The 244,464-nt window shown below is 44.5% G+C and overlaps 1 protein-coding gene and 1 pseudogene across 25 annotated transcripts; one reads left to right on the top strand and one right to left on the bottom strand.

Moving 5' to 3' along the window:
- Positions 1 to 20,355: 20,355 nt before the first annotated feature.
- On the bottom strand, positions 20,356 to 212,281 carry MADD (MAP kinase activating death domain). 25 transcript variants are annotated; one of them, XM_068260535.1, is made up of 38 exons: positions 212,090 to 212,281; positions 181,684 to 181,830; positions 179,393 to 179,956; positions 147,696 to 147,999; positions 147,413 to 147,544; positions 144,767 to 144,880; positions 144,600 to 144,680; positions 142,478 to 142,534; positions 131,092 to 131,264; positions 123,051 to 123,286; positions 122,816 to 122,972; positions 121,014 to 121,117; positions 120,603 to 120,799; positions 113,080 to 113,342; positions 110,309 to 110,457; positions 107,367 to 107,468; positions 106,979 to 107,011; positions 99,256 to 99,315; positions 97,379 to 97,484; positions 94,285 to 94,471; positions 91,305 to 91,455; positions 90,851 to 91,069; positions 81,544 to 81,597; positions 76,372 to 76,475; positions 73,126 to 73,206; positions 72,850 to 73,008; positions 71,453 to 71,558; positions 68,112 to 68,174; positions 59,593 to 59,713; positions 59,400 to 59,505; positions 54,750 to 54,860; positions 51,837 to 51,944; positions 48,655 to 48,819; positions 45,797 to 45,869; positions 38,631 to 38,737; positions 37,082 to 37,151; positions 29,449 to 29,495; positions 20,356 to 21,219 (listed from the first exon to the last, which is right to left on the bottom strand). In XM_068260535.1, exons 2-38 carry the CDS (start codon positions 181,746 to 181,748, stop codon positions 21,112 to 21,114), a joined length of 5,037 nt encoding a protein of 1,678 aa, XP_068116636.1. In that variant the 5' UTR covers positions 181,749 to 181,830; positions 212,090 to 212,281; the 3' UTR covers positions 20,356 to 21,111. The 25 variants fall into 25 exon arrangements, with proteins under 25 accessions (XP_068116636.1, XP_068116639.1, XP_068116638.1 ...); XM_068260538.1 differs by having other exon boundaries at positions 73,129 to 73,206; XM_068260537.1 differs by lacking the exon at positions 212,090 to 212,281 and adding an exon at positions 186,274 to 186,294.
- Positions 157,518 to 157,653, top strand: LOC137539346 (U2 spliceosomal RNA; annotated as a pseudogene).
- Positions 212,282 to 244,464: the final 32,183 nt, after the last annotated feature.

The raw sequence follows: 244,464 nt of genomic DNA, 5'->3' as shown, positions 1-244,464 counted from the left end.
GCGCGCTTAGCGAAAAATGTGTGTGGTCATAGACCAAAATGTGGGTGTGGTCACGGGTGGAGACAAGTTTACATGAACTTAGCAATAATGGGACATTAGATCAGGACAGTGGTGGCGAAAAGTCACTTATCTATCGCAAAGTTCCAACAGCAATTTAAACTAAATACAAACATTTTAACTCATACATGAACATTATGGAAAATCCAAGTTGAAAATAAACTGTGAAGATAAACCATTTCATCCATCCTACTCCTGAAAATGTATTTTTTTTTAACCCCCCAGTTTTATTTTCTGTTTTAAAAAGCTAAAAAAAAGTAGGTTTAATACTATTGTCTCATATGATAATGATTCAGCTTTTCCTATAGTCTCGCAGTTAGCAATCATGAGGCCCCCAACAAGACAAATTCAGCAATCTTGAGGCCCCCAACAAATCATGAGGCCCCCAACAAGACAAATATAGCAATCATGAGGCCCCCAGCAAGACAAATTCAGCAATCTTGAGGCCCCCAACAAGACAAATCCAGTAACCATGAGTCCCCCAACAAGACAAATCCAGTAACCATTAGTCCCCCAACAAGACAAATCCAGTAACCATGAGTCCCCCAACAAATCAAATTCAGCAGTCATGAGGCACATAAATAGACAGCATTTCACATAAATGGGCAGAATGCCCCCTTAATATAGTAGACACCTCTCACCTGGCTTCTGAATTCTCCTCGCCTGGCTGGCAATACTTTTTTTGTCTGGATTGGGGATGATCTGTGGGCTGAAAGGCCTGGCAGTGATGCTGTGGCCTGACTGGTGGTGATGCTGTGACTGGGCTGGCTGGCGGTGATGCTGTGGCTGGGCTGGCTGGTTGAAGTAAATGCTACCCTGACTGGTGGTGATGCTGTGGCCTTTTTGCCAGTGATTCTGGGCTGGTTGGCTGGTGGTGATGCTGGGCTGGCTGGCCTAGATAGTTTAGGTAGTGAGAGATGCCCCCTAGTTTAGGTAGCGCCAGGAGCCCCCCCGTTTAGGTAGTGACAGGAGCCCCCCAGTTCAGGTAGTGACAGGAGCTCCCAGTTCAGTTAGTGACTGGTGATCCCCAGTGTGTGTAGTGACATGACCCCCAGTTCAGGTAGTGACAGGCACCCCCCATTTAAATAGTGATAGGCACCCCCAGTTTAGATAGTGACAGGCACCCCCCAGGTTAGTGACATGGACCCCCCAGGTTAGATAGTGACAGGGACAGCCCAGCTTCAGACCTCAGTATCAGCCGGCGACCAGTTAGAGCAGGCGCACCAATCTCGGTGAACACCACGCTGTATATGCGGAAGTGATGTCACTTCCGCATATCAGTGCGGTGTCTGCTAGGTCCTAGCGCCCGCATAGTGGTCGCCGACTGGTCGGAGGTCTGAAGCTGGGCTGCTCCTGCCTGGCAGCGGGGACGGCCCGGGGGGGGGGGGAATTAGCAGGCGGCCAGGGGGGGGTGTAAAATCCTCAATGGGCGCCCTTGGGGACCTAGCGCCCGGGGGCACTTGTCCTACCCCGACCCCCCCCCCCCCCCCCCAAGCTACGGGTCTGGTCTAGGGGCCTGGTGGATGCTACCCCCACCAAATCTAACTAAAATAGTCAGGTGACCATCAGCAGTGCACAAAAATAGGGCTAGTCTACTTTAGGGGACCCAGCAGGAAACCTCATAGGGAAATCTAGCTAATGTGATTTGGTGGACGGCATGCTCTTGAACTTCTAGGTTGTAATAAATTACACCCACCCTGTTCAGCCATTCACAATGCTTTGTGCGGTAAAGGATGCTGTGATTGGAGAATTGTTCCCTATGAGGTTTCCTGCTGGGTCCTCTAAAGTAGACTAGCGCCCAAAAAAGTGCTATCTTGTCTAGGGCCCTATTTCATCGTAATCCTTTTCGGTGCTACTCTGCATGCGGGTGGGGGCTATAAGACGAATAAGTGTGGAAAGTTTGGTTGGTTTTGGCCCTGCCCAATTTACTGCATTTTAATCCCAGTCCCCCAGTGAGTAACTGTACCAAGTTTGGGGACCCTGCTATTAACCGTCTAAGAGCGGCAGCAGTTTTAAATTTTCCCATTTAAATGAATGGCTGAAATTTGATTGGCTGTTGTACACTCCGCCCAATTTTTGTAAATTTTAGCTGCAATCACCTAGTGACCCATGGTGCCAAGTTTGGGAACTCTGGCTTTAATACTGTGCGAATTTCAGCGGTTTAAAATTTCCCATTGAAGTCAATAGGGAAAATCTGATTGGTTGATTATGGCTCCACCCACTTTTGGGGGTCCCCAAAATGTTTCAGCTTCACTCCATGACCAAAGTTTGGTGAATGTAACTTCAAATTTGCATTGGCTGCTGGTAGCTCCGCCCACTTTAGGGTGACCCCCCAAAATACATATTTTTATTTGGGGTTACACCTACAATATGTGGTCCGAGTTTGGGGAGTGTAGCTTCAAAACTGTACGAGTGGCAGTGATTTAAATTTTTTCCCTGTCAAAGTCAACACGGAAAAAGGGGTCTTCCGGGGTCCGCCGCAGGGGCCCGGAGGGTGGGATCGCTTATTAAAGCACAAGCAATATACTTTGCTATAAGACGAATAAGTGTAGAAAGTTTGGGGCTTGTACCCCTAAAACTGTGGGAGGCGTAGCGTATAGAAAATGGGGAGCGCTAATAATAACAATATTAATAATAAGAAGAAGAACGAGCTGAACTAGAAGAACAATCTATTGGCTATTTCATAGCCAACATAATTATTATTACATAAATAAGATCTGTAACCTATCACTCAAGGGCAAACAACATTATGCAGCATATACACAGGGTTTGTTTTTTGCCATGGTAGCTAATTCAGACAGGGTAGCTTTTCCGGACACACTGTGCTGTCTGATTTAGCTACCGGTAGCTAAATCAGACGAAGTAGCTAAATCAGACACCACACCGGCATCTGCAGAGTTAACAGACTTGGTGGTGAAGGTGGGGGCGGGCACTAATCCGACCTGTGACGGTCGATTCGTGTCACATGAGATGCTTGGTCATGCTGTGGCAGAGTTAACTGACATGGGAGTGGAGGTGGGTGGTGGTAACGGATCCATCCTGCTACCACAGTTTTGCACCACAAATGACTGGTCACGCTGTGGTCTGACACACATCTTGACCGACCGTCTTTTGTGATGTGAAACAGCCATCTCAGGTCAGTTCAGTGCTCACCACCCACTGCCACTGCCATGTTAGTTAACTAAGCGGATGCCAGTATGACTACATATTCAGATCATAACAAACATCTATTGTGTGCTTTGCAAACAGACTTTTGCTCACTTTCTGCCTCTTGTTTTGGATTTAATCTGTAGCAGTGTAGAAGGACTATGACCCCTTGAATGTCCCAAAAAATTACCCAATGTAGGAAAATACATTTATCTACAGGCTGGAGCATTTTTATAAGTTTCGGGGAGCCTAATTTCGGGACTGTGCCAGGTAAACGGGAACATCTGGTTACTGTACATAAACTGTTCCCATCTCACTGCCTACATGTCGTAAAATTTTCGTTGGGGCCCATGGCTGTCACTGAACCCAGTGATGGCACTGCTATTAAGGCAAAGAGGGCAATTGCTTCACGGCCACCTACTGATGCTGGGCCACCCGGGCTGCTAGAACCTCCTATGTGGTCTCCCCGACTGCTCCTGGGAAAACTGAATGCTATGTGGCTGCATTTTAATAACTCGCCCATCCCAGCATGCTGCTCCGTCCATTCTCTGTCTTCAGCCCCCCTGCCTGCCTCTTCTCCATCACCCGGCACAGGTTATTTACGCATAACGTGCCACATGCAGCATGCCAGTGTGGTGAAATTTTTTGTAACTTTATCATATTTTGCAACCGGTTGCACTTAAAGGGGAACTGAAGTAAGATGTATATGGAGGCTGCCATATTTATTTCCTTTTAATCAATACCAGTTGCCTGGCAGCCCTGCTGGTCTATTTCTCTGCAGTAGTATCTGAATAACACCAGAAACAAGCATGCAGCTAGTCTTGTCAGATCTGACTTTCAAGTTTGAAACACCTGATCTGCTGCATGCTTGTTCAGGGGCTATGGCTAATAGTATTAGAGGCAGAGGATCAGCAAGGCTGCCAGGCAACTGGTATTGATTAAAAGGAAATAAATATGTCCGCCTCCGTATACCTCTTACTTCAGTTCCCCTTTAATTATAGGCATAGCTATCTGAAAGTGCAACCTAACCATTGACTTCAACCTATCTGTATCAGAAAATTCAACCCAACCAAACCCTATTCTCACAGAGAACCCTCCCCTCTTGCTCAACTAATAACCCCCCCTGGAGGGAACAATCCCCCTTCTAGCTCAATGGGATCCGTGGTTGCAAAAAATGACATGTGTGTTAACAGAGAGAAGCCACGCCTGCGCAGTCATACACTGGCCTCTATGGCAAGTTGCAAAATATAATGGGTTGCAAAATCTTTCATTACACCGGGACAGGTGAGTTATTACCATGCAGCCACACATCGTGCAGAGACCCTGGGTTCAGCTGGGCAGACCACCTGGGAGGGGGGTGTGGTGGCCTGCTCTGGTACCCCAGGGGCTGACTTTGTTGAAGGGGGTGGGTAGGGAGCCCTTTACTGCATAAACCATCCCTGACCAAACCACTGGACTTGGGAGTGTGATGCTAACAGAAGAAGACAAGCCATTAGCAGAGAGCATTACTAATAACGATCTTGCGGACAGAAGACCAGTGTTGCCAACCGCCCGTAAATTTACGGGCAGCCCGTAATTTTTGATACAAATTAAGCTGCCCGTGAATTCCGTAAGGAATTCAGCAGCGTCCGTAAAAGGGCGGACAGCAGCGCAGTGGAGGGAGAGCTGTGGGCAGCGGTGGAGAAGGGGGGCAATCTCCCCCTCCTTCTCTCACCTTAGTGCTCTCCCTCCCTCGCTGACTGTCCCCCTCCTGATCTAAGTGACGAGTGGCTGGTAGTGGCGTTTGGCAGCGGGCGGGACTTACCTTCCGTCTCGCTCCTGCGCCGGAAGTTCTGCTGCTCTGGTCTGGACCAGACCAGAGTAACGGCAAATCATCCCGCGCCGGCGACGAGAGAAGACGCAGGTAAGTTCCGCCCACTGCCGCCTGCCACTGCCAGCCACTCAGTCACTTAGTTCAGGAGGGGAGAGCGAGCTGCTCCCCTCCTGCTTTGGGGGGTCACCTGGCTACCCATGGGCACATATACATCTGGCTACATATACTGAGGACACTGGCTGTTTGCCATTATGTGCATTTACTGGTGAAAAGCTGCCTCTTATGTGCATTTACTGGTGAAAAGCTGTCTCTTATGTGCATTTACTGGTGAAAAGCTGTCTCTTATTATGTGCATTTACTGGTGAAAAGCTGTCTCTAATTATGTACATTCACTGGTGAAACGCTGTCTCTCATTATGTGCATCTACTTGCCATGCCCACTTTAGTGGCCGCAAATTTCCTCGAACATGTTGCCCCCTACCCATTTGACTGCCCCCTCATATGTGCCAGTCTAGAACCGGCCCTGTACCCCTGCCTACATATACTGGGCACATATACCCCTGGCTACCTGTTCTGGGGACATCTCTCCCCCTAGCCACCTATTCTGGGGACACCTATAGACCTGGGGCTACCTATTTTTGGGGAACCACTGCTGTCAGATTAAATGTATTTTGGGGAACTGCTGCCAGATTATGTGTATGTTGGGGGAATCGCTGCTGCCAGATTACATCTATTTTTTGGGAACCACTGCCATATTATCTGTATTTTGGAAGAACCTCTGCCAGATTACGTGGATTTTTGGTGAAATGCTGTAAGATTACATGTATTTTGGGGGAAGGGGGGGAAACACTATGGCAGAGCTCAAACTTCCCTGGCAGACCTTTCACAGCAATATTAAAATCATGTATATTTGGCCCCACCCATGACCACGCCCACATTCTGTTGCGTGGCCACGTCCATTTTTTCGGGGGTTTTGTCAGTAAAAAAAAGTCTTTTGTCAGTAAATTTTTAGGTATTTGTCATTAAAAAAAATAATGTGAAAGGTTGGCAACACTGCAGAAGACCTGTAAGAAAGCTACAGGTTATATAAACATAGATATGGTGATCTAGTTACTCTAGCCCCTGATGTCTCAGCCCAGCTGGCTCTGCTCCCTCTTTCCCCCCCCCCCCCCCCCCCGAAATCATCCATTACCCCGCTGTGCGAGGCGCGATCAGTGTCAGTTCCGATGACACTAATTACTTCTAATCCCTTATAAACAGTAAGTCATTTGTCAGCGGGAAGGCTGCCAGCTCCTGGGCCAAGCGCGACACAGAAATACGACTCCCGCCACGCTGCCCTCCGGAGCACTCTGCAGAGCCCATATCATGAGGGGGCAGCGCAGCAAGCTGCCCATCATGCCCACTGTTATAGATTCCGATATAAGAGTCACATGCAGAGGACTGACCTCTATAGGCAAGCAGGGCTTTATTTCTGGAAGCGGCAGAGAGGAGACAGTCTCTGATCATCAGTATTGTCACACTGCAGAATGAGAGGGATGCTGATTGATCAGGACAGGTGCAGAGGAAAGAGAAGCAAAAAGGAAGCAATTGCCCAGAGTAGTCGGCAAGTTTCAGCTGTTAAAAGAAACTTTGATTAGTTACTGGGGACAATTGTTCCCTATGTCTTATTGTTTTGGCTGCCGTTGTCTTGATAATTCAGCCCCAGACAATAAATGTCTCAGGCAGAGAGCACAGTTGCAGGGGTGCAGCTAGGCTCAGGCAAACCAGGCAGCAGCTTAGGGCCTCCCCCAGAGCAGGGGCCTCCTATAGTGCCAGAGCGTTTGACTTGTATGGCCGCCGCTGACAATGTGAACAGAGGGGAGAGCAGCGCAGTCACAACAGAGTACACTTCAGATACGGAAGTGTGTGTGTGTGTGTGTGTGTGTGTGTGTGTGTGTGTGTGTGTGTGTGTGTGTGTGTGTGTGTGTGTGTGTGTGTGTGTGTGTGTGTGTGTGTGTGTGTGTGTGTGTGTGTGTGTGTGTGTGTGTGTGTGTGTGTGTGTGTGTGTGTGTGTGTGTGTGTGTGTGTGTGTGTGTGTGTGTGTGTGTGTGTGTGTGTGTGTGTGTGTGTGTGTGTGTGTGTGTGTGTGTGTGTGTGTGTGTGTGTGTGTGTGTGTGTGTGTGTGTGTGTGTGTGTGTGTGTGTGTGTGTGTGTGTGTGTGTGTGTGTGTGTGTGTGTGTGTGTGTGTGTGTGTGTAATTTTGGCTACCAGTGCTGGGGGTGACCATTTATACAGTGGGGACACTTTCTTGAATACGTGATGAGGGTTTGTGTGCTGCCACCAAAACCTTTATTAGAGAGACTATTTGCTTCTAGACAAGAAATAGCTCTAAGGGCTCGTCCACACTAGGGGCGTTTTTGAGATTTTGTAAGCACTGGTACCCTGAAAGCGCTTGTGCAATGATTCTCTATGAGAAAGTTCACATCTGAGCTGTTCGTTTCCGATCCGCTAGGCAAAGCACTGCATGGGCCATTTTTGAGGCGATTCCACCTCAATGGAAGGTATAGGAAAAATGCAAACGCTCACAAAATCGCTTTGTGCAGAGATAGCGTGAGCCCCCAGCATAAAAAATGTGCATGTGGATGCGAATTTCACGTGCGGTTGTATGCGAATTTTCATGCGAAATCGCATACGATTTTGCATGGATGACTATGTATGCGAATTTAACCATGGCAGTCTGTGTGCTTTTCCATTGTCTCTATGTGAAATTTGCATGAAAATTCACATACCAAAACCGCATGCGAATTAAATACATTGCATGTGAATCGCATAGCGGTATGCTAATTCTGATGGCTCTGTCGTGCAGATTTTTTTCTACACAGAAAAACGCTCAGAAAGTGGAACCAGTCCCATCCACTTGTATTGTCTATGCGAATCTGCATGCAGGAAACGCATGCAGATTCGCTCTAGTGGAAACAGGCCCTTAAACTCAAAGACTCTCATGTCCACACACTTTTGATAATAATGGTTATGTCTAAGCAATTATGTACCATGATATGATACTATATGTAACCCCTGGTGTGTAGTTTTTTTCTGCCAATTTATTCAATGTAATGCCTGTAAACACTTTCATGCTGTTTACTAAATAAACTTTTTTGGTTTAAAAAAAAAAAAAAATACTGTGTGGACACTTAAAATACCAATACTGGGGGGTACAGCTTGGATACCTATACTGGGGGCTGCACCTTTAGCTACCTACCTGTCATGGGCATAGAAATCACCCTTGCCACCCCTGCCATTGCAGGGAGGAGGAGGGCCCCCAAAGCTTCTAGGCCCCCTGCAATGGCAGGGGTCGCAGGGGTGATTGCTCCCCAGCCGCAAGTGCAGCCAATTAGCAAAAAAACCCCACCCCTATTGCTCACAAAAACTGTCCCGCCACCTTCTCCCACCATGCAGAGTAGCGAGTAGCAGGAGCGTGTGTAATGTTTTCCTGCTTCCAGATGCTGCTTCACAGCAGAACACTCTCTCTGTTGCCATTTGCTGGCTCCCAATAACGAGACCCGCATGGGGTTTGGGGACCAAGGGAGCCTCATGGTATCATTCTATCAGGGGGGCCCTATTAAGTCTAGTTACGCCCCTGCTACCTATACTGGATGGTGACGTGTTTGTGTGTGTGTGTGTGTGTGTGTAGGGGGGGGGGGGGGGTGCCTACCTATTAGTATGGGAGAAGGGGCCTATTACTGAAGTGGGGTCGCAAATGATGAGTAACAAAAGCCTTAGCAGCACCCCTGCACAATTGTCTATTTTTTCCCTACATTCGCAAATCAAACAACCTTCAGCTTTTTTTTGCAGATTGCACACATTTCCAATTTCAATGTATTTGGCCGCAAACCGAAATTATTATATGGGGTAGGGGGACAACCAGTAGACACCAGGGATTCCTGTATGGGGGGAAGAGGGAAAGAACTACTAGGGATTGCTGTATGGGAGAGGGAGGGGATACCACTAGGCACCAGGATCACTATATGGGGGAAGGGGGACACAAGACACCAGGGAACTGTAGAGCGGAGGGAGGAGATTAACTAAACAATAGGGAACTGTATATGAGTGGGAGAAGGATGACTAGACACCAGGGAACTGTATAGAGGAGGGAGGGCCGCTTGACACCAGGGAAGTATATAGGATAGGGGACCATAGACACCAGGGAACTGTATAGGGGAGGGGTGGGTTCACCGCATATAAACCTGGGACATGGCTAAAGGCGTGGCAGGGGTGTGTCTTAGTGTTCCTTTTTCCTGGCTCCAAAAGTTGGGAGGTATGATGAAAAAAGGATGCAGATCAGGTGGTACGACAAACCTCTGACTTTCCGAATCTGCCTCGGTGTTTCTGGACAGTTTTTCAGATATTATTATTATTGGTGGAGGATCAGCCATGAAACTGGCATTTTTTAGATGTACATCAACAAGATGGCTGCTTCCATAATTCTTAATTAGGTGTCCTCAGTCCAAATGCCTTTGCAGGTCATCACCTAACCCTTGTTTATCTACATTCCACATTACAGAAGCGCCCTTATGTGGAGCAAAGAATTCTGGGATTGCAGGGATCATGAACCAGATCTATATTTATCACAGCTTCTCAGTAAACCTCTGTTCTGTACGCGTTTCTTCTTGGTGGCTGGTAGTCTGGGGGACACACAGGACATCTTCTGCTCCTTTGATGCATCTCATGACCTGAGAAAGTTACAGAAGTCGTGCTGTCCAATGGACACCCTGCTGTGAGCAGGGCACTATTTTAGGTGCGGCGGGGAGAGGTATCCTGTCACCAGTCTGCTGGGTCCACATCAGCCACCTATGTGCTCGTGCAGCAGTCTGAGCTGCTGACAGGTTTAGGAGAGCAGATTCAGGCAGGAGCTCCAGATATGGAGGTTTGATCTTTCCCCACCTGCTGCTGATGACAGGCAGAGGGAAAGCAGAGAGTGAAAAATGGCCTGGAGGGGGCAGAAAGGACAGAGAGAGGAGGTCCTACCTGGTGCAAGGGATCAAGTGGCAGCACACAGCAAACCCAACTTAGGGCCGGTGCACACCAAGAGCACCAGCAATTTGAAAAGTGCTTGCTACTGAAACCCTATGAGGGTGTTCCCACAGCAGAATGGTGATTTTTCGCAAACACGCTGCATGTAGTATTTTTGGAAGCGATTCAGCTGGAATCAACGAGCAAAAGCAGTCATTCATTCAAAAATCGCTCTGCGATAGCGATTTTGTGAAGCAATTTTCAATCTCTAAGCTTTAACAAATGCAATAGTGATTTTGGTGTGCACTATCCTATAGGGCTGGTGCACACAAAGAGTGCTCCTGGAGTACATTTGAAATTGGCGCCGGTAGACTTGGGTGCAGGATACAGCCAGTATATAGCTGATCCTGCTTTTGCACAAGTCCGGCCCGAATTAATTACTATTCCCCCTCCAGGCCGACATGGATAGTGGGGGAATGAAATAATTCGGCTTCCAGCGATTGCCGGAAGCCGAATTATTATGATTTTTAAGCAACTTCGGCTCCGTCTTCTGACGGCACCGACGTTACTCGCTGAGCGCCGCTATAGACTGAATACCTCTATAGTCTATTGCGGCGCTGACTGCGCCCAAATCTAGCAGCGCTGAAAAGCACTGCTCCGTGCTCCTGAGCGCTTTTAACCACTTGAGGACCACAGTGGTAACCCCCCTAAAGACCAGGCTAATTTTTACTAAAATGGCCACTGCAGCTTTAAGGCCAAGCTGCAGGGCCGCACAACACAGCACACGAGTGATTCCCCACCAACACAGCTCTCTGTTGGTGGGGTCTGATCGCCCCCCAGTTTGTGTGTGTGGGATGGCGTGTTTGTGTGTGTGTGTGTGTGTGTGTGTTTTTTGTTATTTTTTTAATGTTTTCCTTTATTTTTTTCCAGCAAACCCCTCCCCCCAGCCGGCCAATCCAGGCCATCGGCTGTCATAGGCTTCTGCCCATGAGAGCCGATCGCTCTCGTCCCCCAGGGGGACAGCCGCGTCACACGGCTGTCCCTAGTACAGCGCTGCTTCTGATCGCAGCGCTGTACCATGTAAATAGATGGCGATCACGCAGTCTAACAGTCTCCCGAGCGGCGACAGCTGAAGAGGGGGGCAGAGCTCCGCCCCCCAAGAAGGAGATGCGCATGCACCCTGCGCACGATCTCCTTCAGTAGCCGGCTCCAGGACCTGACACCAATTGGCGTGGAGCAGTCTAAAAGTAGTTAAAATCGCTAGCGCTTCGAAAAGCACTTAGCTAATGTGTTTGTATGGGAATGATCACACCAGAGCGATGTGATTTTTTTTTTTCCCCAAATGCAAATGGCTTTTGGAGGTGATTATGCCTCAATGTAAAGTATAGGAAAGGTGGAAAATCACTCTAAAAAGCGCTGAATAGAGCGATTTTCCTAGTGTTTTTTTTTCTTAAAAGCGGATCACTTCCAGCTCAAAGTGTACTTCTGCTAATTACAAACAAAAATCAGTACACATAATTAATATATATTCTAACACCGTAAAGAAACTTTTTTGCTACTATACACATTTAAAAAATTGATAGGAAACGTTTAGGAAAATAGCTTCAAAGAACGCTAGCGATTACGAACAATCGAAGAAGTGAGGTTCTGCACAATGTCCCTTGAGTAATAGAAGTTTTTATTGAATCACATATAAAACCAACAACATTGTGCAGCTAACATGTTTCAGACGCACAATGGTCCTTAATCATAGCAACAGCATTTGCGATTACGCCTAGAGATTTTTGGTGTGCATTAGGCCTAAATCTCTACACTACAGAACTTTCCCTATATTACCCTGCCTTCAGAATTACACCACCCAGTGGCGTAGCTAAGGAGCTATGGGCCCCGGTGCAAGTTTTACATGGGGCCCCAAGCACTCTATACATAACAATTGATACGATGCTCCAAAAGCCGCCAAGGACAACCACAGTGTTAGAGGTGCAAGAAGGGGATGGGGAACAGTTTGTTAATGATGACTACTATTCAAAGCATCTAGAGAAGTGATTATTACCAGCACAGGACCAATAGAGAGCTAATATTGTGATTGAGGGAGGGCTCCTCGGGGCCTCTGTGGCCCAAGGGCCCCGATGCGGTCGCTACCTCTGCACCCCCTATTGCTATGCCACTGACACCACCGCAGTAGGTTGTGTTTTGTTTTTTTGTAAATCAGATGTAAAAAAAAAAAAAAAATTCTAAATATTTTTGGCAATAATTTGTACCGACAAAGCTGTGAACTCCACAATCCCCAACGTAGGGGCACCAAAGGAGGCCATCTCAGTCAGGGCAGGTTGGATTGCCCTTCTCCAGAGTATAGGTTGCCAGATGACCCCTGCATGCAAGAGTACATTTGTTCCGGCTGCACGGTAATTTGGGCACAGGGAGAAGCCGAGAGACTGCTTTCCCTGCTCTAGGTGATCCTGGGGAATATAATAAGTATGTTAACCTACTGACTACCTCATTTATTCTTTTGGACGTGTAATGTGGGGTCTGGCCATTACTTTCACCGTATTGAAGATGATATGTACACTATTCGGGCTGCACTGTTATAGCTGTAATTAACATGACAGTGCCCAAATTTAGCGCAGCACAGTGCAGAGCAGGCACTGAAACAGCTGATTTGCAGTGCAGGTTATAGGCAGCCAGAACCCCCCAGTAAAGGTTGCTAGATGACCCCAGCACAGTATAAGCACAGGGGCATAACAAAAGCCCCTGCAAGGGATGCAGCAGCAGGGAGGGCCTTAAGGGAGAAACCTGAGGGGGGCCCTTGGCTCTAGGGCCCTCCAGGGCCATTTTAGGGGCAGTAGAGGGCACAGGGCAGGAAAGTGGAGCAGCAGGCACAAACAGCAGTGGTATGGGAGGCCCAACTCCCCCCCCCCCCCCCCACCATCAGCACTCTCCTCTCCAGCAACGACATCTGAGTGGGCCCCATCCAAAGTTTTGCAAAGGGGCCCAGAGCCAGGACAAGGTCCTCCAGCACCCAAGGCTGAGACACCAAAATGCGCCCCTCCATCCCTCCCACCCCAGCCCTCAAACACTGATTGCTATTAGACTAAGAGGTTACCCAGGTGGCCCAAATCCCCCCACCACCCTAATCTCTAGTTAGCTGGCTTGCAGTCACTGCCATGTATACCCTTTTTTTATTTCTCTCTGCTTCAAACACAATAGGGGAATGATAGCTGAGTGAGTTGTGTGCCCCTCCTACACTGCGCCCTGAGGCTGGAGCCTCACTCGCCTCTGCCTAGGCCCAGTGATTTCTAGTTACACCCCTGTATAAGCAGCCCGAATGGCAGTCCAGCTGACTATTCTGGCTGCAGTGTCTGAACCACACACCTGTAACAAGCACATGGCTAATCTAGTCAGAAACATGTGATTAATGTTCAGGGTCTATAGCTAAAAGTATAAGTCCTGGAACCCACTAGCAGCGCTTTTCTAATTTTTGAAAAATCCCCATAACATTACATTAGCAAGAGCTTTACAAATCACTACTGTTTAGAAAAGGCTGCTAGTGGGTTCCGGGCCTATGAGTCAGTGGATCAGCAGGACAATGTGCATTTTTTAAAATCCATCTCGCTTCTGGTTTCCTTTAAAGAAAGTCTGAAGCGAGATTAAATAAATGATTTTCACTTTGTATTAATGTTCAGCACTATAGCTAGTGCTAAAACGCCGCATACTGCAGCAAAACGAGGGGTTTATACCCCCCAAATCCCCTGTGCAAAGTGCGGGGAGCGCTTCCTGCTTGAGGCAGAGTTTATGGCTGTAGCTCTGCTCTGCTCTGCCTCTTCGCGCGTCGTCTATCTCCTGCTGATCGCCGCCCCTCCTTCACTGAGAGGGGTGGAGATCCGCGGGCAGATTGACGCGCATGGAGGCAGAGCTACAGCTCAAAGCTCTGCCTCCATGAGCAGCAAAATCCACCACCAAGAAAGTTGTGGATTTTGCAGAGGGAATTTGGGGGGTAAAAACCACTTGTTTTGCCGCAGGGATGTGGCGGTTTAGTATTCCCTATAGTGCCATTAATACAATGTAAAATCATTAATTTAATCTCACTTCAGAGTCAACTTTTGCAAATTTTAAGCTGTCTTTGGATTGAAATGAAAAGATATCAGCAAATAGCAGACTTGTGCAACTCCCATTTATATTAAAAAAAAAAAAGGAACCGTTGCAATTCTAAAGAAGATGAGTAAGAGTTGTTTTATTTAGTTCATCTTTATGAAAGCCCATTTCCCATCCTTCAACCCCCGGATAATGTAACAGTAATGGACTATTAACTGTAATGGAAGAGTTGCAGTCTGCATCAGCACTCTTGTAATCCCATCCCAGGGGAAGTCAGGCCAGAGGAGACTTGTCAAATGCAACTGTGGAGTGATGGGTTGTACTAAAGGGTGTAGCTAAAAATCACTGGGTCCCCTGCAAAACTTTGGATGCCCCCTCCCCCCAAAAAAATACAAATTGGAAAGGCAGGCCAGGCAGGATATAACCCCTCCCCCCCACACCAAAATTACAGTATAGGCAGCCAAGAATAGGTGCCCCCAGTACAGGTAGCCAGCCATCATGTGGATTATTTAAAATCAGTGCTTCCTATATTTTATCAACCTGTTAAGTGTGCTACCAAAGGAGATAATACACTGGATAAAGTCTATACGAATATCAGACAAGGCTTCAGGGCTATACCGCTATCTCACTTGAGCCGCGCTGATCACAGGTTGTTGTTTTTAATTCCGGCATATATCCCACTTAGGAAAACTGCTCCAAATAGTACAAAGGTAATTCAAACCTGGCCAGAGGGAGCTGTCTTAAGGTGCGTACACACGGACTACCTCCAGCAACGACGGGTCCGCCGGACCCTCCCGCTGGGCACACGTTAGTAATGCGTACACACGCACTGTTTTCGGCTGAACGTCCGCCCAGCGGGAGGGGCTGAAAGACCAGCCGTTGCCGGATGTAGTGCTTGTGTATGCACCTTTAGTAGCACTAACTGGGACCTTGAAGTGTTCAGTGACAGTGTACTGTGCTACATTTAACGTGGCAATACATCAGGCAACTTGGCAGCCAATCGACCATCCAATTTGAATACTATAATCGAATGGGATGAAAATTGGAGTTGCCAAGTGCATGCCCAATCGACAAAGAGATCCAATTTCGGGACAGAAATTGGTCGCGTGATCGATCGCGCATGCCGCAAGATGTTGGGCCGAAGTTGGTTGGTCGGGTGTGCAGCGGTACTACGGACGATTTCGGAATGAACGACGAAACCCCCTCCGCAATGTAAAAATTTACCCCCGTGTGCATTTATACGTTACCTGCCCTGTTGCACCCTCCGCGCGGTGTCCCGTAACCTCCGGACGGCTCTCCGTACACACTACTGGCGCATATTGTCTGACGTCACATGCTATACGCCAGTAGCGTGTATGGAGAGCAGCCCGGAGGTTACGGACACCGCGCGGAGGCTGCTACAGGACAGGTAGTGTATAAATGAATGCACACGGGAGGTACATTTACACATTGGGGGCAGCAGCGGTGCCGATTCCCTGAAGATTTCATGCTGAAATCGGATGGGAATCGACCTGTAGTGTATGGGTAGAATCAACAAAACGACAAATTTATCTCTAATCAGATTCGATTAGAGATACATTTTTCTCTGTCGAGTCTGCCCATAATCGTTAGGTCTATTGCTGGGTACACACAGTAAGATTTTCCGTGTGATTTTGCGACACGATCGTTTTTTCCCGCACGATTCAGCACTCAATTCTGCGCTTGATTCTCTTATCTTCATTCGTTTTGCTTATCTTTTTCCATTCACCGCTATGAGAAATCGAGTGCGGAAGCGATCGGGAGCAATATCGGACATGACTGATTTTATCAATCGGATCCATCTATTGCACAGAAAAGCATACCGTGTGCGTTAAGGTACATACACATGTCGGATTTTTCTAAACGACCGGTAGTTTGGACGTCAAATCAGGTGCGTGTACAGTCGGTCGTTCAGCTGGTAAATCCAGTCTTATCAGCTGAACGACTGACTGTACACACGCCCAATTTGACAGCGAGGAGAATTTGACGCCCGATTTGACGTCCAAATGACCGGACGTTTAGAAAAATCTGACGTGTGTACGAGCCTTAAAGGGAACCATAGATGAACAGCAAAAAGAGTTTATACATACCTGGGGCTTCCTCCGGCCCCATACGCTCGAATCGATCCCACGCCGCCATCCTCCTCTGCCCGCAGCTACGAGAGTCTCCCCGCTGTTCCGTCAGTCGGAGTCAGTCTAAGCGTAAGAGAAGTGCGCTGTTTGCGTATCTTTGCAGCAGCTGCTGGAGAGATACGTAGAGGGCGCACTTCTCCTGCGTAGCTGGCTCCGATGACGTCAGTGACGGGAGTCGGTTCTTGTAGTTGCAGGCAGCGGAGGACGGCAGCGTGGGATCGATCAGAGTGTGTGGGGCTGGAGTAAGCCCCAGGTATGTATAAAAGCTTTTTCATTTTCCCGTCTAGGTTCATCTCTGGTTCCCTTTAATGCTGGGAATACACGGCTTTATTCTGAGCCATTCAGATGGCTCGATAGATCATTTCCGACACGTCCGATCTCCCGCCCGATCGTTTCGCCTGCTCGATTCTGCAGCAAAAACGATTGGGCGCAGAATCGAGCGCCAGAATCTACCTGTGTATTCCCAGCATGAAGGTGCCCATACACTCGTCAGATTAGCAGCAGATCTATTGAAATTCGATCTGATGGCATTTTTTTGCCATCAGATTTCCATTAGGGCCAATGCAATCTCATCAGATCGACCTAGATTTTCCACCCTGCCAGTTCAATGGAAATCCATCGAAATCGGCCGTCGAATAGCCAACCGATTTGCAATCGATTAACTTTGATCGATCGGCCAGAAAATCGGCTGAGTGTATGGGCCCCTTTAAGCCTCATCTACACGAGTAGATGAGGCGGCGATCCGGCGGCTCGATTAGCCGCCGGATTGCCTCTTCCGCGTCCCCGCCGCGTCCACATCAGCGGCTCGATTGATAAGCCACATCGCCGCCTCATCTACCAGTGTAGATGAGGCTTAAGGTATATGGGCACCTTTAGATTTACCTGCCACATAAATTCCAACATGTTGGAAATAATCTATCTAACCATCTATCTGCCTAGCAATTAAGCATTGTTCTACTCAGCAGGAGATAACCAGAAGACAATGCGTCAGAGTTAATGACCAGTCTCTACAGGTGCATACACACGCACTACAAAAGGCAAGGACAGGTTTGCAGGGCCCTCCCGCTGGGCGGTCTTTTAGCCGACAGTAGTGCGTGTGTACGCTGAGCCGATCGTTCAGAAACAGCCTTATCAGTCCGCCAACAGCGCGTACACACGCGCTACTGTCGGCTAAAAGACCGCCCAGTGGGAGGGTTCGGCGGACCTGTCGTTGCCTTTTGTAGTGCGTGTGTACGCACCTTACCAGTACTTTACAGAAAATAATCTAACAGAAAATTGTATGGTGTGTACTAGGCATAATGCTGGGCATACATGGTAAGTTTATGCGCCGGTATCGAGCCAGAGGCTCGATGCTGACGTGTCACCGCTCGTCCACGCGGGCATGCCTTATCAGCCACTCCATTCCCCGCTATTGTCCGCCCGCGGGGAATCTATCCAGCGGGTCATTGGACCTGTCAGATATTATCAATCGAGCCATCAGCGGGTCGATTGATAAAGAAGCAAACTTACCGTGTATGCCCGGCATAAGAGGCAGAGGATCAGCAGGACAGTCAGGCAACTGGCATGGCTTAAAAGGAAATAAGTATGGCAGCCTCCATATCCCTCTCACTTTAGTTGTCTTTTATGAACATAACATTGAAAAGTGGGATCTATGAGCCTCAGAGCAATTTTTGGTGTAAAAAAGGAGAAACGGTTGATGCCGTTAACAGAAGGAAAACAAAGAGAATTGCACCCTGTATGTATATAGAGAGAGTTTCGCCTGTATAATTCCCCCTCATCTGTGACTAATCACAAGTGTAATTTGATCTCTCGGCTGTGTCAGCTCATGAATCTTGGCAGTTCTTGGCAGAGCAGCTAGTTTGTAAATACAGGATGTTAACCCTATGTCTGCTTCAATGAAAGCAGGAAGTAGATACTGCAGATTTATAGCAGGTTTTGTATCAGCTGTAACAAAGAAAGGTTCTTCCATAAAAGGTTATTATGCTGTTGCTTATTGTTTAGAGCAGAGAGGAATTTTTGAGTCAACATCCGCTTTAAGGGCCCATTTTCACTAGCCCTGACTGACAGTGTTTGACCCGCACATGAAAACTGCATTAGAACGAACACCTCACATTAAACCAGTGAGCTATTAGCATTTCTTTTTGTGAAAAAAAAAAAAAATCAAAAAAGACAATAGACGACTCCTTTCCAAAAAGTGCTCATGCATTGGAGGCATTCATGTAAAAATGTTGCGGGGAAGTTTAGGCCCAGGGTGAAGCCAGAAAACGGCTCACCCTGCTCCTGCAAAAGTCCCAGCAGCGTCTAGCTATTGCTGGTGGCAGAATTATGCTATTTTTATTGTAATTTGGGCTCAACGGAACAATTTCCCCAATTGTGTAGTTATGAAGAATATGCATCCTAATTATATTTTTGTGTATATGTGTGTGTGTGTTAGGGGGGGGGGGGGGGGGGGGGGGAGGGGTGCATTTGTTGCCTATATTAGTTGTGTAGAACACTGCCTAATTATGTTGTTTGGGGTAATAAGTGGCTCAATTGTAACTGAGTGGGTACACGCTGCCTTGTTATGTTGCTTGGGGGACATGCCTGCTAAATTATGATTCTAGAAGTTATTATAATGGACACAATACACATACTGTATATTTATCAGTGGCTGGAGACCAGGGTTCGAATCCTGGCTAAGGTAAGTACTTCTTCCGTAAAAATTCTTGGGTAAGACTCTCTAACACTGCAGGGTGGCCCCTTAAGCATGCCCTTAGTGGCTGCAGTTCTTGAGCCCTTTGGGCTTGATTCACAAAGCCGTGCTAACTATTTAGCACAAGCGTGCTAAACAGTTAGCACGTGAAGTGCCGTTCGCGGACTTTTGCACGCGCAAAGTGCCGCGATTCGCTCGATCGTGGACTTTTGCGAGCGCAATTTGCCGTGCACTTTGCACGCGCAAAAGTCCGCAAACTGCACTTCACGTGCTAACTGTTTAGCACACCCATGCTAAACAGTTAGTACGGCTTTGTGAATCAAGCTCTTGGGAGTCCAAAAGGAGAAAAGCTCTATACAAATGTTAGGATTATTATCATGACTTATATGGCTGATTGCATGGTACTAAGGAGCGGAAAGGGGGAGGTTGTCTATAGGTTTATAGTGGGGCTTGCTTTCTAGTTACACACAGACTAAGTTCACATACATTATTTGGCCAGGCTAACAACCGGTCATGTCCATTTACAATTACCGCTATATTGGAGCCCAGAGAGGTCCCGGCTCTTCTAGCATCACAGCAACGCCCCTGATTTAATCGGTTTTGCGCATTTTTATAGTATTTAACAGGTTTTTTTTTCTTGCTTAGCTCATGACAAATTTTCATTAGAATCAGGCTAAGCCTACTTATAAATAGTACTGTAGTAGGAAGAGAAGCGTGAAGGATGGTCTTTGCAGACTATGGCCCCAGTGCACACCGAGCGGTTTTAGGAGCAATCCGCCAACCACATCCGCCAGTGAAAACGCTTGGCTAATGTATTTCAATGGGATGGTGCACACCAGCGGTTTGCAGAAGCATTTCTGCCTCAATGTAAAGTATAGGAAAAAACGCAAACCGCTCTGGAAAACGCTACATCAGAGCGGTTTTCCAGGCGTTTGTTACAGAAGCTGTTCAGTAACAGCTTTACTGTAACAATATGTGTAATCTGCTACACAAAAACGCTCCAAAAAATGCTAGGCATGTTTAGAAAACGTCTCTAGGGCCCATTCTCACCTGAGCGGGAATCGCGCGATTTCCGCTCATGGCAAACCGCTAGCGGTTTTAGGAAAACCCCTACACATAGTAGCAAGTGTTCTGACTGCTGCGTTTGCGGTTAGCGATAGCCGCAAACGTGCTGCATGCAGCGGTTTGGCGGCGATTCGCGATTAGCGTGCAAAGCACACTAATCGCGATCGCTCCAAAACCGCCCCAGTGTCCAGTGATTTTTCCGAGTTAATCTAGCATTTTGAGGATCTGCTAGCGGTTTTGGTGTGCACTGGGCCTATGCCATGATCATCTTGCATGTGCCACAATGCTGTGTCAAGTGCTGCCATCTAGTGACCAAAACCAAGAACATCACCTCACAACACACAAAGGAAATCAATGCCCAGCCAGCATCAGAATGCCAGTTTATTGCACATTTAGGATCTGTACAGATTTCTATAAATAAGAAAGATCTGAATATTTACATCGTGCTCTCCATGCAGTGAAGTGTGAAGGCCAGTGGGGACAGGAGGGGGTGGGTGGGTGGGGAAAGGGAATCACAATAATATTTACAGTCTGTACCATAAGGTTCCAAGCCTGCCTGAAAGAACCACGAAATGTGTTAACCCTTTAATTTTGTGCTAGAAGCCCTTGCTGGCTTGTTGCTGTTCAGTTCTGTCCGGCAGCCCATGGGGAGGGTTCTGAGTCAAGCACTGCTGGAACGGCGGATGCAGCATTGAGGGACAACGGGGGGAGTGCTGGGGAAACCATACAAGCCTCAGCAGCCTGGACAGTTCGTACACTAGCAATCAGGGACAAGAACACCAGCGCACAACCCAACGGGAGGCTTAAAAGGGGCACAACGTTGCTATTGTCCTGGTGGTGTTGCGTTGCACTCACTGCACGGAGGCCAGAAACACGCAAAGCACACAACACAAAAAGCAGAGGGGAGGAGTGTAAAATGCAGTCACAAGACGAGGTGATGTTGCTACAGGAGGAGACCAGGTAGCCTCCTACACAAAAGGAAGAGGGTGTGGCAGTAGAATGCCCATGGAGCAGCTTTCAGCAGAGCCGGTTGGCGGGAAGGAGGGGCACAGCGCACATGGAGTGTGGTCATTGGTTGGTCACTGTAGTGGGGAGGGACAGCGGAGGTCAGCTGGACACAGGCCGAGGGGGTCTGCTCTTCATCTCTGCTTCTTTCCCTCTGATGGCCGCCACATACGAGAAGAGACACAGGACAGAGTAGCAGATTTCATGAGCCTGGTAAAAAGTGGGAAAAACAAAACAAAAATCATTAAGTATAGAGAAACAAAAACACCTTCTACATAATGAGTTCTTGTGCCAAACTGTCTGAAAAAACAACGGTGTGTTGCATTGTGAGGGAGCAAGCCGCATGGTAATAATGCAAAATCCAAGGTCACATCCCGAAACATGATTGAGGATGGTCAATGAGATGCAAAGCCGATGCGGGATTACATAAATTTATTCAACTTCATGTAGCGTGAAAACGGACCAATCAAATTCCACCGTGGCAGGATTCGATTGGTCTATTTTTAAGCTGTATATATTTGCATAATGCTGCATCAACTTGGAATTATTTGCATGTCACTGATCATATCGAGAGATTATAGGACTTGTATGACTTAGAATTAGCAGTTTGGTCACATGACTTTGTGTCACGTCCGTGCTCTGTTTAATCGTACAGATTTTCCCCTACAGAAAAAAAGTCATGTAGGAGAGAAACTGATCAACTCTAGTTTCTGATATACCAAATTACAATAAATTTACTCCGTAAGATGTGAATGTGTGGATGGCTCATTTTAAGGATGTCAGGTTAAAAATTGTGTTGTACATATATTCTGTTAGCACAATCTGTATTTTAAATGTAAAAACAATGCTTCTGCGCTGCCCCAAGCTCTGTGATTCCAAGACTCCCACAATGCATTCTCTCTGTATGAAAGTGCTTTTCCAACCAGCCAGAGACTGTTCATAATTTGTGTTCTTATGCAAAATTATTAATGGGTCATGACTAAAACTCACGGAGAAGCATGTGATCAGTTTGTTCAGGTGATAGATATGCAAGTCTCTGATTTGCTAGTCATGATCATGTGCTAAAGCCGAGTGCGATCATAGCTGATAAAAAAAAAATAATAAAAAAAATAATAATCACATGCTTCTCTTTCAGCGCCCCTAGACATGACCATCACTAGTTATGAATAAAGAAAGGTACCAAAACATCCTCCGACTGCAGCTTCTTCCAGCCATCCAAGAACAGTTTGGTGAACCATGCGTTTCTCAGCATGATGGCGCACCGTGCCAGAAGGCCAAAGTGATAACTAATTGGCTCGGGGAACAAAATGTTACAATTTTGGGTCCATGCCCAGGAAACTCCCCAGACTTCAATCCAAGTATGAACTTGTGCTCAATCCTCAAGAGGTAAGTGGACAAACAAAAACTCTCAAATTGTGACCAACTCCAAGCATTGATTATGAAAGAATGGGTTGCCAACTAACAGGATTTGGCCCAAAAGTTGATTGACAACCTACCAGGGGCAAATTGCAGAGGTCTTGAAAAAGAAGGACTAACACTAATAATATTCACTTTGAAACTTATGTAATGCTTGTAATCATATTACAATACAACATAGATACAACTGACTTGTTAAATACAGAATATATACATGATATCCAGATACAGGACTCTACTTCCATGACCCTGAGGGGCCCATATTATTATTATTATTATTTAGTATTTATATAGCGCTGACATATTACGCAGCGCTGTACAGTGTATGTATATATATATATATATATATATATATATATATATATATATATATATATCTATATATATCTATATATATCTATCTCTTGTCACTAACTGTCCCTCAAGGAGCTCACAATCTAATCCCTACCATTGCCATATGTCTATATTATGTAGTGTAAGTACTGTAGTCTAGGGCCAATTTTAGGGGGAGCCAATTAACTTATCCGTATGTTTTTGGAATGTGGGAGAAAACCGGAGTGCCCGGAGGAAATCCACGCAGACACGGAGAGAACATACAAACTCTTTGCAGATAGTGCCCTGGCTGGGATTCGAACCAGGGACCCAGCGCTGCAAGGCGAGAGAGCTAACCACTACGCCACCGTGCTGCCCATATAGAAATATGATGTAATTTTGAGTAAAAGAATGGTACTTTTCAGATCATTACATTTATAAAACCAGCATTCAGGTGAACAGATCTCCACTCCGCAGCATAATCACCACCTTTACAGTTACCATTATTTAACAGCACTTTTGTATCATTTACCATATTTATAAACGGACTCTCGGATCAGATTGCTGCTTTAGAAAAGCGTCCAATCATAACAGGACATAGTGTGGAATAGTGCTGAACTGCACATGTGTGAGTTTGAACCACACATACACAAAGAATGAAAGCTTGTGGATAAGCGCTTCCTTTTCCTAGGCAAGCAAGGTTCAGGACATCGCACGGTTCTGAACTGCTCATCACTGCTGAGGAGAAATTGCTGGATGAAATTTGACGAAGGTATCTGGTCTCATATGAAGAATATGGGGAATGGGACAGCCACTGAAAACAAGCAGCTTCCAGAGGTTTAGGAGTTTCACACTGGCATCTACTTGTTGCTTTCCACCAGGCGCGACGCTTGTCGCCACAGCGCTGCCCATTCAAGTGTTTCCCACCATTTACCATCCTTTGCGAGAATGATTGTTTGTTCCGATCTCCATTTTTCCTGTTATTTCAGCTAATCCTGGAAGCAACATGCTTCCAGTGTCACTCACCACTGTGTCTCCAGGTGAACTGCCGGAAGCTGACGAAATCCGCTACAAGATGTCAAATGCTTTTCTGTACGCTTGCAGAAAAGTATTTGACTGACAAGCTGTCAGTAGTCCATGTGAACAGTCTCAAAGGATAAGATAATCTAGCCCTCGATATGCTCATTTAATTCCTCCCCCATTAGAATCCATTGGCATATCTATTTGTCTGTTTCGTGAATCGTCAGTTTCTGAGTGTAGTGTGAACCTAGCCTAAAAATATCAATTGACTTTGGGGCCAATTCATCAAATGGCGGTAATACTGTGATGCACACATAGCGCACTACAGTGTTCTCCCCAGAAAGGTTTTTCAGCCGGGTGGCATGAAAAAGTAGCCGGGTGGGGTGTGAGGGGGAAATGCAGGGCCGGTGCATCTCTGCTTACAGCATATGAGGAGGGGAGCAGATAACAGCCAGGTGCTCACCAAAATTAGACGGGTGAAGCACCAAGCTAAAAGAGCCTGGGGAGAAAATAGCACTGCAATATTACCTTCACTTCCACCTGCAGCACCATGAGTTACGCCAGTAGCATGACTCACGGTAGTTGAGTAAAGCAGCCATTGCTACGTTAATGCGAGTAATTAACGTGTGGTATCAGTAGCAATGCACGTTGCCGTAGCAATGGTCATGCTACTCTAGTACCGCGAGTCCTGCTAATGGAGTACTTCAAGGTGCTGCAAGCAGAACTGAAATTCATATTGCTGTGCGCAAAGTGTGTGCCGCTGTATTACCACAATGTTTGATGAATAAACGCTTTACTGAGATAAGTTTTCACGACTTACTAACACCAGGTAAGCATTTCTGAACTGCCACCAATGTTTTTCTAGTCTCTTCCCAGAGAACGGGGAGCACTTGGAAAGCCTAAATGATTACAGAACCCAAAAGGGCCCAATGATGTGATGCTTCTATTTTGACAGCAAGAAGTTTTAAATCAGGATTATACCATACCTTTCGGCCTTGCAGCCTTCGTCGGGCTTACATCCTGTTAGTTTGCAGGCTGGTGGTACAGACAGCTACTGTATATACATGCAACATCAAAAGGGAAAACTGATTTTTTTTTTCAAGCATAAATACATGTCATTAAGATGCCTTAAGTGAAACAGAACATCTAAATGGGGTGAGAGTTTATTAGCTGAGATAAGGATCCTTGTTTACTCCATGCTCCCAGACCTGGGAGTTGGACTGACAAAGAGGTATCGTAAATTCTTAGTTCACAAGTTTAGCTATACCAGCTGAGAAAGAGTTTAAATATCATCAGCCTCTGTGTCAGTCCAACTCCCAGGTCTGGGAGCATGGTGTAAACAAGGATCCTTATCTCAGCTAATAACCTCTCACCCCATTTAGATGTTCTGTTTCACTTAAGGCTGGTTTCACAGTGGGACGTTACAGGCGCACGTTAGAGCAGCCTGTAATGCACCCCACCGCACAGCAATGAAAAATCAATGAGCTGTTCACAGTGCCCACGTTGCGTTACATAGTAACGCTGCGCCACCAGACAACGTACTGCATGCAGTACTTTCTAAGCGGCAGAGCCGCGTTAGACTGCTTGCACATGCTCAGTAACGTTGGGGAGGAGCGGAGAGCGGCCAGGCACATGGCTAATTAATATTCACTGCACTCAGTGACGTGCAGTGTTTACTTCCTGGAGCGGCCGCTCTGTGCAGCGATTGGCCGGCGGGACCACGTGATGCCGCATGCGCACAAGAATACGCATCACGGCATCACGGACACCAGAGTGAGCTGCACAACGCGGCTCACTCTGACGTCCAAAGCAGGGAGCACCAGGCGTTGCGTTAGGGGCACGTTATGCGACCATAACGTCCCCTAAAACGCAACGTCCTGGTGTGAAACCAGCCTTAGGCATCTTAATGACAAGTATTTATGCTTGAAAAAAAAAATCTATATTTTCCCTTTTGATGTTGCATGTATATAGCTGTCTGTACCATCAGCCTGCAAACAAACAGGATGTAAGCCTGACGAAGGCTGCAAGGCCAAAAGCTTGCTTATTCTTATTCTTTGTAGTTAGCCAATAAATGGTATCATCCTGATTTAAAACTTCTTGCTTTTACTGATGGCTAACACGGTACAATACCCTACTGCTACTACTATTTTGACAGCACATCTAATTCCAACACACTACAGAGGTCTCCCAAGTCTTGCCCTGTAGTGATGACACCTAGTTAGGCTTGCAGTAAGCCTGTCACAACTATATTCAGGTGACTAATGACAGCACTTGTGACACTGCTATTTGCAAACCCCTCAGAGGTCCATAAATCTCAAACAAGGCCTCATTTAGCTGCAGCTGTAATTGCTAGCACAAGTTTACATCACTGGTGTCAGATTCCCATAATGGAGTCACCACATGGCTGGCTGCAGATAACGTCATGTCAGTAGCAACTTACAAACTTTAGCCGGGGTAACTGAGCCTGTCACATGATTACTGATAAGTAACTTATCCACACCACATGTATCCTGTAGCAGGTTTCTGACCGTCAAGCAAAAACTCCATCCGTAACCGATATTTCTTGGAAGAGAGACTCTTAACGAATGAGTTGAAGGATTCAAATCCCAAGTCGTTTCCCCCCTCACAGTGAAGTTTTATTAGTGAGTTATATAGAAGCTTCTCATGTTTATTTACATTTTTCATGTCTGTTTGATGCTCTCCGTGTCCTATTGAGATGGGTCTTAACTTGTGATGCTCATATAACTGTCACGTTTCAAAGTGGCCTATTAAATATAAATGGACAATAAAGTAAAGGATTTTTAAAATGGATTTAAAGGGAACCTTAAGTGAGAATATGGAGGCTGCCGTATATATTTCCTTGTAAACAATACCAGTTGCCTGGCAGTCCTGCTGATCAATTTGGCTGCAGCAGTTTTACAATCCTGTAATAAAAAAAAAATCCCTCTGGGGGATTACTTAACTCGGGAAGGTGAAGCCTCTGGATCCTAAGGAGGCTTTCCCCATCCTCTGTCTCTCCGTTAGCCTGCCTGGGTCCCCCGAAGTGCGGCAATGTAAATATTTACCTCTCCGGGATCCAGTGCAGGTGTACTAACGGCTTTTCGTTCGGGTAAGGCGGAAAAAGCCGAAGCTGATCTATCCCGCTCTACTGCGTAGGCGCTAGTCCTTTTGGCCTGAGCAGTAGAGCGGATACGATCATTGGGTTTGGCTATTTCCGCCTTACCCGAAGGAAGACCAGCTACTGGCACCTGCTCTGCATCCCTGAGAGGTATACAAGTAAGCCTTGTCGGGGGTGGATTTTAGGACGCTTCAGGGGAGCCAGTGCTGGACTGCCTGCAGCTACAGGGATGAGGAAGCCTCATTGGGACCCTGAGGCTTCCCTCTCCCAAGGTAAGTACCCCCAGGGGAGGTATTTTATATTACAGCAGAAACAAGCATGCAGCTAATCTTGTCAGATCTGACAATATCAGAAACACCTGATCTGCTGCATGCTTGTTCAGGGTCGAAGGCTAAAAGTGTTAGAAGCAGAGGATCAGCGGGGCTGCCAGGCAACTGGTTTTTCTTACAAGGAAATAACTATGACAGCCTCCATCTCCCTCTCACTTCAGTTGTCCTTTAAGCCTAGGACCCACTACATGCACTTTATGGAAAATAAAAAAAAAACACTTGCGATTTGCTGATTTGTGGCACAGTTTCAAATTGATTCCCAGAGCGATCACCACTTGGGTACTGCAGCCACTGATGAGATCGCACCCAACATGCTGCAAGCAGCTATTTGTGATCGCTCCACAATCCCCCAATAGGGTTCCGCTGTTGCAGCCCTTTGCCTATGGCCGGCAAGAGCTGGAGAATCACTCTGAGTGGGTCCCAGGCTTTATACTTGTTTAGAAAGACATAAAAATCTAATTTGCTAAAAGAAAAAAATAAATCAATAGAAAAAAACTTGCTTCCTTTTTGGTATTACTGAAAGTGAAGTCATGTATCTGACAAGCCGTTGGTGCAGGAAGTATAGACCCCCTGCCAATAGCTTTCCTCGCTCCCGTGCTCCAGGATAATTGTACCGTGGGCCAAATGAGCTTGTCACTACAGTCCAACTTGCTTCCTTTCCCCTGGAATCAGCTGCTGGGTTAGATCAGTCAGGAGTGACCATGTGACATAAAAAGTAGGAAGTATGATAGATGACAGACTGCAACATTCAAAATTCTGCATTTCAACAGAAAAATTTGACTAGCTCCGGTTCACACTGTGACGTGAATGCAGCAGATGCAGTAACAGCACGGATGCACTGGTGTCCGTGCGACATTATCCATTATTTTGCATCTTTTCTGTTTGCGTCGCCTCCCGTCTGCTGCTGCTGCTCCTCCACTCGTCCAGATTCAAAATGGAGCCTGGCAGAAGCATGGTGCTCCCTGCTGGGATTATAAAAAATCAACTGGAGTCCTGCCTGACATCAGCGAGGATTCTCATTGGTCCACCAAGAACCAATGAGAATTTTTCCTGTTGAAGCAGAATTTCCATCGTTTTTTTGCAATCCAATGGGGTGCCCTATGCTTCTGCTGGGCTCGGATCTGCTTCGAACCAAACGGCAGGTGTCAGTGGAGGACGAACAGAGTTGGCCTTCCGCATGCGGCGACAAGTCTATTAGGCTCCCATTGGCAGGATTTTGCATCTGTGGTCCAGTTCATGCATGTTTTGCATTCACATTCTGATTGACAGTGTGAACTTATCCTATTAACAGCACAGGATGTGTTCACCGTCCCATTTCCTGTTTTTTTCAGTTCTGGAAAACACAGGTTTTTTTTCTGCAGTGTAAACGGGCCCTAAACGAGGAGGGGGCTTTTCCGTTCACAAGGAGCAGACTGTGAGCAAATGTAAAACTACCAACACAACAGGAAGATGGGAAGATCCTGAGCCTGTAGTTATAGGTGACCAGGTTTGGGCAAGCAGAGCTACACAATGGTTCTTTGAACTTAATAAAAAGTTTTACTCCAATAATAAATCGAATAGCTTTTAGTAATCAGCTGCTCTATATGAAGGGTCCATTTTCAAGCTGCCTAAAACTAACATAAAATTAGCAAAAACTCAGAATCATTTGCATATCATTTACCATCCCTAGATTTAAATTGCTTCAGCTAGGTAACGTGTGCAGACCACTTTAGTACTTTGCCCTCTGATAGTTAAAATTAGCATTACATATGGTTTGAAGCATTTCTTACTGGAGATCAGAAATCAGCACATGAAGAGTTTGTGGAGACTCAAATGACTGATTTGTCAGGTGATCGACTTGGACATCTCTGACTGGCTGTTTACCATCAGCCTACAGAGAAGGCAGAAACAAGGCATAATCACATGACTTTGACCAGCCAAACAGAGACATACAAACCGGTCACCTGATAAATCTATTATAATGAATCTCTGTGACTCTTCCTCGGAGAACAGACTCCTAGAAGAATTGATCATCTCCATTCTATTCCAAGCTTTTCACTTGTTTGATGAGGGAAGCAAATGCTGCAGATGCGCCGATACATTTAGTAGATACACCTACAGGAATAAGCTTCTGATCTTCCAGATGGAAAGAAATGAAAATTCATTGACAAATGAGCCTACACCGGACAGCATCCCATTTCACATTGATACAATCTGCCCACTGATCCCTTGACCCATGCAATTATCTCAGAGGCAGCCACTTACCATGGGGGTCTTGTATCGGTGGCTCACCACTTCTTTAGTTTCAGGAACTAAAACCGGATCCAAGAGACAAAACAGAGAGTTCAAAAACACAGAGAGAAAACACAGGAGGAGCAGAGGAAGAGAGGATACCCAAGGGGCCAAGCCAGGGGCCAACAGAGATCACCCCAGGGTGGGGAGGAAGTGGGGGGGGGGAGGGAAGAGGGGGACACGGTCACAGACAGGACGATATCCGGGGAGTTAGGACCACAAGGTCACAAAGTTAGCAGTGAATCAAGTAGCACAATGACACCCAGGGAGGCAAGGTCAGTGAAATCAATTAAGCAGCAGATCTGATTTAGCTTACAAGGTCATGCGTGTGGGAGGTAGACAGCATAGATTATTGTTGTTACATAAGCCTTTGCATAATTAGCATAGAAGAAATTAGGTAAAGGCAATTAAAACACAAAAATGATATTTCAGCAGCTGTGCACACTAGTGGGCCGATGCCTCTGGCTTCTTATATGTCTTTGGATGCCCCAGTACCGCTATGCTGGAGTTTCTGTGCTGGAGATGAATTCTACTCACGCATGGGCACAAAGATGAAATATCAGACTAAGGTGGACCATAATTTCAGGATGAAACTTTCTTTTCAGTTTTGGATAGAATGAGGAAAGGGGTGTAGCTTTGCCAGGATTTTATTTCTATCTATGTTTCACTTGGGTAGATTACCCTTCACTTTCCGTCCCACAGACAGGATCACTGAAGACAGGAAGTGAATAGATTACCCTTCACTTTCCGTCCCACAAGACAGGAAGTGAAGAAAATCATCACCAAGAAATAAGAACACCGCCATATCTAGTGGTGTAGAAAAGTATCAGGACATTTTTTACTTCTGTCTCTACTTCCTTTCCTAGTTACATGGTCACCAAGACCAGGAAGAGGGGGAGACCCCCCTAAGGGAAGCGGAATGGACCACAACTTTAAGATAAAACTTTCTCTTCAGATTTGGATAGAGTGAGGAAAGGGACATGCCTTTTACAAGGATTTTATTTCTATCTCTGTTCCACTTGGGTTTGTTCCCCATGTTTGTCATTCATGTAGCAGCAGAAGAATAAAATTATCCATATATTTAAAAAAAACAAAACAGAAATACTATTTTCAGGATACAAAGTACATCAAATTCTATTTTTTCTGCTGTTACATAAATGACTACAGAGACAGCAGGATGTCAATATATTTACTATAGTGGTCAATTAAAGGACCAAGATCGCAAACAAATTGCAAAATTTTAATACACGTGTATAAGTAAAATGTACTATAAATTACATTTCCCCTGTGTTGCTGACGTTTACAGTAAGCATTTAAAATCTAAGATTTTAGACTGGTCCATCTCCTCATGGGGATTCTCAGTATTTCCTTTACTTACAAAAGCACTCCCTGGATAGGATCTATACTAAGATGCTGGACAGTCTCCCTTCCAGTTTGCACACTATTTTCACAGCTGGACTGGGAAACTGCTGTACAGAAAGTGCTTTAAAAAATAAAGAAAACCCTGAGAATCCCCAAGTTGCAAGTGACAGAAACATAGGAAACAATTATAGTGTATTTTACTTGGTAACACATGTACATTTTATACATATGCATACACATGCATTTTAAAATGTTAAAATTTTTGCGATCGTGGTCACTTAATGCTCTGGACACCTTTGTCCTTTACATTACTGAATACGTACACAAATTACAAATTCTATGTGGATATCCATCCTCCATACTGGAGGAAACAAAGCAAGCCTGATGGATTATACTACTGGTACAACACCAGGGAACTGGTTAGAGGACAAACACGCAGTGAGATTACATTCATTGGGACAATAATGACCAGGTCAATGCCCACCAACAGTGCATACTTCCCTAAATACCGGTAGTGAGTAAGGCTGACTTAAAGGCTCAATCTACCTATCCCAGCAATACTGGGATAAGTCATGTCACCACACTGGCATATGATATTGAAAGTATTGGAAATAGTTCCTGGCTCTCTATGATCTTGTGTTCAGCATTGTGAAGGTGGCTCCTCCCCTTCCTGTTGTATTCTTCACAATACTGGGTAAATTAAAACGGGCACATGGAGTGGTGTGTGTAACAGCTTTAGCAGATTTGTATTAATCGGCTGTGAGGTAATCACCAGCCTTCCAAATCTGATTAACCCCATGGCAATAACCAGCTCAGATCAAGTGTATTCCACTTGCTGTTCAACAACAAACTGTGACTAGGGATGGTCAATGAGATGCAAATAATTTCAGTTAATGGAACAGTGTTCTCCCCAGGACTTAAGTGGGCGGGCCGCCCGGCTGTTTTGAAACCCCGCCCGCCTGTTTTGAAACCCCCCGGCGCTATTTTTCATAGTATTAATTTGTCTCTGAGCGGCAATCTTCCAGAAAATGCCGGCTGCGCAGCCTTGAGCCAGGGACATTTTTCTAGCACACAGTGGAGTAAGCCCCTCTCCCAGTCTCGCAGCGACAGGTGAACTGGGCGGGTTGAGTCAGCGTACCCCATGCGTGTCCGCACCGCTCACCGGCCAATAGGAGGCTGCCTTCCCGTCACCGTGGACCCGCTCTGCACTGCGGTCACGTGGTGATGTGATGTCACCAGAGTCCTAGCACTGCCGTGCGGCAAACCGGAGGGTGATGATGTCACGGAGGATCAAGACTATGCCAGAAATACTTGAGGAGTTAGTTGAAAAAAATGCCCCGAATTCCGGTGTTATGTTTATTTCATGTTTTTTTTCCCATATGCAGTATTTGATAATTTAAGCCCCAACTCCAGCAAAATATTTGTGACTGGTGGGGGTGTGCAGAGTCAGGTTGCATGTGTTTGCAGTTCCCAAACAGTTTCCTGCACTTCTGTCCTGGTTATTCCCTATCAGGAGAAGAGAGGGATATAATCGTAATATGCTATTTTTTATTTCTGATCCATTAATTTTCGTTTGCTCTATAATTAGCTTTTTAGGATTGATCAAATATTTGGTTTGGGGTTAATCAGATTTCAAAGGAGAGATGACAGCTATCAGCTATTGGGTAATTAATTTTGTTTGTTAATATAATCAATCCTTCCAAAGTTGTTGTTCTGCATAGAGGATTTATGCCTGTTGAGAAGCAAAATATTACTCTGAAAATGAATCAATGCAAATGAGGGTTCTTTTACACTGTGTCTGTTGTATTCCTTTGAAACGCACAATATAATTGCATCGCATCAGCATTACCCCCGCATGCAATGCCTTACCGTGGACCCGCCCCCAGTGATTGACACACATGTCGCTGGCTGGCAGAGACCTTTGGGAAGCAGCAGAGGATCGGATTTCACACCATACGATGTAAGGAGCGACCTGCTGCCATGCTATCCCAGAGAGAAGGGAGGAACCTACCTCCCCACTAGCCTGATCTTACCCACTCACCCACCCCACTAGCCGCCAGCCTGATCTTCTTACCCACTCACCCAGCCCATTAGCCACCAGCCTGACCTACTTTGCCACCCACTGCGCTCGCCAAAAAAAAAAAAAAAAATCAGGGCTCTTTTGAGTTACTTTTACATTAGTTAGCTACGCCCATGTCCTGGTCACGCCCATTTTACAACACATCATGGCCACGCCCATTTTATGCCACCCACCTGGGAAACAAATTCTGGGGAGAACACTGCGCAGGATTATGCAAATTTTACATGCAAATGTATGCAGCTTGAAATGGACCAATCAAATTTTACCTTAACAGGATATGATTAGTTAATTTTCGAGCAGCATAAAGTTGCATACAAAATTGGCCTTAATGCTGCATCAACTCAAAAATTATTTGCATTTCATTGACCATCCCTAACTGACTACAAGACTTTGTTGAATATGCTCTTGTGGCCTTGTCTCCGTTATTGTACGAGTACATCTGTACTGGCCATGCGAGAGTATAGTCCGCACATGTCCAGTAGAACGAAGTCAATCATGTATGGCTTTTCCCTCAGTGAATAAGCGGCTTCATTCTACGGAGCATGCGCAAAGCAAACTTGCATATGTTCAGTATAGATGCACTTGTATATGGCCAGATGTACAGCTACGAAGAAGAGGTTATCTGACAGCAGTGGAGGAGTATCTAGGAAGCCTCTGGACCATCCAGAGTATTCTCTCTACTAAGGCAAGTATCAAAGTCCACAGGAACCCCCAGCCACCCCCGATCATAGGATTGCTTTAAGACAATAGTGACACTGGAGTGGTTTAGGGGATGCGTAGTTCAGAGGTGTTTAGAGAATTTCTATGGGTACAAGAAAAACCACAGAGAGAGACCAGGAACCCCTTATGGTGTAGTATATTAGAGTCTGGAGTGAGTTATGTACAAAGTGAAAGGGTACTCACAAGGTTGCAAAACCAGCAAACACAGAGTGAAGGCGTGTGGGGAAAACCTGTCCCCACTTGGGCTCTTGGTCTTCAAACAGATGGGTGGCACTCCAAAAAAACAATTGGCAAAAAACAAACAAAAGCGTAATGATCAGACACATAAAAACGATAATGCTTACTCAGATAAAATAGAAACAGTGTCTGGGGGGTCAAGGTGCAGGGCTCAGAGCATCTAAAACTAGGCACTCTGACCCCTGCATCAGATCCACTAGACACGGTTAGGAAGCATTCTGAGCTCTGCGAAACGCATTATCGTTTTTATGAGACTGATCACTAAAACTTTTGTTCTGAAGTTGGCGTTGCCCCTTCTTAGAGGTAAGCCAATTTATATTATTATATCCATAGTTTCATTTTTGAGGCGCCTCCTCCTTTGAAGTTATACTGGAGTGATTTGTGTACGCATTTTTCATTGAGAAGAAGTCTAATTCATATTCACATTCCCTCCTAATTTCCTCACCAATGACAACAGTTTCTAAACATGCACTGTTCAGGGGCCTTAAGAACTGGACTGATAGCAGTAATTAAACTAAAGGAATCTTTAGTTTCCATTTCAAGCAATTAGTCTTGCAGAAGAAAAGCAGCAGATTCAGAAGAAAGCGCTACACAGACATTGCTGGACGAACACACCAGGGGTCAGATGAACAATGCACCAAGTTTGAAGAATGCATACAGGTGTGAATTACAGGCACAGGGGGCCAGTATGCCAACCTAGAGGCCTTTAGGGCATTCACGTGAAAAATTACCAGCCAGCCCCCTATAATGTATCCAAAAACCACTTTATACATTCCCCATCAAAAAGCCCTTCCCCCTCAATAATACACGGTGCCCACACGTCACTTCTGGTGGCTCAATATGTACAGGAGCTATGGTGTGATATCATGAAAAACTTAATAAAACATTGCGTTGCTCATAGCAACCATATTCTCCTTCACATTAACTATCTGGTTGCTATGAGACACAATTCACATAATTTAGGGAAACCAAATGCAAGTTTCTGACAGACTGAATGGGACAAGAGGCTTCTCCTAAATGTTGTCATTGTAAATGCATGTAGTTGACCAATAACAGAAAAACGCTGGGTTAATGTCGCAGTGCGTACGTGTTTGGGGGTGGGCGGTCTGGCATCTATCAACATTAAGGAGACTTTGGTATTGCCTACTTTCAAAGAGTTTTCACATCTTCGGATGACTTTAAAGTGAACCTGAAAAGTTCTACAACTTCCCTCTCTTTAGGGACACCAATGGCTGTTCAGCCGGTTTAGTCAATCCTCCAACCACTAACACACAAAAACCAACGCTCGACATTTTCAGCAGAAAAATGTATGGCTTACTTAATAAAAAAAAAAAATTCCATCCATGTTTCAAAGCCACCACGGATCCCTTCATCAAGACATCTGATGTCCACTGAAATTTCTCTGCTAAGGGAGTCTATGGTGATTTCAAAAAGTTGGCTGGATTTCTTGCAACAAACTCGCTGCTTTCTCTACTGGAAATTATTTTTGTGAGTTTTTTTTCCCCCCCCTTCATATACCTGTAATGAACTAAAATAGGGCTGCTACTGGTGGGTTGCTTCCTGGATCCTCTGATCTGCATTTCTTTCTTTCTTCTATTGCTTGGTATCTGTAGCACTATTGGGGCCCACATTACAAAACTATCTCCCCACTTTCCTGGCATCTCCATCATCATCAAACAAACCTGCCCTGGATTTTTTTCTGTTAATAGGTTGTAAATGATTTAGGTCATGGTTGGTGTACGTATATATGCGCCGCCGGTGAGTTGGGCGCCGGGAGAGCCGAATGACTGCACTCCCTGTTGCCGCAAAACTTACCGGCGCCGTTAAATACTAATGCCCCTCTGAGTTGTCGCAACTCTGAGGGAGATTGTAATTTGGGGTTCGGCAACCGCTGGAGCCCCAAATTACCCTTACGTGACCCCCTGTGTAGCATTACATTGCTGCTATTGGTTTTGGCGTCCGGCGGTGAGCTCTGTGTGCTGAATCCACCTGCTTCGCCTGGTTGGGTCATGTAGCAAGATAATAAGGGTATCAAAAGGTCAAAGAATTTGTGGGACTACAATCTCCACTGTGGGGACTTAAACTCAGGCAGTCCTGGATTTAACGGGAGAAAGCTCTTCCTGCATGGGGCTACAATGCCACAGCCAATAATTCACGTGTCTTTCTGCATCTCTAACTACAATCTGGAGTCACCCAGGTGAAATCCCTAATCCCAACAACTCAATAGCAATTTGTACATTTGTACTCGCTTAAGATAGCACCACTGGAAGTGCCTATTCTTGCTTACGCTTTACAGTAACGGCTTTGAGGTGAAATTGGGCTGTCACTTTAAGTCACCGGAAGATAAATAAACTCTTTAGGGGAACCGATGGTGAGAAACATATGGAGGCTGACAAATTTATTTTTAAACAATGCCAATTGCCTGACTGTCCTGTTGATCCTCTGCCTCTAATACTATTAGCCATAAACACTGGACAAGCATGCAGATCAGGTGTTTCTGACAAAAATCTGACAAGATCAGCTGCAAGCTTGTTTCAGGTGTGATTCAGACACTACTGAACGATGAGCTGGACTGTTAGGCAACTGGTACGAATCGAAAGGAAATTAATATAGCAGCCTCTATTTGTCTCTTGTTCCTTTCAAAGGGTCACCTTACTTCAATATTTCAGTTTTTGTGTGTTTGTTAGAACGCCTAACCATATGTCTGCTATTTGCACACTCCAATACCGAGATAACCACCAGTATTGCAGCCATTATGAATCAAAAAGTGGGATACTGTTGTTATGACCTACTTAAAGGGGTGGAGACGCACTCCATACGGAGAGAAAAAAACCCACTGGCGAATACAAATGATTTAAGCAGGGAATGAACCCACCAGTACCCACTCAGAACTGAAATAAAGGTTTCTGCTGGGGTTGTCCTTTCAAATGTCCATCTATCACTGTAGAGAATTTTTCTCAGAGTAGCACATTACCTGATCTGGAGAAGGAAGGTTTTCATGGCTGCCACAGGTAGAAGGAACAGATTATACAGCAGTAACTCAGAGACCCCTCACAGATATATGGACTACCCCTTGCAAACTAATAATCCCCCACCTCCAGGACTATACCAGAACAAGCTTCAGGGGTGGGATAAGGAAGAGGAAACCCTGCCTTCTGAGTTACTGCCATGGCAATACAGACCCAGCAGCATATTGACGGTAATTACCAAATTCCTCCAAGACAAAGACGCCCCGTACAGTGTTACACTTTTTAATGTGATTCAGCTGTATGAAAACCTGGAGGAGAGAGGGGACAGAGAGATTGGGAAGAAGAAGTAGAGGGGAAAAAGTGGGACAAAAAGGTGTGAAGGGAAAAACAAGAGTGGGAGGTGAACGTGGGAAAAAAGAGAGAGAGATAAAAGGATGAACCAGAGGGGGACAGGGAGAGAGATTTCAAGGGAAAGGGAGAGAGACAGAAGGCACTGGTTAATTATTCATATCCAGGATTTCCACTGGTGTAACAATATTTCTGTAACAGACTGAATGTGTGAAAGGGGAGAAAACAGCGTTGGAGTAATGGGGAGACATACCCTAAACACAGCAAAATATCAGGAGGTAAACCATAACTAAAGCCGGGGGGGAAAAGTGTTGGAGGTCAGACGGAGGGAGGGAGGGAGGAGTAGCACAGAGAGCTCAAAAACTAACGGGAGGGGGGAGAGCAGCGAGAAGCAAAGATGGCGGCAGAGTGAGTACCTTCCGCTCCTTGCAGGAGGAGTGAGCGTGGGAGAGAAATGAGACTGTTAGTGACACAGTGAGACCACACCTCCCCTCACTTCCTAGAAACCCCCCCAGCAACACACAGCCCAGACCAAGACATCAACACGGGGAGGCCAGGAAAAAAGCAGCCCCGTTTTCAAATCCATCCCTGCTCCTCACCCGGCACGGAGCGCAGGCTTTGCTCAGGCTGCACTGAAGGGGGATTCAGGGGATGCAGTTTTTGTAATGCAAGTTCCATTAACTTTCAACTTTTGTAGCTAGTTCAATGATCTGAAGATCTCTAATTCAGTTCTCTTCCTTTGATGCTCTCCTGGTGGTCCTACTATGAGATGAAGAGCCAAATGTTCCCTTAAAATGACCTGCAGAACCCTGGGTGACCTTGTGATGACTTGAAGACCACCAAGGTGACCTGAAAAAAATTACATTCTGCCCCCTCCCTCCCCCTGGGTGACCCGCAGATGAGCTGTGTTATGGAGGGTCAGCACTGGGAGAGGTCAGCCCGAGCCAAGGAGGGGGTTACAAAAGAAGACAGCATCAAACACCACCCACCCCCGGCAGGCAGAGGGCAGCATGGAGCAGAGACAGCGAGAAACGGCACGTGTCACACAGCTACGGCAAGCAGAGAGATCACAGACTGAGAGACAGAGGGGAGCTCAAGATATAAGGGTACCCGGCACACTGCAACTCGCACACTGTAACCCCACCCCAACATTCAGCACTGGCCTCAGCATGACCGCACTGCAAAAACCACTTTACACACACTTAATGGGTTGTGAGGGTAAAACGCAACTCATGAACTATAAAGCAATCATCCAACTTAGACAAAACAACACGTATATGATATGCATACAATACAGGCACACAAGCTACATGTGGTAACCTCCAATTTCCCAACACAGTCTCCATAAGCCACATCCTCTCACCCTTCCCTATATGCTAACACTTACAGCACCCCCTCCCTTAGTCATACTCCCCTTCACATTCACACTCCCCTCATACCTGACTGTGCATGAATTTCAGGTTAATTCCTTCCAGGGTCACCTGAAGAAGACCCCCTTCCCCGGTCTTCATGTCCTGAACGGGGAACTCTCCACCAAGCTCTGGGCCTGGAACCAAAGAAGAAGATGTAAGAGGATTCCCAAATGACCTGCATGGAGATGGCCAAACACCAGGAAGTATACACTGGCTCTACGTTACAGTCATGGGTAAATGTCTGGGAACATACAGATTGGCAGATATTTTATTTTTTGGGATAAAATGAAACTTAACTCCAAATTTCCTCTCAGCTTGATAAACTTTTAGGGACAAAAACATTTCTTCATTATAATTTGTGGAAATCCTAAAAACCCTGAAGTTTATAAGTTGGTTTCACTTTGCAGGAAGCTCTGAAGGGGTTAAGCCTCAGTGTTTACTGTATGGGGAGATCTTCCTAGGCAGAGCTCCTGCAGTCTATTCACAGCTGCTAAAAAACAATTAGACACTTTGATCTGAGGAACACAGAGCAGTGTATTTCTTCAGCAACTATATGCATATACCGTATATAATAATAGACTTTTCAGTATGTACTGTGCAAGAGTTCAGTTCCGCTTTCAGCAACCTACTGTATCAAACCATTTATTAACCAATTTATTTTTACAATCAATCAGCAGCGACTAGGCGCTTTATCCCAACCAAAGAATAAGCTTCATCATAGTTTGCGTTACTTTAATTTAAATCTCTACAAAAATAAAACAAACAAAAAAATAGAACAATGTTTATCTCTGCATAAAAGTACAATCCCTTAGGACAATCACCCATACCAAGCACAGCCACACTCATACCAACCTGTTACCCCAGGCACCCGCCAAACCCTTGAAACTCCCCTACCCACCCCATTCCTCACCCACTCACCACCCATTAAATCAAACAGTACATTTGATTTTATGTTATTGTAATTCCCTATAAGGTTTTTATTCTCTTGAAGTCCCAGAATGTTGCTCTTTACTGAACTCTTTAAAAGAGAAAAAAGACAACCAGCAATGGTAGGTCAGATTCTTGATGAAAGCTTATATGCATTCCTGCCCTAGTTGGACAGGTCTCACCTGGGTTCCCAGAATCCCACGCTGTTTCGTGTAGAGCGTTCGTCCAACTCAGAGCCTGGGATCGAGCGTAGGCACTGCATAGGTCTAGAGGAACATCAGTGGAGAGACATAGAAGCTCTGGATTGGAGGTACAGGAAGACATACCTCAGCACTGGCACATCTACCTCTGATTAGAGGCACACCTACCCCCCTCTGTCGCAGGGGCGGCGCCAGGGGGGTGCTGAAGCACCCCCTAAAATACTCCAAGCACACTATTAGCACCCCCTGGCGTGAACTGACTTTCGGCGTCTAATAGACGCCGTGGTCAGTTCACCGGCAGCAGCAGCCTGCAGCTCCGGCAGCGGCAGAGCAGGGCTATGGGAAAATGGCGTCTGCAGACTCGAAGTCTCCAGAGCAGGGCTTCAGTGCAGGGCTTCGGGCGCCATTTTCCCATAGCCCTGCTCAGCGCGGGAGTTTCAGTTGCTGGCTGCAGAGGATCATGGGAGCTGCGCGCCGGACGGAGGCCGGGCGGGGCAGGAGTTCCTCAGGTGGGTAAATGTTTTTTTTTTTTCTATTACAGACAAGAAGCCAGCCAGGTGTATGTTCTGGGCAACTACTACATGATTGAAGTGTTTTCTGGCCAGGTCTGCCTGCCACATTATTGCACGTATTTCTAGTCAAATCTGCTGACATGATCAATTGCATGTATTTTCTGCTCAAATCTGCTGACAATGAAATGATTGCATGCATTTCTAGTCAAATCTGCTGACAGGATTGCCCGTATTTTCTGGGCACATATGCCGACATGATTACATGTATTTTCTAGTAAAATCTGCCACGACTGCAAGTTTTTTCTGGTCAAATCTGCCGACATGATTGAACATGTTTTCTGGTCAAATCTGCCACATGATTAAAATTGTTTTTTGGTCAAATCTGCCGACAGGATTGAACGTATTTTCTGGGCAAATCTGCTCACATTACGTGTATTTTCTTGAGAAAACCTGCTCAATGATGTGAATTTTCTGGGGAAAGGGTCACCAAAACTTGGGCCCACTGTCTTTGTGTTGCACTTTTAAAGGGAACCCGAGGAAGCAATACCAGTTGTCTGGCTGCTGTGCTGGTCCTCTGCCTCCAATTCTTTCAACCATAGACCCTGAACTAGCATGCAGCAGGTCAGGGGTTTCTGACAATATTGTCAGAACTGACAAGATTAGCTGCATGCTTGTTTCTGGTGTAATTCAGTTCACTACTGCAGCCAAATAGATTAGCAGGGCTGCCAGGCAACTAGTATTGTTTAAAAGGAAATAAATATGGCAGCCTCCATATCACTCTCACCTCGGGTTCACTTTAAATTACAGTTAGCTTCACCCTCATCCGGTCATGGCCACGCCCATTTTTTTTGCAGCGGTGCGCTTCGCGCGCCGCAGGTTGTAGCCACACCCATTTTTGCTGCGGCGTGCAGGTCATCACCTACCCTGGAAATTGGTCCAGCACCTGTATAGCACCCCCTAAAAAAAATCCTGGAGCCGCCACTGCTCCCTCGCTTTGTTAGGTCATGAAATACCATGGCTTGTGTCTGTGCTGCGGTGCATCTTCATGCATTCCACTGATCCAAATGGACAGACGGCATGTACTTCAAATACGGAGCTTCTACAGCTCTTCACTGGTTTTCCTCTGGATCCACGGCTCTAAGTGGCATGAACGCTACATATCTATTCTTACCAAACAGCCTGGGAACCCTGGTGAGACCTGTCCAACAAGGACAGTTCCTGTTGCCTTACACACACTGTGAGCGCTCCATCTCATTTTTCTTCTATTTGCTGTGGATCACCTGAGCTGTCCAGTGCATACATCGCCAGATCGCACTACCATCTAGGGTACATCCTGCCCTACCCTTGATTTATATGCATTTTGCCTCTCTCTGACCTCACAAACTAACACTAGGGGGTGGAGGCGCCAAAAATAGGTAACGTAATGAAACACAAAATAATACCAGGGAGGGAGGTGTCTTTACCCCTCCAGATATACTGTAAAAAAACAAACCACAGGGTAAAGGTAAAAATATTAAATTATTTATTCAGCACGATTAAAAGGACAACGCATTTCACAGTCAATGATGTAGCCCAACATCTAGCAGTCCCAGGTGGTACAGCTCTCACACCAATCCTTCCTTCCCCTCGCAGTGGACTGCAGGGGAGGCATGGCTATTACAGTTCCTGACCTCCTTCCAGTATTTTATGTGGTAGGGGACATAGTTTCAGTTACTGGCAAGAAGATGTGAGAGCGATGTGTATGTACCCTTGGATGTAGCAACAAAAAAGGGAAGGGCAGCAGCCACCAATCAGAAGTAGAAGTGCTTGTGGTCACAAACCTCTTTGGAGCAAAATACCAGTATCGTAGAGGGGACACAGCACCATCTTGTAGACAATAAGGGGGTTTTATTTCAAAAGTACATAGTCGTAGTTCTGAGCAGACAACAAGACTCATGAATTTTCAGACTATACACAGGCTGGTTCCCACAAGAACCAGAGCTGTACAATTTTGGCAATTTAGCCCCTTCCTCAATATTACCAAACCAGAGCATAATGTCACAGGAGACACGGCAGTTTCCATGGGGACATGCTTGACTAAGTTTGTTGGTGATGAGAACGGTGTGATGACCAGTGATCTGCTGCTGTGGATAATTTAAATATTTAGGCTGCAAAAAAAAACTCAACAAAAAATAACTGCATTTTAATTCATTTTAATTATAATAACTAAAGCTGCAATAGGACTTGAGGTTGTATTTACATTATTTAAGTGTAAATAGGGCTTTAAAGAGTCAGAAACACATACTTACCTAAGGAGAGGGAAGCCTCTGGATCTTAATGAGGACTCCGTCGCTCTCCTTTCCAGTTGCTGCTTGCATACCATCCAGCTGCTCCGGACCGGGGGCCCGGGGCCTCTTCTGACACAAGCGCGGTTGTGCTGCAGCCATATGAACATGACTGCGCCTGCACAGTAGCCCACACTTGGGTTTACTCGTGCAGGCGCTTGAACAGGAGCACAGCCCTGATCAGAAAACTGACAAGCCCTCATCGGTAATCTTTGGAGGGTCCGTGAGCAGAAACAGGGGACCGGAGGAAGCCTCATCAGGATCCAAAGGCTTCCCTCTTCTTAGATATGTACTGTATATTCCGGCGTATAAAAGACGACAGGGTGTAGAAGACGAGCCCTCAACTTTTCCAGTTAAAATACAGAGTTGGGGATATACTCCTCGTATTAGTCTACCCCTTTTCCAACGCATCACCAAATAAAATCATATACTGGTGCTATGTATTATGAACAGACACTGGTGCTGTGCTATGCTGTATGTGGTACCCAGTATATAACACTATACAAGGGATTGACTGGTTGGATTAGTCAACTCTCCCTCTCCATAATCGGATTGGTCAGCTCTTCCTGTTTATCAGAGAGGTGTGAAAGAATAGATTGTGCTGTGCCCATAAAACACACCTATTTCACCTTTCTGGCCCACCCTTGTATCCCATTTACCTCCTTCTCTGCCTCTCAGACCTCGCACACGTGCGCCCGCGCCGCTTCACTACAGTCCTCAGCAGCGAGATCTAAGAGGCGATAGGGAGTATCACCCGGCATCAATGACACCTGTCGTATAAGACGACCCCCAACTTTTCAGAAGATTTTCAAGAGTTAAAAAGTAGTCTTATACACCAGAATATACGGTAAGGGTTTCTGAACCTGAGCTTCAGCCGCTATAATGCAGCTTCAGTTTTTTTAATTGCTTGAGTACACTTTAAGACGTTAATCCTGCCCTGCTTATGTGCTACAGTCATCATTCCATGAGACGGGACGGACCTCTTCAGAGCTCACAAGACCGCTGGTTTCCAACTCGGATTTGCTTGCTTATGACAAAATGTTGAATTATTATTAACTGCTGTTCAAAATTTAACAGGCATTGCCTAAATTGTAGGACACAGCAGGTCATATTCATATGGAGATTACACTTTTTGTTAATAAGAACGTAATCTAATCAGTAAAGCTCTATACATTACAAGGACTGAATAAAAACCGTATTCTACCTTGCTAATTTTGTATTAATGTGCTTAAATCACAGCCATTCCACTCTGCTTCCAACAGAAACAAGTAAATACTGTGTTAACCTCCCTGGTGGTATGATTCTTTACAGATTTTAGGGTCTAAAAGCGGTATAATTATTTCACGAGCTTTTAGACTCTTAAAGCAGAAAAAAAAATTTCACACCTCCAGAGAGATCTGCAGCAGCCCTGCACATTACTCACCTCCCTGGGATCCAGCACTGCAATTTTCCCTCCTGTTCTCCGGGTGGCGCTCTACCCCGATGGTGAGATTGCCGTCTGTCATTATGTGACCAAAGTAAATGGTAGGGAGAGGCATCCCTTTCCGTAGTGTTCGAGTGCGTAACCACGGATGTCAAGCAACCTCCAAAGAGCAATCCAATAGTAGAAGAGATTAGTTAGCACTCTGGCTTCTCAGTGAGCAAATGTTTTTATTCTCCAATCACATGTCAACACTTAAGTTAACAATTGTTTCGGGGCCATCAAGGGTCCCCTTCTTCAGAACAGTGTGGACAAACACTGTACTGTTCTGAAGAAGGGGACAGTTGATGGCCCCGAAACAATTGTTAACCTAAGTGTTGACATGTGATTGGAGAATAAAAACCATTTGCTCACTGAGAAGCCGGAGTGCTAACCAATCTCTTCTATCATTATGTGACCAACCACAACCTCACCAGAGGGATCGAGCGACTCAGAGGACCAGATGAAGATGGGCAGCGAGCGTCCAGGTCCTGGGGAGTTACAAACGCTGCTCCGTCTGCACGTACATCCCAGCAGCTACTCCGAGCCAGACTCGGGATTACTGCTCCTAGCATCTTTATTTCACCCCAAGCCTGGCTCGGAGCTACCACCACGGGGCTTAAATGCAAATAAGCACCGGGATTTTTTTTTAAATGAACCTCCCCATAAAGCAGTTTCTTAATGGAGTGTGTCGGAGGTAGGGGGGCGCTGGTGGTGAACATCTCTGTACTTGCATCCACAAACTTCATCTCCGGGGGCCATTTATTTTCAAACCTCATTTCCCTGGTGCTCATGGATTAGTGCAAGTAACAGGCTTCTGCTCTATGCAGCTAATTACAGCTGCAGCAAGGTGGGAGTTCCTGGACAGTTGCTGGCCATGGATTGAAATGAAGAGAATTTTAATAACATTCAGGCATAAAGATACTTGTTCCGCACCCATGTAGGTTTCTTGTTATTTTATAAAAGTGTAATCATTCAAATTCTGTGATCCAGCACTCGTGGTCAGGTATAGAATAGCTGAATGGTGTGAGCGCAGGCTCTAGTTTGGAGCTCAACTTTAGTAAAGCTTTGTATACATATCATAATTAGAGTAAAATTGTTAGACATGTCCTTTCGGCGATGGGCCAGCCAACTATCTGGAACAAAAAAATAGCGAACCAACAATCTGAAAAATCTCGATCAACACAACCGATTCTTCCTGCCGGATCTATTCTGCCCATGACCGTTCGATCAAGAGAGTCTTTATTAACATCATTATGTAATCAATCAATCAATCAATCAATATAATATAATGTGTACAAACCTTAAAGAGAACTCGAGGAGAACCTAAAGGGAAAACTAGAAACTTCTCGAAGAAGAAGGAAGCCTGTAGATCCTCCAGAAGCTTCCAGTGTCCTCCTGGAGACCACCACCGCTACCCGGGACCCTTTTGAAGATCTCAACCGTGCTCCTCTTCATACACAAGCACGGCTGTGCTGCACCTGCGAGAGGACTGCCATGCCTGTGCAGTAGCATGGAGCCAATCGTGCATGGGTGACTCCGGCTTACTGCGCAGGCGCAGCCGTTCTCCCGCAGGTGCAGTGTGGCTGTACTCATGCATAAAGAGCATGCTGCACGTGGCACCGGTGGAAGCCAGGAGGACATGGGAATCCTCTTCAGGATCCAGAAACCTTCCTATTTTTAGGCATCTCTTTATTTTATCTCGCCTCAGGTACACTTTAAGACTGAGATATCCCATAATAACAGACTATGACCTCATAGCTTTGTTCACCTGGTTTAATGCTCTGTTGCCGGGCAGCGGCTCGCTCCATGCTCTCCTTCACACAGTAGTACAGCTCCCGGCACTGCAACGGCAAATAAAAAGTGCATAGCAGAACGGCAAATGACCTGATCACTAAACAAAACCGCCTTTCAATATTCAATGCAGACAATTTCTTACAGCAGGTGGTCGGCCAACAGATTTATTGACACAATGCACTTTCTAACTAAAACAAAATAGTCCTGAAAAAACCCTAAAAAGCTAGGAGGTAATAATTAGGGCTGGACAATGAGATGCAAATCATTTTGAGTTGATGCAGGATTATGCTAGTTTTGTATACAAATTTATGCAGCTTGAAAACGGACCAATCGAATTTCACCTTTGCAGGGTTGGATTGGATAATTTTCAAGTTGCATAAATTTGCACTCAAAATGTGCAGCATGCTGCATCAACTCAAAATTATTGGCATCTCATTGACCAAGTAATAATGGGCATGTAAATAAGAAACTGAATGAAAGGTAGTTGCAATGGTGAATGATAGAACAAAGGCAATGAGGTGGATGGTCTTCCTGTGCCAAGCATATCTGCTGTCACTGGTTGTTATAGATTATAAACCCAGGCAAGTTATGCGTTAAGAACACTTGGGTTCCAACATACAGACATTTAAAGCAAACCTGATGTCTGGATGACTAACTCACTTCAGGTTAGATTCGTAGCTATATAGAGGGAAGGCTCTGGATACTATAGATCCTTTTGGGTCCTTGGTTTATCCCGTTGTTCCTGTGCCGACCCTCATTGAAGTCGGCCCTTCTCGGGCAGCCTTTGAAAGTACTTACTTGGAAGTACAGTGCTTCCGAAGACAGCCACATCTGTACTGTGCATAAGCGAGCCAGGACTCACGCGTGTGCAGTACAGATGTGTTTATCTTTGGGTGTAATTAGATATGGGCAGTGGGCGAGGCACATCACAATGAAATGATCTATATATTGTTTTTTTCCCCACCAATTGGGGTTTTTCGAGTTGATATTTGTTTTCAGTAATTACTTTATTTTCTATGCATTTTAAAGGGAAATACAAGGAAAAATGAAAAAATACACTATTTCTCCAATTTCATCCCCTATAGTGTTAATATAAACATTGCTACTGTACATAAAACCCACACATTGTATCTGCTCATTTGTCCTGGTTATCACAAGATTTTAATTATGTCCCTAGTACAAAGTATGGTGACAATATATCATTTGGAAATAAAGGTGTATTTTTTTTTTATTTTTTTTTTGGTGGGTTTTTCTTTCACTATTTTCACATCTGCGTGGGAGCGCGTACATGCAACGCGCACAGCGGCAGCAGCACTGTCTGACTTATAAAAATGTCCAGGAGCCATTAAGAGGCTTTAGAAGGATGTTTTTATAAGTCAGCATGTCAAACAATGTATTGCCTGGCTGTCCTGCTGATCCTCTGCCTCTAATATTCTTAGCCATAGTAGTAGAACAAGCATGCAGATCAGATGTTTCTGACTGAAGACTGATGCATTAGCTCATAGTTGTTTTAGGTGTGTGATTCAGAAACTACTATAGTAAATGAGAACAGCAGGACAGCCAGGCAACTGGTACTGTTTAAAAGGAAATACATATGGCAGCCTCCATATACCCCTCACCTCAGGTTCCCTTCAACGTGTTCCTGAGACTAATAATAGAAAAGCATTTATACTTACCTGGGGCTTCCTTCAGCCACCTTTAGACCGTGGGCTCCTTGCCGGATGCTCCAATCCTCCACTGGCCCGATCACTTTCTTCACTTGTCCCTTGTCGTGTATACTGAGCATGTCCCCATCACGCTCCTGTCGCTGGGAGCATTCTTCCTAATACCCCCCCCCCCCTTTATCCCTCTAACCTATGGGTTCCCCAACTTCAGCGGTTGGACATCTACTGCATACCCCCCTCCCACCATGCAGATGGTGCTGCCCCTTCTCACAGCAGGCAGCTTCCTGCTGGGTCATGCTTTCCGCTATAGCCCTAAAGGACGACAACTGTAGTAATATGTATATGGAGGCTGCCATATTTATTGCCTTTTAAGCAATACCAGTTGCCTGGCAGCTCTGCTGAACCTTTGACACTAATACTTTTACCCAGAGCCCCTGAACAAGCATGCAGCAGATCAGGTGTTTGACATTGTCAAATCTGGCAAGATTAGCTGCATTCTTGTTCTGGTATTATCCAGACACTACTGCAGCCAAATAGACCAGCAGTGCTGCCAGGCACCTGGTATTGTTTAACGGGAAATAAATATGGGAGCCTCCATATCCCTCTCACTACAGTTGTCCTTTAAGCCCGATTCACACTGCCATAGAAAAGTGTTCAGCGGAACAGAACATACTGGATCCTATTGGATGTGAACGTATCCTATGTTAATAAACAGGATCTGTTCAAATTGCTGCGTTGGAATAGATCTGATTGGTCCATTCCGCTAAATGGACTGCAAGTTTGGGGTGAGAGTGCTTTTCCTGGATCGACGGAACGGAAGAAAAAAAAAAAAAAAAAGAAGATGCCTTTGGAAAGCTGATCCATTTGGACAGATCAGTTTTTACACGTCTCAGTTTTTCATATGGCAGTGTGACTCGTGCCTTACACTGAAGGAACGGTAAGTGGAGCGTGGAATTTGTCGGTCCATGTTCAAGCTGCACGAATATGCATTAAAATTTTGCATAATCCTGCATCAACTCAGAATTATTTAGATCTCATTGACCATCCCTATTGTGATCAGATCTACTAGAAGTGTTCTTCCTCCTTAGAAGTCTATCAATTTTGGATAGATTTTAAGTGAAAGAGATTCTGATTGGTAGTTCTGGACAGCGGCACCCCTTTCGCTCACCTTTTTGGTGAAGAACTTGTTGAGTTGAGTCTCCTGGCCGTTCCTCCTCCACAGACACAGCACTTTAGTCTTCGGACAGTAGGTCATGTTAATGAGTTTTTCGTACCACCAGCGTTCATACACTGCGCCAATGTTGCTGCGTAACACGATGCAGTCATCGCAAACCTGGAAGGAATTATTTATTAGCTCTGCCATCTTATGTAGAGCTGTACAGGAAGTGTATAGTCTTGTCACTAAGGCTTGGTTCACACATAATCTGTACATTTTCGGCCCATGCAGTCCTATCCTGTCAGTTTTGCCTGACTGGACAGGAAATGTACACCTTTTATGTGCGAACACACCCACAGAAACACATACATATCTGATATAAGATTACAAGCCCATATTTTCAAAAAGAACAGTAATATACCCTCTACATATTAGAAAAGTTAAGTCCCTAAGGTAACTATTTTTGTATTTTTTTTAACTGTCTTTTATATGCAAAAGTATTATTTGAGTTACTATGGGAGAGTATGGGAGGTAAGGGGTTAATTTTTGTGTAGGTCTTTTTATTAAAAAAAAAAATTGTATGGAGGTGTAATTTTACTTTTTGGCCACAAGATGTCCTCACACATTATCTTCTTGAGCATACTGTTAGTACGCTAACGGGAAGTAATGCGTGGAAGTGTTACTTATAATACATTATTTCATTGATCGCAGGCATCTCATTGATGCCAGCGATCATGAATACAGTCACTTTGATCAATGAATGGGAACTGTGTTCTCATTCACTGATTGGTGTACAAGTATACCGCAACAGAGGTGGGGGGGTCACAGGCATGCACACCACTCATAGAAGACAGGAGACAAATATCTACACCCCTGGAGAGGTAAGAGACCAACTGCGGGGGTGTAGATATACTGCGGCTGGTGCTGCTAGTGGTTAAAGTGTGCCTGTAGCGAGTTCAAGAGTATTAATGTACTAAATGATACAAAACTAAACTCTGCAGCATAACAGAATTTTGAAAGCAAAGGAAATGGTAATGCTGAAAAATCTGGATATCTGATAAAGAACTGAAGAATATGGTCAATAATAAGGAACAGTGGATAGGAGGCGCCAAGTGGTGTATACACAGGTATAAAGAGGAATATCTGAGTCCTACCTTAAAGGACTTACGAGGCAAATGTTATACAAAAAAGTTACTTACCTTATTGCAATATCGGACCTCAGGGCAGACGATCAGTGCCTCCCCTGTCTGTTTCAGGTGCTCTGTTAACTAAATCCAGGATTCATTACAGGCCCAACCCTCTGCAGGGTCGCCTGAACTGATGGGATAAGAATTGCCGCTTTAAACAACAAAAGCCTGCGCAGTTCGCATGCCGCTAGTGCGGCTGCGCAGGTTTCCAGCCCTGCCTGCGGGCCGTCCTCTCTCCGTGCACGTTGGTGTGATTAGGTGATGTGGGCTTCCCCACGTGACCATCCACATGACTTAAGTTCAGTTCTAGTTAGTAACGCCCCCTCAGCATACACTAGCAATGCTGAACCGGCTAACTAGAACTCAACTTAGTCATATGGACGGTCAACTGAAGAGCCGCTGGCTCATATTGAGCAGAGAGTCACTGAGGAGCCGCTGGTGAGCCGGCTCACGTACGAGCGGATAACAAAGAACCGCTGGTGAATCAGAATTTTTATTCTGATTCACCAGCGGTTCTTTGTTATCCGCTCTCCGCTCGTACGTGAGCCGGCTCACCAGCAGCTCCTCAGTGACTCTCTGCTCTATATGAGCCAGAGGCTCTTCAGTGACCGTCCATATAACTAAGTTGGCTCTGACCAGCCAGGAATGGACCTCACACTACGTCACTTCCCTGCCACACCCGGCACCGTCTGGAAACCTGCGCAGCCGCACTAGCGGCATGCGAACTGCGCAGGCATTTGTTTAAAGCGGCAATTCTTATCCGATCAGTTCAGGCGACATTGCAGAGGGTCGGGGCCTGTAATGAATCCTGGATTTAGATAACGGAGCACCTCAAACTGACAGGGGAGGCACTGATCGTCTGCCCTGAGGCCGGATATTGCAATAAGGTAATTATATTTTTTTCTAATATTCGCCTCGTAAGTCCTCTAAAGAAGGACTCAAAGCTTCAAATGTAGGAACTTTATTTTGCACTAGACGCCTGGTGCAAATGAAGTTCCTATTTTTGAAGCTTCAAGCTAGTCCCTCTTTAAAGTGAACCTAAAGCCGATAAAAAAAAAAATGAGATTAACTCACCTGGGGCCTCCCTCAGCCCCCTGCAGCCGATCGGTGCCCTCGCAGCTCCGCTCCGATGTCCCAGGACCCGCCGGTGAGCACTTCCGGTTTCGCCGTCACCGGCCGACAGGCATGGGAACGCGAGTGATTGTTCGCATTCCCAGCGGGTCCTGGGACATCGGAGCGGAGCTGCGAGGGCACCGATCGGCTGCAGGGGGCTGAGGGAGGCCCCAGGTGAGTTAATCTCATTTTTTTTTATCGGCTTTAGGTTCACTTTAAGGTTGGACTTAGTTTATACACCACTGGGCGCCCCCTTTTCACTGTTTCCTATGATCCATCCGTTACCCAAGGGACACCTGCTATTAGACCAGTCCACCTAGCTGTGTTTTATTTTTGAGCAGCGACCGTGTGCACTAACAGCGCAGGAGATTTGGGAGCAGCCGGTGCCACCATAGGCCGTAATTGGAATGATGGCTATAGCGGCGAGTAACTCAGTGAGTAATTTGGGCGCCCTCAAAACACAAAGCTCATATTACTTTTAAAACACTGCAATTCGGCCGCCAGTAATAACTGGAAGCCGAATTACATCATTCCCCACCCATCCACGGTGACCTGGAGGGGAAATAGTAATTAGCGCCGCCAGGACTTGTGCAGGAGCAGGGCGAGCCATATATCGGCTTTACCCTACACCCAAATCTCCCAGCGGCTATTTCATAGGTATGCTAGTAACCGACCTGACATCTTACAGAGGCTGAGAGGGGATGGTACTTCCCTCATGCCAATTTAGAGGTTCATTGTCTAGCAACCCTGATTTGTATTCTTCTACTACAATTTGCCACCCACCTATACCTACGTACTACACCCTGTTGGGCTCTCGGTGGCCTTTGTAGTTTTTTTTCTCTCCTTTTCTCATGGTAAATAAGAATACCTCCTATATAATCATATTACTCTTACCTCCATAAAGAACAGGTCTCCGCTGGTGTCAGTCCCAGCATGCACTACAAACGTTTGTTTCTTGATGTGGCGACTCCCACTGGGGCGAATGCTCAGGTCACGGCCGTTCTGTGTGGGAATTAAGGCAGGTCATTGTACTATTTTACTACAATGTATCTAGGTTAGTAAATGGCAAAGCATCAGGACAAGTGTAAGTTAAGAGTCCACCAGCCTCAGTGATATGTAATTGCAGATCACGGGAAGTCCTAATAGAGCAAAAGGTCCATCAAGCCTCTCATTCAATAGTCCATAGCATGCAGAGATTTTCATATAGGACTCGACCATAAACGGATTTATATCCAATTTCTCTTTATTCCATAAATACGGTAATACAACATACAAACCAGCACAACATTTTGGGCCTGTCACCCTCTGTCAAGTGCTCTTGACAGAGGGCGAAAGGCCCGAAATGCTGTCCTGGTTTGCATGTTTGGAATGGTGGCTTCAGGATTTCTGCTCTAAGAAGGTTCAATTTAAATGTTAACTTGTTATAACTCTGGGAAACAGAAACTAAGCATATGATTAAAAGTACACAGTGAGACTGTAAGACCCTTACTAAACTGCATGTCAAAACAATCAGAAGTTTATAAAATATGGATTTACCCTGCTTCCTTCAATTCCCCATTGCTCACTTAAAGGGAACTGTGCAACTTGAAATAAAAAAAATCCAAAATGAATCTCCCCATAAGGGAATATTGTAATGGAGTGTGCCATTGGAGTGAGCGTCATTACTTACCTTTGGGCTCCTGCGGCCCCCGGCACGCATGGGATCTGTCATCTTCTCCACATAAGTATCAAAATTGCTGCATTTTCAGCTTGATGGCGTAGAGTGCATGCGCCACAATGCATATGCTGGGAGATGTAGTCATGGATACCAAGTACAGAGATGTCCTCGCATTCACTGACTACATCACCCAGCATGCATGCGCTCAAGACACTGCCTGGATGTTGAAAATTTTGCCACAGCTGCAGTCTCTCCCTAAAGGACATAGCAGATCCCATATGGGCCAGAGGAGCAGAACCCCATAGGTATTTATATAGGTATATACCGCATAGGTAACACATAGACTTTGTGTGTTCCTCTACAGCATAAATGTCAAACTCTCAACCGTAGAGTCATTAAATTTGGCCGAAGTGATTTCACCACTTTCTATTATGTTTGGCCCACTCCAGATCACCAGGGAAGCTATATAGGAGGTGAACGCCTAGATCACCTGGAAGAAAGCACTAGTCACCAGGGAACTGTATAGGGAAGGGAGGAGGCCCCTAGACACCAGGTGACTATATAGGGGAGGGAGGACCCTTAAACACCAGGGAACTGTGGATGGGAGAAAGGGAGGGGGTTGGGCACTGACACCAGTGCACTGTATAGGTGAGGGGGGACATTAGACACCAGGGAACATAAGTAAAAGAGATGGCCACTAGATACTGGGGGGTTAGCCAGCAACCACAGCATGGTCGCAATGTTAAATTTTAGGCCATTTTGTATTAGAGTTTGACACCCCTGCTCTAGAGATTTAAAACAAGAATTGTAAAAGATACTGGCCAGAAAAAAAAAAAACAAAAAAAAAAAAAACGAACAACACGGGTCTCCTAATCCATTATCACTCCTCATATCTGTGCACACATTTAAATTATAACAGAGTAACCAAGCAGCTCGGGGTGATCCAAACCACTAGGAATGTATAGGGTGATAAAAGAGACCGAAAAGCCCTCCTACTAATAAGCAATGCTTGGTGAAATTTGCCTTCTTAAAATAGAAGGACATTTACAATAATTCAGCTGTTACCCACAATGCACTACTACTGAATATGCAAATTATCCATTTTCACCCTTGGTAAGCCAAGCAAGCATCCAGAACCGCTGGTGTATAGCAAGCCTATAGCTTTAAATTTTACACCGCCATATCAAACCCACATGTAGACAGCCTGTCCGAAACAGGCTGTCTACATGTGGGTTTGATATGGCTGTGTAAAATTTAAAGGTATAGGTTTGCTATACATCTGCAGTTCTGGATGCTTGCTTGGCTTAAAGTGAACCTTAAGCCAGAAAAAAAAAATGTGTTTTACTCACCTGGGGCTTCTACCAGCCCCCTGCTGCCGTCCTGTGCCCTTGCAGCCACTCACTAATCCTCTGGTCCCCCTCTGTCAGCTAGTTTCGTTTTTGCTGACAAGCCGTCAGGACTGGCCACGTGTAGCTTTTTCCGCATTCCCGACTGTAATTAGCGCTATTGCGGGCCGCAACGCGTACAAAAATACGCGTTGCCGCATATCTATGCGTGCGTAATGCGGCAACACGTATTTTTGTATGTGTTGCGGCCCGCAATAGCGCTAATTACAGTCGGTTATGCGGAAAAAGCTACACGTGGCCAGTCCTGACGGGCCTGTCGGCAAAAACGATACTAGCTGGCAGCGGGAGACCAGAGGATTAGTGAGTGGCTGCAAGGGCACAGGACGGCTGCAGGGGGCTGGTAGAAGCCCCAGGTGAGTAAAACTCATTTTTTTTTCTGACTTAAGTGTCCCTTTAACAAGGGCGAAAAGGGATAATTTGCATATTCAGTAGTAGTGCATTGTGGGTAACCACAAATGTTCACTTCTAGCTGAAATATTGCACATTTAAATTATTAAGCACATTTCAGACACCGGTTTGCTTTTATTGCAGCTCTGGGCAAACAGCAAATAATTCTGCCAGTGGGAAATGCAATAAAACAACATGTGAACAGCCCGATCCCCAGGCTCTACTTTATCTACTAATAATCTATTCTCATAAATTTCCCATAACTGATTGTATGCAGATCTAGAGAGGAAGGGGGGAGGGGTTCCTTGGAGCAAGACTGCAGTTATAAACATGATCTATTTCCTCTGCCAGTCTTACCAGTTCAGTCACTCGGTCAAGCAGCTCATTAATCTGCTGACTGTGCGCTAAGCCGATGTGACATTTTCCCAGGAGACGGCGAACCTTCCTCCGGAGATCGGCCTTGTTTACCTAAATGAAAGAGAAGGTTTATCACATCTCATTAATGGCCTGGAGCTATGCATGCCAATCCCTTATTGTAAGCACTGGAGCGGAGACAGCAAAATTCTCACATACAGTAACATCTGTGATAGATAAACCAATAACTATACATTTCTGATGATTTATACATTTTGTGGACATTTTGCATGAATTTACCACTTCACCACTATGGGCCTGTTCACACTGCATGGAAACACACTGTTAAAAACCGTGAAAACAGTTAAAAAGCAAGAACGAAAGGTAAATGCTTCCTATGTTATTAATAGAAAGCATTTACACTGTCAAAAAGGAATGCAAATGCTCGACGCACCCATCGGACTGCAAATGCAAAATGCTGACTGCTTTTTTCAGCAGCCACAATGCAAAACGCAGACCGCAAGCTCGAATAGGATGCAATGCAATCTTATGGGAACAGACAGTGTCCATATCCACTAGGAATGCTGCCGCATGAAAAATGCTACATTTCCCATCAAAATTCGGCACAGCCGTACTGGCTCTTCACGCCCCCTCATGTGACCAGGAAGTATAGGGCTTCCTGCTGGTTTGCTATAAAACCAATGGGAATCTTCCTGCAACAGAGAAAATTCTCATAAGTTCATGTGCACCATGGGTGAGTTCACGGGTGGCAATGCAAATCAGCAGCCAGTGTAGATAGCAAAAGCGCATCCGGTTACGTCCTGACATACATCGCAAGCTCTCTATCGCAAGCTCTCAATTTTACACTAAAAGTAGTCTTTAAAGAAATGACTGGAAGTAGGTTCAATCCTACCAATTCCATCCCAAATGTCTCCAAAGCACTACCCTCTAGATCAGGCCTAGGCAAACGGAAACAGTAAATTCGGGCGCCTGAGGCTAGTGGACAAATCGGGCGCCGCCATTCACTCCTATAATAAATATCGTTTAATGGGCGCCCGATAGGAAAAAAGGGCGCCGGTGAAAAATAACGTTTTAAAAGCGGCGCCCGGAGACTTAATGTTTTATTACTGCTTCTCATGATTACACATTATTTAATGATTTATACATTTTTAAATATTATTTTTAAACGAAAAACAGTACAATATTTTTTCCAAACATTATTTTTAAACGAAAAACAGTACATTTTTTTTTACATTATTTTTAAACGAAAAAACCAACAGGGGGGTCTTAGGTTTAGGCACCAACAGGGGGGTCTTAGGTTTAGGCACCAACAGGGGGGTCTTAGGTTTAGGCACCAACAGGGGGGTCTTAGGTTTAGGCACCAACAGGGGGGTCTTAGGTTTAGGCACCAACAGGGGGGTCTTAGGTTTAGGCACCAACAGGGGGGTCTTAGGTTTAGGCACCAACAGGGGGGTCTAGGGGTTAGGGGTAGGTACAGGGAGGGTTACTTAGGCACCAACAGGGGGGGGTCTTAGGTTTAGGCATCAACAGGGGGGTCTAGGGGTTAGGGGTAGGTACAGGGAGGGTTACTTAGTAATTTTTTTTTTTTTTTAACGTTATTATACGTTTCAGTATTTAAACGAAAGATTAACGTTTTTACAATTGCCGATTTAATGCACATTATTTAATGATTTATAACTTTAAAAAACATTAATTTTAAACGAAATACAGTACCATTCATTTTTAAACGTTATCCATGCTTATCGTTAAAAACCCGGCGCCCTTTTTTCCCAGCGCCCCTTTTTAACGTACGCTAGGCAAACTTTGCACGGCCCGGGGCGCAGAGTGCAGGCCGCATTCCTGGCTTTGTCTAAACCCCCCCCCCCCCCCCCCCCACAAAGTAGTGAGCGGGCAATTAGCAGGGTTAAATTTCACCTACTCGCATCTCCATGGAAACTGGCCGTCACGTGACACAACACGTACCACACTGGCATGTCCCAATGGCGTGTCATGTGGTGCACTGTTGCTATGGAGACACAGTGCAGGAAATGGTGAGTAGTTAAGTTTTAAAGCAGACCTGATCTCAGAACCTCCTCCCTGCTCTAAAATTTACGCAACAGCATAATAACCTTTAAACAAAAAAATAATTTCTTTGTTACACCTGATAAATAAAATAAATCTGCACTGTTTCTACTTCCTGGAAGTAGTTAACATCCTGTGCTTTTAAATGAACATATCTGCCATGGCAGTCATGTGACACAGGGGAGAGATCAAATTACAACTTGTGATTAGACACAAATGAGGGGGAATTAAACAGGCTAAACTCTCTAAATACATACAGGGTACATTTCTCTGGGTTTTCCTTCTGTCCTGTGCAAGAGTTCAGGCCCACTTTAAACCCCTACTAATTGCCCGCTCGCATCTTTGCAGGGAGGGAGGGGAGAAAGAGAGGAATGTACAACGCACATGAAGCGGGAAGCGGATACGGCCCGCAGGCCGCAGTTTGCCCAGCGTTGCTGTAGATTGAAGCTCACAAGGGCAGGGACCTCCTCCTAGCATTTCTATACACAAGACAAATAACATTTACAGTGGCTTGCAAAAGTATTCGGCCCCCTTGAAGTTTTGCACATTTTGTCATATTACTGCCACAAACATGAATCAATTTTATTGGAATTCCACATGAAAGACCAATACAAAGTGGTGTACACGTGAGAAGTGGAACGAAAATCATACGTGATTCCAAACATTTTTTACAAATAAATAACTGCAAAGTGGGGTGTGCATAATTATCCGACGCCCTTTGATCTGAGTGCAGTCAGTTGCCTATAGACATTGCCTGATGAATGCTAATGACTAAATAGAGTGCACCTGTGTGTAATCTTATGTCAGTACAAATACAGTTGCTCTGTGAGGGCCTCAGAGGTTGTCTAAGCGAATATTGGGAGCAAAAACACAGTGAAGTCCAAAAAACACACAAGACAAGTCAGGGATCAAGTTATTGAGAAATGTAAAGCAGGCTTAGGCTACAAAAAGATTTCCAAAGCCTTGAACATCCCACAGAGCACTGTTCAAGCGATCATTCAGAAATGGAAGGAGTATGGCACAACTGTAAACCTACCAAGGCAAGGCCATCCACCTAAACTCACAGGCCGAACAATGTAGAGCGCTGATCAGAAATGCAGTCAAGAGGCCCCTGGTGACTCTGGATGAGCTGCAGAGATTTACAGCTCAGGTGGGAGACTCTGTCCATAGGACAACTATTAGTCATGTACTGTACAAAGTTGGCCTTTATGGAAGAGTGGCAAGAAGAAAAGCATTGTTAACAGAAAGCATAAGAAGTCCCGTTTGCAGTTTGCCACAAGCCATGTGGGGGACACAGCAACCATGTGGAAGAAGGGGCTCTGGTCAGATGAGTGTCACACTTTGCCAAATACAGGCTTGACCATAATGTACATGGAAAGTAAGAGGGACATTGACTGGGTCACTCTACTCTGGATCAGAGCTTTGACAGTTAGACACACTCCGTGCACAGAGATTTGCATTATGCAAATCTCTGTGCACGGAGTGTGTCTAACTGTCAAAGCTCTGATCCAGAGTAGAGTGACCCAATCAATGTCCCTCTTACTTTCCATGTACATTATGGTCAAGCCTGTATTTGGCAAAGTGTGACATATATATTTTACCTGTACTTATTTCGGTAGTGAGATATATCTGGTCAGATGAGACCAAAACTGAACTTTTTGGCCAAAATGCAAAACGCTATGTGTGGCGGAAAACTAACACTGCATACCACTCTGAACACACCATCCCCACTGTCCAATATAGTGGTGGCAGTATCATGCTCGGGGGGAGGGTACATCTCTTCAGCAGGGACAGGGAAGCTGGTCAGAGTTGATGGGAAGATGGATGGAGCCAAATACAGGGCAAACTTGGAAGAAAACCTCTTGGAGACTGCAAAAGACTTGAGACAGGGGCGGAGGTTCACCTTCCAGCAGGACAATGACCCTAAACATAAAGCCAGGGCAACAATGGAATGGTTTAAAACAAAACATACCCATGTGTTAGAATGGCCCAGTCAAAGTCCAGATCTAAATCCAATCGAGAATCTGTGGCAAGATCTGAAAACTGCTGTTCACAAACACTGTCCATCTAATCTGATGGAGCTGGAGCTGTTTTGCAAAGAAGAATGGGCAAGGATTTCAGTCTCTAGATGTGCAAAGCTGGTAGAGACATACCCTATAAGACTAGCAGCTGTAATTGCAGCAAAAGGTGGTTCTACAAAGTACTGACTGAGGGGGCCGAATAATTACGCACACCTCACTTTGCAGTTATTGATTTGTAAAAAATTTTTGGAATGATGTATGATTTTTGATCCATTTCTCACATGTACACCACTTTGTATTGGTCTTTCACTTGGAATTCCAATAAAATTGATGCATGTTTGTGGCAGTAATGTGACAAAATGTGGAAAACTCCAAGGGGGCCGAATACTTTTGCAACCCACTGCATTTCATGCTTTTCTCCCGGCGGACTCAAGGGACCAGAGCTGCAGCCACAATAAGGGACATTGATCACAGATGTGCCCTGGTGTCACAGAAAATGTAAACCCAAAAACACAATCCAGCAATAAACAACACAGAGTCTCAAATTTACCTTCATCATCACCATGTAGGCCACCATATTGTGCAAAACTGTGGCAAGGAGTCGATCCTCATCTTCCTCGAGTCTTTTTCTGTCATGATCTCCCAGAGAATTATATCTAATCACATAGGATTGGACATCAGATAGAGATAGATCACCCATAGTTATTAGCACACACCTCCCCCCCAGATGTTCTCATACTCACCTGTCTATCATCTCCTGGGGCCCCTGGTCCATCCCCATCCCTTCTCTCTCCAGCATCACGGCATCAAGGAATGCATCCTCCCAGAACTGAACCTGGTCCCAGAGGGTAGAGCGTTCCTTACCTGCAAGACAAACCTTACTTATAGTAACTATGCCACCAACAATGGTTACCCCTTTACAGCCTACACTACAGGATCAGTAGTGTTTTGGAGCGGTTTGTAATTCAGTAAGGTATACGTCATTTTAAAACATTTACTTTTAACGTGGTTACTGAGTTTTTATAAAAAGTATAACGCCTTGTAACTCGGAAACCAGTTTTCAGCTGAGGTGACTGGTCATGGCTGCCTATGTTGAGAATTTAACGTGTACAGTGGCCTCGGACCTCCCTAGGTGCCTCAGCCAACGATCTGCCTGGAGCATCAACTTAGCTGACTGTATTGCTTTTTCCTCACTCATCCCGCCTGCTCTGTGCGCTCCATCATGTACCGCTCCATCAGTCCCCCTCCCCTCTTCATAGCAACAAAATACATTGCTAACTTGGAGTCTAGTGATGCCTCTGTACAGCCTTGGCCTCGATCCCTCTCTGGTGAAAGTCCTTATACGTGTTTAAGGGGCTTTAGTTTGAAACTTTATTGCTCACCCAGGATAATGCCTTAAATACCTCTAAGGAGACTCCCTGTATTTGATACTGCCCTTCCTCTGCTGAGCAGTTTGAATTTAGCTGTGAAGTGACACTTCCTCCAGGGTTTAAAAGGCCTATTCACACTAGACATCGCAAAACGTGATCACAATCACAGTTCATTTGGGTCAAATGTTTGAAACTTATTTTTGAGACAAACAGAACTGAATATACTTAAATACCTTAACATGTTGACAAACATGATAACTACTTAGCCAAAGGAGGGGCTTGGCAGAAAATGCAAGGGTTTGCAAAAGAGAATAGTCCCGTTATTTAAGCTATAATCAGTGGAGTTGTACAAAACGCTAAAGACACAGTCATGTGAAAAAGTAGACCCCGTGTAAATTACAACTAGATTGCTAGATAAAAATGATAAAACATAACATCATGAAGTATTAATATTTTATAATCCACTGTGTAGTTGGAAAAAGAATTTAAATTTCCAGTGTGAAAAATAAATAAGCACAACTCAATATATATCGTAATTTAAAATATAAAAAAGTGCACTACATCGGGTAGACCTAAGGAAAATTAAGAGGATCTTGAAAGGACCTGCCTTCTTTAAACCACAGGCATAAGGCTGTGTTCCCATATGCAGCTGGACCACGACTAGCCAGCAGGATTGGTAAGTGTAGCGTCCACTCTAATGGCCTGTTGTGGTCTGGCTGGGGCCAGGGTGGATGCATTTTAACCATTGGCTACATAGGAAATGCACCTTCAGTACACTGGGTCCCTCACAAATTGACAAGTGTGAATGGATCCTTTTTATAAAATAGGATCAGTTCACTGTTAGTTTTGCTATGCGGTAAAAGTGGGAAACATCCCATACCCACCCCAATATCCTATTAATTTTCCTCCTCATAGTCACCCTGCTGAGGCAAATTGCGCTTACCTAAATTACCTACCACAGTGTTTAGAAGGTAGGCTGAACCTGGGTAAAGTAAATTAATAGATAACTATATAAACTCTTCACCAGTTATTCTCTACTAGTTTTTTTCCTTCTTTTCGTTAGATATTTTCAGTACCTTAATCTCAGGACCCATGAACAATGGTCCTCTGAGCCCCTTCTTGTTAGGAACTTTCATTAGCATGAATGATCTATATTGTTAAAATGTTAATTACATGATCCAAGACAATGTTATCCTCAGATAATAGATGCTGTACTATTATAGACTTTGCTGCAAATTCTATGGACTATATTGTCACTTCAATTTTACTATTGTTACCTTGTATTCTATATTAAGTTTTAATAAAAATTCAATTGGAAAAAAAAAAAAAGTGGGAAACACAGCCTAAAGGCTCGTACACACGCTTAATATTATGGAACGACCGGTCCGTCGGACCCTCCCGCTGTGCGGGCGTTCCAGCGACAGTCCAGCGTGTGTACAGTCTGTCTAAAGACTAAAGGCCCATACACACGTCGGATTTTTGCGAACGACCCGTCGTTTGAACGTTCCGTCGTTCGCACATCAAATCCGGCGTGTGTACAGACTATCGTTCGGGTGATAAGACTGGTTTTCAGCGATCCGCCCGTTCCATAATATCAAGCGTGTGTACGAGCCTTAAGGTGTTACTGGTCTTTGTTGTTGAAGTGGGTTGGATTACCATACTTAGATGAAAAGAGCTCACTAATGCTTTCACACAGAAAGCTACAGATGTTTATGGATGTGGAAAGGTAAGATTGCTAAACAATTGTACATCAATCATTCCATTGTCTGGAAGTTATCTATGTGTGCAGAACATGCCCAGGCCAGGCTGTCCCAGCAAGCTCTGGGAGAATGCAAAATGCTGAGGTCTCCAAGAACTTCTGAATCTATTCATGTGTGCTACTAGTAGCTCTTGCCTCCACGAATACATTAGCCTCCAATTAAACCGGAGGCTGCACAGAATACATTCACAATGGAGGGGTGCCAGGAGGAATCTTTTACTGCCCAGTAAAAACCCACCAGTAAGTTTGTTCATAAACACCGAAGCAAAGATTGGCACTTCCAGAAAAGTTATTTGGATTAAATTGAGGACGGTATTTCCTCAGAAAATTCTGACGCCAACTGTAAAGGTTGGGTGGAGAAATGTAATGCTTTAAAGTTCAGGGTCTCCCCATCATTGAATTCTAATATTGTATTGCTGGGGCATTGAGGGTATGTCATTAGATTCAAGCTTAAAAAGTACCTGAAGAGAAACAAATGACCCAAATTGATATTTACCTCAGCTAGAGGGCAACTTCTGGATAATCCAGAAGCTATCCTGCCCCCACCCACCCATCCAGTCTCCCTTGTCTACACCAATCCAGAGCTTGTACCTCAAGAACCTTTCATGTGGGCTCGTTGAAGAGTGCATATGGCTACGCACCAGTCCATGATGAGCGCAGCCACACTGTGCAGGATTGTTTTGCATGTGTGCAGTAGTATGGAGCCAATTGGGCTTGACTTTTTTTTGCTATTGCTATTGTGCTATTGTGCAGGCGCAAAGTGTCCTGCAACTGTGCAGTGCAGTTGCGCTCATTCCAGGACAGAAGCATGACTGCAAACTTCCAGAGGGTCCCAGCGCTGGATTGGTGGTCTGGTGGAGGACGTGGGAAGGATCCAGATGCTTCCCCCTAATAAAGTAAGTCATTGACTTTTGCTTTTTTAAAAATCAGATTTACTTTATGACAACAACCCTAAACATTCCAACAGTGAATTGCTTGGGGAGAAAAATAAAGAAATAAATGTAGGGTGGCCAAGTAAACACCATGCAAACTCCAAGCCTCTCCCCCCATCTGAAATGCTGGAGGAGTTGGAGAAAAATGATCCCAGCCTTTCTTTGGGGTCAGTAGACAGTTTCGAAAAACGCCTACCTGATATTAGTCCAAGTATTACAGTCTTGGTACACACTTGCACCATGGAGAAGAAATTACACATTTGCTTATTTTTGTTGAATAAAGGACTTCAAAGTCAAATTTAGATTTTTTTTCTTTCAGCTATATTTCCACTATTGTTTTATATTTACTTGAAAAAAAATAAAATGTAGGTATGTTCAAAATCTTGGAGCTAGTGTGGTTGAGGTGAAAGTTCATAGGGAACAGTTCTCCAATCACAGCAATGTCTACAACTTGAAGTTTGAATAGTGTGGGCATATTATTACTTGATTAGTGTGGGCGTACTGTATTATTACTAGACGCACACAGGACACAGAACATTTATATTGCGCTTTTCTCCTGGTGGACTCAGAGCCAGAGCTGCAGCTATTAGACCGCACTCTATAGGCAATAGCAGTATCCAAGGCCTCCTCACTGAATAAGTGCTGCCTTACTGAACAGGAAGAGCCAAGATTCGAATTATGGTTTCCTGCATCTGAGGCAGAGCTCTTATACACTATCCAACCAACGCTACTACAATCTACTGTATCTAAAACCTAGCGGTTCGAGTGAGTGCTGTCTACCCAATCACATTAGCAGAATTTCCTTATGGACTTTCATACTGGCTCACCTCAGCCATACTAGGGCCAAAATCTTTACATAGGGTGAACTTTTTCATATGACTGTATGTTTGTGAAATGTCCCAAACTTAAAAAAGAACATGTCAGGGGTTAGAGTTCTTAAATCAACAACATAGTTTGCAAAGAGACACCAATAAACGTCTGAATGTGAGCCTGTCCCCAGATCAATCCTAGAAGCACAGTTTAACTGCTGAGTTGACCTGAGTTGAACTATCCAATTTTACAGCTGGGGCCAGCATCTCAATTAATATACTCAACAAGGTTAGTATTATTTTCAAAGCACTCCTGAAGAGTATTTTAAATATTAATGTAACAAAAAAGTATTCTAAATGAATACATAAAAAGGTTTTGTTTAAAAAGTAAAAAAGTTTCAGTTTTTGCAAAAAAAAAAAAAAAAAAAAAAATATCCATTGCACTAGCTAATAAATTCACAGCTCCTTCTCACTGAACTCCAAACCTACTTAACCACCCTTCTTATGCAAACGGCGAATCTGAAGCCACACCTTCCCACTACACACTAGGTTATGAATTACTGGGTAGGTGTGGCTTCAGCTGCTAGACCAATCAGTCTTCCCCTTTGTTTTGCATGCATGTTTAATGCGGGAGTGTTTTAAACTGACAGTGAGCAGGTCATTCAGGAATAATAAGAAATAATAACTTGGACCTGTGTAAAGGAGTTAGAGCATATTTGGGGTTTTTTTACGGCTGTCTTTGCAACCAGGTGCAAAGGCAGAATTAACAACCTAACAAAGGTTTGGTGCATTTTCATCTCTATCCAAAACAAACAAAAAAATTTAGACTGCATTATAGTAACCACCATACACAGATTTCAAAACAATCTTTTACCAAGATCGAAATTCAAAACAATCACATTTACTTTGTTGGAAAATTGACCAAGCAGCTGAGAAAACACCCAGATAATTATTTAGCAATTATAAAAACAATCATAACTAGCCCAGCAAGAAAACATTACGACTCTTCTGATAATTAGATAAGATTTTAGGTTCCAATCAATTGAATTACATAGGAATAGAACATTTTTGTAGAAAGTCCAATCATTTCTGCAATCAATCATTAAAAAGATTGTTTGGAAATCGGTTTTTGGCCAACTATGAGATTTAGAAGGCCAGACAGAGCATAAGATAGACAGAATCAAAGATAACATACATTATGCTAAATGCATTATTAAAGGACAATTGTAGCAAGAGAGCTATGGTGGCTGCCATATTTATTTCCTTTTAAGCAATACCAGTTGTCTTACTGTCCTGCTGATCCTCTGCCTCTTAATACTTTAAGCCATAGACCCTGAACAAGCATGCAGCAGATCAGGTGTTCCTGACATTATTGTCAGATCTGACAAGATTAGCTGCATGCTTGTTTTTGGTGTTATTCAGACACTACTGCAGCCAAATAGATCAACAGGATAGCAAGGCAACTGGTATTGTTTAACAGGAAATAAATATGGCAGCCTCCATATTCTTCTCACTTCAGTTGTCCTTTAAGTAAATCAAGGAAATTTTGGCATTCTCTGATCACAATATCCTTGCATACAGGGCCTCTTGACCAAGTGTGTGTTTCAGCAAAACCAATCCTTCTTTGGAAACTTCCAAATGTAAATTCCAACAGCGGTTTTCAAGGTACTGGTATACACAAATTATATAGCAAGTTGATTAAACAGCTCCATAAAGTGGCACTGAAATGAGATTGGAATAATAATAAATAATAATAATGGTTTTCATTATTTCAAAGTAAAAACTTCAAAAGTGATTAGCTGCAAAGTGTTTAAAACGAAGGACCATGATATTTTTTCTCCTGATCTTTTCCTATATTCCCCTTTTCTCCATCTAAAAAAGGATTGCGGCTACGTTTACAGTGGGACGCTGCGGAGTTGCGTTATAAAGTCTTATAAGGCAGCTTACCGCACTGCAATAAATAGTCTATGCGACGTTCACAGTGCAACGATGGTATTGCATAGTAACGTGTAGCGTTCTGGTAACACACTGCTGCAAAAACAGCGCAGGAGATTTGGGCACAGCCGGCTCCACCATAGGTCATAATAGGAATTACAGCTCTAGCAGCGTTTAGTGAGTAATTTGGGTGCCGTCAAAAGATGGAGCACAAATTACGATAAAAACACTAAATTCGGCCACCAGCAATAACTGGAAGCCGAATTACATCTTTCCCCCACTATCCATGGCGGCCTGGAGGGGGAAATAGTAATAAACGCCATCGGGACTTGAGCGGGGTAAACTGTTTATCAGCTTTATCCTACACCCAAATCTCCTGGCCGCATATTCATAGGTACATTCAGAGCGGACACTACACTGCTTACTCCTGTTGGCATCGAACTCAAGTGGGAACCTAGCCTATTAGTGCTTTCTTGGAGGGGGAGTGATGCCGGCTGCCACACCCTCTTTCTACCATTTACTCTACTGGAGGTGGGTGGGTGTAGCTGTCACAGCCACTAACACATTCTGCATTTCTAATGGGAGGTGGAGTGTTTACTACAGCCTCTTCCCCTCTTGTTGCATAGCTCCCAAGTCTCCTTTTTTCTGATGGACAGTCCCCTCTTTGGACACCAAAACCCTTGATCCCTCTTTGGTCTTTATTTGTCCAACTACAAATACTAAAAAAAGTGTTCAATTTTTTTTACGTCCTTTCAATTGATACATTTCTTTGTTTATACTGTATATGTTAATATGAAGGAAAACTAACAAGGATATACAGGATCAGTACAGTTTTAAATTATAAATGAATGTATTCTATGTCTTTTGCTTATGATTGTTTTGTAGTATGCATGGCTAGGGGCATGATTAGAAGTGTGTTGGGTATCTTAAAGTGTGCCGTGCAGTGAAAAAAGTGTTTCAAACAAGTACTTATCCAAGTTGAGGGAATAATAATAATTCCTAAAGTTGTATCGCGCTTTTTTCCTGCTCCTGCCGGACGCAAAGCGCTTGCGAGGCAGCCACTAGAGCGCACTCTGCTGGCAGTAGCAGTGTTAGGGAGTTTTGCTCAAGCTCTCTTTACTGTATAGGTGCAGGCTTACTGCATAGTGATGGCCAAGAGTCAAACCCAAGTCTCCTATATCAGAGGCATTGCCCTTAAAGGGATACTGTAGGGGGGTCGGGGGAAAATGAGTTGAACTTACCCGGGGCTTCTAACGGTCCCCCGCAGACATCCTGTGCCCGCGCAGCCACTCACCGATGCTCTGGCCCCGCCTCCGGTTTACTTCTGGAATTTCAAACTTTAAAGTCTGAAAACCACTGCGCCTGCGTTGCCGTGTCCTCGCTCCCGCTGATGTCATCAAGAGCGCACAGCGCAGGCCCAGTATGGTCTGTGTCTGCGCAGTACACTCCTGGTGACATCAGCGGGAGCGAGGACACGGCAACGCAGGCGCAGTGGTTTTCAGACTTTAAAGTTTGAAATTCCAGAAGTAAACCGGAGGCGGGGCCAGAGCATCGGTGAGTGGCTGCGCGGGCACAGGATGTCTGCGGGGGACCATTAGAAGCCCCGGGTAAATTCAACTCATTTTCCCCCAACCCCCCTACAGTATCCCTTGAATCATTACACTATCCAGCCTATCCAGAAGCTTCCTTTGTCCCCCCCTCCCCATGCAGTTACAGCGCTGGAACCCCCCCCCGGTCAAGTAAATAAGAACATTCCGACAGAGCTGGGCACCATGGCTTGCACCTGCCCCCCAGCACAGATTAGTACGGGTTTGGCTTCATCCATTGGGGTCCCAGTGCTGGAATGGCGAGATGAAGGGGAGCGGGAGGCTTCCCTTTACTGAGGTACATTTTTTTTTAACTAAATTGTTCCACAGGATTGCTTAAAGGTGTCCCTCTTTGTTATCTCAGAAGGTTGGCAAGTCTGCCATTGTAGTATAGAATGTGATGCAGGAATTTATGGGATGTGTCATAAGGCAATGCCGGATGCAGCACAGGAGGATGTAAACACAATGTCCACTGTTCTTCATACTGCTTAGTGTGACCCAGCCTTTACCGCAGATGTAGCTTGTGGTGGATGGGGGCGGTGTACCGGCAGCCTGGCTCACTGGCACAGCTGCAACGCCTACTTCCTGGAAGTTAGTCATAAAACTGACTGGAGATCCATTCTGAGGGATAATAGGTAAATATTTTGTAGCTAATAACTTTTGAAAGACTAACATTTTTAAAAATGTACAAATTGCCAAAATGATTCTTAGTCCATGAGTAATCCAATACCACTTTGCAGAGTACTCCTTTAAGAAAAAGGTTGAGCGTGTTACAGAATGCCTGGAGGCCCTTAGAGTAGCAGGTATATATTCCAAACACACAGCAGGCTAGCATGCCAGCACAACTAGCAGAGGCAAATAGATATATTACTCAGAGAGAAGGTCTCCATCGCTGCATCCTCCAGCTGGTCCCAGACTGAGGCCTTATCTCTTCCTGCGCAAAGCCACGCCACAGCAAAATGCAGCATGACAAGAGAAAAACAAAAGGAAACACAGAAGGGCAAGGCAAGTTAAAGAGGACCTTTCATCACCACACAAGGGTACCAGCCACTTAGCATGTCTACACATTCACTGTGTCTCAGACAGCGGAAGAAGGCGTACTTCAGAGCAGCTGCAGATTCACAGTGAATGAATAGCTTAAATTCTTGTAAGTATTACTGCTGCACAGAACTGCCGCTCCACTGCATGTGGATGGCATGTCAGTGGCACAAATACAGCAACTAATCAGTAAGCAGTGAGAAAAAGTCACAGCGAATCAGAAGAGAAAACAAGGAGGAGGTTAGATACTGGTAAAAACATAAGAGGTTATTACATGTTACAGTCGAAAAGGATGAAAAGCAAATAGCAGGGTGAAATGTTAATGAATGAATAGGTTAGAAGAGTAACAGACTGAGGTTCAAATATTGATTAGAAATCCCATAAGAACGGTCAGCCAGCACAATCCAGTTACTAGTCTGATTCTACGCAGACAGGACCATCTATATGGGAAAGGCCTCTGCTCTGCTAGTGCTGAGTTACACCTTTCACTTAGACAGCAGGTGCTGCTCCTAGCCATTTTCTATCTATATCAAGACACGTTTTGTTGACCTGAGGAAGCAGGGTGACACCCGCGAAATGCGTGGTTTGTATCATTCTTTCACTATTGGTATTTGTATGTCTTTGAGGCAAGTTAGACAAATTTCTGAGACTCTTGCTTAACCTCCAACCAGGGGAATTGCCTCCTGGGTGCCCTAGCTTGTCCTTCATGGTCTACCACTCCGCAACATACAAAGTAATCTTTGAATAATACAAGGGAGGCACTCTTGCTTGGTAATATCACTGTATTGTACACAATTAAGTATGTGCATTATATAGTGATACTGTACTGCCAAGCAAGCATGCCTCCCTCGTATCATTGAGGAAAGTTCTACTTACCTTTTTAAATGTTTTAAGCATTTTATCTTCATTGGGGTGCCTCCTCCAAGTTCGTTGGTTTCCCACCCCTATAGGAGGTCTTTGGAGCTAGTCTAATTAAGGGGACACATCAGGAAACCTCATAGGGAAATTTCACTAACATAATTAAGTGGACTGAACCCTCTCAAACTTCTTGGTTTCAGATAGGTTGTAGTAATCTACGCCCACACTATTTAGCCTAAAACAATGCTTTGTGCTGTAGAGGGTAATGTGAACGGTTTTCTATGAGGTTTTGTGCTGGGTTCCCGAAACTAGACTAGCGTTGGGTCTTTTGCTGGTTATTTTTTCTTGGGTTAACCAGGAGATTTTCTCTATTGGAGCATGACCTATTATTTGATCGGGATTGATTCTAATGTGGAGGCACATGGACAACTTAAGTGGTCCACTGTGGTCGCATCCGTGATTCAGGTTTGAGAGTAGACAATTTAATGGATTTAATTTACCAATTTGCCAGGCTTACTACACCATAAGGGGCTCTTGGTCTCTCTCTTTTTTTTCTTTTGAAAGACCCCGGTTCATCCATTCTCCCCCAGCAATGAATCATGTTAGATGACTGGAAGGTCCACCCCGATCATGATAATTAGATGGGCATTGGCTAAGGTGTATTTTAAGTTATACCATTGCAACTCCAAAACTCTGCTGATTGTCAGGTCTAAGCATACTGCATATGTTCGTAAACCTAGAGGGAAAAAAGGCCCAAAGAGGGTACTTACCTCAGGAGAGGGTAGCCAGTGGCTTTCCCCGTGGCCCTCCATCATTCCAGTGCAGAGACCCCTGCAAGCCCATCAAGTCAACAGAGCTGACCTCCACTGCACATGTGCAGGCAGCTCTCTCCTGCCCAACGTGCTTGGCTTTTTCCGCTGAGCCCAAACGGCAGTTCTGGGCTACGGTGCAGGCGTGAGCCAGCAGCACCTGCACAGCTCTATGGAACTTCAGGGTTCCAGCACTGGAACAGAGGGACTGGGAAGCCTCTGTAGGATCCAGCGGATTCCCTTTCCTGAGGAAAGTATGCAAATTTTATACCCAAGGATCTCATAGGTTTCCTTTAAGTAAACGATACCAACCCAGGTGTAAAGGGCCAAACACACGAGCAACTTATATCAACTGAAAAACCTCATTGAAGGACAACTGTAACGAGAGGGATATGGAGGCTGCCCTATTTATTTCCTTTTAAGCAATACCAGTTGCCTGGCTGTCCTCCTGATCCTCTGCCTCTATTACGTTTAGCCATAGACCCTGAACAAGCATGCAGCAGATCAGGTGTTTCTGGCATTATTGTCAGATCTGACAAGATTAGCTGCATGCTTGTTTCTGGTGTTATTCAGACACCACTGCAGCCAAACAGATCAGCGGGGCTGCCAGGCAACTGGTATTGTTTTAAAAGGAAATAAATATGGCAGCCTCCATATTCTTGAGTTGATCCTAAAGGACAACTTCAGTTGTCCTTTAGGATCAACTAAGGACCTATCTAAAGGGACTCCGAACACCTCTCATGGGCATGCTCCGACTTAAAGTACTCAAAGATGCATACCATTCTGTAGCTTGTGCTGTCCTCTTTCATTTGATGCCTGCATCGCCATTCTACACCAAATAGTTTGTGTCGATTTCAATTTAAAAATCACGGCTGCCATCTTGGCTATGTTATAAAACTTCCGGGTCACCCCTGTCTTCTCTGTTAGAGAAGTTCATCACTGAATGAAGCAGGAGGAGGAAGTGACACGCATGGCCATTGCAAGAGGCTCTTCCAGAGGGGTCATAGCACGACTTTGTTGGAAGTAGTCTGTCTTAAAAGCATGCCCATGAGAGGTGCTCGGAGTCCATTTAAGTGCGTATGAGGATCCCACAACGACCATCAACTGCTTGTTAGAGATCAAGCAAGCTGGAAACCATGCATGATCGCTACTGTTAGAAATGATTGAAGCAAACGCATATTAATCCTGCCACTCTTCTCCAATCCATTGAGTAGAACACAATGATTAACAGAGGACGTAACAAAAGGCCATACAAAACTGTAAAGAATAACTGTATCAGACGGCTATTTCTGTTTCATGGGGCTTTAGTCAGTCTGCTGTCCTGAAGGCCTGTGGGAAAAGAATTGGCGCATGCCTGCTCGTCTCAGATTGGATTCTGCTACAATGTACAGTATTCCACTAAATATTTATTTGAATGAATGAATGACATTTCAATGAATGCTTTTTTTTAGGGCATAAGATGATCTTTGATTCAGGAACTCAACCATAACGTATGTATTCTGCTTACCGAGAAGTCCTTCATACAGATAGATTCGTTGGCTAACATCTTGTGGTGGTTGTCCTGGGCTAGCAGCGCTAATCCTGTCTCCGGGACGCAGCATCTGTTGCTTCCCCTGAAACAAAATAAACCTGGATTTAGAGAAGATTACAAATGTAGTCTCAAAAATTAATAAAAAATAGCACACAGGTGTATTGTACAATCCTGGATACAGTGGAGTAGTGATAGGTCATCTGTTTCTTTTTCATATGCTTGTCCTGATTGCGATTTCCCCTTACTTCCTGTCCATGGGATTCACTGGACTCTCCATGAGTTCTCCTAGACATGGCTCTGTATGTGCCTTATGGATGATAACAATGCAATGGCTTCCTAGTTACTTTTCCACATACAGAGAATGCCCAGAGTGGGAACATTCAATTTGCTACAGTTGCCCAGGTTATCACTGGAGCAGAAGGTAAGCCGATATCTCTCAGACTAGGACAACTGGGCCATGACAAAAGTTCTAAAGGTGGTCATATATTTAAGGATCTTTATGTATAGATATCCAGCCAATTTGATCACTTGATTGAATCTGCTAGAAATCAATGCTGCAAACGATTCACAATCAACTGTTTCTTGTCCAAAACTGGTAATTGAGCAGGAGGGAGAATTCTGGTCAATTGGCAGCAGGTTGAGAGTGTGTCGCAAGTTGAAGCTACTGTCATTTGTCCATAGTGTGGTTCTGGTGTCTTCTCTACCTGCTGGCTGCTCCTTTCTCTCTTCATTACGGAGTCCTGAGCGCCTGTGTGATGTCACAAATGCTAGAGGACAAATACTAGTGGTCACATAAGGTACGTGCCGCAGTACCCCTAGTGGGACTCGGGAGTGAAAAAAGGGGGGGGATGCTGAATAACAGACTGCAACTACGGACAGATGAGAGTGCTTCGGGTACACCGTATGGCCCGGGGGGGGGGGGGGGGGGGGGAATCGGGGGGAGACCTGGGAGACCCAGCATGCGAGCACAGGTTTTCAGATTTTGTGTGGTGGGATTATAGCCAATAGATCCCTCTCTAATCAGATAATGATTGGAGAGGGATATATCTGTTGGCCATATCAACCAGTCTTTGGCCAGATTTACCCTTCAAAAGGAGTAGCAAAGCCTCCTGCTGTGTGTAATTATTTCTTCTACAATAGGGTGTGAGACTCTGAACAGTCTCATAGCAACTCTACCCCTAACAGGGAATATGGAATGCTGCTGCTAAGGCTTCAATTTGAGTCACTGTCACAGTTTAGGAAAGTCACAGTTGGCTATAGGCTGAAACGGAAAGTGAATTTTTAATAACATTAAGTTGCAAAATGACTTGGGCAGCATCACGTAATGTTTATGACCGTTTTTTTTTTTTTCAAATAAACTTTATGGTCCTTACAAACACAGCTCCAGTGAGAGAGTTCATCTGGATCTCGCTGTCTGATACTGCTCCTCTGGAACCTGACAGCCGGCCCCCTCCTGGTCCACCTAAGGTGTCTCCAGCGTTGCTGCTTAGATCACTGTCAGCACCTAGTGTTTCCCCTGAGCTGTTGCTGACCTGTAAAGAAAACAGCAAGCTGTCATATGTGGAAAATGAATCTGGATCTATTGTGAATCAACCCAACTACTCCCCCATCTACATCACACAGTACGAGGAGGCATGCTCGGATCCTACCACTGTGCTGATTTCAGAATCCTGACTGCTGCTTCGAATGAGAATGGAAGGTCCTGTACTGACTCCATCCAAATCACTCCGCTGTGTCCGGAGGCAGAACAAGAGATAAAAAGACAACCCATCTGGTGAGACAACGGGGCCTCGGCTTCACAGATACACATGCAATTGTGTCATAGGTCAACTGAGAAAACCAAGCATATATTCCATACCAACCATAGAACCGAATCGCTTAGTAGAATCATGGAAAAAAAATCCCTTTTGCATTAACAGAGCTGATATAGCACCTGAACAGAAAGTGGTAACTAGTTGTGTCTGCAAATAACCAGTTAGAATGTGTGCAAAAAGAGTTTGGGGTATAGTGTTCACACGGTGCACAGCTGCAAGGGAGAATGTTTTGAGCCTTCTGCCACGACTGGAAAGTCAAAACAGGCCATGGACCGAAAGGTGATTTCTAAAACCATTAAATTAAACAATGGCTTGGTTTTAAAAAGGTTTGCTTTTCTTTAATAGCATATTTGTGTAGGGATGACGAAGCGGCACATGCATGACTGCGGGTGGGGGAGCAGTACAGACAATGCGATTGGGCGTAGTGGGGTGTGTGTTGATCTGCCGGGCGGAGCGCTTATCGGTTGGGGATAGGCGGGCACCACACACGTGCCTATCGGCTCAGGCGGTCGTTATCAGCTGCCTTACTCAGGCATGTATACAGGGGCGTTAGACTTCCGCTGACATCTACAGGTGTTCTGTGTTTACACATCCACCTGCCATGGACAGCTGAAAAACTACTTCCGCCTGCAGTGGACGTCTGTAGGTATTTTTGTGTCCCTGTTTCTCCTTTGCCACGGATGTCTAAAAGGTGTATCGAAACAAAGATATGGCTCAGTGTTAACTTTCTACTTTACTTGAAACATGCAAATAATTCTAAGTTGATGCAGAAATATGGAAATGTTAATGCAAATCTATGCAGTTTAAATATGGGCCGGTAAAAAGTTTTCACTGCAAGCTTGGATTAGACCATTTTACAATAGATTTTTTTTTACTGAATAAAAAAGTTGAATACATCTATAACCATTATACTTGTTATTCAAGTCAACTGAACATTTTACTGAGAAGTACCATAACATATGCAAACAAACAAAGTTTACAATAAAGTGTCGTAGTTAATCTAATCTAACATTTAATAGTTATCTCAAGTATAGAACTTAAAGCACTGATCAACTTCTTAAAGAAACAGTAAATAAGTTAACATCACAAAGATCCTAAAAGGATCCTTCTGTCCGGTGAACCTCCAAAGGACATGATTTTATGTTCCTTGCCTTGGATGTTAATCACAATGGGCATGATTCACAAAGCTTTTTCACGTTTTCACCTTATCTACTGTATATTAAATTTTTAAGCTCGGAAAGAGTAAATATTATATATATATATATATATATATATATATATATATATATATATATATATATATATATATTAGAGTAAGTGCCTCAACCTTCAAGCAAGAAGAAGTAGCGCCCTGCCCCCAGGGGCGGTCCTACACTTGCCGCCGAGCTGGAGGGGGTAGCAGGCAGGAAGGGGGTATTGGTCACAGCGGCGGGGAGGGGGGGGGTCGGACCCACTTACAATACAGTGGGCGGCATTGCAGGAAGTGACGACAGTGGAACGCACGCTGGAACGTGGAAGAGGTGAGTCATCCCCGCCCACTGCCTCTTACTAATAGCGGCGGCTACTGAACTTTAGCTAGAGAGGGAGCGCAGATGGGGGACCCAGGTGAGGGGGGGGGGGGGGGGGGGTCCGACCCCCCTCCCCGCCGCTGTGCCCAATACCCCCTTCCTGCCCGCTACCCCCTCCAGGTCGGCGTATGCTATGCCGCGGGTCGGCTAGTATAATATAATTAAGGTAAGAAACGTAATAATGAAATGAAGATAATCAGGAACAACTTACTTTGAGTGATTATTTGGCTTGTAAATGTGCTGAAAGGATATTTTCATCAATTAGGTGATAAATAATGTCATTTATGAGAAGATTTGTTAATAGAGCCCATTGCTATTCATTTTATGTATATGTTACGGCCAGAACCCGAAGTCTGGCCACATCGGGTTCTGGCCGGGCAAAACTAGAAGAGGCCGACTTACTGCAGCCAATGTGAGAAATGAATTAAGATTTCCGGATTCCCGGCTGCCGCCCTACGCTGTCACTTGAAGCTGGCTCCTTGGCTCTGGCTCCTCCCCCTGCTCACCTCCTATTCAGCTCTGGCAGCTGGGGACACACACGTTCCCCGCAACCATGCTTCTTTACATGGAATATAATTTATTTATTGCATTTATAAAACGCCTACATATTACGTGGCGCTATCTGATACTCTGATGATAATTAATACATCTTTTGACAGTCGGGATGCATTTTGATTTCCAAATGGCCAGGTATCTGAGCCCTTGCTGCATTGATCAGGTGGGGCATGGCTGATTGTTTGTATTATTTGTGGTTATAGACCGTGTTGTGTAGTATACAATAGATTTTCAAAATTGTATTATATTATTATGTATTTATTTTCATAACTGGAACAAGAACTGCTCTCCAAACACAGCCACAAAAGAGCACAATGATAGTCTGTCAAAATAAACTCCAGTAATGTTATGGGCAATTACGATCTGTCTCTGCCACAGTGAAATAGTCCCAACAGTAATAGGATTGTCTAAATGTAGTAAACAAATAGAATAGTTCTTCTAAAGTCGTAGAGAAAAAAATAATTTCAGTTTTAATATATACCTAGGTCAGTGATCTGCAAACTTGGCTCTCCAGCTGTTAAGGAACTACAAGTCCCACAAAGCATTTGCCTTTATGAATCATGACTGTGGCTGTCAGACTCCAGCAATGCATTGTGGGACTTGTAGTTCCTTAACAGCTGGAGAGACAAGTTTGCAGATCACTGACCTAGGTAGACTGAAGACTAGCCTTCCCAGTTGTTTGCCTGTCCCATACTTCCAACGCAGTCTCTGGTGGAAGCTACCACACAGGAACGATGGGATGGAGTGCAGACTGGGAAGGTTCTATGGTATTCAGAGCCTTCCTGCTACGTAAGTATGTATTAAAACTAAAATTCATTTTTACTTCAGGTTCCCTTTAATTTCACTCTGGCATTGGTAGGACCATTGTTAACACCTTGCAATATTATTAGTCCAAGTATGGAATGGGTTAAAGAGAAAAACAAACACTTTAACCACTGTAGAAAATATTACTCCTCACCTGAGATCCTGAGGTGACGCTGAAGCCACTGTCGGCACTAATTTGGGACTTCTTCTCCTCGGTGTCGGCATTATCAATGACCTGCTTAGGCTGCTGCTCAGTGCCTACAGAAGGTAAGAATGAGAGAACCTCAAACATGGGTGAGAGGTGGAAGAAGGGTCTTAAAGTGATCAGGTAATCACACTATGCTGGGCACAGTTGACAGGCTTTTATGCCTTTATAAGTACAATTAAGGTCTGAACAACCAGCATCCCGGATCAGGAAAGGAAAAATTGAAAGAAAAAATAAGTAATTTGCCAACATTTTGGGACAGTGTAAAATGTAAACCTCAAAGAATAAAAATCAAAACGAGGCTGATCATATGGAGGAGGACTTACAACTTTATGTTGTATCTGTGACCTCTTGAGCAATGGATGAACACCCAATTGAGAGGTAAACCAACTCAGGATAGAGTTAAAGTTCAATCCACCTAGATGGCAGAAGACCTCTTTAGTTCCTACTCACTATGAGGTAACAGTATTGCTTTAGGAGAGCGCAAGTAAAAAGCCAAAACAAGGGGATGAAAGTCTTCTGCAGATAACAGTTTTGGGTGGATTGAACTTTTGAAATGAAATTCAAGGCGTGTGACCACACACATGCCTGGGGCCCAAAATCCCCAGAATTGCTACCAAAAGTTATGTAAAAATTCTCTCTAGCTGGCACACAAAGAGGTCCCAAGTACAAAAAGGAAGTTCTAGACAAGGGATGGACATCGGCAATGTATGTTTTTAGTCTACTGGATTCATCATCACATCAATTCAAGAATAAGAGACGAATGCCCATCTCTGAACTAGATCTGTCCAAAATTAAAAAATGAAGCAATGCAAAGAAAAAGTACACAAATAATAATCATTGTTCTAAATATCACTAAGTTGAATTTAAAAGCAAACACTATGATTAGTGCATATCACTCCTCCTCAGACGTTATATTTTGGCTTTGATTGCACGAACATCCGAATTCTGACTGGCCACTTAGCCACTGTGATGGAAAATTCAGGTCAATTCAATCAAACAAACGTTAAGAAAGCAATTAAAGACACTGGTTTTTAAATGATAGTGGCTGTGGCCAGGGAGGATTTCATTGTTGCAGGCAACTGTGGGTAGTAGTGTTTTGACTGAATCAGTGAAGACATTAGTCATTGGAGCCCACCCTGCTCAGATGGTACTGAGTGACATGAGAGAGAGGAGTGAAGGCATGATTAAAAAGCGTTAGCTGAGAAGGATGGTGGGAGGAAGGAGAGGGGAAGGTGTGAGTTCACCACTACAGTTACTAACTTACATAAGAAACCCCAACAAATCTTTCCCCAAAATGAAATCTGCCAGCTCATCCAGGTAGTCAAATTATGAAATACCAAGCCGCTTCCTAGAGCTGAGACCCTTCTAGAAAGGAGGTCCTCTTCATGATGGACAATTTCAACCAGAATAGAATTTTTGGTTCTGAGTTGGCACCAGAAGGTGGATTTACCTGCCTGCCTCTTGTACCCTTCTCAGATTCCAGTGGTGGCACTTCCTCACAGTAGTTTTTGTCAATGTTCTCCTTAAGCACTATAATGAAAGACTTTTTCTCATGTGGTTTATCTATTCTTAATCAACAGTTCTGAAGCTCATTCTATGACCTCACCAACAGTTGCAATATTGAGACTACATACAGATGGGCATTCTAAATTCAGTTAGCTATTAACCCTGCTGAGATAGGATCCTCAAAACATGGACTTTCGGTACAGATCTAACCTACATAGATGAAAAGGACAGGAAACTTGCAAGAGACATTTGACCGTTAGAATCCACAAGAGATACTACGAGGAAGCAATTGACGAAAAGTGTAAAACTTAAAACTGAATCAACTGCATGGGACAGGTATGTTCTAGAATTATGAATCACCTGAAACCCTGAAAGTAAGAGAGAACTATTCAGATTTCTAGAAGTCAATCTATAAAAAAAAGGCTTTGTTTAATACCAACTTAAAGAGGAACTCCAGTAAAAATAATGTAATAAAAAAAGTGCTTCATTTTTACAATAATTATGTATAAATGATTTCGTCAGTGTTTGCCCATTGTGAAATATTTTAAATCCCTGATTTACATTCTGACATTTATTACATGGTGACATGTTTTCTGTTGGCAGGTGATGTAACTGCTGCTTGCTGTTTTGTCCGTTGGAAACAGCTGTACACAGCTATTTCCCACAATGCAGCAAGGTTCACAGACAGGAAACTGCCAGGAGTACTACTCAGAGTTTCTTGTGGGAGGGGGTCACCACAATATCAGTCATACAGCGCCCCCTGATGGTCTGTTTGTGAAAAGGAATAGATTTTGCATGTAAAAGGGGTATCAGCTACTGATTGGCATAAAGTTAAATTCTTGGTCGGAGTTTCTCTTTAACTAAAGCCAACTGCCAGTGTATGCCCACCTTAATGACTAAAACCTAATTAAGAAGGTGTAAAACTCCAGGAGGATTACAGGATCACAGAAGCTTCTTTTCCCAACAGACCTGCTGAAGGGCTGATCCAATTCACTTTTCCTCCTATGCTTTCTCCAAGGTGATATTTTCCTATCTTAGCAATAAAATGCCTTTTGAGCCACCAACAAGCCAGAACATCCTTGTATAGAAGTATAGAATACTAATAATTTTGACAGTACCTTCTCACCTACTTTTTGGTACTTTTTCTATTGCAGAGTGCTAAAAAGTTATTTAAACAGAAGGTGAAAATGATCTTCTGGGAGAAAACTTAGGCGGAAAAGAATTGGATCAGGACGAAGCTCTTCTAAGGAGTGCCTGCTTCAACCATCATGTTATCAGTAAACTGTAAACACAATCACAGGTCTAGGTGCAATATACCGTCTCAGGCCCCGCTCACAGTAATCAGTTGTGTTCTATGTGACAGCTGGATTATAACGTTACAGACAGCCGTGCTGCACGATACCAGCACAAGGGTTTTTTTTGCACGATTGAAGAAAAAAAAAAAAGAATACAAAATTTGAACGAGACGCCGGACCGCTGCAGGCTGCTGAACCAGCCCTAAAAGGGCAGTGTATCAACTGACTGAGCAAGCAGCAGTGCTTTGCTGAGGAAGAGATGAAGATCTAGGAATTGGTGCAGCTGGTATTTTCCCTATCCATCAGGGCTGTGGAGTCAGACACAAATCATTCAACTCTGACTCCTTGGTTTTTGAAAGCACTGACAACGACTCCAGGTACCGAGGTTTTTTTTTAATACAAAAATTGTTCATGCTTAATTAACAATATTCTATCAAATGCATACAAAAACTACATCTGAACTAAGACTTTAAAGGGGCACTTAACCACTTCACCACTGAGGGGTTTTACCCCCTGAGCACCAGAGCAATTTTCACCTTTCAGCGCTCCTTCCATTCATTCGTCTATAACTTTATTATTACTTATCGCAATGAAATGAACTATATCTTGTTTTTTTCGCCACCAATTAGGCTTTCTTTAGGTGGGACATTATGCCAAGAATTATTTTTTTCTAAATGTGTTTTAATGGGAAAATAGGAAAAATGTGGGGAAAAAAATAATTATTTTTCAGTTTTCGGCCATTATAGTTTTTAAATAATGCATGCTACTGTAATTAAAACCCATGAAACGTATTTGCCCTTTTGTCCTGGTTATACAACCATTTAAATTATGTCCCTATCACAATGTTTGGCGCCAATATTTTATTTGGAAATAAAGGTGCATTTTTTTCAGTTTTGCGTCCATCCCTAATTACAAGCCCATAGTTTATAAAGTAACAGTGTTATACCCTCTTGACATAAATATTTAAAAAGTTCAGTCCCTAAGGTAACTATTTATGTATTTTTTTTAATTGTAAATTTTTTAATTTTTTTTTAATTACAAAAAAAAAAAAAAATGGGGAGTGTGGGAGGTAATGAGTTAATTTTATGTGTAAAAGTCATTTATTTGTATGTGAAAAATGTGTAGGGTGTAGTTTACTATTTGGCCACAAGATGGCCACAGTAACTTTTTGTTTTAATGCGACCTCCAAGCTTCCTTCCGGAAGCTTGGAGAAAGAATAAGGAGGCTGGACACGTGAGTTTTTTCTCACAATGATCGCGCTGCCCATAGGAGAGCAGCTGATCATTGCGGGGCTTAGATCAACGAACGGGAATGGATTTTCCCGTTCATTGATCTCTGGGCGAGCGGGCGGCGGCGGTTTTACTAGCGGCGGGCGGCGTGTTTACGAGCGGAAGCGCGGGCAGCGTCGGGAACGCGGAAAGTACGTGTTTCTCCGTCCCTGGTTTTTAAAGGATGGAAAAAGGGGCGGAGAAATACGTACGCGCGGGGGTAAAGTGGTTAAGCCAGGAATAAAAAATCAGTTTTACTTTCCTGGGGCTTCTACCAGCCCCCTGAAACCGTCCCGTGCCCTCGCAGTCACTCACGGAGTCTTCGGTCCCCCGTTTCAATTTTGCGGACAGGCCTGGCCACGCGTATTTTTTTCCGCGTCACCGTCCTGCGTAGGACGCTATTGAGGATGGGAACATGAAGAAGGATATGCGTGGGCAGGCCTGCGCAGGCGCAGAAAGCCCGCCGACTCCCTGTCAGCGAAAATGAAACTACCTGGTGGCAGGGGACCGGAGGCTCCGTTAGTGACTGCGAGGGCACGGGATGGCTGGAGGGGGCAGGTAGAAGCCCCAGGCAAGTGTCCTAGATGATATTATAAATAAAATCAAACCCAAACGGATTCCTGATCAATAATGCGATTATAATGAATGACTGATTTTACAGATTGGATGAGAGAACCCCCACCTTAATATGTGTTTACCAGCTGCACATTGCTGTGTGGATAGAATGACTCTACAATTACACATCTGTGATCCTTAATATGAGATCTGTTATCTACAGGTCTGAATTGAACAAACTAATCAGACCTGAAATGCCAAAAACAGACCACATTTTATTACAATTCAGGATAGTTATGAAATCTAATGTAATGTTCTCTGCAGTTTACTGCTACCGTAGGTCACCTGGCCACAAAAAAGCCTTCCTGCTACCAGCCTAATCGTAATCCTTTACACTAAAACCTGATACACTGGGCAGCCCCGAGGTACCAAGGTCTAGGGCCGCCCTGCTGGCAGATCTGGGAAAGGTTTGGGGGGTTTCTCAGGATTCTTACTCTGTTTATCCACAGCTTTTTGCTTTTTCACTTCCCGGTGCTTGTTCCACAATTCTACCCAAGATGCATTGCAAGCAGGAGAGAAAGACAGAGAGAGTCAGATGTGGATCAGACAAGCTATAAATGGACACAGAGACCTCCTGCTCCCGCCCACCACATTACAATAAGGGGAGGGGCAATGTCTGCACAAGAAAGGACAGCACATGAGCACACAAGTGATGGTGAGTATTAGAGAGAAAGGGCACAGTTAGTAGCGGCTATAATATATTTATGTATGTGCGTATTATACATAAATATACATTTATAGATGCATATATACTCACGGGTATATACACATAAGGATACACAATAAAGCAGATCCCCATAAAAACTATCCTAAATTCTACAACAATTTTTTTTTAATTAACAGGGTGGATAACATATTTGTGAGTGAACATCTGCATGTTGCCTGCCTGATGTATACGACACGCTCCACAACAGTTGTGACATGGACAGAATCTATGGCGTGTGAGAACGGGTGGTGTGCACACATTAACAAACTGTGGACTGAAAGAAAGGAGACGGTGTATTACTTTCAAAGGTTTGAAATCTGGGATGAGCATCAAACCTATCTTCACTGCTTACTGGGTCTCTGACAGGACCTAGCATGATGGCATTGAATCACTGGGCCAGAACTAGCATGCTGACAGTGAATCACTGACTGGTACCAGCATGATCACACTGTATTGTTTACAGGAACCATCATGCTGGTAAACTGATAAACTAGCATGCTGGCACTGAACCAGCATGCTAGCACGGAATCACTGACCGGAACCGAATGCTGGCACTGAGTCACTGGCCGGAACCAGCGTGCTGGCACTGAATCACTGATGAACAAGCATGCTGGCACTGAATCACTGATGAACCAGCATGCTGGCACTGAATCACTGACCGGAACCAGCGTGCTGGCACTGAATCACTGATGAACAAGCATGCTGGCACTGAATCACTGACCAAAACCAGCATGCTGGCACTGAATCACTGACCGGAACCAGCGTGCTGGCACTGGCACTGAATCACTGACCGGAACCAGCGTGCTGGCACTGAATCACTGATGAACCAGCATGTTGGCACTGAATCCCTGATGAACCAGCATGCTGGCACTGAATCCCTGATGAACCAGCATGCTGGCACTGAATCACTGTTGAACCAGTAATGCTGGAACTTAATCACTGACTGGAACCAGCATGTTGGCACTGAATCACTGACCGGAACCAGCATGCTGGCACAATCACTGATGAACCAGCGTGCTGGCACTGAATCACTGATGAGCCAGCATGCTAGCATTGAATCACTGATGAACTAGCATGCTGTTACAGAAACACTGACAGGAACCAACATGTTGGCACTGAATCACTGATGAACCAGCATGCTGGCACGGAATCACTACCCGGAACCTATCACACAAGCAGTCACACAGAAGATCTGTACTGGTTTCAAACTATCAATTCATTTAAACTATATAGAGACACTTACAAAACCTGTGCACCAGAAAGATCATTCAGAGAATGACCCAACATGAAATCACAAACTGCTTTGTCAACTGAATGGGGTGGACACCATTGCTCACAATTTCTGAACGATCTTTCCATAAACCATCTTTCCAGACAATAACAATTTAATGCATGCGCGTAGATTTTAAGGTGCCCATCCACCTGTAGATCTGCCACTAGTCAGACCATCAGTTACATTCTTCTTTGATCGCATATGATCAGAGAGGGATAGATTGCCTGCCCACACACAACACACCCATTTCCAATACATTTCAGCATGAAACGTGGTTGAGTCTTGCAGATTCAACACTAGAGCGACTCCTGGCCTCCTCCTCTGTCCATCGTCTTTCTCAGTGATCAAAGAGAAAGCTTGTACCACACAAAAACGTCACATGTACTGGTAGTGACACAGGAGACCAGGGTTCGAATCTCGGCTCTTCCTGTTCAGTAAACCAGCACCTATTCAGTAAGGAGACCCTGGACAAGACTACCTAACAGTCTTATAGCCTACTGAGCACACCCTCGAGGCTGCCTCGAAAGCGATTTGAGTCCGCCAGGAAAAAAGCACGGTATAAATGTTCTGTGCCTTGTCTTGATGTCAGTGCATGCAGCAGTGTCGCATGGTACAGGCGGTGGCAATTCAAAAAGATGCTGGACAAGGGGAGGCCAGGAGTCGCAGCAGCAAGACAGGTGAGCATGCAACAGTCACTATGAGCCCGGAGGGTACAAATCCATTTGGAGGGGGACTGGCCGTGGCCCCATCGTTCGTTGAGAACTCAAACGTCGTCACGCCAGGCACCCGATCGAGTCCTTGGGACCAAGATTTTTCCAGCATGCTTGATCAATCCTTATGACTAATTTCAGCCAAAAAAATATCAGAACGATCAATCAGGTGCAGTGACATAACTACAAATCATGGGGCCAACAGCAAAACTGAGCTCCCCCCCAATGTTCACACCCTTTCCCTCCCCTACCCTTGGTGACCCTCACAGCCCGTCTTGCAAGGGTCATACAACAATTGTGGCCATCAGGATCTTCACATCCTTAATAAGTGTAGCCACAAAAACACCCGATCTGAAGGATGGACTCCTAGAATAATGGGGGAATGAGGGTTAGTAGTTGGGGCAGCATACATATGAAATCACCGCCGGGAGACTTGGGCGCAGGATACAGCCGGTATATGGCTTATCCTGTTGCTGCACAGGTCCCGGCAGCGTTAATTACTATTCCCCCTCTAGGTCCACGTGGATGGTGGGGAATGATGCAATTCGGCTTCCAGCTATTGCTGGCTGTCGAATTACAGTGTTTTAAAAGTAACTTCAGCTCCTTCTTCTGACAGCGCCAAAGTTACTCACGGAGTGCCACTATAGCCATAATTCCTATTCCTATTACGGTCTATGGTGGCGCCGGCTGTGCCCATATCTCCTGTGCTATAATTACAGCGCTCGGTTGGGGAATCCTCACAGCTCTGGGCTGAGTAGTTACACCCCTGATCAGGTGGTCATGTTGCTGCATTGATTTCTGCCAGATTCGACCATTATGATCGAATCAACCGGCTATCAATGCCAAAAATAAAGCAATGAATGGGCACCCTACGTTTTGAAGCAAGCAAAGGCAGGGATGTTACCCCCGGCATGTGCATCTTTAAAAACTCGTCATACTTCAAACTCCAAAGCCACCCTTCCCACATATAACTGGCACATTACCAAACTGAACCACGCTCATCCACACATTCTTTTTTGTCTCAACATGCAAAAACTTGCTTGCGATATTAAAGGGACTCCGAGCAGTGCAGAAACTATGGAAAGATGCATATCATTTTAAAGCTCTCTTTCTCCTCTTTCCAATGATATATAAACCACCACCCTACGTCTTTGAGTTTTCGCTATGTTCGCGATTGAAATAGCCGCGGACGCGATTTCGATCGCGAAAATAGAGAAAACTAAAAGGTGTAGGGCAACGATTTAGGTGTCGTCAGAAAGAGAAGAAAGAGAGCTTTAAAATGATATCCATCAAGCCATAGTTATATTGTATTACAGAGGACGACACTTTCCCCAGTGTCAGCAGCTCCATTCTGCTGAATGCAGCTGCTGACTTTGACAAAAAGTCGCCCTGTGTAATACAATATAACTATGGAAAGATGGATATCATTTTAAAGCTCTCTTTCTCCTCTTTCTGACGACACCTAAATCGTTGCCCTACGCCTTTTTAGTTTTCTCTATTTTCACGATCGAAATCGCGGCCGCGGCAAATTCAATCGCGAAAATAGCGAAAACTAAAAGGCGTAGGGTGGTGGTTTATATATCATTGGAAAGAGAAGAAAGAGAGCTTTAAAATGATGTGCATCTTTCCATAGTTTCTGCACTGCTCGGAGTCCCTTTAACGGCAGACAGATTTTCCAGCTATTTTATTCAGGCAAACAAGATGAAGCTCACTGTCACACAACCAGTTTAAGCTTACCATACCCACTAGTCTCATAGCCCCCAAATGTCCCTCCTTTAAAGGACAATCCCTCTTTGGGAACACCGCGGTCTTCCTCATTTGTCCCTCTTTCAGGACTGATGTACAGATCTATGTAAATATATGGATTTTTCTATTGAAAAATCAGTTTAATTGCCTCTAAACTTTAGCTCTTATCAGTTGTGAATAGACTGCAGGAGAGCTCTGCCATTGCATCTCTCCATAAAGTAAACACTGAGGCTTAACCCCTTCAGTGCCGTCTGCAGCAGTGAAAACAAGTAAAACTTTTTTTTGCAGGATTTACATGAATTGTAATGAAGATTAGAATTCACAGTGCTCAGCTGCATTGCAGAATAATTCTGCATGTCAACTCACTTCCCATACAGTTCTATGGGCCTGTTCACAGTACTGCGTTGTAACTGATCGCATTATTCTAACTCGTTGCATGCAGGCTTTGTATTAACCATTTAGCAGCCAAATTATTTAGAGACTTGCAAGTGCTCCAGGCAAATTTAAGAACATTTGTTTTCTTACACTTCCCTGCTTCTAATTAGTACTGCTGTAATGTGTATTTATGGCCATTTGTCACTAGGGGGCACTGTGAGACGATAACAGAACTTCTTTCAGCTTCAGTTTCTATATTTTCTGCTGTAGGGAGAGATCCAAGCATTCAAAGAATTTACAGCACAACAAGTTCTGCCGAATGAAGTCAACAGCAGTGTACTTATCTCAAACGAGATAATGCTATTGAAGTAGCTAATGGGTTAAAGCCTATGCCCCGCCTCCATTGCAGTTTACACATTATAAACCGTGTGTTATGCAAGGGATCACTAAGAAATAACCCAGCCTAAAGGTCGTCATGCTGTGTCTAATCTTTTAGAGTAGTGAGGAAGTTTAGAGTTTAGTTCCACTTGAAGGCAATAGTCAGCATTACTGCCAGGGTTTGGTGCACCATTTATCACTTTTTGGCGCTCCCCACCCCTGCTGTCACAAGCCGGTTTAGCTGCCTATCCTGGCCGGAGCATCAGTTCCAGATTGACATAAAACTGCTGAATCCTCTTGTCCAGGCCTGGCACCTGCACTGAGCCAGTCATTATTCTCTCTGGACAGACTTCTCCTCTATTCAGCACATGAGTGTAATAGCAGCTGAGAGATAAATCATTAGTATTATCGATGCCAAATCTGTAATGGCTCTACTGCAGAGTCAGCAGATAGCCAAATTAAATGTGTCACTAGAATGTGATTCATTTATGCTTTTCCGTTAATCAAACTACACATTAGGGAGCCAGCAGTGGAGGAATGATGTCCACACTTCTGCATATTTGCTAATTTTATTCTAGACTTTATAGACCATGGCTATCAATATTGAAAGGTTGCTTTACAGCAGAGCTCAAAAAATGTTTCCCTACAATCGGACCGGGCCCTAAAGACGCTGGTGTAAAATATACCTTATAGCAGACAAGTATATACATATAACTGCCCCTGGTGGTAGATGAGATCCAAGTCAAGTATAATTGTTGTCCACCTGTGTATAGAACAAATAAAAACTCACATGGTGGAAAAGATCAACTCTGCTAGTATGAAGCTATGTCTCAGATGCAGATATATCTGGGGGGAGTAGGCTAAGGACTAATTATTTATACAGCACCCACATCTTTCACAGCGCTGTAAAGACTATAGATTGTCTTGTCACTTAACTGTCCCTCAGAGGGGCTCACAATCTATTCCCTACCATAGTCATATGTCTGTGTATGTATCGCAGTCTAGGGACAATTTAGAGCAAACCAATTAACTTATCTGTAGGTATTTGGCATGTGGGAGGAAACCGGATTGCCTGGTGGAAACCCACACAGACACGGGGAGAAAATATAAACTCTGTGCAGATAGTGCCCCGGATGGGATTTGAACTGGGGGTCCCAGCACTGCAAGGCGAGAGAGCTAACCACTACGCCACTGTACTGCCCACTAACTAACATACCTTATATACTCATGTATAAGCCCAATTTTTCAGCACAAGAAATATGCTGAAAAGCTACCCCCTCGGCTTATATGAGAGTCAGTGGAGCATAACAGATGGTGGAGCAGGTTTTGTTACTGACATTGGAGCATAAGGATCATGCACTAGTGATCCTGCTCTTGCCAGCTGGCTTCCCATCTGTGCCCATGCCCTTCATCCCCTGCAACATGGTGTGCAGAGTGTGCTGCTCAAGACTACCTGTGTCCCCTGGCTTGTGGAGTAAAGCGTGCAAGCAGCATTGTCAGCGGTGCAGTGATTGGGAATTCTTCCTGTGGGGCAATGGTCGTGTCTCATGTCTATGATGCCATCTAGTTGCATCTTGAAACGTAGCTGTATCATCCTTGGGGCACATCAGGCTATGGGAGTGGGGCTGACTTGTACTGGAGACACATCAGGCTACTGTGGAGGGGTGCTACACTGGGGAGGGTGATTATATGCGAGTCAATCACTTTTTCCTGGTTTCTGAGGGAAAAGTGGGTACCTTAGCTTATACGCAGGTCTGCTTATATGTGTGTATATACGGTAATTGATACACGTGCTGTTCAAGGTGCAAATTGACAAACAACATGTTTCACCTCTATGAGGCTTCGTCAGGGCAAAAATAGCAAAAACACAGTACACACACAACCACCACAGCCCCCCAAAACAAATAATTTTCATAAAACAAAACATATAGTAAATTGCACGCTCAAGTCAGAGTTCTGAGAAGTAGTATAGGGACATTTAGATACACAGGTGGATAACAATTACACTATGTGCCATTTTTATCATTTTACTATCTTTATTAAAAGTTATATTTTATACCAGGGTCTTCAGTGCCAGGTCATCATTGTAGCAACACTTATTTGAGAACGTATTCCCTGACACAAGCTAGACTTGTTTGTTTCTGCAGGAGAACTATAGAAACATGCTTAAATTTGAAACTCATGTGTACACATATAGTACTTATAATAAGTATATTTCACACATATTAAAATGCACTAAAAATTATTTTTGCTTACGGTCAATAGTAAAGATCTGACAGGGCTTGGACTAGTTCATCTCCTCATGGGGGGGGTCCTCAGATTTTTCGTTATTTTCAAAAGCACTTAATGAACGGCAAGTGATCAGTCCAACTGCCAAAACTGTGTGCAACAAGTAGACAGGCTGTCCAAAATCTTTGTATGGATCTTTTCCACGGAGTGTTTTTGTAAAGAATGAAGGAAATACTGAGAATCCCCCATAAAGAGATGGACTAGTCCAAAACCTGTCAGATTTTTACTGTGTACCGTATGCAAACGCAACTTAGGAGACACGCAAGTTATGGTGCATTTTAATCTGGGAGAAATGTACTTCCTTTAAGTTTGTGTACATATATATTTTAAGATTTCCACTATAGCGGTCCTTTAAAGACTACCTCCAGTGTAATGTGGAGTACAAATCAGTGCAATTAATTTCACCAATAGTACCCTACTATAGGTTTGGTGAATGAATGGACATATGAATTGCACATTCGCTGGAAAATGACCATAATTGGTAACAACCCCTGTATGGTAGTACTCACAAAGATCCCCCCAAAATGCCTAGGCTTTGCCTGGGAGAATACAGGTAAAGCACGAGGTATAAAAACACCTTCTGAAAGTTACATCAAACCTACTCAATAATGCATTGTTTCAGTAGAAGAAAATTTGTTTCAAAGAATATATGGTGATCACAAGGGAAAATTTAGATTTTCAGATTAAATTAAAATACATAACTACGGGGATGCATTTGTAGAGCATATCCTACAGTTGAGACTTCCACAGTCACCACCCAGAAAGCCACAAATACAACCTCAATGTGTTCACTCAATCATACAACGCCTACCCCAGCCAAGACTTCACCACCCACCCACGCACACAAACACTTACAGAAAGAAAAGTGCCATGACTTGTACATTTATACATTAGACAAAGCATGACATGATCATTACAGTGCATCTGCGCTAGTTAATTAGACTAAAGTACACAGCGCCTATACAGGGACATTCAATCTTGTTCCTACACTGACACAAATCCGACACCTACACAAGAACAGTAATCACACAGGCATCTACCTACATAGATTAGTGGGTAACCTACATCAATCTGTACTGCACCTAGCCTACATGTACTCTCCTCTGACCTCCACCTACTCATATGCAGGGACGGGTCTAGACTTTCTGCTGCCTGAAGCAAACATATATATATTACAGCAAGAGATCACCATGGTCTCGTAATTCAGAGGCACAGCCATACACCTTGTTCCCTCAGGTGACTGACCATCATCCATCTACTGCTCAAGCACTGTCATCACAGTGCAGGAGATTTGGACGCACACCGAGTAACTTCGGCGCTGTCAGAAGACGGAGCAGACATTACATTTTAAAACACTATTATTTGGCCTCCAGCAATAGCTTTTTTCTCACTATCCACATGGACCTAGAGGGTGAATAGTAATCAACGTCGCCGGGACTAGTTCAGCAGCAGGACTAGCCATAAACCGGATGTATCCTGCGCCCAAGTCTCCCAGCAGCGATTACATATGTATGCCTACTGCTGACCTCTCTGATACCAACCACCTCTGGTTTGAGGAAAGCAGGAGGTACTGGGTTATTGGTCCAAATTCAAGGGGCAAAGTCTCTGTACAGGGCTCATATCTGGTCTGTGGGCTTCCTGGACACACAGGAAGTTCTCTTTCTGAGAATGCAAGCAGGTGGTGGTCAACGGGAGCAGCTGGCAGGCAGTGAATTCACCGCCTTCAGCTGCTCATGGAAAAGAGGCCTAAAGTCTGCCAAAATGTCCAGAGGTCACTTCATTTAAATGTCCCAGAGAAGCACTTATCTGGCCAAAATCTACAGTAGTCAAACAGGTTGACAAGATTTCCACAGTGTATGAACTTCTATGGTGAGGTTGTGGATGCCAAAGAATCACCAAATCAGACACAGTCTTGATTAAAAGTTACACCTCACATCATAACAACTCAGACTTGCATTTTCTTTCACTACCCGCAACATACTGTGTACCAGCAGTCCACAAGGTTTCTTGGTCTTCACCTGACAACTGAGAATTGGTCGAAAGTGGACACTGAAACCAAGCATGCCCTGTCTAGACACCAGAAAGGCGAAGTAAAGTACAATTAAAAAGGACACACATAAAAGGAACCTGGAAGGACAACGTGACGATGGCTGAGAACAGAAATGAGGTGCAGCGGAGGAGATGTAGTGATGCCAGAGGTGAGAAATGTGGTGAGACCCTGAGAGCATTGCCTCATGTACCCTTCTCTTCTGCTCTATACACACCAATGGAAGCCACAAAATTCTCCTCCTTCAGACTCTGTGTATCAAACTCTCGTGTCCCCCGGCCTGCGGAGCCTGATGGACGGGGAAGAAGCTGCTGCTGCTGCTGTGGAGGCAGCTGCGGGGTGGGCCGAGGCTCTCCTCGCGGAATGCTGACAGAATCCCTAGACACGGGCGTCACAGTGCCATCAGCAGAAGGACTGTGCTTCCTTTTCTCAGATTCTTAAAAAAGAGGAGTGAAGAAAAGATACAAGAAAGGAGAAAAGAGGTTGAGGGAGAGCAAGGCAGAAATACAAGCAAGAAGAAATGATGTAAAGATTCAGAAGAAGAACAGCAAAGGAAAAAAAGTGAAAATTAATTTAGTAAGTTGAGAACAGGCGACAAACTAGATAACAAGAACCTCCTCCCATCACAAGAACACGTTCCCTTGGCCATTAGCACAGACTGTCAGACATACCTTTGTTGTAATAGTGCGTGTGAGCAATTTCCAACAGGCTGAAGACACTAGCCATGCCTCCGAGACCTGCATTGGCATAAGACTGCTCCAGGCTGGATACTGTACATTTTAGCATGTCCAGCATCCCCTTGTACACCTTTCTGCTGATCTCCTACACAATAAGACAAAAAACCGATCAGTATATTATGGATGTAAGTAGTAAAATCAGATTACACAAAAAACATCAATGCAAACATGACAGCAGAGTAACTTGCTGACTGCAGGAGCTCCGATGAGAATCACTTGAACAGTTAAGCAACCACCAGACATATTGAGGAGAAGTGGGCAGGACCTTAACCTCAACATAAAATGACTGGGCTTTCATGTTCAGAAATCTACCAAACTATACCTCCTAGGATGTTTCCTCTCACCCCCTCATTAAACACTAAGGTGAGCTGCTGGACCACTCCTCCCAACATCTTCAGACCAGCTTAATCTCCCCTGGACCCATATGCAATACACCTTTTTCTCCTCAGTTTTCTCCTAGGTGATATTTTCTCACTTTGTCAATAAAATGAATTTTAGACCACTTACTAACAAGAAAATACCCACAATTTCCATAGTACTTATTCACCTGCTTTTTGGTACTTTTTCATTTGCATTGTTATTTTAAACAGAAGAGGAAAAATTATCTCCAAGGAGAAAACTCAGGAGAAAAAGGGATATGCATACGGGCCCTGGACTCCCATGGTTCCAGCGATGGCATCTTGCTGAGATGTTTGCAATCTTCTGGAATAAGGCTATTGTGTCAATCCCTTCACTGCCAATTTTAGGGTAGATTTGACGATTACAGTCAGAATCCCTCCTCTTCCCCACCAACATAAAGTGTTTGGCAGGGATAATGGCTTTGCACATGATTGAGGGGAGGCAAGAGGATTGAGAGAGGTCAGTGGTGGGGATTGTCATTTGATTATGAAGTTGAAGACCTTTGTTGGCGAGACAGACTTTAATGTCCAATTCCAGGTTTGAAACTTTGTATGGTATGGCAAGGGGTTACAAACATTTGGGGGTTACCATTATTGTCTGAGTCTCAACTGCGGAGTTTGCCTTGCGTCATGTCCTTGTAACACTGATTGCGCTTAAAAAAAAGGCTTAGAAAAAAAGGGGGGTATGAAGGTGGCCTTATTTATTTCCTTTTGAACAATCCCAGTTGACTGGCTGTCCTACTGATAATGTCTGAATCACACCTGAAACAAATATGCAGTTAGTATGGCCTTACGTGTTCTGGGTCTATGGCTAAATGAATTGGCTTCAGAGGATCAGCAGGACAGTCAGGAAACTGGCACTGTTTGAAAGCAAGTAAATACTGCACCCTCTATGAGTATATAACTCTCACTACAGGGTCACTTTAAAGAGACTCCGTAACAAAAATTTCATCCTGTTTTCTACCATTCTACAAGTTAAAAAACCTAAACTAATGTGCTCTGGCTTACTGCAGCACTTTCTACTATCACCATCTCTGTAATAAATCAGCTCATCTTTCCCCTGTCGGACTTGTCACCCTCTGTCTGGAAGGCTGCCAAGTTCTTCAGTGTTGTGGTTCTGTGATGCATCTCCCCCTTCCAGGCCCCTCTCTGCACACTGCCTGTGTGTTATTTAAATAAGGGCAGCTTCTCTCTGCTTTATTATCTTTTACAAGCTGGATAAATCATCCTCTGAGCTGGCTGGGCTTTCACATACTGAGGAATTACAGACGGGTAGAGCTGTCTGCACTCTGCAGGAAGAAACAGCCTGTCACTATTCAGAGCTGCAGGGGGAAAGAAACACACAAATGATCTCTTGAGATTCAAAAGGAATGCTGTATACAGCCTGCTTGTGTATGGATGTATTTTCTATGTGTGGACATACTGTACATCAACCTGCTTCCTGTTTTGGTGGCCATTTTGTTTGTTTATAAACAAACTTTTAAAAACAGTTTTTAACCACTTTTAATGCGGCGGGGAGCGGCGAAATTGTGACAGAGCAGGATAGGGGATGTCCCCTAACGCACTGGTATGTTTACTTTTGTGCGATTTTAACAATACAGATTCTCTTTAATATGAAATTTGGTGGTATTGATGAGAGGAAATGAGGGACAGTAAATTAATTTTTGAAATCTTCCTCATGCTCCTGAGAATGTTTTATATTTTGCTGTCACTACTGGAGAGATTTGCCCTCAACTTCTCTGAACAGGGATTGAAAGTAGTTCTTGCAGATGAGGACATAGGACAGCAGTAAAAACCAAACAGCCCTTTTTAAAGTCATCCAAATCTGACATAAAACATTATTTTTCCTGGAGTTGATCTTTAAAGCAAAACTGTGAGTTTTAAAAAAGCAAGAGTAAGATACTTACCTCAGTAGAGGACAGCAGCTGAATGACCCAGAGGCTTCTCTGATCCTCCTGCAGCCCACCTATCCTCGCCGGGACCATATTCTTCAACGGTTACGCTCCTGTCCATCTAACAATGACATCCACAAACGCACGGACGGCCCGTGCAGGAGTACGGAGGGAGAAACTGTGCACAAGCTGCTCAGTACTACTGCGCAGGTATCTATGTGCCTACTCAGTATGTCTGTGCTTGTTCTCGGACAGGAAAGCGGCTGGGAAAACCTCTTTGGCAAGCCCTTATTGAAGAGGTTCGAGAGGTCCAAGGTCTGGAATGGCGAAGCTCAAGAGGGATAGGAATAGCCTCTGGATTATCCAGTGGCTTGCGACTACTAAGGTGAACATCTAACTTTTTGTCTTTTTATAGTCACAGATAGCCTTTAATATGTGACACAAAGAAGCCTGCCTCCTTCAATGCTAGATAGTGATGGATGTTGTATAATTTAAAAGTAATAAAAGTCTCCAGTTCTCTTCTGAGATAAAGCGGTCACATAACCTCTCTCCCTTGAAGTCCAGTCACATGACAGCCAGTTAAAGGTCTGAGAAACAAAAGAAGCACTGTGACACTAAACTCACCACCTCTTGGATTACATCATTGCGGGCGTCCTCTTCCGTCTGTATGGACCTATTCAGTTTGCTCAGCACAAAGACTCGCAGCTGCTCACTCTCCAGTAAGCGGCGCACTTTCTTCATGTTCAGCCATCCCACGCCTTGTCCCTCCAGGACACTCATTGCCACCTCCTTCAGGAACTGCTGGTTCTCACTACGAGTTATACAAACAAGAAGACATCATTAAGCATAGAGAAATATCCCACGTTCTATTTGGTGCAGCGGAGTGGTTGGTACAAGCAGATGGGCACCCCGTATAACAAGCAGATAACATGCTGAAATAAATCACACACAACAGTCAAGTAATGCAGCTTACAAAGAACAGCAAGGAACACAGAATGAATACAGGAAATTATAATACCATAGAGATCATCACAGCACTTTACAGACAGTGACATCTTGTGGTTGCTTAACTATACTGCAGTTTGATGTTGAGTGTGTTAGAATTATCAACATGATTACTTAGACATCTCAAAACGTGAAAAAAAATACCCTGCAATATTTTATTCTGTAGCCACTACAGCTAAATGCTTTTTGAAATCTCTTCTAAAATAAGCAGGTCATGGCTACCAATGAAATAAACAAGGACTTGTCACAGGCACAGCAGAGAAAGTTCCTTAGATGGCCGATAATACAGAGAGGCGACACTGGCAATGCAGACCTCTGACATGATATTTTCAAGAGATGGGAGGTTGGTGACCCCTGATCTGTGTTATCCAGGATCTGATATACAATGTAATTTGGGGCCCACAAAAGATCTTGATTAAATATACACGTATGAACGTGGGATATACGTCTGACAATTTCAGCAGTGCATCGAAAAGCACACTGAAGGAGTTCATGTTACTAGACTTCCAATTGGGAAAGGGGGACACAATCTAATATTCCAAGCATGGTCTAGACTCTAGCGCAGGGGTGTCAAACTCAGATACAAAGTGGGCCAAAGTTGTACACTGGGACCCAGTCACGGGCCAACCTCAATGTCTACTGGCCTCCTTCCTCCCTTATAAAATTCAATGGTGTCTAATGGCCCCCTTCCATCCTCTATGCAGTTCCCTGGTGCCTAGAGACCCCACCCTTTCCTATACAGTTCCCTAGTGTTTAGTGCTTCCCCCTACCTACTCCATATGGCTTTCCTGGTGTTCTAGGGCTTCACCTCCAATATAACATCCCTGTTCTAGAATGGGCCAAACATAATGCAAAGTGGGGAAACCACTTGGGGGCCAAATGTAATGGCCCCCGGGCCAGAGTTTGACATGTATGCTCTAGGGGCAGTTAATTTCCATAATAGCATGTTTTGGAATTTGTGAGAAGCAGTAGCCTGTTGTACAGTGGTTTTGAATCGGGATGATACCATTGATTGGCTAACTTAGAGATGAATAAACAGTAATGAAATGAAGATTCCCTGCTCCCGGCGGCGTTAAAAGAATGAATTCCCTGGCGGCAATGTAACAGATGAAGCCGCCTCTTCGGCTCTGCTTCCACTCCTCCCCCTGCCCACTCTCCTCTGCAGCTGTGGCAGCCGGGGACACGCGTGTCCCCCAGGGTCGTTCGTAGCGGCATGGAATCCTGCTGTTTGTTCCTGCAGAACGGCTGCTGGCTGAAGTAACGTCTGCCTCCTCCCCGCTCTGCTTCCCTGCTGCTACGAACGATCAGGGACACGCGTGGTCCCCAGTTGCCACAGCTGCATATGAGAGGGGCAGGGGGAGGAGAGGAGGCAGAGCCGAAGAGGCAGTTTAATTTGTTACATTACCACCAGAGGGGGGAAGCGAATTCATTAATTTAACGCTGCCGGGAATTGTCCCCGGCTGCCAAAGCTGCATATGAGAGGGGCAGGGGGAGGAGAGGAGGCAGAGCTGAAGAAGTGGCTTAATTTGTTACAGCCGCCGCCAGGGAATTCATTCTTTTAACGCCGCCGGGAGCCGAGAAACATTTCATTTCGCACATTGGCCGCAGGTGCACGGCAACTTCGCGTTATGACTGGCTAGAACCTAAAGTGGCCAGACTTCGGGTTCTGGCCGTAACATATATACTGCCATACAGAGGAGAAACATTCTTTAGCAAATATAAATGTATTTAGATGCCTTAACTGTTACTTCAGGAGGCTTTCCCAGACATCCTGGCTAAATTGATAAGATGAACAGTTTCCTCAACATAACATAAAGCAGACTCTGGTGATGAGGAAACATCGTAAATTCCGAGTCCGAATTTGTGAGGAAACTGCAAAACCCAGAGGGAAAAAAAAAAAAAAAAAAACGATGGGAAATTCTGTGCTTCAAAAATAGGGGTGTCTGCAGAAAACCAACGGTGATGACACTCTAGCAGCTCATCAATACTGGACTGTATGGTGGAAAAGAGGGAGGAGCACTCCGTAGTGAGGTACCATGTTCATTATTAAAACAAGCAATACAAGATACACTTAATGTAAAAAAGCAGTTAAATGCCTGTAGTTGGGCAGCTATGCGTCCGTGGGGGGCAGCATTTCTAGAAGCCATGGCCAGCAGCGGTAGGGGTCTGTGGGATGTTGGTGGGATGCCAACTTACCCCCCCCCCCCCCCCCAACAAACTTCCGTGTACCAGGGATGTCACTACGCGTTTCGTCGTATCCACAATTGTGTCAGGTCCGACACATTGGCAGGTATTCCTGCCCAACTATAGGTGGTTAACTGCTGTATATTTTTTTCTATTGCATGGTACTTCACTATGGAGCACTCCTCCCTCTTTTTGTAAAACCCAGAGAAACACCATGAAGATCATACAAACTCCAAGCAGACAGTGTCCTGGCTGGGATTCACACTTGGGACGCCAGGCGAGTGTACTAGCTACTTGGGGAGCATGCCACACATGTCTACTGATCTACTAAAAAGGACATGTGCACTTTATCCTTTGCTGTCTTACCTTTCTCCAGAAATAAGGCCGGTGATGGCTTTGCGGACCTACCGTAAACTTACAGCGTACCTTCTTCCTGACGTTTCTCATTGATGCCGTTTATGGTGGCATTTCTCCCATCATTACATACTGAATAAAATAAAGCTCTGTGCAATAGAAAGTACAGGCTTACCTGGAATTGTTTGCTCTGCCCTGCGGGGAAGGAGATTCTCTCTTTACGGTTGGACTGTGCTTTATAACGGAAGATTTCTGGTCTACGAGAGCCCGCCTGGTGCTGGCTATGTAGGAACAACAAGGAGACACAAATTTATTCAGAGATTCAACAATAATCAAAGCAGGAGATAAGGGTCAAGATTGAAAATGACAGTGTTAAAGGTACATAAAAGAAAAGGGATGACTGAGAAGTAAATCTGAAATCCTACTGTCCCATTAAAAAGACAAAATGTCCTTAGTATAGTTCGGAGCTGATCACTTTGGCATTGTTTCAAGTGGGTGTCTAAGGCACCCATGCTGACCGATAAATATCCATGTTGATGGATAAGTATCAGCACATTAAAAGGTTAGAAAGGTTGCAGTGGCTTTGTGTGAAGGTCTCAGAGTCTACTACTAGTAGGTTTAAAAGTTATGGAATGGTACTGGGTAAGGATAGACCTAACAATAGATGTGAAGGTGGTTTAAATGGTAAGTAAATTCATGAACATAAATTTAGCTATTCTTTTAGCGTCTAAATGTAGCAGCGTTTGGAAAGCCTTACAGGAAGGACGGATTCCAACATTTCTATAGTGGTTTCTCCCGTTGGACTCAAAGCGCTTAAAGAGAAACCGTAACCAAGAATTGAACTTCATCCCAATCAGTAGCTGATACCCCCTTTCCCATGAGAAGTCTATTCCTTTTCTCAAACGGATCATAAGGGGGCTCTGTATGGCTGATATTGTGGAGAAACCCCTCCCACAGTGTGATGTCAGCGCCTCGCAGCACTGAGTTCCTGACATCACACTGTGGGAGCCTTGTTGCATTGTGGGAAATAACAGCTGTTTCCAACTGCCAAAATAGCAAGCAGCATCACCTTCCAGTGACATCACCTGCCAGCAGTAAAAATGTCACCATGTGATAAATGTCTGGATGTAAATCAGGGAGAGGAAAGATTTTACAATGGGCAAACTCTGACTAAATAATTTATATATAATTATTGTAAAGATGAAGCACTTTTTTATTACATTATTTTCACTGTTCCTCTTTAAGAGCTGCAGCCTTTAGGCAGTGGCAGAGTCTTGCCCAAGAACTCCTTATTAAATACTGGCCTAATGAATAGGAAGAGCCGAGATCTGGACCCAGGTCTCCTATGTCAGAGGCAGAGCCCTTAACCAGTACACTATCCAGCTACTGGATAAGCTGTTCTGTCTTCTACTGGGGTTTCTAGCAATTGCTCTACAGCAGCTGGCCCACCAGAACAATGAAAGCTGACATCTAGTAGGCAGAGAGAACTGGGCTTCTGATTCTGACTAAAGGCTGCAGTGTGATTCTGGACAGCATGCTGCAGATTGATGAATTGATTAGCGAAGGTGCGAACATCAAAAAATGTCCAGGCAGTAAATGTTTAAAAGATAAATGAAGGCTTGAATTGACTGTGGATCTCACTGGCTAATGTTTTATAAGCGATTATGTATGTAGATGATGTCCATTAATTGATTGCTGCCTCTCATGGTCAGAATGAGTACTGTGATCAGGATGTCCCCTGAGTTCTGGACAGTTTCAGATTCACCACTTAGTCATTTGAAGGTCCCCAAATTAATTTGATCAAAGCATAGAAAGAACATGGGTGGGAGCTCTAGCCCAGCTACCCATGACCTGTGAGAAACATGGAGGCCAGATAATGCGGTCACATGACTAGAGGGAAGTGACCGGAAACTAGAAAACATCCACCACAGTTGACAAGCACAAGGCACTGAGTGTGACAGAGGGCGACTGATGAGAAGCACAACATGGCAGGATGGCAGAGAGGATGCTGGGAGTGTGATAACATGCAGAACCCATGCCACAGGCACCCACCTTCTGCAGGGGCGGGCCCGGAGTCTGCAATAATCTCCATTATAGTATTTAGCCCAAATACTGGGACGAAAAACGCAAGGTTAGTGGCAACCAATCAAAACAGTCAAACAGCTGGATCGTCAAGACACAATTTCTACAGGGGATTTCAGTACAATACAAAACTGTTCCACCTAAAGAAAAAGCTATAAACTCAACAGTAATAAAAAACATAAAACAAGGATCCACTAAACACATCATGTATTCTCATCCTAAGCAGCTGACATTTGTGTCAGCACTGAATGTTCAGAATTCCTGTAGTAGCCACATTACTGAAACTCACAGTCCTGCTATTGTTAGAGATACCACTCACGGGATGGACAAATGACAGACTTCAAGTACTAAAAACTGAAAAAAAAAAAACCTCCCAGTGTTACTGTACTTAGGCATGTGCTTAAAATGTCGCAAAGTGGACCTGAACTCCGAACTTCCTCTGTGCTCTAAAAGATAGGCTACAGCATAATAATCGTTAAAGGAACACATTTCTTTGTTACAGCTGATACTAATCGTACAGTAAATCTGCAGTGTGTCTACTTCTGGTTTCGTGGAAGCAGACAGTGGGTTAACATCCTGTGTTTACAAATTAGCTGCTCTGTGCTCTGCAGAGGCAGCAGATTCCTGAGCTGACACAGCTAAGAGATCAAATTGCACTTGTGATTACTCAAAGCTGAGGGGAAATTAGACAGGCTAAACTCTCATACATATACGGTACAATACGGTACAAATACAGGGTGCATTTCTCTTTTCTTTCTGTACTGTGCAAGAGTTCAGGTCCACTTTAAAATTAATCCCTGCTATAGCCTTAAGCTGACCATACATGTACCAACTTTATATCGCTATCCGGCCGATTTAATCATTTGATCAAATCCGCTAGATTTTAATGCCGCAAACAAATCTTCATCGACCTATTTCCAGCGGAAATCAGTCGATTCGATTGATCATGCAGGACGGAAAACTTTGGTCGATCAGTGGGGGGGTCGAAGGTGCGTTGCTAGCGGCCTTTGATTTGATGTCCAATGAAGCTAATCTCACCTGTCGATGGCGCGGTTCTGTTTCCTTCTGTTCCCACTGTCTACTACTTACTCTCTTCACTTGCAAATACTAGAGGACTCTCGTGGTCACTTAACGTACGTGCCACATGTATGTCACACATGCGTCCCGGGACTTGGGAGTGAAAAGGGAGCAGCTGGTGGGGAGAGAAGAGCCCGGGAGGGCCCAATATGTTGGCCACACTGACCAGTGTATGGCCAACTGTACTCCATTTGCATTCAGAGCCTATATTGATCACCGCTTGAAAAAAAAAATGTGCTTCTAAACACTACTACTTCTAATACCTCCCGTTTCTGGATGTAAATAATCTTTCTCTGCTTCATATCACCATGAAGCTACGACTAGTACTTCAGAAAACACCAGGTACGACGGGATGGGCGAGCCAGGAGTCATTTTTTGTAACGTAAACTGAATGACATGCTTGAGATTTAAAACGGAGCTAAAATCTGTGATGCAGGTACATAGCATTATTAATCAGAGCCTCGTTTTAAGCACACTTAAGAACAGCAACACTAACACCTAAGTGAAATGCTGAAGTGACCACAAAAAAGTGGTCTAACACAGGAGACACCTGGGCACTGTAATACTAATGAGGATGGAGGAAGGAACTCAAAGATCGCAAGTACAGTTGTGTTCAAAATTATTCAACCCCCACTGAAATTGAGTGTTTTGGCCAGTTCTAATTTTGTTTCATCAGTCCACAGAACACTATCCCAAAAAACTTTTGTGGTAGTGTTCTGTGGACTGATGAAACAAAATTAGAACTGTTTGGGCCCATGGATCAACACTATATTTAGAGGAGGAAGAACAAGGCCTATGAAGAAAAGAACACATTGGGCTTGATTCACAAAGCGGTGCTAACTTAGCACGCCTGTGAAAACCCCCTTAGCACGTCTAAACAAGCTTTTCGCGCATAAAACTTTACGCGCGCAAAACTTTATGCGCGTAAACTTTACGCGCGTACTGCACAGAGCGCAGGGCGCTCCGCGCGAAGTGCCCGTTAAAGCCTGTGGGACTTAGCGCGCGTAAAACTTTGCGCGCATAACACTTTGCGCGCGCAAAGTTAGCGCGCGATCTGATTGAGAAATCTGGTGCTAACCTACTTAGCACGTCTAAAGACTTTAGACGTGCTAAGTAGGTTAGCACCGCTTGGTGAATCAAGCCCATTGCCTACTGTGAATCATGGCGGGGGGTCAATCATGCTTTGGGGCTGTTTTGCTTTTGCAGGTACAGGGAAGCTTCAGCGTGTGCAAGGTACCATGAATTCTCTTCAGTACCAGGAGATATTGGATGAAAATGTGATGCAGTTCGTCACAAACCTGAGGCTTGGGAGACGTTGGACCTTTCAACAGGACAATGATCCCAAGCATACCTCCAAGTCCACTAGAGCATGGTTGCAGATTAAAGGCTGGAACATTTTGGAGTGGCCATCGCAGTCACCAGACTTAAATCCGATTAAAAAACCTCTGGTGGGACTTAAAGAAAGCAGTTGCAGCACGCAAGCCTAAGAATGTGACTGAACTGGAGGCTTTTGCCCATGAAGATTGGGCTAAGATACCCGTAGATCGCTGCAAGACACTTGTGCCAAGCTATGCATCACGTTTAAAAGCTGTTATAACTGGAAAAGGATGTTGTACTAAGTACTAAGAATGAATGTCACTTGGGGGTTGAATAAAACTGATAATTATGTGAGCACAGAAAAGACATTTGTGATTGGTTATTTCATTATAAATGTTATGTTATATTTATCTGACTTAAAAGTTCCTCTTTGATTTAATTGTAAACAAGATGACTGAAATGATCAAAACCAAAGTCAAACTGGTCAAAACACTCAATCTCAGTGGGGGTTGAAACATTTTGAACTCAACTGTACCTTAAAGGAAACCCGAGGCAAATATAAATGGAGATATACAATTGCATCTATCCCTACTACTCCTAAAAATGACTTTTCTAGAACCCTGAGGTTTAATTTAAATGTATTAGCTAAGAAAAGAATGTTTAATGTTGTGGTGTCTCATATGTTGACAGTGTCTTTCAGTGTCCCAGAAGCTAAAATATATGAACTATTGACCTAGTTTATCTATCACCTCCTCTCAGAAGCCATTATCTGTCAGGAAAGTGTTTTATGGCTGTATTAGGCTATAGCTGGACTAAAGCCCAGTCTACACGGGGAGATGTGGAGGCGATCCGGCGGCTCGATTAGCCGCCGGATCGCCTCTTCCGCATCCCCGCGCGTACCCGCCGTGTATCCGGTCGCCGCGCGTGCGTTGTATTCAATCCCCCGCTCGTCCCCGCCCGGCGCCGCTCATCTTCCGCTCGATTCCCTGCCATTGTCCCCTCGTGGGGAACGAGCAGGGAATCGGCAGCTCACAGATCGGACCTGTCGGAACTTATCAATCGAGCCGCATCAGCGGCTCGATTGATAAGGAACATCGCCGCCACATCTCCCCGTGTAGACGGGGCTTTAGTCCCGACTTGAGAGAAAAGATCACTTGCATACCCAAATGATAACTATTTCAGGTATGCAAATAACTATTTCAGTCAAAAGAAAAAAAAAAAAAGAGGAACATAATCCAGTTCTTTGTACTCTTAGCACTGTAAATACACGTCTATCTCGTCAGGTCACCTCGGGTATCCTTTAAGCCACTCTACCTGTAGCAGCCTGCAGTTCACATTTGCGATCACTACAGGGTCCAATTACAGACAAATGAATAACTTAAACCTGGCCACCCCAAAGCAATCCCACCACAGACATCAGTGCACTGAGTGGTCGTGGTCACATGACTGCTCAGCCTCTGCCCTCTTTATTTAACTAGAAGGCCGCTCATCGGCATGATGAAGCTGTGGGCCAGATGCACTACAGCGTGCATGTTAATTGGTGCATGGGAAGATGATCAGTCATGTGATGTCTGAGCCATCACTGAATGTCTACAAGAAACCAGCTGTTCTACTGTGGCTATCAACCTATAGGGGAATAGGCCGATTCTGCCTGGAACTGGGCATAAATCTAGAAACCGCTTAAGCCATTTCTATCATGCTAACTGGAGAGCATTCCCATTGGCTCCTCAGTCCTAACACAATTTGTCCATCCCCGATCAATGACTAACCCTTAAATCATTGTGAGATATTGGACTAATGTGTGAACACTTACTGTTTAGGATTCTAAATCTCATTCTGGTCGGCTGGAAGACGAGGGACGGATGTTTCCCAAGAGCTCAAGTAATGAAATGGCAAATGAAATGGCTGATTATAACCCTGAACCTGGATTACCCATGTGTGTTTGGAAACCAGTGTAACCAGTCTCAGGCTACAATCCACACTAGACGCAGGGGAAGGATTTACTGAAGGAGATGTTCAGTGAAGACAGCAAAGTGTGAGTGCACCCTAATCATCCAATTCAAGGCAGTGGAAAGGGGGATTAACTACTTGAGATTCCAAGACGTAACTCATGTTCTAATTTGTCCTCCTGTAGAGTCCAGGATGTGAGAGTCACGTACTACACTAAAAGCCGCCACATGCTTATGTGAGCACCCCTGTCGCTGCCACTTGTGCACACATTTAAATGTGAATGATTGCTGCTGTAGCATATAGCAGCAATCATTCATTGAAAGTAAAAAAACAAAACGATCAGACGCTATCTTTAGGGAGACAGTTTGGGGACCCAAAGCTGTATAGATGCATCGCTATGCTTTTGCCTAACTATGGATCTGTACAGCACTGGGGTTCCCAAGTTGGGCACCCTAGTCACTGCAGATGCGCAGGCTGCTGATAATGGTACTCTACATGTTCAACTAGTGATAAAATATGGCTTATGTGGCATCACTTTAATCCGGGCGAGCCAAATAATATATTTTGAGGTAGCACTTGTCATGTGAAAATTAGGAAGGGTAGAAAATAAAAACGTGCATTTTAGCATGCTTGCCTATTTATTCCCCTGTAAGAAGCCTATAAAATTAAACTAATATCAAAAGAAAGCTTAGATTGTCCCCAAAAAAACCAATATATGTATCACTGATGGGATAAGTAGTAACAAAGTTGTTGATGTATCAATAGCCACACAGCCGAAATGCCAATATTGCCAAAAATCTAAAGAGGTAAAAAAACTCAGGAATGCAAAGTGGTTAAAAAAAAAAATCAATCTGTGGCATTGAAACACTACAAACCTCCATTAGCAAATATCTCTCCAAAGTTTAAGGGCTGGTACATATGAGCCAATACCTGCTCACAAATGATCAGATTGTATATTGATCAGTATTGATTTCTGCTGAAGACCTATCAGAAATGGCCAATAAGCAACAGTTTTCTTGGCCACTGAGCGAATTGACTGGCTGGTAAATACTGATTGGTCTGGTCAATCACACCGGGTATATGTGCAGAGCCAGAGATTGATACATGCAGGAACTCAGAACAAAGAAATGTCTATGTATGTACAGTGCTTCTCCAATGTCAACTGTTTGATCACAGATTGGGAAATCCAGTGAAACGATCGATTGCATGAATGGATCAGCTTGTGTGTACCAGGCTTAAAACAAATCCGAATAATAGGGCCTGGTTAGGAGTAAGTTATCAAACCAAGCCATCTAATGTCTAACTTTGGTGGACTACAGGACTCCTAGAAAGACACAGCGCATTCTGAAACAAGCGACTACTAGAAGTACAGCAAGTATTCAAATTAAGTTAAATGTCATGTAAAACGTGGGTGCTGCCATTGCTGATCATTCTCTTTCCAAGGCTTAAAAAGAACCAATCAAAAATGTTGATTTATAATAACCTCCATCTCTACTATAAAAATGTTTTTCTTTTAAATAGGGGTCTGGAGGAGGCAGATCTTCTATCAGGATTTGACTGTTCTTACTACTTGGAACAAACTTAAAAAACGAACCATAACAACATCGTAGAATGCAGTACATTACTCAGGATAGCAACCTTTACGTTAAATATCCTGGTTTCAGCATCAGAAGCACTTCCTATAGCTATATATTGGTGTGTGGCCCCAACCTCCCAATGAGCCTTAGCCTAGGCTTTTTATCATGTGCAATTCTGTCCCCCAGACCATTCTGGGAAAACAGGTATAATTTCTACTGGCTTTAGAACTCGAAACGACCATTCCGCAGAGATTACCCATCAGTACTAAAGTTGTTGTCGCCTGTGATAAATTTCAGAAAGTAAATTAGAGGGATGAAAGATTTTACAATGGGCAAACACTGACTAAATATGAGTAAAATTGCTTATTGTTTATAATCATTTATAGATTGTTATTTTCACTCCAGTTCCTCTTTAAATAAATTAGAGATATACTCTCTGCAGGGACATAAGCAGCAGGAAGAAAATAAACCCACAGAATTTGTAATTTTCCTCCATTCTAATCAAAACTACCAGTCAGTGCATCATGCAGGAACTATCTGCAGAGGTCCTGCTGAATTTTGGAGGTGTGACTACAATAGCTTCCTGCAAGCCCTTCTTGGAGACAGGTATGGAGCATGCACCACTAAGCCTATCCCAGCACTCTATTCAAAAGGAGAGCTGATACAGCTACAAGCCCTCCTCCCATGGTTTGTCCTATAGGGGTAGCAGAGACTGGATGCCAGACAGCCTTTCCCCATGGTTGATATGGAAAGGGCGCATGACATCGGGGACATGTGTGGCATCTGAAGGCAGGAAACATGCATGTACTGATAGGTGGAGGAGCAGCCTGTTCCACAAAGAGGGGATCCCTAAAATGGAGGACCCCTGTAGGTTAGAATGTGGGCGAAATCTGGGAGGATGAAAGGCCCCTTTTTTCTGTTAAATAAGGAGTGGGGTCGGGTGGCCAAGGTTGGAGAAAAAAATATATAAACAAAAACATGGGCTCTTAAACTTTTTCCCTGCCTTATTCTTATTTTTAATTATGTGTGCTGCAGCACCACGTTCCTCTCTGCCTCCCTCAGTCTAATGCAGAGCTGCAGAGAGAAATTCATATTTACCTGATCCAGACACATGATTTGCTCTCCCCTTGCAGGATCAGCACTTCTCTGCTTCCACCGAGCGGCGATGCAATGCCGACATCCTCCTCTGGGTCCCAATCACATAATATGATGTGCTCGGGACCCGAAGGGAGGATGACAGCATTACAGAGCCAATCTCCTCTTTCACCACCAAGGGGCGCTGTAATGCTGACATCTTCTATCGGGTCCCAATCACAGCATATAATGTGACCGGGACCCAGAGGAGGAGGTCGGCATTGAAGCACCGCTGAGTGACGGAAGAGGAGAGCCGATCCTGCAATGGGAGAGCATAGTCTGCATCTCAATCAGGTAACTATGAAACGCTCCCTGAGCTCTGCATTAGGCAGCCTGAGTTTTGCCAGCTGAGGCAGCCCTGCCCTAAGTTATCTAAAACGAGGTAACCTGGGCAGGGCAGCTAAAAGGTTAATAACTAATTGCACATTTGTGACTGGTTCTCTTTTAAGTATTTATTCCCCGCAAGACTGCACACCAGGGACAAACAACAGGGATTTGTGTAATTACTATTCAGCAACCTTCACACCACGGCACACCTACAGACATGAAACTGAAACCTCTGCAACCTATCACACACTACTGGGGGGGGGGATCTTCGTGCACTCTATAACTTAAAATCACACACAGTCCATACTAACCTTTTCCCACTTCCCCAGCCACTTTCTGTTGGTCTTTGACCACCAAGTGGAAGAAGCATGCAGCAATTTAAAAAAAACAGAGGCGGGAAGGGGGTGGGAGCAATAAACAAAAAAGACATTGATCACACTTGACTTCAACAATGCAGGCAAAACCCACCCTAGAGATCTGAAGACGTATGGAATGATGGAGTGGTGGATGGAATATGAGCACCCCAAACACTTATGTGACAACCAGCTTCATTCCAACATCCACATTTCCTGATGAGAACACTTACTTGCATCTTTGAGACGATATCCTGTCTGCATGATACTACTCCTGGGGAACTTACCTTACAAACAGGGTTATGGACTACTTCCTATACATCACCTATTCTAAGAGATGACTTACCTTTAAAGTTAGGAAATGGGGTTGCCTTGTTTTGTCCAGCCTTGGTTGGAAGAGTTAAGCTTGACAGACTGAAGGTACTACTATGACTTTTATACAGATTACCTGTAAGAGGAAAGAGTGGGCATTACATTATTATCAGTAGATAAAAATACCATCCTCACCGCTACAATGGAAATCTAAGATAGCACACCTAGATGAGATTTTACATAGCTAAGCTCCATAGGGACTGGGGATTAGCAAAAACAACAATATGCCTATTAGGATGCATATGTATGGACATGGGCTTGTACTTAGAATACCTCTCAAGGTGGGATTATACACCCAAAGCTAAAATTTCAGTAACTACTCTTAGTTACATAAAAGAGCAAATGGAAGAGTAGGCAAGATTGCACAGTCGGAAACTAGGGTTATTTATCAGGAGTAGAGATGGTCATAGTGAATGCAGGATTATGCAAATATAGGTCTTAAAATGGACCAATAAAATTCTGCTGAGGTGGCATTTGGCATTAGGAAGAAGAGCAACATTTAGCTATTGCTTATTGACAGGGCAACGAGTTAAACATACTGAAGAAATGAACATTGCACATTTGTTATTTATGAGAAGAGCGCTTTACCAATACAGATAGTCGCCAGTTAACGAGATAGGGACTGTAGGTTCATTCTTCCCCTGAATCTGTCCATAAGTTGAAAAACTCATCTCTGTCTCCTCTACCCAGTCTATGCCCCATGTACCTCCAGTACCCTCCCTTGTCACCTCTGCCCCCCCCCCCCCCCCCCCGCTGTCAGACCTATCCCCTGAACCTCCTCTATTCCCCCCCCCCCCTCCCTGTGCCACCTCTGTTCCCACGTGCCTTCAGTGTCCCCCTCTGTCTCCTTGTGTCACCTCTGTCCCCCGTACCTTCAGTATACTGCAGCAAAATGTCATTTTACCAGTTACAAAAACAAAACATTTCTTCTTAGAATTTTTGCAATTTGATTTTCTCAAAAACTACAAGGTAGAAAAAAAAATTTCACTTGCTCCCACAGATTCAAATTTCACATGTTCAGACCGTTCCTATCGGCGGGTCGTTTGTAAATCGGGTGCTTGTAAGCTGCAGACTAAGCCCTATATACATAAACAGCTGCAGTAAATATTTATTTTAAGTATTTATTTAGCGCCGACCTATTACGCAGCGCTTCACAGAGCACATTGTCCTAACTGTCCTTCAGGGGACCACAATCTAGTCCCCACCATAGTTATAGGTCTATGTATGTATCATGTAGTGCACGTATCATAGTCTAGGGCCAATGTAGGGGGAAGCCAATGAACTTATCTGTATGTTTTGGGATGTGGGAGGAAACCGGAGTGCTGGGAGGAAACCCATACAGACACGGGGAGAACATACAAACTCCTTGCAGATGTTGACCTGGCTGGGATTCAGTGCTGCAAGGCGAGAGTGCCAACCACTACGCCACCGTGCTAGTAAATGTAGCGGGGTGTGTAGTGTACCTTGCTATGTAGACTGTTGTGGGGCATTTGCATTACAGAACATTATTGCAATGCCTTATGGCCAGGTGATGCCTTCCTGGAACATATTCCTCACTCCCTAAGTTAGTAGAACCAAAAAATTAAGGATGACCAAGAGTTCTTTTTAATCTGACCAGCTCCATGGGGTCAGGGACCACAACTTATGAGATGCCTGATGCTTTTCAGACAACAATTGCAGGATCTTGTTGACATATTTATATGTAATAAAAGGCTATTGGATTTTAGCAATTCCATAACAAAAGCTGAACACTGTGACTGCAGAGACAATTTAATCTTTAATATCCCAGATGTGTCCAAAAACAATTTTTCTAGCCACCTGTAATAATCAGACCCTTTGTAAGAAGCTTTTCATGCAACTAATCCAACCATCTTTGTTGGCAGAACACCAGATAGGAGAATTATGGAACTGAACAAACATGGATGTGAAAGATGGAATGTTTATCTAGATCACAGGGGACAAACACAAGTTCCTCGGGCCCTCCTTGCTATTTTATGTGGCCCTCGAGAGCTTCATACGTGCATCAATGTAAGCAGTAAAAGGCAGTACTCCAAATGCGGAAACCAGTACACAGCCTTCCTCCCCAGTGGAGCACACTGGTGACAATGTTGTTGGTTGAAACATCTCCCCACCTCGTTTCCCCCCATTCCTTAGATTGTAGACTCGCAAGGGCAGGGCTCTCTTACCCTTTTGTGTCTTGGAATTGTATATATTTTATAGCTTGCTCTCTGCTTACATTTTATTCATCATGTTACATCTGTCATTGTAATCACCAGTTCTGTATTTTGTACCAGTGTCCATATTTGATGTATATCATGGTTTGTAACATGATGCACCCTTGTTTGTTTTCCTATTTTGTACAGCACCACGGAATATGTTGCCGCTTTACAAATAAATAATAATAATGTGAATTTGAGCCCACAGGACCCACTAGCAAATTTGGCATGGGGGACCCCTCCCTTAGATCTAAACTCCCCATGATACTGTTAAAACATACATACCTACACACCTTCTGTCCCCTTTTGGCAACCTCCCCCCACATTGTAGAGTAGCACAGAGTAACATTTACCTGCTCCAGCGCCACGTTGGATCTCTGCTGTTCTACCTGGCAGCTTCTCTATGCTTGCAGTGCTGGAGCAGGTATATATTTAACTGCTCTGTTTCACTACTCTGCAGGAGGAGAAGCAGCCTCCCCCCCCTATAGTTACGCCACTTAGTTTGAGCCTTTTCCATAAATGTTAATTCTTAATAAACAATTTGGGCAGCCACTTGGACTTTTTTGTTAGATTTTGGCTCCTTACGTGATTTAGTGTGACACATCGAATCTAAATCTTCTAGTGTGGAAAAAAATAAAGAAAAAAAGTATGATCTGACTTCGTCCTGTTCCCACAGCCTTCCTATCTACTGAACACTTACTAGCGAAGGACATGATGCCTCCAAAGCCATCATTATTGCTGCTATTGTTAGACACGGTTGAGGTAGGGGAACTCCCTCTGGAATCCGTTTCTGCATCAGAATCGCTGGCCAACTTCAGACTATTTGGACGAAGCAAAGGTTTCTGGGAACTGGAGGAGGAAAAAAAAAAAAAGAGGAGAGGTCAGTGAGCAAGTTAAGAGAAGCCTAGCATAGGAAAAAACTCTGGAACCTGTGTTGCAAGTAGCAGAGCTGATTACTGATAAGGTTGGGAGTGAGGCGATAAGGGAATGCAGCAATTAAACGCTTAACTTATTTTTTCTAATGAGACACAAGCATTGGACTGGCATAGGCATCAAAGAAGACTAAAGGTAGCCATACACTGGTCGATTTGCCATCAGATTCGACCAACTGACAGATCCCTATCTGATCGAATCTGATCAGAGAGGGATCGTATGGCTACCTTTACTGCAAACAGATTGTGAACCGATTTCAGCCTGAAACCGTTCACAATCAGTTGTGGTGGTGGTGCTGCCGCCGCTCCCCCCTCCCCCGCCACATACATTACCTGCTCCGCCGGCGCGACTCCAGTCCCCAGGTCACCGCTGCGCCGTCTCCGCTCTGGTCTCCGGCCCCGGCATGCTTTACTTCTTCCTGCCCGGCAGGAAGTTTAAACAGTAGAGCACCCTCTACTGTTTAAACTTCCTGCCGGGCAGGAGGAACTGAAGCATGCCGGAGACCAGCGCGGAGACAGAGCAGCGGTGACCGAGGGTAGTCGTGCCGGCGGAGCAGGTAATGTATGCGGCTCTATTGCGTCGGTCGTCGGGTACTCGAACACCGCTAGCGACGCGCTCCCTACCCGCGGGCGATCGACGCTAATTTTCTGCACGGAGCGATCGACGGGATTGGACGAAAAGGATCTAAATTCTGCGTGTAGCGCGAACGATTGGCAGCAGATTCAATCCCAGTGATCGAATCTGCTGTCGAAACGGTGGCAAATCGGGCCAGTGTATGGCCAGCTTAATGCTGGGAATACACGGCTCGATACTGAGCCATTTAGATGGCTCGATAGATAATTTCCAACATGCCCGATCTCCCGCCCGATCGTTTCCGCGCTTGATTCTGCATGGAGAACAATGGGAAAAGATAAGAAAAATGAGCGGAAAATAAGAGAATCGCCTGCAGAATCGAGCGCGGAAAACGATCAGGCGCGGAATGGAGCGGAAAAATCGAGCCGTGTATGCCCAGCATAAAGGACAACTAAAGTGCAGTGGAATATCTAGAGGGCCACAGGTATGGCTCGTACCACAGGTAATGCTGTCTGCCTCCCTGGCTCCAGGTGCTGCTCCCGCTGCCTGAGCCTCCACCCCCTTCGTAACAGTTACAGACCTCAGATCAGCGGCAACAGCAGAGTCAGAGGGGGCATACACGCTACCCACGCTAGGTGTACTCCAAATGCGGAGGTGATGTCATTGGTCACTCCCTGAATTTGGAGTACGCTGGTGGTGGGTGCTGTCGCCCCTGATCTGAGGTCTGTTACTGTGACGGAGAGGTGGGCTCAGGCAGCAGGGTTGGCACCAGAAGCACAGCAGTGACAAGGCACGAGCGTTCGCTGCTGATCTGAGGTCTGTAATGGCACCCCCTGCCCCTACACCAGCCAGCATCCTGCCCTACGAAAGTGGGGGGGGGGGGCATAATGTCAGTATTTGCCATAAGCACCATATTACCCAGATCAGTGATGTCCAACTTCACGGGCATGGAGGGCCAGTTTTTGTCCAGGCCACATGGTGGAGGGCTGGAAGACCAATCCCCCCCCCCCCCCCCCCCCCGGAAAAAAAAAATCTAGCAGCATTTTCCCCACAAAATGCAATCAGATTGGCTGCAGATTTACCCACAAAATGCAATCAGGATTGGCTGCAGATTTACCCACAAAACGCAATCAGGATTGGCTGCAGATATACACACAAAATGCAATCAGGATTGGCTGCAGATATACACACAAAATGCAATCAGATTGGCTGCAGATTTACCCACAAAATGCAATCAGGATTGGCTGCAGATTTACCCACAAAACGCAATCAGGATTGGCTGCAGATATACACACAAAATGCAATCAGGATTGGCTGCAGATATACACACAAAATGTCATCAGGATTGGCTGCAGATATACACACAAAATGCAATCGGGATTGGCTGCAGATTTACCCACAAAATGGAATCAGGATTGGCTGCAGATTTACCACAAAACAGCGTCAGATCGGCTGCTATCAAGTAAATTTACAGCCCTCTCCGCTCTGCTCGTCCTGTCCCCCGTGCTGCCGCCGCCTCACCTCAGATCGGCTGGGGGGGGGGGACGAGCAGAGCGGAGGGGGGCTTTTAATTTATTATAGAAGCCGAGGCATAGGGGAAAAGGAAAAAAAAAAAAGTCCCCTCAACTCTGGGGACTCGGGGCCAACACTGCCACAGCAGGGGGGCCGCAGCAGAAGGACTGGCGGGCCGGCCAGTTGGACAGCACTGACCCAGATAAACCTCTGCTCGGCTTTTCCCATAAACCCAAAACAAGCATGCAGAACAGATTTCTATCAAAAATCTGACAAGATTAGCTGCATGCTTGCTTCAACTAGGTGATTAAGGTACTACAGCAGCCAGAGAAATCAGCAGGACTGCCAGGCCACTGGTATTATTTAAAAGGAAAATATGGCAGCCTCCATATCCCTCTCACTTCAGGTTCCCTGTAATGTCGTCTAGTAATACGTGTAGATATATGTTCTCACCGTGTGCCATTAACAGTCTGGTTAAACATAGGGGTGTAGCTTTCCTCACGATCTTCATTCTCCTCTTCTGGTGGAAAGCCATACTGCGGCTCAAAATAAGGGTTGTCATACTCGCGTTTTCGAGCATCAACACTACTGACCGAAGCATCGCTCTCACGACGTTCCATCACCAGGCGTGTAAAGGTGGGTGCCAGGGCAGGTAAGTGGTTCTGCAGCACGCCCAACACCTTCTCATCTGGCTCTGCAGATTCAGCTGATTCTTGCTGAAATGAAGACAGAAAAGAATACATTGCGTTCAGCACAACACAACCAGGCCTACTCATAAAAGTTTTTTTTTGTTTTTCCACACGTTGCCAATATAGGCTTGACCCTATAGCACATAAAAAGGTTTATTAAAACCAATTCCCCCTAGAGCAGTCCTGTTTGGACCGCTAAAGGGATTTGCTTACACAAATGATGTCGACAGTGTTTGCACAAGAGTTTGCACAAAGATTGAGCTAGAGATTTGCATTCCCAGGGTCAGATAAGTGGATATGTGTTGTTTCACCTCATAGAAGGAGGCGTCGTCAGGAGTTTGTGATAACACAGAGCTCTGACTTGAGCGGGTTGCTGGGGGAATCTTTGTTGGTCGGGTGGAGGGCTGTATATATTGTAATATATTGTATATATGAATGTTGTGTTATCACAAACTCCTGACGACGCCTCCTTCTATGAGGTGAAACAATTGTTGAGTGACACGATCTTGGCATCTATATTGCACTGCTCATAACACCCTGTGGTTATCATATTCCCACCCAGTCACCTTCTATGAAGGCTTTGTTGTCCCCTATGGGGACTCTATTTTGACACATGTATCAGCCTGTATGTACAATATGGAGCAGGCTGATATAGCGTCATACAGACAGTATTGATTGCCACATAGAGACGCACCCAGACTGTTCAGTATCAAACTAAGTGGTAGGTTTGTGGGATAGCTTCACCCCAAGCTAATAGCACAACTGTGGCTCTTGGGGGGGGACCAGCAAAGACCCCTGCAACACATATCCACTTATCTGACCCTGGGAATGCAAATCTCTAGCTCAATCTTTGTGCAAACTCTTGTGCAAACACTGTCGACATCATTTGTGTAAGCAAATCCCTTTAGCGGTCTAAACAACAGGACTGCTCTAGGGGGAATTGGTTTTAATAAACCTTTTTATGTGCTATAGGGTCAAGCCTATATTGGCAACGTGTGAAAAATTATTGTTTACCTGCACAAACTTTATTCGGTAGTGACACTACTCATAAAAGTATCTGAAGGAGGCAGTGTAGGGATTGAGTAAAGGTGCATTTTAATTAATAGAAATAATTCATGATTAATAGCTTCATTTCGCAAACCTGTTCTCAAGGCCAGTAAATATGGTGGACTTCGTACTGGCAGGTGATCTCGGCCAAATGTTTATTTCTGAGAATTCTGAAGCCAGTACAGAATGTACCTTGTCTCCCAGAATGCTCTGGGGCGAGAATTTGGAATAGGTAATAAGTTTAGGCCATGCACCACTGAAAAGGGTGGTGTTACATATAATATATAACGCAATATATAGCTTATTACATATAATATAACGCAATATATAGCTATAGGGATTGTGTGATATGCTGAAACTAGGATAATTAGCAGAATAGTGGATATACGGAATAATTTGCTGCATTTTACTATATGTCATTATAGTGCCTCTTTAACTGTACTGAAAATAATGTAATTAACAAACTTGTTTATTTTTTTACAATATACCCATATAAGTTATTTAGTGTTTGTACATTGTTAAATCTTTCCTCTCCTCAATTTACATTCTGAAAGTTGTCACAGGTTGTAACCTCTTTAGGTGCAACTCTGTAGAAATGTCTGTATGTAGTATTTCAAAGACAGCAAAAATAAAACCTGGTCTGTGGTCTCCCAGAATGCTCTGGGAGGAGAATTCTGCATAGCTAAACAGCCTAGGCTAAGAAATCACTAGGAGGGCAGGGGTACCCGGGAATATGCAGCAATATATAGACATGGGAAGGGTTTCTGATGCTGAATCCAGGATTACCGTAAAAGTGCGTATTCTAAATAATATACTACATTCTACTATATGTCACTACAGTGCCTCTTTAAAACAACTTAGTGGACTGCTAAAACAAAACAAGAAAAAAAAAAAGATTATATATATATATATATATATATATATATATATATATATATATATATATATAAACTCATGCATATACGATGACATTTGTCCCAGAGTAAATTATGTTTTTTGTATATAGGTATTATCAATCTGCCGGCTCCGACCCCTTAACAGGTTTTGAACTAGTCCATCTCCTTTTTCAAGGGATGTGGCGGCTGGCATATTTCTTTCATTTTAAACAATGTCGATTGCCTGGCTGTCCTGCTGATCTCTTTGGCTGCAATAGTGACACTAATAAGTATGTCAGTCTCCCCATCCCTCTCGCTTTAGGTGTCGCTTCAGTTGTTCTTTAATGCTTTCTAAAACCACTCCATGGTAAGGACTTGTATATACATGTTGGCCAGCCTAGCTACTTACACACGCACTACTCTGCCAGCTGTACTGTCCACTGTCCTTCAGGGAATGCTTTTGAAAATAAAGAAAACCTCATGAGGAACAGTTTTAGTTCAAGCCTGTCAGCTGTCCGATAATACTTCTTGTAAGTGATAGCACAGGAAGTAAAAAAAAAAAAAAAAAAAAAAAAAAAAAAAAAAAAAACTTTCCTAGGGCTAGGAAGAAATATATGGATACATATTTTATTTCTACCATTCGTGCCCCTTTAAAATCAGACTTTGAGTAGTCATGATGCAGCGTACCTGCATTATTGATTTTGTCTCTGTCTTCTAGTACAAGCTTGTCACTGACATTGGCTACATTAGCAAAATGAGTCATTGGCATCTTGTACTCCCATAATCCGTGTTTTGCAGATGCCATGAGCACTTCCACAGTGGAATGATAATTAGTTTAGAGAATCAATTTACAGTTGTAGAAGTGGAATGACTTCTTTTAAAGCAGGAAGATTAGCCGGACTATGCCAGGGAAAAAAACACATATATAAGTAGAATACTTTATCTATGTACTGTCCAGGTTCTAATGTCAGTTAATTTTATATAGCAAATGAAGAGAATTCTGTTCCTGGTGGGAACAGTGTATTTTGCTCACAGTTTGAGACTAAATACTGATATCATTTCTTCCCTTAACTTTTTTTTTATTTTCTCCTCCAATCGCTAAGTCACCTCAGCCTTGCTTGTAAACACAAGTGAGCAAAGGATCATGTTTCAGCTAGGCAGGGAAATAAAGGGAAGAGGAGGAATATATTAGATAGATAAAAAGAATCCCCCACATGCAACTGAATGGCAACGGCTGCTAAAGGGCTAGTGCTCCTAAGGTATGTGATAACTCCAAACCATAACAGCAGAAAAAGTTTTAAAAATTTTGAATGCAGGATTAGCATCTGTATCACTTAATACGCTGAGATCAGTTGCTGTCAAAATGTGATTTTTATGGTGCCAATCCTGCTTTAAACTACACTGATTATTGAAGCAGAGATTGGCTCTCACTATAGCTTCTATCAGTATAAGTACGGTATAAGGCCTGGGGCACACCAGAGGAGTTTTTGAGCGTTTTGAGTTTTTAAATCTGCTGCTAATGTTATCCTATGTGTCTGTGCACACTGGAGCAATGAGGTTTTGTAAAAAAAAAAAAACCATAGCATTACATTGGGAAGAGCTTTTGAAACCTCTAAAAGCTCTTCCCAATGTAATGCTATGTTTTTTTTTTACAAAACCTCATTGCTCCAGTGTGCACAGACACATAGGATAACATTAGCAGCAGATTTAAAAACTCAAAACGCTCAGAAAAACTCCTCTGGTCTGCCCCAGGCCTTAAAGCATATATTGCATATACTGAAGGTGATGTGCCTGGGGGTAAACACAAACCTGTGATTATCTATATTTTCTTAAAAAAAAAAAAAAAAAAAAATAATATATATATATATATATATATATATATATATATATATATATATATATATATATATATATATATATATATATATATATATATATATATATATATATATATATATATATATATATATATATATATACCGACCGTAAAAAAAAAAAAAAAAAAAGGGGGGGGGGGGGGTGCTAGGAATCAGCTACAACGCCCCTCCTCAAAATATGCACACGGTCATGACCTAGCACACGTGCTCGTACATAGCCATTGCCTGAAGTCTGCCTGCGTGCTGCACATGCGGGCCAGGCACAATGGTCGCACGGATACAGGGAGAGAGGAGGAGGGCCGCCTCTGGCATGAAAGCACATGCATTGATTTAGCCATATGATGAAAATGACCCCTCAATGCCGGTATTTCAACAGGGCTCCTTTGGCAAAGCCCAAAACATTACAGATCCCCAAAATTGCGTTTCAACCGGTGACACCTGCTGCGACCAATCAGGTGGGGTGCTGGCACCAGACCGGCCAATCACCAGCTGCCCGCTGCTCCTTTTGCTAACTGGTGCCAATGGTCTTGGGGACCACTGGGGCATTTAATGCACTCGATCAGTAGCACTGACTTATAAGTAGCGGGCCGCTGTGATTAGCCAGTCTGGTGCCAGCACCCCTGCCTAATTGGTTGCGGCAGGTGCCACGGGTCGAATGAGGTCGGGGATTCCGGTATGCATGGATGAGGAGGGTAGCGTGGGTGCCAGTAAGGCGGGCAGGAGAGCGGAGAGGAGGCAGGTGTCAGGTGGACCAAACTGTTTGTCCAAACGCCACCCCCTAGATTTTGCCGCCTGAATCACGTGATTCAGGAGGCTTCATGGTAGGTCCACTCCTGATGGTTTGACTCATTCTCACCAGTTTTGATGCTGCTAATTTCCTTTCTGAAGCCGTATAGCATTGAAACGGCACGGCCAGCGCATAGAAAGGCTTCAGCATTGCCGATGAAAGAAGATATATAGCAGTAGCAAAAAGCTGACAGACTACAGAAGCTCTATATTTCTCTGTAAATGTAGGAATTACAACCAGCACAACATTGTTTATCCTAGACAGCGGTAAAGAAAATACACATAAAAACAAAGCAGCGTCTGGATATAAGCTGTCTCGCTCTGTACACAGCAAGTAAAGCTTTGCTGGCAGGTACACATGGGGCCATAATCAATAATGCAATTACACTGCATTATTGATCAGACTCCCACTCTGAACCTCTCGGCTTGAGCTTGAGAGTCGTAACTCTCAGTTCCGTTACACTGCAATTCCCACGTGTGCATTGTGTAAGGTTACCTGCAGGGCATGCTGCGTTAATTGGACTAATGGTTTGGGGAAAACTGAAGAACATCAATTGTATTTATTTGCTCAGCTAGAATTGCGTTTATATATCGAGGGGGGTTAAAAAATACAGAAAGGTTAAAACATTCAATACAACTAGAACCCCCCCCCCACCCCCCATATTTTAAAGAGCGGGAACCAGATTATCTCAGCAGAACAACAGGAATCGAGAAAACAAAGAGAGGGACCAGGAGCCAATGAAGTGGTATATTGATACACCAAGCAATTATTGTGTAAATAGATAAAATGCACTCACAAGTCAAGTTGCAAGGGATGCAATTACCAATTTAAGCCTACGGAGGAAAGCAACCTACGCTCTTGTAAGGGTCCCCATGAAACTATGGCCACCAATGGCTGCTCTACCACATATACAGTATATGTGTGAGAAAACAACAAAAATTATACAATCACAACCCCCCAACACAGGTGTAAAAGATTAATTACTGGGTGGAGGCACCACAAAGGACATAAAATAATTGTGCTGGAGCCCAAGAAAACCCCAGCTGTTGGCACTAACTTCATACACCTGCAGAAGCATTTTGGCGAAACGCGTTGTCCTAGTTTTTTTGTGCAATAAAACTGAAACATTCCACTGTATTCACCTGGTGAGTATCTTAAAGGGAAGCTCCAAGCTGGAAAAAAAAATTCCACTTACCTGGGGCTTCCTCCAGCCCCTGGCTGCCATGCTGTGCCCTTGCCACAGTTCAAGTGGCTCAGCCGGACCACTTGACCCACGCCGTGGAGCGCACAAGATGCCGACCCGGAAGCCAACCTGGTGGCTTCTGCAGAGCAGGACATGGGGAGCCACTTGAGCTGTGGCGAGGGCACAGGACGGCAGACAGGGGCTGGAGAAAGCCACAGGTAAGTGGATTTTGTTTTTTATTTCAGCTTGGATGTTCCCTTTAAGAGGGAGGAAAACCAACATTACCTCTCCTTTTATACTGTTTTTAATTATTTTATATCTTTTTGGGCGCGTCCACCCAGTAATTTACCCTGACATATTCTCCAAGCTTGTTTTCCAGCATGCTCAATCAGTAACAAGCTGCCAGGTGACACCTGTGAATATTAGAACAATGCACCCAAAATCATGTTGAACATTTGTTTTGAGTGGTTTAAGTTGAAAGTGTGTATGGGCCTAAAGAGTAGATATTTCATTTATACTAAGACAATGACAAACGAAGCCCACTGAAACAGATTTATCAAGTACAAGGAACCTTGGATCCAAGGTGGTGCAATTGCTAACAGCAACCAATCAAATTTAATCAGATAACGAAAACTATAAATAGGGGTTAAAGTGAACCTCCAAACTAAAAATCTACTCAGCAGCACTGAAAAGGCTTGGTGTTTCCTTAACAGGTTCACAGCATCAACTTTGCTTTTCACACCCAAGCTTAATTTTTAGCTGCTTAGAAGCTAAGCTCCGCCCCATCAAAGAAAACTGCCTAGGCATTTTTCTCCTGATGCTGTGCAAAGCATGATGGGATTTCTGAAGATGTTGTTCTCGTTGCCTAGCAGCTGAGAGGACAGTTGGAACTGTGTCTCATGCTCCATGTCACCTCCTTTCAACCAAAAAGGCTGCCCTCACGAAATCACAAACCTTTGTCTCTTCTTTTTAAACAGGGTAGGTAAGGGATATTACATATCTATTTTAAGTAACATAACTAATATAACTTAATGACAGTATGTTTGTTTAGGCTGAAGTCCCTCTTTAAGATGATGGCGTGCCTTCGAAAAATTGCAATAGCAGCCCGATATGGTGTAATATTTTTTGTAACCTTGTGGATAGAAATAATTAGATGGTACTCATTAAATAGGGTTGCTTATTAGACCAACCAACCAACAGCACAGGTGGAGATTTTGGACCCTTTCCTACTAGTCTTAAGGGTGATCGCTCTTTTAGGGGATACCAGACATCAAAGTATTCAAAGAATTTACAGCAGACTGAGGTCTAACCGAGGTCAAAAGCAGTGCACTTATCTCAAATGAGAGAATTCCTTAGAAGTTGCTAATGGGTTAATTCAATTTTAAATACTACTTGGGCACCTCTATCCACTCCATTACATATAAATAAAACTCAAAACTACCGATACACTTGACAGTTTCTTTGTGCCTGGCTTGGTGGCCTCAGTGATCTGAACAAGTAGAAGCTGTCCACACTCACTGTGTTTGCTCCATGGATTACAGTGCTGGGACTGCTGCTGGCTGTGGTGCTGGAACCTGAACGTGCTTGGTTGTTGTCAGGTGAGTTCTCACTATCAGGAGCCGTGTCTTCCACCTCTCCTCCGGCGTACTCCTGGAAATCGTCAAACTCCACCTCACTGGCATCTCCCAGGGCTGCATGCGTCAGGGGGTCAACATCTGCAAAGGACACACAAAAAACATTACCACCAGCTACATACTACCAGGGGCTTTACTCTATAATCCTATGCCAACATCCATGATGCCCGGTGTCCAACAGCAACTAGATTCGAGCTATCATCAGTGTACTGACCAATTGCTGGTTGCCATGGACTAGTGCTAATTATATCAATTCCTTCACTATTAAACTCCTACATATCTCATAGGTACTTACTAGGCGTGTCCCCATTTATGTCACACTTCATCATTTCACTGACAAAATCGCCAAGAGAAGAGTAGGAGGAACTGGAGTCGTCATACTCCACACTGTCGCTGCCACTGCAAAACAAGCAGAGTCTGTAAATGGAAGGAACATATTAGGAAAAAACCCACATGGGGCAAACAGGTGGTTTGTGAGGTTTTTTTTTCCAGTATATATATATATATAATCAGCATTTTATGTTTGGTACTAGCTGACTGGTGATTAATGAGATGCAAATAAATCCAGCTTGCATGAAAATTTAACAAAAACCGCATGCACCTTAAAATTCAGCCAATCAAATGCACTTCCTGGAGTTTTTAATTGGCCTGGTTCTGAGTTGCATGCCATTTGCTTCAAATTTTAATGCAAGGTATAAGTATGGCAAGCAGATGCAACTTGCACATGCTGTGACTTTAAATTTGTCAACAGACATTTCTGCAGCCGTTATAAGGCAGGTGCTGCTTGGTCCCAGCAAACGCCTTTGTTTCTTTGGAGCAGTAGTCATATGATTTCCTTCTTCTTGGTGGGTGGGAAAGGGGGGGGGGGGGTGCATGACTCCCCTGGGTTTTGGCAGTACCTAAGAGGGAGGCTGCCTATATCCCCTCATCCCCTTTTGGAGTTGCCCCGCTTCCAGGAAACATGAGTGCTTGGGGCACTACTAGGACTTGCATATTCTGGCAAGCAGATGCAATTTGGAGGCAGGAGTAGCTTGGTCCCAGCACACACCTTTATGTGCATCTAGTTCACCACAGTTATGAATAAGGTTATACCATAAGGTCGCCTTTCTTAATGAGAGTTTGCCATTTCTTGATTCCCATCATTTATAATTCTATCACCACTTTTTGCTCTCATTTATAGAGAGAAAAGGGGAAACATTTTGGTGGGCGTTTCTTCAACCCACGCACCAGAAGTGACATCATAGATGCATGGAAGTTTCAAAGGACGTCGCCATTGTGGGCAATCTTACCATCCCTCTGGAGGTAAAGACTGCCTACCTCTCCATCAGCTCCTATGTGCCTGTTAGCTTCTGCTTGCATGGTGAATCATGGACTGCTGCTTCCATGTGGAACCACCACGCTGAGGGCGGCCAAACCAGTAAGAACGGAGGAAGCAGAAACACATCCTCAGACATGGCAATAAACCTTCTGATGGGTCCGCCAGGAGTTGCCTTCCAAGCTCCCAGCACTCCTGACTTCACAGGCCAGCGAGCAACAAGAGCGCTCTTGTTCCCTAGAACAGGAAACGTCAACTGGCTAGTGTGGTGTAATATAGAGTGCTCAAGTCAACCTTTCCTGTTCTTGAAAGGAGCCTAGATTATCCCATTGTGTACCTGTCCCAGAGGTTACTGAGAAAACAGGGCTGCAGAATCAAATGGAGATAATTTATCAAGGAAAATAAACCTCAAAAATTAAATTAAATTTAATAAATAAGAAAACTTGAAAAAAAAAAGTGCAACAGTTGTTCAGAGCATCAGATTAGATTCCTTGTTCAAACAGCTGAAACCTGATTGGTTGTGTTCTACAACTTTTTGCTCCAATCTTAACAATTGGTTGTGCACAAGCACAATGCAGCCACGAACTTCGGGGATCATAGGCACTGGAACTGCCTAGCGGAGGAGGGTTGGGAAAGCCTCTGAAGGACCAAGAGGCATCCCCTCCCGAAGTAAGCATCTAAATTGTAAGATTGCAAACCTCACAGGTTTGCTTTAAACCACAAATGTATAAAAATAAAGATGATGGTACAAAAGTATAAAAGCCAAATGAAGAAGAGCAGACCTGTCATCAGTAGGCTCTGAGTCACTCTCCCGCTCTATAGGAACGCTGAGAGCTTCCGCCAGCTGGGAGTTTGCATCATAGACACGATAGTGGATAGGCTGCAGCTGGTGGGCATACCACTTTGGCTTGTCTCCAATTGAGGCTGGGTCAAACATATCTGCAGAAAAGAGGGAGGCGGTGAAGGAGGATATAAAAGAATGCAGATAAAAACCAAGAAGAGACGAAAGGCACTTACTGTTGTGTATTCGCTGGAAGGCAAAATTCGTAGGGTTCAGAGACCATTCCCCAAAGTACTCCACTGCCTGTGTTTTGGATAGCTTATCGGTGAAGGGTGAAGGCTTGGGGCGGGAGACCAGGAAGGTGGAGGACTGGAATGCCACCACGGGGCGGGGGAATAGGCGGAGAGTGCGCGTGTGCAGTTGGAAACCCTGCAGCATGTTTGGAGAGTTAAAAAACCGTACCATGGCGACCCTATAACCCGGAAAAAAAGGGAGGAAAAATAAACAAATAGCTGTAAACCAGAGAAGTCATAACAGATTATCTTGAAAGAGAATACATATCTGAACTATGTAATATGAATCTCTAAACTAACTTAAAATAAACCTGAAGCAAGGAAACTCATTTCAGCTACTTTCCGATGTAGAGGGGTCCTATAGAGCAGTGTTCCCCAACCCTGTCCTCAAGGCCCACCAACAGTGCATGTTTTGTGGAAATCCACAGAGGCAGTTAATCAGCTCTGCCGAGATACTAATTGCCTCACCTGTGAACGATTGTGGTTTTCTGCAAAACATGCACTGTTGGTGGGCCTTGAGGACAGGGTTGGGGAACTATGCTATAGAGCCTTCCTGGTTCTTCCTTTGTCTCCTCATTCCCCCCCATTCAAATTTCCTTCCTTTGGGACTTCTTGGAAGTCTTTGGAAACACTCATGTCCCGAGTAATTTCCAATGACGCGGGTCCACACTGCGCATGTGTGAATGTGCTCTTGCGCAGTACAGAGATGCTCGTCTTTATAAGCACTTCTGAAGCCTGCCAGAGGAGGGCCAAAGGCTTATTTGATCTACGGGTCGAATAACTTTACAGTGGAGGGACAGTGCTGAAATGAGGACACAGAGGAGTGGAAGGCTCTATGGGATCCAGAGCCTTCCCTCTTAATAGGCAAGTATCTATTATTTTTTCTTTCCAGGATCACGTTAAACGTGTTACTCCACTCTACTTTTCAAGGAAATTAAGTGAACACAGCCCCCAAAATTAAAAAAAATATATGCAAACAAAATGTATTAACCAGTAATTAATTTATTTTGGCACTAAAACAATTCATTTTATGGCTTTAAAGTGGATCCGAGGTGAACTTTTACTCATTGCATAATTGTGTTCCTTTCCTATTGTTTATAGGGCATTCCTCAAGCCAAATACTTTGTTTTTGTTTTAATACTCTAATTCCCTATAAACTAAACAAGCCACGCCCACAGGTTTTCAGAGAGCCTTGGCAGTAGCAAGGGCTCATGGGAGCTCAGTCTGGGCAGGAGGAGGGGGAGGTATTACTAGCCAGAGATTTCAGAGGCAGAGGGGAGGAGGGAGGAGGAGGGGGATTAGGATCAGAGTGCTGAAGATGCAGATAAGCCTGCCTCTGTGTAATGTTTACAAACAACATGGCTGCTGTCGTATCACAGGATTAAATATAATCATATTCTATTAAAGCTGTTTGCAGCTAGATTTGCTGTGTGATCTAAACTTTAGATAAGATATATAGACAAGTTACTTGTTATAGTTAGTTTTTCATCTCGGATCCGCTTTAATCTACTTCAGATGATGCAAGACTTCTAGAGAGCATAAGTGTAAGAGTCTGTAACAGGGAAACCAGGGTACAAAGACTTCGGGACAGTGTCCATGCAGTTGCAGTGAGATTAACGAAAGAAGACTTCTGTTTGACTGTGATGGGTCTCAGTATGAGGGAGAGTTGTGAAAGGGAACCTGAAGCAAGACTGATATGGAGGGCTGCCATATTTAATTCCTTTGAAACCATACCAGTTGTCCAGCAATTCCATTGATCTTTCCAGCATCAGTAGTGTGATCCACACACCCGAGACAAGCATGTGGCGAATCTTGTCAGATTTTTGTCAGAAACACCTGATCTGCATATGCTTGTTTTTACAGTTTGTCGCTAAAAGTATTAGAGGGAGAGAATCAGCAGGACAGCCAGGCAATTGGAAATAGATATGACAGCCAACATATCCCTCTTCAGGTGTCTTAAAACTAAATAGCATGAAAACAAGAGCAAAACTGGAGCAGAGGCCCACAGCAAGCATTCTGATTGGTTGCTCTGAACAATTGCTCCATTTTTGCACTAATTTTGGTTCAATCATCTTCACACTGGTTTTGAGAAGTCTGTCCACATTGGCTGTTTTAGTTTCATTGGTGTCTGCCAGAAAGCTTTTGTGGCCTTGCAAAATTTTGGCTTCTAATTAACATTAACTGAAAAAAAAAAAAAGTTTTCAAGAGCTTTTCTCAACATACTGTAGTACTGCAATCACTCCTAAAGCAAACTGAAAATGAACATGCAATCAGCTAGCTTGATTGCTTAGCAAATTAAAGCAATTATAGATCTATTTCAAGTCCCTTTCTAGGCAAACATTTTTTTCTTTATTTAAACACGGTAGCTGCCTTCCACCTTCCATTAGTAAAATCTAAAACATGAATACATTAATACAGATCCTAATCTTCCCACCTTTATTACTCTTCATCAGAGGTGATCCTATGACTTGCATTACAAAATGTTGTCCCTCTCCCTGGGTCCAGGGGAGGTTGCCTTCTAGGAGGGAGAGGTGTGGCGAAGCAGCAACTTCACCACCTCTCCCAATCAGAACTCATGGGTGGTTCTATCACTGGATCCAGCACAAGGATCAACTCTACAGAGTTAAATTACTCCACTGTGGTCCTCAAGTCATGGACATAAAGACCCATATGCAATTTGCTTTTTCTCCAAAGTTTTCTCCTAGGTGATAATTTTTTATCTTCTTTTTAAAATAACTTTTCAGCATTTTGCAATTGTAAAAAGTACCAAAAGTAGTAGAAAAATCACTATCAAAACTATTTTGTGTATTTTCTTGCTTGCTGGGGAATTAAAAGGCATTTTATTAACACTGAGAGCAGAAGACCCTCGAGGACGAAAATCACTTCCTGCACTGCCCCAAATATACCGCTACCAGGGAAACCTCCTTTAAGAAACTGATGGAACCATTTCCAGACTTTCACACATTAGAGGATGAGAGAAAACACAGCATTCTACTAGGAGAAGAGAAACCCACTGTGACAATTGCTGCACACTATGTCACAGCATGCCACAGACTGAGAGGAGCATAAATGAACTGTAAACTCCCCCCCCCCCCCAAAAAAAAAACAAACTGATAACTCACTGCACCCACACCCTATCCCATTCCATGTCCCCCATTCCCCCTGCTTTGGCAATGCCTGTATTGAAGCTTGGTCATGCCAATAAAGCCATCTTTGATTTGATTTGATTACAAGGTGTGAAAATATCAACTTGGAGAAATCGAAAGAGAAAAAGGGAATTGCATGTGGGCCACAGAGTAGGTAGGCACGTACATGCAAAATGGTTGCCACGGAAATGTGGGTGTCGGAAGTAGGCGCTGATAATCTACCATTGGGCATTGTTAATTTTGATAGTTAAAAATTGGTAAATGCAACTATCGCTAAATCTAATTGTATTTTCACGCAAACCATCCTTCTACCGATGCCTAACTGACCCCATCACCACCAATGCCTAACCCTAATTGATCCCATTACCAATGCTTAACCCTAATCGATCTCCCAACAATACCTAACCACCCCCCATAACCACCAATGCCTAACCCTAACCAATCCCTCACAGATGCCTAACCCTAATTATTCCCATTACCAACGCTTAACCCTAACCGATCCCCCACCAATACCTAACCCTAACCAATCCCTCCATCAATGCCTAACCCTAATCGATCCCCACACCAATGCCTAATCTTAACCAATCCCTCCACCAATGCCTGGACAAACAAGCAAATCAGGTGTTTAATAGAACTGGATTTGCCGCATACTTGTTTCAGGTGTGCGATTCAAAAACTACTGCAGCTAAAGAGATCAGCAAGACTGCCAGGCAGCTGTATGTAAAAGTAAATAAATAGACCAGCCCCATATCCCTCTAACTTCAGGGGTCCTTCAATGCAAACTGTAAGCAGCGTAAGGTGGACATACATCTCTCGACTTGGCGGCTGAATGACCAACCGATTTGATAATTATCAAATAGGATGAAAATCGGTGCTGCCAAGTCCGTGCCCGATCAATGATGCAACCAATTCCGGGCCAAAATTTGTCACATGTATTGATCGGACAACCTGCAAGATGTCGCGGTTGATGGGGTGCACAGCCGTAATGGCGAGCGATATCAGGACGAGTGATGAACGCGACGAAACCCCTGGCGCTGTTCCCCCTAGTGTATAAATGTGCCTCAGTGTGTGCATTTACCGTATATACTCGCATATAAGCCGGCCCGCGTATATGCAGAGATACCCACTTTTCCCCCAGAATCCAGGAAAAAGTGATTGACTCGCGTATAAGACCCCTATCCAGTGCAGCACCCTCCACAGTAGCCAGATGTGCCCCGAGAGCAAGTCAGCCCCAAGGATGTTACAGCTGTGTCTTAAGAAGCCATAGATTTAAGACACAGCCAATGTCACACAGGCATGAATTCCCGATCATTGCACTGCTGACAATGCTGCTTGCACGCTTCACTCCACAAGCCAGGGGACACAGGTAGTCCTGAGCAGCGCACTCTGCACACCATGTTACAGTGGATGTGGGGCACGGACACAGCAAGGAGCCAGCTGGCAAGAGCAGGATCACTAGTGCACAATCCTTAAGCTCCTCTGCCAGGAACAAAACCTGCTCCACCATCCGTTATGCTCCTCTGACTCGCATATATGCCGAGGGGTTAACTTTTCACCACATTTTTTGTGCTGAAAAATGAGGCTTATACAGGAGTATATACAGTATACATAACCTGCCCTGTGTCACCACCCACCGTGCGGTGCCCATCTGTCTGTCTGTGGTATACACGCTACAGGCACATTACACGTGGCATGTGTGATGTCACAAACGTGCCATATGCTATATGCCATTGGTGTGTATAGGGCTAATGGAAAAACGTGGGATTCCAAAGACGGATGGGCAATGCGCAGTGGGCAACACAGGACAGGTAATATATAAATGCACATACTGTGGGGGCACATTTATGCACTAGGGGGGTAGTGGCCAGGCAGCCGATTCCAGAGAGATTCCATGCTGAAATCGAACGGGAATCGGCCTGTGGTGTATGGGCAGCCAACAGATCTCCCTCTAATCAGATTCAATCAGAGAGAGATTTGTCTCTTGTAGCAATATTTAATAATGTGGGCTGTGGCTGATGTAAGAATCGCACCACTTAATAAAAGAGAGCCCACCTGTGATTTGGAACAACTGTAATTTAGTAATAGAATCAGGAAGCTCTACATGTGCTTATCAAATTTATTTAGTACAAAATCGCTTTAGTGACAAAACAGCTAATAAAACGCCAATTAAAATCATGAAGGACATGAGGGATGCGTTAGGCTGAGGCTGGGTGGCCACTACTGAGGTTGACCTGATGGTGATTAGTGGAAATGTGTGATGGATCACTCCTTCATGTCTTCATGTTTTTAATTGGGGTTTTATTAGGGGATACCAATCTGTTTTGTCAAAGCGATTTTGTACAAAATAAATTTGAAAAGCACATGCAGAGCTTCCTGATTCTATTACTACATTACAGATTTGTCTCTTGGTAGAATCTGCCCATTATCGCTAGATGTATGTCTATCACAATAAGCAGGAAGTGCATCCAAAGAGCCCCTTTTCAGGCTGCCTACACAAGGTTTACAGGAAAGGGAAGTGTTATTGTATCCAGCCATGCAGGGAGTTTCCTATTTGAACACACCTGAACTATCAATCATTTACAGTGAGCACAACTTCACATCTCTTTCAGCATAAACCCCCTCAGAGACGGTCATGGCTCTCCACAGCTCACATATCATGACCTGCCTTTATTACCCTCCTCAGATGCTCCAGGCATAAATTACAAAGAACTCCAGGTAACCAGCCAGGATCTGGTAACTAATCACAGAGCTTAATGGTCAGAGGTCACCGTGGCTGAACGGAATGATCACATAACAGTGTACTCACTGAACAGTGGCATGAGAACCAACCTGTTCAGCACAGGAGCCCTGAAGAAACTGAAGACAAAATGAAATAGCGAAGAGCTCCAGAGTAGTCCACTTATATTAAATCACTCCTGGAGTCTCTGGCCGCCAATGAGTAATTTGCTAAGAAGTGTATATTCTGCACAATGTACTATCCTGTTTAAATCTTTAGCATAGAGTTTAAATCTTTTAGCATCAGAGTAGCATAGCGAGTGCTACAAACTTATGCCTGCTAATTTGCAATGACGAGGGCTCCACTCGTCCTGTCCTGAGCCCCTGCAGGTCCAATCATGTTAAAGTGAATTGAGCACCTTTTTTATCATTCAGGACATTTCTATAGCACATGAAAAATGCATGCCGACAATCTGTTTCATTATTAAAATAAACTTTCACATTTACCTTGTATTTTACATTCACAGTAGATTAATTACCCTGTTTCAGCAGGGCTACCCGGCCGTCCCCGGCCGCAGAGCTTTCAGGTTCCTAATTGTTTTATTGGGCTAATTACCAAGAGGTAAACAATGCTATTAGACAACAAAGGGGGTTAGTAATTAGGACTGTTTCTTTAAAGACCTAGTTTGTGTCAATGTGTCAAGATAACATCTCTGACTTCTGTAAATAAGGAATGTGAGAAGGGGAGGGGGGAACATGGCAGCTTCTATGCCAGGAGAGATTCCATTGAAAGAGAATGTGCTCAGTTCCCTTTAAAGGCCCAACGGGCTGCCTGTCACTTGACAGGAAACTTGACAGGCAGCCTATTGGGCCAATCAAAGTGCGGGGATAACGACCTTTAAAGTGATTGGACCCGCAGGGGCTCAGGGCAGGACGAGTGGAGCTCTCGTCATTGTCAATTAGCAGGCATAAGTTCGTAGCATTCGCTATGCTACTCTGATAAGGCACGTTATCTCTGGTAAGGCATGCTATTTATTATAGTGAATCAACCCTGATGAGACTTTCTGGCAGATTTCCTGCCAGATAGATTATTTCCAGCATGTCCGATCTGATTTCCGATCGATTTTCCATAGAAGTGAATGGAAAATCGATCAGAAATCAGATTGGACATGCTGATATAAAATATGAAATAATCTATCTGGCAGGAAATGTGCCAGAAAATGTCATTATGTGTACCTAACATTATTCTCATGGCTGCAATCACTATCTGCAGGGCTCTTCCATCCCAGGAAAATGACATAGGTCAGGTGGCACATCGAGAGCCGTATGAGGAGGCAGCAGTCAGCTGCAGAATGCACAATTAATTCCAATTGAACAGAGACCGGACTATTGCATTTTCACAGGCTAACATTATGTATCAACTTTCTTACTGTAGAGTCTCTGTTATCTGACACAGACAGATTTTCCCTGTTGCCGGTGTAATTTCCGATTGCTTTATGGTTCAAGCAATCAGGGGCCTAAATGTAACACTAACCTCCACCCACAGTGGAAACCACCTAAAAAAGCTCGAGGAACTTTACTGCCTCCTCTGCACTGCTCCCAATGCACATATGACCCAATGGGGGTCAGGTGACCCATCGGGAGCCTTAAAAGATGCAGCAGAGGAGCAGTTACCAGCAGGAAGTGAAAAGGACCGGTTTCCTGAGCTTTTGTAAGTGGTTTCCGCTGTGTGCTGCATTGCATTAAGAGACAGGGAGAGAGAGGCAAGCCACCATAGCTCACCTGCTAACAGTCAGTCAGTTGAGACTGCCGGTTGGTGGAGTCCTGGATAACCGTGAAGCTACTGTATCGGAATTGGAATAAGTCTGAACTAAACAAACCTCTATCAGATTGTGTGAATAAGATAATCTGCAGTGTATATTACGAAGCTTACAGTAATGCTGCTTATGTGCTCTTCTTGGATTTTCCCCAGGCCTTGGGTACTTTTTTGAAGTGACTCACATGCTTTCCATCATCAATAAACAAGATATTGAACTGCTTGAAATATGCATATACACAATTAAGAAAAGCCCGAGAAACAGTTTCGTATAAATATTTACACCCAGGAATAGCGGGCATCTTACCGTGTCGCCACATCCACAGAGTCAACGTCGTTTCCATAAATAAGGGGGTTGAATTCTGTAGAGGGGGTACCCTGGGCATCATTATGGGGTCGGAGCATGGAGGCATCTGACGTCTCATGGAATCGGTCCAGGTTAAGGATGGGCTGGGTGTTCAGGCTCATACTGGCCAGGGCCTGCAAAGATCATACAGATACACTGATCTAAGCTGTGATCCTACATGATAATAACCTATATGTGTATCATTCAGACAAACAGGTAACAGCTTCCAAACTAATCTGGATACATATGCAAGAATTTTTTCTGGTAATAACTGTAGACCCACAACGGCCTGTTGTGTATTATAATCCCCTGAATATCTTGTGCGGATTTCTGTCTTAAAGCGGACCTAAAGTCTTGCACAGCAGACAAGGAAAACATATATAGTTGCTGAGAAATTCACTGTGTGCGAGTTTAGAGAAAAGAGCCTGCCTAATTACCCCTTATCAGCTAGTAATCCGCAAGTGTAATTCAGGGCTGTCAGCTGTGCAGTCACATGCCCGGTGTTCTTTGCTAATCTGTAAACACTGAAGGTTAAAGGCACGTACACACGCCTGATTTATTCAAACAACGAGTCGTCAGACCCGCAGCGGGGCGGCCGTTCTATCGGCAGTTTCCCTGTGTGTACAGTCTGTTGGCAGTAGGGGCGTAACAATAGGGGTTGCAGAGATTGCGACCACATCAGGGCTGTTGGGCCAGAGGGACCACCGAAGGGCCCTCCCTCAACTACATTATTAGCTCTCTATTAGTCCTGTGCTCATAATAATCACTTCTATAGATACTTTAAACAGTAGGGATCATTAACCACTTCGCATCCAGACCTTGTTTTCCCCTTATTGACCAGAGCAGTTTTGACGCTTTAGCGGTGTCCCTATTCAATCAGCAATAACTTTATCCCTACTCACTACACCTAAATGATCTATATATAGTTTTTTTCAAGACAAACCAGGCTTTCAATGGGGGGGATTTAATCCCAAGAACAATTTTGTTTTCTATGCATTTTAATTGAAAAAAGGGAACACAAATTAAAAAAATGCATTATTTCTCAGTTTTTAACAATTACAGTTTAAAAATAAAAAGTGCCACAGGGATAAAACCATTCCACCAGTTAATGTCCCCCCTAATATAGTCAGATGTGCCCCGAGTATCAGCCCAACTTTCCCAGTTTAGCCAGATGTGACCCCAATATCAGCACCCCCGTATAGTCAGATGTGTCCCATGTATCTACCACCCCCCAGTACAGAGAGACCGTAACGCCGCCAGGATTGACACCTCATTATAGGCAGTTGTGTCCCCAGGATAAAATTTCCCCCACTATAGCCATATGTGCCCCCAGAATTGCCCCCCCCCCCACCAATTATAGCCAGATGTGCCCCCAGTATTAGGTTACCCCCCCCCCCCCCCCCAGATAACCAAATGACCCCCAGTTACTGAGATGCCTGGCAGTTGTTTTGCACCCCCAAACCGCCCCCCCCCCCCCCCAGTGTGGACAGGCAGCCCCTCTGTGCACAGATGCCAAAAAAATGTGAATAAAGGCGTATTGCCGGTGACCCGGGTCCCGGCTTGATGACGTCATCAAGCCGGGACCCGGGTCACCGGCAATACTCGGCTGAGTTCAGAGATGGGATCGGATACTCGGGCTGCAGGCTCATCGCTGGAACGAGGTAAGGTGAGAGAGGCGGCTTTATTTACATTTTTTTTACCTATCTGTGCACGGAGGAGGGGAGATGAAGGATCACGCAGTTTGCTACAGCGGTGATCGTTCATCCGCGGGGGGGTCACTAATTGGCTACAAGGGAACATGTTCCCTTTTGCCAATTAGTAAGGCAACCGACAGTGCCGGGGGGTGCGCTCTGAAGCGCACCTGTTCCTGCACAAAAGGGCTTAAGGCAGGTCAGTATATCTACGTCGCTGTGGCTTGGAGAGTGCCACAGCTGACGTATATATACTGTAGTGGTGGGGAAAGTGGTTAACAAACTGTTCCCTATCCCCTTCTTGCACCTCTGACTCTGTAGTTGCCATTGGCAGGTTCTGGTGTGCCGTATCAATTGTTGTTATGTATAGAGTGCTTGGGGGGGCCCCATTGTAAAACTTGCATCAGGGCCCACAGCTCCTTAGCTATGCCACTGGTCGGCAGGATGATAAGCCTGGTTTTGACCGATCCGCTCGGGAAACTGTTGCTAGAATGGCCGCCTTGTGGGCGGGTCTGACGACCAGTCATTTGAATAAATCAGGCGTGTGTACACGCCTTTACCCTTTCTGTGCTCCCTGGAATTAAATACTGCAGGTTTATTAGTTAGTAGTTCTAACAAATAAATGTTTTTTTCTTTAAAGATTTTTATGCTGTTGCTTATCTTATCTTTTAGAGCAGAAAGGAAGTTCTGAGTTCAGTTCTGCTTTAACTGCATCTAAATTTGCTGATACTCTCAATAAACCCAGGCCTTAAAGAGAATGTATAGTTCTTTTTTCACCTTAAAGTACTAAAAAGTACTAAACAAATATATCCTTAAAAAAAAAAAAACTTTTAATATGGAAATAGATTTGATTACAGCTCCACCAGTTGGTGTGACTGGCAAGTTTTGTAAATACTTGGCAGGTCTGCTCTTGCTGCAGTGCCGTAAGGGCCGGTTCACATGGGCGACTAAAAACGGCGGTTGTGGCATTCGTCATTCAAACTTTGTCCATTCAAATGAATAGTAGCGCATTTTAAAGGATGGTTATGGCTTTTCACATCATTAATGTAAACACGGCGCTAGATCCCGATGTCTCATTTTGGATGCTACATATAGCAACCCGGAATCAGCTAAGTTTGGCGCTTCCGTGTCCCCATACGGGGCTCAAAACGCGACAAGGAATCAATGGGTACTGATGCCAAATTTTTTTTATTTTTTTTTTTAAACCAAAAAGAAAAGAAAGTGTTTAGTATTGGCTAAACGAGATGCCGGCAGCAGCCCGTGTGAACCAGCCCTAAAGGTAAGCCAACTACAGAAAATCAACAGAAAGCCAAACATGCCCATATAATCTACGGTGTTCTTGAACTTTGGATTGTCTTTTCAAATAAACAGGTCCTGTATGGATTAGCTACATGCATCCATTCTGTCTCTGTGGTGGCAGACTACAGACAGGAAGTGGGAACACTTGAGGAATGGAACTTTAGAGACAGAGTAGAGGTATGTAAGCTAATCATGCTTCCAAACAGAACATGCACAGATATCCAGATGTTGAGTATACTTCAACTACTGAGCACGTTTAAGCTAATTATATTACCTTCATTAATGGCCTATTGTACGTAACATCTCACATTTACACTTTAACCCCTTCATAACAGAGGCGGATTGCCCATCTTGGCAAAGAGAGCAAGTTTTGTCATTTTGCAGTGTTTACATTTAACCATTAACATCTGTTTGTGGTAGATATTTATCACTGTAGAGGGGAACCTATGGACCCCTCCAGAGGCTTCGCTGACCCTCCACGACCGCTCCGCTGCTGGCCGGGACGTCTCCTCTCTGTGAAGCACTCTCCTCCATGCACAGGCGTGGCTGCACTGCACAGGCGCCAGTAGGGTTTACGCCTGTGCAGAATCACGGAGCTGCCCTGCATGAGCGTCTCTGTGCTACAACTTTTTGCTCCAATCTTTACAATTGGTTGTGCACAAGCACAATGCAGCCACGAACTTCGGGGGTCATAGGCACTGGAACTGCCTAGCGGAGGAGGGTTGGGAAAGCCTCTGAAGGACCAAGAGGCATACCCCTCCCGAAGTAAGCATCTAAATTGTAAGATTGCAAACCTCACAGGTTTGCTTTAAACCACAAATGTATAAAAATAAAGATGAGGACTGTGCAGGAGTGGGCTGTTCCTTCTATTTGTACAAAAATTGAGGGGAGCGCGGCCGCGAGCAACAGTCTACATTAATGTGGAATATTTGCATATCTTCAGAAGATCACAGTGGAGTAACGGGGAAGCACAGGAAGATCAGGGAAGCTTTAGGATGATCCATAGGATTCCCTCTACCGAAGTAAGCATCTGACTTTTCTTTTTTTGGTTTGGCTTCAGGTACCCTTTAAAAACACTGCCATTCACTATATATCTACAACAGATAACCAGGGTTGTGGGTTGTAAAGTCGGGTTTATATTTGTATATGGAAATTTGCCTTAAAGCAAACCGAAGTAAAAATAAAAATAAACTTATGAGATAATGAATTGTATGTGTAGTGGCTCATTGTTTTTCCAGTACAGGGAGAGTTAAAAAAAAAAACGTCAGTTATCTATGCAAAAGAGCTTCTCTGAGCCATTTGACCCAACTTGGGTTGAAGACCGTCCTGTTTTCTGAAGTACTTAAACAACCAAGAAACAGTGAGAGACAGCTTGAGATAAAGTTTTACTGCAGGAAAATGCAAAGGGTCATTATTTCTGCTTTGTTTTTATAGTTTAAAAGACAGAGTGTGGTTACTGTGACAGTAAGATACAATGTTATTAAAAAAAAGCTACAGTATATAACTGAAAATCAAAATATGGGACACTTTTCTTTGCTACTAATGTTCTATTCATTATCCGTACTGTACTACAAATACAGTTCATTATATCATAAGTTGTTTTTTTCACTTCAGGTTTGCGGTTAACCAGACTGTCATGCTAAACCAGTTTCTTCTGCAACAGAGTCACAGTGAGGCAGACTGGACAGGTCTGCCTCTGCTAATATTTCCCAGCATGCATCTCTGAGACACTGATGTCAGTAACTTAATGAGGAGCCTAATCACTATTAACTGACCTTTTTTGGTGAAAAGTTAACAAAAAAACTGATGATGCTAATCATACTAATAGTACTTTGCACAGACAAAGACCAACTAAACACAAAGCTGAACAAGGTAATCTGAAAGGCAATCTGCATGATAAGTGAATATACTTAATGTATAGAAACAATGTTGTGGTCAAAGTTCCTTTTTCGTGGGAGAAATGTGCTTTCAAATGCAATACAGGGGAAGGGGAAGGGCGGGCCTATCGGAACTGATCATGTGATTCTCAAAAAATTAAAGGTGGCCATATATCACTTGATGTGTGGCCAGATCGACTATTAGATAAACCCCTGTCTGATTGAATCTGATCAGAGAGGGATCTATTGCCTGGTCAAACACTGCACAGCGATTTCCAATACATTTCAGCATGGCATCTATTGGAAATCATCCTGTCGCCTGGCAGGTAACCCCCTCAAGTGTGTCTCAGTGTTATAAACTCACCTCTCTGCAAGAGCAACACCTAGCCTCCTCCCGCATTCGGCATCATTGCAAGTGCCTGTACCACGTGACTCCGAGCATGTTGACGTCACAACATGCGTGAGCAGACGCTCGGGGTGACTGAACACCTGAGGTCATGAGTCACGGTGGCGCTGAACACTGTTACCGCCACACATCCAATCAAGCCCCTGCAACCAACGATTTTAGCGAAGGTTAATCGCACTGCAAAATCCAGAGATGAAAGGCACCTTAAAAAAATAGAAGCCATACTGGATTTTGCGGCAATACAGTAGAAAACATGCTGCTGAAGGTGGTGGAAAAAGGCGGCACCAGAGGTAGTGACATGGGTGGAGCATAGACAGTTTGCACATTTGTACCAAAACTTATTTTTCTCATATACACTAAACGTGTGCGCTTTCAGAATTTACAATCTTCAATTTTGAGCTTAGCTGGGCGTTACATTTCTGGATAGAGATTTAATTTTATTTTAGGCATATACAGTGGGGTGCGAAAGTTTGGGCAACCTTGTTAATCGTCATGATTTTCCTGTATAAATCGTTAATTGTTACGATAAAAAAATGTCAGTTACGGTAAATATATCATATAGGAGACACAAACAGTGATATTTGAGAAGTGAAATGGAATATATTGGAATCACAGAAAGTGCACAATAATTTGTTTAAATAGAATTAGGCAGGTGCATAAATGTGCACACTTGTCATTTTATCGATTCCAAAACCTTTAAAACTAATTATTGGAACTCAAATTGGCTTGATAAGCTCAGTGACCGCTGACCTACATACACAGGTGAATCCAATTATGAGAGAGAGTATTTAAGGGGGTCAATTGTAAGTTTCCCTACTCTTAATTTTCTCTGAAGAGTAGCAACATGGGGGTCTCAAAACAACTCTCAAATGACCTGAAGACAAAGCTTGTTCATCATCATGGTTTAGGGGAAGGATACAGAAAGCTGTCTCAGAGATTTCAGCTGTCTGTTTCCATAGTCAGGAACAAATTGAGGAAATGGAAGACCACAGGCTCAGTTCAAGTTAAGGTTTTAAGTGGCAGACCAAGAAAAATCTCGGATAGACAGAAGTGACAAATGGTTAGAACAGTCAGAGTCAACCCACAGACCAGCACCAAAGACCTACAACATCATCTTGCTGCAGATGGAGTCACTGTGCATCGTTCAACCATTCGGCGCACTTTACACAAGTAGATGCTGTATGCAGAGGAAGCCTTTACTACGCCCACAGCACAAACAGAGCCACTTGAGGTATGCTAAAGCACATTCGGACAAGCCAACTTCATTTTGGAATAAGGTGCTGTGGACTGATGAAACTAAAATTGAGTTATTTGGGCATAACATGGGGCATTATGCATGGAGGAAAAATAACACAGCATTCCAAGAAAAACACCTGCTGCCTACAGTAAAATATGGTGGTGGTTCCATCATGCTGTGGAGCTGTGTGGCCAGTGCAGGGACTGGGAATCTTGTCAAGGTTGAGGGATGCATGGATTCCACTCTGTATCATCAGATTCCAGAGACCAATGTCCAGGAATCAGTGTCAAAGCTGAAGCTGCACCGGGGCTGGATCTTTCAACAAGACAACGACCGTAAACACTGCTCAAAGTCCACTAAGGCATTCATGCAGAGGAACGAGTACAACACTCTGGAATGGCCATCTCAGTCCCCAAACCTGAATATAATGAAAATCTGTGGTGTTAGTAAAGGCTCGTACACACGCCGTACTAAAGGGAACGACGGGTCCGTCAGACCCTCCCGCTGGGCAGGCGTTCCAGCGACAGTACAGCGTGTGTACAGTCAGTCTGCAGACTGAAAAGGTTGTTTCTGACCGATCTGCTGAGAAAAACATTAACATATTGCTGATCTACTGCCCACCAGAAAAATGCTCAGACTCCCTTAAGGAACTTGTAGATCTCCTATGCAACCTAACACTGGAACACCCCAGATGGATTGTTCTTGGAGATTTCAATACATGGGTGGATGACTCCTCTACACAATTTGGAATAGAGCTACCTCGTGCCTTACATGAACTGGGCTTCTTCCAATCAATCAGCTCTGCTACTCACAGGAAAGGTCACACTCTGGACATTATATTCCATACTGGGCTGTCAATAGCCAATGTGGAAATTAATCCTGTTGCCTGGGCAGACCATCACACTATCCACTTCTCCCTCTCAATAGCAGCTGTCAAACACCAGGTCAAGAATCAAATAAAATATCGCCGCTTAAAAGGGCTAACACCTCAACATATCCGAGATAACCTTAGCTTTGATGAATTGACTGACTCCAGCTTGGACCCTGATACTCTGGTGTTTAACTACAACAAATGTGTGTCCTCCACCTTTGAGACCATTGCTCCTCTGTGCACCAAATATCTTACTCCACACCATCATGCACAGTGGTTTGATAACGCTATAAAAGAGCTCAAAAGACAAGGCCGAAAACTTGAGAGACTGTGGCTCAAATCTCAGTCCCCAGAAGACAAACATGCCTTAATCCTCCACTTGAAGAACTACCAAAAGGTAATCACGGGAAAATAAATCATCCTTTCTATCACAAGAGATTGCAAATGCAGTTAACAAACCAGCCCAACAGTTCCACACAGTGGAAAAACTCTGCAACCCGGCATGTTTAGTCTTCAAAGGACCTCTGTGACCAATTTGCCCATTTCTTCACAAAGTCTCCGCTATAAGGTCCGCCATCCAACTTACCGCATCTGAGCCTAATATAGCGCCGAAGACCATTAGCAGAGACAACGTAACACCGTGGTCAAACTTCAAAGAAATTGATGAAGAAGTCACATCAAGCATCCTCCTTCACCTCCGCCTAACTACCTGTGACCTGGATTCTGGCCCAACACAGTTTATGCTGAACTGCCCCGACTTGTTCGCCCCGGTATTCCTCAAAATTGTTAACTGTTCCTTACAATCAGGGATATTTCCTGCTTTACTGAAGGAAGCAATAATCAGGCCTCTCCTCAAAAAACCCTCCCTGGACCCAGATGCAATGACCAGCTACAGACCTGTCTCTAACCTCCCCTTTCTGGGCAAGCGAATTGAAAAAGCTGTTTAACTCCAGCTAGAAGCCAAAATCCTACAAAACAACAGTTATGACCCATTCCAGTCTGGCTTCAGGAAACACCACAGCACTGAAACTGCCCTCATCCAAATATGCAACCACCTGCTCATGGCAAGAGACAGAGGAGAGTGCTCGATCCTCATACTGCTAGACCTTTCTGCAGCCTTTGATACAGTTGACCATGACATCTTGATAAACAGGCTACAGGAATACTGCGGCACTGATGGCATAGTTCTTCAGTGGTTCCAGTCCTTCTTGAGTGGCAGAACCCACAAAGTGTCTATGGGGCCCTTCCTGTCCACCCCTGTATCACGTAAGTATGGGGTGCCCCAGGGCTCAATCCTCTCCCCCCTGCTTTTCACAATTTACATGTTACCACTTGGAAAACTAATCCAAAAACATGGCTTGATATACCACTGCTATGCAGACGACACCAAACTATATCTTTCCTTCAAGCCTGGTGTGACAGACCCAACTCAAACTATAAACGCCTGCTTACGTGAACTACAGCAATGGATGAATGACAACTGGCTGAAACTAAATGCAGACAAAACTGAAGTCCTTCTGATTGGAGTGCAGAGCATGATAACAAAACAACTTAACTTGCAGTCTTCACCACTGGGAATAGGAGGTACGGATCTTCGCAGCTCTGATCATGTGCGTAGCCTGGGAGTTCTAATTGATGGGGATTTAAACTTCAGAACTCAAATCTCTGCTGTGGTAAAATCATCCTATTTTCTCCTGAAGAACATTGCAAAAATCAAGCACCTCATCCCCTCAGAAGATCTGCCAACCTTAGTCCATGCCTTCATCACATCCCGACTGGACTACTGTAATGTTCTCTACACTGGCCTTCCAAAAAAAGGTCTTGTACCGCCTACAGCTGATACAGAATACTGCTGCCAGACTGCTAACTAACCATCCCCGTCACTGACACATAACGCCAGTCCTGCATCTCTTCACTGGCTACCTATAGAATGGAGGGTCCTATTCAAGATCTGCCTACTGACATTTAAATCCCTGAATAATCTAGGCCCTGGATACATGAAACATATGTTGCAGCTGCATAGCAATCCCAGCATTCTCAGATCCACAGGTTCTAATAATCTAGTCATACCCAGAGTCCACTTGGAAACTTTTGGTCCCAGAGCCTTCTGTCATGCTGCCCCTACGTTTTGGAACTCCTTACCTCAACAGATCAGGACAGCTCCATCCCTGGACGTGTTTAAATCCAGACTGAAAACCCACCTGTTCAGTTTGGCATTTGCAGAAATATAACTTTTGTTGTGTGAATATTTCATCCTACTACCAATTACTGAATCTGAGAGAGCCTAAGCGCTTTGAGTCCCATGGGAGAAAAGCGCTATAGAAATGTTATTGTATTGTATTATCAGTCTGCAGACAGACTGTACACACGCTGTACTGTTGCTGGAACGCCCGCCCAGCGGGAGGGTCTGACGGACCAGTCGTTCCCTTTAGTACGGGGTGTGTACGAGCCTTTAACCTCTTGAGGACCATGGTGGTAAACCCCCCTAAGTGACCAGCATAATTTTACATTAATTGGCCACTGCAGCTTTAAGGCCAAGCTGCAGGGCCGTATACCTCTGCACACAAGTGATCTCCCCCCCCCCCCCTTTTCTCCTCACCAACAGAGCTCTCTGTTGGTGAGGTCTGATCGCCCCCCCTGTGTTTATTTTTTTTTAATAAATATTTGTTTGTTTTTTTAAATATTTTTTGACAGTTTCTTTTTTTTTTTTTCTAAATCCCCTCCCTCCCCCCAGCCGGCCAATCACGGCGATCGGCTGTCATAGGCTTCTGCCTATGAGAGCCGATCGCTCTCTTGTCCCCCATGGGGACAGCCGTGTCACACGGCTGTCCCCAGTGCAGCGCTGCTGCTGATCGCAGCGCTGCACATGTAAATACACGGCGGGTTCGCCGTGTAACAGTCTCCCGAGCAGCAATCGCCGCTCGGAGACTGAAGGCGGAGCTCAGCTCCGCCCACCAAGCGGGAGATGCGCGCGCACCGTGTGCGCGATCTCCCGTAAACTGCTGCCCCAGGACTTTCCGCCAATTGGCGATAGCTGGTCCCAGGGCTGCCGCCGCGGCCACGCCTACTGGCGTGACGCGGGCGGCAAGCGGTTAAAGGGAGCTGTCTATATTCGGAAACCATGAAACCTGAATGAACTAGAGATGTTTTGTAAAGAGGAATGATCCAAAATACCTTCAACCAGAATCCAGACCCTCATTGGAACCTACAGGAAGTGTTTAGAAGCTGTAATTTTTGCAAAAAAAAAACAAAACAAAAAAAAAAAGGATCTACTAAATATTGATTTCATTTATTTTTTTAAATTTATGCATCTGCCTAATTTTGTTTAAACAATTATTGCACACTTTCTGTAAATCTAATAAACCTTATTTAATTTCTCAAATATCACTGTGTGTGTCTCCTATATGGTGTATTTAACTGACATTTTGTATCGTAACAACCAATGATTTATACAGGAAAATCAGGACGATTAACAAGGTTGCCCAAACTTTCGCATCCCACTGTATTATTTGGGGTTTTAGGTACCAAAATAATAATTAAAAAAAACCTTGATAGGCCCTCATTAAGAGACTAAAACAGACCGACTTGTTGGTTACAACAGGTCCCTGACATCGTAAATAGCTTTTCTGTTTAGTGAACAACGAAAGTGCAAACAGATAAAAGTGGTAAAAGAACACAAAGCAAAAAGAAAAAAAAATATGACAATTATTCTGGCCAGTATTAATTTGTTACTGTCCTGTGTACAGGATTAGCTAATACAGATAACCCTCTCTGGATCAAAGCAGCAACTTGATAAGCCTAAGCTGATCTGATTAAGTATTAGATTCTGATCTATGTTTTCTGTGTATAGGCTGAGAGCCGCCATGTGACCACAGGAAATGCATAGATACAGCAGATCAGCGGCTAATCTGGAGATATGAAGAAAGAACAATTAGTAAAAGAAAGAAAGAAAAAAACAGGAAGAACCTTGTTATCGGAGGCGAGAAGGCGCTGCTGCGTGATCACGGACATGCTGTGCAGACACTGAGAGGACGTCACATGACAACACCAGCGGCCAATCAGAGACAAGACGGACACATGAGCACAGAGAAGACAGGATGGTGGGAAATAAATTACCAATCACAGAGCACAGATGAGGAAATGGAGAGAAAAGCTTGTTCTTAGAGAAAAAGATCAGATGAGGAATACCTAAACTCTTGCAGAAAAAAAAAAAAGCATAAAATAAATTCAAATGCCTTAAATAAAGTGTTACAATACAGAACCCAAGATAATACAGAGGCAGTGAACTAGGATCCAAGCTTAGGAATCCATCTAAATCAGGGGTCCCCAAACTGTTCGACCGTTTAAGACTACTGGAGTTCAAAAATTGTTGGGGGAATTCAAAATATTTTTTTTTTAAATGCTGCAATCACCCCACATTTGAAATGCGCCAATTACCCCTTACATGAAATGCATGTCATAGTATATTTCGTTAGTGGGGACAATTAAAAAGGTTCAGCATGCCACGCACAGCCTACAAGCCAAAGTTTGAGGACCACTGATTTAAATGGAGCTGCTTTTTGAATTATTGATACAGAAGGTTGTATTAGAATTATAGATACAAGGTACAAAAGTGGAGAGGGCCGATAGAGAGGGGGGGAAGTAAAGAGAGAGAGAGAAAGAAGGAAAGAGAAAGAGAAAGAGAAAGAGAAAGAGAAAGAGAGAGAGAGAGAGAGAGAGAGAGAGAGAGAGAGAGAGAGAGAGAGAGAGAGAGAGAGAGAGAGAGAGAGAGAGAGAGAGAGAGAGAGAGAGAGTGTATGTATGAGAGAGAAAGACATGAGGTTGGGGAGGGGCAAATAGAGAGTGACTGAAAGGGCAACCAATAAAAAAGGGAAAGGGGAGGAGAGTGGAGAAGGAATGAAAGTAGGGGGAAAAAAAGAGAGGAGGGAAGGAAAAAAAAGGGAAGGGGAAAGGAATGGAGGAAAGGGAAAGGATAGCAAAAGAAAGAGAAAGGAAGGAAAAAGGAAAGAGAAGTGAAGGGAAAGGAAAAGATAGGAAAGAAGTAACAAGGGACAGTGCAGGAGAAATGAGAGTGTGGCAACAGGAACTATGTATATTCCTGATATTGCTCTAGCAACAGGAAAGCAAGAGTGAGCAAGATGGAAGCACAGGGGAGCATAAGGAAAGCGAGAGGGAAGCAAGGGCGAGCGAGAGGGAAGCAAGGGCGAGCGAGAGGGAAGCAAGGGCGAGCGAGAGGGAAGCAAGGGCGAGCGAGAGGGAAGCAAAGGCGAGCGAGAGGGAAGCAAGGGCGAGCGAGAGGGAAGCAAGGGCGAGCGAGAGGGAAGCAAGGGCGAGCGAGAGGGAAGCAAGGGCGAGCGAGAGGGAAGCAAGGGCGAGCGAGAGGGAAGCAAGGGCGAGCGAGAGGAAAACAAGGGCGAGCGAGAGGGAAACAAGGGCGAGCGAGAGGGAAACAAGGGTGAGCGAGAGGGAAACAAGGGTGAGCGAGAGGAAAGCAAGGGTGAGCGAGAGGAAAGCAAGGGTGAGCGAGAGGAAAGCAAGAGTGAGCGAGAGGAAAGCAAGAGTGTGAGAAAAGAGAGACAGAAGCTAAAGTATGAAAGAAGCAAAGGTCTAAAGGAAGTTTGAGTGTGAGGGCAGCAATCCTATGTGATAAACAATAGAGAGTTGTGATAAACAATAGAGAGGCAACAGTTTGCGAGAAGACAGAGAGGGAGAGAGAAACAAGAGTGAGAATCAAAGACATGGAATAAAGATAGCAATAAAAAAACCCACAGATGGAGTAGGTTTCATTTAAACAATAAGCTATATAGAAGCACACAAAACGTATAAAAGAAAGGATATCAGGAAAGACTCAGCTATAAAAAAAAAAGAAAAAAACAGCCAAACTGCAGAAAAAAAAAACCCACTAAAAAGCAGATGAAAACAAATAGATAAACGAAAAAGCAGAAAAGAGATTGGGGCTGTACAGTACAGGAGCTGAGAAAGAAAAAAAAGTGGAGTGCTATTAAACTTTATAAATGATAGCGAGTGGAAGGTTAAACCATATAAGCCAGTGGCAGGAGGACAGAGATATGGATATCTTCCAGTTCACCTGCTTGAGGTGCTTCTTGAGTTCTGAAGCTTCTGGTTCTGGCAGTGGAGGCAATAGCTCTGCATTGGTTGGTACTACCACCTGTCAGAGAGAAATGAAAACGTTCATTGGAAACTTGGCTAATTATGGGCGTTTTCACCCAACAAAGGAGAAGGACCAGAACTCACCCTGTTGGTGTCTAGATCCACAAGCCATATATCATCCGGGACTTTAAAATCAGATTTGTAGAGGAAGAAACTGGCGGGAACGCCAATGATATATGGAGTTGGTGCCAGCAGCAGCTAGAAAAGGAAAGTTTTCATAATATTACAGTACCAAATAAACAGCATTATACAATTGAACAAGTCTGAATATTTTCTACAAGACAAGTCCAAGAAAGGGGTAGATTAAGGACGGGAGTCAGGGAGAATTCATCTTTCATTCGCCAGGAGATGGCAAACTCTGCTAAAACAATCACGCCTGGAATCTGATAGATTTGCTGCCCTCTGCCCTTATTTGTTTGCATGTAGAAACTAGCCATGGAGTGCTTTGCATTGCCTACACATTAACAAGAAAAGTCACAACAAGATCTTTTAGAAACAGCAAAAAAAAGAAAAAAAGGTCCAGAGTCCTTTGTTGTGCAATTCCAAAAAATGTAGACTTATGTATTCCTTTGTTTGATCGGGAAGGCACTGTTCAGGGTATTCACTAAGTGCGGTCCAACTTCGTGGACATGGAGTAGAAAGCACCAGCAGTTTTTGTCAGGAGTAGACAAAGAATCAACTGTCTTTGGGGCAGAGCCAAGCGGGAACAAGAGGTGGGCCTGCTGGAGGAGGGGGGCTGACACAGGAAACAGGCTGGACAAGCAAGAGCTCTTGCTTGTCCAGCCTTGTTGGACAGCGCTGTTTGAACAGCCTTGTTGGACAGCGCTGCTCTAAAAGAAGAAACACTTCACAATCGAACTACAAGCACCAGTTTTAGCTTTGTGTAGGAGGTGCCATCACCTTTTATAAATGGGTTCACAAAGGAGTGCCTGGTCTTATAACTAAAACCTGCACTTTCAGTATGGGAAACCTATGTCAAAACTAAGCAGTGAGCTGAGGTTTCTGCCCCACCCACTCAGTGTGCTGCATGAGCTCAGCTTTGTTTGAATGCCCTGCATACACTGCTGACCCCTATTCAGAAAGCAGCTGCCATGGGTGAGGTTAGCAAAATTTTAAATGGACTTTTCAATTAGGATTTGGATACAAGGACATTTGACTATATAGCCCCATACAGACTGATATGGATGGTCAATGTGATGCAAATAAAGTTTGAGTTGATGCATGATTATGCAAAATTTTAATGTAAATGTATACAGTCCAGCAAGGGTTGTTCACTAAATTTACCCCTAAGTTAGTGGCCTTTGCTATAGGGGCTGCTTGTCTTCAGGGGACCTTTTGCATACATGGTATAGTTTCCCATATTTGGCAGGAACTGCCCAAATTCTTGTCTAGGATCTTCTAAACAACCATAGCCAAGGACCCTAAAATTTTTTCTAGGTTTTTCCAAACCTAAAAAATGGAAACATGTAACCCATAAACTAGTACAACCTATTGTTGCATCTGTGGGACTTCGTATAGCGTCTAGATCAGTGGTCCTCAAACTAAGGCCCGAGGGCCGAATGTGGCCCCGAGGCTTTTTTACCGGCCCCCCACACACAAAATGTATTATAGATGCAGTCAGCTACATCTTTAAATATTGGTGGTCTGCATATAGAATGAAGCTAGAAAGCAGTAATTTGCTGGTTTCCTACCAAATTCCACATCAGGTGACATTGCTGTCCAATTGGACTGCAGGTTGTCACCAGGGTATGCTTCACTGTCTGCTGCACAAAGACTTCTACATTATTTTATGTATACTCCGGCCCCCCAGCAGTCTGAAGTATGTTGACCCGGCCCCCGACCCAAAACGTTTGGGGACACCTGGTCTAGATGGAAGCAGCCTGGCCTTTCTTCCTCACAAATTCTGGAAAATGTAACAAAGAAATTGAGATCTGAGAAGATGAATGCCTGTATACAAGATAAAGAGTACCATATCTCGAAGATATGGCCACCCTACCTTGATGTCGCAGATAATGCCCACAATAATTAAAACCCTGATATGTACCACCTGTAGCAGGCATGTTGACCTTTATTGTAAGGCCGCATACACACTCTCTACTTACATCGTCGCTGACATTGCGCTGTGTTGCTATGCGGCAGAAGGACGACGAGCGGCGCATGCGTGACTTCAGGAGGCGTGCGGGTGAGCGCTGTAAACAATGGGATTGGCAGGGGAATCAGCGTTGCTGGGGTTGAGTAGATTCTTCCGGCCGATGTCTTGCTGGTGGGGTGTCAGGGTTCATCGGGTGCCACAGGCGGTCCTAATCAGCTCAAGTCAAGCCCGTGTACGAGGCTTTAGACTCATGCTCTCATACTAGGAAGAAGGTGCACCATATGCCAACCGCTTACACATTATGGACTTCACTAGTTATATCGAAATATATGTATTCTTGGGACTAAACATATACACTAGGATCTCTATTTCTGCTGACAACTGCTTAGGACTCATGAAGTCATGAGGTTCATTTATAATTGTTAAAACTGTTTCCTGAAAGGGATTTCCTACTTTACGGGATCTTTATGGTTTGTCACTATGATACATTACATGTTTTAATAAAGCTCTTTTTGAAACTAAAAAGGTCAGCAAGGATGGCACCGAGACTGAGCTATGGACAGTAGTCACTAGAAGAATGGTGATACATCAACAAAGTACATGTCAAATGCGAATGGCAACAATTCACAACATCATACCTGCTCAGCAGAGGCCATACACGTAGGCAGCAGAGGGATAACAGGAAACATATATTCCAGTGGATAAATCATGGACACAAAGGCCATTACGGACATTGACAAAGCATTGTAGTCTCGAGATTGCAGCACCACCTGTAAGGATGAAAATTCCAAATTTAAAATACCGTACTTGACAAAAACAGACACCCACATGCATGATGCTGAGTTTAATTATGGAAATAACCACACAGGCACAGCTGATCCGTATATCTGTTGGAGCATCTCGTAGCGCTATACACCGTACCTTGTGTTCAAGCAGAATGCAGGACAGGACTTGTAAGCAGGCTTCCACTCCCAAGAGTTCTAGCGGCAAGTGCAGAGGGAAATCAACCAATGAAAAACGAGAGGGGTCAGGAAGGGCAAAAGTCAAAGACGGTTGCAGTTCCAAGGGCAGAACCTCCACATCAACCCTCTTCTGACCAGGTACGGCGACTGGGGAACGTAGCAGGCGGTAGATCCAAGCTTCGATTTCACGCAGGTCATGCATGAGAACGTTGGACTTCTCCTCCAGCTGCAAAGCGCCAGTGAAGATCCTCCACATGGTGTCTCTGAAAGACAAACATCAGTCATTAGACCAAATGTAGGAAAAAGCACTCTTTCAAAGATATGAGTCACCAAGGCAATCGGTATACATTTATATACTTTTTCACAATAGAAAATTATAGAGATTTTGTTGTTTTCATTGTAATATTTTTTTTTAACAGCATCTCTTTATGGTTTATAAACACAAACAAAAAATTAAGAGAACAATCTCCTACCTCAAACTCTTGTTGCAACAAGAATCAAGGGCAATAATTATAACAAAACATGGTAAAAGAGTAGTCATATCAGTATATAAACCAATTATTATTATTATTATTCCAGAGAGTGGGGGCAGCCCTAGTGAAGTCCTGTAATCGTGTATGGGAGCGAGATACGCGCGATGCGACCAGGCGCAGGTTGTTGGAGGCTCAGAGTGGGCGGGGTGGTATGTGCCTGTGGACAAGATCGGAGATATAGGTTGGGCAGGTGCTGTGCACCGATTTGTAGGCCAAGCACAGAATTTTGAAATTGATCCTAAAGTGGATGGGGAGCCAGTGGAGGGCTTTACAAAGGGGGAGTCGTAGAGTCGCTGCGAGGGGAAGAGTTTATCAGTCTGGCTGCTGCATTCATTACCTATTGAACGGGGGCAATACGGTTAAAGGGGACGCCAGACAAAAAGGAATTTCAATAGTTTAGGCAGGAGAGGACAAGGGCATGGGTGAGAAGTTTAATGGTGTCAGGCGACAGGTATGGTAGGTGCAGATCCTGTAGATATTACGGAGGTGGAAGTTGCAAGATCTGGCAATACTTTGGATGTGGGGGGCAAAGGAAAGTGTAGAGTCCAGGGTAACACCTGGACAGCGGTCTTGGGAGGTATATCTAATACATTCATATCCATTTTTAAGAAAATGCTTAACTCCTTGTGGATGGGAGCCTCTGGTCCAAAAGGCTTTTTTTTATTCATTTTTTCACTTCCCGATTAATGTGATTGGCTCACAGTGACCTGGAGGTCAGGAGCCCATTAAAATGGCTCCTGACAGATTTACGGAGCTCTGCTAAGTTCTAAACCAATGGGAACGTGCTACTGCATCCCATGTTCAGACGCCGTTAAAACTATGCCGCATCAGGGTTAAACAGCCTCAAGTGTCGTAACTACATGCGGTCCCGAATCAGCATATAAACAAACAAGAACAATTGTATAACTCTGTAACTCCCCCAGGGCCCCCCTCCAACCAGGGCTGTGGAGTCAGAGAGGAGTCGGAGGAATTCTGGGTACCTGGAGTCGGTGGTTTCATAAACTTATGGAGTCGGAGGATTTTTGAACCAAACCCATAGCCTTTGTAAAAATTAGACTAAGGAGTCGGAGTCGAGGAGTCAGAGCAATTTTGGGTACCGGGAGTCGGAGGTTTCATAAACTGAAGAGTCGGATGATTTTTGTACCGACTCCTCAGCCCTGCCACCAACACTGAATCTAGACTGGCCCCTCTGGAAGGGGTCCATATCCTCCATCCATCTGGACCATACATGATCAAACTTTCTGGGGCAATTATAATTAGTGTATGTTTGTTTGTATAGAGGCAGACCTTTACTGACTGCTTCTATCCAGATATTGATTCCAGGTTTATTTTCCGATTTCCATGTGAGGAGAATATTTCTGCGTGTGTAGTAGCATAGATATATAATCGGCAGTTGGCTATGAGGCCTCGCTGGGTGATCGTCTAACAGGCCTAGCAAAGCTATTCTGAGCGATTGGAGCAACTGAATTGATAATACTCTTATTTGAAATACGTCTTTTCTTTGTAATGTTTAATGAGAAATAAGCTCCCCCACCCAAAAAGAACCCTTCACATTTCACTAATTAAAGCTGAACTAATGGATCTATTTATAACAGGCTCGTTAACGGAAAAACACTGCTGAGTCTATTTCTGAACAAGGGATGTTACACTTTGCTGGTGTCATAGCACATCTTCTTTCCCAAAACAACTATACCACTAGAGAAGCTATATTTTACATAAATACACCCTGATAAGCCATAGAATAATATGTAACTGATTTGCAAGTCTCTGAATTGCTAGACATGGTCACATGATCACTACTCACTTGTGTTTCAATTCTGCTCCCAGTCTAGGTTAGGAAAGAAGCATAAGCCCACCATGGTCACAATTGCGTCAAGCTACTCTAATGGTGGCCATACATCTTTCGACTTGGCGGGCGATCGACCATCCGATTCAATAATCATTAGCAAAATCAGATGAAAATCTGTGTCGCCGAGAGCATGCCCGATCCACGATGCAACCAATTTTGAGCCTAAATCAGTCGCACGTATCAATTGGACATGCTGCAAGATGTCGGACTGTCGTGGTAGACTGGGTCCGCGGCAGTAGTGACGAGCGATATCGGGACAAGCGACGAACCTGATGAAACCCGCGACGCTGCCCCCCCCCCCCCCCCAGTGTATAAATATGCCCCCTGTGTATTAATACATTAGCTGTCCTGTGTTGCCCACTGCATGGTACCCATCAGTCTTCGGAATCCCCTGCTCTTCCGTTAGTGGCACATATGCCGCCGACTAATGGAAGAGCGGGGGATTCCCGAAGATGGGTGGGTGACACAGGACAGCTAATGTATAAATGCACAAACAGGGGACACATTTACACACTAGGGAGGCAGTGGCAAGGCGGCGGACTCAGCCTATTCCCGAGAGATTCCATGTTGGGGAATCAAATATCGGTGTACAGGCAGCTGACAGATCTCTCTGTAATCCGATTCAGAGAGATTTGTCTCTTGGTTGAATCTGCCCATCATCACTAGATGTATGGGAACCTTACAGCCTTGTATACATGCTAGACGGAACATAGCTTAAGTGGCTGTTCAGGGCCTTCTCAGCCGAGAACCTAGACATGGGACAGGTGTCCCATGAGGTCACTGAAAGCTCCAGCAAACTAGATATTTAAGAAAAATTGACAAACCAGAGCATTTTTTCCCCTTCCTTATCCCTCCATTGTGCACTGCACCACTGTCCCTCTATCACATCTCATTAGCAACAGTCAGCAATACACATGTGTATATCTGCATGTGTGCGCTCATGTCTGGAACTGTCACCCCTGCTAGTAGTTGGGCATGTGTAAGTACCTCCAGAGTTACAAATCAAGCATATCAACCGAATACCCAAGCAACTCAGGGTGACCCAGAACCATTAAGAAAGTATAGGGGATTAAAAGACTGAAAAGTCCTCCTACTAAAAAGCAACGCTCAATGTAATTTGAGTTCTTAAAACAGAAGATCTTTGCGATAATTCAGCATTAAAGTAAACGTTTTATTTATTTCCATTTAAGTAATACCAGTTGCCTGGCTATCCTGCTGATTCCTCTGCCTCTAATACGTTTAGCCATAGACCCTGAACAAGCATGCAGCATGTGTTACTGACATTGTCAGATCAGAAAAGATTAGCTGCTTACTTGTTTCTGGTGTTATTTAGACACTTCTGCAACCAAATAGACCAGCAGGGCTGCCAGGCAACCGGTATTGTTTAAAAGGAAACAAATATGGCAGCCTCCATATCACTCATCTCAAATTCACTTTAAAAGGAACCTGAGACGGAAACTGTCACAGGATTAATATTTACCTTGGGTTTCTTCTAGCCCCTGAAGGCTTCCACACTAAAGGTTCGCACACCCTTTAGACTGAACTTAGCTGAGGCAGCCACGAAAGTCCTCCTTGGGCAAAAATCTAGTGTGTATCAAGTGGCCCCGATACGTCAGCGACAAATCTGTTGTGTCGGATCCTCTCACCCTAACGCGGCCTGACACTTACCCTCTTCCCTGTGCTCCGCCCCCCACAGCTGTCCACAGTACATCCTCCTTCTGTCCTTCACTATAGTGACAAAACGCATTGACAGCATACAGGCTAACGACATGTCTGTACAGCATCAGCCACGAACTGTCGCTTGACCAATGCTTGCCAGGCCACAATAATCTAAAATGTGTACAAGGCCTTTACACGTACCGGTATATCGAAACATTAAAGTGCTATGATGAGGAATACTAGTAGCCATGGTTACACTCCAGGCATCAATATGCATGTCATGACTCAGGCTGCTGAAGCAATCTGGATATATGAGGAATGCAATTGTATGCTTTATAAGAAGGCCATTATTAAATTAATCTTGGCCCTAAATGGTCATCTTCAACCTAGGTTCTCAAAGTGTGGTATGTGCTCCCCAGGGGTAGTCAGGCTTGATATACCGTAATTAAGCATAATACATTGACTTTAGAAAATGCTAAATCTTATATAACCTACAACACCAAATTGCTATTTTGCTTATTGAAAACAATTTAATACAGTTAAACAGTTAATACATGGAAATGGTTTAAAAACCAATTACCATGCATTACTATAAAATACTCTATATTTGTCTCAAGTGGTACATGAGACAATCTTTATCATACCAAGAGGTACCGTATTTTTCGGACTAAAGGACTCCTTACCATAAGATGCACTTAGGTTTAGAGGACAAAAACCAGGGGGAAAAAATATATACTAAACTTGGTGCATCCATGGTGAAGGGGCATCTTGTGGAGTATTCCCCCTTGTACCACGTGTGTCTCTGTGTCCTCCTCTGTCTCTGTGTGTCCCCCATGTGTCTGCCTCTGTCCTCCTTGTGTCTCCCGCTTAATCCTTTTTGTTCCCCTTGTGTCCTCCTCTATGCCCCTGTGTGTCTTCCGTTTGTCCCCTGTGTCCTCCTCTGCATGGGCACAGTACAGGGAGACCCCGACATAACAGCGGGTTGGAGGTTTGTATTGGCAGCCGTGCACAAGTCAGGAACTCCCTGCATTTGAACTATAAGACGCAGTGACTATTCTTCCCCACTTTTGGTGGTCTTATAGTCTAAAAAATACAGTACTTGGTGAGCACAAGCTTTCAAAAAGGGGGTACATACCAATAAAATGTTGAGAAACAGTATCTAGAAGACCAGCTGGACACAGATGACAGACAATCAGCAGGTAAGGCGTGTCCTCTGTACCAGTTTAGCTGATATATTTTTAAGACATGGATTGCGTGTAGTCTTCTCCTCATGCCTCTGAAAGCAAGGCTGCACACAACCAGAGCTGCTGGTGTATTCAGGGGCACAAAGAGGTGATCTGCATTTTGTGAGTGATGCATCATGTGAAACTACAGTTGCTCACTTGAAGCAGATCTAAACTACCAAAAAATAGGATGTTTTACTTACCCTCCCGTCTCCCGCTGTCTGCTCTAAAATATCTTCAACTGAAGATCCTACTGCACCTACTGCTTATGCGTGGCCCAGTCCAAGCCATGCCACAATCATGCTCCCATTGCCGGGAGTGTTCTCAAGAGTACGCATGTGCTCCCGGTGACGAAAGCAGGATCATCAGCACCGCAGACAGGACCGTGCATCCGCAATAGAGCTCCAGACGCAGATATTGTGGAGCTGACAGCGAGAGACAGGAGGGAACCTAGAGGACACCAAGGGACTTGACACACTACAGGGGGCTGGAAGAAGCCCCAGGTAACTAAAATTCCATTTTTTTTGTGCGCTAGTACAGGTTTTCTTTAAAGGACAACTGACCTAAGAGGGATTTGGAAGATGTTGTATTTATTTCCTTTACATTACCTGGCTGTCCTGATAATTCTCTGCCTCTAATACTTTTAGCCATAGACACTTAATAAGCATGCAGATCAGATGCGTGACTTAAAGGGAAGGTTCAAGCAAAAAAAAAAAATGAGATTCACTTACCTGGGGCTTCTACCAGCCCCATGTAGAAATCCTGTGCCCTTGTAGTCACTCACTGCTGCTCCAGTCCCCCGCTGGCAGCTTTCTGACCTCGGAGGTCAGGGCCACATTGCATACATTTTTACGCATTCCAGCTAGTGCAGGAACAAAAATGTACGCGTTTCACCACTAACGCGTAAAAATGTATGTGTTAATGATCCTGCACTAGCGGGAATGTGTAAAAATGTACGCAATTTGGCCCTGACCTCCGAGGTCAGAAAGCTGCCAGCGGGGGACTGGAGCAGCAGTGAGTGACTACGAGGGCACAGGATGGCTGCATGGGGCTGGTAGAAGCCCCAGGTAAGTGAATCTCATTTTTTTTTTTTTTGCTTGGACCTTCCCTTTAAGTTTGACTGGATTTGATGCATGCTTGTTCCAAGTGTGTGATTCAGACACTACTGATCCACAAACGATTTGTAGGACATCAGGCAGCTGGTATGGAAATAAATATGGCAGCTTCCACATCCCTCTCAGGTCAGTTGTCCTTGAAAGCTAAATTATCAGGAAGACCTCGTGTTTTAAGAAGGCAGAATTACATTTAGCATTGCTTATCAACCAATACAAACCCCACCAGTGAGGGGTTAAAAAGGCGGGGGCAGTAGCACAAATAGTATGTTATAAAACGTCCCTTTTGCCTAAAAGCAAACCTGAACTGAAAATTAAAAGTCAAAATAAACATACACACACACATTATACTTGGGGTCTACTCCTCAATCTCTTTTTCCTCTCCTGTTTGACTGCTGTGACCAATGGAATTCTCCATCCTCCATTTTGAAAATGCCCACTACCCCATAACTGCTTCCTGGTCAGCACACCGTTAAACTGTAATATCGCCCACTTGAGCCATAGTGAAACATGGACATTACCTTGCTTATAAGTGATCCATTCAATTATAACTGACAGCAACGGATATATTTCAGTTCTGAAAAAATATTTTTCAGAACTGGAAGGAATCACTGTGAGAAGAAAATAGTGAGCTTCTGAGAGGAACAGATCTGGAACATCTTACCTCAGGAAGTAGTTATGGCAAACTCTATATCTGCATTTAAAGAGGGCTTGGGTGCTTTCCTTGCATTGAAGGACATCCACGGCTATAATTTTTAGGTAATTCCCAAAGGAGTTGATTAAGGGATTTATCTGTCATCTGGAGTTTGGAAGGAATTTTTCCCTTTTGAAGGAGTCATCAGGGGGATATTAGGACAATAAGTGCTACTTACTCGGGGATTCGTCCAGCCCCAAGCTCTCAGCATGTCCCTCGCTGCAGCTCCGTGGTGAGCCATTCCCCTGTGAAGCTTCCCGGTCCCCGGCGATGACGTCACGCCTGCGCGAGCGGCGCTGTCAATCACCGCCACGTGCACCGGAGCGTACTGTGCAGGCGCAGAACTACTGCACCTGCACAGTCATTGCCGGGGACCGGGAAGCTTCACAGGCACCGCGGAGCTGAAGTGAGGGACATGCTGGGAGCTTGGGGCTGGACGAAGCCCCGGGTAAGTAGCACTTATTGTCCTCATATCCCCCTGATGACTCCTTTAAGGCCAATTGGCCCAGGCCTTGTAAGGTTTTTTGCCTACCCCTGGATCAACTGGGATATGTGCAGGTTCAGAAAGATGTTTTATTTTTATTTAATTTATTTTTTATGGTTGGACTTGATGGACAAATGTCTTTTTTCAACCAAACTAACTATGTAACTGACAATGAGCTAAGTATGTAATATTCATTTGCAGGTACATCATGTTTATTTTTTTGAGCCCTTAATACTTTCCTAGTGGTTCTGGGTCACCATGAGCTGGCTGGGTATCCCTTCTCTCTTGTACAGTCCACCTTTCCTTTCATCCTCTCTGATACAAAGCCAGACCCGGCATCCTTTTGTCAGGGCCTGCTGGGACCTTTATTCTCCTAACAGCTGGAGTCACAGGCTCAGCGGTCTCCCCAGATAAGAAGAGAACCGCTAAGGCTGCCATTGACCTTAATAAATAAATGATATCATACAGGCCTCGGTACAGTAACAGGGAAATGTGTGCAGGGAGCTCCTAGCGACTGCCAGTCAGAGCGGTGTACACAGCAATCCAAGAACAGGAACATGTTCTACTGGAAAACAAGCCACTTGCCATCCATGTCTGGAAATCGGTACATACACTGATAAATGACACAACAGTAACGCGCATACAAATCTGCAGTGTTAGGAGAATTACTCAGTTTTTAAAAATAAAGCCTGTATTTTCTTAGCCTTTACTAATGCTTTGTACATATGATAGGTGGCCCAAGGGCAAATTTATCATGTGTATGGCAGCTATAACGCAATGGCAGGAGATCTGGACTGCTGGATCATCTTGTTTAAGAGCAAACAGGCCCAACTTGTTCAAGACGCAACCGGGCCCATTGTTCTGCTCTTTACCCCTCTCCAGCTTCATCATGTACCACACTGTCATGCCTCTGACCCTCCATAGCAACAGAACGTATTACTGGCCTGCAGGCTAGTGTTGCATCTGTATAGCACTTAATCCTGAACTGTTGCTCGAGGAATTGAGTCCCTGTTGGTGACACATACGTGTGTACAAGACTTAAGAGTACAGCTGAGACTATACTGGATAGGGCGATTTGTTCTTCCCCTGAATTGGATGGACTAATGCCACTTTATTATTATTATTATTTAGAATTTATATAGCGCCGACATCTTACGCAGCGCTGTACAGAGTATATATGGTCTTGTCACTAACTGTCCCTCAAAGGAGCTCACAATCTAATCCCTACTATAGTCATATGTGTATGTATGTATGTATGTATGTATGTATGTATGTATGTATGCATGCATGTATGTATGTATGTATGTATGTATGTATCATGTAGTGTATGTATTGTAGTCTAAGGCCTCTTGCATACTGCAAGCAATTCAGATTCAGATTCCGCTTTTTAATCAGTTTTTACCTCCGATTCAGATTCAGATTTGCAGTGTGCAAGGAGCAAACTGCAAATCTGAATCGGAAGTAAAAACAGATTAAAAAGCGGAATCTGAATCTGAATTGCTTGCAGTGTGCAAGAGGCCTAAGGCCAATTTTTATGGGAAGCCAATTAACGTATCTGTATGTTTTTGGAGTGTGGGAGGAAACCTGAGTGCCCGGAGAAAACCCACACAGACACGGGGAGAACATACAAACTCCTTGCAGATAGTACCCTGGCTGGGATTCGAACCTGGGACCCAGCGCTGCAAGGCAAGAGCGCTATCCACTACGCCACCGTGCTGCCCTTGACTGCTATTGGACATTAATAACAGATGAAATTATTTTTTTTGGACTACTTTATTTTTTACTGGACTCAAGGCTTTGGATCACTTTGTAACAGGACACTGAATATTAATGGCCTGCTGCAGTTATCAAATCTACCACAAGATGGCAACCATCTGTATATAAAGTAATATAAAGTAAATAGCCATTTCTCTGTGTGTGTAAATACCGGTATGATGAATGGTTTATTGTTTGAAATTATGGTGCACAAACACTGAGTAGCCCAAAAAATTAGAGACACACTTATTTGAAAGTAAACCAGTCCAACGGTGATGTAGAGAGACTTAACAACACAGAGTAGCTTATTTAAGGAATGCACAGCTTTGGACGACGTAGTTACAATTGCAAACCATTAGAAGATCTTCCAACCCTAATTCAAGCATTCATCACATCACAGCTGGTCTATTGCAATGCCCTCTATACAGCCCTTCCACATAAAGACCTACACCGCCTGCAGCTAGCATAGAATGCTGCTTCTCGGCCTTTTGGCTAAGATCAAGTGTAGTATCTGTTCTTGAAATTTTTGGGGGGACCTGGAGGGATGGCACTGTGGCAGGGTGTCCTTCCTGGTCGTAATTCTCAGGGGTTGATTGAATGGATCTATACCATGGTCGAGGCTGAATAGCTGAGGGCTTTGCTTAGGCGTACTGCCCCTGGAAGTGGCGCTCCAGGTGCACCTGAAAAAAACAGATGTGGCAGATCTCAGGCGGAAGTAGGGTGCTTTGGTCTGTACTGCCCATATGCATCGCCGACTAACGCAGCTCCCCGGCCTTTTGGCTAGGGAGAGTGCAGAATTTTTATCACTCCGGCCGCAAGGTCAGGGCCAGCTTGCTGGCACCGGGGACTTCGGTTCCCACCTGGCTCCCTCTCAGGGGAGCCACCCGGACCATGTGGGATGCCACATGGCCAGGCCCTTTGGGTAACCACTGGGCACAGTCGGGGTCCTCCTCGGAGGACTCCAGGATCCTTCAACCCCTCGGGTATTGGAGGATGCCACCCCCTGAGCCGATGGCAAAGGGGGAAGGTTCCCTTCGGGGAACAACCGGAAGGGCCCTGCTGTATTGTGGGGCCCGTGGCTACTCGTGCACGTTTTGTGGGGGTGCTTTAGGGCACTCACGCTTTTTCCGTGCACGGGGCTAATAGCCTGGCTAACCGGGACTCCTGTTGCATGCAACAGGAGCCAAGACAAACTAAAAAAAAAAAAAAAAAAAAAGAATGCTGCCCCAAGACTGTTAACAAGCCAACCCCGCTATTGCTACACAACACCAATCCTTTGCTCGCTACACTGGCCATGCATAAAATGGATACTTCTTTTCAAAATTGGCATGCTAACATTCAACTCCCTACACGACCTAAGCCCAAGTTACCTGAAGGATCTGTTGCAACTGCGTCACACCACCACAACCTCAGATCAAAAGGATCCAATAACTTGACCATCCCCAGAGTTCAACTAAAAACCTTTGGAGTCAGTCTGTCATGCTGCCCTTACAGTTTTGAATGCCTCGCCAAACTTAATCAGACAGCTCCAACCCTGGACACATTTAAAAACTGAAAAGCCACCAGTTTAGTCTGGCATTTATGATCACATAGCTCTTCCTTCCTCCTTTAAACTTCACTATGTACTGATCTGGTCCAACGGGAGAAAGGGGCTTTACAAATGTTTTGTTGTTGAAGTTAATATTAAAAATCTTGAAGTTAATTTTAAAAATGGGCGGGATGAAAGAATTAAGTGGCTTTGAAGGAGGGATGATGGTCGGTGCAGAAAAGAGCTGGTGCTGGCATCTCTGAAACTATGACTCTTAAGATTTTCTTGCCCAACAGTATATTGGTTGTTTAGAGAGTGGCAGTTGAGAAAAAACATCAAGCGATAAGGACTATTCTGGTTGAAAGAGGCTGGTGAATTAAAGAGTTGAAAGGTGAGTGGCATGCATAGTCTGCAGCAACAAGACAACAAATTGCAGCTGAATTCAATGCAGGTGCATTACAACGCATATCCCAATGCACAACAAGATGGACTTTGCCAAAGATGGGCTTTAGCAGCAGGAGACCATCAAGAGTGCCTTTGGTACCACAGAAAAATAGGAATCAGACGACTGTTGTGGGCCCTTGCCACCATGCTCGATCAGTCTCAAATTGGTTTGAGAACATCAGAGTTTAACTTGCTTCCATGGTCAGCTGTCCCCTGACCTCAATCCTGTTGAGCATTTGTGGGACGAAGTCAAAAGATCACTTCAAAGCTTGGAAACGCCACCATTCAATATGGCCCAACTTAGAGCTGCCATTATGTCAGCATGGGCCAACATTTCTTAGCAATGGTATCAGCATCTTGTTTGAGTCCATGCCAAGAAGAATATCAGCTATGATCAGAGAAAACAAAAAAGTGGACCAACTGGTTATTAGAAGGTGTCTCTAATTTGTTGGCCACTCAGTGCATTATACCTGACTTTTTTAACACTGTAGTAATGTTATACGTTTGACCATATTTATGAGTGGTGCCATTTTTACGAGGCAAGCTTTTTTTCTCTTTCGGAAATCATACTCCTATATTGCCTCAGCACACTCGGGTCAGAATTGTCAGAGCACGTGTATATCATTGTTTTACTTATTTCAAAGCCTTGAAAATACATAGCAATTTTCAGCACAATGAGATTCATTAAGCTGCGCTGCTCTAGCAGCAAGAGTTAAAAAGAAGCGTGCGCATGCTACGTGCGGTAGTGCTGCGCAGCGTGCGCTATGTTACGTGCCCTCCTTTCTAGTTCAGGGCACTCCTTTCATCTACTGTGAGATGTGAAGTTCCGCGACTGCAATACTTCACTAACTCAGCCGCTACAACGCTAATTAATGTAGTAGCGGCCGTGCTAGAAGTACGCATTTGTACGACTTCACAGATAGAAGGAGCGCCCATAACAGAAAAGGAGCACACGTAACATAGCGCACGCTATGCAGCACTACCGTGCGTGCGCTGATTTTCAATTCGCGCTGCTAGAGCAGCCCAGCTAAATGAATCAACCTCAAAGAGCCCATTTTCACATTTTAAATCAGAATATAACCATATTTAAATGACATCTGAATATTCGTCATTTAATTGCCTTCGTCTGGGGTTAATCACCCTCCTCCCCGAGGCCGCGCTGGTAACGCTCATCCTCGTTGAGCAGGAGACGCAGCCGGGTATTCTTAGCAGTGTAGCTCTTCCCGCTGAACAGATGCTTCAATGCTGACTCACTCGCAACCATTCTTTTCGTTAAATATTTCTCACTAAGCAATTAAATCCGCTTTCCAAGTTGTCAAAGCAAAGCGTTTGCTCTCAGCCCTCAGCATTGCGCGGCGGCAGCCTTGACACCAAGCGATCTCTTGTTTATTCCAATCTCAAGTAGTAGACTGAAAGTTTGGGCATAAATAGGTAAAAAAAAAAAAAAAAAAAAAAAAAAAAAAAAAAAAAAAAAAAATCAGGATTTTCAATTCATAAAGCACAATCTTCTAACCGTTTAACCTTGAGGAGGAAAGAAAATAAGGACATTTTATTCTCTGTACTGAACTGCTCCCACTCTGCTTTACGTACTGCGAGACGTACATGCCAACTAAAGGCACACCGTGTACATGGCGTAATGGCGCCAGGGCTTTTCAGCGCAGGGTGAACCAAATGAAAGCTCACGCTGCCGCCCCACAAATCTGAGGGGGCGGGGGGGGAGAGAGGTGTGTGTGCGTTAAATGCTATTCCCCCCCCCCCCCCCAAGTCATTGCAACTTGGAAGGAGAAGTAATTCAGGATTCAACAATCGTCAGATCCCCAAACCTGACAGATGAAATTAAAGTTTTATACATGCCTGGGGCTTCCTCCAGCCCCCTTCAGGTTAATCAGTCCCTTGCTGTCCTCCTCCGCCACCTGGATCTTCTGCTATAAGTTCAGGTACTTGAGCCAGTCTGGCGTAGTGCGCATCCACACACTCCGCTGCGAGCGTACTACACCTGCGCAGCACTATTGCGCAGGTGCAGAACGCTCCTGGCTGTGGAAGCAGCATGCGGCCGGACTGCGCTGACTGGCTGAATTACCAGGACTCATAGCAGAAGATCCAGGAGGTGGAGGACAGCGAGGGACTGATTAGCCTGAAAGGGGCTGGAAGAAGTCCCAGGTATGTATAAAACTTATTTTCATCCTTCTCAGGTACCATTTAATTCGTAGTCACCACACCAAATTTTAACAACATATCAAATTATTTGATTTCATGAGCAAAGAGAATGCATAAGTTTGCATAAACCAGCATCAGCGCAGAATTATTTCCAACTCATTGACCATCTCTATTAGTGACATGGCTACACATCAGGCTTTATACTTACAGTATAGATGTTATTTAGTATATATAAGAGACTCTTGCGTACACATCATATATACAGTCACAATCAGATATGTATATCTGACTTTAAAAATACGGGGACTGCTTTATTGAAGCAGCATAAGTAACTAATTTTGATTGGTTTATTTCATTATTGTGGACGAAGCACAGCTATTATTGTATATATAAATTATGTATGATTACTATTATCTGAGAAATAGAACATTTTATCATATTTTCTATTTTAAATTACAGTTTAATTTCATTAGGAGTCGGAGCATTTTTTTCACGACTCAAAATTGCCCCGACTCCGACTCCACGACTCCGTAGCCCTGATTATGATGTCCACACTTGTTCTATGACCCTTGCAAGATAATCTACAAGGCTGTGAGAGTCACCAGGGGTAGGTAAGGGATCGGGTGAAAACACTGGGGGGCCCCCATCAATGTTCTGCTGGGGGGCCCCATGATTTGTAGGTATACTTCTGAATATGCACTGTGATGCTCTTGGCATTAAGACCTCCATAGCTAGGGAAAACACTGCTCTCCAGCCACTGTTACAGTGAAAAGAAAACTAAACCATTGACACAAAAATGTATGAATGGGCTACGGATCCTATTTCAAACAAGAAAAACATCTAATTGAAAAAGAAAACAGCTTGTAAGCCACTAGACTGTAAAAGAAGCCATGAAGTTCACTGGGTAGCTTTCTGTGGTATTTCTTGAAATTCCACCCAGCAGTCATGTCCTGCGCAGAGGTCACGCACTGTGTACACACGCCTGTGTAGAACGCCCTCCTGCTCACAGCTCTCCTCCGCAGGTATTGCCTGGCTTCATGACACGCTGGCCCATGCCTTTTCTGCAGCGACAATGTGACAGCCATCCGCTCGCTCATGCACAATTAATGAGCGCGACTTATGTTTAGAAAGTCTCCTATGACTGTCACTGCAGGGGAGGGAGAATGGGCAACATCCAGGTAACAGAGAAAGGAAGATGACGCCAACAGAGATTACTGTTCCAGCTCTAAGCACTCTGGGGCCGTTAGCCCGTGTTTTCAGGATAAAAAGGACAAAGACGGCGCCGCACAATAAGAGCGCTAGCAGCTGTGGGTGTCATCTATAATTCACGGCTTCCTTTCCATGCCTCAGTCACACTGATGGTCAAACAGCAGGAAACAGCTGCAAGGGCTATGGCCCACGCGATATGCTAATTTAAGTCAATGGAGCGGAGCCCACAGAGCAATTGCAACTTGACAAAACAACAATCGAGAATCCAGCCCAATTTTTGAAGCGGTTTAATAGAGGAAAGTGAGGGCCCAAAATCTCTTATACAGGTTCCTGGTGTCTAGTGAGTGGCCCCTCCCCTGTAGAGTTCCCTGGTGTCTAGTGGTCCCCTCCCTCCCCTCTACAGTACCCTGTTGTCTAATGGTTCCTCTCCCGCCCCTAAATAATTCCCTGGTGTCTAGTGCCCCCCGGCCCCCTAGATTTGTTCCTTTGCGTCTAGTGCTTTTCTTCCTCCTCCCCCCATATGGTTTCCCTGGTTATCTATGGCTTCATCCCCCCAATATAGCTTTCCTGGTGGTCTACAGTGGGCCAAACATAATTTCAAGTAGGGAAACAACTTACGGGACAAATTTGATGGCACTGGGGGCCAGATCTGACCCACGGGCCAGAGTATGACATGCATGCTTTAGATTAAGTTCTGTGATCGAAACCGAAGTGCAACATCTTCCACTAGCCATTATGCCGGCACCATAAAATGGGCTGGGGAGAATTTATAGCATTTATTTTATAGAATTTATAGAATTTATATGTAGAGCAGCTGTAATTTAAATAGCACTGCAGGCAGAATGGCATGAACAACCGAAAGCCTTGTCCTGTGCTTTAGCTGCAGCCATAACATTCCAATCCAGTTTTCATAAACACTTATATCTCAGTTTCTGCATTGACTACATGCTAAGTATACACAAATCTGGATTTAGCAAAATAAAAGCCATCCTTCTATTGAGTGGATATTACAAGCAGCTTATTTATGTATTAATTTTATTTTATGTTTGATTGGTGATCTAGCATGGATATCGCTAAACCACTTTGAACAATATGTACCATCTGTATGGTGCGTCGCAGTTGAGTTACGTACGGAAGCTAGATTTTACGTACGGAAGATGGATTGAGTTACGTACGGAAGCTAGATTTTCGTCGCCCAAGACGATGAAGATAAAATTGGCAATCTAGCATCAGTACAGGCATTCCACCATGATCTGCCGGGCTGAATCCTATACTATTGATGTTAGTAGGTAACCACTGTCCTTCCCACTTACTAGAACAGAATGGGATGCCTGGTTGTAGCCAAGTAGTGTGCCTGTACAAGGTTTGTTCCATAATCCCCTCCCCCACCCTCCAGGGGACCACACGTAGTAAAACCTATTTCTGTAGTAATACAATCTGTTAGTGGCTGCTTAAAGGACCACTATAGAGAAAATCATAAAATGTAAAGTATATGTCAACATATACAAATAAGAAGTACATTTCTTCTGGAGTAAAATGAGCCATAAATTACTTTTCTCCTATGTTGCTGTCACTTACAGTAGGTAGTAGAAATCTGACAGAACTGACAGGTTTTGGACTAGCTCATCTCCTCATGGGGGATTTTCAGTGTTTTCTTTAGTTTGAAAAGCACTTAGTGAATGGCAGTTGCTCTGTCCAACTGCCAAAGAAGTGTGTTGCGAGCAGGGAGGTTGGCCAGCAGCTTTGTATGAATCCTTTTCTGGAAGTGAATTTATAAAGAATACAGGCCATGCTGAGAATTCCCCGTGGAGAATCGTTTTTTTCACGATAATGGTCCTTTAAAGCAAATCTGAAGCGAAAATAAACTTATGAGATAGTGAACTGTATGTGTAGTACAGCTAAGAAATAGAACATTAATCACAAAGAAAAGAGTCTCATTGTTTTGCAGAACATGAAGGGTTAAAAAAAAAAAAAAAACCTTCAGTTATCTATGCAAAAGAGCTTCTCTGAACTATTTGACCCACTGAGTTGAATACAGTCCTCTTTTCTTAAGCACTTTAAGTGAACCTGAGACGATCAAAAGCAAAAGTTTTAAACATATCGGTGGCTTCTACAAGCCCCCTTTAGGCTGCTCAATCCCTCGCCGCCCTCCTCTGCCTCCTGGATTCCCCGCATTTCAGTTCGGTAATCCGGTTAGTCCACGCCAGTCGGCGCAGGCGCAGTCCAGCCAAACTAGCTACCCCGTCTTGCTCCCGGCCACAGGAGTGCGACAGGGCATGCATGCATGGCCGCACAGCCGCGCCAACTGACCGGATTACCTAATTGAACTGCAGGGAATCTAGGAGGTGGAGAATGGCAAGGGACTTAGCATCCTGAAATAGGCTGGAGGAAGCCCCAGATATGTATTAAATCTTTACTTTTGATCGTCTCAGGTTTACTTTAAACGGCAAGAAACAGTGAGACAGCTTGAGATAAGGTTTTACTGCATGAAAGTTAAAAGGGCAAATATTTCTGCTTTATTTTGTAGCTTAAAAGACAGAGTGTGGTTTCTAAACTGCAAGTATGACAGTCTGATGAAATATTATAAAAAACGAAAACCTATATAACGGAAAATAAAAATATGAGACTCTTCTTTGCTACCAATGTTCTATTCATTATCCATACCACACATACAATTCATTATAAGTTTTTTTCCGCTTTAGGTGTGCTTTAAGACTGACATGTTATTTGTTTAGCTACACTGGCTGTAGCATTCCTGACCCAGACTTTAGTTTTGCATGTTTAGAAGATTAGCCAGTTAAACAACATCCTAATGTTTCCTTTATGCCTCCTGTATACTCTCAGCATAATGCTAGCATTCATTGTCGGGTTAAGTCACAAGTTACAACTGTGTATTCAGCTCGTCACAAAATGTAGTGAGAATGCCAAACATAACTCTCTCATCCTTCTTCAGGCACTTGGCTGAAAGTCACATCTCTGCCCAGTTTATAGAACCAAGCCCTTTTAAAAAGAAAGATACTACCGGTATATACAATAAGCATTGCATGCTTCCCTATACAGTAAAACCTTGGATTGAGAGTAACTTGGTGAAAGAGCGCTTTGCAATACAAGCAAAAACATTTTGTGAAATGTTGGCGTGATATACAAGCAACATCCTGATATACAAACCCCCCCCCCCCCCCCCCAAAAAAGTACACATGGTCACGCCATCACAACTGAGCCGATAGTACTTCTCCCTTTGGCGCTGCAGGACTGTACTTAATGAGACATTGAAGCAAAAAAATAAATAAATTATGATATAATGATTTGCATGTGTAGTACGGCTAAGAAATAAAACATTAGGGGCAGAGACATGTCTAATCTTGTTTCCAGTACAGGAAGAGTTAAAGAGACTTTGAAGCGAGAATAAATCTCGCTTCAGAGCTCATATTCAGCAGGGGCATGTTTGCCCCTGCTAAAACACTGCTATCCCACGGCTGAACGGGGGTCCCTTACCCCCCAAATCCCCCCTTGCAAAATCCACGACCAACTTGGTTTTGGATTTTGCTCCTCCTGGAGGCAGAGCTAACAGCCGCAGCCCTGCCTCCAGTCGCATCTATCAGCGGTGCATCGCCGCCTCTCCCCCGCCCCTCTCAGTGAAGGAAAACTGAGAGGGGCGGGGGAGAGGTGGAGATACGCGTCTGATAGACGCGCGGGAGGCAGGGCTGCGGCGGTTAGCCCTGCCTCAAACAGAAAGGAATCCCCCGCTGCACGGAGGGGGATTTGGGGGGTCAGGGACCCCCGTTTAGCTGCGGGATAGCGGCGTTTTAGCAGGAGCAAACATGCCCCCTGCTATCTATGAGGTCTGAAGCGAGATTTATTCTCGCTTCAGACTCTCTATAAGAAACTCCAGTTATCTATGCAGAAGAGCCACTGAGCTCCATGACTTTCAAAGTCGCAGAGAGCTCTGTCTTCTGCAGCTTATTATCTCCAGTGTCCGTAAATTTATTTTCCTTTTCTCTGCAGAGAAGGGTTCAAAAGTTCACTGGCCTGCTCTGTAAAAATCATTTAGAATGATGAGTAGTGTGTGAACTGCAAATATTAGAGAATGATGCAAGGTTATAAAAAAAAAAAACACTATATAACTGAAAATAAAAATATGAGACTATTTTCTTTGCTACTAATGTTCTAGTAATTATCCGTACTACACAACCAATTCATTATATTATATTTTTTGCTTCAGTGTCTCTAAATCTGAGCGTAGAGAGGTGGTATAAGTACCACTGAAACAAGGTATATTCTTCAATGTGCTCCATGAAGCAACACAAACTGCTCCAGGAGAGTGGTTGCTTCTCAAAGTCATAAGACAGGACAGATAAATAACTGCAAGACTGCATCAAAATTATGAGAAGAATCATAAACAGATGTTTGTCTAACTGAACCCAGAATCACATGATTAGTTATGTAACAAAGCTCTATTCTGTGGTTCCGCTCAATGGGATTTATCTCCACTCATTATTGGCATTATCTTATCGTTCATTTAAATACGCTTCATCGTTAACTATCATTTCTGAATATTTACGAACTGCAATCCTATGAATTAACCTCCTCGAATTGAAAATGTTGAGCCACAAATTGAAGAAAGAAGTCTAGCTTGCATCAAGGCTACCCAGTACAAGCGCTGTTACCTGTTTAAGGGCTCATTCACACCTAGGGGTTTTAGCGGGGTTTTTTTAGCGCCGGCGATTTAAAAAAATGCCCTAAAATCGCTTGTGCAATGAATCCTTATGGGATAGTTCATATCAGCGCGGTTTGTCTGCTTTCTGCTCAGCAAAGCGCTGCCTGTACCATTTTTAGGGTGATTTTGCAACCACTGAAGGTATAGGGGAAAAAAAAAAAACCAACACAAAATGCTCACAAAATCCATTTGTGTAGCGATTGCATTCGAGCTTTTAAGAATAAATACATTGAAATTATTATTTTCCGGGTCAAAGAGTGACTTGCGTCAGGAAGTGTAAAAATAGAATCGCTCTGCAAAAACACTTTGTAAAGCTCTGTACACAAAATAAATCGTAGCACGCAGGTAAACGCCGGAAGGGGGGGGGGGGGGGGGGGGGGGGGGGGAAATCGCTCACAAAATCGCAAAAAGCGGCAGCCTGCGATTTCGATTTTAGATTTGAACAAAGCCTAATGGTTGCACAATGTCAATACCAGAAAACACTTGGTGTAGCTAAGTACTATAACCGTGTACATGTAATTAAGGTGCTGGGACATTTGGGCACAGGGTAAAGACAAAAATCGGCTCTTCCTAGTGCTGTCAAAGTCTGTATGGCGTTAATTACTATTCCCCCTCCAGGCCACCATAGGCTGTGGGGTAAGATGCAATTCAGCTGCCAGCTATTGCTGTCTAGGATCTCCCAGATGCTGTATGGGCTTCTGCATGCAACACCGGTATGAGCAGGAGCTTTCATATGAATGAATATCAGATCATTATCCGCAGGTTGCTGAATACAATCTACAAGTATAGGAGGAATGAGAAACTGCAAAAGGTGTTTTCTGCTTGTAAAGCTCTGTCAATATTGATAGAACATAAAGTGCACTGGGACTACATTCCTGTCTTCAGCCAGCATGTGAATACCAAAAGACAAAGCCACACAAACAGCACAACCCCAGCAGTCACTACAACTATAGTCCGAAAGTGGCAATTGTATTTACTACAGATTGAAAAAGAGATACAAATAGCTGTGGCTTAAAGGACCACAAGAGCAAAAAAAAAGTAAGCAGTTAAAATCTGACAGAACTGACAGGTTCTGGGATAGTGCATCGCCTCATGGGGGATTCTCAGGGTTTTCTTTGTTTACAAAAAGCATTTCCTGAATGGCAGTTGCTAAGTCTCAAAATAGTAAGATACAAGCCAGCCTCCTTATTTCCTTTTAAACAATACCAGTTTGCCTGGCAGCCCTGCTGATCTATTTGGCTGGTGTAGTGTCCTATTCACACCATAAACAGGGGCTGTGGCTAATAGCATTAGAGGCAGAGGATCAGCAGGACAGTCAGGTAACTGGTATTGCTTAAAATGAAATAAATATGGCAGCCTCCATATACCCCGCACTACAGTTGTCCTTTAATTATTACACTATCCAGCATTATTCAAATTACTTCATGCAAAATACATCTTGCACAAAATATTAACAAAACAACTTTATGACCAAGATGTAGTAAACTGATAATGCAGTTTTGTTCCTTTGAATGACAATTTATGAACACTATAGACACAGAATCCAACTTGACAATTTATGGTTAAATTTGGCTCACACTCAAATTTAAAATGCAACATGAAGAGAAAGGGATATGGTGGCTGCCATATTATTTTTTTCTTTAAAAAAATAAATAAAAATCTGTTGCTTGGCAGCCCTGTTGATCTCTTCGGCTGCAGTAGTGTCTGAATCACAAGCCTGAAACAAGCATGCGGCTGATCCAGTCAGACTTCAGTCAGAGCATCTAATTTGCATGCTTATTAAAAGGCAGACGATAAGTAGGACAGTCAGGTAATACATATGCCGGCCTCCATGTAAACAAGAAAATGTAAACGATCCATCCAAATGTTGGATTTTATGATCGAATTGAAAGTGAAAAAAATGCCCTAATCGACTTGTGTATTGGAACAATCGATAATTACCTTCCAATTACTTTCAAACAAAAAAATTGTGTTGAAAGAATGCATCTGATGAAAAAAATGTACGTTAATGGGCACCTTTATAGTCATCTTACAACTGGGGTCTTACAATGAAATGTCTCTTAATATATGACATTTTTATAGCTCTCCCCTCTTCTAGCCTAAGTGAGGTCAAGTGGTCGATTGTGAGGGCCTGAGCCCACTAACACAGTTGTACGCAGTTGTGTCCGCTTTTCAGCATCTGTAACATTGATGTGTTGCTGAAAAGCGGATACAACTGCGCATTACTTCGTTACCCGCCCTCAGACATATGGTTCAGACGTCACTGCACTGCTGCTGTTAGAGTTTCTCCAGACGCTACATGCAGCTTCTAGAGTCAGCTGCACTCACAGTTACATTGTATGTAATATTTTTATCCAGTTTGTTACAATAAGTTTTCTTTTTGAGCTTTCAAGCTACATTCAGGAACTGACCCGTTACTGGCTACTATGGCTTTATTGCTGTTCCATTTACCTTATACTTTCCCTAAATAAACTTGGAGTACTAAATAAAAAAAAAACAACATTTAAAAGAGTCTGAAGCCTTAAAAATTACCTCTTTCTTTCATGATGCTCTTCAGCCTTAACAGCAAAGATGATTTGCCTCAAAAAAGGAAAACAGTTGAATCAGGCACTGCAGTAATTACTGTTTTAATGGTGCTTTCAGTTGTGAATAAAATCACCATCTGTATCAAAAATTGTGACATTCAAAAGGTAGGTACAAAACATCGTCATCTGTAGAAAAATTATCATGTGCAAATATCTTGTGCGTTCAAACAATTGCAAGAGGAGGATGTCCTACCATATCAGAGGGTGGCGGTGGTGGGTGCAGGGAAAAAACCGGTAGCCTAACAGCCGTTTCGCACGGCGGTGCTTCTTCTGAGGCTGATCCACGTATGCGAAACGGCCGTTAGGCTACCGTTTTTGCCCTGCACCCACCACCGCCACCCTCTGATATGGTAGGACATCCTCCTCTTGCAATTGTTTGAACGCACAAGATATTTGCACATGATAATTTTTCTACAGATGATGATGTTTTGTACCTACCTTTTGAATGTCACAATTTTTGATACAGATGGTGATTTTATTCACAACTGAAAGCACCATTAAAACAGTGATTACTGCAGTGCCTGATTCAACGGTTTTCCTTCTTTGATGCTGATCCTATGTGTATGTTTCGCAACTCAATCATGAGCACGCAGTATCTATAACATTATCAAGGTGGCTTTTTGACTATCCGTTCATCCTCACTCTCAGTGACACGGCCATAGATCCCGTAGTGCCGGCAACCCTTTACTCCTCGAGTTGAAAGATGATATGCCGCATCCCCGCGGATGCTAGAGATCTTTATCCCCCCCAAATCCCATTGCAAAATTCTTCGCCTTTAAAAGTAGCATATTTTGCTGCCCGGGGAGGTAGAGCTTTGCGCTGTAGCTCTGCCTCCAGTCCATTCAGTCACCGCCGATCTCCGCCCCTCTCGGTGAAAGCCAGAGGGGAGGGGAGAGGTGGTGATTGAATGGACTGGAGGCAGAGCTACAGCGCAAAGCTCTACCTCCTCCAGGAAGTACCTGAGGATTTTGCCACAGGGATTTCGGGGGGTTGGATTAAGCCCAATGTACGGCTGTGGGGGATGCGGCAAATCATCTTTGCTCTTAAAGAGAGTCTGAAGCTTCTTAAAATTTATCTTTTTATTTAACAATCCCCTTCTACACTATCACCCCATCTAGAACGGCAATATCCTGCAGCAGAACGCTGTGCTTAACCCCCCCCCCCCCCCCCCCAATCCTCGGGGCAGCAAAACCCACGACCAGGAAAGTCGTGGATTTTTGCCTCGGTGTTTGGGGAGGGGGTTAAACACAGAGTTCTGCCGCGGGATATTGCCGTTTTAGATGGGGTGATAGTGTAGAAGGGGATTGTTAAATAAAAAGGATGAATTTTAAGAGGCTTCAAAGTCTCTTTAAAAGAGCATTCTGAAATAAAAAGAAATAATCTTTAGTGCTTCAGACTCTCTTTAATGGCAAAAGCAGACAAATATTGCAGGAGGATTTTATTTAGTGCACCATGGTTGTCTCCTTTAAAGGACACCTGAAGTGAGAGGGATATGGGGGCTGCCATATTTATTTCCTTTTACACAATGGCTAATTGCCTGGCATCCTGCTGATCCCCTGCCTCTTAAGCCTGACTGAAATCAGCTGAGGTGGCCCATTACAACCATTTCAACCGATAATCAAGCGTGAATATAGAGGACCATGATCAGCGAGGGCCGCTCGGCAAGCGATCCGCCCGGGGGAATCAACTTGGCCCTGCTGAGGTCAACTTCTTTGAAGACACTGCTCCCACACCCTGCTCTGTGATGTCACGCACATGCCACCCCCCCCCCCCCCCCCCCATAGCAACAGAATGCGTTGTCAGCTACACAGCTGACAGTCATCTGTACAGGGGATTGGGTTCCGATCCCCGATGGGCGACACCAGTTGTTAGGCGTGTACGCACCGTAATACTTTTATATAAGGACCCTGAACAAGCATGCAGATCAGATGTGTGACTGAAGCTGGACTGGATTTGATACATGCTTGTTTCACGCATGATCCAGACACTACCGATGCATGAGAGATCAGCAGGACTGCCAGGCAACAGGTATTGTTTAAAAGGAAAAAATGTAGCCTTCATATCCCTGTCACTTCATGTGTCCCTTAAGACATTGTTTGTGACAGCGCTTTTGCATGCGGCAGCTCTTCACTGATTGGCCGGATCTATTCACAGGTGCTCCTAGCTGCTGATCACACAAGTGTCATGGAAATATAAATACAAGCTGCAGCTTACAGAGACACAATGACACCATTCACTGACAAGGCTGAGGGATGGATGCAAAACATAAGCGAATATAATAGAGGTCTTATTAGCGACAACTTACAAGCAATATGATTACAGTGCTGCCTAGAGGGATTGCATTCACTAAATAGCAGCTTTCTAAAGCTTATGACCTTCAATAAGCAGCATCACCAACGCTACCAGGGCTTATTTGTTACAGGAAAACAAAGTGAAACCAGAAGGTGCAAAATCCCATTAACCCATGGCAATGAGAGAAAAACACCACATCTATGAAGGTGCCTGCAGACATGATTACAGGTAGTCCCCGGTTTATGAACAAGATAGGGACTGAAGTTTCTTTCTTAAAGAGACACTGAAGCAGGAAAAACAATTATGATATAATGATTTGCATGTGTAGTACAGCTAAAAAATAAAACATTAGGAGCAGAGATATGAGTCCAATATTGTTTCCAGTACAGGAAGAGTTAAGAAACTCCAGTTATCTATGCAAAAGAGACATTGAACTCCACCACTTTCTAAGTAGCTGAGAGCTCTGTCTTCTGAAGCTTGTTATCTCAACGGTCATTCACTGTATGTTCTCTTCAGAGGACAGTTCAAAAGTTCACTGGCCTGCTCTGTAAAATCATTTAGACTATACGCGCTGCCGTGCGCATTTTGGCAGCCAGTATAGTGCGCGACACACAAGAACGCTAGGCAAGGTTGTTCCCTCTTCCTGGTTCACAGTTTTCTGATTGTTCATCTCCTATAAGATCTTCACAACCCTTAAAGTGAACCCAAGGTGAAAATAAACTAAAGAAAATCTACTGGATCTGTTCTCCTACTCCTAAAAATGAACCTTTTTAAAGATATCTCATGGTCTTATTTTATATTTAAACATTTTCAAAGTAAATGGAATGCTTTGTTGTCTGTGCACAACGTCAGTCTATTAAGAGTCCCTGAGTTAAAATACATGAACTGTTGACTTTTTTTTTTTTCTATCTCTCTCCTGCCCTCAGAAGCTGTATTCTGCCAGGAAAACTTTTATGGCTGTAATTTACTTGTCAATGATGTTTACTATAATCCGGACAAGGTACCCACAAAACAGAAGCGGTCACTTGCATGCCTGAAAATTAACTATTTCAGGGACCAAAATGATAAACAGCCTGGTTATGTTTTGCACTGTACATGCACATTCTTATGTCACACGTCGCCTTGGTAACACTTTATTAATTAAGGGCACAGCACTACACAATATGTTATTGCTATAAAAATAATTGTTCAGCTTCAAGCTCCCAGAATACCACAGAGATGTACAAAGGCCCATTTTACTGTCAGGAACAACTGGCACAGGAATGCAGTTTGCCGATTATCCCTATCCAAACATACGTCCCACGTGCCTAATCATCATATACACAAGTCTATAAAGGTAACAGCAGCGGTTCCTGGAATGAAGCCTTTCCGCCTTCCTGAAGTGTGAGGAGTGCACCTCGTGTCTCTGAGGAGGATGCAGAACGATCCTTCTAACTGCAGAGTGTGGATTGCAGCAGTGCTTGTAAATGCCTGCTCAGGATAACAATTACTGAAGTATGACCCAGTAGTAGGTGTTCCCTTCGCTCATGTCTGCTCACACGTTTGATTGCCAGCTCCCTGTAATTGTGGACTAGCTTCAGATCGGCTTTTGCCCAGAATTTTTAAATCAGTATATTAAGCATCTTGTATATGGTTTCTAAAGTGAGTTCCCTACATTCAGTAAAAAATAAAAAAATAAAAATTAAAGCACAGCCAACGTCTTCATGTGTTGAAGCCAAGAATCCTTACTTTTAACTACATCGGTTGTTTGTTGAACATATTGGTCCCATGAGCTAACTGTAGATCTGCATGAATTATCTTGCTATTTGAAAAAGGGGGTGGGTGGGCTGGGATGAGAGGAGGAGTCTCAGTTGCCTGTAACATCCTATCCCCTTCTCCTCTACCTGTGTCCGACACTAACACCCCCCCCCCCCCTGCTGCTCGATTGACTATGCTGGTCGATTCAACATGAAATCAGCCAATCTTCATTGATTAGGAATTCTGGAACACTCTATTCTCTCTTGATTCTATAAAATCGAATGGCCGATCGTACAGCCAAATCGCTAGATGTATGGCTTGTAATGGGGACCTAAACCCTCCTAACCATACATACCAGAACCTAACTGCATTATACTACTTACTAGCTGCTTATTGCAGAAGCCCACCACTTGCTTTCCACTACTTTTTGCTGAGCCACGCCCCCATTACACGCTCGCTTCCCGGGGCACAAGTAAAGCACCTGACGCGCCAGTAGTGTCTGAATCAAACACCTGAAACAAGCATATGGTTAATCTTGTCAGAGAACCTAATCTGCGTGCTTGTTCCGGGTCTATGACAAAGTATTAGAGGCAGAGGATCAGCAGGACAGCCAGGCAATGTGCATTGTTTAAAAGGAAATACACATGGCAGCCATAAGCCTTTAACCTTGGTTTTCCATTCACACTTACTGCGTCACCCATTGATTTCCATTACTCCAAGCACCGCGCGTTAAGTGTAACGCTCTGCAGGCTGTGCATCGGGATTGCAGTGGGATGATTACTTCCGGCGCATCAAGGAAAAGGCTCCGTTAACCGCGTAATGCAACGCACACTTGCAAAGCCTTAAAGGACAACCGAGGTGACATGTGACAGACATGTGTATGTACAGTGCCTAGCACACAAATAACCATGCTGTGTTCCTTTTTCCTTTCTCTGCCTGAAAGAGTTATACATCAAGTATACAAGTGACAGTTTCTGGCCAGGTCGGACTGGGTCTGACTATAGCATAACCCTCACTGATAATTACAGCCATAAACTACTCTCCTGTTAATAAATGGCTTCAAGGAGCAGGAAAGAGATAAAAGGGGTCAATAATCCATAGATTTGAGCTCTGGCATACTTCATTGAAGTTGCCATTAAGCAGAGAAAATGAAACAGTAAGAGCTTAAAGACTAGATTTAAATATAAAATACAGGGAGTGCAGAATTATTAGCCAAGTGGTATTTTTGAGGAATAATTGTATTATTAAACAACAACCAAGTTCTCAATGAACCCAAAAAAACTCATTAATATCAAAGCTGAATATTTTTGAAAGTAGTTTTTAGTTTTAGCTATTTTAGGGGGATATCTGTGTGTGCAGGTGACTATTACTGTGCATAATTATTAACTTAACAAAAAACAAATATACACCTATTTCAATTATTTATTTTTACCAGTGAAACTAACATCTCAACATTCACAAATATACATTTCTGACATTCAAAAACAAAACAAAAACAAATCGGTGACCAATATAGCCACCTTTCTTTGCAAGGACACTCAAAAGCCTGCCATCCATGGACTGACAGTGTTTTAAACTGTTCACCATCAACCACAGCCTCCTAGACACTGTTCAGAGAGGTGTACTGTTTTCCCTCCTTGTAAATCTCACATTTTATGATGGACCACAGGTTCTCAATGGGGTTCAGATCAGGTGAACAAGGAGGCCATGTCATTAGTTTTCCTTCTTTTATACCCTTTCTTGCCAGCCACACTGTGGAGTACTTGGACGCGTGTGATGGAGCATTGTTTTGCATGAAAATCATGTTTTTCTTAAAGGATGCAGATTTCTTCCTGTACCACTGCTTGAAGAAGGTGTCTTCCAGAAACTGGCAGTAGGACTGGGAGTTGAGCTTGACTCCATCCTCAACCCGAAAAGGCCCCACAAGCTCATCTTTGGTGATACGAGCCCAAACCAGTACTCTACCTCCACCTTGCTGGCGCCTGAGTCGGACTGGAGCTCTCTGCCCTTTACCAATCCAGCCACGGGCCCATCCATCTGGCCCATCAAGACTCGCTCTCATTTCATCAGTCCATAAAACCTTAGAAAAATCAGTCTTGAGATATTTCTTGGCCCAGTCTTGACGTTTCAGCTTGTGTGTCTTGTTCAGTGGTGGTCGTCTTTCAGCCTTTTTTACCTTGGTCATGTCTCTGAGTATTGCACACCTTGTGCTTTTGGGCTCTCCAGTGATGTTGCAGCTCTGAAATATGGCCAAACTGGTGGCAAGTGGCATCTTGGCAGCTGCACGCTTGACTTCTCAGTTCATGGGCAGTTATTTTGCGCCTTGGTTTTTCCACACACTTCTTGCGACCCTGTTGACCATTTTGAATGAAACGCTTGATTGTTCGCTGATCACGCTTCAGAAGCTTTGCAATTTTAAGAGTGCTGCATCCCTTTGCAAGATATCTCACTATTTTTGACTTTTCTGAGCCTGTCAAGTCCTTCTTTTGACCCATTTTGCCAAAGGAAAGGAAGTTGCCTAATAATTATGCACACCTGATATAGGGTGTTGATGTCAGACCACACCCCTTCTCATTACAGAGATGCACATCACCTAATATGCTTAATTGGTAGTAGGCTTTCGAGCCTATACAGCTTGGAGTAAAACCACATGCATAAAGAGGATGATGTGGTCAAAATACTCATTTGCCTAATAATTACTCCCTGTACAACTGTGGAATATCTAAAACAGGGCTGTGGAGTCGGTACAAAAATCATCCGACTTCGACACCTCAGTTTATGAAATCACCGACTCAGACTCAAACTCTGACTCCAGGTACCCAAAACCGCTCAGACTCTTCGAATACAACGCCTTAGTCTAATATTTACCAGGGCTGTGGATATGGTACGAAAATCATCTGACTTCGACTCTTCAGTTTATGAAACCACCAACTCCAACTCAGACTCCAGGTACCCAAGATTGCTCCAACTCAGACTGCTCAACTCCGACTCCACAGCCCTGCTCAGTGTTCTCCCCAGAATTTTTTTCCAGCTGGGTGGCATGAAATAGTAGCCGGGTGGCATGAAAAAGTAGCCGGGTGGCATGAAAAAGTAGCCGGGTGTGGCGAGATGAAAATGCTGGGCAACTCTTACAGCATAGGAGGAGGTGAGGATGTGAGCCAATGACAGCCGGGTGTTCACCAAATCTAGCCGGGTGGAGCACCCGGCTAAAAGAGCCTGGGGAAAACACTGCTGCTCTAAAAAAGTCATTTTTAGGAGTAGAGGGTTAGATACAATTGTTTTTCTCACCAGTTTATTTTCACCTCGGATGTCCTTTAAGGGTAAAGGAAGGCTGAATCTGGACTGTGAATGCAGAGATTTGTAGAATACGGTATTCTGAGCCTCTTGGAACTCTCAGAAACCCCCCCCCCCCCTTCAGAAAAAATAAATAAAAATAAATAAATACAATAAAATACACACAGGCACTTCCAGATGCCCCTGAGCTTCATTCCATCGCAGAATCCAATGCTAACAGGTTTACCTTCATCCCTTCCTCTCCTAGAAGCAGGTTTTATAATTACTGTGACACTGCGCATATTACACATTTCACCTCCTAACTCATTTACTGCAGAGAGAAAGCCACAGGCTACACTGATGACTGCGAATATATTGCTAGCATAGAAGTGATGATTCACTGCATTACGCACAGGTTTACCCACAACAAGGTTAAACGGTCTTTCAGATCTCCCCCAACAACAAATACATACATGAACTATCACATTCAGAATAGATGACTTCTATTATGGAAGGAAGGGGGGGAGTTTTAACTGTTTCAAAAACATGCAGAATAAAGCCATAAGTATGTGGCATCCAGTACTCATCCTGTAAACTGGAGAAGTGGTTTTCTCCAGTGTTGAAAAACCCTTAATTGTAGTAAAAGACCTAATTAAAAGCATACAAAGGAAAGTACCATACATTAAATTTATAAAAATAGTAATAATTCTATCTTCACACTACACCTATAAAGGTGAGTATTTTTAGAGGCAGTCCAGCCAACAGTGGCTCGTATTGTATTATATGTAAATTCCTTCATCCACTCAGTACTAAAAAAGTTAAAATAGTGTCAGTAGCATTTTAATCCCAGCCTTTAGTGCGAGGGTCTCCAACCACCGGGCCGCGGTCCACTGCCGGTCCGTGGGCAGTTTCCAGCTGGGCTGCGGCACGTCTGGTCTCCCCCCTCTCCCCCCCCCCCCCCCGCGGCTGCCCGCTTCCTCTCACAGATTCCCCCAGGCGCCGCTCTCCTCCTCTTTGCAGCATATATTACAGCAGCCAGCGCGTCGCACGGCTGCTGTAAGGAGTGAAGGAAGCGGGGCAGCAACTTCCTGTAGCGGCGATACGCATCGCCGTTACCATGGGAACCGCTGCCCCGCCTCCTTCAATCCTTACAGCAGCCGTGCGACGCGTTGGCTGCTGTAATATATGCTGCAAAGAGGAGGAGAGCGGCGCCTGGGGGAATCTGTGAGAGAAAGCGGCCGCCCGCTCATAAGGTAACAGGGGCACTATACTAGCCATACTGGGCACTATACTAGCCATACTGGGGCACTATACTAGCTATACTGGGGTAACTGAACTCCCTATACTGGGGCAACTATGCTAGCTATGCCGCCACCCCCCCCCCTCCCGTTACCCGCTGCACACAACACTGTGACACCCCCCCCCCCCCGGGTCCCCGGAGAAAAATTTGGTCAGAAAGTGGGCCCCGGCCCCGGAAAAGAAAAAGTTGGGGACCCCTGCTTTAGTGGATCAAGGATTCTGCATATAATAAAATGTAAGCCATGATTTGGCAAGTGAGAAGAAATGTATATGTTTTAATCTTAATAAAGTTTACTTTCTGTTTATAGTCTTATTTAATATATTACCCTGATGAAGTTGAGAAGACACTTACGAAACAGCCCCCAGCACAGATCAGGTTGCAGGCAGAGCAATCAGATCGCCCCCTTTTCCCCCCCTATGGGGATGATGTGCAGGGGGGGGTCTGATCGCTCCTGCCTGCCTGGGTGTTGCGGGGGGGGGGGAGGGCACCTCAAAGCCCCCCTCCGCGTCGAAATTCCCCCCCCTCCCTCTCGCCCCTGGTGATCGGGGCTGCACAGAACGCTATCCGTCCTGTGCAGCCTGTGACAGGCGGTCATCTGTCACATGGCGGCGATCCCCGGCCGCTGATTGGCCGGGGATCGCCGATCTGCCTTACGGCGCTGCTGTAGCAGCAGCGCCGTTCAATGTAAACAAAGGAGACAAACGTCTCCTGCGCTTACATTTAGTCTGCGAGCCTCGATCAGCGGCTCGCAGGCTATTTACGGAGACCCGCTCCGTGATCTAACAGGAAACGGCCGCTCGCGCGAGCGGCCTTTCCTGATCAAATTAGGGAGGCACCTGGCGACGCAGATGTGCGTCGCTGGTCCTCCAACTACCACTTTGCTGCCGCATGGTATGAGTGTGCGGTGGGCAAGTGGTTAAACTTGTATAAACAGGTACAAAGGGCAGAGGTGACACAGAGGGGGACACTGGAAGCACAGGGGGGCACAGAGGAGGTACGATGTTCTGACTTAAGAACAGATTCAGGTTAAGAACGTACCTACAGTCCCTATCTCCTTTGTTAACCGAGGATTACCTGTACCATATATGGAACAGATCTTTCTTACCTTTGGACACCCTTAGATATTCCAGCCTTCTTGCTGACCAGTCTGTCACTGCAGCAGTCGACCAACCTCTTGAGGGTATAGAGACATTCCCGGAATGTAGAGAAGAATGGATAGTGGCTTATGATACAAAGAGACGTCAGAGTGCTGTTCCGAGACCGCTGGGCCACTTTGGACAGCCGCTTTTGGTGTGGAGAGTGATTGATATCTGGAGTGGACTCCGCACTTGGAGCCTGTAAAGGGTGGCCTCCATCAGAGCCTTCCGAGCCATTCTCCGAGGTCGGCTTGGGCTGTTTGCGGCTTTTGTCCTTTGGGATACGTTTCTGAAATGAGCGGTAAAAGTTGACGCATATGCCATAGCGGATTACGCCACTGTCTTTATCAGTAAGGGTGAAGACGAAGGAAGTGTCATCTCGTAAACTCATGCGCTTCTGCCTGACGCTGAGACATCCTTCCGGCTGGCAGAAAAATACCACGTCAGGGGGCAGGGGGAACTCTGGGTAATCTTCCAGGGGGTACCTTCGTAGCAACTCAGGAGTCTGAGCAACGCTGTCACTGCTTGGCTGCCTGATGTGAGGGAAACAGATAAATGAACAGATGGTCCAGAAAAAAAATGTTAGCCGTTTCCATACAAGAAGTAGAAGAGACTAGGCAGAATAAATACAATACAACAAGGAGAAGATTGAGGGGGGGGGGGGGGGGGAGCGGGATGGAGAGTGGTGAGAGGAAGAGAAAGAAATGAAATGAGAATGAGGGAGACAAGGGGATATGGAAGCTGCCATATTTATTTCCTTTTTAAAGGAACCTCAACTGAGAGGGATATAAATGTTTCATTTTAAACAATACCAGTTGGTTAGCAGTCCTGCTGATCTCTTTAGCCGCAGTAGTGGCTGTATCACAGACCTGAAACAAGCATGCAGCTAATCCAGTCTGACTTCAGTCAGATCACTTGATCTGCATGCTTGTTGAGAGGCTGTGGCTAAAAGTATTAGACACACAGGATCAGCAGGAGAGCCATGCAACTGGTATTGCTTTAATAGGAAAAATTGATATTCTCAGTTTAGGTTCCCTTTAAGCAATACCAGTTGCATGGCTATTCTGCTGATCCTCTTCCATTAATACATTTAGCCACAGACCTGAACAAGCAAGCAGCAGATCAGGTTTGACCGATCTGACAAGATTAGCCGCATGCTTGTTTCTGGTGTTATTCAGACAACTCTGCAGCCAAATAGCTCAGCAGGGCTGGAAGGCAATGTGCATTGTTTAAAAGGAAATACATATGGCAGCTTCCATATTCTTCTGACTTCAGCTCTCTTTTAAAAGATAGCCATACATCTAGCGATGATGAGCAGATTTGACCAAGATTTCACCAAGAGACCAATCTCTCTTTAATCAGATTTGACTGCCCATACACCGCAGGCATGTGCATTTATACATTACCTGTAATGTGTCCATCTCCAGTGCCCATCGGTCTTCAAATCCGCCATTCTTCCCTATACATGCCGACCAGGATGGCGCATGTGTGATGTCACACGTGCGCTGCCGTACTATGCGCCAGCAGCATGTATGGAAAGTGTAATGGACAGCGGCGAATTCGAAGGAGGCACCGCGACACAGGACAGGTAATGTATAAATGCACATACACTTATAGAACATCGGCGGGAGTTTCGTCGCTCGTGCCAATATCGCTTGCTGACTGACCACGATGGCCCGACATCTTGCAGCATGTCCGACAATGTGACCAATTTCGGGGCAAAATTGGTCGATCAAGCATGCAATTGGTGGCACCGATTTTCCTCCGATTATAATTATCTGAATCGGATGGTCGATCGGCCACCAAGTCCCCTAATGTGTGTCCATCTTATGTCTTCCCCAGGAGATAATTTTTAATCTTCTCATTAAAATAACTTTTCTGCACTCTGCAGGTTAAACAAAAAGAACTAAAAGCGAGATGACGGAGAGGGGAGGTGGATTGTGGCATTGACAGGGAGACAGAGGAGACAGAGAGAAACAACTAAGTAGAGAGATTGAAAATTAGAAGATTTGAGGAAATACATAACAGAGCAAGCAAGAGGATGAAATAGTTTCTAACTAAAAGCAAGCACTTTTATAGCAATGTTCGATACACAGATAACACAATGGCATAGGATTGCTTGATGATCTTAGTGATCTCCTTTTATAAAGAAAAATCTGTAATTACCATCAAGTAGTCATGTTAAGTAAAAGAGCGTACCAATCTTGCCTGCTACAACACAATGCGTACTAGAACTGTTCCAGTTGGACTCAATGCTTACCTTGCTCCTACAATCACCAGGTAATCCAGCAACCTTTGGCATGGCTGCTTCTTCTTCAGCCCCATGGTCCAACCTCCTTACTGAATCATCTCACAGACTGCTCAGCTCACTGGACCATCTCTGACCAAACCACACACCAGCAGGAACCTAAAAAGGGTGAATGGAAGTTAGCACACAGATAAATGACCAATCATGTTACACAAACTTGGAACACTTGTGTATTTGCTTACTCCCTAGCTCAACTAGACAAAGAAAGCCAGAGTTCCCTATGTCCATATATCTACCTCTGGAGTCCACAAGGGGATATGCTGGCGACACAGCCTTATTCAACCTGGTCTCCTGCTTTCTGCGATCAGTGCTCACCATTACACAGAAGAAAGCAATATACCCCTTTACAGTGCAACCATCCCTAGAAGCCCAGTTCAATGATATCTGAATGACTATAGGTCAAACAGAAAAAATAAATAACTACTTGAACATCCAATCAGAATCAAGGACAGGTTTCTCTTTATCAGTGAAACAGAAACACAAACATTTAGAGTAATCTCCTCTCTGAATCTGCTTTAACAATGAGGTTTACTCTACTGAGATATGTTTCCCCCTTTCATTCATTTGCATTGCTCTTTGCATGTCTTTGCAAGGACAGCTACTCAAAAGCCTTGTATACACACTAGGTTTATGTCCGAGGCAGCCAGTCAGGGCCATCTCTGCTGAGAATCAAGCATCTGTACAGCGGCCCTGATTCGTCAGGGGACATCCGGAAATTTGCCGAATTATCTGGTCCAAATGCAGACCAATACAATGCTTTGTTCTGCTCCTTACCCTCTCCATGCCACTCCATTGTGTTGGGCGATGGTCCTTCGGCCCTCTCCAAAGCAACAGAAAGCATTGCTAGCCTCCAGGCTGACAATGCATCTGTAGAACTCAGCCCTGAACTTTCACCCAAGGGATAACAAACAAACTGAAGCAAGGACAAAAAGTCAGATACTTACCTATGGCTCCCAAAGGTGGCAAATTCAGACAGAAGGGGGAACCAGGAAACTGAGACAGGACCGGTATGGATCCTATAGAGCTTCAAATTCCCTCTCTATAGGTAAGGGTGCATACACACATCCAACATTTTTGTTGGCCAATTATTGACCCATTTTACCACTTCCATGTAGTATGAGGGGCAAGAGATTTTGAATACTATGAAAAGATTGTGTAGGTAAGCGCTCAGACTACACCGGTGTGGTCAAATAGGCCAATCAAAATTGGATGAGTATACCAGGCTTTCAGTTTTTCCTCACTACAGATTCACTTTAAAGGGGAATGCTACATTTTTAATCTAATGAAAATGTAAAAAAAAAATAAAAAATATGGAGGTTCCCAAATGATGGTTTTAGTCGATTGACTGAGAAAGGTCATTCTCTGCGAGATCATGCTAGGCTGAGCGTGGGCTATCGGGAGGGGCGTGTGCAAGGGAAAGACAAGAGCGAGGCTCTATAAGCTCTATACTGCAGGGACCAATACAGAGCTTGCAGCATTGGCAGAGAGAGGAATATTAGAATCAAGTACACCACACAGCGTGTAGATATCGATCAGTTACCACAACCTAAAATAATGTGCCTATTTTTAGCTTTGCTTAGAGCACATCACAAGTCACGGAAATAAGCCCTTGTGCTTTCAGTGTGCCAACGCTAGAAAAAAATTCAACCGGGCCTGGAATACACTTAAAGAGACACTGAAGCGAAAAAAAAAATTATGATATTATGATTTGTATGTGTAGTACAGCTAAGAAATAAAACATTAAGATCAGATACATCAGTCTAATTGTTTCCAGTACAGGAAGAGTTGAGAAACTCCAGTTGTTATCTCTATGCAAACAAGCCATTAAGCTCTCCGACGAGAGGGCTGTTATCTGACTTTTATTATCTCAACTGTAAGTGAACTGTTTACTTTTTCTCTGCTAGAGGAGAGGTCATTACTTCACAGACTGCTCTGAAAGAATCATTTTGAATGCTGAGTGTTGTGTAATCTGCACATATTATAGAATAATGCAGTGTTAGAAAAAACACTATATACCTGAAAATAAAAGTATGAGAATATTTTCTTTGCTGCTAATCTTCTAGAAATTAGTCATAGTACACAACCAATTCATTATATCATATTTTTTTTTTCGCTTCAGTGTCTCTTTAAGACTTCTGTCACCCAAACCAATCTGTACAGGTCATTTCTGGAGGAGATTATGGAATGACTGCTGTACAAACAGTATTCGCTCCCAGCTGAGCAAAGGAGAAGACATGGGCTGGGGGACACCTGGGTACGCTAAGGCAATTTTAGCTGGAAATCTAAAAAGTGTGTGTTGGCTTTGGGCTAGCCGCTAGGGTCACACTGCACATAAAACTGGAAACAGGGATAAGCAGGTACACTGACAGGTCGACTGATTCTATGTTATTTTTTGGATCTGTTGAAACTTACAAACATATCCATTGTCTCTGTTGCAGCAGCGGAATGCAACATCCCATCTGATGTCTTTAATGATCGCTTATCGATCCTTCGGGTGAAAGTTTGGGAAATGAGTGCTGAACAGACATGCTGCTTGGCTATAGCTGGGGTATGCATTATATTGTATGGTATGGGGGTTTGGGGGAGGAAGGGCACTATAGGCAGCAAATGAGCGCGTGGTGTCCTGCAGTATGTGGGGGGAAAAAAATCAATGTGTTCATAGGTCATCTAGCGACCCACCGTAATGGATCACTGATCAACGTCGTACTATACACACACTAGGTTCTATTTTACTTAGTGTGTGTATGAGCCTTTGCCCATCCTTACATTTTTTCCGTTTTATTTATCAATATACAGTCACCCTCCCATTTTCGCACACATTCCCGGTAAGCATTTAAAAGCATGGCGTCTTTGCCGTTCCCACCCATACCAGCAAAAGCTGCAGCAAGCATTATTTTTAAGCGAGACAGCTTTTTGGAGCTGCCACTCCCTCCACAGGCCTGGGTATACCTCAATACACATGGAACATCAGGCTTGCTGTGAGGGGCCACATTCTGGTATTGCACCTGCCATTTTTAGGTTGCCCATCAGAGACTCCCCCTCCCCTTGTTTAATAAACAATTTTGCCCACAACTAAAGATTGTATTTCAGATTTTGGCCTCTTGTGTAATAGAGTTTGACACCACCATTCTAAATACCAGTTGCCCGACTGCCTTGCTCATCCTCTGCCTCTAAGATCTTCTAAGCATAGACCCTGAACAAGCATATGCAGATCAGGTGTTTGTGACTGAAGTCTGACTAGATTAGCCCCATGCTTGTTTCAGGTGTGTGATTTAGACACTGCTGCAGCCAAAGAAATCAGTAGGACTGTCAGGAAATTGGTATTGTTTAGAAGGAAGTAAATATGGCACCCTCCATATACTAATTTAAAGGATATTCAAGGTGACATGTGACAGGATAAGATAGCCATGTATGTAAAGTGCCAAGCACACAAATAACTATGCTGTGTTCCTTTTATTCTTTCTCTGCCTGAAAGAGTTAAACATCAGGTATGTATTTGGCAGTTCCTGTCTGGGTCAGGACCGAGTCAGACTACAGAGTGACCCTCACTGATACTTTACAACTATAAAACAATTTTCAGAGCAGAAAATGGCTTCTGACAGCAGGAAAGAGATACAAAGGATCAATAGTCCATAGATTTTAGCTCTGGCATACTTCAATGAATGTGTCATTGAGCAAAAAAAATAACAGTACAAACTTAAAAGTAGATTTAAATTTAAAATAAAACTGTGGAATATCTTAAAACGTCATTTTTAGGAGAAGGAAGATCGATACAATTGTTTATTTCATTGGTTTATTTTCACCTCGGGTGTCCTTTAAGGTTCCCATTAAAAGGGGGAAAAAAACATCACATGCTTTTTCTTGTCCCCACTGCATCTACAGCTTGTATAACCACATACAGTATCAGTTTCCTGGCTAGATCTCCATTCATATTTTTTTCAATGACAAAAGCAGTCCAAACCATAGCAATCCCAAGGTCAGTGCTCCTCACACTAGATATGTAGTCTCTCTGAACCCCCAGCTGTCACCGCTCCTTACATAATGAACCTCCACAGCTTCTTCTCCTGCCAGTGCAGAGGCCATGCCAGAGACATCACCTTCCTCTGCCCCAATTGCATCCATCATCCTCTGCTCCCTACATCTAGCCCTCCCTGCTATGTAGTTTGACAGCAACTGCTTTTTAAATCTGCTAGCACAGCCATCAATCCTCTTCTCCTACAAAAAGCAGGGCCGTCTGAGGATTTTAACACACAGCACATAATCCACCCTTGTGTTATCACAAGCATCCCTCAATCAATGTTCTCCCAGCATCTCCCTCGAAATCTATTAATCACCCAAGCCTTGAACATCTCACCCTGCTTCTCTCCTCTGCCTCGGATTCTGCACTGAATGGCTGGAAGCTGTTCTTCTGGAATACAGTCATCAATGCAGGACTCTCTGGCTGAATGTCCACACACCTCCCAAAGAGCACCAGCGATTCATCCTCGCTTCTCACCTCCAGCACCTCCCAAAGAGCACCAGCGATTCATCCTCGCTTCTCACCTCCAGCATCTCCCAAAGAGCACCAGCGATTCATCCTCGCTTCTCACCTCCAGCACAGGCAACAATCCTCTCTCTCCTCCTGGCAAGGCGGCCCTCCCTTCTGCCCTCCCCCGAACACACATGCTGTTATTAGTCTCTCCAATGCAATAGCTACTTCCTCTGATGATTGCTTCCTGATTGGGATGCTAGGCTCCTACAGCTCATCGGGGCTGATTTATAGAAACATGTGGTAAATAAAGGCTTTTGCAACTAGTATGCCGTCAGCACAGGCTAAACATGAATGCCAGGCACAGCAATTTTGCCTAGAATAATAAAAAACGATAGCTGCCGCATCCTAACATTCTGCAGCTATATTGGAAAACAAATGTCCTTACTTAAAGAGAATCTGTATTGTTAAAATCGCACAAAAGTAAACATACCAGTGCGTTAGGGGACATCTCCTATTACCCTCTGACACAATTTCGCCGCTCCTCGCCGCATTAAAAGTGGTTAAAAACAGTTTTTTAAAGTTTGTTTATAAACAAACAAAATGGCCACCAAAACAGGAAGTAGGTTGATGTACAGTATGTCCACACATAGAAAATACATCCATACACAAGCAGGCTGTATACAGCCTTCCTTTTGAATCTCAAGAGATAATTTGTGTGTTTCTTTCCCCCTGTTCTCATGCACTGAAGTTTCAGCCTGCTCGTTTCTTCCTGCAAACAGCTTTGCCCTTGTCTGTAATTCCTCAGTATGTGAAAGCCCAGCCAGCTCAGAGGACGATTTATCCAGCTTGCAAAAGATAAGAGAGAAGAGAGAAGCTGCCCTAATCTAAATAATACACAGGCAGTGTGCATAGAGGGGCCTGGAAGGGGGAGTTCATAGCAGAACCACAACACTGAAGAACTTGGCAGCCTTCCAGACACAAGCTGACAAGTCTGACAGGGGAAAGATACATTGATTTATTACAGAGATGGTGATAGTAGAACGTGCTGCAGTAAGCCAGAACACATTAGAATAGCTTTTTGAACTTGTAGGATGATAAAAAACAGGATACAATTTTTGTTACGGAGTCTCTTTAAAGTAGAACTCTTGCTGTGATAGAAAACAAACAAACACTAGGAACTAATTATATGCATCTCCCCAGGGAATGTCCCTCTGGTCAGGGCTGGATTTCTGGAAAGGCCTGGGTCTTGGGTGGCAACACCTGGACATGAAAGAGGGTACATTACATATGAAAGAGGAGGTTGAAAATGGGGAGGAAGACTTGAAAAAGAGAAACTGATGCTCAGAGGAGAAAGAGGACTGATGTACATGGATGATACACATAGAGTGGGAGGAATGCACATGGAAGGGGAGGGGCTGTTGCACAAGAAAGGGGAGTCATAACATACTTGGCCTAAGGTGCACAAATAGTATAAAAACGGCCTTGCCCCTGGTCCACCCTTCTCTGTACAGGACTCTTCTTCCTGATGCTGGGGTGTGCCTCAGAAACATTTTTTTAGACTGTCACTTCCAAGATGGCTGCTGCTGCACAATCCCTTCTGGAACGTGTACTATGATACAGAAATGGCACACCTTGCAACTTTTGGAGCCAGGAAAAAACAAACACTAAGACACGCCCCTACCACCCCTTTAGCTACGCCCACATTTCACATGCGGTATGCCCCCTCCTTCTCCTACACAGTCTCCTTGTGTTTAGTGGCCCCCTCCATCCACCATATGACTTCCCTGGTGGTCTAGCAGTTCATGCCTCCTTCTGATGGTCTAGTTATTTCCCCATCACTCCACTATATGGCTTCCCTGGCAGTCTAGTGGTTACCCCCTCCCCCCCCCCCTCCCTAGCGCAGAGCACTGGGATGATGCATAATCAGCCAGGTCAGTGCACATATCTGTGACATGGAGAGACAGCGGCGGCCCAGCACCTGACAGGTACTCAAGCCAGGATGGTTTAAGGAGGGGGCGGGGCAAAGACAAAGCCTCTGTATCTGTGATAGTTCCATCAAAATCAAGATGTTTGTGGGTATAAGGAATGGGAACCACCCTGATTGACAGGGCAGACAGTGATGGGCACACAGCCCTAAATTGTTTGTCACCTGTCCTAGAGTGACACTGGCGAGGAAGCAAAGAGAGGTAATGTGACATAGTGGCAGGATAAAGCACTGGTTAATGCACCACCTATAATGTAGGAGACCAGGATATAAAATCGTGCCCAAAGCCAGTTTCAAACCAGTAATGAGTCCTTGGACAAGGCTACCTAAGGGCCTGTCTTCACTCAACAGTTTTTCTGTGCATTTTCTGCAAAGGAATAGGTCAACCAATGGACTAGTTCACATTTGAATGCTATTTTCACATGCAGAAAAAACAACTGACAGCAATGCAAAACTGCCAGACAACTCATGCAGAAAAACTGATTCACAAAAAAACCAAAGAGTGGAGACAGGCCTAATGCTTCAAGGTGGCCTACTGAGCGCACCCTAGGTGGCTGCAGCTCTCAAGCACAGGACACCTGAAGTGAGAGGAATATGGCGGCTGCCATATTTATTTCCTACAGGCTCCGGGATCAAGTTTTTAGTGAACAGCTTCCCAGCGCTGGTGTCCCGGTTCTAATCTGGACCTGCAAGTTATTTGCATGAAGTTTGTACATTCTCCTTTTATTTATGTGGACTTCCTCCAGGCACTCTGGGCACCTCCCCCCAAAAATGCTGATCAGAACATCACACTATGACTACGGGTAATTACACTGGAGCTCTATTGAAAACGATAACAGATAAAACTACTGTATGTACTCCGTAAAGTGCTGCAGATGATGTCAGTGTTGTATACATTATTATTATTATTGATTTATACAGCGCTAGTTGTAAATCATGATTGTGGTGCTTTACACATAAATATTAATGATTTTTAAATCAGACATCACAGCAGGAAGGGGAGGACCAAGCATGCTGTCTTTATTAAGCATGCTGTGTGACCTGCAAAGAGGCTTGGACTGCATTGGCTTCACTTTTAACAATGGCATCAACACCGTCAAAAGGAATATTTACTGAAAATAAAAAAAAAAAGATTTTGTTTTTTGTAAAAAAGAACTTCAGAGCAAAGCAGACATGTGTTCCAGTTATGCCAAACCTGATCAGCTGGGCCATAAGACATTCTCCAGTAAGCAGTCAGCACATCGAAACCCGTTATTGTTTGTGCAACGCTAACCCTTATAACAGTACGAGAAGGGAGAAATGATTCCTGGTGTAAATACAGATCCCTACACAGCTGTCTGTCACGCCCCTGCACGCATTTCAATTCCTGGCTGGCTGACGGCGAATCTCACTCTAGGGATGATGATCTGAGCAAGCAGTAAGCCATCTGCCTCCTCCTCCTTTCACACACCCCTCCATTTACAAACAGAGAGAGATGCTGTGTTTATTCACCAGCCCTGTGTGTAAGTCATCCCTGAGCTCCCTGTGACACACCGCTCCTGTGGGTGGCAGGGAGCTGTGACTGATTGCAGAAGGGGGGTCTGCACAGTAGCACTTGTGCCTTTTTTATAGCAAGACCATTCACACTGCAGAAATGAAAAAAAGCCTAGGTCTTGCTATAAAAATGCACAAGTGTGATTGCATTGGCAGAGCCTGACAATGCTTTTTTGTATACATTTTTTTTTTGTAAAGAACATCCAGATGATTCAAAAGCTTGTGCAGTAGAACATGTAAACAACACACATGCTGTGTAGGTCAAGATTCATTATCTATACACTATCGCTGCTATGCGCAAAAATGTGCATTGATGCATGGTACTGCGTTGCACTGTAACGCTGCATGTAAGCGTCAGTGCCCGTTTCCGCTTGGTACAAATCTGTGCATTTTTTAAAACACACCAAATTCGCACACCAATGTAATTCGAAGGCCCTGTTTTAGTGAGATGCAAAATTTGCATTCAGAAAAAAATTAAAGACAGCAGGGTTACCATTTTTCAGATGTCGCATGGTGTTTTCACATACATTTTTGCATTTGCATTTTTCTTGCACGTTTTCGGGTTCAATAATGTCAATAAGACTTCCTTCCTGAATCTACTTGTAGAAAAACAGACGTAAAAATGCTCATGCACTCACGTGCACACCAGCACATGTTTTAACCCCTCAATGGACGGGTTTAATGGTGGTTAAAGAACACATATATGCACATGCGAATTTCGCATCATTAAAAATGACCTGTGAATCGCTTGCTTCCAGAGGAAACATACCCTGAATGATACTATTACATACTATGAGCTGGATTCACTAAACCGTGATAACTCAGATATCACACCTTATCAAAGATATCACACCTTATCAAAGCTAACACGCCTTATCAGAGTAGCATTGCGAGCGCTACGAACTTATGCCTGCTAATTGGCAATGGCACTCGCCCTGCACTGAGCCCCTGCAAGTTCATAGCGCTCGCTATGCTACTCTGATAAGGCATGTTAACTTTGATAAGGTGTGATATTTGAGTTATCACGGTTTAGTGAATCAAGCCCTATGTACGCTATGTAGACCACAGGTGTGACAGTCATTCCAAATGAAAGACTATCTACAGTGCAGAAACAGAGATCCTGGCAGAGAGCGACATCATAGTATGCTAACAATCTGTGGGATGATCACTGTTAGTACAAGGCTCCTGAATAATTTTATTATTATTTATGAAATGCCAACATATTATGCAGTGCTGGACATTAATAGGGTGAAAGATCAATAAATAGAGGTAACAGATAATACTAGATCGAAATAAGAAAACAGGTTCATGAGGTGACGAAAGGTGAAAGGTTGACGGTTGAGGGAGTGATATTCAGTACCTCAAATCAAGGTGATGACAAAGTGTTGAAGCTTTTGAAAGAAATGGGAACGTTGGTAGCTAAGGCTTTAATTATAAAATACTGGAAAAGCAATAGGACTCCAACTATAGAAGAGTGGTGCAGACATGGGTGAAACTTTGACAGTATATGAGGATGGGTCAACAGAGGGAACACAGGTAGTAAAGGAATATAGAGACATGTGGGAGGATTTATTGTATAAACGGGAAGAAAATATTAACTAAATAGACCGTGGGAAATACCTGTCTTCTCTTTCTGACAATCTTTCCTTACTGGCCCTGTACTTCACTTCACTGGATTGGTACCCTAAAATAGGACTCGACTGATGAGAGATGGAAGAAATAAAGATATATCCCTGTAGGCCCACGCTTTGTAAGGGGGGAGGGGGGGGGGGGGTATGGATGAATAGTAGGATGAATGGCTGGGTGTATGGAATTTTTGGATGTATTAGGTCCTAGAAATGTATGGGAGTATGTTTTGTATGGTCGGTGTTTTGTTTTATATAGATTATTAATATCATATGGACTATAAAGCAAACTTGGGCCCAAAGCCACAGGAGCATTGCAGTGAAGTGCATCTAATCGGCTGGGTAATAAATTGAGCTGAAGTCCATAAAAAAAAAAAAAAAAAAAAAACACAGGTTCATGCATAGCATGAACATGGGGGGAGGGGGGACTCTGCCAAAGGCTTACAATATAAAAGGGACTGATTTATTGGTACCCAGTCAAGAAAGTTAGGACATTGATGAGGGAGGGAAGGCCAGGGTAAATGGGTGCATTTTGAGGGTTATCTTGAAGAAAGATGCAAACCTAATGAGTCTTGGAAGGGAGTTCTAGAGAGTAGGGCAGCTCTAGAGGAGTACTGGAGCTGCGCATGGGACTGGCTAATGTGTAGTAAGGCACAGGTCATTGGGAGGATTGGAACAATTCTGGCTGATGCATTCATGATGGACTGCAAGGGAAGGTGGGGGGTGCGATTCAGTTCTCAAAGAGGAAGTGTCGCAAAAATCTTAAAAGTTAAAACACATACAAATAAGAAGTACATTTCTCCCAGAGTAAAATGAGCCATAAATGACTTTTCTCCTATGTTGCTGTCACTTACAGTAAGTAGTAGAAATCTGACATTACCGACAGGTTTTTGGCTAGTACATCTCTCCATAGGGGATTCTCAGCATGGCCTTTATTCTTTATAAAAAATTCCCTAAAAATGTATACAAAGATGCTGGCCAGCCTCCCTGCACACTATTTTGGCAGTTGGACAGAACAACTGCCATTCTCTAAGTGCTTTTAAAAATAGAGAAAACCCTGAGAACCCACCTATGAGAAGATGGGCTAGTCCAAAATCTGTCGGTCAGGAAAAAAATAAATCAGGAAATCAAACAGGAGGACATTGCAGTAGTTGAGGCTGGAGAAAACGATGGCGTGAATGAGGAGTTTATCGGTACCCAGAGGGTGGGTCATGGAGATGTTATGGAGGTGAAAGATGCAGGAACTGCAGAGTCCAGGGTGATACTTGGACTGCAAGCTTAAGGGCTCGTTTCCACTAACGCGTATTCGCATGCGTTGTACGCATGCAAATTCGCATAACCAATACAAGTGGATGGGACTGTTTCCACTTCTCAGGATTTCTGAGCGTTTTCGTACGCGTGAAAAATCCGCATGGCAGAGCCATCAGAATTTGCATACCGCTATGCGATTCGCATACAATGTATTTAATAGGGAATTCGCATGCAGTTTTGTTATGCGAATTTTCATGCGAATTCGCATGGAATCAATGTAAAAAAGGACACAGGCACTGCCATGGTTAAATTCGCATAAATCGTCATCCATGCGAATTCGCTTGTGAATTCGTATGAAAATTTGGATATCTCCGCATGCGAAATTCGCATCCGCATGTGAATTTTTACCGTGGCGATTTGCACCGCACAAGTGGAAACGGGCCCTCAGAGGTAGGACAAATGTTTGAGCTGCTGACCGTGAAGTGTATATCCACGTATCCCTGCTGGGCGTGGGAATACCAGGAGTTGGGTTTTGCCCAGGTTTAAGGTCAGGAACCAGCCTGCCATCCAGGAGGAGATAACAGACAGGAAATCTTGTCTATGGTAGTGGTGGAGAGATCTGGTGTGTGGAGGTGGATTTGGAAATCATCAGCATGCAGATGGTAGAATTTACATTGCCAATGGAGGAGGTCTATAGGGAGACCTGTAAGTAGTCAGGGACAGAAGAGGTTGGGGAGGCGGAGGAGAAACTGTTGAGGTCTTGAAGTAGAAGTAGGAGGATAACAATGAGAAAATGAGAGAGAACACAGAGAGCCCAATATAGTGCAGTATATACTGGAATGATGTGAGTGACGGATGGAGGCGCTATGCTGAGACATAGACACTTGTTGCTGTACGTGCCGAACCCTATTGCCTGATAAAGGGGGGAGGGGGGGCACACCTGCGAAACGCATTGCCATGACCCCTTGGAGTGTATATATAAATACATTTGCTTGTTGATATATCAACTTTTTTTTGTCTCCTTGGAAGGGAAAAATTTTTTTAGCTACTTTTATCCTTTTGGCGCCTCTGTTCATTTCCACATAGGAGGAGAACAAGGCTAGGGTGAGCTTGAATGCCAATAGACTGCAGGGTTTGAAGGAGAAGAGGATGGTCTACTGCATCAAATGTGGAGGAGAGGTCAAGGAAGAGGAGGATGGAGTATTGGAGGCTTATTGACTAACCAGGATATGGGCAAGTGAGGAAACTTTGGGTCAAATACAAGGTAAAAAAAGATTTAAAGCCACTATAAAAAGAAGTACATGGAGGCTGCCATATTTATTTCCCTTTTCAACAATACCAGTTGCCCGGCAGCACTGCTGATCTGTTTGGCTGCAGTAGTGTCAGAATCACACCAGAAAAAAAGCATGCAGCTAATCTAGTCATATCTGACAATAATGTCAGACACACCTGATCTGATGCATGCATGTTCAGGGTCTATGGCTAAAAGGATTAGAGGCAGAGGCTCATCTACGCAATATGCATTGTTTAAAAGGAAACAAATATCCCTCTCACTTCAGGTGTCCTTTGACATTAGATACTCACCTAAGAAGTGGGAAGCCTCTGCCTGCTCCAGAGGCTTCCCAGATCCTCCGCAAGCCCACTGCTGCTGGCTGGGACCCATCGGAATACAAGCACAACCATAGTGTGGATGTGCAATTCTGGTCCCCGTATGGCCAGTAGCATTGAAGTTGCTCATGTGCAAAGGAAAAAAGCCATGCAAGAGTGGCTTTGTGTTACTGGGCATACGCAGACCATACTCGCACCTCCACAGTATGGGGACGCTCATACACAAAGCGGAACATAGCCACACAAACATATTCGTCAAGCTCTTGTCGAATATGCTTAGAGACACCCAGTGCTGGGACGATCTCTGCAGGTGATATTCCTCGTACTGTGTACAAGCTTTAGGTGGGCTACCGAGAGCATTTCATATAAATGAACTTTATATTGTAAGTAAAGATGTCAATCTTAATATGCCTCTTACTACCAGGCCACTTTAGCCCCTTGTACCTGGGAAAGCACAGAGCGGTTTCATTTTGAAGAGAGCAGGAAAAATATCAAAACTCAATTTACTAAAAGTTCTAGCCATTTAAAAGCCAAAGAAAAGCAAAACAATCTTAAAAAAAAAAAAAAAAAAAAAAAAAATTATTCTAATGTACATTTACTATTGGCAATTTATAATCTGAATCCATCCGCTTAATCCTCGTACACCCACTGGATAATCCTTGGCTGTGATGAAAGTTTAGCCTGCCTGCCTGACCTGAGAAACTAGCATGTGTATTGTGCAGTGTTGACTGTGGTGGATTGCTAATCAACAAATGGGCACTTTGCTTTTTCTTTTCTTATTCTTTTGTCTCCTGTGCTGCAGGTCCCTAATTCTTAAATTCTTTTCAGTGTCACCCCTCCTTCCCTCTCCATAGAGCCGCACATGCTGTTCAACTACAGCTTACTGCGTTTCTGTACAGCACTTATTTTCAGCACTATTACCCTAACGAGTGATTTTTGATCATTGAAGGCAATGGTTGTTGAAGGTGCACACGTGTTCATGCAATTAAAGCGACAGGAAAATTTGTGCACAGGGTAATGCCGAAAAAAGGCTCACCCTGCCCCTGCAAAAGTCCCGGCGGCGTTAATTACAGTTCCACCTCCAGGCCATCATTGCCCCTGGGGTAACATGTCAATCGGCTATTGCAGGCGGCTGAATAATGCTGTTTTTATCGTCATTTGGGCTCTGTCTTTTGACGTCACCCAAATTACTGACTGTGCGCCACTATAGCCGTAATTCACAGCGCCGTTTTGCCTGACTCGGTGCACACAGAGCTTTACTAGTATAAGAGACGACTTCCACTAGGAACGGCAGCGGCTTCCAATTTGCCCGCGGTTCCCATTCTGCTGCGTAGCCGCAGCCTGAATTACAAACAGGGCTGTGGAGTCGGAGTCGGAGTCGTGGAGTCGGAGTCGTGGAGTCGGGCAATTTTGGGTGCCTGGAGTCGGAGTCGGGAAAAAATGCACCGACTCCGACTCCTAATGAATTTGTAACTGTAATTAAAATAAAAAATATGATAAAATGTTCTATTTCTCAGATAATAGTCATTAAAAATAATGTATATATACAGTATATATACAGTAATAGCTGTGCTTAGTCCACAAAAATGAAATAAACCAATCAAAATTAGTTACTTGTGCTGCTTCAATAAAGCAGTCCCCGTATTTTTAAGGTCAGATATACATATCTGATTGTGACTGTATATATGATGTGTACACAGGAATCTCTTATATATACTAAATAACATCTATGCTGTAAGAATAAAGCCTGATGTGTAGCTATGTCACTAATAGAGATGGTCAATGAGATGGAAATAATTCTGCACTGATGCTGATTTATGCAAATATATGCACTCCCTTTGCTGATGAAATCAAATAATTTGATATGTTGTTAAAATTTGGTTTGGTGACTACAAATTAAAGGGTAACTGAGACGGATGAAAAGTAAAGTTTTATACATACCTGGGGCTTCCTCCAGCCCCCTTCAGGCTAATCAGTCCCTCGCTGTCCTCCACCACCCGGATCTTCTGCTTTGAGTCCTGGTAATTCAGCCAGTCAGCGCTGTCCGGCCGCATGCCGCTCCCACAGCCAGGAACATTCTGCACTTGCGCAATAGTGCTGCACAGGTGTAGTATGCTCCTGGCGGCGGAGTGTGTGCATGCGCACTACGCCTGACTGGCTCAAGTACCTGGACTCATAGCAGAAGATCCAGGTGGCGGAGGAGGACAACGAGGGACTGATTATCCTGAAGGCGGCTGGAGGAAGCCCCAGGTATGTATAAAACTTTAATTTCATCTGTCTCAGGTTTACTTTGTTACACAGTAGTACTATACTCTACATATGCACTCCCCACAGAGCTGCAGGGAATCCACTGAGAATGCTGTGCACATTGAACACAGAGGTGTTGTCTTGTTTACAATCTCCTCATTCCCCTGCAGAGTACCTGCACATCATTCTTACATGTACCCACACTAATGCTACGTACACACATGCGACAACGATCGTTCGTTAAGAACGACGAACGAACTTTTAATTGATGAAAGAACGACCTAAGTAAAGTTAGTTTTAAAAGGTGTGTAACGATCTGATCGTTAGAACGAACGTTACATCACAAAAAGCAACTATTGCGCCTGCGCATAAAAAAGAGAAGTTTCACGAGGAAATAGTGAAATGCGCATGTCAAGCCTAGTACGAACGATCGTTTCCAACGATGTACTACTTTTGCAAACGATCGTCGTTGGTTAAAATCCGCCGAGACAGAACTTTCTTTTGTAGCGATTTGGCTCGTTCGTCGTTTGCCTTAATAGTCGGTGGTTCGTTTTTTGTAACGATCGTCGTTGGTAAAGATCGGGGAACGATCGTTACAAACGACTATAGTCGCATGTGTGTACGCACCTTTACACTGCCTAGGGCCTGATAGATGTTCTTTGTTCCGGTTTGTACCTTTTACAAGTACTCTTACCAAGGACTAGTTTTAGTCTAAAGGGAATAAATATAGTAGTCTACATATCCTTCTCACTTCAGTTGTCTTGTAAAATTCCTAAGCGTTGGCAGTTAAGAGACGAATTTCACGTTACATACTTTTAATCAACAAAATTGTAATATGCAAATTAGAGGAGTCGGAGTCGTGGAGTCGGTGGAATCCTAAACTGAGGAGTCGGAGTCGGAGTCGGTGGATTTTTGGACCGACTCCACAGCCCTGATTACAAAGCCCTGCCATGCACCGCTATAGGGATTTGGCTGCGTCCTGCAGAAATCTACAGCATGCCGCCCAGATTCGCACCAAGGCGCAATGTGGACAACAGGAAAATGAAGACAGGCAGCATTTCCCACCGCAGCTCAGATTTGGCCCAGATTTGGGCTTAGTGGAAATGAGCCCTAAGAGCTATGTCCACCCTAGCATGTGTGGAGGGAGAGAGCGCAGAGAAGAGGGATCGGTGGGCACAGCGGGGATGGGGGGACGTTCCCCCCCCCCTCCCTCACCTTGGGGCTCCCCCTTCCTCACTCTCTCCCCCCCAGGACTAAAATTTGCGGGCGGGAGTCGGGACTTACCTCCATCTCGTTCCAAGCGCTGGGTAAGTAGTAATGTCTGGTTCATTTGAGCCGGTTCTTTCCTTTGAGTTGAGTGATTGAGTGAATCAGTTCAGTGGATGAATCAGGAACTGCAGCTGCACACAGTGTGCAGCTGTAGTTCCTGTCTCATCCACTGACCTGATTCGGTTCAGTGTGATGAGTCAGATCACTCAACTCACAGGAAAGAACCGGCTCAAATGAACTGGACATCGCTACTTACCCAGCAAAGGAGGAAGGAGGTAAGTTCTGCCGCTGCCAGCCACCTGCAAACTTTAGTTCTGGAGGGGGAGAGGGAGGAAGGGGGAGCCCTGAGGGGGGGGGGGGGGGGGAGGAGGAGACATTCCCCGCTGTGCCCACCAATCCCTCTTCTCTGCGCTGCCTCCCCTCCTTGTGGGGACATCTGGCTACTTATTCTGGAGGCACCTATAGACCTGGCTATACCGGGGGCACCTATAGACCTGGCTACATATACCAGGGCTGTGGAGTCGGTACAAAAATCTTCCGACTCAGACTCCTCAGTTTATGAAACCACGACTCCGACTCCGGGTACCCAAAAATTGCTCCAACTCTGACTCCTTAGTCTAAAACTTAACAGGGCTGTGGATTTTGTACAAAAATCATCCGACTCCCGACTCCTCAGTTAATGAAACCACGACTCCAACTCCGGGTGCCCAAAATTGCCCCGACTCCTCAACTCCGACATATACTGGGGACACTAATACACCTAGCTACATATACTGAGCACATCTATACACCTGGCTACCTATTCTAGGGACAACTATACTCATAGCTACTTATACTGGGGACACCTATAGACCTGGCTACCTATATGCTGGTGGTACTTTGGGGGAACTACTGTCAGATTATCTGTATTTTTGAGGAACCGCTGTTAACAGATTATGCGTATTTTGGAGAACTGCTGCCAGATTATGTGTATGTTGGGGGAACTGCTGCTGCCACATTGTCTATTTTGGGGGAGCCACTGCTATATTATCTGTATTTTGGAGAAACTTCTGCCAGATTACATCTAATTTTGGGGGATACACTATGGCAGAGCTCAAACTTCCCCGGCAGACCTTTTACATCACTGTTAAGGTCATGTATATTTGGCCCCACCCATGTCCACGCCCACAATATGTTTGACCACACCCATTTTTTGGCAGGGGGTTTTCGGGTGAGTCCACTCCCCTCTTTTCCCAGGACTAGTCCCCTGGGTAAACACAATACAAGTAAAAAATACAAAAATTTTCCAAACAGGTAATATTTTTTAGTGAAGATTTAGGGCAAGTTCAAATCGACGGCTGACGGCAATTGTCCTTAGTGTTTAATGCTAGGTCTCCTTTGTGTAATTGATGTGAATGGGAATCTCGCCTCACACCGTTTAACAATTTTGGGTCAAGCGCCGTGGTCGGCAGAGTTTTCATAGATGTTGCATGCAGTTTCTCAAAGTTGATTGCGTTTGTGGTAACACTGAACTCCCCCAGGGTGCTAAATGCGACATGGCAATAAAGAACATTAAAATGCTTTTCTGGACGATAGCAGAAAAGCTTTTCAGCATGCCAAAAAAAAAAAAAAAAAAAGCTGTCAGGTGCCGTCTGTCTGAACCGGCTCTTAGGTCGTTGGTGACCTCAGAGAGTGCTGTGTCCGTGGAGTGGCCCTGAGCTGCGCACCTCCGGATTCCGCTACCGTGGATGGCATATAGCAGGTGGGGTGCATGGTTGACGTCACATGCTCCCCACCAGCTATAACGCCGGCAACCACGTGGGGGCGCAAATGTGGAAGTACGAGGATGGTGGCAGCGTGGACGGCGGCAGGTAAAGTATAACTACACGGCCCTGGGAGGGGGAGGGCTGACATAAAACATTAGGGGGACTGCTACCACTACGCTCTGTCTCTTGTTCAATCGGCCACCAAAATAGGCTAGATGTATGGGTACCTAAAGAGTACACGAAAGCCTTATACACACGAGCCAGGTTGTCCAACAGGAATTTGAACATTGCATGGCTGACGCAGTACATACGCGTCACTAGCCTAAAAGCTAGCCACATGTTTTCTTGCTATGCGGGATGAGGAGGAGCTAATGGTGGGGAGCATCGAGTGGCAAGCAAAGTGAGTGGAGAGAACTAATGTGTACCGATGCTCAGCAGAGGCGTTTGTTATCGGCCGCCTCCACCAAGTCTCACCGAACATGTGTACGAAGCTCTATAGCACCGGTATACTGTATTTCTTGCATGCAGCAGCCAATCAGATTGAAATAGCTGACAGATGTAAGAGAGAATTCTAAAATAAACTTGCGACGGTTATCTGATGCCAAATGCTGACTCTGCTGGTAGCTGCCAACACAGACAGTACAATATTATACGCCATTTTTATGGATACTCCGCTAAAGCCATTATAGATCTGCGGAAAGGTTGAACAGACATCGTCATTATTTTATGATAGCCTTGTGATGCTATTAATAACACACAGCATGTAATCTGGAAGGTGACAGAGAAAAAGGCGACAGACAGATTGCATCGAGCGAGGCCAGGAGAAGACGTGGGCACTAGAAGACAATTGAACTGTAAGTAATAAGAGGTGGTGGAGGTGCAAATGACTGGATTAAAGAGAAGAACGGGAAGAGAGAAACTGGTGTCAAAGCAAGCCAGAACCAAACATTTATCCGCATACCTCGTATTCTAGATACCTAAATAACGTACATTTGTAGGTAACACGGTTCCTCCCATACCAACTGTGCTTGTGGCTGTGGCAACAGCATCCATAAGCCACTCCCCCTCCATAGACTGGAGCTCCCTACACACTAGAGATTGGTGGATTTTCCTTGGCCAGAGGTGTCCCATAGTGCCAATGACGTTGTTGTTGATCTGTTGTGCTGATCACTAAAGAAGGCCACACCGTAACCAAGAATTTAACTTCGTCCTAATCAGCAGCTGATACCCCCTTTCCCATGAGAAATCTTTACCTTTTCTCAAACGGATCATTAGGAGGCTCTGTATGGCTGATATTGTGGTGAAACCCCACCCACAGTGTGATGTCAGGACTATGGTTCTGACATCACATTGTGGGAGCCTTGTTGCATTGTGGGAAATAACAGCTATTTACAGCTGTTTCCAACTGCCCAAAAAGCAAGCAGCAGCTATTGTCACTGACATCCCCTGCCAGCAGTAAAAATGTCACCATGTGATAAATGTCAGAATGTAAATCAGGGAGAGGAACGATTTTACAATGGGCAAACACTGACTAAATCATTTATACATAATTATTGTAAAAATGAAGCACTTTTTTATTACATTATTTTCACTGGAGTTCCTCTTAAAAGCTGGCCCCCAGATTTGACCATCAGATGCTTCCCTCTCTGTTGGAAATCTGATCAAAGAGAAACTTTTTACTGACACACACTGTACACAGATTTTCATTAGATTTCAGCATCATTTCTATTAAAAAATCTGTGGAGCCGCAACAGTTTGCCAGGCCCCTAGGTCTACTATGTAATCTGCTCCCATCCTAGGCTGTGCAGAGCGTATACTCACCGGCGCGCTCCTCCTGTGCACTCTCTCTATTGCCGCTGGATGCCTGTAACCTGTGAGCTGGTGGCACATATATTATGTGACCCAGTGCATGCTGGGACACAGGCACCCCGGCGGGTCTGGCGCAAGGACAAAAAACGAGCACAACAGCACGCAGGTGAGTGAGCGCTGCATGGGTCCTGGGACTAAATACTAGATTGTGGGGGGGTCCGTCGGTCTTCTTGAAATCTACAGTCGTTGCAGCCGTGCACCTGAACGCCCACTTTCCAGCGAGATCTTTCCAACCAGCGATTTCAACTGGAAGTCGATACATCACAATAGGGCGGCCATGTTTTGGCCTCAATCTCTGGCAGATTTAATCATAATGATCAAATCTACCAGGAAAAAAAATCGAGCAAGTGTATGAGCAGCTTACCAGCCAACCTGGTAAACGAGAGGTGCCCTGCCACTAGCACTAAAGTCCTATTTTAGTCCTTACAGCAGGGCACCACTCGCTTACCCTTTTCCCTCCATAGAACAAATAAGGTTGCCAAGTTTTTTTTTTAAAGATTTGACAGATTTCAGCAGAGATCCATTTGACAATCAAAATCCAGAAAGCTGAAGTCTGCCAAAACCCTTTGGGAATCCTCCACCTGCACTGCCGCGGCCCGCCCCCAGCTCAGCATCCCAAATAGGGACGAGCATTGGTGGAGATTTTGAAAAAAAAAAAAACTTGTATCAACCGCAATACATAGGGTGCATAGCGATGATGTCAGAACAGGTAACCCTGACATCCCCCACCTCCAATCCTCCATCAGTAAAGTGGACCTGAACTCAGAACTTCTCTCTGCTGTAAAGGCTACACAACAGCATAATAACCTTTAAATAAAAAACATTTCTTTGTTACAGCGGATACAAATCCTGCAATAAATCTGCACAGTTTCTACTTCCTGATCCATGGAAGCAGACATATTGTTTACAGCCTGTACTTTCAAATGGGCTTACCTGCTTATCTGCCATAGGCAGTCATGTGACACAGGGGGGGAGATCAAATTACAACTAGTGATTAGACACAAATGAGGGAGAATTACACAGGCTAAACTCTTTAAAGGGAACCTAAACTGAGAGGCATATGGCTTTTTCCTTTTAAACAATACCAGTTGCCTGGCAGTCCTGATGATATCTGTGGCTGCAGTAGTGGATGAATCACATACCTGAAACAAGCATGCAGCTAATCCAGTCTGACTTCAGTCAGTGCACCTGAATCAGCAGGAGAGTCAGGCAACTGGTATTACTTTAAAAGGAAAAATCCATATCATTCTCCGTTTAGGTTCCCTACATACATACAGGGTGCATTTCTGTTATGTTTTCCTTGTCCTGTGCAAGAGTTCAGGACCACTTTAAGACTTGGCTTGTCATGGCTGGCTCGGTCTTTTTTACAGGAGGTACTCTTTAAAAGGATAACTGAAGTGAGAAGTATATGGAGGCTGCCATATTTATTTCCTTTTAAACAATACCAGTTGCCTGGCAGCCCTGTTGTCCATTTTTGGCTGCAGCAGTGTCTGAATAACACCAGAAAAAAGTATCTTGTCAGAGCTGACAATGTCAGAAACACCTGATCTGCTGCATGCTTGTTCAGGGGCTGTGAGTAAAAGTATTAGAAGCAGAGGATCAGCAGGATAGCCAGGCAACTGTTATTCCCTAAAAAGGAAATAAATATGTAAGCCTCCATATCCCACTTGTTACAGTTCTCCTTTAAAGAGTACCTGAAATGAACTGATTAGAAGGATTTCTACTCACCTGATGCTTCCCTCCATCCTCCTGTAGTCCATCAGCACCCTCATGGTCCCCTTGGTGGAGCCACTGTCAGCCCCATAAACTCTTTGAGTTGGCTCAAATGCTAACTACTAACTAAAGGGGGCTGGGGGAGGAAACAGTAAATTCGGGCGCCTGAGGCTAGTGGACAAATCGGGCGCCGCCATTCACTCCTATAATAAATATCGTTTAATGGGCGCCCGATAGGAAAAAAGGGCGCCGGTGAAAAATAACGTTTTAAAAGCGGCGCCCGGAGACTTAATGTTTTATTACTGCTTCTCATGATTACACATTATTTAATGATTTATACATTTTTAAATATTATTTTTAAACGAAAAACAGTACAATATTTTTTTTCAAACATTATTTTTAAACGAAAAACAGTACATTTTTTTAACATTATTTTTAAACGAAAAAACCAACAGGGGGGTCTTAGGTTTAGGCACCAACAGGGGGGTCTTAGGTTTAGGCACCAACAGGGGGGGTCTTAGGTTTAGGCACCAACAGGGGGGGTCTTAGGTTTAGGCACCAACAGGGGGGGTCTTAGGTTTAGGCACCAACAGGGGGGGTCTTAGGTTTAGGCACCAACAGGGGGGGTCTTAGGTTTAGGCACCAACAGGGGGGGTCTTAGGTTTAGGCACCAACGGGGGGGTCTTAGGTTTAGGCACCAACAGGGGGGTCTTAGGTTTAGGCACCAACAGGGGGGTCTTAGGTTTAGGCACCAACAGGGGGGTCTTAGGTTTAGGCACCAACAGGGGGGTCTTAGGTTTAGGCACCAACAGGGGGGTCTTAGGTTTAGGCACCAACAGGGGGGTCTTAGGTTTAGGCACCAACAGGGGGGTCTAGGGGTTAGGGGTAGGTACAGGGAGGGTTACTTAGGCACCAACAGGGGGGGTCTTAGGTTTAGGCATCAACAGGGGGGTCTAGGGGTTAGGGGTAGGTACAGGGAGGGTTACTTAGTAATTTTTTTTTTTTAACGTTATTATACGTTTCAGTATTTAAACGAAAGATTAACGTTTTTACAATTGCCGATTTAATGCACATTATTTAATGATTTATAACTTTAAAAAACATTATTTTTAAACGAAATACAGTACAATACATTTTTAAACGTTATCCATGCTTATCGTTAAAAACCCGGCGCCCTTTTTTCCCAGCGCCCCTTTTTAACGTACGCGCTGGGGGAAGCCCCAAGGTAAGTAAAAATCCGTTCAATCAGCTCATCTAAGGTTTATTTTAATCAATGAAAAATATAATGTAGCATATGCCTTGCCTAAGGTCACATTAGAGGACAGCGATGACACAAGCAAGGCCACCATTGTGACAGATTTGGAGATTGCAAGGGGGAGGGAAGCACTGATGGAACATTTGAGGGGAAGGGTAGCGATAGGCAGAATATTTCTTCTCCTTTTCAGAGGGGGTGGAAGCTGTGACAGATTGCAAAGGGATTGCATTTTTCCAGTTATAACTAAACCTCCACGACAGGTGGTTTAGGCACGGAAGATACTGGGGGTTTTGATCAACAGCTTTTTATTTGATGTTTAAATTGGACTGAAGCGTAAAATATTTAAATATACAGATCCACTTGAAATAATTTTGTAACTAAATGTTGACGTGGAGCCCTCCCTGTGACAACCGAGTAACACTGTTGACACAAGAAGTTGGGTGTGAATAGGACTTAAAAACGAGGTGTCAGAAGAGTGAATAATGAACCAGTGATGGGCAGAACAGCTATTTTTAAAGATAACAGTAGAAAGGGTGATTGGGGCAATCAAAAAAACACAGATATTGGTCAAGACAAGATACTATCCATAACAGGAAGCTGTGGGTGAGCTGGTCTTGGCTAACTGCGTGACTTGGTGACACAAAACTGAATGTACTATGAGAATTAAACTGACACTGCGAGGAAAACAGAGAGGAAATATCCAATATATTTACTAATCTGGGGCCCAGTCTGTGATGCACACATGCAAAAAGGGCGCTGGGAAATTTGGGCGCAGGGTGAAGCCGAAAACCGGCTAACCCTTCTATTGCAAATTTCACGGCGGTGTTAATTACTATTCCCCCTCCAGGTCGCAATGGGCTCGGGGTAAGAGGACAATTCAGCTGCCAGCAATAGCGGCTGAATTGCACCATTTTTTGTTTCTTAATTTGGGCTCCGCCTTTTGCCGACGTGTGATGTCGAAGCCAGTGCCCTGTCTGTGAACCTCGTTCTATTGTGGGAAATACCGGTAATGGTGGTTTCCAACTGACAAGCAAGTAGTATCTACCTCTGTGCGAATATATCTTTTAGCCTTATGCTAGGTACACACCATACAATTTTCTGGCAGATTTATCTGTTAGATCGAATATTTCCAACATGTCCGATCTGAATGTCCGATTGATTTTTCGTTTTTTTTTAATTTTTTACCGTTTTTCCAATCGACTGCCATAGAAGTGAACGGCAATCGATCGGGGGGAAAAAAATCGATCTAAATTCAGATTGGACATGTTGGAAATAATCGATCTTGCAGGTAAATGCGCCAGAAAATTGTATGGTGTGTAGCTAGCCTTACACATGATTAATGGGTGTGTTTATAGATCATGGCAGTTGGTGCTGTCTGGGGTTTTTTATGTTTGCCATCAGTAAAGATAATGACCTGCAGGCTCATGGTAGATCAAAGAACAACTACACGGCGAATATCAATCATTTATCGATTTATCTTCTATTTTTTTTTCACTTTGTATTGTGGCTGCATCAATGTATTACCGTAATTCCCTCCCCTACATTATGGGCTCTATTCACAAAGCATTACTGCATTCGGTAATGTTCAAAACAGCTGATTTTACCGATCACCTTCCCAAATTACAATTCACTAAACCTATCACCGCACAAAAAATGACTGTTCCCGACTAGTGAGGTAAATTACCAACTTGTGCGGTAATTATCTCTGGAAATGTTAAGAAATGTCAATTCACAAAGATTTACGCATTTCAACTACTGGGCAAAAGTGTCCGGTATTTTTCTCCAGCTCACAGCAGCCGATAACTCGCTCTCCCCATGCGGTCTCTGTGCGGTGGATTTGACAGGCAGCCAATAGGGAGAGCCACACAGCCTGCTTCTCACTGTGATTCGACGTGAAGGCGTATCGGGTGGGTCTTTCACTGTATCAAAGCAGAAAAATTGCAATTCTGAGGGCTGTCCTGCATCCTTTTAGATGTGTATTCTAGCATACAGAAGAGCTCCCCCTGGTGGCTGCAGCACATCTAAAGGGATGACTAGGATGCACAGGACAGAAAACCACAGAGTCACACACGTAGGTCCCTGCCTGCTGCCATGCTCCACGCTGGTAAGTGACACTTACCGAGCAGGGCTTAGTGAATTGAGGCCTGTCTGCTCGGTAAATTACCAAACTTCTGCCTCATGTGGGAAAACTTTAGTGAATTAGGAAAAAAAAAAAAAAAGTTTAAAATACCGCATAAGGTATTCTACCTTCCAAAATGGATTTTACCGAGCCCATTGTGAATAGAGCCCAATATGTCTAAATATTTCACTATACTTCTTTAACGGTTGTCTTTAAAGTACATGTGAACTGAGAGGGGAATACAGAGGCGGTGACATTTATTTCCTTTTAAACAGTAGTAGTTGCCTGGAAGTCCGGCTGATACCTTTGGCTGCAGTAGTATCTGAATCAGGTAATTTATAGTAAAGGACTTTGATTTAATATTGGAGGGAATTTTTGTATCTTATAGCCTATAAGATACAAAAATTCCCTCCAATATTAAATCAAGCCAGAATACAACACTTACTTATCGGCTTCAATTATTCATGCCTTATGGCAGTGATTTAACCATATGAAGACCTACGATATGTGTGGAATTGAAAAAGCTTTTAAATCTTTGCTGATTTTTTGATATTTTGTATTAATAAAGTTTTTTCTACAAAGTTTTTGCCAAACTGCACTTTACCTCCGTGTTTTTTCTAAAGTCCTTTACTATAAATTACCTAGGTCATTGCGGGCAAGGTGGATTGCCCCTAAAGGGACTTGTGTTTCAATCCTTCACTTTTTTCAAAAAAGGACGTTACCCACTATTTATATATGTAGTATCTGAATCACACACCTGAAAAAAGCATGAAGCTTATCCAGTCAGAAACATCTGATCTGCATATTTGTTCAAGATCTATGGATAAGAGTATTAAGTAGCTTGCAAGCTGAAAAAGTGTGAGCACCTCAGTAGGGATGCCAGGCAATCTGCATTATTTAAAAGTAAATAAATATATCAGCCACCATATACCTCTCAGTTCAGGCGTCCTTTAAAAGGGAACCAGAGAGGATCAAATATACATACCTGGGGCTTCCTCCAGCCCCATACGCACGGATCGCTCCCACGACGCCGTCCTCCGCTGCCTGGAACCGCCGATACCGGGTCCCGTCATTACCGCCAGTCGGCCGGCGGACGCGTCTAATTCTCCCCCATCACAGTGGGTCCGTCCATACAGGTACGCGTGTGGCTGCCTACTGCGCAGCCGCATGCATACGGGTATGGAGGGAGCCCCTGTGATGCGGACAATTGGCCGCGTCCGCCGGAAGTGACGGGCCCGGTACCGGCGGATCCAGGAAGCGGAGGACGGCGGCGTGGGAGCGATTCAGGCTTATGGGGCTGGAAGAAGCACCAGGTATGTATAAAATCTTTTCCTTTTTTCACCCCCCATTCCTCTCTGGTTCCCTTTAACCACTTTGTCCTCCTTGACGTATAAAAACGTCAAGGAGGACAGGCGCGCTCCCGCGGGCGATCGCGCGCGTGCACGCGCACTCCCGGCCGCTGAGTCGGTAGCCACGGAATCAATTTATCGGGCTATGGAGCCCGATCATGGATTCCTCTCCCCCGCTGAAAAAGCGACAGCTTCTCTCGGAAGCTTCGCTCTTTCTGAAGCTGTGTCTCTCTAAGCGTACATTGTACGCTTAGAGTGACGTCATGTAAAAAAAATCGAGATTGCCATCTTGTGGCCAAAAAGTAAAACTACAAGTAAATTCCCAAAAACATTACAATACACCAATATTTCCCCAAATAAAACACTTTTATATCCCACCCTCCCAAAAATGCCCACATAAAATGTTTAATAAAAAAAAACAAAAAAAACATTACTATATAAAAAAAAAAAAAAAACATAAATATTTACCTAAGGGTCTAAACTTTTTAAATATCTATTTAAAGATGAAATATTTCTCTCTATTTTTTTTTTTATAAGCTTGTAAATAGTGATGTATGCAAAACGGAAAAAATGCTCTTTTATTTCCAAATAAAATATTGTCGCGATACATTGTGATAGGGACATAATTTAAATGGTGAAATAACCGTGACAAATGGGCAATAATACGTGGGTTTTAATTATGGAGGCATGTATTATTTTAAAACTATAATGGCCGAAAACTGACAAATAATGAATTTTCTCATTTTTTTTCTTATTCTTCCTGTTAAAATGCATTTACAGTAAAGTGGCTCTTAGCAAAATGTACCCCCCAAAGAAAGCCTAATTGGTGGCGGAAAAAACAAGATATAGATCAGTTCATTGTGATAAGTAGTGATAAAGTTATAGGCTAATGAATGGGAGATGAACATTGCTCGGATGCATAAGCTGAAAACGACTGAGATGTTAAGTGGTTAAGGGGCAGTGAATGGAGCATCGAAGAATAGAGAAAGGGAGGGTGATGGGAGGTACCATAGCAGCAAGCCTGACGCTTCCTGTCTGAATATTTGACTTCAGGCAAAATTCAAATTTTTTAGAGTGCAATTACGAGGATCAGAGGGAAGGAGGAGAGGAAGGGACAATGCACAGAGGTATGTGTATTCTGCATGAACATACCTCTATGCTTACACAGATTTGTCTTAGGTCAGGTGTGCTTTAAGTGCAAAGTACTTAAGTCCATAGCAACCATTCACTTTGATAAACAGTGAGATATCTGTGGCTAAAGCTATGGGCACATTTGCAATAACAGTCACCAAAAATGCTGCACAGACATGCTGCACGGTAAAGATGCAGTTTCATTCAAATTGTACACAGCCAGGACTTGGGATAAGCAACATATACAAGAAGTACATTTTCTTCCAGCGCTGTAAACAAAGCGCAGAAGATGTGGGTGCAGCCGGCGCCGCATAGGCCGTATTAAGAATTACGGCTATAGCTACGCACAGCAGGTAATGTGGGCGCTGTCAAAAGACAAAGCACCAATTACTGTAAAAACACTGTATTTCGCCAAGAGCAATCAGTTAGCAGTAGAGTACTGTTGCCATGAACCTATCCTGAAATTCTATCCATGTTGAAGGGATCATTCCGGTTGCTCATTTTCAACACCTAGATTAATCCATGATATTACCTTGTTCAGCTCTGTGTTTATGATGTAGTCTACATGCAGTCTGCATTGCAAGCATTCCAATATAATCATAAATGTTTCTGCTGTAATTAATCGTATCTCATTCAGCCAGGCTTTATTCAGGTACAGTACATTGCTGAAGAGAGGGAAGCTTGTTATCTCCCTTCCCACATTCCTGCTCCTCACTGATTGGCTGAGAGCAGTTCTGTGTGACAGACTGTGAAGCAAAATACACCTCAACCCTCTGCAGAAGCTGCTGAAATATGATCTATGCCGCGCTCAACATGCGTTTTCAAAGCAAGCTAGATATGACAGTGCAGTTCTAAGAGGAAAAGTCAGAGGCAGTAAAGATGGAAACCGCCTAGAACAATTTTCTCTTTATTTACTATATAAAATTAACTGAAATCAAAACGTGAACAGAATAATACTTATGTTATGCAAGTAGAACACGTATTTATCTACTTATATATGTTTTTTGTTTTTGTTTTTTCTCCCCCAAGGATAGCATGGCTTTCCCTGATGCTTTAAAGTGAAGCTGAAGTGAGAGGCATAAGGAGAGTGCCATATTTATTTCCTTTTAAACAATTTCAGTTGCCTGGCCTTCTGCTGATATTTATGGCACTGTGTAGCCCTCTGGAGAGATCAGGTGCCCTATATTTGAGTTGACTACAACTCTTGTAATATCTATAGCTCACTCCTCTGAATCAAACTGCTAGTGCAGTACTGGTTGATGCAGTAGGCTACACCACTTATGTCAATTCCAAGCATATTCAGCAATTGCCAAAAGTTGTTAGTCAAGAATCACTCAAGTAATTTTGATATTTTGCCAACAGTGAAAGCAACTTGTTGCTACTGACACCCTGCAGCTAACAGCAAAATAACAAAACACCCTGGGGCCCATTTATTAAGATGGGTGCACTGAAATGCAAAGTAAAAGTGAAATAGTTGCCAAAGGAAGCCAATCTGAGCTCTTGATTCTTTTAGATCAGAGGTGCCCACACTTTTTCAGCTTACAAGCTACTTAAAAAAAAGAATTGGAAATGATCTACCAGGTAGACTCTACCAACAGGTGCAAACCACAACTTCAGGACATGCAATTCTCTCAGATGGGTGGTGTGCGATCTACCCATAAGCCCTTTGCGATCCACACAATGGTCACCCCTGATCTAGATGAAGTGGGATGGTGTCTCAGAGTGCAGAAGAAATATGGACATTAATAAAAATAAAACCAAAGAAATAGTGCACAGAGGCTACCATAGGGCACATAAAACGCCAACATAAAAAAAAATGATACACAGCATCATGCCAAAGGGAACTAATTTTAGGCATAGCCCAAAGTATGGATGGTAGGCATAGGGATGCAGGTGGTAGGTACAAAGGAAGTGACATATTGATGTCAGGTTGAGCCAGAGTAGAATCAATAGGAAACAAAATATTAACTATATAATAGTAATGGTAATATACTAGCAATGGTGATGATGAGAAATAATATAAAGTTACAGAGAACACAACAGAAGCATGAAACACTATGTGGGTGGATGTGCAGGGGAAGCAGGCAGATACACAGCATAAGCCATGTTGCTGCCACCTAGTATTAGGCGCGCCATACTGATGCCATATAGCACCTGGTTAGCAAACATAATGGAATAAGATTAATAATAACAATAATAAGATAGAAAAGTGAAGTCCAAGAACGGGGCAAAGTATGAATGGGGGGGGGGAATCAGGGCTACAGGAGGTAGGTACACAGGAAGAATCTTGTGGATACCACCCAGTAAGAAGAATAATACAATAACAATATTATAATAAAGTATGAGAGAATAGAGGCTAGAAATAATGCACAGCGTGGACGGAGCATGTATGACAGCAGCACTAGGGTTATTCACAGGTGTGTTATGGCAATGCCATTCAGTATCAGGATTAAAGATTCATAATAATTAGTATTTACAAAATATAACCAGGAAGAACTATTAAGCCATTGTAATGTCACTCAGAATAATAGAACAATTACCCTGATACAATACATCAAAGGAGAATAGAGGGATCAGACATGGGAGAATAGTGATTTGGGGCAGAGGAGACAGGTACACAGGGTGGCAAGTTATCATGATGCCACCCTGTGCCAGGCTAGTGTAAACACTAAATAATAGAATAATTATGGTCAATACAGCCAGTGAGAACAGAAGGCAGACATGTTAGAATAGTGATTTGGGGCAGAGGAGTTGAGGAGACAGGTACACAGGGTGGTGAGCCATCAGGATGCCACCCAGTGCCAGGCTACAGTAAACACTAAATAATATAATTATGAAACAATACAGACAGGGAGGAGAGCAGACATGGGAGAATAGTGATTTGGGGCAGAAGAGTGAAGGAGACAGGTACACAGGGTGGTGAGCCATCAGGATGCCACCCAGTGCCAGGCTACAGTACACGGAACACAAGGCAAGAATGGCTGTAAGAATGATACAGGAGATGAAGGCGGTGAGAGCAGAGGCGCTGGGCACTGTGCGGATGCAGCAGGGAGGTGCGCCAGGTGATGTGTGCCATGTTGATGCAGGGCAGAGGCAGTGACAGCCAGCTGTGGAGCAGTGACAGCAGGAGGAGGAGGGGCAGCCATGGCACTGCTTACATACACTGACAGCTGCGCACGGGCCACTTACCCGCTGGCAGACTCCCCACAGGCCGGGATCTCGCTCCCCCCAGCTCGGTGCTGCGGTCACTCCGGGGCCTGGCTGCCGGTAAGCTGGATGACAAGACACACGTGAGCGCGCCTGGCTACCCCCACCAGCAGTGAGTGAACGCGCAGAAGCAGCAGCAGCTGAGGGACGTGCAAGTGGCCAGCCCCGCCCTCACTCTTTCTACGCCAGTACGCACGCATTCCTCTGCGTCATGACGTAGACAGGTTGGCTACCAGATGCTGTTGCAGTGATATAATATAACATCTGAGATGAGATGAGCTCAGCTGAGAGAGAGGAGTTATCAGCATCCAGTCTACTGTACAGGTCATAAACAGGAGCTAGATGGCTGTAATAGGATTAGCCTGGCTTGTAAATGACTGTTATCTCTGGCAGCTGACATCCATCTTGCTGCATATATAATAGGGGAACTCGAGGCACTGTGCTGCTTTCAATGCCACAACCTACTTGAGTAAAAAGCTATTTAGCTGATAGAAAATGGTTAGTTTCATGCTGGATCCACACCATACAATTTTTTTGACAGATTTACCTGCCAGATTGATTATTTCCAGCATGTCTAATCTGAGGATCGATCGACTTTTTGATCGATTTTCTAAGCGATTTCCGTTCGTTTCTATGGAAATCGATCAGAAAATCGTTGAAAATCGATCGATCCTCAGATTGGACATGCTGGAAATAATCGATCTGGCAGGTAAATCTGCCAAAAAATTGTATGGTGTGGATCCAGTATTAGGGCAGGTACACATGGGGGCACTGATGTCGCCAGTTCAGAATCGGGACCTGATTTCTCAGATGACATCTCTGGGTGATGCTGAACAGGCATGGAGTCATGTATACAGCTGATGATGCGTTCTATTGCTGTGTGGGGCACACCTCACTATCTAAATGGGGGAAGGGGGCAGATCAAGTGGGGCACATTTGGCTATTTGAAGGGTGGCACATCTGGTTATCTAAACAGGGGAAAAGGACACATCTGTCTAAACGGCATTTGTACAATTGATACAGTACATCAAAACTAGCCGGGCAACTGTCACCTTGATTCGCTTTAATTCATCTTCATGCCAAACATGATACATACATAATTGCAGCTCTTGGTTGTGTCAAACCTGTTCCAGGTGTCTGTGCTGAGGTGTGCCGGGGTTCGGGTGACCAGGGTGGAGGGACTGCACTATGCCGTTTCGCGCCTGACTGGCGCTTGTTCACGTGCTTGTGTCTTGTAATTATAATAGCGCCATGCGGCTTCCTGTATAAGATCTGGAAGCCGCACCCTCGGCGCTCGTGATTGGTGTGAGGAGTTGGTGTCACAGGAGTCGGGTGTGAGGGGGCGGGGCCACGCCGTACCAGCGGCGAAGAGTGATAGTACGCCGCATAAGCTAGACACAGCAAGCATATGCGGCGATTCTGGTCTCTATGGCGACAGATACATTGTGTACTTCCAGTGGCATACAATACATAAATACGGTGTACATTACCAAAAGTGCTCAGGATAAACATTGCTGTGTTATAACATTAATTGTATGAAACTACATTAAAGTGACTTGTGCTTGTTTAAACATGTGCATTTTTTCATGTGAATAAACTTTATGTGAACATGGTGTGTACGCCCACGGTGGCATGAAGTAACATTCCCTTACTATCCTTGTATTAACTCACTGCCCAATAGGTTAAAAACACCTTTTTATTATTATAAAAATCCCTAAAAGACCCCAAACCCTGTTAAAAAGACTGGGGGTAACACTGCCGATCTTAAAGGAGACCCTGGAGATACATTATCTCCTGAATAGTTCCGACTGCCCACATGTACCTACTAAAGCTTCCGAAGGTATCCACTTGGTTATAAGTTTTTTTCCTTGCCTTATTTTTTGTTTTTTGTTTGTCCTACACTAGAGAGAAAAGGGGGGTACATGCGACCCTAACAGGAGGGGAGAGGGGAGAAGGTCCCCAATAGGTACATGGTCGCGGTCTATACATATAGCCGCGAAATCTATGTTACCTTTACGTTGAAAAAAAAAGGGGGGGGGGGGGCGGGGAAGAAGATCTATAGTAACCCGGGACCCAAGCTGATTTACCAGAATCGCAGATTGGGCACCTTACATGAATTTTGTATGTGCCTAAGTTTCCAGGGCAGGGGGCGGGTCTTGCCCCCTCCTAGTCCATTCCCAGCACATACTGAAATCGATCCATTTATTAATGGGTCAACAGTGCCCAATGCACTTTGAGTCCTGTATACTAGGACCTTCATTAACGGGTGCCCAAGTCTGTTCTGGCACCATCAGAAAGAAGGGTGTGTAAGAGAAGAGGAGAAAAAGGGGAAGAAAAAGAGAGGCAACCCATATAAGGGAATGAAGATCAGGACAGGGCAAGCTGCAACTTAAAGTCCCAAAGAGACCAAAGCCCAACACCAGGAGGGGGAGAAAGGAACACAGATCATGAAATCTATTATATTTCAAAGTATAAAGGACCAGAGAACCAAGAAAAAGGAGGGGGGCAAGGATACAGATCTCCACGGTACATTTAAGGGGTACCTTATTCATATGGACAATACCCTTTATCCAACAATTTCAATGTCCCAGACCCATCGAACATAGGGGAGCTATGGATCAAGGAAGCAAGCCAATTCCAGCCTGTCATTAAGACCTATTGGTCCCATTGCTTCCGTATGTAGAATTACCCGTGATTCTCGTCGAGTTAACTCCCGATCGCGGTCACCCCCTCTCCTAGAGGAGCTGACATGCAGGAGACCTGCAAATTTCAGGCAATTGGCATTGCCTCCATGCAGTTCCCTTATGTGTTCGAAGAGTCGGGGGCACCCCTTTCCCGACTTTATGGATTTGAAATGCTCATTTATTCTTTCTTTTAGGGGCCTAGTGGTTTTGCCAACATAGTAAAAATCACAAGGACAAAATACCACATAAGATACAAACTTTGTTTGACAGGTGATAAAAGCCTGCACCTCCCACTGCACCCCTCCCAGGCGGTAGTTGATACCTTCTCGCATATAGGGGCAATATTTACATTTGCCACATTTGTAATTACCCCTGGGGCGGCTAGTGCCCAACCAATTTGTGGTTGGACATGAGCGAAACTCACTCCAGGTTAAAATGTCGCCCAATGTGGGGGCCCTTCTATACGTTATCCTGGGGGGGGGGGTCTGGAAACACTCTCCGGAGGGCAGGGTCTCTTGCTACTAGTGACCAGTTTTTCTTAACAATCTGTGTTATTTTCTTAGCCATGGGGGTATAATCAAACATTAAAGTAAATGGACCTTTCTCTTTACTCCTGGGGGTCCTAGAGAGGAGGGAGGACCTGTCTCTGGCTCTATCCCTAGCTCTGACGAGAAGTTCCCTGTCATAATTTCTCACCTCCAATCGTGCAGTTAGCTCTTGCGATTGCACCTCAAATGTGTCCAAGCTGGTATTGTTTCGTCTTAGACGTAGATACTGGCCGTATGGCAGAGAGGTTTTAACATGCTCAGGATGGAAACTATTCCTGTGTAGCAGAGAGTTCACGGCTGTGGCCTTCCTGTAGCCCTCACACACCAATCTGTCCCCATCTGGTTTGACCTTTAAATCCAAAAAATTGATGGACCTGTCCCCAATTTCCGAGGTGAATTTCATATTCACCTGGTTGTTGTTAAGGAAACTCATGAAAGCGTCAAACTCCTCTGTACCTCCCTGCCACACGACCAGCACGTCATCCACATACCTTGCCCAGATTTTAATGTTCTGCCTGAACAGATTTTTTGGGGCCATTACGTAATCCTCTTCCCAAGCTCCCAGAAACAAGCCTGCATAGGTACATGCCACAGAGGTCCCCATGGCAGTCCCAGAGACCTGGTGGTACCACCTTCCATCAAACATAAATGCATTGTGCATCAAAATAAATTTCAAACATTCGCACAAAAAATCCTTATACCCATCGTCTTTATTGGTTCTATCAAGGAACCTGCGGACCGCCCTTATCCCCTCCTCGTGGGGGATTCTACTGTAGCGACTCTCTACATTTATAGTGGCTAACCTGTAGCCTGGTCTCCATGCCGTGCTCTCCACGAGTTTAATCGTGTCGAGCGTATCGGCCAAATAGGCCGGGACCCTCACAAGCAGGGGACGCAACAGATGGTCCAGAAAACGAGACAGGCGTTCTGTGAGTGAACCACACCCTGAGACGATAGGTCTTCCCGGGGGGTTCTGTGCGGACTTGTGCAGTTTGGGAAGGTGGTACCATACAGGATATCGTGGAAACTGCGGGAGTAGATCAACTGCCAGCCTCTGTGGGATGTATCCTCTCTCGACTCCCCGCCTTAACAAAGTGCGCAGAGTCGACTGGTGAATACAAGACACAAGCACGTGAACAAGCGCCAGTCAGGTGCGAAACGGCGTAGTGCAGTCCCTCCACCCTGGTCACCCGAACCCCGGCACACCTCAGCACAGACACCTGGAACAGGTTTGACACAACCAAGAGCTGCAATTATGTATGTATCATGTTTGGCATGAAGATGAATTAAAGCGGATCAAGGTGACAGTTGCCCGGCTCGTTTTGATGTACTGTATGCATGATGACTTCTTTCTAGTGATATGCACCGGTTGCACGTCCTTTGGCTTCTTTTCATATGCTGCTATACAGGAACGCTTTGAGGTGAAGTTTTGTGCCGTTAGAAGAGACATATGCAGGCTGCATTTTCTGTTCCTCCTCAAGATCCAAATACTGAGTGCCGAGTGGTGTGTATTTCTGCAGTGTACTACATTTGTACAATTGACTTCACCCATGACCACCTCCACATTCTGATGTGTGGCCATGCACATTTTGCCCAGGTGTGGGCGCAAAAACTTTATTTGTCCCCGGGTGCTGAAAACCCTAGCTATGCCTCTGGGAATTGGCTATCACTTGGCTGAGTTGATCTGCTGGGCAGATCACTAGCCAAGCGGCTGCTGTACACATGCCAGATTATCGGCTGAGGCAGTCATTATTAGCTGCCCGTAGCCAACTTTAATTATGCATATGTATGGGCCTTTGAGGTGAACTGGAGGCAAACTTCAGGTCAAAAACTGATACAGGCAGTCCACGACTTACAAAAGACTTGATTTACAATTTTACATACATACAAACAAAATTGTCTCCATGTACAAAATATGGGTTCAGGGGCAAACGCAGGATTTTTAAGGGGGGGGTTCCTGAAAGGTCCAGAAGCACGTATGTCCCGAGTGCTTCCGAATACAGGTGGCTTCATACTGCCCATGCACAAAAGTGCGCTGGCGTATTACGGAGCTGCCTATCTTTGAAAGTACTCAAGGACACTAGTGTTTCTGAGGGCTTCTGGTAGCAGCAAATGTGAACGGGGTACAGCGCTGGAACAACTCCCCAAGAGAGGAACAGGAGATAGACTTAGTTTGGACAATTCAGTGGAATATGCTACATAGTTTCACATAGCGCAAGCGATACCCATATGATGCAGGGATATATGCATCTGCGGAAGATGTCGGCGCTACATAAATACTAAATAATAATATTTTGCCTCACCAGGATTGCACTTTTATTTAGCTTTCCTGTAAGACAAGAACACACAGTCAGCTCTAGGGGAAGAGGGAAACAAAGGTGAATGAAGGAGGCTGGTGCACACCAAGAGTGCTTCTGAGCGTTTTTTAAATCAACAGTGATTTGAAAAGCGCTTGGCTAATGTTACCCTATGTGGGTGTTCCCACAGCAGCGTTGTGATTTTTTCAAAATCGCAGGTATACTGCATGTAGCATGTTTTTGAGCAATTCATTCAAAAATCGCTCTGAAAATCACTTCACAAAATCACACTCACAAATTGCTAGCGATTGCTATTGTCATTTTGGCGTTGCACTAGCCCAGAGAGAGGAGTGGAGAAATTGAGAATAGCCTGAGATGGAGCAGAGAACTTATCTGTATTGAAGTCCCACATCACACAGGCTACTTGCCTGTAATCGGACTCCTGTCCCTGTCAGTCTCTCACACAAGTCAGAAAGAAGCCCTCCTGGAGTCTAGGGACTGTCAAAAACTTTTCAGCTTGTTATCCACACCTTACCTTATCCACACATGCAGTCATTATAACAATGGGGAGAGACCAGACAGATGTTTGCCTACAGACCCTGAGTCCAGGCAAGCTCTGCATCATGCTGTGCATATTTACCAGCTTGCCTGCACTCTAATTTCATCATGTCTGACACTTCTGTGCTGTGGAGAGTCCGGGACTCCATAATCAACATTCTCTCACTGCAGGCTGCATCTTCTTGTGAGGGAAGCTGGGCTGCCTCTCTCATTCTATTAGCTGGAGGGAGGCACCAGAAGTAAGAAGGGAGGGAGAATGAGGCTGTTTATATTATGCGGGCTTCCCTGGCTGAATACACAGCTCAGTGCAGGGGGGAGGTTCCAGACACCCGGAACAGCCCCCTCAGTTCGCCAGTGGGGTTACTGGTCCTTGTTACTTTTTGTTGTTACGTGTTACAGTATTGCATAGACTGTTGTAAGTAGTTTAAAACAAATTAAATTTTAAACAACCAAAACATTGTTTAAACTAGCAGTATACTCTATGTCCAAAGCCAGAGTTGTCCGAAAGTAAATCATTTGTCCACTTTTCCCTATGTACAACACACGAGTCAACTTACAAATTCAACTTACAAACAAACAGACCTGTTTGTAAGTAGGGGACCACGTGTATTTGCGTAAGAAGAAATAAACCTCTGGATGCTGTAGAGCAGGGGTATCTAAATCACATAAGGGGCCAAAATCTAAAACATAGTCTTAAGGTGGCCACTAACAATCCTATATATAACCAAGGAGCTCAGCGCTACACCCCAAAATCTGCCTGTGGTTTCCCACAATCCTCCTTGAGGTCGGAGCTGCCCCTTCTAATCCAGTTCACAGTCACAAAAACCTAGAAGGTGGCGCTTCTTACAACTAGCAAATAAAACATTAATAGTCCAATGGGATAATTCCACTTCTGCCAAGGAATCTTGTAATTCACAACCTTTAATCTTGCTATCACCTTCACCAGCACCCAGGTGAACAGACACTCACCAGACAAAAAGACCTTCAATTAGGTCTATCTGCGCCTTGGGACACTTCGGGCCGTCCCCCACCGCACCGAACTGATGTTGCTGCCACTGATGTACCAGACACTCCTTATCCTTGCAGTATGGTTTCCAAACTCCCATATGGTTTTTCCTCAAAGAAAATGCCTCACATAGCATAAAACCAACGACATTTATTTGTAAAAGCATAAAAATACACTCACAGTGTTGTTTCTTTTGGATCAGCACAGAGTAATTTCTATACGGGCTCTCCCCCGTTTCGTTGGGCCCCGGCTGGCACCTGTAGTCCCTCTACTGTGATTGGAATGGGGTGCACCTCCACTTCCCACACAGTTCCGGACGCCGCTCGGGGATTCCACGTGTGTAGCTCTGCTTGTTTCCGTGTCTCACCCCCCCCCCCCCCACAGGCGGGGTGAGACACGGAAACAAGCAGAGCTACACACGTGGAATCCCCGAGCGGCGTCCGGAACTGTGTGGGAAGTGGAGGTGCACCCCATTCCAATCACAGTAGAGGGACTACAGGTGCCAGCCGGGGCCCAACGAAACGGGGGAGAGCCCGTATAGAAATTACTCTGTGCTGATCCAAAAGAAACAACACTGTGAGTGTATTTTTATGCTTTTACAAATAAATGTCGTTGGTTTTATGCTATGTGAGGCATTTTCTTTGAGGAAAAACCATATGGGAGTTTGGAAACCATACTGCAAGGATAAGGAGTGTCTGGTACATCAGTGGCAGCAACATCAGTTCGGTGCGGTGGGGGACGGCCCGAAGTGTCCCAAGGCGCAGATAGACCTAATTGAAGGTCTTTTTGTCTGGTGAGTGTCTGTTCACCTGGGTGCTGGTGAAGGTGATAGCAAGATTAAAGGTTGTGAATTACAAGATTCCTTGGCAGAAGTGGAATTATCCCATTGGACTATTAATGTTTTATTTGCTAGTTGTAAGAAGCGCCACCTTCTAGGTTTTTGTGTTGTTGCCACTAACAATCCAACTGCTAGCGAAGAATCATTTGAGCGATCCGATAATTCTGATCGGAAGTGAAATCGTTCACTACACCATAATTGAAACCAATCTTTGCTTCCTATCTATCACAACCAACAAGAAAATCCAAATTTTGGTTTGACGAACATCCAATCGGACGACTATTTTTATAATCGTTTGTAATTGTGCCCATCAACAGAGATTATTTACAACCAATCCAATCAGAATTTCTGATCGCTTGAACAATTTTTCGCTAGAAATTGGATCATTAGTGGCCACCTTAAAGAGAATCTGTAACAAAAAAAGTTCCCCTGGGGGACACTCACCTCGGGATTCCCCCACTCCTGTCTGCAGGCAGTCCAGCGCTGGCTCCCCCGAAGAGTCCTGGAATCCTCCCTCAACAAGCGCTGATTTATTTACCTCTCTTGGCTCCAGCGGGGGTGCTGTTGTGGCTCTCCGCACAGAGATAGGCTAAACTAGCCGATCTCCGTCCGGTCCGCTCTACTGCACAGGTGCAGGATACTTGCGCCTGCGCAGTAGAGCGGCACGACGGAGATCGGCTATTTTCGCCTGCGCTGGAGCCGGGGAGGTAAATATTTACATTGCTGCTGTTCCGGGAGGATTTTCGCCGCCGTCGTGCGACCGAGGGGGACGGGGGAAGTCTCAATAGGATCCGGAGGCTTCCCCCACCCCAGGTGAGTACCCCTCAGGGGAGGTTTTTAAAGTTACAGGTTTTCTTTAAGTTGCAGGCCAGTTTGCTTATTAAAGTGAACCTTAACGGAAAAGAACAAGAGTTTCACTTATCTGGGGCTTCGACCAGCCCCCTGCAGCCATCCTGCGCCCGCAGCGTGCCGAACCGATCCTCCGTTCCCCTGCTGCGGATCAGTTTCATTTCATCCGACTGATCAGTCGTCGGTCCCTTGCGCCTGCACGGCCCTCATACACATTCACATCGGCGAGCACGTCCTGCCCAGACGCAGTAATAGAATATTTTCTTCTAAGAATTTTTGTTCTTCTTTTCAGTTAAGGTTCACTGAACCCAAGTGACCATGGGGAGCTTGCTCCTCCCCTTTCTGCAGAGTAGTGCAGTGGAGCATTCTAATATCTACCTTCTGCAGTGCTGCTTTGGGTCTCCTTTGATCTTCTTGAAAGCAACACATGATTAGGAGAAGGAGGTATGGAAGCATAGAGAATGGTGCTGTCAGTCAGGAAGAACAGACACGACACATTGTTGAAGCAAGTAAATATTACACATAATAATTCTGCATGTCAACACTCACTGCCCATAAAATTCTATGGGCCTGTTCACAGTACTGTGTTGTAAGTGATCTTGTTATTCTAACTCGCTGCATGCAGGCTTTGTATTAAAGAGAACCCGAGGTGGGTTTTAAGAATCCTAATAGCAGACAGAGGCTGGCTGTACATATAATCACCAGCCTCTGTTGCTATATATTGTCCCTCCAGGGCCACCCTGCGTTCTGCTCTGCCCCCCATAAATCACATAACACACTTGTGACAGAATTCTAGCGGTTTTAATTATGCAGGAAAAGCTGCCATATGTGTATGTTTTAAGTTTTAATGGTCTATGCAAAATTTCATTGTAAACTGTAAAGTACTTTTTTAAAATATTGCTCTGTGACATCTCAGCATATTCCAAGCAGTGAAACTCATAATTGGATTATTCTAGTTACAAAAAGCCAGAACATTCTTGTTTATGTTAGTGTGTGGCCTTGACCTTTGAAAGATGCTTCTGTGTAAAGACTGGGAGAAATTTAAAAGTCACATTACTGTAGCAATTTTATATATACATTTTTCAATTATTACACATACATATTATTAATCTAAATATTAATCAATACAGTCCTTCTAAAGAAAGAAATAATTATTGTTAAACCCTATATCATAGAATTTAATACTTTGAAATATATTTTGAAATGCTGGATTCTTCCAGTGATGATTTGAGACAGTAAAATACTCTCGTGGGATTGTTTTGGTTCTGGAGAATTGTTGACGTGTTCTGGGTACAAGGCTGTCTCAGTTAGCTGAACACTGAAAGCTGATAACACATGTTTTGGGAACAGGCGTCATGAAAAATAATAAAACGATATAAGGTGTTTTCCCAATTAGTTAAAATTTATGAAATGGTGACCTCTGCCGGTTGAAGTTATTATATTTATTCATAAGAAAGGCAAATATATAGAACATGATTTTATATTATTAAGATTTAATATGCAATTATTTCTTATATGATTAATTGTTTTAAAAAGAATTATATAATAAGCTTTATATTTAAATAAGTATATTAGAAGCTCTGTGTACTTCAATAAGTATTACATTACTATATCTGTAATTCACAGATTGTTTGGGTCAACATGCCCTTTTTCTTGTTTGGGAAAGAACACACATTTCAAAATAATTAGCAGAAGGGGACATTATCAGAAATGCATCATGAATGACATTGTTTAGTCTTAAGGTCTGGGGCAAAAAAGTCAACCAGCAGACAAGATGGCTGGTGACGTCCGTTTTTAATTAACTGCATCAAATATCAAATGTCAAGCGCTCCAAATGACGTTAATTCCCACAAGATAAGGTAATTAAGGAGTTTATAAACAATAATATTATGATTTAGGTATTCAAAACATGGTAAAGCATTGACGCATGGAAGCTTTAGCCGATCAAAACTGGGGATTCAGGGAAATTCCAGATTAGGCAGCCATATTGCTTCCTATCCCTATAAAAGTAGGAGCTGAAAGCTCATAGTTTGCAGAAGCCCAACAATCTCCTGAGAAGACACATGAGGCAGAAGCTACTTTCCCACAAGTGGTTCTAGATGCTGAAGAGATGACAGAGAAGGGGTAATATGCTTAATATTCTGGTAATTTACTTTATTAATTTTTCAGCATTAAAGAGACTCCGTAACAAAAATTGCATCCTGTTTTTTATCATCCTACATGTTCCAAAAGCTATTCTAATGTGTTCTGGCTAACTGCAGCACTTTCTACTATGACAGTCTCTGTAATAAATCAATGTATCTTTCCCCTGTCAGACTTGTCGGCCTGTGTCTGGAAGGCTGCCACGTTCTTCAGTGTTGTGGTTCTGCTATGAACTCACCCTTTCTGGCCCCTGTATGCACACTGCCTGTGTGTTATTTAGATAAGAGAGAAGAGAGCAGCTGCTCTAATCAGCTGGATAAATCGTCCTCTGAGCTGGCTGGGCTTTCACATACTGAGGAATTACAAACAAGGGCAAAGCTGTTTGCAAGAAGAAAAGAGCAGCCTGAAACTTCAGTGCATGGGGGAAAGAAACACACAAATGATCTCTTGAGATTCAAAAGGAAAGCTGTATACAGCCTGCTTATGTATGGATGTATTTTCTATGTGTGGACATACTGTACATCAACCTACTTCCTGTTTTGGTGGCCATTTTGTTTGTTTACAAACAAACTTTTTAAAACTGTTTTTAACCACTTTTAATGCGGCGAGGAGCGGCGAAATTGTGACAGAGGGTAATAGGAGATGTCCCCTAACGCACTGGTATGTTTACTTTTGAGCGATTTTAACAATACAGATTCTCTTTAAGTTCTGTTAAGATGTTAGCAAGAAGTTTTTTTAGAAGCTATTTTTTATGCTATTTCTTTAAGAAGATTACTACAAGTTTTACACAGCTACTATATACACAGCTATTAATACATATGAGACTACTTTTGATCTTATTCTACATAACACAACTGTTATATTCTTTTTTTGAATGTACTCTGAAGATTGATGATCGCTTGGCTATAAAGGCCTTGATAAGATGGAATACTGTTAGAAGGAAACACTACTTGGAACTGTTCATATTTTGTATATACGCTGTATGATAAGCAAATAAATTTTTTTATATAAAATCATATACTGAGTGCTCTGATTAATTTCAAGGTATACCGTCAATCTATAATTACTGTTATAGAGGGTTCAGACCCCACTATGCCGGATTTACAGTGGTGTGAAAAACTATTTGCCCCCTTCCTGATTTCTTATTCTTTTGCATGTTTGTCACACTTAAATGTTTCTGCTCATCAAAAACCGTTAACTATTAGTCAAAGATAACATAATTGAACACAAAATGCAGTTTTAAATGATGGTTTTTATTATTTAGTGAGAAAAAAAACTCCAAATCTACATGGCCCTGTGTGAAAAAGAAATTGCCCCCTGAGCCTAATAACTGGTTGGGCCACCCTTAGCAGCAATAACTGCAATCAAGCATTTGCGATAACTTGCAACGAGTCTTTTACAGCGCTCTGGAGGAATTTTGGCCCACTCATCTTTGCAGAATTGTTGTAATTCAGCTTTATTTTAGGGTTTTCTAGCATGAACCGCCTTTTTAAGGTCATGCCACAACATCTCAATAGGATTCAGGTCAGGACTTTGACTAGGTCTCTCCAAAGTCTTCATTTTGTTTTTCTTCATCCATTCAGAGGTGAATTTGCTGGTGTGTTTTGGGTCATTGTCCTGCTGCAGCACTCAAGATCTCTTCAGCTTGAGTTGACGAACAGATGGCCGGACATTCTCCTTCAGGATTTTTTGGCTGACAGTAGAATTCATGGTTCCATCTATCACAGCATGCCTTCCAGGTCCTGAAGCAGCAAAACAACCCCAGACCATCACACTACCACCACCATATTTTACTGTTGGTATGATGTTCTTCTGCTGAAATGCTGTGTTACTTACTTCTACGCCAGATGTAACGGGACACGCACCTTCCAAAAAGTTCAACTTTTGTCTCGTCGGTCCACAAGGTATTTTCCCAAAAGTCTTGGCAATCATTGAGATTTTTTTTAGCAAAATTGAGACGAGCCTTAATGTTCTTTTTGCTTAAAAGTGGTTTGCGCCTTGGATATCTTCCATGCAGGCCGTTTTTGCCCAGTCTCTTTCTTATGGTGGAGTCGTGAACACTGACCTTAATTGAGGCAAGTGAGGCCTGCAGTTCTTTAGATGTTGTCCTGGGGTCTTTTGTGGCCTCTTGGATGAGTTTTCTCTGCGCTCTTGGGGTAATTTTGGTCGGCCGGCCACTCCTGGGAAGGTTCATCACTGTTCCATGTGTTTGCCATTTGCGGATAATAGCTCTCACTGTGGTTTGCTGGAGTCCCAAAGCTTTAGAAATGGCTTTATAACCTTTACCAGACTGATAGATTTCAATTACAGTACTTTTGTTCTCATTTGTTCCTGAATTTCTTTGGATCTTGGCATGATGTCTAGCTTTTGAGGTGCTTTTGGTCTACTTCTCTGTGTCAGATAGCTCCTATTTAAGTGATTTCTTGATTGAAACAGGTGTGGCAGTAATCAGGCCTGGGGGTGACTACAGAAATTGAACTCAGGTGTAATAAACCACCTTTAAGTTATTTTTTAACAAGGGGGGGCAATCACTTTTTCACACAGGGCCATGTAGATTTGGGGTTTTTTTCCTCACTAAATAATAAAAACCATCATTTAAAACTGCATTTTGTGTTCAATTAGGTTATCTTTGACTAATAGTTAATTTTTGATGAGCAGAAACATTTAAAGGGATACTGTAGGGGGGTCGGGGGAAAATGAGCTGAACTTACCCGGGGCTTCTAACGGTCCCCCGCAGACATCCTGTGCCCGCGCAGCCGCTCACCGATGCTCCGGCCCCGCCTCCGGTTCACTTCTGGAATTTCTGACTTTAAAGTCAGAAAACCACTGCGCCTGTGTTGCCGTGTCCTCGTTCCCACTGATGTCATCAAGAGCGCACAGCGCAGGCCCAGTATGGTCTGTGTCTGCGCAGTACACTCCTGGTGACATCAGCGGGAGCGAGGACACGGCAACGCAGGCGCAGTGGTTTTCTGACTTTAAAGTCAGAAATTCCAGAAGTGAACCGGAGGCGGGGCCGGAGCATTGGGGAGTGGCTGCGCCAACACAGGATGTCTGCGGGGGACCATTAGAAGCCCCGGGTAAGTTCAGCTCCTTTTCCCCCGACCCCCCTACAGTATCCCTTTAAGTGTGACAAACATGCAAAAGAATAAGAAATCAGGAAGGGGGCAAATAGTTTTTCACACCACTGTATATGATAGCAACGCTTTAAGGGCTGGTCCTTTACTGAGTTAGCAATCATGAAAAAGGCAAGAACCGTTCAGGTTTTTGACACTTGTCTCCACGCCGTTCATGACTTTAGGCACGAGGCCGCAAAGTAGTCCGTTGCCCGCTAGGGATGACGGCCCACCACGCCTAGTGGGGTACGCTGGTAAAGACCCGTGCTCACTTAGACTCCATACCCTGGGGTCGCCCGCATTAATCACTGGTGCTGAAATCAACAGGACCTTGTCAGGACCCTTATTTTCCCCAGACATTCTCCTCAGCCTCCAAATGCCAAACTGGTAACTGGCTACCTATCAAGCCAGATCTCATTACTGCCCATGTGCTGGTGGGACATGCCTGCCATTTTGATGGTCCGAGGAACTCTGATGAGAATGGCCCCGAATATAGGACTATCTATAGCAACTGCGGCCAATGAGGTTAAGGGTGGAGTAATTGAGAGGTTGAATGGGAGGGGGAGGGCCGGTTCTGTGAGATGTGGCTTCTGCTTGAACTGCAAGAGAACAAGTAATCCGGGCAGGATAGTGGAAGTGGAGGCACTGGATTCAGTGAAGTATAAGATTAAGGATCAAATTACATGTACTACAAGTGGAGTTATTTACTGCATCCAGTGCCCCTGTCTGAAGAGATACGTGGGAAGGACTAAGAGAACGCTGCAGAGCAGGATTGGGGAACATTTTAACAAAATTGAAAAGAAAAGTGAAACACACCCACTGTCAAAACATTACAAAGAAAAGCATGGGGGGAGTCTGAAAGGTACAATTTTCTTTGGGTTAGAGGTTATTGGCCATGGGAGAAGGGGAGGGGACTATATTCAAAAGATGTCTCGCAATGAATCCAAATAGATTTATCAGTTGGAAACATTAATGCCTAAGGGTTTAAACAGCGAAATGGAGCTGTTTGCCTTTTTTTAGTAATTTTTATGATGTTTTATTCAGGAAACATGAATTGTATGTAGGGAGGGTGGGGAGTGTATTTCAGCATATATATATGATGTATAAGAATAACAATCCACCCTAAAGGTGTGGAGGAATGAGTAACAACCACTAAAACTCACATGTATAGTGTCCATGGACTACAAGAAAATGGAGACCGCCAGCTGATGGAAATGTGCCCTGAGTGGGGAGGGGCTGGGAATAATCATGGTCAGAGGATTATAAAAATGGAAGGACTCGGCAGCCCCTGCAACTTTGAACCCTCCTGAAGAAGGCCGACGATCATCGGCAGAAACGCGTAGAGGTGCTTAGTTCAAGTGTTTGGAGAGCTTGCAACAATCTGTATAGGTCCTGGAAGCGGCGTGCTGAAAGCGCGCAACAGCCGCCAGCAGAGTTCCAGTAACCTAGAGTGGTGACGTCACCCAAGAAAAGTGCATGCGGAAGACTGTGAGACGTGTAGTACAGCGAGCGGACCTTTGCCACTTACAAGCAGAAGTGACGTATGCTGTACGAAGGACGCCAGTCGGGAGAGCGGCACGCAGATTGAAACTTCCCGGAGACAGTCGCACGGAGCTGTTTGGGAGTTGAAGCAGGAGCGGAGCTGCCATCCCATTAAGATCCTGAGTGGACCTGGTCAGGCGGCGGTGTACCTATAGAGAGGAAACCGTGAGTGTATGGCTATACTATACTATAGTGCAGAGTGTAAACTGTCTGGCACGGACTGACCGAATGTATTAAAGGAATATATGTGAGAACCCATCACACGTATCAGGGGACACTATCATATATTTGCTGATGAAGATTCATTAACTCTCTGACGAATCAATATCTATTTTTTAAGAAAGATTTTTTAGGACTTTATTTTATGTGGATCCATAACATTTTTATAATATAGAGAGGCCTCTCTAGGGATGAATGTATGTGAATTTGTATAGATATTGAATTGAATGTATGTGTTTTCTACATTTTAAGAGAAAAATTATTTTGAAGACATCAATAAAATAATTAGACATAGCGCGTGTCAGTAATATATAAGAGAATAAAAAGATGCTATACAAATTCAGAAAGAAGAGGGGTCCAAATTAATGAAGAAAAGAGGCCTAAATGTGAAAACAATGCACTCTTTTGTTGCTGATGCTCAAAGAGACACTGAAGCCTCTTAAAATCTCATTTTTATTAAACATTCAGCTTTAGCACTATCAGCCCTGCTAAAATGCCGCATCCCAGTGGCAGAAAGCTGTTTACAAACCCCCCAAACACCGGGGCAAAATACACGACTTTTCTGGTCGTGGATTTTGCTGCCCGGGGAGGCAGAGCTTTGAGCTGCAGCTCTGCCTCCATTAGCGACAATCTCCTGCGGATCTCCTCCTCTCCCCGCCCCTCTCAGCGAAGGAAGACTGAGAGGGGCGGGGAGATGCAGCGATCAGCGTCAATTGACGCTAGTAGAGGCAGAGCTACAGCCCTAAGCTCTACCTCTATGAGGAAGCGCTCCACGCATTTTCCCACGGGGATTTGGGAGGCTTGTAAACAGCTTTCTACTGCGAGGATGCAGCATTTTAGCAGTACTAATAGTACTTATAGTACTAAAGTTGAAGGTTTAATAAAAAGTGGGATTTTAGGAGACTTCAGAGTCTCTTTAAAGAGAATCTGTATTGTTAAAATCGCACAAAAGTTAACATACCAGTGCGTTAGGGGACATCTCCTATTACCCTCTGTCACAATTTCGCCGCTCCCCGCCGCATTAAAAGTGGTTAAAAACAGTTTTAAAAAGTTTGTTTGTAAACAAACAAAATGGCCACCACAACAGGAAGTAGGTTGATGTACACATAGAAAATACATCCATACACAAGCAGGCTGTATACAGCCTTCCTTTTTAATCTCAAAAGATCATTTGTGTGTTTCTTTCCCCCTGCAGCTATCTTCCACTCAAGTGTCAGGCTGTTTCTTCCTGCAGAGTGCAGACAGCTCTGCCTGTATGTAATTCCTCAGTATGTGAAAGCCCAGCCAGCTCAAAGGACGATTTATCCAGCTTGTAAAAGATAATAGAGCAGAGAGAAGCTGCCCTAATCTAAATAACACACAGGCAGTGTGCAGAGAGGGGCCTGGAGGGGGGAGATGCATCACAGAACCACAACACTGAAGAACTTGGCAGCCTTCCAGACACAGGCTGACAAGTCTGACAAGAGAGAGATAAGTTGATTTATTACAGAGATGGTGATAGTAGAACGTGCTGCAGTAAGCCAGAGCACATTAGAATAGATTTTGGAACTTGTAGGATGGAAGAAAACCGGATGAAATTTTTTTTACGGAGTCTCTTTAACCACTTGCCGACCGCCCACAGCCCATGGGCGGCGGCAAAGTGGACGCCTAAAGGACCGCAATACGCCTTCAGGCGGCGCGTCCTTTAGGCATGCCGGGGGAGCGATCGCGTCATTGATGACGCGCGCTTCCCCCGGCAACTGGCTCCGCCCACCCGCCGTAACATCCCGCCGGCCATACGGAAGCGCCGGCGGGATGTTAACCCCGCGATCGCCGCTACAAAGTGTATAATACACTTTGTAATGTATACAAAGTGTATTATACAGGCTGCCTCCTGCCCTGGTGGTCCCAGTGTCCGAGGGACCACCAGGGCAGGCTGCAGCCACCCTAGTCTGCACCCAAACACACTGATCTGCCCCCCCCCGCCCACTGATCGCCCACAGCACCCCTCAGACCCCCCCCTGCCCACCCCCCAGACCCCTGTTTGCACCCAATCACCCCCCTAATAACCCATCAATCACTCCCTGTCACTATCTGTCAACGCTATTTTTTTTTATCCCCCCCCCTGCCCCCTGCCCCCTCCTGATCACCCCCCCACCCCTCAGATTCTCCCCAGACCCCCCCCCCAGACCCCCCCCCCCCCTGTGTACTGTATGCATCTATCTTCCCTGATAACCTGTCAATCACCCATCAATCACCCATCAATCACCCATCAATCACCCCCTGTCACTGCCACCCAACAATCAGCCCCTAACCTGCCCCTTGCGGGCAATCTGATCACCCACCCACACCAATAGATCGCCCGCAGATCCGACATCAGATCACCTCCCAAATCCATTGTTTACATCTATTCTCTCCTCTAAACACCCACTAATTACCCATCAATCACCCATCAATCACCCCCTATCACCACCTGTCACTTTTACCTATCAGATCAGACCCTAATCTGCCCCTTGCGGGCACCCAATCACCCGCCAACACGCTCAGATTGCCCTCTGACCCCCCCTTATCAATTCGCCAGTGCATTAATTACATCTGTTCTTCCCTGTAATAACCCACTGATCACCTGTCAATCACCTGCCAATCACCTATCACCCATCAATCACCCCCTGTCACCCCCTGTCACTGCCACCCATCAATCAGCCCCTAACCTGCCCCTTGCGGGCAATCTGATCACCCACCCACACCATTAGATCGCCCGCAAACCCGCCGTCAGATTACCTCCCAAATGTATTGTTTACATCTGTTATCTTCTCTAAACACCCACTAATTACCCATCAATCACCCATCAATCACCCCCTATCACCACCTGTCACTGTTACCTATCAGATCAGACCCTAAGCTGCCCCTTGCGGGCACCCAATCACCCGCCCACACGCTCAGATTGCCCTCAGACCCCCCCCCCCCCCTTATCAATTCACCAGTGCATTAATTACATCTGTCCTTCCCTGTAATAACCCACTGATCACCTGTCAATCACCTGCCAATCACCTATCACCCATCAATCACCCCCTGTCACTGCCACCCAACAATCAGCCCCTAACCTGCCCCTTGCGGGCAAACTGATCACCCACCCACACCAATAGATCGCCCGCAGATCCGACATCAGATCACCACCCAAGCGCAGTGTTTCCATCTATTCTCTCCTCTAAACACTCACTAATTACCCATCAATCACCCATCAATCACCCCCTATCACCACCTGTCACTGTTACCCATCAGATCAGACCTTAATCTGCCCCTTGCGGGCACCCAATCACCCGCCTACACGCTCAGATTGCCCTCAGACCCCCCCTTATCAATTCGCCAGGGCATTATTTACATCTGTCCTTCCCTGTAATAACCCACTGATCACCTGTCAATCACCTGTCAATCACCCATCAATCACCCCCTGTCACTGCCACCCATCAATCACCCCTGTCACTGCCACCCATCAATCAGCCCCTAACCTGCCCCTTGCTAGCAAACAGATCACCCACCCACACCAATAGATCGCCCGCAGATCCGACATCAGATCACCACCCAAGCGCAGTGTTTCCATCTATTCTCTCCTCTAAACACCCACTAATTACCCATCAATCACCCCCTATCACCACCTGTCACTGTTACCCATCAGATCAGACCCTAATCTGCCCCTTGCGGGCACCCAATCACCCGCCTACACGCTCAGATTGCCCTCAGACCCCCCCTTATCAATTCGCCAGGGCATTATTTACATCTGTCCTTCCCTGTAAAAACCCACTGATCACCTGTCAATCACCTATCAATCACCCATCAATCACCCCCTGTCACTGCCACCCATCAATCACCCGCTGTCACTGCCACCCATCAATCAGCCCCTAACCTGCCCCTTGCGGGCAATCTGATCACCCACCCACACCAATAGATCGCCCGCAGATCCGACGTCCGATCACCTCCCAAGTGCAGTGTTCACATCTGTTCTCTACCCTAAACACCCACTAATTACCCATCAATCACCCCCTGTCACTGCTACCTATCAGATTAGACCCCTATCTGCCCCTAGGGCACTCAATCACCCGCCCACACCCTCAGAATGCCCTCAGACCCCAGCCCTGATCACCTCGCCAGTGCATTGCTTGCATCTATTCCCCCCTCTAATCACACCTTGAGACACCCATCAATCACCTCCTGTCACCCCCTAGCACACCTACCCATCAGATCAGGCCCTAATTTGCCCCGTGTGGGCTCCTGATCACTCGGCCAAACCCTCAGATCCCCCTCAGACCCCCTTCCGATCACCTCCCCAGTGCATTGATTGCATCTATTTTCCCCTCTAACCACCCCCTGAGACACCCATCAATCACCTTCTGTCACCCCCTAGCACTCCTATCCATCAGATCAGGCCCAATACAACCTGTCATCTAAGAGGCCACCCTGCTTATGACCGGTTCCACAAAATTCGCCCCCTCATAGACCACCTGTCATCAAAATTTGCAGATGCTTATACCCCTGAACAGTCATTTTGAGACATTTGGTTTCCAGACTACTCACGGTTTTGGGCCCGTAAAATGCCAGGGCGGTATAGGAACCCCACAAGTGACCCCATTTTAGAAAAAAAGACACCCCAAGGTATTCTGTTAGGTGTATGACGAGTTCATAGAAGATTTTATTTTTTGTCAAAAGTTAGCGGAAATTGATTTTTATTGGGTTTTTTTCACAAAGTGTCATTTTTCACTAACTTGTGACAAAAAATAAAATCTTCTATGAACTCACCATACTCCTAACGGAATACCTTGGGGTGTCTTCTTTCTAAAATGGGGTCACTTGTGGGGTTCCTATACTGCCCTGGCATTTTAGGGGCCCTAAACCGCGAGGAGTAGTCTAGAAAACAAATGCCTCAAAATGACCCGTGAATAGGACGTTGGGCCCCTTAGCGCACCTAGGCTGCAAAAAAGTGTCACACATGTGGTACCGCCGTACTCAGGAAAAGTAGTATAATGTGTTTTGGGGTGTATTTTTACACATACCCATGCTGGGTGGGAGAAATTTCTATGTAAATGGTCAATTGTGTGTAAAACAAATCAAACAATCTTTTGATTTTTTTACACACAATTGTCCATTTACAGAGTTATTTCTCCCACCCAGCATGGGTATGTGTAAAAATACACCCCAAAACACATTGTACTACTTCTCCCGAGTACGGCGATACCACATGTGTGGCACTTTTTTGCACCCTAACTGCGCTAAAGGGCCCAAAGTCCAATGAGTACCTTTAGGATTTCACAGGTCATTTTGCGGAATTTGATTTCCAGACTACTCCTCACGGTTTAGGGCCCCTAAAATGCCAGGGCAGTATAGGAACCCCACAAATGACCCCATTTTAGAAAGAAGACACCTCAAGGTATTCCGTTAGGAGTATGGTGAGTTCATAGAAGATTTTATTTTTTGTCACAAGTTAGTGGAAAATGACACTTTGTGAAAAAAACAATAAAAATCAATTTTCCGCTAACTTTTGACAAAAAATAAAATCTTCTATGAACTCACCATACTCCTAACGGAATACCTTGGGGTGTCTTCTTTCTAAAATGGGGTCATTTGTGGGGTTCCTATACTGCCCTGGCATTTTAGGGGCCCTAAACCGTGAGGAGTAGTCTGGAAATCAAATTCCGCAAAATGACTTGTGAAATCCTAAAGGTACTCATTGGACTTTGGGCCCTTTAGCGCAGTTAGGGTGCAAAAAAGTGCCACACATGTGGTATCGCCGTACTCGGGAGAAGTAGTACAATGTGTTTTGGGGTGTATTTTTACACATACCCATGCTGGGTGGGAGAAATAACTCTGTAAATGGACAATTGTGTGTAAAAAAAAATGAAAAAATTGTCATTTACAGAGATATTTCTCCCACCCAGCATGGGTATGTGTAAAAATACACCCCAAAACACATTCTACTACTTCTCTTGAGTACGGCAATACCACATGTGTGGCACTTTTTTGCAGCCTAACTGTGCTAAGTAGACACTTCAAGGTATTCAGAGAGGGGCATGGTGAGTCCGTGGCAGATTTCATTTTTTTTTGTCGCAAGTTAGAAGAAATGGATTCTTTTTTTTTTTCTTTTTTTTTGTCACAAAGTGTCATTTTCCGCTTACTTGTGACAAAAAATAATATCTTCTATGAACTCACTATGCCTCTCAGTGAATACTTTGGGATGTCTTCTTTCCAAAATGGGGTCATTTGGGGGGTATTTATACTATCCTGGAATTCTAGCCCCTCATGAAACATGACAGGGGGTCAGAAAAGTCATAGATGCTTGAAAATGGCAAAATTCACTTTTTGCACCATAGTTTGTAAACGCTATAACTTTTACCCAAACCAATAAATATACACTGAATGGTTTTTTTTTAATCAAAAACATGTTTGTCCACATTTTTCGCGCTGCATGTATACAGAAATTTTACTTTATTTGAAAATTGTCAGCACAGAAAGTTAAAAAAATCATTTTTTTGCCAAAATTCATGTCTTTTTTGATGAATATAATAAAAAGTAAAAATCGCAGGAGCAATCAAATAGCACCAAAAGAAAGCTTTATTAGTGACAAGAAAAGGAGCCAAAATTCATTTAGGTGGTAGGTTGTATGAGCGAGCAATAAACCGTGAAAGCTGCAGTGGTCTGAATGGAAAAAAAGTGGCCGGTCCTTAAGGGGTAGAAAGACTGTGGTCCTCAAGTGGTTAAGCTACGTACAACCACTAGGTAAGATTCTAAAGTGCATGTAATGTGTATATAGTGGCCCCCCGATATTGCGTGAAGATTCCAAGTACACTGTTCTCCCCACTCACCCCTCCTGTGGGAAGCCACTTCGTTATGCATCCTGCTTCAGTCATGCTAGCCTGTTGGTTAGTAGGAATTGCAATTCTTAGAACTCATGGAGAAGCATGTGATCAGTTTGAAGAGCTGAAAGATTTGTACGCTTCTGATTTGCTGTGATGACTTCCTGGTTTAACACATGATCATGCCCAGCAAATTAAGACCTTACAAATCTATCAGCTGATTAAACTGATCACATGCTTCTCCATGAGTTCTACTAAGCATTGCCATCCCTATTGGTTAATGACGTGTCTGTAGAGAACTCAGCCCAAACTGTCGCCCGAGGGCCCTGATTCCTGCCGGGCGACAGTAATCACCTGTACGTAGCTTTAGCTGATCACAAATCTGCATCATGGGACATCTGTACACATTCTAGATTCTCAACTAAGACCTCCCAGGACCATCATCTTGGCCGACTTCTTTCCAGCTTGAGTAGGAGGCTTTTGAGCAAGAATATTGTTTGAATATTGTTTGTTAATTTTTGCTGAAAATGCAGTTGCATTCCAGCGGTTCTGGAGGTGTGTTCAACTTTCAGGGACAACAAAGGATGATTTGCATATTCAGCAGTGATGCACTGTGGGACACCTCAGATGTTCACTTGAACCTGATTAATCGCAAATACCTTCTGTTTTGAAGGCAAAATTCTGTTTTGCATAGCATCTTTAGTAAGTGGGCTTTTTGCTCCTTTTTAGCCCCTTACACACTTCTACGCGTTCTGGCTCACCATGACCTTGCTGGGCAACCTGTAACTGTGAGGCAGGGAACACACTAGGCAGAAACGCCAGCATTGCGGAAAATGCACATGCTTGCGTTTTGCAATGTACTTTTTTTTAAAATCACTGGTTTTGTTGCATATTTTTAAAAAACGCATAAAAAAATGCACATAATGAAAGTCAATGGTGACGCAGAGGTATTGCACTTTAGTGTATTTTGTATGCATTTCTATATGCGTTTAAGAAAAAAACAAAAAAAACAAGTTTGATGATGTATTAACACTTCCTGTTGACTTCCTAGTGATTTGCATAACACGCATAAAAAAGCATGCAAAACGCATACAAAACGCACATGTGAACCGCAAACGCATTAAAACGCAAGAAAAACTGATGTGCCTGAAAAAACGCAAACGCACAGAAAACACATGTAAAACGCACAAACACATATGCAGCAAAACGCTACGTTTCTCGCACTGCCTAGTGTGCTTCCAGCCTGAAAATTCAGTGTGCGAGAGGGACATCTACAGGGACTTTGGGGTAAACACATTATTGAATCAATGTCACCTAAAATCTCTGATTGCTTATTTGATCTTTTCTCATGCAGCATTCCAAGGGGAGCAATCTCGGCTCACGATGACGCCCTGCAGCTGAAATGAACCAGATCCATAATTCATAGCTGCATGAGTTGTAGTATCTCGAGTAGTAGTGTGAGTGAGGTGTGACACTTTCATTGCAGTGCTAGATTCCTGACTTTTTATGAGCAAGCTTTGACAAGTGAGAATAACAAGTTAGTAAACTACTGCCTGTAAAATAGAACATATGTAGAAGGTATGAGGTCATTTCTTTCAAGTGTGATTGAAAAATAATTGTCATGTGACTCACTGACAAACTATTCCATGAATCCATAGCCGAACCAACGAGCCTGCATGATTTTGTTTACCGTAATACCAGCCACAAATATGCAACAATGAGCATTTGTTGGCTTTGATGTTGTACTGTGAAGTGATTCTTAAGATAGCAGAATAAGGTTACAGTATACCAGTAGGGACTGACTGTAAAGGTATTCAAGGTCGACTGTATTCAGGGCTGGATTTGAGCCAAGACCACATAGGCCATGGCCCAGGGCATGCGGCTCTTTTTCACCTTCACCGCGGCTCCTAGGTGTTAGTGGCTGCAGTGCGCGTGTGACGTGTGCTGTCGCTGGCCGACAGCCTATCAGAGAGGCCGCCGGACCAGTGCAGTGCAGGGCTTCGGGCGGCCATTTTCCCATAGCCCTGCAATGTAATGCAGGCAGGACGTGACGTCGGGAAGGAAGAGGATCATGGGAGTTGCGCGCCACAAGGTCGGGACCGGAGGTCGCGACAGGAGGAGATCGTGACAGGAGGTCTTCTGACTAGCTGAGTAAATGGGTTTTTCTTTTCAGATCTGCTTATGGGGGTCATATCTGCTAACGATCTGTGCATATGGGGGTCATATCTGCTGAAGGATTGTGCACATGGGGATCATATCTGCTAACGATTTGTTTTATAATGGTTTTGCTGCTCCCAGTTTTTTTCTCTTTTCGGAAACGGGTCCAAGTGGCTCTTTATGTCTTAAAGGTTGCAGACCCCTGGCCTAGGGCACCACAGGATCAAGGACGGGTGGGCAGCAAGCTATAGTGTGGGGGGGGGGGGGAGGGTCAGCAGGCTATCTATATGGAAGGGTGGAGGGCCATCTGGCTTCTAATACTAGAGGGATAGGGAAGGGGTCATCAGGCTATCTAAACTGAAGGAGGGGAGGGTCATCAACTGGCTGAAGGGGAGCGGCTGCTAACAATGGCCTTGTTCACAGTCACTGTTTTTTTTTCTTCCTCATTATAGCAGCTTACAGTACACACGTGTACTTCCCAAATATTGGAGCCAGGAAAAAGAGACTTGTCTTTGCCACACCTTTAGCCATGCCTCACACACCCCCCATATAAAGTTCCCTGGTGTCTAGTGGTCATTTCTCCCACCCCTATGCAGTTCTATGGTGTCTAGTGCTCCCTTATAGCTTCCCAAGTGGTCTAGGATGTCACCGCCCCCCATCCATCAATATATTTTCCCTGATGTCTAGTGGTTTCCCTTCCTCTTTCCCCAATACATCTTCCCTGGTGTCTAGTGGTTTTATCCTTTACTCACCATTAAGCTTCCTTAGTGGTCTAGTGGTTTCCTCCCTCCCTCCCTCCCTCCCTCACCAATAAAGGTTCCCTGGTGGTCTAGTGGTTTCTCCCCTCCCTTCCTAGGAAAGCTTCCCTGGTGTTGTTAGAGTTCCAGCCTGTGATCCCACAGCACCTCCTCTGCTGGAGTCCAGCGATGTGCGTCCTCCTGTCATTGGTGCTCAGCTCTCCCTGTAGTGCACAGCATCTCTTCCTGAACTTATGTAATGACACCACATGCAGAAAGAGATGTCGGGCAGTAGAGGGTTAGAGCTGAGCACCAATGTCAGGAGGATGCACATCGCAGACCTCTGGCAGAGGAGATGAGAGAGGCACTGCCACAGCTGTACTCTGCATTGTAGGCTAGGGGAGCATAGGATGGCACTTGGACATAAGGAGGGCTGCCGGGGGACACGGTACCATACTGTATCTCCCAACCCAGGACAGTCCTGAGCAAATCAACATGATTGAGAGGTGTGCAACTGTGCACACACCGGAGCATAGCAATAGGGGTTGCAGAGGTTGCAACCACATCGGGGCCCTTGGGCCAGAGGGGCCCTGAAGGGCCCCGCCCTCAACTACAGTATTAGCTCACTATTTTTGTCCTGCGCTCATAATAATCACTTCTATAGTTACATAGTTACATAGTTATTTGGGTTGAAAACAGACATACGTCCATCGAGTTCAACCAGAGAACAAAGTACAACACCAGCCTGCTCCCTCACATATCCCTGGCGATCCAGAGGAAGGTGAAATACCCTTACAAGGCATGGTCCAATAAGCCCCAAATGGAAAAAATTCCTTCCCGACTCCAGATGGCAATCAGATAATCCCTGGATCAACATCACTGGGCATTACCTAGTAATTGTAGCCATGGATGTCTTTCAACGCAAGGAAAGCATCTAAGCCCCCTTTAAATGATAGAGTTTGCCATAACTACTTCCTGTGGCAATGCATTCCACATCTTAATCACTTTTACTGTAAAGAACCTGTTAAAAGAAAATAAACTTACTCATGAGACATTCTCCATTAATTAATGAATTAATTAATATGATAAAATATTCCTCCTTTTGGGCAGTCCTTTCTGGTAAAAGTCCAACCAGCATATTCAGTTCTCCTTTTGGGTGGGGTTGCTTGACTCCTCTCTGTCCTGAAACTCAGCCTTTCAAGGAGGTCCCCTGAAGCAATATCCTCAGTTTCGTTTCCTTCAAAGTCACCCCCACCTTCAGAAAACTGGCTTAGACTGCTTTTCAAAGAGTCGTTTCTTCTGTGCCTAGTACACCATGACACTGAGGGGGAAGGGAGGTGTTCTGAAATTTTACTGAAAAGGACATAGGAAACTGTGCACAGTAAATGGTTCAAAAACATATATAACATATATTCAGTGATATTGTGATAACTCTTAGGGTAATAATAATTCCATTACTTAAAGTGTCACTCTAACACACTAGTCTGATTCTGTGCATGTGGTCCTTATAGCCACATAAGAATATAAAGGCTATATATATAAAGATTAACAGATTAATTCTAAATTTCCATAATTCTTTCCACAAACCCTTTCCCAAATAAATGGCTAAATCGTTTTTCCTCCATGCGCAGATCATGTCCTCTAGTCCTTTGAGAAGCCCTAGGGACAAAAAGCTCATCCGCCAAGCTTTTATATTGCCCTCTGATGTATTTATACATTTTAATTAGACCCCCCATTCTCTAGACTAAATAAACCCGGTTTATCTAACCTTTCTTGGTAAGTGAGACCTTCCATCCCACGTATCAATTTTGTTACTCGTCTCTGCACCTGCTCTAAAACTGCAATATCTTTCCTGCAGGGCCGGCCTTAGGTTTCACAGCGCCCTGAGCAAAACCTGATTTTTGTGCCCCCCTTCATCCTCTTCGCGCATGCACACACACAGGCCCATATGCAATTCACCTTTTCTCCTGAGATATCTCCTAGGACACTGGTTCCGAGCCTTTTTGATGTTGTGACCAGGGATGCTCGGGTAGTACTTTTTAATACCCGAATTGATCCGGATCTGGGTATCCAGATATCCGAATTTGACATTTTTATACCCGAACTGAATTCGTGGTATCTGACCCTAGTATCCGGCTAGATTCGGATACCCAAATTGAAAACCACAAATGATCTTATCCCTCATTCTCTCTCTCTCTTCTTGCAGGGATTTTTCTTGCAGGGATGTGTAGTATGTCAAAAGCAAGCTCACATACCTCGGCTAGAAATTGAACCCAGGTCCACTGCATGGAGGGCAGCTATGCTCACCACTATAGCAACAACCACACACACAGCAAAGGACAGCATTTTGAAGTCTAGAAGATTCCAGGGCAAGGGTGGGAAGGATGAAAAGCTAGGTGGCCATGCAACCATTCCTGCTAACCTAAAGCTTACTTATAGACAGTCATATGAGACACATGCCGAGTGCAGGGCTGTGTGGTGAGTCAACACATTGGCTTAAAGCAGTACAATCAGCCATACTATGACAGGGAAAAAAAACACATATATAAGTAGATAAATACTTGAGCTACTTGCATAAAACATGTATTATACTGTCCACGTTTTGATTTCAGTGCTAGTTTTTATTTCCCTTTTAATGCATCCCAAAATTGTATTAGCTTTAGCTGCAGCGGCTTGGCATTGAATACTATTATTTAACTTGTTGTCGATGAGTACTCCTGTAACGATCGGTGTCAGCACACAGAGAGGATCTGATTATTGGTGATCTGCAGTATCACCAAGAATACAGATCTATACCCGATTATAGATGATCTGCAGAATCACCAATAATACAGATATAGTACTAACCTCTGGACACCTCAAGATATATGTATATGGTGAGTGTTTGGTGTAACAGTATGACTTTGAGTAACCCACCTGATGAGCAGGTGGCCCCAAGCAGTACAGAAGACACTGCTATAGAGAATACAGAACCTTCCAGCAGCCTGGGACTCTCCAAGGGGTGGAGTCAGGCTGAAGGTAGGAGGGACCAGAGAGTGAGTGACACCTAAAGGTGGATGTCACTGACTGATCTGGAGACTATCTCTTTAGTGGAGAGAGATAGCTCTCGAGGTCAGGCAAGCCAGGTCGGCAACACACGGACAGACAAAGTACAAAGACAGAAGGCTGATTCGGTATCCAAGGCAGGCAGGGTTTGGCAACGGAATATCAGATATGTGTGGTACCGAATCAGAAAGCAGAGGGATAGTCAGGAATCAACAGGTCATAACAAATATCAAACAATGCCTAGTCTTGGGTGTGAGGTCCGTGGTCTCTACACCCTGGAACTAGTCTGAAGTATGAACCAGGAGGACCTGGGAATTCACACTGAGCCAGATTACTTGTGTTATTATTCTGTTAAACACACTGTAGGATCTGACTAAGGTCTGAGTGCTTCCACGTAGTGTTCGCAACGGCAGACAACTTGAGAGTGGCCACCAGCAACCATATATAGAGCAGTGCTCTCTGGCGCCACCCCTGAGTGATCAACCAATGGTTACCAGCTCTGAGGTCAGCCGACTGGCCTGGTCAGCTGATTCCCCCTTGGCCATCATAAAAGTTCAGCCTTTCAACGCGCGCGCGCGCGTATTCCTAAACCTGTGTGAACTAACAGACTCAGCCACACCAGATGCACGCTGCTGCGTGCAAACCGCCTCGCTGGATGCGGAATCAGCCGCCTTGCTGTCAGTACACGCGGCGGCTTTTCCGCGTTCTCTAACAACTCCTAAGTCCTTCTCCAACTGTATCCCATTTATTTTGTATGGTGCTAGACCATTGGTACGACCAAAATGCATGACTTTACATTTTTCAACATTGAATTTCATCTGCCATTTATGTGCCCATATATCCTATCCAGATCCTGTTGCAATATGTCACTATCTTCCTGAGAGTTGATGATTCTGCACAATTTTGTATCATCTACAAAAATAGCAACATTGCTTTCTAATGCATCTACTAGGTCATTAATAAATAAATTGAAGAGCACTGGACCCAGTACAGACCCCTGTGGGACCCCACTGCTAACAGTTACCCATTTTGAGTATGATCCATTGACCACAACTCTTTGTTTTCTGTCCATTAGCCAGTTCCCTATCAATGCACAACGACTCTTCCACAGTCCTTGCATCCTCAACTTTTGCACCAGACTTTTGTGGGAAACAGTGTTGAAGGCCTTTGCAAAGTCCAATTATATCACATCTACAGCATTCCCAATATCCACATTAGCGTTCACTACCTCATAAAAGCTGAGCATGTTAGTCAAACAGGACCTGTCTTTAGTAAACCCATGCTGAGAAATAAGATTATTTTCTACTATGAAGTAATGTATAGTATTTCTTAGTAACCACTCAAATAGTTTGCATACAACTGATGTTAAGCTTACAGGTCTATAATTTCCTGGATCTGATTTTTTGCCCTTCTTAACCACTTGCCGACCGCCTACTGCATAATGGCGGCGGCAAAGTGGCAGCCCCAGGATCACGTAATGCAGAATGGAGTCAGGTCCTGGGGCACTGTTTTGCCGGGGATCGCGCGCTGGGATGCGCGCGCATTCACCGGCAATAGGCTCCGCCCACCCGCGACGTCAACCCGCCGGCCAATCGGAAGCGCCGGCGGGTTGTTAACCCGACGATCGCCGCATAGGAAGCGTATAATACGCTTTGTAATGTTTACAAAGTGTATTATACAGGCTGCCTCCTGCCCTGGTGGTCCCAGTGTCCGCGGGACCACCAGGGCAGGCTGCAGCCACCTTAGTCTGCACCCAAACTGATCTGCCCCCCCTGCCCCCTGATCGCCCACAGCACCCCTCAGACACCCCCTGCCCACCCCCCAGACCACTGTTTGCACCCAATCACCCCCCTAATCACCCATCAATCACTCCCTGTCACTATCTGCCAACGCTATTTTTTTTGTCCCTAAACTGCCTCCTGGGGACTCCTGATCACCCCCCCCCACCCCTCAGATTCTCCCCAGACCCCCCCTGTGTACTGTATGCATCTATCCCCCCTGATCACCTGTCAATCACCCATCAATCACCCCCTGTCACTGCCACCCATCAATCAGCCCCTAACCTGCCCCTTGCGGGCAATCTGATCACCCACCCACACCATTAGATCGCCTGCAGACCCGACGTCAGATCACCTCCAAAGTGCACTGTTTACATCTGTTCTCTCCTCTAAACACCCACTAATTTCCCATCAATCACCCCCTGTCACTGCTACCCATCAGATTAGACCCCTATCTGCCCCTAGGGCACCCAATCACCCGCTCACACCCTCAGAACGCCCTCAGACCCCAGCCCTGATCACCTCGCCAGTGCATTGCTTGCATCTATTCCCCCCTCTAATCACACCTTGAGACACCCATCAATCACCTCCTGTCACCCCCTAGCACACCTACCCATCAGATCAGGCCCTAATTTGCCCCGTGTGGGCTCCTGATCACTCGGCCAAACCCTCAGATCCCCCTCAGACCCCCTTCCGATCACCTCCCCAGTGCATTGATTGCATCTATTTTCCCCTCTAACCACCCCCTGAGACACCCATCAATCACCTTCTGTCACCCCCTAGCACTCCTATCCATCAGATCAGGCCCAATACAACCTGTCATCTAAGAGGCCACCCTGCTTATGACCGGTTCCACAAAATTCGCCCCCTCATAGACCACCTGTCATCAAAATTTGCAGATGCTTATACCCCTGAACAGTCATTTTGAGACATTTGGTTTCCAGACTACTCACGGTTTTGGGCCCGTAAAATGCCAGGGCGGTATAGGAACCCCACAAGTGACCCCATTTTAGAAAAAAAGACACCCCAAGGTATTCTGTTAGGTGTATGACGAGTTCATAGAAGATTTTATTTTTTGTCACAAGTTAGCGGAAATTGATTTGTATTGTTTTTTTTTTTCACAAAGTGTCAATTTCCGCTAACTTGTGACAAAAAAAAAATCTTCTATGAACTCACCATACTCCTAACAGAATACCTTGGGGTGTCTTCTTTCTAAAATGGGGTCACTTGTAGGGTTCCTATACTGCCCTGGCATTTTAGGGGCCCTAAACCGTGAGGAGTAGTCTTGAAACCAAATGTCGCAAAATGACCTGTGAAATCCTAAAGGTACTCATTGGACTTTGGGCCCCTTAGCGCACTTAGAGTGCAAAAAAGTGCCACACATGTGGTATCGCCGTACTCAGGAGAAGTAGTATAATGTGTTTTGGGGTGTATTTTTACACATACCCATGCTGAGTGGGAGAAATATCTCTGTAAATGGACAATTGTGTGTAAACAAAATCTGAAGATACCTGGGTTGAGTTCCCACTCGTTGTGGTCTATCCATCCTCGAACAGATCTGTCACAGATGGGGGGAGCCACAGATCAACTTGATGGCGACCCCACAGAACTCGAAATGTGCGAAATTTATAACCAGGTTCCGCTGCGAGCAGGCACAGCAGTGGGATGCAATAACGGCACCATGAGGATGCAAGTTAGCATACGTCTTTCCCCCAATGCCTCTCATTGCTCACCTACTCAGACACATCCAATGGTAGAATTCAACGGTGATAATGGTAATTCCTTGGTGGCCCCACAGGCCCTGGTTTCCACTCCTTCGGGAACTTCTGGTGGAACCTCCATTCAAGTTACCGTGCCCCAGGGACCTGTTGACACAGGGACAAATTCTACACCCAGACCCCAGGATGCTCAATTTGACGGCATGCAAATTGAGAGGGAAAAGCTGTCACAGATAGGTTGCTCAACTGCTGTAACGGAGACTATGCTAAGGGCAAGAAAGATCTCTACTAATAAAACATAT

The sequence above is a fragment of the Hyperolius riggenbachi genome, chromosome 11 (assembly GCF_040937935.1).
Source record: "Hyperolius riggenbachi isolate aHypRig1 chromosome 11, aHypRig1.pri, whole genome shotgun sequence".
Lineage (NCBI taxonomy): Eukaryota > Metazoa > Chordata > Amphibia > Anura > Hyperoliidae > Hyperolius > Hyperolius riggenbachi.
Note: the sequence above shows the minus strand (reverse complement) of the source record. Positions and strands in the feature narration are given on the sequence as shown.

Bases quoted from the DNA above. Each gene is read 5' to 3' on its own strand.
- MADD (XM_068260535.1), bottom strand. From the start codon at position 181,748: ATGGGGCTGAAGAAGAAGCAGCCATGCCAAAGGTTGCTGGATTACCTG. The intron at 107,012-107,366 runs GTAAGTCATCTC...TGGTGGTCAAAG, and splicing joins CCCATTTCCTAACTTTAAAG to ACCAACAGAAAGTGGCTGGG. The intron at 81,598-90,850 runs GTGTGTATAGAG...CATCTTGGGTAG, and splicing joins GAATTTTGTGGCTTCCATTG to AATTGTGGAACAAGCACCGG.